General features: G+C 45.2%; 1 long non-coding RNA gene across 2 annotated transcripts; it reads left to right on the forward strand.

The window, feature by feature from the left end:
- The first annotated feature begins 26,825 nt into the window (after window positions 1-26,825).
- On the forward strand, window positions 26,826-242,998 carry LOC141253063 (uncharacterized). Of its 2 annotated transcripts, XR_012314217.1 has the most exons (5): window positions 26,826-27,195; window positions 220,815-220,963; window positions 221,137-221,361; window positions 241,175-241,345; window positions 242,773-242,998. It is a non-coding gene; the product is annotated as an uncharacterized lncRNA (long non-coding RNA). The 2 variants fall into 2 exon arrangements; XR_012314216.1 differs by lacking the exon at window positions 220,815-220,963.
- Window positions 242,999-288,358: the final 45,360 nt, after the last annotated feature.

Raw genomic sequence — 288,358 nt, forward strand, 5'->3', positions numbered from 1 at the left:
AGGGTGTTAACTAAACCTTTTTTTCCATTTATAGCAACTGGGTCTCCCGTGCACTGTTGGCCTAAGCAGTGAATGGAAGGCTTTCCAAAAATTATGAGGAACTGCAATACCCCTTAAAAGAGCCATGTGTGGCACCCCAGGGGTCTGGTCACCACAGTAATAGAGATATTATGTCGGAGAGCAAGTGGGAGGTTTCCTGGTCAGGATCCCTTAAACATGCAACATCCTCCTGCCCCAGTCCTGGGAGGGGAGAATTCTGTCCTTATAAACTGGATCTGGGGCGGGGTTGAGTGAGTCATAGAACAGTCAGAGTCAGAGTGAGAGCAAGGGAAAGTAACAGCAAGGAGCTCTGTAGGAGCTAGGAGCTAAAGACCAGGGGCTGGAAGCTGAGCAGAGCTCGCCCTGGCAGAAGACAATAGGAACCGGACACAGGAGTCCGAAGCTGTGAGGACTTATATATCCAGCAGCAGAAACCAGCCGGCAGGGGATTTCAGGTCCTCTGGCCATAGAAGCCCGGAGGCTCAGTCACAAGCAAGGGACCAGCACCGCCGTCGTGGAGCGGAGGCTAACAGAAGGGCCCAAGTCACCAGCCATACGGGTGAGCACTACACAGTACACTCAGGGACGTGGGCTACTTCTACCCGCTTACAGCAAGGTAGCCAGGAAGAGTGCAGACAGACGGGGAGGCCTACAACTCCACCTGGCCAGGGGAACTCCTGCTTGCTCACAGACTGACCAGGCCTCTTATGCTAGCCAGTACTCCCGGGAGGGTCTACCTTATAATCATCAGTAAAGACCCTGAACTGCACTGCAAAGACTCTGAGTTGTTCCTGCTGCGCTCGTGCACCATCACCCCCATCATCCACACTCACTGCCCTGAGGCTATACTCCTCCCGAGGGGAGTTATCCCATTCTATGCTGCGCACACAACACCAGCCTCAGCGGTCTGCCTCGCAGCGGTGGTACTCCCTGACCGCAATCCACGGGTGGCGCAGTCGGACAATTAACCTCAAAACCTAAGAAAGACTGCCACTGGTTTGACCAGCCTGAGCCACGGGACCGGGTCACCGCCACGGAGACTACAGACCCCAGAGACCCAGCACCGGGTATCCAACACACGTGTACACACGGCCCAGGGGGCGCGTCACATGCAGTACAGCATATTACAAACATAAGTCCCATTATTGAGGAGTGGGTGTCCCATAGTATTTGCTTATGCCTTGCAAGCAAAAGCTGCCAAAAATTAGGACGGAGCAACTTGCAATGTCCCTTACAAGAGCCATGCAGTACAGCATATTACAAACATTTGTCCCATTATTGGGGAGTGGGTCTCCCATAGTATTTGCTTATGCTTTCCCAGCAAAAGCTGCCAAAAATTAGGACGGAGCAACTTGCAATGACCCTTACAAGAGCCATGCAGTACAGCATATTACAAACATAAGTCCCATTATTGGGGAGTGGGTGTCCCAGAGTATTTGCTTATGCCTTGCAAGCAAAAGCTGCCAAAAATTAGGATGGAGCAACTTGCAATGCCCCTTTCAAGAGCCATGCAGTACAGCATATTACAAACATAAGTCCCATTATTGGGGAGTGGGTCTCCCATAGTATTTGCTTATGCTTTCCCAGCAAAAGCTGCCAAAAATTAGGACGGAGCAACTTGCAATGCCCCTTACAAGAGCCATGCAGTACAGCATATTACAAACATAAGACCCATTATTGGGGAGTGGGTCTCCCATAGTATTTGCTTATGCTTTCCCAGCAAAAGCTGCCAAAAATTAGGACGGAGCAACTTGCAATGCCCCTTACAAGAGCCATGCAGTACAGCATATTACAAACATAAGTCCCATTATTGGGGAGTGGGTCTCCCATAGTATTTGCTTATACCTTGCAAGCAAAAGCTGCCAAAAATTAGGACAGAGCACCTTGCAATGCCCCTTACAAGAGCCATGCAGTACAGCATATTACAAACATAAGTCCCATTATTGGGGAGTGGGTCTCCCATAGTATTTGCTTATGCTTTCCCAGCAAAAGCTGCCAAAAATTAGGACAGAGCAACTTGCAATGCCCCTTACAAGAGCCATGCAGTACAGCATATTACAAACATAAGTCCCATTATTGGGAAGTGGGTGTCCCATGGTATTTGCTTATGCTTTCCCAGCAAAAGCTGCCAAAAATTAGGACGGAGCAACTTGCAATGCCCCTTACAAGAGCCATGCAGTACAGCATATTACAAACATAAGTCCCATTATTGGGGAGTGGGTCTCCCATAGTATTTGCTTATGCTTTCCCAGCAAAAGCTGCCAAAAATTAGGACGGAGCAACTTGCAATGCCCCTTACAAGAGCCATGCAGTACAGCATATTACAAACATAAGTCCCATTATTGGGGAGTGGGTGTCCCATGGTATTTTCTTACGCTTTCCCAGCAAAAGCTGCAAAAAATTAGGACGGAGGAACTTGCAATGCTGGCATCCTGGTGGTATAGTGGTGGTGGAGGCTGAGGATAAGGAGAAGAAGATTAAACAGCCGAAACGAGGAAGCGTATGCCCATGTGTGGGTGTGAAGCGGTGCATGTGAATACACCTCCCGAAATAACATAGTGGATTTGACTTTATGTTACTCTGCTGTCATTTGGTGGTGATGAGAAGTCTGGCCCAATACAGCCCTTGTTCATTTTGATAAGGGTCAGCTTGTCAGCATTGTCAGTTGACAGGCGAGTGCGCTTATCAGTTATAATTCCCCCAGTGGCACTAAAAACACGCTCCGATAGCACGCTAGCGGCAGGGCAGGCCAGGACCTCCAAGGCGTACAGAGCGAGTTCATTCCAAGTGTCCAGCTTGGATACCCAATAATTAAAGGTCACAGAGGAATCACGGAGGACGCTGGTACGATCGGCAAGGTACTCCCTCACCATCTTTTGAAACTTTCCACTCCTTGTGAGTGTACCCCGCGCCTCAGGGCCTGTAAGCTGGGCGGGTGTCAGAAAACTGTCCCAGAACGTTGACAGTGTTCCCCTGCCTCTGCTGGATTGGAGTTGCATCTCTCTCGCCTGTACACCTTGGTTGGGCAACGAACTGTGACCTCTGCTGCTAGCGTGTTCAGATGGGAATTTTTTTAAGAGTTCTGCAGCAAGGGCCTTCTGGTATTGCCCCATTTTTGTAGACCTCTCCACCTCAGGAATAAGAGAGTGAAAGTTCTCCTTGTAGCGGGGGTCTACAAGTGTCACCAACCAGTAAAGACTGTCACCCAACATTTTGACAACGCGAGGGTCACGGTTAAGGCAGCGTAACATAAAGTCAGCCATGCGTGCCAGACTGGTAACGGGCAAGATTTCCGTGTCCTCACCAAGATGACGACTGACCATGCTCTCCTCCTCCTCCTCCTCCTCTTCCTCCTCCCCCCTGTCCTCATGCCACCCACGCTGAACCGACGGTATGACACTTGTACAGGTACTACCATCTACAACGCATGATAGCAGCTCCTGTTCTTCCTCCTCCTCCTCCTCCTCCTCCTCTCCCTCATTGTCCCCCAATGCACGTTGGGATGAGATGAGGCTGGGCTGTGTGTAATCGCCCGCTACGGCTTCTTGATCCATCTCATCATACTCTGGCTGCAATGCCTCCTCTTTAATTCTCTGCAGAGAGCGTTGCAAAAGACAGACAAGAGGGATGCTGACACTAATGATGGCGTCATCGCCACTCACCATCTTGGTGGCCTCCTCAAAGTTTGTCAGGATGGTACATATGTCAGACATCCAGGTCCACTCCTGAGGTCTTATGTGTGGAGTCTGACCTGAATATCGACGGCCTTGTTGCAGCTGGTACTTCACAACTGCTCTCTTCTGCTCACAAATCCTTTGCAACATGTGGAGGGTAGAGTTCCAACGTGTGGGGACATCACACATCAGTCGGTGTGCCGGAAGCTGCAAACGCTGCTGCAACACAGCAAGGGCGGCGGAAGCTGTAGCCGACTTGCGAAAATGAGCTGACAGGCGGCGTACTTTCACGAGCAGATCTGGCAACTCGGGGTACGATTTAAGAAACCGCTGAACCACGAGGTTAAGAACATGAGCCAGGCATGGTACGTGTGTGATCTCACCTCGCCTCAGAGCCGCCACCAGGTTACGGCCATTGTCACACACGACCATGCCGGGATGTAGGTTCAGTGGTCTCAGCCACAGATCTGCCTGCTCTTTCACAGCTGTCCACAACTCGCAAGCAGTGTGAGGTTTATCACCTAAGCTTATGAGTTTCAGCACAGCCTGTTGCCACTTGGCGGAGGCAGTACTGCAATTCTTCCAGCTTGTAACTGATGTGGTGATATCTGAGATGGAGGCTGAACATGAGGAGGAGGAGGAGGATGCGTAGGAGCTGTACACTGTGGGGGCAACTCTGACTGACATAGGGCCCGCAATCCTCGGTGTGGGGAGGATGGGTTCAGTCCCAAGGTCTGACTGGGTCCTGGCTTCCACTATGTTTACCCAGTGTGCCGTCAGAGAGATGTACCGTCCCTGGCCACAAGCACTTGTCCACGTGTCCGTTGTCAGGTGGACTCTCCCAATAACTGCGTTGTTGAGGGCACGGCAGATGCTTTGGGACACGTGCTTGTGTAGTGCGGGGATGGCACACCGGGCAAAATAGTGTCGGCTGGGGACCGAGTACCGAGGGACGGCCACCGCCATAAGATTGCGGAAGGATTCCGTCTCCACCAGCCTAAAAGGCAGCATCTCCAATGCAAGCAGTCGTGAAATGTGCGAATTTAGGACTGTGGCCTGTGGGGCGTTAGCTGCGAATTTCTGCTTTCGTTCAAAGGTCTGGGATATGGACAATTGAACGCTGCGGTGGGACGTGGACGTGGACGTTGATGCTGTTTCTTGAGAAACTGCCATAACAAGTGAAGACTGAGAGGAGGGGGCATCTTTACATGCAGTATGGACAGGGGATTGCCTTGCACACACAACAGGGGGTTCTATTGCACGCACAACAGTGGAAGAAGCAGTGGTGACACCCGCTGACACTGGTCGTGGACCTTGGGTTTCGCCCCACAAAGTCGGGTGCTTTGCTGCCATGTGCCTGATCATGCTGGTGGTGGTCAGGCTGGTAGTTTTGTCACCCCTGCTGATGCTGGCATGGCAGGTGGAACATATGGCCTTTTTGGGGTTATCAGCAGAGTCTTTAAAAAAATTCCAGACTCTGGAAGACCTAGAGCTTGTACTGGCAACGTCCCTCGTGTTGGTGTTACGGGGAACGGTTGCCTGCCTTCTGTCTGCGGCCACCACACTGCTTCTTCCTGCCTGTTGGGGTACTCGGCCTCCCTCCCCCTGTGTGCTGCTGGCCTCACTCTGCATGTCCTCCTTCCACGTTGGGTCAGTTACTAGATCATCCACCACCTCCTCCTCTTCCACTTGCGCACCACGAACCTCCTCCTCACTTCCTGGCAATTGTGTCTCGTCATCGTCCACCTCTTGTGACAGATTGCCAATGTCGACTTCCTGTGGCCGTGGCTGTTCAAATATTTGGGCATCGCAACATGGGATCTCCTCTTCCACCACTTCAAGTGTATCAGGCGAGGGGCCCAAATATGAAAATGGACCAGTGAACAGCTCTTCAGAGTGTCCAAGTGTGGGATCACTTGCTGTCTGACGACACTCGGCATGGTGGGAGGAAGGAGCATCAGGGTGAGGAGGAGTATGCGGTCGAGACTCATGGCTACTAAGAGTTGACTGTGTGGAAGACAGACTGGAGGTGGTGGTGCCCAGGTAACTGGAAGTATTATCTGCTATCCAATTAATAACCTGTTCACACTGATCAGTTCTCAATACTGGTGTTGTTCTGTGCTTCCCTAGTAATTCGGTCAAGAAGTGGGAGTGAGAAGATGTGGCTGTTGGTTGTGGCACATTTTCACCTTGGCCACGGCCCCGTCCTCTGCACGAATCATCACCAGAACGTCCACTTCCACGTCCCTTGCCACGCGCCTTGCCCATTGTAAATGAAGTAAAATAGCTTACACTTGCACTATCAATGGAAAAAGGGTAATAAAGAGTAGATTAGAACCGTGGAAGAGGAAAACCACAGTTATTGTTTACTGGGGTATACCACACTTTTTTAAATAGAGATATTTGCGGCTGAACAGTGAGCGACACACTCAAACTGCTTTTTTTTTAGATACCAAAGGCCCAAAACTGGATAGTACAGCGATTTGACCCGTGGAACTGCAAAACCACACTGGGATGTCGGGCCTACACAAGACTATTTTCAACAGATATATTTTTGTGTCACAACAGTCAGGAGGCACTACTGTTTTTCTTTACGGAAAAAACTACCAAAACCTGAATAATAGAGATTTTTTACCGTGGAACAGCAAAAGCACACTTCTGTCTCTCTTGCCTACACCAGACTATTTTCAACAGATATATTTGTGTCTGAAAAATCAGGGAGACACTATTATTATTTTTATACAGCAAAAAATGCCAAAAACAGGATAATAGAGATGTTTTACCGTGGAACATCAAAACCACAGTAATAATTTACTGGGGTATACCAGGCTTTTTAAAATATATATATATTTGCGGCTGAACAGTGAGCGACACACTCAAACTGTTTTTTTTAGATACAAATGGCCCAAAAGTGGATAACACAGAGGTTTGTACCGTGGAACTGCAAAACCACACTTGTATTTCTCGGGCCTACACCAGACTATTTTCAACAGATATATTTGTGTCTGAAAAATCAGGGAGACACTATTTTTTTTTTTTTACAGCAAAAAATGCAAAAAGCAGGATAATAGAGATTTTTTACCGTGGAACAGCAAAAGCACACTTATGTCTCTCTGGCCTACACCAGACTATTTTCAACAGATATATTTGTGTCTGAAAAATCATGGAGACACTATTATTATTTTTATACAGCAAAAAATGCCAAAAACAGGATAATAGAGATGTTTTACCGTGGAACATCAGAACCACAGTAATAATTTACTGGTGTATGCCAGGCTTTTTAAAATATATATATATTTGCGGCTGAACAGTGAGTGACACACTCAAACAGTTTTTTTTAGATACAAATGGCCCATAGAACTGCAAAACCACACTTCTATTTCTCTGGCCTACACCAGACTATTTTCAACAGATATATTTGTGTCTGAAAAATCAGAGGCACACTTTTTTTTTGGGGGGGGGGCACCAAAAGATTAATAAGATGGGTATTTGTACATTGTGAAGGAGGAAAAAAAAAAGAGGATTTAGATAAAAAAAAGGATTTTTCCTGGCCCCCGGGACCTGGAGCTAAGTCCAGCAATTTCAGCAACAGGAGCAGCACACAGGACTGTAATGCAGCGTTTGCTGGTATAACCACTGCGTCTCCTATACAGCCTGCCTGCCTGCCTGATATACCTGGGATGGATATTAGTCCTGAGAAGGACTGTTTGTTTGATCTGGCAGACTTTACAGGCCCTACACTAACTATTTTGCAGGATATATCTCTCCCTAAATCAGCAGCGCTGTCCCTACACTGTCTGATCCGGAGCGACTGTGTCCAAGATGGCGGCGCCCGGTTTTAAATACTCGAGGTGACGCTGTGCGGCCAGCCAATCACTGTAATGCCCACAAACAACATGGCTGCGGCATTATAGTGACTGGCTGGCAATCCCTGCATGTTCATTGGCTCTGTAAAGAGAGCCAAACATGCAGGGCGGGACCCGAGCTCCCGCCCGAGTAACCCGGAAATGCTCGGTACTCGCCGAACATCCCGAGTAGTGTGATGCTCGGGCGAGTACCGAGCAGTGTCGAGCATGTTCGCTCAACACTATAGACAATGCCTTACTTTTGGATTAAATATATAAAATGTAATAGCTTAGCTCCTCTTGGTGTATAAACCGCATCCCTGAAGCAATACGCTACCTGTAACAGATGTCCAATCAGCCTGTATAAACGATTGGTGGTGACAGTTTTTAGTTTCTTATTGTGGAGTTTGGCAGTGACCATACCGTGGTATATATTAGTGCTTCTCACTAAATTAGAATATCATGAAAAAGTTAATTTATTTCAGTTCAATGCAAAAAGTGAAACTCGTATATTATATAGAGTTTGTAGCGTCGGCGTCCCTGCCTCCTGCTAGGCAGGGACGCCGTTCCCCTCACCTCTCCACTCCTTGCCCGGCGTCCTCCTCCCGCTCTGCTGGTAGCGCGCGCTGCTTCCCGGCCTCTGTGCTTAGGGCGCGCGCGCGCTCCCCCTCTCTTAAAAGGGCCGCGCGCGCCGTCCTAAGGAGTCCCCGGCCAATGGCCGGAGGACCTCACCATATATAAGGCACCTCCTCCAAGATGGAGGTGCCCGAGCAATGTTGTTGCAAAGCCTTCACTCTGCTTCAGCCCTCAGGTCCCGTTACCAGTTAACTGCCAGTCACCTGCCAGATTCCTGCTTGAGACCTGCCTGATATCCGTTTAACTGCTTGCAAGCCTGCGGTCCGACGGTCTGCCTTCCGACACCTGTCAGTCTGTCTATGGACCAGCCTGCCCGCTCACCTGGGAGCGCACATCTGCTACCTGCCTGCTAGCCTACCTGGAGGCTCCGCCGTCATTTGCCGTGACCACCTGCCTGTCCAGAGACTCTTGCCTGCCCACCTGGGAGCGCTCACCTGCTACCTGCCTGCTAGCCTACCTGGAGGCTCTGCCGTCACTTGCCGTGACCACCTGCCTGTCCAGAGACTCTCGCCCGCTCACCTGGGAGCGCTCACCAGCCACCTGCCTGCTGTCCTTCTACCCAGAGACTGTCCCTGTCACTTGACGTGAGTACCCATCCTTCTACCCAGAGACTGTCCCTGTCACTTGCCGTGAGTACCCGTCCTTCTACTCAGAGACTGTCCCTGTCACTTGCCGTGACTACCTGCCCTTCTACCCAGAGACTGTCCCTGTCACTTGCCGTGACTACCTGCCCTTCTACCCAGAGACTGTCCCTGTCACTTGCCATGGCTACCTGCCCGTCTTCCCTGGGAGCCACCCGCTTCCTTACAAGGACCGCCCCCTTGTATAGTTGCTCAGAGGTTCCGCCTCCCAGACCCGTTACAGTTTGCTCGGGCCATGGAACCCGGTGGCACCCAAGCTCCCTCGCTCTCGGACCTATGTCATGAACTGTCCCGTCAGAGGTCCCAACAGGAGTCCATCCTGAGTCATCTGCGGAATGTCAACTCTCGCCTGGACACTCTGACTGCTCCACCAGCAACCACCGATAGTGTCTTGACTCGCAGCCCAGCAGCGCCGCTGCCCACCAATACCATGGCATCCTGCCCCGGACCCCGGCTTTCTGCACCTCCACGCTTCGGAGGCAACCCCGCTCAAGCTCGGGGCTTCATAAACCAGTGCACCCTGCACTTTGAACTCCTGTCCCACCAGTTTATCTCCGACCGGGCCAAAGTAGCCTTCATCATGTCCCATCTCACGGGGGAGGCACTGGCTTGGCTAAATCCTCTATGGGAGAGAGGAGACCCCCTGGTGTCCAACCTGCCAGCCTTTCTCACGGCTTTCCGGAAAGTCTTCGACGAACCCGGACGGAAGACCTCATCCGCATCATCTCTGCTACGCCTCCATCAAGGAAATCTCACCGTGGGCCAATATGCCATACGGTTCCGTACCCTTGCTTCGGAGCTGGCCTGGGATAACGACGCCCTGGTGTCTGTCTTTTGGGAGGGTCTGTCCGTCCGTATTAAAGATGAGCTCGCCGGTCGGGACATACCTACCACTGTCGACGACTTAATAACTCTTGCCACCCGGACTGACATCCGGTTCCAGGAACGCGCCAAAGAGGTCACCCGTGAGAGGAGGTTTCCACGTCTAGCCTCTACCTTTCAGAAACCTGTCACTTCTCCCGCTACTACCCAGGCGAACTCACCCGAGCCTATGCAGGTCGACCAGACCAAGATGGTCAAAACCCGTCAAGAGTTACGCCGTGCCGAGGGGAGCTGCTTCTACAGTGGCAGTAAGGAGCACCGGATCCGTTCCTGCCCGGAGAGGTCGGGAAACGCCTGTGTCTAGGATCGCTCAGAGAGGTCGTCCTAGACAAGAGTAAACCCTCTCCATCTCTGTTGCTGTCGGTCTCTATCATCTGCGGGGAGAACCGTTATTTTGAACTAGCCCAACTTGACTCTGGAGCTGCCGGAAATCTCATTTCTCTGTCTCTGGTAGAGAAATACCGCATTACCACCAAACCTCTAGCTGTACCCTTATCTGTCGCTGCCGTGGATGGGGGCCTCTTACCACATCCCATCCAACTCATCACCGAATCCATAACCCTGCAGGTGGGAATGCTGCACTCTGAGAGCATCTTCTTTCATGTTCTGCCTGGACTCTCTCACGCCCTCTTACTAGGCCTACCTTGGCTTCAGAGACATGCACCCGTGCTTGATTGGCAGACCGGAGAAGTCCTTCGCTGGGGACAGGACTGCCATAAGACTTGTTTAGTTCCCGTCCATCCTGTCCGTCCTTCTCCTACTCCAGCCAATCTACCTGGTCTTCCGGCTCCTTATTGGTCGTATGCGGACGTCTTTAATAAAAAGGAGGCAGAGACATTACCCCCTCATAGACCATACGACTGCCCAATCGACCTGATGCCCGGCGCTACTCCTCCCCTTGGGCGCATTTACCCTTTGTCCGCTGCTGAGACCCGATCCATGTCAGAATATATTGAGGAGAATCTGGCCCGGGGATTCATCCGGAAATCTACTTCCCCGGCGGGAGCAGGCTTCTTCTTCGTCAAAAAGAAGGATGGCTCACTCCGTCCCTGTACAGACTATAGAGGCCTTAACCAGATCACGGTGAAGAATAAATACCCCCTTCCGCTCATTCCGGAATTATTTGACCGTCTGAGGGGGGCTAGAAGCTTCACCAAGCTGGACCTCCGTGGGGCGTATAACCTGGTCCGTATCCGTGAGGGGGATGAATGGAAGACAGCATTCAACACACGGGACGGCCACTATGAATACCTGGTAATGCCCTTCGGTCTCTGTAACGCTCCCGCCGTCTTTCAAGAGTTGGTCAATGACATCTTCCGGGACCTTCTCTACTCCTGCGTAGTGGTGTACCTGGACGACATCTTGGTCTTCTCTCCGGATCTCCCCACACACCGGAGGGATGTGCGTCAGGTTCTGCTCAGGCTCAGGCAGAACCACCTCTACGCTAAATATGAGAAGTGCCTCTTTGAGCAGACCTCGCTTCCGTTTTTGGGCTACATAATTTCTCAGACCGGCCTACGAATGGATCCTGAGAAACTGTCTGCCATCGAGAAGTGGCCTCGACCAGAGGGGTTGAAGGCTATTCAGCGGTTCCTGGGCTTCGCCAACTACTACCGCCTCTTCATACCGCACTTCTCTTCCCGGACTGCCCCAATCTCTGCACTCACCCGTAAGGGCACTAATCCCAGAGAATGGCCGCCCGAAGCTGAGGAAGCCTTTCTTTCCTTAAAACAGGCTTTCTCTTCCGCCCCGGTGCTGCATCGCCCGGACGGCAACAAGCAATTCTTCCTGGAAGTTGACGCCTCCTCCTCTGGAGCCGGAGTGGTACTTACCCAAAAATCGTCTTCCGGGAGAATGGTAACTTGCGGCTTCTTCTCCAAGCTCTTCTCCTCTTCCGAGCGCAACTATTCTATAGGAGACCAAGAGTTATTGGCCATTAAGCTGGCATTGGAGGAGTGGCGTTACCTGCTCGAGGGGGCTCTTCACCCGGTAATAATTTACACGGACCACAAGAACTTGGCTTACCTCCAGAGTGCCCAGAGACTTAACCCGCGCCAAGCCCGGTGGTCCTTGTTTTTTGCTCGCTTTGATTTTGTTCTTCATTTTCGCCCGGCTGACAAAAACATCAAAGCTGACGCCTTGTCCCGATCCTTCCTTGTGTCTGATCTTGAGGAGGAACCTAAACACATCATCGATCCCGCCAGAGTAATGCAGGTGGCCCCCGTGAGTCTAAATCGTCTCCCTCCCGGTAAGACGTTCGTAACGGTACCTGATCGGGAGAAGATCCTACACTGGGGTCACTCGTCTAAGCTTGCTGGCCATGCCGGTCAGAAAAAGACCCTCCAGCTTATCACCGGGCACTACTGGTGGCCTACCCTGCACAAGGACGTAATAGACTTTGTTTCTGCCTGTGTGTCCTGCACCCGCAACAAGGTTCCGAGACACCTGCCAGCCGGTCGCCTCCTTCCTCTTCCAGTACCTGCTGCCCCCTGGCAGCATATAGCTATGGACTTCATAACAGATCTCCCTGTCTCTGCCGGTTGTACGGTCATTTGGGTGGTCGCTGACCGCTTTTCCAAAATGGCTCATTTCATTCCCCTGCCAGGCCTCCCATCTGCACCCAAGCTGGCTAAAGACTTTATCCGCCACATCTTCCGTCTCCATGGCCTGCACCTCCACATCGTGTCGGATCGTGGGGTTCAGTTCACCTCACGCTTCTGGAGAGCCACATGTAAGCTGTTAGACGTCACCCTGGACTTCTCCTCCGCATACCACCCACAGTCCAATGGTCAAGTGGAGCGGATCAATCAGATCCTGACCAGTTACCTCCGGCACTTCGTTAATGCCCACCATTCTGACTGGGTGGATCTCCTGCCACGGGCCGAATTCTCTTACAATAATCACGAGAGCGAATCTTCCTCCAAATCCCCGTTTTTTGTAGTCTTCGGTCAGCATCCTCGGATCCCATTTCCCGTCTCCACCTCGGTGGACAATCCGGCTGCAGAATCTCTCGTTAGCAAATTTTCCTCCATTTTGGAGAGTACCCGATCCGCACTCCTTCAGTCGTCCGAGCGGATGAAAAAACACGCTGACAAAAAACGCCTGGATCCTCCACAATTCCGTTCTGGAGATAAAGTCTGGCTCTCGTCCAAGTATGTGCGGCTCAAGATTCCTTCCTACAAGTTAGGGCCTCGGTTCATCGGCCCACTAGAAGTTATCAAACAAATCAACCCAGTGGCCTATAAATTGAAACTCCCGGCCAACTTGCGGATCCCTAACTCCTTCCATGTATCTCTCCTCAAACCCGTGGTACTTAACTCTTTTTCCAAGTCTACAGGTACGCCTCCTGCTCCGGTTTCCGCTGAAAACGAGTTTGAGGTAGAGAACATTCTGGCCACCAAAAGGGTAAGAGGAAAAATCTTTTTTCTGGTAGATTGGAAGGGGTTTGGTCCTGAGGAGAGAACGTGGGAGCCCCGGGAGAACATCCATGCCCCTCTCATCCTTGATAAATTTCTGTCTGGCCTAAAAAAGGGGGGGCCTAAGGGGGGGGGTACTGTAGCGTCGGCGTCCCTGCCTCCTGCTAGGCAGGGACGCTGTTCCCCTCACCTCTCCACTCCGTGCCCGGTGTCCTCCTTCCGCTCTGCTGGCAGCGCGCGCTGCTTCCCGGCCTCTGTGCTTAGGGCGCGCGCGCGATCCCCCTCTCTTAAAGGGGCCGCGCGCGCCGTCCTAAGGAGTCCCCGGCCAATGGCCGGAGGACCTCACCATATATAAGGCACCTCCTCCAAGATGGAGGTGCCCGAGCAATGTTGTTGCAAAGCCTTCACTCTGTTTCAGCCATCAGGTCCCGTTACCAGTTACCTGCCAGTCACCTGCCAGATTCCTGCTTGAGACCTGCCTGATATCCGTTTACCTGCTTGCAAGCCTGCGGTCCGACGGTCTGCCTTCCGACACCTGTCAGTCTGTCTATGGACCAGCCTGCCCGCTCACCTGGGAGCGCACATCTGCTACCTGCCTGCTAGCCTACCTGGAGGCTCCGCCGTCACTTGCCGTGACCACCTGCCTGTCCAGAGACTCTTGCCTGCCCACCTGGGAGTGCTCACCTGCTACCTGCCTGCTAGCCTACCTGGAGGCTCTGCCGTCACTTGCCGTGACCACCTGCCTGTCCAAAGACTCTCGCCCGCTCACCTGGGAGCGCTCACCAGCCACCTGCCTGCTGTCCTTCTACTCAGAGACTGTCCCTGTCACTTGCCGTGAGTACCCGTCCTTCTACCCAGAGACTGTCCCTGTCACTTGCCGTGAGTACCCGTCCTTCTACTCAGAGACCGTCCCTGTCACTTGCCGTGGCTACCTGCCCTTCTACCCAGAGACTGTCCCTGTCACTTGCCGTGACTACCTGCCCTTCTACCCAGAGACTGTCCCTGTCACTTGCCGTGACTACCTGCCCGTCTTCCCTGGGAGCCACCCGCTTCCTTACAAGGACCGCCCCCTTGTATAGTTGCTCAGAGGTTCCGCCTCCCAGACCCGTTACAGAGTCATTATAAACAGAGTGATCTATTTCAAGTGTTTTTTCTGTTAATGTTGATGATTATGGCTTACAGCCATTGAAAACACAAAAGTCATTATCTCAGTAAATTAGAATACTTTATAACAACAGCTTGAAAAAATATTTTTAAATCCAAAATGTTGGCCTACTGAAATGTATGTTCAGTAAATGCACTCAATACTTGGTCGGGGCTGCTTTTGCATCAATTGCTGCATCAATGCGGTGTGGCATGGAGGCGATCAGCCTGTGGCACTGGTGAGGTGTTAAGGAAGCCCAGGTTGCTTTTATAGCAGCCTTCAGCTCATCTGCATTGTTGGGTCTGGTCTCACATCTTCCTCTTAACAATATCATTCAATATTATACAAAATTATTCCACCAGCGGCACTAAAAACCCGCTCTGATAAAACGCTAGCGGACCTCTAAAGCAGTGGTCCCCAACCTTTTTTGCACCAGGGACCGGCTTGAAGCAAGATCATTTTTCCATGGCCCAGCAAGGAGGGGGTGGGGTGGGTGGGGCTTTGGTCATATGGGGGCGGGGTAACGGAGGGATTTGGAGTTTAGTGCATACTTATCATATAGTGTAGACCAGGTCCCCGCCAGGAGCTATGCCAGGAGCCCCACATAATGTGCTGTGCCAGGAGCCACATCACTGAGGCCCCATCACGCCCTGCAGCAGGACAGGGCAGCTGTCCTGACAGTTGCTGTTCAGCTGCATTTACTTCATCCCAGGGGCGGACACAGACTGTAGTGGGCCCCTGTGCAAGAAATTTTTGGGGGCCCCCCCCGCCCTTCATAAGGCAACAAAGTTATGTAAACATAACCCCCTCATGTGCATCTCTCACCCCCCCATGTGCAGCTCACCCCCGTGCATCTCTCATCCCTCTCCGTGCATCTCTCACCCCCCTCCGTGCATCTCTCATCCCCCTCCGTGCATCTCTCATCCACCCCCCGTGCATCTCTCATCCCCTCCGTGCATCTCTCATCCCCCCCGTGCATCTCTCATCCACCCCCCGTGCATCTCTCATCCACCCCCCGTGCATCTCTCATCCCCCCCGTGCATCTCTCACCCCCCCATGTGCAGCTCACCCCCGTGCATCTCTCACCCCCCCGTGCATCTCTCATCCACCCCCCGTGCATCTCTCATCCCCCCCGTGCATCTCTCACCCCCCCGTGCATCTCTCATCCACCCCCCGTGCATCTCTCATCCCCCCCGTGCATCTCTCACCCCCCCGTGCATCTCTCACCCCCCCGTGCATCTCTCATCTCTCCCCTCCCTCCCATGTGCATCTCTCATCTCTCCCCTCCCCCCATGTGCATCTCTCATCTCTCCCCTCCCCCCATGTGCATCTCTCATCTCTCCCCTCCCCCCATGTGGATCTCTCATCTCTCCCCTCCCCCATGTGCATCTCTCATCTCTCCCCTCCCCCCCATGTGGATCTCTCATCTCTCCCCTCCCCCATGTGCATCTCTCATCTCTCCCCTCCCCCCCATGTGGATCTCTCATCTCTCCCCTCCCCCATGTGCATCTCTCATCTCTCCCCTCCCCCCATGTGCATCTCCCATTCCCCCCACTCCTAGTTAATTGTATTTAAAAAAAAATAAAACTTGTTATACTTACCCCCATGCGATCCCTGCAGAATCCTGGCGCTCGTCCAAATCGCTGACACCAGGTTCTCCTGACTTCCGGCCATGTGACGGCGCCGTCACATGACCGGAAGTCAGGGGAATCATGAAGGTGCTGCCGCAGCAGCGCAGCGCTAAGATGTCCCGGACCCGGCGCTTAGCATGCGGCCGGGGGCCCCATGAGGAGAGAGACGCACAAGAGGGGGGCTCCGAGGGGGCTCCTACCGGCCGGGCCCCATACTGGAGTCAGGGCAGTCATGCCCTGATGGCGGCCCTGCTGGAGGCTGGAGGGGCCCCCTCTCCCCGCGGACCGGCTGAAAAACCCCAACGGCCCGGTCCTGGTCCGCGGACCGGCGGTTGGGGACCTCTGCTCTAAAGCATAGAGAGCCAGTTCATTCCATGTGTCCAGCTTGGATACCCAATAATTATAAGGCATAGAGGAATCACGGAGGACGTTGGTACGGTCGGCAAGGTACTCCCTTAGCATCTTCCCAAACTTTGCACTCCTTGTGAGAGAATGCCGCATCTCAGGGCCTGTGCGATGGGAGGGGCTGAGAAAACTGTCCCAGAACTTTGACAGTGTTCCCCAGCCTCTGCTGGATTGGAGTTGTGTCTCTCTCTCGGCTATACTCTTTGGTTGTCCAACGAACTGTGACCTCTGCCGCCAGCGTTTTCAGATGGGAATTGTTTTAATAGTTCCGTAACAAAGACATTCTGGTACTGCCCCATTTTTGTAGACCTGTCCGCCTCAGGAATAAGTGATAGAAAGTTCTCCTTGTAGCATGGGTCTTGAAGTGTCACCAACCAGTAATGACTGCCACCCAAAATTTTGAGAAAGCGAGGGTCACGAAAAAGGCAGCGTAACATAAACTCAGCCATGCGTGCCAGACTACTAACAGGCAAGACTTCCGGGTCCTCACCAAGAGGATGACTGACCATGCTCTCCTCCACCTCCTCCTCCTCCCTGTCCTCAAGCCATCCACGCTGAACAGACGGTTTGACAGTTGTGCAGGTAGTACCATCTATGGCGCATGAAACTAGCTCCTGTTCTTCCTCCTCCTACTCATTGACACCCAATCAATGTTGGGATGAGATGAGGCTGGGCTGTGTGTAATCACCCTGTATGGTTCCTTGCTCCATCTCATCATGCTCCGCCTGCAATGCATCCTTTTTGATTGTGAGCAGAGAGCGTTTCAGAAGACAGAGAAGCGGAATGGTGGCTCTAATTTTGGCGTCATCGCCGCTCACCATCTTGGTGGAGTCCTCAAAGTTTTGGAGGATGGTACAGATGTCTGACATCCATGTCCACTTCTGAGGTCTTATGTGGTGAGTCTGAACTGAATACCGACGGCCTTGTTGATGCTGGTACTCCACAACTGCCCTCTTCTGCTCACAAATCCTTCTCAACATCTGCAGTGTAGAGGTCCAACGCGTGGGGACATCATACACTAGTCAGTGAGCCGGAAGCTGCAAACGCTGCTGAATCACGGCAAGGGCGGCGCAAGCTTTAGCTGACTTTCTAAAATGGGCACACACGCGGTGTACTTTGACAAGCAGATTCAGCAGCTCTGGGTAGCTCTTGAGAAACTGCTGAACCACGAGGTAAAGCACATGGGCCAGACATGGTACATGTTTGAGCTCGCCTCGTCTTAGAGCCAACACCAGGGGTTCCGGCCATTGTCACATATGAGCATGCCTGGCTGTAGGTTCAGCGGTGTCAGCCACCGATCTGCCTCCTCTTTCAGAGCTGTCCTCAACTCTTCAGCATTGTGTGGTTTGTCACCTAAGCATTTTAGACTCAGCAAAGCCTGTTGCCGCTTGGCCGAGGCAGTGCTGCAGTGCTTCCAGCTTGTGAATGATGTGGTCATTTTGGAGAAGGAGGCTGAAGAGGATGAGGTGCAGGAGCTGTGGACTGTGGGGGCAACCCTGATTGACCTAGGGCCCGAAATTCTCGGCGCTGGGAGGATGTGTTCCATCCCAAGATCCGACTGAGTCCCAGCTTCCACTACATTAACCCAGTGTGCCATCAGCGAGATGTACCGTTCCTGCCCACAAGCACTTGTCCACGTGTCCACGGTTAGGTGGACTTTCCCTGTAACTACATTGTTGAGGACACTGCTAATATTGTGGGACACATACTTGTGTAATGCGGGGACGGCAGACCAAGAGAAATAGTGGTGGCTGGGGACTGAGTACTAAGGGACGGCCGCCACCATCAGGTTGCGGAATGCTTCTGTCTCCATGAACCTAAAAGGCAACATTTCGAGGGCAAACAGTCGTGAAATGTGAGAATTTAGTAGTGTGGCCTGGGGGCGCTGGCTGCGTATTTGCGCTTGCATTCCAAGGACTGGGATATGGACAACTGAATGCTGTGCTGGGACAAGGACATGGATGTTCTTCCTGATGCTGCTACTTGAGAGTGTGCAACGACAGGTGCAGGGCAAAAGAGGCATCTTCTCATTCACCATGGACAGGGGATTGGCTTGCATGCACAAAAGCGGAAGAAGCAATGGTGCCACCCGCAGACACTGTTCCTGGACCCTGGGGTTCAGCCCACAAAGTCGGGTGCTTTGCTGCCATGTGCCTGATCATGCTGGTGGTGGTCGGGCTGGTCCTTTTGCCACCCCTGCTGATGCTGGCCTGGCAGGTGGTGCAAATGGCCCTTTTGGGGTCATCGGCAGAGTCTTTAAAAAACAAGCAGACTCGGGAAGACCTAACAGTTGTACTGGCAACTTCCTTCGTGTTAGTGTTACGGTGAATGGTTGCCTGCCTTCTGTCTGTGGCCACCACACTGCTTCTTCCTGCCTGTTGGGGTGCTCTGCCTTCCTCCCCCTGTGAGCTGCTGTCCTCGCTCTGCATGTCCTCATGCCAGGTTGGGTCAGATACTATATCATCCACCACCTCGTCTTCCACTTCCGCACCCTGGTCCTCCTTCTGACTTTCTGGCAATTGTGTCTCATCATCGTCCACCTCTTGTGACAATTTCCCACCGTCGCCTTTGTGTGACCGTGGCTGCTCAAATATTTGGGCATCGCTACACGCGATCTCCTCTTGCCCCACTTCAAGTGGACCGGGCGAGAGGCCCGAATCAATAAATGGAAAAGTGAACTGCTCTTCAGAGTGTCCAAGTGTGGGAACAGTTGTCTCCGGGCACTCGGCATGGTGGGAGGAAGGAGGATCAGGGTGAGGATTATGCGGTCCAGACTCACGGCTACTGAGACTTGACTGTGTGAAAGACAGGGTGTTGGTGGTGGTGGTGGCAAAGAGACTGGAAGCATTATCTGCTATCCAACCAACAACCTTTCGACACTGCTCTGGGTTCAATAGTGGTGTGCAGCGGTCCCGTAGAAATAGGGACAGTAAGGTCAGGCGAGAAGAGTTCCCCATCCCTTGCCACATGCCTTGCCCATTTCAAATGGAGGACAGTATCTTCCACGCTCACTACAAATGACTTAGTTTGGAGCAAACTTATATGTGATCCGTGTGATGGAGAAAACAGAGTTTTAAATACCTGGCCTGTAGGTAAGTAGTTTGAAAAGCAAACTGCTGTGAATTGCTTCACTGACACACTAAAGGAAATTTTTAATGGAGGCCAGAAATGGTAGTATTTTCTGACAACGTATATGTGATCTGTGTGACAGAGAAAACAGAGTTTTAAATACCTGGCCTGTAGGTAATGTAATGTAGCGGCTTGCGGCATTACTGTAATGGTCCAGGGGGTGTGCTCTAGCTGACCATTTACCTCTCCGTCAGGTGACTGATCACATGACTGTGACATCATCGCAGGTCCTGTGTGCACTAAAGGATATATAAATCCTGGTGGTTTGGAAACAGGGTGATTCCTGTGTGTGGGACACCATTAGCCTGGAGAGGCTGGAAGAGAGAGGCCTGGTGAAGCCTGGAAGGCAGAGGCTGGATCTAGGATACAAGTAGCCTTGGAAGGTACGAGGCCTGGAGACCACGCCTGGGAAGCCTTAAAGCCACAGCAGTGTCAGAACCGAGCTGAGAGAAGCAGCTAAAACCCGGCAAAGGTAAAAACGCTGCTTGATGTGGACATTTATATTGTTACCTTGCTGAAGGCTGTATCTGGAGCCAAGTGGACATATCTGTCACTGGACAGGCTCTTGGACACTATATGTGTAATATGTCGGTGAGCCACTGAGATGGACTATGTTATGTGCAGTTTATGAGGGGTAATAAACTGCTGGACTGTGAAATACCGGAAAGACGTTGCATGTGTGCTTTAATTGATCCGGTGAAGCGAGTGCCCCTCAGCATGATGAATAGCGTTACCTCACATGTGGTTAGAGAATGCATGCAACGGCAGCCTGGTTGCTAGGGGTAACGGAACAGGAAGACAAGTGTGGATGCAAGCATCTTGCTGTGGCTCGGCGGGGTCACGAAGATTAAAGCATCTTGCTGTAACTCGGCAGGGTTACGAAAATTGGCGTCGCACCCAAACCTGGTTTGCTGTGGCTCGGCGGGGCCACGAAAATTTTTCCGGGAAGAGCGGTGTGAAGTGTCTAGTGTGAACAGCGTACCGCGATGGCTGTGAACGGAGCAGCAAATGAGACTGAAGCTATTGAGCGATTAAAGTGACGGTTAAAACTCAGCAGGTATTTGAGAAATGTCTACAGTACATGGTGCAGGAACGGCAGGAGCTGTTGGCACCATATAGAATGGCGGCAGTGGACCATTCTGTGAACTCTCTGGGGGCGCCAGTATTGTCCCAGAGTGCCCGGGGAGGTGGTAAAAGATGTTGTGAACTGAGTCCTAAGACTGTTGCGGGTTTTTTTGTTAAAGTACCCCCTTTAGGTGTGGTTGTCCAAAAGGGGGCGGAGTCTAAAAAGGGGGGGATTTTCAAAAGAGTGTGGAGTATAGAAAACCAAAATTTGTTACTGGTTGTGGGTTGGTACGGCCTAAAAATGACAATTTGACCGTTGATAACAGGGTAGCTCCACTAGAAGGGGTTGACGTCAAGGTGGGAGGTGACTTGCTGGTCCACGACACCTTGAGGAGTGACACAGACCCCACAACTGACGGTGACGCTATGAAAGCAGAAAAAGAGTTCAGTCAGGAGGAGCTAGACGAGGGGAGAAAGTCCCCCTCTCGTCGTCAACGGCGCAAGGGCCACAAAAAGGTTTCTCCTGTAGTCTTTGCTGCAAGTGAAAATAAAGAAAATGTAGTACTGTGTGCCTTTGATCCCAGTGTGGATCCTCCTTTAGAGGCAGAAGAGGAGGTGACGTTGTCAGTAACAACCTCCGGTACAGTACTGAGACAGAAGGATCAGGATCTGACAGCCCTTAAAGAGGAGGCGGCCAGTCATGACCAAGAGCTGGAGCCTATCAGGCAGCAGTGTCAGAGTAACGTGCAGCAACTATGGGAAAATCTGGAGAATGGGTCCCCAGACCAGCGGAGCCTGGATTCTGAACGGCAGAAAATAAACCAGGGTGTGAGGAACTTGCAACAAAAACTGGAGGAAAGCAGCGAGGAAATCAACAAATGGAAGGAGATGTTCCAAAAAATTAAAGAGGACCTCCGCAGAACCCAAGAGGAGGTTGTTCGGTTGAAGTTTGACAAAGCGGTGTTTGAAGATGAGTTGTACGAGATGAACGATCGTTTCTCCCTGGTACAGTTAGAGCTGCACCAAGTGAAGAAAGGCTCTGTGGATGCAGAAAAAGCAGAGGTCTCAAAGGAAGTGCAGAGATTTCAGGAGCAGGTGAAGCAGCTGATGCAGGAGAAGCAAAGGCTGGATGAGGGTATACACCAGAGGGATAGGGAGCTATCTGCCTTAAAAGGGGCGCTGCAGGATGAAGTTTCTGGATGTGATCAAGACCTAGAACGACTGCGCGAACAGTTCAACCAGGAGCTGTGTGAATCCAAGAAGGAGCATGGTGAACTCATGAGGGAGCTGCAGCAATTCCAGGACCAAGTAAAGCCTCTAATGCAGGAGAAGGCGCGGCTGGTGGACTCTCTTTACCAGCGAGACCGGGAGCTATCTGCCCTGAAAGAGGCAGAAAAGAGGCATGAAAAGTTCAATAGGGAACTGCAACAAATCAAGAGAGACTATGAGGATCTCCTCAAGGTTAAGGAAAAACTAGACGATGATAAGGCGGATGCAGACCACATGCGCCAAGTGGTTGAGACCACTCTGCAGTACACCCGTGATGAAAATGATGATTTCCGCAGAAAGACCCTAGGTCTGGAAGCTCAGGTGAAGGAGCTGCAGACGTTCTGTGATGATCTCCAGAGGGCAGAGACGTGCCTTAAGGATAGAACCTACAGGATGGAGGAGTCTATCGGAGAAGGGAGGTATGAAGCAAATGCCTCTTTGAATAATGCAAGCTTGGGTGATTCAGTGGATGTAAAAGCCAAGATCAAAGAGCTCAAGGAGTTGCTACAAGCCCATTTGAAGCAAGAGAAGCTTGAGAGACTGGCTGTCGAGAGCCGAGTGGGCGCATTGGAGACAGAGAGGTCTGAGAGAATTCTACTGTTAAAGGAGCAGTTGGAGCCGGAAGAGCTTCAGAGATGGGTTGCAGAGAGGCGAGTGGCTGAGCTAGAGGAAGAAGTTGTCGAGCTCAAAGGTCGCCTGGCAAAATACCAATCAGTGAACGAGGCCTCCTTGGAGAAGGTGGACCTCAGGAGAGCTGAGAGGGTGTTAAAAGAAGATAAGTATGAAATAGAAGTGGTCAAGATGAGAATTCTTGAGTTCATAGCTGTGAGTCAGCTCAGGGGAAGCATACAGGGTGAAGAAGCTGAAAGTCAGTTGTCCCTGAAACCTGAGCCAGATGATCATTTAGAGACCACTAGTGAGACAGAAACATCTCGGTACAAGTGCCTCATTGATGTACCCGAAGATTTGAGAGAAGAATGCACCAGAGAGTCAGTGCATGAAGAGTTTAAGAAGACCGTGGGAGCCTGTAAGGTGTACTCTACCTCAGAAGCTAAACAGCTGGTGGTCCTGTCCACAACCGAAGTCACAGTGAAGAGGGTGGCGATCCTAAGTGACATGCACTGGCAATGTATTCACACAAAGCGGTTTGTCCGGTTGAAGATGGAACAAGCGATTAGACAACTGGAGCTTATGATAAAAGCTCAAAGTTTGCGTGAAGAGGTCATCTGGGTGCCTCATGCTCTGGTAAGAAAGCTCATTGTGAGAAATGGCCCAACCATGCAAATGATGATAAAGAAGTCTGGTGTGATGAAAGTAAGCAGTCCACGTGATCGTCAGGACTGGATACCAGATGAAGGCGGTATGGTGTCATTCTCCGCTGTAGGAACGGAAGAAAATCTTGCATATATACGAATGCTGATGGAGTACCGAGTGGTAGAACAGTTGAATCTCATCAGACTGCGAAAGGAAAGGCAGCATCGCCTGAGCAGCATAAGGTGGCAGCCATCTAAAAATTGTGAGACCAGACAGAGAAAGGGCCCCCTAAATAACAGAACAGCTACAGCTGAAGTTAGAGACCTTTCAAGATGTCCTGAGAGTTATGGGTGTAGGTTTAGAGGTAGTGAGACCTCCAGTAACTCAGGTCTGAGAGGCCCATACAAACGACCAAATAGAGTACGGGACAGTACGGAGTCTAAACGGGCCTTAGATACAAGGGCATGTGAGTCATACTGCTGTATTGACCGCTGGGAGCGGGGGAGGTCTGACAAGGTTACGACTGACCGCTGGGAGCGGGGGAGGTCTGACAAGGTTACGACCCGGAAATGCGACTTGACGAAGTCAGTGACAATGACAAATGGTAGGTCCCTAAGGAATGGGCTAATGTCGATGACTAATGTTCCACGGGCTGAGCAGCGCAATTGTCAAGTACATAGTCTCTGTGTGAACTGTGGGTTATAATGTGATTGTGTATATTATGTGTTTAACCCCACAAGTTTGAACAGAGGGGGGGGATATGTAATGCAGCGGCTTGCGGCATTACTGTAATGGTCCAGGGGGTGTGCTCTAGCTGACCATTTACCTCTCCCTCAGGTGACTGATCACATGACTGTGACATCATCACAGGTCCTGTGTGCACTAAAGGATATATAAATCCTGGTGGTTTGGAAACAGGGTGAAAGGCGTGAGGCCTGATTCCTGTGTGTGGGACACCATTAGCCTGGAGAGGCTGGAAGTGAGAGGCCTGGTGAAGCCTGCAAGGCAGAGGCTGGATCTAGGATACCAGTAGCCTTTTGAAGGCACGTGGCTTGGAGACTACGTCTGGGAAGATTTAAAGCAACACCAGTGGCAGAACCGAACTGAGAGAAGCAGCTAAAACCCGGCAAAGGTAAAAATGCTGCTTGATGTGGACATTTATATTGTTACCTTCTGAAGGCTGTATCTGGAGCCAAGTGGACATATCTGTCACTGTAAAGGCTCTTGGACATTATATGTGTAATATGTCGGTGAGCCACTGAGATGGACTATGCTATGTGCAGTTTATGAGGGGTAATAAACTGCTGGACTGTGAAATACCAGAAAGACGTTGCATGTGTGCTTTAATTGATCCGGTGAAGCGAGTGCCCCTCAGCATGATGAATAGCGCTACCTCACAGTAAGTAGTTTGAACAGCATACTGCTATGAATTGCTTCACTGACACACTGAAGGAAATTTTTAATGGAGGCCAGAAATGGCAGTATTTTCTGACAATGTATATGTGATCCATTTGATGGAGAAAACACAGTTTTAAATAGCTGGATTTCTAGCGCTGTAATATGGAAAGCACCTGGCTGTATTCTGCAGTGCCAACAAGCAAATGGCGCAGAAAACAGTGTTCTCTGGATTGCTTTTTAAGCAAATAATGAGGATTGAGATCCAAAGAAAATTGTTCCTGGCCCCTGAGACCTGGGCCTTTGTATAGAAATATCTAACAGCAGCAGAAGGCAGAATTGGAATGGTGCCTCTTGTGCTATATGCCCTGCAGTCTGCTATATACCCTGCCTGCCTGCCTATATACACTGCCTGCCTGATATCTCTGTAGATGGATTAGTTAGTCCTCAAAAGGACTGTTTGTTAAGATGGATATGTGTAATGTACTGTTTTTCTTCCTACACTACCTAATACACAAGCAAATCTCTCTCTGACGCAGAAGCACCTCTCCCTACACTGTCTGATTCCGGAGTGACTGTGACGAGCATGGCGGCGCAAGGTCTGATATAGACCTGATGACACTGTGCGGCCAGCCAATCACTGTAATGCCCACAACCAACATACAGTTAGGTCCATATATATTTGGACAAAGACAACATTTTTATAATTTTGGTTCTAGACATTACCACAATGAATTTTAAACAAAACAATTCAGATGCAGTTGAAGTTCAGACTTTCAGCTTTCATTTGAGGGTATCCACATTAAAATTGGATGAAGGGTTTAGGAGTTTCAGCTCCTTAACATGTGCCACCCTGTTTTTAAAGGGACCAAATGTAATTGGACAATTGACTCCAAGGCTATTTCATGGACAGGTGGTCCTCCTTCTGACTTTCTGGCAATTGTGTCTTGTCATCGTCCACCTTTTGTGACACTTTCCCACCGTCTCCTTTGTATGACCGTGGCTGCTCAAATATTTGCGCGTCGCTAAATGCGATCTCCTCTTGCCCCGCTTCAAGTGGACTGGGCGAGAGGCCTGAATCTATAAATGGAAAAGTGAACAGCTCTTCGGAGTGTCCAAGTGTGAGATCAGTTGTCTCCGGGCACTCGGCATGATAGGAGGAAGGAGGATCAGGGTAAGGAATATGCAGTCCAGACTCACCGCTACTGAGACTTGACTGTGTGGAAGACAGGGTGGTGGTGGTGGTGACTAAGTGACTGGAAGCATTATCTGCTATCCAACCAATAATCTTTTCACACTGCTCTGTGTTAAATAGTGGTGTTCTGCGGTCCTCTATTAATTGGGACAGGAAGGTCGAGCAAGAAGATGTTGGTGTTTGTTGTGGCACAATTTCAGCTTGCCCACTGCCTCGGCCTCTGCATGCACCATCACCATCACGTCCAGTTCCCCGTCCCTTGCCATGTGCCTTGCCCATTTTAAATGGAGGACAATATCTTCCACGCTCACTACAAATGGCTGAATTTAGAGCAAACTTATATGTGATCCATGTGATGGACAAACCACAGTTTTAAATACCTGGCCTGTAGGTAACTAATTTTAACTGCAAACTGGTTTCAATAACTTGACACTGAAACAAAATTTTAATGGTGACCAACATGGCTGCGGCATTACTTTGCGTGGCAGACAATCCCTGCATGTTGATTGTCGCTCTAAAGAGCGCCAAACATGCAGGGAGGGGACCCGAGCTCCCGCCAAGCAACCCCGGAAATACTCGGCTAGCACCTAGTTTCTCGAGCAGTGAGATGCTCAGGCGAGCACCGAGCAGTATCGCGCATGCTCGCTCATCACTATTTGTAATGACTCTATATAATATATGCATTTCACTTTTTGTATTGAAGAACTGAAATAAATTAACTTTTTGATGATATTCTAATTTAGTGAGAAGCACTTGTATATGTTTACTTGTGTTAGAATCGGATGTGAATATACTATACATTCACTGTGAGTTCCCCAATAACTAGCATAGTCATGAAAACAGCCATGGCTTCCTCCATCCCTCATCAGTCAATTGTCCTGGTGATTGAAGGTAGTGGAGTCTTGTTACTTTACACCTCTGCAAAAATGATCAAAGTGGGAGGGGGAAGAGTAGGGAATTTAAAGTATTAAATAACTGTTTAGGGTCGTGGGTTATAGAGGATATGACAGTTGTATTGTTTAACAGAGGTGAAGGATGAATTGAATTTGAAAACAGCTTGATTGAATTTAATAAAGTCTTCCTTCGAGTGTCAGGATTTCAGTTGCCCTTCCACAGTTTGACCACTAGTGGCCACTATTGTTCACTTTTATAATTGTGCTGCAGTTTCACTTCTTACCACTGTAGGCTGCTGTTGTGTTCTGCAATTGCCCTTTACCAAGATGGTGGATTCTCAATATATGTAATCCATCTTATTTCCTGTTTGGACTTAAAGCCACATGGATCTCTCACTCATTGCTTGAGCATTGTATCTACCTGTTAGCCTAGTTTCAGTCTCCAGCTCCTGAACATTCTTGTCCAGACTGTTCTACTTCATGTACAGATTGTTTCCTACAACTCTTTGCTAACTCCAAGAACTTCTACTACCGCTTGCTGTTCCTGCTTGTGCTTGTTCGGCCACTTGTTTCCAGCAGTACTACGCCCGTATTGCAACATCGAGTGTGTTTTCTTCAAGTGCTGCTCTACAACCCTGGAAGCAGGAGCGTAACAATCTTGGTCACTATTGGGCCTGAGCAAGTAAGTGGTTTGCCGATGCAAGAGAATATTTCAACTGGATGTGCATCCGAGGACGCACATTCTTTATATTATATTGTAGGGCTCAAATGCACCCCTCCCTTGTGAGCTCTACAGTGTGCCTAAATGTGGTTTAGGCACCCTGTGGGGCTCAGAATGGAGAGATGCATTTGGATTTGGGAGCACAGAATTTGCTGGATTTCTTTTGGGGGGCGGGGAGCCATAGCAATTTTCCAGAGCCTTTGTACTATCAGTAACGTGGAAACCCCCTAGATTTCCATTGACAGATGACAGACCTGAGTGGGGGCTTTTTTATGGATTTAGCTGAAGCTTTTATTGGGAACATTTTATATAACATTTGGGAGTCCGACGCTCTACGCTGAGCACTTACTTTGGGGTTTCTATTTAAAACTCCGAGTGGCGTGATTCAGATGAAATCCCAGAGGGATTCATTCCCTATGATGAGGCAGCAGAGTTACTCTGTTCTCCATCTGGCCTCTTTTCAGTGCTGTCCTTCCTTTCAGAAGTGCACAAAACTGTGGTCGACAGCACTTTTATGCACGCTTAAACAAACAAACACCACCGGATCACAGACCAGACAGCATCCACAGTGCCTCCATCTGCCTTATTATAGGGAATCTTCCACCGTGGGTTAAGTCTGAATCACATATTTCAGAGGTTTACTCAGAAACCGCGGTGTTAGCACTCAGCGCCTTAGTGCGATCTATGGAGGCAGAATGAACAAATCAACAGCAGGTGAAGAATTAGTTTTATTTATTCTTTACGCTGTTCCTCGTGTGGTATAAGTGATTAGACGACTTTATTCTTTGGGTCGGTGCAATAACAGCAATACCAGATTTATATCTTTTTTAGGTTCCACTGCTATCACACATGAAAAGACCCTTTTTATTTACAAAAGCTAGTTTTCGCATCGCGCTATAATTTTTTCATATTTCAATTGACAGAGTCATGTAAGGGCTTGTTCTTTTTTGCGGGACAAGTTGAAATTTTCATTGGTACCATTTTCGGGCACATAATATTTTTTGATTGCTTTCTATTACAATTTTTGGGAGTCAGAATGAAAAAAAACAACAATTTAAGAATTGTTTTTTTTGTTTTTTTATGCCGTTTCGCATGTGGTAAAATTGATAGGACAGCTTTATTCTTCGGGTCAGTACGATTACAGTGATACCTGTTTTTTTTTTATGTTTTGGCACTTTTACGCAATAAAAAAATATTTTATAGAAAAAATATATATTTTTGCATCGCTTTATTCTGAGCACTTCCAAACCAGGATGTACTGTGTACACCTAAGGTCAGGAAGGGGTTAAAGATGGTAACAGGGTTCAAGGTTCAGTATATGAAGGTTCATTTGAGGTTGGAGGGAGAGTAAAAATTCATAGAGTGCATTTCAGAAGAAAGAAACTTAAGGGAGGGTAGAGGTGGTATTGGGTTTAAAGAGCAGTTGTTTGGCAGCAGAAGGCCAGCTCCTTCACCATGTTTGTTACCAAAGTGAAGAGTGTGGGTGAAGTGAAGGCCACCATAACACAGCACAGCAGGGGAGACTGTCTCAGAGGGTGTCAGCCATGTTTCTGTTAGACCCAGGAAGGAAAAACTGCGAGAAATAGACGAGTCGTGACAAACATGGAGTTTATTGCAGACAAAAGGTGCATTCCATAGTGCTCCAGAAATAGGGAATGCACCCCCCCCCACCCGGCGGTCTGAAGAGGGCCTAAAAATTACCCAAATCGATGGGAACAGTGCTCAAATGACATGAAAACAGCATCGGGAAGACCCTTTGAAGCATCTCTGATTCCCAGGTCACTGCTGTGAACAATATTGTCAGAGTACTATGCCACTTTTACGGACAATAAAACATACAAAAACAAAACCAAAATAGATTTTCCTGGGAAAAATGTTAAGGAACATCCTTTCCAGGGTAGTGATTTGTATATAAGGCAAAATAAATAACTAAAAACTAAAATGCTCCTCCACACCTTGGGATATGTTCGCTCGTAGCGTTTTTGATGTGTTTTTGCACTTTTGCATTGTTTTGAATGGTGAAAAATACATTCATCGGTAAATGCCATTTTAACATTTTGCTACCTTATATGGCCATGTGGTGTGCGAGACATGATCAGACACATCCTGTTTCATTTATGAAGGAGCGACTCTGAAAGTCAAAAAGCCTATTTTCATAGGGCCATCAGGCAGCCCTTACTATTCTTAAAGGACCAGCAGTCGGCCCTTGCTATTGTTAGAGAGCCATCAGCCGGCTATGCTTTGTAGATCCTATTATTAATGAGTAGGTCTCCTATACTGTTATTGCATATGCAGTGACTGCAAGGGCTGCCAAAATTTGGACGCAACCCAATACCCCTTTGAAGAGACATAGAGGCGGGCATCAGTAAAAAAAAATATCCTCATTATAAAGGAGTGGGTCTCCTATAGTGGTCATGCCCATGCAGTGACTGCAAGGGCTGCCAAAATTTGAGAAAAACCCCAATACCAATTTAAAGACACATGGAGGTTGGCCTCAGCAATGATATGTTCCCATTAGAAAGGCGCGGGCCTCCTATACAGTTATAGGTTATGCAGTGAGTACAACGACTGCCAAAATTTGGGAAAACTCCAATAACAATTTAAAGACACATAGAGGTGGGCCTCAGTAACGACATGTTCCCATTAGAAAGGAGCAGGTCTCCCATACTGTTCTTGCTTATGCAGTGACTGCAACGGCTGCCAAAAACTTGGAGGCACTCCAATGCCCCTTGCAAGAGACGAAGAGGAGGGCCTCCTGAAAAAAATGTTCCTATAATTAGGAAGTGAGTCTCCCATTATGTTTGCCAATGCAGTGAATGCAACGGCGGCCAAACATTTGGAGGCACCCCAAAGCCCCTTGCAAGAGGCGTATATATGGTGATATGGTAGATATGGTGGTGATGTGGTGGAAGATGAGGATGAGGAGAAGGAGGAGGACAAGATCAAATAGATAAAATCAGGATGTGTATACCCATGCCTGGGTGTGAAGATGGAGGCGCATGGGAATAGGAAACTTGGGAAAAGCCCCAATAACAATTTAAAGACACATAAAGGTGGGCCACAGTAACGACATGTTCCCATTAGAAAGGAGCGAGTGTCCTATACAGTTATAGAGTATGCAGTGAGTACAATGGCTGCCAAAATATGGGAAAACCCCAATAACAATTTAAAGACACATAGAGGTGGGCCTCAGTAACGACATATTCCCATTAGAAAGGAGTGGGTCTCCCATACTGTTCTTGTTTATGCAGTGACTGCATTGGCTGCCAAAAATTTGGAGGAACTCCAATGCCCCTTGCAAGAGACGTAGAGTTAAACCTCCCAAAAAAAAGACAATGCATTTGAGTTTAGGTTACGCTGCTATCATTCGGTGGTGTTGAGAAGTCTGGCCCAAACTAGCCATTCGTTTTCATTTCATTTTTATAAGAGTCAGCCTGTCAGCATTTTTAGTTGACAGGTAGATGCGCCTATCGGCTATAATTTCACCAGTGGCACTAAAAACCCGCTCTGACAAATCGCTAGCGGCAGGGCAGGAAAGGGACCTCCAAGGCATAGAGAGCCAGTTCATGCTACGTGTCCAGCTTGGATACCCAATAATTATAAGGCACATAGGAATCACAGAGGACATTGGTACTGTCAGCAAGGTACTCCTTCAGCATCTTCCCAAACTTTTCCCTCCTTGGGAGAGTACCCCGCGCATCAAGGCCTGTGCAATGGGAGGGTCTGAAAAAACTGTCTCAGAACTTTGACAGTGTTCCCCTGCCTCTGCTGGATTGGATTTGTGTCTCTCCCTCCTGTTCTTCTTGGTTGTCCAACGAACTGTGACCTCTGCTGCCAGCGTTTTCAGATGGGAATTTTTTTAATAATTCCACAACTAAGGCCTTCTGGTACTGCCCCATTTTATTAGGCCTATCCGGCGCGGGAATAAGAGAAAGAAACTTCTCCTTGTAGCGTGGGTCTAGAACTGTCATCAACCAGTAATGACTGTCACCCAAACTTTGGACAATGCGAGGGTCAAGGGAAAGGCAGCTTAACATAAACTCAGCCATGTGTGCCAGATGGCTAACAGGCAAGACTTCCATGTCCTCACGAAGAGGACGACTGACCATGCTCTCCTCCTCTCTGTCCTCAGGCCATTCACGTTGAACAGATGGTATGACAGTTGTGCAGGTAGTACCGTCTATAGCGCATGAAATTAGCTCCTGTTCTTCCTCCTCCTCCTCTTCCTCATTGTCACCCATTCCACGTTGGGATGAGATGAGGCTGGGCTGTGTGGAATCACCCTGTATGGTTCCTTGCTCCATCTCATCGTGCTCCACCTGCAATGCATCCTCTTTAATTGTGAGCAGAGAGCATTTCAGAAGACAGAGAAGCGGGATGCTGATGCTAATTATAGCGACATCACCGCTCACCATCTTGGTGGAGTCCTCAAAGTTTTGGAGGATGGAAAAGATGTCTGACATCCATGTCCACTCCTGAGGTCTTATGTGCGGAGCCTGACCTGAATACCGATGCTGGTACTCAACAACTGCCCTATTCTGCTCAGAAATCCTTCCTAACATCTGCTATGTAGAGTTCCAATGCATGGGTCATCGCACAACAGTCAGTAAGCTGGAAGCTGCAAACGCTGCTGAAGCACGGCAAAGGCGGCGGAAGCTGTAGCTGACTTTCTAAACTGGGCACACACGCGGTGTACTTTGACAAGCTGATCCGGCAGATCTGGGTAGGTTTTGAGAAACCACTGAACCACGAGGTTAAGTTCATAGGCCAGGCATGGTACGTATGTGAGCTCGCCTCTCTTCAGAGCCCCCACCAGGTTCTGGCCATTGTCACACACGACCATGCTTGGCTGTAGGTTCAGCGGTGTCAGCCACAGATCTGCCTGCTCTTTCAGAGCTGTGCACAACTCTTCAGCATTGTGTGGTTTGTCACCTAAGCATATCAGCTTTAGCACAGCCTGTTGCCACTTGGCCGAGGCAGTGTTGAAGTGCTTCCAGCTTTTTAACTGATGTGGTAATTTCAGAGATGGAGGCTGAAGAGGAGGAGGAGGTGCAGGAGTTGTAGAATGTGGGGGCTACCCTGATTGACTAAGGGCCCGCAATCCTCGGCATCGGGAGGTAGTGAACCGTCCCATGGTACAACTGGGTCCCGGCTTCCACTATATTAACCCAGTGTGCCATCAGCGAGATATACCATCCCTGCCCACAAGCACTTATCAACATGACCATGGTTAGGTGGACTTTCCCAGTAACTGCATTGTTGATGGCACGGCTAATGTTGTGGGACACGTGCTTGTGTAATGCGGGGACGGCATACCATGAGAAATAGTGGCATCTGGGGACCGATTACAGAGGGATGGCCGCTGCCATCAGGTTGCAGAAAGCTTCCATCTCCACGAGCCTAAAAGGCAACATTTCGAGCGCAAGCATTCGCAAAATGTGTGAATTTAGTAGTGAGGCCTGTTGGGCATTGGCTGCGTATTTGGGCTTGCGCTCCAAGGACTGGGGTAGGGACAACTGAACGCTGCGCTGGTACAAGGATATGGACGTGCTTGCTGATGGTGCTAGTTGAGAGTGTGCAACAACAGATGCAGGGTGGGAGTCATCTTCTCATGCGCCATGGACAGGGGATTGGCATGCACGCACAACAGCGGAAGAAGCAGTGGTGTCACCCGCAGACACTGTTTCTGAACCCTGGGAGTCGGCTCACTTAGTAGGGTGCTTTGCTGCCATGTGCCTGATCATGCTGTTGGTGGTCAGGCTGCTAGTTTTGCTACCCCTGCTGATTCTGACCTGGCAGGTGGTGCAAATGGCCTTTTTGGGGTTATCTACAGAGTCTTTAAAAAACAACCAGACTCAGAAAGACCTAACAGTTGTACTGGCAACTTCCGTCGTGTTGGTGTCACGGGGAACTCTTTCCCGCTTTGTTTCTGCGGCCACCACACTGCTTCTTCCTGCCTGTTGTGGTGCTACACTTCCCTCTCCCTGTGTGCTGCTGTCCTCGCTCTTCATGTCCCTCTGCCAGGTTGCGTCAGTTACTATATAATCCACCACCTCATCTTCCACTTCCGCACTCTGGTCCTCCTCCTGACTTTCTGGCTATTGTCTCTCATCATCATCCACTTCTTGCAAAAGTAATTGCACTTTCCCACCATTGACTTTGTGTGACCGTCACTGCTCAAATATTTTGGCATCGCTACACGCCTTCTCCTATTCACCCACTTGAAGCTGGCCGGGCGAGAGAACCGAATCTATAAATGGAAAAGTGAACAGCTCTTCTGAGTGTCCAAGTGTGGGATCAGTTGTCTCCGGACACTCGGCATGGTGGGAGGAAGGAGGATCAGGGTGAGGAATATGCGGTCCAGACTCACGGCTACTGAGACTTGACCATGTGGAAGACAGGGTGGTGTTTGTGGTGGAAAATTAACTGGAAGCATTATCTGCTATCCAACCAACAACCTTTTGATACTGTTCTGTGTTCAATAGTGGTGTTCTGCAGGCCCATAGTAAGTGGAACAGGAAGGTCAAGCGACAAGATGTGGGTGTTTGTTGTGGCACAATTTCAGCTTGTCCACAGCCTCGGCCTCCGTCTCTGTATGCACCATCACCATCACATCCACTTCCCTGTCCCTTGCCACGCACCTAGCCCATTTTAAATGGAGGACGATATTTTCCACGTTCAGTACTAATGGCTAGATTTGAACCACAGTTATATGTGATACGTCTGACAGATAACCACGGTTTTAAAAAGTGGGCCTATAGGTTACTATTCTTAACAGCGACCTCCTGTGAATAGCTTCATCGACACACTGCAACAAAATGGAAATGTAAGCCAGAAATGGCTGAATTTGGAGCGCAGTCATATGTGATAGGTCTGACGGAGAGCCACGATTTTAAAAAGCGGGCCTGTAGTTTACTAAGCTTACTAATACTATTCTTCACAGCGACCTCGTGTGAATAGCGTCACCGACACACTGCAACAAAATGGAAATGGAAGCCATAAATGTCTGAATTTGGAATGCAGTTATATGTGATACGTCTGACGGAGAACAACGGTGTTAAAAAGCGGGCCTGTAGTTTACTAATACTATTCTTCACAGCGACCTTGTGTAAATAGCTTCACTGACACACTGCAACAAAATGGAAATGGAAACCAGAAATGGCTGATTTTGGAACGCAGTTATATGTGATACGTCTCACGGAGAACCACGGTTTTAAAAAGCGGGCCTGTAGTTTACTAATACTATTCTTCACAGCGGCCTCGTGTGAATATCTTCACCAACACACTGCAACAAAATGGAAATGGAGGCCAGAAATGGTTGAATTTGGAACACAGCTATATTTGATACGTCTGATTGGAGAATCACGGTTTTAAAAAGCAGGCCTGTAGTTTACTAATACTATTCTTCACAGCGACCTTGTGTGAATAGCTTCACTGACACACTGCAACAAAATGGAAAAGGAGGCAAAGATTTTCAATGTTCAGTTAAAATTTTTGGATTTTTATCACTGTAATATAGAAAATATCCTGCTGTATTCTGCAGTGCTAAAAAGCAAATGGAACAGAATAATGGTGTACTTCGGATTGCTTTTTAAGCAAATAATCAGATTAAGATAAAAAAAAAAATAAGCCCTGGCCCCTGATACCTGGGGCTATGTTTACAAATATCTGTAATAGCAGGATCAGTCAGAATGTGCAATGGGCCCTCTTGTGCTATATTCACTGCATTCTGTCACATACCCTGCCTGCCTTGCTTTTTAAGCAAATAACCAGGATTAAGATCCAAAAAAAAAAATTAGCCCTGGTCCCTGATATCTGGGGCTATGTCTACAAATATCTGTAACAACAGCAGCAGCAGGCAGAATGTGCAATGGACCCTCGTGTGCTATATGCACCGCAGTCTGCAACATACCCTGCTTGCCTGCCTAACTCCTGCTATCACCACTGAATATATGCAGCTAGATTAGTCCTCAGAAGGACTGTTAGTTCAGATGGATATATAGATATGCTGTGAAATACCTATACTACCTATAAACAAGCAAATCTCTCGCTGACACAGCAGCAGCTCTCCCTACTCTGCCTGATTCCGGGGTAGACTGTGACGAGCATAGTGGCGCCAGGTCTTATATAAACTTGATGATGCTATGCGGCCAGCCAATCACTGTAATGCCCACAACCAACATGGCTACGGCATTACAGTGCGTGGCAAGCAATCCCTGCATGTTCATTGGCTCTCTAAAGAGCGCCAAACATGCAGAGAGGGGACCCGAGTTTCCGCCCGAGCAACCCGAGTGCCAAGCTTGTCGAGCACAGTGATGCTCGGGCGAGTACCGAGTAGTGGCGAGCGCTTTCGCTCATCACTAGTATATATTAATGAATTGAACAGCTGTTAGCGTGCTCGACTGCCACGCCAGTCTGATAAGGCTCTGCACAGCCCTATTCTTGAGATGTAGTTGTAGAGTTGATACTGTATGTCTTAAGCTTTATGATATATACAATAGGAATACATTTTTTTAAGTGGGTAAGGTGGGGGGTAATAAGAAGTATCCAAAAAAAATTGAGTTTTAAGTTTTAAGTTGGATTTTTAACTCCTTTCCATCTCAGTCAATGATGTGCTTCAGTCCAAAATCGGAGAGAGAATAAGAATTTTCAGATGTCACATCAGTCACATCATCATAAGTTCTCAGCAGAAAGCAAGAATGCAGACATACTGTAAAGGCTGTAAAGGGGTTTTTCAGGTTTAGAAAATCATGGTTGCTTTTGTTTCACACCTGTCACACCTGCTTATGGGTTGTTTCTGATATTGCAGCTCGGTCTTCAACTAAGTCGTAAACGAATGAAACTTTTACCTTGAAAAAACATATCATGTCTTTGATATCTTAGTCCGATAAAGATGACATATTTTAGTACCTAAGAACTGTGATCAGTCTTCATCCATGCATAATCTTATTATGTGTAACGGTTTTATTCTTACACTATTTCCCTATTAGATGGTTATGCTGATGATGTCACCCATCATTATGTCATGTTGCTGATGTATTTGCTGCAGCTTTTTCTCTTTGTTTGGCAGAAATGTCTAGGACCTGCAAGGCTATCAGATTACTAGAGCAACATCCTACAATTACAAGACAAAGGAGTTAAACCCATCCATCCGAATCCATTATAAAGTCTGTCGCTCCGGATACTTTTAACATGACATAACATTACATAAGTAGGATATCCTATAGTGTTTTACATTGTGACGGGAGGGAACGAATGATATTAAATTACACCAGATCCAACCTAGTCTATGAAATATGCATATAGAGCAAGCAGGAATGGAAGCTTATGAGATTTTCATAAAGAGTAACAGAAATGTATTGCGCCTCATATGTTAACTCAAATAAAGCATTTTGAAGATGATGAATATCGATATCACAAACCAAATCAACTTAAGGACTTATATCTTGAATAAAGTACATGTCTACATTCCCATGATATAATGGCATTTCTCATCTTAGACATTCTAAAATGTATCACGGAAAATACAACAATTATGATACTAAATCTTGAAAGGATCTACCTGCATATGCTGGTCAAATCCTAAAATGCTTTACGATCCATACATCCATATTTGGAAGAGAATCCAAATCTTTGTGGAACTAGATTGAGCATCATCTGATTGAAATCGAGCATATTGATAAGGACTCCACTAGGGAAAAGTCATACAAACTCAAGGATTTTAAAAGGTTCCGTCAACATCTAAACTTTCTATTTATTATGTATCTATTTTAGACATTATTAATTCCATGATGCTGTACATGTAAAGAGGGTTTACATACAGAAAATACATATATAAAACAGAGTAAAAAAATGCAGTAAACAAACTAACATTTGGGCTTACAATCTATCGGGTATTGGAGAAGGACGTGGTAGGTCAAAGTTATTGCAGGCTGTAGGCTTTCCTGAAGAGATGAGTTTTCAGGTTGCATCCGAAGGTTTCAATTAATTATGAGAGACAATTGGACATGTTAATGCACTGAGTTCCAGAGGATATGGGGTGCATAGAAAAAATCTTGTGTGAGGAACATACAAGGGCAAAGGACAGAAGGAGATCTTATATGAACCAGAGATTACGTGTGAGGAGTTATCGGGAGATTAGTTTAGAGATGTATGGAGGAGACAGACGAGGGGTGCATTGTAAGTCATTGTCAGTAATTTAAAGTGGATTTGTTGGGGAATTGGAAGCCAGTGAAGGAATTGGCAAAGGGGAGAAGCAGAGGAGCAGCGAGGAGAGAGCTGAATTAATTCAGCAGCAGAGTTAAAGGGGGCTTCCCACAAACAAAAGTTCATTTCAATCAATAGATCTTGGAATAATAATGACTTCCACAATTGGATGTGTTTAAATAAAATGTTCCTGTGCTGAGATCATCTTATAAATGTGCCCCTGCTGTGTACTGTGTAATGGCTGTGTCTGACTATACAGGGACATGGTCTGATCATACCACATCTCCTGGGAAGAGGAGGAGAAAAAAAGTATACAGACAGGTCAGCCGGGAGTGCAGCTGATTCTTTCTTTGAGGTAAAATATTGTTTAAAAACAGGCAGGGAAATGTTTTACCTCACAGAAAGAATCAGCTGTAATCCCCTTCTGTCCTGTCTGTATACTCTCTTTTGCTTCCTCCCCTGGCCAGGAGCTGTGGTATGATCAGACCATGTTTCTGTACGGTGAGACACAGCAATTACACAGTACACAGCAGGGGCACATTTAAAAGATTATCTCAGCACAGGAACATTTTATTTAAACACATCCAAATGTGGAAGTCATTATTATTCCAAGATCTAATAATTAAAATGAACTTTTTTTTGTGGGAAAACTGAACACTGCGCTGGGACAAAGACGTGCTTGCTGATGGTGTTAGTTGAAAGTGTGCAACGACAAGTGCAGGGCAGGAGGCATCTTCGCCTGCACTAAGGACAGGGGATTGGCTTGCACGCACAACAGCGGAAGAAGCTGTGGTGTCATCCGCAGACACTGTTCCTGGACCCTGGGTTTCGGCCCAAAAAGTCGGGTGCTTTGTTGCCATGTGCCTGATCATGCTGGTGGTGGTCAGGCTCGTAGTTTTGCTACCCCTGCTGATGTTGGCCTGGCAGGTGGTGCAAATGGCTTTTTGGGGGTTATCGGCAGAGTCTTTAAAAAACAACCAGACTCGAGAAGACCTTATAGTTGTACTGGCAACTTACCGTCGGTTGCTTGCCTTCTGTCTACGGCCACCGCACTGCCTGTTGGGGTGCTCTGCCTCCATCCTCCTGTGTGCTGCTGTCCTCGCTCTGCATGTCCTCCTGCCAGGCTTGGTCAGTTACTATAGCATCCACCACCTCGTCTTCCACTTCCGCACCCTGGTCCTCCTTCTGACTTTCTGGCAATTGTGTCTCATCATCGTCCACTTCTTTTGACACTTTCCCACCTTCGCATTCATATGACCTTTGCTGCTTAAATATTTGGGCATTGCTACATGCGATCTCCTCTTTCCCCTCTTCAAGTGGACCAGGCGAGAGGCCCGAATCTATAAATGGAAAAGTGAACAGCTCTTCGGGGTGTCCATGTGTGGAATCAGTTGTCTCTGCACACTTGGCATGGTGGGAGGAAGGAGAATCAGGGTGACGAATATGCGGTCCAGATGGCTACTGAGACGTGACCGTGTGGAAGACAGGGTGGTGGTGGTGGCTAAGTGACTGGAAGCATTATCTGCTATAGAACCAATAACACTGCTCTGTGTTCAATAGTGGTGTACTGCGGTCTTCTATTAATTGGAACAGGAAGGTCGTGCGAGAAGAGGTGGGTGTTTGATGTACCACAATTTCAGCTTGCACCATCACCATCACCGTCCAGATCCCCGTCCCTTGCTACACGTGCCTTGCCCATTTTAAATGGAGGACAATATCTTCTACGCTCACTACAAATAGCTGAATTGGGAGCAAACTTATATGTGATTCATGTGACGGACCACAGTTTTAAGTAGCTGGCCTGTAGGTAACTATTTTTAACAGCAAACTGGTGTCAATAACTTCACTGACACATTGAAGCAAAATTTTAATGGAGGCCAGAAATGGCAGAATTTTCAGCGCAATTATATGTGATCCGTGTGACGGACAAACCACAGTTTTAAGTAGCTGGCCTGTAGTTAACTATTTTTAACAGCGGCGACCTCATGTCAATTAATTCACTGACACACTGCAACAAAATTTCAATGGAGGCCAGAGATGGCAATATTTTCAGCACAATTATACGTGATCCGAGTGACGGACAAACCACGGTTTTAGAAAGCTGGATTTTTAGCTCTGTAATATGGAAAAGACCTGACTGTATTCTGCAGTGCCAACAAGCACAGATAAACGGTGCTCTCTGGATTGCTTTTTAAGAAAATAATCAGGACTAAGATAAAAAAAAATATTCCTGGCCCCTTATACCTGGGCCTATTTCTACAAATATCTGTAAAAGCACCAGCAGACAGAACTGGAATGGACCCTCTTGCTATGTGCACTGCAGTCTGCTATATACCCTGCCTGCCTAGCACTGATATCTCTGCAGCTGGATTAGTCCTCAGAAGGACTGTTAGTTGAGATAAATATGTTTCTCTAATATAGTCTGGTATACCTACACTAACTAGAAACAAGCAAATCTCTCCCTAGCTCAGCAGCAGCTCTCCCTACACTGTCTGAGTCTGGAGTGACTGTGATGAGCACGGCAGCGCCAGGTCTAATATAGCCAACATAACATGGCTGCGGTATTACAGTGAGTGGCAGACAATCCCTGCATGTTGATTGGCTCTGTAAAGAGCGCCAAACATGCAGGGAGGGGACCCGATCTATCGCCGAGCAACGCCAGAAATGCTTGGCGAGCGCCGAGCATCTCGAGCAGTGAGATGCTCGGGTGAGAAACAAGCAGTAGTGAGCATGCTTGCTCATCACTAGTTATCAGCTATTATCAGTAGTAATGAGCGAGTATGTTTGGTTAACCCTTTCGCCGAGTATACTTGGGCGAGCACAGAGTATTTACAGTGTGCTCGGTGATATGTTTGAATCACTCCCGTGTGCATGATTTGCGATGGTTTGACAGCTTTAATACATGTGAGGAAGTCTGCTTCTTACAAATTCCTCACATGTATTAAAGCTGTGAAACCGTCGCAAATCATGCACATGGGAGTGATTCAAACATATCACTGAGCAGCTATAAATACTCGGTGCTCACCCGAGTATACTCGGCGAAAGGGTTAACAAAACATACTCGCTCATCACTAATTATCAGCATAGAGATGGTAATGAAAACCAAATCTGCTGATGATTTGTCAGATATTTGAGATGATTGGGAAAAGAGGAGGGAACTTATGACTGAACCCAGTGGAGCACCAGTAAGAGGAATAGAGAAAGAGCCAGAAAAGATACCCTGAAGGAACGATCAGAGAGGTAGGAAGAGAACCAAGATAGAGTAGTATCCTTAAGATCAATAGAGTGAAAGATAGTGAGGAGGAGCTGGTGATACAGAGTATCAAATGCTGCAGAGAAATCTAGAAGAATCAGAAGGGAATAGTGAGCATTAGATTTTCTTGTTAGAAGCTTGCTAGAGACTTCAGTAAGGGAAGGGAAACCAGATGGTAAAGTGTCAAAAATAGAGTTTTCTGAAAGATAGCATATTTGACGAGAGTAGATCAAGCATTCCAGGAGTTTAGAGATAACAGGGAGATTAGAAAATGTCTGTAGTTAGCAGAGCTTCTGGTTCAGAGATATTTTTTTTAGTTAAGGAATTATGATGGCATATTTGAAGGAGGAGGGAAATATACCGGATGAAAGATAGAGGTTAAATATTTTAGTTAAGTAGGTAGTAACAGCCGAGGAGAGGGATTGAAAGACATGTGAGATGTAAGTCTTTAGGGTCACTGGTTCAGATAGTAGAGTGAGAAGAAGTGAGGAGTCGGTGTAACCTCTTCCATGACCAGTTCAAGGAACGTGAACTTGTTGAAGTGTGATAGGTAATAGTCAGGGCCGGCTCCAGGTTTTTGTGGGCCTTGGGCGAAAGAGTCTCAGTGGCCCCTTTAACACATACCACGATTCATAATGCACAGATACCGCAGAAAAAAAAATATATATATAGTACAATGCCAAAGATTTCACTTCTTACATTACATGACCGATATCTATTGTAAATTCCACAATAGCTTAGAAACCGGCGAATCACTCCATACAGGATACTGGCCCCCATAAAATGCTCCATACTGGATACTGGCCCCCATATAACACTCAATACAAGATTCTGGCCCCTATATAACGCTCCATACAGGATACTGACCCCCATATAACGCTCCATGCAGGCTGTGCCTCCACATAATGCTCCATGTAGGCTGTTCCCCCCACATAATGACCCACGCAGGCTGTTCCCCCCTTATAATTCCCCATGCAGGCTGTTCCCCCCATATAATGCCCCATGCAGGATGTCACTCCCCCTTATAATGCCCCAGGCAGGATGTCACCCCCATTATAATGCCCCATGCATTATGTCACCCCCCTTTTAATGCCCCATGCAGGATGTCACCCCCCTCCCTTATCATGCCCCATGCAGTATGTCACTCCCCCTCCCCCTTTAATGACCCATGAAGGATGTCACCCCCCCTTATAATGCCCCATGCAGGATGTCACTTCCCCCCCTTTTAATGCCCCATGCAGGATGTCACACTCCCCTCCCTTATAATGCCCCATGCCTCCATACTTTAAAAAAAAAAAATCAAATTCTCACCTCACTCCTCACCTGCTGCCGCTGCTCTAGACTCCTCAGCATCGTCGGCATCTTCCCCCTCTGAGCTGTGATGGCTCAGGAGAGAGCGCGATGTAAAGACATCACCGCGCCCTCTGACCTGAGATGTCACAGCGCAGCAGCCGCGGAAGAAACCGGAGCTGCTGCGGAGGCACGGGGAGAGGTAAGTATTGTTTCGTTGACTGCCGGGGCCCTGAGCAAGTGGGGGAGAGTGGGCGCTGACACCGCTCTCGTGGTGGGTGCCCGACGGTGAGTGGGCCCCCCGCCTGCTCAAGGCCCCAGCACTTGCCCGGGTGCACCGGGTGCTGACACCAGCCCTGGTAAAAGCATCTGTGCAATTAGGGGATTGGGAGACAATATCCTGTTGGATAAGGTTATTTTTTTCATTGAAATAAATGGCTAGAGCGTCAATGCTGAGGTTGGTGATGGGGACCTGCACTTGGGGACTAAGGTGGGAATTAAAAGTGTCATGGACTTGTTTTGAATTATTGGATAGTGATGTGATGAGGGTGGTGAAGTAATTTAGCAATATACAGAGCAAAGTTGTATGTTTTAAGAATAAACTTATAATGGATAAAGTATTCTAACATAATAGATTTTCTCTGCAGATGCTCGGCACGCTTAGAGCACTGCAGAAGAAAATGAGTTTGCAGCATGTGCCAAGGTTGCTGTCATCTTGCTTCATCAAGGTCACTTTCCAGTGTCCTTTTTCAATGTATTTAAGCTAAGTCGGAACAGGAGAGGGGAGATGGGGGTCAATGACTGCAAATTCTTCATAAGTTGCCGAATATTGATTGCACATAGATTTCTTTATGTGTGGTATTTAGGGATGTCCTTCCTGAGAAGAATGACAACTTTTGACAGAGAAGAAAAGAAGGTTGTGGTCAGAGTCAGATAGGGAAGCTAGTAAAATCATGCATGAGCAAAGTCAGAAGACGAACAGGTCCAGTGTATTTCCGTCTTCATGTAGGGTTATTTAGCTGTGAAAAACCTAAGAACGACTTTGGAGATAGAAGTTGAGTGGCAAATGGGGGAGTGGACAGAAAATGCAGAAGCCAGATTGAAAAGTGATCCAGGAAGTGGTCCAGGAAGTGGTGGGGTTGGTCTGGACGCCGCTACTCAGTAGCCACTCACAGGGAGAGCGTGTGGAAAAGTGTGATGGTGTGGACTTCAAAAGAGGGAAACATAAGTGTTGTTACTGGAAGGATGACCTGAAAGAATATTTTGATGAAAGAAACTGACCAACACCTCCACCTTGCCTATTCTTAGGTCTAGGGGTATGAGAATAATGTAGGCCACCATATCATGCTGCACATAACACATCTGCATCTCTGGCTGCTATGGGCATAAAAGGGGACAAACTTATGGTGTGGCACCCATGCTCCCCTGACCTCAACCCCATTGAGAACCTCTGGAGCATCATCAAAAGGAGTGTCTATGATGGCGGGAGGCAGTTCACATCTAAGCAACAGCTCTGGGAGGGTATTTTGTCCTCATGCAAAACAATTAAAGCAGAAACTATCCAAAACCTGACAAATTCAATGGACGAGAGAGTTCAGAAGCTCCATTCGAACAAGGGGTCCTATGTGCAAATGTAACATCACCTAGAATAAAGTTTTGAGTTGAAAACTGTTTGATTTAAGTTTGTAATAACCTGCTAATGCTTATAATTTCAAAAATGATCATTTTTTTGTTCTTTATTAAAATGAAAAGGTTGAAAACTCTGCTGTGCATAATAATTTGGAACATGCATTTTGAGTGCAGTTTGAGTTTTTTATTTTTTTAAAAATATACTGTTATCATAGGCAGTTTGTACAAAAACCTTTCAATTGTACTCTAATAGTTATTTGACTGGAAAATTACAATGACTGCAATTCATATAGGTAATTTGGGAAAATCTGAGAAAATATTATTTGCATAATAATTTGGAACACAGTGTAGTGTGACCAAGTTAATAGTTAAAAAAAGAATAAAAATGGTAAAAAATAAAAAAAGAACATTATACTCACCTTCCGATGGCCCCTGGTCTCCTTCTGCGGTGCATCCAGGGTCTTGGGAGGCTTGCTGTGGTGTAAAAGGACCTTCCATGACATCATTTAGTCATGTGACAGGTCACGCGACCGCCGACATCAGCGGTCGCGTGACCTGTCACATGGCTAAATGACATCATGAAAGGTCCTTTTACACCATCGCGAGCCGCCGGGGACCCAGGATGCACCGGAGAGAAGACCGTGGGTCATCAGAAGGTAAGTATTTATTTTTTTTATTTTAAATTCTTTTTTTTTACAGGTACTATGGTACCCGGGTCTGGAAGAGAGTCTTCTCTTCTCCAGACACAGGTATCATCACCACATTGAATCGTATATTATCCGCATATGCACATGTAGTCATGCGGATATTATGTGATTCAATGCAAGTCAATGGTGACTAAAACGCCGCGGTTGCGCAAAATTAATGGTAGTGCTGCAGATTTTTCCGCAATGATAATCTGCAGCAGAAATTTCCACAGCATGTGCACAGCACATGCGGATTATCATTGGGGAACATGGCAGACCTTCTACCAAGCGTTTTTTAAGCATTTCTGCGGCTCATCCCAGGATAGTCAATAAAAATAGAGCACTTTAAAACAAATAAGTAAGGATTTTTTTGAAGCTGAAGAGTCTTCTACAGATTAATTTGACTGTAATTATCATCAGTTTGCAGTTCACAGTGAATGCAAATGATATCTTCCTACCAGAATTATGGGCTGTAGAAATGGATCACTTATAATTAGTGCTGAGCTAGCACTAAAATGCTCGGATACTCGTTGCTCGAGTCGAGCAAATTGGAATATTCGGGTGCTCGACCCGAGCAACGAGCCCAATGTAAGTCTATGGGAAACTTGAGCTCCCCCCGGCGGTCTGCAGAGGGCCTAAAAATTGCCCAAATCGATGGGAACAGTGCTCAAATGACATGGGAACAGCATGGGGAAGACCCCTGGAAGCATCTCTGACTCCCAGATCACTGCTGTCAGCAACTTGGTCAAAGTATTACGCCACTTTTACGGACTCACAATGAAACATACAAAAACGAAACCAAAATGCATTTTCCTGGGAAATATGTTAAGGAACATCCTTTCCAGGGTAATGACTTGTATATAAGGCAAAATAAATAACCAAAAACAAAAATACTCCTCCACACCTTGGGCTATGTTCACACGTAGCGTTTTGATGCGTTTTTGCACTTTTGAATTGCTTTCAACCACGACAAATGCATTCACCAGAAAATGTAATTTTAACATTTTACAACCTTATCTGGCCATGTGGTGTGTGACACATCATCAGACACATGCATACAGTGCTGAAAAGACATGGGAACAGCATGGGGAAGACCTCTGGAAGCATCTCTGACTCCCAGGTCACTGCCTAAAAGTGTGGCCATCATAAGTGATCCACTTACTGGGAAGGACCGCCTAACCACAAACACGTGGACAGGTGAATTTGGCCAGGGACGGTACGGAGCCAGTCCACAACTTTTTTTGCTAAGAGTTGTATTTAGCTCGGTGAAAGGACTGGCATAGAGGGAAACCGTATCTACCCCTACTTGGAAAGCAAGATCAAGTATACAGCCAGCCACCCACCCAACCACAGGCCGCAAAACTAAACTCCCAGATTTTTGGCAGCTTTTTGCAATTGAAATATGGCCTTTTAAGCTCGTGGAGGCGGAAGCTTTTCACAACCTCATGTCGGCCGCGGCTGGGTGTCTATACTCGGTCCCCAGCTGCCACTATATTTCCCGGTATCACCTCCGCCTTCCACAAGCACGGGTCCCACAGCATTACCCATGCCCTCCCCAGTGCACTTACTGGGAAGGACCGCCTAACCACAAACACGTAGACAGGTGAATGCGGCCAGGGACGGTACGGAGCCAGTCCACAACTTTTTTTGCTGAGAGTTGTATTTAGCTCGGTGAAAGGACTGGCATAGAGGGAAACCGTATCTACCCTGCGTGTCATTTCTCCCAGGAAGTCCTCTAAAGCTTCTTGCACTTGAAATCTTGCCTAAACATTACTGCTGGTACTTTTCTGTGGGAATTTGCTTGCCTCCTACCAGCCTGGAATATTTCCAGCAAACTATGGTACAATGCCATGGTATTAGCACTGACCCCTGTACCAGTAGTGGAGCCATCCCTAATTTCCTTCTCAGGAATTTTATTTGGTAGACTGAGTGGCTGCCCAAATACATTTTCTCACAAAGGAGCTGAAGATAGAGTGGCAGTAGGTGCAAGTTCCTCCAGCCTGTTAGATATTAGAGGGTGAACGGCAACACATTGGATCAGTGGTTAGCACAGAAGCCTTGCAGCGCTGGGATCCTGGGTTCAAATCCCAGCAAGGACAACATCTGCGAGGACTTTGTATGTTCTCCCCGTGTTTGCGTGTGTTTCCTCCTTAGTAAAAAAGCAGCCATAGAGTATCCGAGAAACTTCCCACACACTTTTCTTAACCAGGACTGCTTCTCGGCAGAGTTGGACGGTCCCACCAGAGAATCCTCTGGTGTGCCTTGGCTTCTACCTTAGGAGAATTCATGATAGCGCTAACTTTGCAGCTGCAATGGGGCTCTTGAGCGGGTGAGAAAGGTTAGCCCTCAGAATCAAATCCTCTGGTGGGCACAATGTTTTTCAATCTGAAACAGCTTCTCTTTGGGAGTTGTATTTCACCACAGCCGTATTCTTTAGCTCGGTGAAAGGACTGGCATAGAGGGAAACCGTATCTACCCCGGCTGTCATTTCTCCGTCACCAGGCTCCGCCCATTGTCACACACGACCATGCCTGGCTGTATGTTCAGCGGTGAGAGCCACAGATCAGGCTGCTGTTGTTACAGCTTTCAACAATTCTGCAGCACTGGGCGGTTTGTCAATTAAGCATTAAGCATGTTATCTTCAGCCTGTTGCCGCTTGGCCAAGGCAGTGCTGCAGTGCTGTCAGCTTGTGACTGATGTGGTCATTTCGGAGATGGAGGAGGAGGTGCATGAGCTGAACAATGTGTTTACATTGAGGTTAAATTGGTGATGCTGTTTTTATACTAAAGAAAGATCCTATTGTTTTGTTTTTTTACGTTATTTTTTAAGACAAATGCATTCACCGGGAAATGTCATTTTAACATATTACAACCTTATCTGGCAATGTGGTGGGTGACACATCATCAGACACATCCTGTTTTATTTATGGTGGAGGGACTCTGAAAGTCATAAAGCCTATTTTTATAGGGACATCAGTCAGCCCTTACTATTCTTAAAAGGCCTGCAGTCGGCCCTATCTATTGTTAGAGAGCCATCAGCCGGCTATGCTTTGATGTTCCCATTATTAACAATTGGGTCTCCTATACTGTTATTGCGTATCCAGTAACTGCAAGGGCTGCCAAAAATTTGGAAGCAACTCAATACCCCTTTGAAGAGACATAGAGGAGGGTCTCAGTAAAAAAAATGTTCCCATTATAAAGGAGTGGGTCTCCTATAGTGGTAATGCCCAAGCTGTGACTGCAAGGGCTGCCAAAATTTGGGAAAAACCGTACTAAGAATTTAAAGACACATAGAGCAGGGCCACAGTAACAAGGTACGACATGTTCCCATTAGAACGGAGAGGGTCTGCTATACAGTTATAGGGTATGCAGTGAGTCCAACGGCTGACCAATTTTAGGAAAAACCCCACTAAGAATTTAAAGACACATAGAGCAGGGCTACAGTAACAAGGTACAACATGTTCCCATTAGAAAGGAGAGGGTCTGCTATACAGTTATAGGGTATGCAGTTAGTCCAACGGCTTACCAATTTTAGGAAAAACATCATTAAGAATTTAGAGACACATAGAGCAGGGCCACAGTAACAAGGTACGACATGTTCCCATTAGAAAGGAGAGGGTCTGCTATACAGTTATAGAGTATGCAGTGAGTCCAACGGCTTACCAATTTTAGGAAAAACCCCACTAAGAATTTAAAGACACACAGAGCAGGGCCACAGTAACGACAAATTCCCATTAGAAAGGAGAGAGTCTCCCATAGTTTTGGCCTATGCAGTGAATGCAAGGGTTGCCAAAAATTTGAAAGCACTTCAATGCCCCTTGGAAGTGATGTGGAGGAGGGTCTCATAAAAAAATGTTCCCATTAGAAAGGAGCTGGCCTCCTATACTTGTAATGACCATGCACTAAGTGTATGGGCTGACAAACATTTACCCCTGGGAGGTATACATGAACACACTGTATAAAAAAATTTTTTTACGGGCATCATAAACACTAGTATTGAGCGAGCACTAAAATGCTTGCGTGCTCGAAGCTCGGGCCGAGCTCACTGTGATACTCGGGTGCTCGACCTGAGCAACGAGCCCAATGTTAGTCTATGGGAGACCCGAGCATTTTTGCGGCGGCACCCCCGGCAGTCTGTAGAAAGCCTAAAAAGTGCCCAAACCGATAGTGACAGTGCTCAAAGACATGGGGGCAGCATGGGGATCGCCCTTGGAAGCATTTCTGACCCCAGATCACTGCTGTCAACACCGTGGTCAGAGGTATTAAGCCACTTTTACGGGCTCACAATAAAACGTTCAAAAATGAAACTGAAACTGCTTTCCTGTGAAATATGTTTAAGGAATTTCCTTTCCAGGGTAAAGACTTGTGTATAAGGTAAAATAAATAACCAAAACCAAAAATACTTCTACACACCTTGGGCTATGTTCACAAGTAGGATTTTTCATGCGTTTTTGCACTTTTGTATTGCTTTCAACCTTGACAAATGCATTCACAGGGAAATGTCATTTTAACATTTTACAACCTTACCTGGCCATGTGCTGTGTGACACATGCATACAGTGCTGAAAAGACATGGGAACAGCATGGGGAAGACCCCTGGAAGCATCTCTGACTCCCAGGTCACTGCCTAAAAGTGTGCCCATCAGAAGTGATCCTTGCCGCATCAGAAGATGCAGACATGCAACTATCCCCGTGCAAGTCCTTGTTCCAGGGCAGTGTTCAATTGTACCTCCCACATTCTTTGCAATGCAAGCGCAAATATGCAGCCAACCACCCGCCCACCCGCAGGCTGCAATACCATACTGCTAGCTTTCACTTGAAATGGGGCCTTTTAGTTTGGAGGAGGCGAAGCTGGCCACTACCTCATGGCTGCTTCGGCAGCGAGGTATCCATACTCAGTCCCCAGCCGCCCGGCGGCCGGGTGTCCACGCTCGGTCCCCAGCCGCCAGGGGGCGGCCGGGTGTCCATACTCGGTCCCCAGCCACCCCGCGGCCGGGTGTCCACACACGGTCCCCAGCCGCCGGGGGGTGGCCGGGTGTCCATAAACGGTCCCCAGCCGCCCTATTTCTCCTGTCACCTTCCCCCACACTTTTCTTAGCCTGGCCTGCTTCAGGGCAGCATTGGACGAGCCCACCAGAGAACCAGACTCCTCCGGTGGGCCCTGGCTTCTCCATCAGGGGAGTTGAGAGTGCCAAGGTGAGGAGCATAATGATGATGATAGAAGTTAGCATCTGCTTTGTTTTCTTTTAATGCAAGCGTAAGTGTGCAGCCTGCCACGCACCCATCCCCTGGCTGCAATGCCATACTGCTATCTTGCACTTGAAATGGGGCCTTTTAGTTTGAAGAGGGCCGAAGCTGGCCACTACCTCATGGCTGCTTCGGCGGTCTGGTATCCATACTCAGTCCCCAGCCGCCCAGCGGCCGGGTGTCCACACTCGGTCCCCAGACGCCAGGGGGTGGCCGGGTGTCCATACTCGGTCCCCAGCCGCCCCGCCGCCGGGTGTCCACACACGGTCCCCAGCCATCTGGTGGCGGCCGAGGGTCCATAAACGGTCCCCAGCCGCCCCTATTTCTCCTGTCACCTTCCCACACACTTTTCTTAGCCTGGCCTGCTTTAGGGCAGCATTGGACAAGCCAACCAGAGAACCAGACTCCTCCGGTGAACCCTGGCTTCTCCATCAGGGGAGTTGAGAGTGCCAAGTTGAGGAGCATGATGATGATGATAGAAGTTAGCATCGGCTTTGTTTTCTTTTAATGCAAGCGTAAGTGTGCAGCCTGCCACCCACCCACCCCCAGGCTGCAATGCCATACTGCTAGCTTGCACTTGAAATGGGGCCTTTTAGTTTGTAGGAGGCTGAAGCTGGCCACTACCTCATGGCTGCTTCAGCGGCCTGGTATCCATACTCAGTCCCCAGCCGCCCGGCGGCTGGGTGTCCATAAACGGTCCCCAGCCGCCCCTATTTCTCCTGTTACCTTCCCACACGCTTTTCTTAGCCTGGCCTGCTTTAGGGAAGCATTGGTCGAGCCCACCAGAGAACCAGACTCCTCCGGTGGGCCCTCCATCAGGGGAGTTGAGAGTGCCATGGTGAGGAGCATGATGATGATGATAGAAGTTAGCATCTGCTTGGTTTTCTTGGAATACAAGCGCATGTATGTAGTAGCGGCTAGGCCTGAGGTGATCAGCGTTTTGGCGCATATCCTATCTCTTCTGAGGATTGCTGGATGTTTTCCCGCTACTATCCCAGTTCTATGACTCCCGTTAAATCAAAGCTTCAGGTGATAAATGATGGATGAGGTGGTGGCAAATGAGAAAGAGCAGGAGGAACAGGGACCATTCACATCAATATCAGGCCAGTCAACCACACATGTCTTGTAGGATATGTTTCTGTACCAAAAGGAGCAGTTCGGCTTCACAGTTATAGGGCATACAGTGAGTGCAATGCCTACCAAAAATTTAGAGGCACTCCAATGCCCCTTGGAAGTGACATGGAGGTCAGAGGGCCTTAACTAAACAATTTTTTCCATTTATAGCAACTGGGTCTCCTGTGCACTGTTGACCTAAGCAGTGAATGGAAGACTTTCCAAAAACTATGAGGAACTGCAATGCCCCTTGAAACAGACGTGGATTACAGTGTACTAAAAACCTTCTACCCATTATTGGGGAGTGGGTCTCCCTTAGTGTTCGCATATGCATTGAAAAGCAAAAGCTGACTAAAATTAGGAGGAAATGCAATGCCCATTGGAAGAGTCGTGGAGGTCGCAGTAGCTTAACAAGACGGTTTTAATGCCCCTTGGAAAAGTGGTGGAGGTCACTGTAGCTTAACAATACGATTTGAATGCCCCTTGGAATAGTGGTGGAGTTCACAATAGCTTAACAAGATGGTTTTAATGCCCCTCGGAAGAGACGTGGAGGTCGCAGTAGCTTAACAAGACGGTTTTAATGCTCCTTGGAAAAGTGGTGGAGGTCGCAGTAGCTTAACAAGACGGTTTTAATGCCCCTTACAAGAGCCATACAGTACACCATCTTAAAAATATTATTCCCATTATTGGGGAGAGGGTCTCCCACTGTCTTTGCTTATGCCTTCCAAGCAAAAGCAGACAAAAATAAGGATGTAGGAACTTTCAATAATGGCAACACAGACCACGGTCACCCTGGTGGTATAGTGGTGGTGGAGGCTGAGGATAATGAGAAGAACATAAAACAGCCGAAATGAGGAAGCGTATACCCATGTGTGGGTGTGAAGCGGTGCATGTGAATACACCTCCCGAAATAACACAGTGGATTTGACTTCTTGTTACTCTGCTGTCATTTGGTGGTGATGAGAAGTCTGGCCCAATCCAGCCCTTGTTCATTTTGATAAGGGTCAGCTTGTCAGCATTGTCAGTTGACAGGCGAGTGCGCTTATCAGTTATAATTCCCCCAGCGGCACTAAAAACACACTCCGATAACACGCTAGCGGCAGGGCAGGCCAGGACCTCCAAGGCGTACAGAGCGAGTTCATTCCAAGTGTCCAGCTTGGATACCCAATAATTAAAAGGCACAGAGGAATCACGGAGGATGCTGGTACGGTCGGCAAGGTACTCCCTCACCATCTTTTGAACTTTCCACTCCTTGTGAGAGTACCCCGCACCTCAGGGTTTGTCTGAAGGGAGGGTCTGAGAAAACTGTCCCAGAACGTTGACAGTGTTCCCCTGCTTCTGCTGGATTGGAGTTGCGTCTCTCTCGCATGTACGCCTTGGTTGGGCAACGAACTGTGACCTCTGCCACTAGCGTGTTCAGATGGGAATTTTTTTAACAGTTCAGCAGCAAGGGCCTTCTGGTACTGCCCCATTTTTGTAGACCTCTCCACCTCAGGAATAAGAGAGTGAAAGTTCTCCTTGTAGCAGGGGTCTAAAAGTGTCACCAACCAGTAATGACTGTCACCCAACATTTTGAAAACGCGAGGGTCACGGTTATGGCAGCGTAACATAAAGTCAGCCATGCGTGCCAGATTGGTAATGGGCAAGACTTTCGTGTCCTCACCAAGATGACGACTGACCATGCTCTCCTCCTCCTCCTCCCCCCTGTCCTCAGGCCACCCACGCTGAACCGACGGTATGACAGTTGTACAGGTACTACCATCTACAGTGCTTGATACAAGCTCCTGTTCTTCCTCCTCCTCCTCCTCTCCCTCATTGTCCCCCAATGCACATTGGGATGAGATGAGGCTGGGCTGTGTGTAGTCGCCTGCTACGGCTTCTTGATCCATCTCATCATACTCTGGCTGCAATGCCTCCTCTTTAATTCTCTGCAGAGAGCGTTGCAAAAGACAGACAAGTGGGATGCTGACGCTAATGATGGCGTCATCGCCACTCACCATCTTGGCGGACTCCTCAAAATTTGTCAAGATGGTACATATGTCAGACATCCAGGTCCACTCCTGAGGTCTTATGTGTGGAGCCTGACCTGAATTTTGACGGCCTTGTTGCAGCTGGTACTCCACAACTGCTCTCTTCTGCACGCAAATCCTTTGCAACATGTGGAGGGTAGAGTTCCAACGTGTGGGGACATCACGCACCAGTCGGTATGACGGAAGCTGCAAACGCTGCTGCAACACAGCAAGGGCGGCGGAAGCTGTAGCCGACTTGGAAAATGAGCTGACAGGCGGCGTACTTTGACGAGCAGATCTGGCAACTGGGGGTACGATTTAAGAAACTGCTGAACCACGAGGTTAAGAACATGAGCCCGGCATGGTACGTGTGTGATCTCGCCTCGCCTCAGAGCCGCCACCAGGTTACGGCCATTGTCACACACGACCATGCCTGGATGTAGGTTCAGCGGTCTCAGCCACAGATCAGCCTGCTCTTTCACAGCTGTCCACAACTCACAAGCAGTGTGAGGTTTCTCACCTAAGCTTATGAGTTTCAGCACAGCCTGTTGCCGCTTGGCGGAGGCAGTACTGCAGTGCTTCCAGCTTGTAACTGATGTGGTGATATCGGAGATGGAGGCTGAACATGAGGAGGAGGAGGAGGATGATGCGCAGGAGCTGTACACTGTGGGGGCAACTCTGACTGACATAGGGCCCGCAATTCTCGGTGTGGGGAGGATGTGTTCCATCCCAAAGTACAACTGGGTCCCGGATTCCACTATGTTTACCCAGTGTGCCGTCAGTGAGATGTACCATCCCTGGCCACAAGCACTTGTCCACGTGTCCGTTGTCAGGTGGACTCTCCCAGTAACTGCGTTGTTAAGGGCACGGCAGATGTTTTGGGATACGTGCTGGTGTAGTGCGGGGATGGCACACTGGGCAAAATAGTGTCGGCTGGGGACCGAGTACCGAGGGACAGCCACCACCATACGGTTGCGGAAGGATTCCGTCTCCACCAGCCTAAAAGGCAGCATTTCCAACGCAAGCAGTCGTGAAATGTGCGAATTTAGGACTGTGGCCTGTGGGGCGTTGGCTGCGAATTTCCGCTTTCGTTCAAAGGTCTGAGATTTGGACAATTGAACGCTGCGGTGGGACGTGGACGTGGACGTTGATGCTGTTTCTTGAGAAACTGCCATAACAAGTGAAGACTGAGAGGAGGGGGCATCTTTACATGCAGTATGGACAGGGGATTGCCTTGCACACACAACAGGGGGTTCTATTGCACGCACAACAGCGGAAGAAGCAGTGGTGACACCCGCTGACACTGGTTGTGGACCCTGGGGTTCATCCCACAAAGTCGGGTGCTTTGCTGCCATGTGCCTGATCATGCTGGTGGTGGTCAGGCTGGTAGTTTTGTCACCCCTGCTGATGCTGGCATGGCAGGTGGTACAAATGGCCTTTTTGGGGTTATCAGCAAAGTCTTTAAAAAAATTCCACACTCTGGAAGACCTACAGGTAGTACTGGCAACATCCCTCGTGTTGGTGTTACGGGGAACTGTTGCCTGCCTTCTGTGTGCGGCCACCTCACTGCTTCTTCCTGCCTGTTGGGGTACTCTGCCTCCCTCACCCTGTGTGCTGCTGGCCTATCTCTGTATGTCCTCCTGCCACGTTGAGTCAGTTACTAGATCATCCACCATCTCCTCCTCTTCCACTTGTGCACCACAATCCTCCTCCTCACTTCCTGGCAATTGGGTCTCGTCATCGTCCACCTCTTGTGACAAATTGCCAGCGTCGACTTCCTGTGGCCGTGGCTGTTCAAATATTTGGGCATCGCTACATGGGATCTCCTCTTCCACCACTTCAAGCGGAGCAGGCGAGGGGCACAAATCTGGAAATGGACCAGTGAACAGCTCTTCAGAGTGTCCAAGTGTGGGATCAGTTGCTTTCTGATGACACTCGGCATGGTGGGAGGAAGGAGCATCAGGGTGAGGAGGAGTATGCGGTCGAGACTCATGGCTACTAAGATTTGACCGTGTGGAAGACAGACCGGAGGTGGTGGTGCCCAGGTAACTGGATGTATTATCTGCTATCCAATTAATAACCTGTTCACACTGATCAGTTCGCAATACTGGTGTTGTTCTGTGCTTCCCTAGTAATTCGGTCAAGAAGTGGGAGCGAGAAGATGTGGCTGTTGGTTGCGGCACATTTTCACCTTGGCCACGGCCCCGTCCTCTGCACGCACCATCACCGGAACTTCCAGTTCCACGTCCCTTGCCACGCTCCTTGCCTATTGTGAAGGAAGTAAAATAGCTTACACTCGCACTATCAATAGAAAAAGGGTAATAAAAAGTAGATTAGAACCGTGGAAGAGGAAAACCACAGTGCTATTTCTCTGGCCTACACCCGACTCTTTTAAACAATCTGAACAATCAGGGAGAAACTATTACTGTTTTTCTTTACGGAAAAAATACCAAAAGCTGAATAATAGAGATTATTTTACCGTGGAATGACAAAACCACAGTTATTGTTACTGGGGTCTACCAGACAATTTTAAATAGATATATTTGCGTCTGAACAGTGAGCGACACACTCAAACTGTTTTTTTTAGCTAAAAATGGCCCAAAAGTGGATAATACAGAGGTTTGAACCGTGGAACTGCAAAACCACACTTCTATTTCTCTGGCCTACACCAGACTATTTTCAACAAATATATTTTGTATCTGAACAATCAGGGAGACACTATTACATTTTTTTTTTTACGGCAAAAAATGCCAAAAGCAGGATAATAGAGATTTTTCACCGTGGAATGGCAAAACCACAGTTATAATTTACTGGTGTATACCAGACTCTTTTAAACAGATATATTTGTGTCTGAACAATCAGGAGACACTATTACTGTTTTTCTTTACGGCAAAAAATGCCAAAAGCAGGATAATAGAGATTTTTCACCGTGGAATGGCAAAACCACAGTTATAATTTACTGGTGTATACCAGAATCTTTTAAACAGATATATTGGTGTCTGAACAATCAGGAGACACTATTACTGTTTTTCTTTGCGGAAAAAATGCCAAAAGCAGGATAATAGAGATTTTTTACCGTGGAACGGCAAAACCACCGTTATAATTTACTGGTGTATACCAGACTTTTTTAAATAGATATATTTGCGGCTGAACAGTGAGCGACAAACTCATATTGTTTTTTTTAGGTAAAAATGGCCCAAAAGTGGGTAATACAGAGGCTTGAACCGTGGAACTGCAAAACCACACTTCTATTTCTCTGGCCTAGAACCAGACTGTTTTAAAAAATATATTTGTGTCTGAACTGTCACAGACACACTTTTTTTTTTGGGGGGGGGACACCAAAAGGTTAATAAGATGGGTATTTGTACAATGTGAAGGAGGAAAAAAAAAAAGGATTTAGATGAAAAAAAAGGATTTTTCCTGGTTCCCGAGACATGGAGCTAAGTCCAGCAAACTCAGCAACAGGAGCACACAGGACTGTAATGCAGCGTTTGCTGGTATAACCACTGTATCTCCTATACAGCATGCCTGCCTGCCTGCCTGATATCTGGCATGGATAATAGTCCTGAGAAGGACTGTTTGCTTGATCTGGCAGCTTTTACAGACCCTACACTAACTATTTTGCAGTATATATCTCTCCCTAAATCAGCAGCGCTGTCCCTACACTGTCGGATCCCAGCCGTCTGTGTCCAAGATGGCGGCGCCCGGTTTTAAATACTCGAGGTGACGCTGTGCGGCCAGCCAATCAATGTAATGCCCACAACCAACATGGCTGCGGCATTACAGTGACTGGCTGGCAATCCCATCATTGGCTCTGTAAAGAGCGCCAAACATGCAGGGCAGAGACCCGAGCTCCCGCCCGAGTAACCCGGAAATGCTCGGTGGTCGCCGAACATCCCGAGTAGCGTGATGCTCAGGCGAGTACCGAGCAGTGTCGAGCATGTTCGCTCAACACTAGTAAAGAACTCTTTCCTACTTAAATGCCATATAAAGCTCTGGCAAAAATTAAGAGACCACTGCACAGTTTTCTAAAAATCCCCATCTCTACATGTCTGCACCTCATTCTGCTTAATGTGCTTCTGATTAGGTGATCACCAGAACCAAATCTTATGTAACGAGGGAAAGTATAAAAAACACTGTAGTGGTTTTCACAATCCTCTTGCACTAGGGCAAGCTGGGTGGCAAAACAAGTGCTAGGAATAGCCCAAAAGTAGTTTGAATGAAAAAATAACTTTTAACCATGCCAAATGAGTTGAAAAGAAAATTCTTGAGTGAGGAAGAGAAGGGCTCAATTCTGGCTTTACTAGCAGAGGGATATAGTGAGCGTCATGTTGCCTCCATCCTTAAAATTTTGAAGACGGCAGTCCATTACAACAAGGTCAAGCAGCAAACATTGGGGACAACAAAGCTACGGACCGGCAGAGGGCGAAAGCGACTTTCCACTGACTGGGATGACAGTCATCTTATTCGAATGTCACTCAGCAACCACAGGATGACATCAAGTGACCTACAAAAGGAATGGCAAATGGCAGCTGGGGTGAAGTGCATGGCAAGAACAGTTGGTAACAGGCTCCTAGAGGCCTCAAGTCTTCTAAAGCTAGAAAAAAGCCTTTCATCAATGAGAAGCAAAGGAGAGCCAGGCTGAATTTTGCCAAAGACCATAAGACCATAAGGATTGGACCATAGAGGTGTCTTGCATCCACTTGGAAATTTGGTGGAGGATCGGTGATGATCTGGGGATGCTTCAGGAAAGGACGTATGAATCAAGCCGCATACAAGGTTATCCTTGAAAAACACTTGTTTCCTTCTGCTCAGGCAATGTTCCCCAACTCTAAGGACTGTTTTTTCCAGCAGGACAATGCCCCATGCCACACAGCTAGGTCAATCAATGTGTGGATGAAGGAGCACCACATCAAGACCCTGTCATGGCCAGCCCAATCTCCAGACCTGAACCCCATTGAAAACCTCTGGAATGTAATCAAGAGGAATATGGATAGTCGCAAGCCATCAAACAAAGAAGAACTGCCTAAATTTTTGTGCCAGGAGTGGCATAAGGTCACCCAAAAGCAGTGTGAAAGACTGGTGGAAAGCATGCCAAGATGCATGAAAGCTGTGATTAAAAATCATGGTTATTCCACCAAATATTGATTTCTGAACTTTTGTTTGTAAATGATTAAGAACTTGTTTTCTTTGCATTATTTGAGGTCTGAAAGCACTGTTTCTTTTCCATTATTTTGACGATTTCTCATTTGCTTCAAATAAATACAACATTTTTAGCTTTGAATTTCGGATACATGTTGTCAGTAGTTTATAGAATAAAACAACAATGTACATTTTACTCAAAAATATACCTAGAAAGAGAAAAATCAGAGAAAATGAAAATTTTGCAGTGGTCTCTTTATTTTTGCCAGAGCTTTATAATGAACACCAAATGGTCCTTTGTAAGGTCTTTGGAAGAAATAAGTCATGTGCCAGTCCTTTGCATGGATCACACATGTATTTATACATATAAATGAGATCTCCTCTGAGGCGTCTTTTTTCTAAGCTAAACAAGCCCAACTTTTCCAACTTTTCATTATATGAGAGGCCTTTCATCCCTTGTAATAATCTAGTTACCTGAATGAAAAGAAAAATTACTTTAGTTTTTCAATATTCTTTTTAAAATGTGAAGTCCAAAACACGTTCCCATATTCTAGATATGGCCTTACAAGTGATTTATAGAGGGGTAATAATATGTTGGGATCACAAGATTTTCTCTCTCTATTTATATACTCTAAAATCTTGTTTGCTTTTGCAGCTGCCGCCTGACATTTAGTACTGCTGCTCAGCTTACTTGTAACCAAAATATCCTCCTATTCTGTATTCCCTATTGTCCCATTTAATGTTAATGTTATTGTTGCATTACTGTTGCCTAGGTAAAATACCTTACACTTATCAACATTATTATTTTTTCCCATGCAGACATCTAGATCTAGATCATTCTGTAATATTATACAGTCAAGCTCAGTTTTTATTATCCTACAAAGATTTTTGTCATCAGCAAAGACCACCCAAAATAAAATCTCACATTCCATCTTTGTTCCCCCATACAATAGTAATGTCACTGTTTGTTCCCCCCTTTAGTAAAAATGATCAGAACTATCAAACGTACATGTGAGTGGATCTTTAGTACATTTTTGTGAGCTCTAAAAACCCGGGAGGAAGCCAATGCAAACACGGGAAGGACATTCAAAATCCATGCTTAGGTTGCACTTAGTAAGATTTAAACCCAGGACCCCAGAACTTCTACCCTGATTAGAATGATATGACACAAGCATAATAGATTGTATATATTGTATGATATACAGCATGTAGGATCATACATAGTTTGGTCTTTTATGTGGTAACATACGGATGTGAAACCTGGACAATAAAGGAACAAGACAGAAGAAGAATCGACACCTTTGAAATGTTGTGCTGGAGAAGGATGTTATTAATACCATGGATGGCAAGAAGAACAAGCAAATCAATTTTGGAATAAATGAAGTCAGACATGTCACTTGAAGCAAGGATCGCCAAGCTATGACTTGCCTACTTTGGACACATCATATGAGGAGAGCAATCACTGGAGAAGGACATCATGGTCAAAAGAATAAAAGGAACAAGGTGAAGAGGAAGAAGAGCAACCCGATGGCTTTATACTATCAAGATAATAGCAGAGAAGACCCTGGTGGACCTATCTAGACTTGGCTAAGATCGATCTTCCTACAGAGAGTTTATCCATCATGTTGCCATGGCTCGAGATCAAGCCGAAGGCCGTTAACCCCTTAATGACTGCCGTAATGCATTTTACTGCGGAAGTTAAGGGTACTTATGCTTCAGCGCTGCTCTTTCACAGCGCTGAGAAATAAGGCTGTAGCGCGCCCCAGCAGCAATTCTCTGGGGTGAAAAAAAAAGTGTGCCCGCGGTTGCAATGCTTTCTCTTTCCTCTGACATGATATACATGTCAGAGGAGAGAGAAATGAAGCCCCCCGAGCCCACCGGGTATCTCCGCCTTCCTCCGAATTTCCTGATCCTTCCCCCGGCTCTCCGTGCTGTTCTGGTAAAAAAAAAAATGGCGGGCGCATGCGCAGTGTGCCCGCCGAGATCTGCCAGCAGGTACCCGGCAACAATAGGGAATTTTCCCTATTGATTCATTTTGATCACTGTGATAAATCTATCACAGTGATCAAAAGAAAAAAATAATAAATCAAATTCCCCTTTGTCACCCTCTTAGTTGGATAAAAATTCTAAAATATTTTTTTTTCCATTTTTTGCATTTAGGGTTAGGGTCAGGATTAAGGGTAGGGTTGTGTTTGGGTTGGAGTTAGGGTTGTGTTAGGGTTGGGATTTTTTCAAAAGTAAAGAAAAAAAATGATGATGATATGATGACTAGTGTTGAGTGCAAGTGCTTGTTTCTTGAGTTTGCCTATGGTGCTCAGGTATGCACAGAGTATCGCGACTGCTCGAGTGACATGCTCGAGTCCCTGCCCCATATGTTTTGCGGCTATTATACAGCAAAAAACAACATGCCTGCCATACACGGGCAATCCCTACATATTTTTTTTTTAGTGTCTAACAGCCGCCAAACATGTGGGACGGGGACTCAAACATCTCACTAGAGCACCCGCAGTACTCGGTGCATATGCGAGCACCTGATGCAAACTCAAGTAGAGAGCACTTGTGCTCAACACTAATGATAAGATATTCAATATGGCAACCTAATGTTATCAAATTTTGTGTCGTACCTCTGGGTTCAAAATGCACACTTTACCCCTTGATAAAATTTCTGAGGGGTGTAGTTTCCAAAATGGGGTCACTTGGGGGGGTTTCCACTGTTAAGGCACATCAGGGGCTCTCCAAACATGACATGGCGTCCGATAGTTAGGCCAGCAAATTTTATATTCAAAAAGTCAAACAGTGCTCCTTCCCTTCCGACCCCTGCCGTGTTCACAAACAGTGATTTTTCCCCATATATGGGGTCGCAACATACTCAGAAGAAATTGCACAACAAATCTCAGGGACTATTTTTTCCTCTTACCCTTGTGAAAATAAAAAATTTGGGACTAAAAGATAATTTTTGTGGAAAAAGTTAGATTTTGTATTTTCACGGCTCTACATTATAAACTTCTGTGAAGCACCTGGGGGTTCAAGGTGCTCACCAAACATCTAGATAAGTTCCTTGAGTGGTCTCGTTTTAAAATGGGGTCACTTGTGGGGGTTTCCACTATTTAGGCACATCAGGGGCTCCCCAAACGCGACATGGCGTCCGCTCTAGATTCCAGGCAATTTTGCTTTCAAAAAGTCAAATAGTGCCCCTGCCCTTCCAAGCCCTGCCATGCTCCCAAACAGTGGTTGTCCCCCACATATGAGGTATCGGCATACTCAGAAGAAATTGCACAACAAATTTTGTGGTCCTTTTTTTCTTGTTACCCTTGCGAAAATAAAAAAATTGGGGGTCTGAAGTAAAATTTGTGTGAAAAAAAAGTAAAATTTTCATTTTTTCCTTCCACGTTGCTTCAGTTCCTGTGAAGCACGTGAATGGTTATTAAACTTCTTGAATGTGGTTTTGAGCATCTTGAGGGGTTCAGTTTTTAGAACGGTGTCACTTTTGGAGATTTTCTGTGATATAGATCTCTCAAATTCACTTCAAATGTGATGTGGTACTTAAAAGAAATGTTTTTTGCAAATTTTATCGGAAAAATGAGAAATTGCTGATCAACTTTTAACCCTTATAACTTCCTGCCAAAAAAAATGTTGCAAAAATTGTGCTGATGTAGACATGTGGGAAATGTTATTTAATAACTATTTTGTGTGATATATCTCTCTGATTTAAGGGCATAAAAATTTAAAGTTTGAAAATTGTCAAATGTTCAAAAGTTTTGCCAAATTTCATTTTTGTTCACAAATAAACGCAAGTCATATCGAAGAAATTTTACCACAATCATGAAGTACAATATGTCATGAAAAAACAATGTCAAAATCAGTGGGATCCATTGAAGCTTCCAGAGTAATTACCTCAAAGTGACATTGGTCAATATTGTAAAATTTGGCCTGATCATTAAGGACATCATTGGCTCCATTACTAACGGGTTAAATAAATAAATATTTCTAGTGGTAGCAATGACAACAGTAGCAACATCATCATCTTGTACTGTTAAAAAACTAATACCTCGTCTACTATTTAAATGGAAAGTCAAAGTACAGGAAAGATAAAACATTAAATTACCCCGAGCCAAGATTATCTGCTCTTCGGCAGTACATGTTTCTTTATCTTGTAGACACAAGCAAATTACAGGAAGAAGGGAAATGTGATATATTGTGATACAATCAAGATGCCTCGTAGGAAGCCATGCATCTTGCATTTGGAAAAGTAATTTGATCATATGGCAAATCTTTTAGAAAAGAAACTTCTACTTCTTCAGTATTTATGGACACTTCGAAAGCTCATAGCTAGAATGTTTGACATCTACTATTTCCAAATGATTCCTAGAAGGAATGGACAAAATGATGACTATTATTATGTTTTACATATGACCTCCACTTACTGCATATTATGCTTCATTTTCCGACTCCCACTGTTCCCAGATGCCTTCACCCACACGCCTGCAGTAGATTTTCCAGGTATCTACTCAATGATTCCTTTGAATCCATTGTTTTCTTTGTAGGATTGATATGCATATAGAATATCTTAGTCGCTGAATTATGTTTTCTGCACAAATTCTCACAGCCAGGTTTATATTTGTTAGTGTTTTGGTGCAATGTGCTAATGATGGGTCAGATAAAAACATTAGTGATCCATTGTCTACATTGTGAGTGCACAACCCATGGGCCATCACAATGCAAACTGTTTGACCAACAGCCATATCTGCCTTCCCAATTTTTATGAGCTAGGCATTAACAAGAATGCACAATAGGGCATTAACCAGACACAACACCGTATGTTTTTGGGCTCACCTGGTGTGGCTGTTAATGACACAGCACTCACTAGGCTCACAATAAGACAAATCCAGCTGCTGATGCTCCACCAGTTGGAAAATCCAAAGTAGGTAGGTCTTTGACTATCTAGTACTGCGTTTCCCAAACTCCTGTCCTCACAGCTCAAAAACAGATCATATTTTCAGGAATTCCTTAGTATTGCACAGGAGATGGAAGTATCATCAAGTCATCAGGATTTCTCTCACCCGTGTAACACTATGGAAATCCTAAAACATGATCTGTTGGGGTTGGGGGGACTGGAGTATGGGAAACACTGATCTAGTAGTTCTCCTGAGGAAGAAGTCGGTGTGACTTTGAAATGCATTAAGGCTAAACTGCAATTGATTCATCTCTATTATCTCCTGAATTTATTACCAACAGTGCAGCACCTTATCCTCATTCCTTTCTTTAAAGATCCAGACATTTTTGGCTCTTCTCTTTCCCATACTACATTGATGGTTGTGCATCAATGTGGCTCTCTCCATTGTAGTTTATTACAGATGTGAAATGCTTGGTTGTTTCCATAACTTTCATAAACTACAATGAAAATAACAAATCTTATCCATAACCACCTTGTCTTCTAATGTCTGGAGCTTTAAATAGGGATGTAGGGGATCCCTATTCACCAGAAAAGTGGACATGGAAAATGGAAGCAGATATTTATGGTGTATAAAATCTATATGTCCCAAATGGGAATACCCTTTAAAATGTTTTTGCAACCCTTGGGAGTAGTACACTCTGACATTGTGACCATCGGACCAAAAAAAGTTTGTGCATCCTGTGGTCTATATGAACTGTTTTGTTTTTTTTTCTTTCTCTCTCGGACATCCAAATAAAAATCCCAAAGCTTTTGAGGTCTACAAATGGAATTTATAAAGGTCACAGCACACATCTGTTTGGCAGTCATAATAATGACTATCTACCGGTGGCTATAGATAGCCTTCAGGATCGTCAGTTATGAAAAATGTAATATGAAAGTCCCGACCTAACCCTACCCTATATTGTGGATACCATGGAGGAAGTCCAGCTCTCAGGATAAAGGATAAATTTTTCTTTATTATATCAAAATACACTTGATGGAACGATTTAAAGCTACAAGATACCAACACATTTCAATGTTTATAACAAAATACAACAACATGTTGGTTTCGTATTGCTTTTAACCTTTTTTTCATGTGTATTTTGATATAATAATGAAGAAATTACCTTTTTTTCCTGGGTGCTGGACTACCTCTACTCCATCTATATCTTCTGTCTCTGGGAAACAGAGCCCTGTTATTTTGCTCCATGTATCAAGGATTACAAACATATTGATTGGTCCTTATGCCAGAAATACTAATGACAACCTGCATTGAGGTAATAGCTTGAGGAATCATTTTGGCGCAAAAAAACGGAGGTTGACCAATTTAATCATTGCCGAGGTGTGGACAATATAGGGAGTCCTTGATATTTGTAAAATTTTGGGCTTCAAAAGGCAAACAAATGTGTCTTTCAAAATGCGTGCATATATAATGAAGATAGTTCTTGTTTCACAATGAGGCCCCTGAAGAGAGTAGACCCATTCTGTCTTGGTTTCATTTGCATTTTCGGTAGAGTTAAGAACCAGAACAGAGGATAAGGTGGTCTGGTTGTGCAAAGTCAGCAGAAAAAAATGTTGCAGCTCATTATGTATGTAATGTGATGGCCTGGCTTTTATTTTACTTTGAAACCCATGATCAGAGTTGGCCTTAGGGGCATTGATCACCTGGGATGCCTTTGTCATACCTGCTAAAAGGGGAATCACAGATAATCTGGAGCCATTTTTGGTCATTTTTAATTGGTTTCATTTGAGCAGTCTATGGTAGTATGTTAACTTTTGACATGGTTATTTAGGCACTGTACAGTATATTATTTTTAAGTAGATAGTTGTGTTTGTGTAAGGAACTGGAAGAGTCAAAGTTTTATCCAGCTGAAGCAAAGTGTCTGCAAAAAAACACCACTATCTGGACTGGACTGGAGAGTATCAGAACGGGAGCAAAAAGAAAGCAAACAGGAACTAGAGAATGTGGGCATCTGTTGTCCGGAAGGAAGCAAAAAGTAAGAGACACCAGGTCAAGTGACAGCAGTGTTGCAGTTAGGAAATATAAAAGTCCCAGGAGAGCAAAGAAGGGGGGGGGGAGTTGACGGGTGAACCTGTATCAGGACAGACGTATGAAGGCATCTGAGATGGTTTACATCCTCAACCACCAGCATGAGACAAATCAATGAAGAGGGGCTTTAGTCTTGAGTAAAGAAGAGTGACCAAAAGAAGATAGCTGAAAGAAGGGATTGAGGCGACCGGTTGACCAGAGGGATCGAAACGACAGAGAGATGACCAGAAGGATCGAGATGACTGTCAGAGCAGACAGATGGAACCCAGATGACTGTGAGCTGAATGGAACACTGATGGAACCCAAACAATCATGTGAGCTGTAACCTGAGGTGTATATTATGGTACAGAGGGTACCGGGGCCGTGCTGTAGGAGACGGAGGCGGCTACAGGAACATATCATTGAAGCGACTCATCAGCAAGAGATTTGCGGCATAATGGAGTAGTACTGTGATTATTATTGCAGACACAGAGACCAAGTGACGACGGTGGCGACCACAAGATGGCCTCTGACGTATCATAGTCCAGGGTATTAGGCTGAGACACCATTACTTACAGTAATCATTTATTTGTTTGCATAATAGAGTTGTATTGTTAGAATTGTTATATCCACCTCCATACTTAGAATTGATATGTTCATATTGTAAAATATGAAACCGTATTTTAACCATTTGCTTACCTCATAAAATTGTACCCTCGATCTGTTTGTGTTAAGTAAATAAATAATCTTTGGTTCAAGTTACCACTATAACTTCATCTTCTGTGCTGTTGCATCCAAGCAACTGTTTACAGGTAATGATAATGAACAGCATCATTGTTTAAGCAACTGTATTGAAGTATTGTTTGACCAACATACAAGTGCATCTCACTAAATTAGAATATCATCAAAAAGTTAATTTATTTCAGTTCTTCTATACAAAAGGTTAAACTCGTATATTATATAGAGTCATTACAAACAGAGTGATCTATTTCAATTGTTTATTCTGTTAATGTTGATGATTATGGCTTACAGTCAATGAAAATGCAAAAGTCATTATCTCAGTAAATTTGAATAAATAACAAAAAAACACCTGCAAAGGCTTCCTAAGAATTTAAAAAGGTCTCTTAGTCTGTTTCAGTAGGCTTCACAATCCTGGGGAAGACTGTTGACTTGACAGATGTCCAGAAGGCAGTTATTGACACACTAAGTAATGCAAAGTAAATTTTGCATTTCATTTGGAAATCAAGGTCCCAGAGTCTGGAGGAAGAGTGGAGAGGCACACAATCCAAGCTGCTTGAGGTCTAGTGTGAAGTTTCCATAATCAGTGATGGTTTGGGGAGCCATGTCATCTGCTGGTGTAGGTCTACTGTGTTTTATCAAGACCAAAGTCAGCGCAGCCGTCTACCAGGAAATTTTAGAGCACTTCATGCTTCCCTCTGCCCACAAGCTTTTTTGAGATGGACATTCCATTCTCCAGCAGGACTTGGCCCCTGTCCACACTGCCAAAAGTACCAATACCTGGCTTAAAAACAGCAGTATCACTGTGCTTGATTGGCAGCAAACTCGCCTGACCTTAACCCCATAGAGAATCTATTATAGAGAATCTATGGGGTATTGTCAAGAGGAAGATGAGAGACACCAGACCCAACAATGCAGACGAGCTGAAGGCTGCTATCAAAGCACCCTGGGCTTCCATAACACCACAGCAGTGCCACAGGCTGATCGCCTCCATGCCACGCCGCATTGATGCAATAATTGATGCAAAAGGACCCCCGACCAAGTATTGAGTGCATTTACTGAACATTGAACATACATTTAAGTAGGCCAACATTTCGGATTTTAATATCATTTTCCAAGCTGTTGTTATAAAGTATTCTAATTTACTGAGATAATGACTTTTGTATTTTCATTGGCTCTAAGCCATAATCAACATTAACAGAAATAAACACTTGAAATAGATCACTCTGTTTGTAATGACTCTATGTTATATATGAGTTTCACTTTTTGTATTGAAGAAGTGAAATAAATTAACTTTTTGATGATATTCTAATTATGTGAGATGGACCTGTATGGTGCTTAAAAATCAGACATAATATGGTTGACGCGCCCCCAGGGCCGTGGGGTACTCGGTGCCGGACCTATTGATGCTGGGGGGGAGGGATATGTCACAGTGGCGGCGGCCCGGTCCATGGCCCAGGGCGGTCAACAAAAAGGGGAAAGGGAATGTTTATATGGGATTTGGTAGTTCTTAAGAATTGTTCGTGACGCCACCTGTGGTTTCCGGTAATGGTTACCGGCGCTACTGCAGACCTCCGGAGGTGATGGGATGGCAGCTGGCATGTTTCTGCTCCCCACAGGCGGAGTGAGCCCCCGGGGCAGTGTAGGTGCAAATGGTGGTGATGCTGGGGCTTGTAGTGCAGGAGAGATGGCACAGCGGAAATAACTGACGGAGGCAGTGGAGTGCAGTCATCCGAGTTTTACTCACAGTTCTGTTCAAGTTCCTCAGGTACACAGTACGAGTGTCAGCCTCCCGCATCGCACTGCGTCCACCAGACAAGGGGTTCAACACTTTCTCAGGTATATCAGGAGCGCTTGACGGAACCCCGCTTTCTTTATGTTCCTTACTAGACCGACTTCCCATGCTGGGTCTTCTCCCTCCTGCCCTGCGCTTCCCACACACAGTCCCGATCGGGTGCTCTGAAGTCCCTCTGGGCAACCTGGAGTTCCCGGATCTACTTGATGCTCTTCACGGTGACTAGGGTGAGACTGTGGCAACTGCAACATGGAAGTGCAGAAGCCTCCGGTTTTCCAGACAAGACCTGGAGTAACACGTCTGGTCCAGGGACCGGTTCCCTTCTTGCGGCCTGATCCCTCTGACACTTGGCAGATTCGGGCGTACGGGTGCCGTCCTGCACTCACCGTACCCCCTGGGATCCCTTATGATACCGGAGCCTTTCTCCTCTGCTCCCCTCCTGGGCCTCTCTTACTAGGTCCCACTTGTGGAGCAGAGCTCCTGAAGAGACTCTGCTCCCCTCCTCTCCTTACTACTCAATGTCCTCACTCACTTGCCACCCTAAGATGGCTCCCCTTTATATACCTCCTATAATGGTGCTGCCCTACTCTACATCCTCCACCCACACCCACTACTGGTTCCCCCTCTCTTTGGTTCCCCCCCACTCCAGCCAGGGACAGGGCTCAGCAGGAAACACAGTTCATCTTGCCCTTCCAACCGGCCTGGAGTAGTGTAGTGTTGAATGCGGGTGTTGGGGTCCCGGGCAGCACTCCCTCCTTACCTGAGAGAAGGAGACACCACACCTCTGGGTGAGGTGCAGTACCTCTGTGGCGACTGAACCCTCAGGGGCGCCACATGGTACACCTATTTCTACTCTCTATCACCTGACGAGAGTTGACAGTCCTGCTCACTGTTATTGCCACCCATGAAGTGTAAGTATTAGTGTTGAGTGAGTATGTTCTGTTCCGAGTATGCTCGGGCCGAGCTCCGAGTATTTACAATTGCTCGTTGATATGTTTGAATCGCTCCCGTGTGCATGATTTGCAACTGTTTGACAGCTTTACTACATGTGAGGAATGTGTAAGAAATAGACATACTCGGCGAAAGGGTTAATAGAACATACTCGCTCAACACTAGTAAGTATATAATGTGGAATATCTCCTGAAAAAATTAATCTACTAAAACTGTTTTTCTGAATAGAGCACTCATGTTAGATACAAAAGAGCAAATGATAAGCAATAATTTAAAACAAAAAACAATGGGAGGGAAAATTAGAAAAATCTAAAGCTCGCTGTGTCACTGGTATTGGCACCCTTAACATTAATTATGTATGGAAACACATTTTGGCTCACCTGTGGTAAATCACAAAAGAGATTCTCCTATGATTAGTTGTTGGTGCCCATGTGACATGAATTAGCCAATGAATGATGACTGCAGTGTTTTAAAAAGCCACATGGTAGGCCCTGTTCCTTTGTCACAATGGTGTAGACAAAGAAGTTGTCTGAGGACATCAGAACTGCTATTATTAGAAAACACAAGACTTACAAAGGGTATAAAGCCATCTCCAAGGACCTTGGCATCCCAGTTTCAACAGTACGCAATGTTATTAAGAGGTTAGCCATGCATTGAACTGTCAAGAACCTCCCTGGACCTAGGGGAAAGAGGAAAATTGCCAAGGGTTGTCTTCGAAGGTTGGTGCGAATGGTGGAAAAAACAAGACGTCAAACATCCAAAGACTTGAAGGCCAATTTGGAACAGTCTGAGGTCATGGTTTCAACAAATAACATACGCTGCACACTAAACCAAGCAGAGCTTTATGGGTGAAGGCCAAGGAAGAAACCATTTCTGAAGAAAAGACCTAAAAAGAAACGACTGATCTTTGTCAAAGAGTACCTTGACAAACCACAATACTTCTGGGAAAATGTTCTGTGGACAGATGAAACAAAAATTGAGCTTTTTGGCAATGCAGAGCAACAGTTTGTTTACAGACGGCACAATGAAGCTTATAAGGAAAGGAACACCTTACCAACAGTTAAGTATGGTGTAGTGCACATAATGCTGTGGGGTTGCTTTGCTGTGTCTGGTACTGGAGGCCTTCACCGTATCACAGGAATCATGAAATCAAAGAATTATTAAGAGATTTTAGAGCGAAATGTCCTACCCAGTGTAAGAAAAATTGGTTTAAGTCAAAGTTCATGGGTCCTCCTGCAAGATACAGGAATGGTTGAAAAAGAAAAAATGGACTGTTTTAAAATGACCAGCAATGAGTCCTGACCTCAATCCCATTGAAAATCTTTGGGGTGAGCTAAAATCTGCCATTGGGAAAAAGAGCCCTGCAAACATTCAAGAGCTTGAACAAACTGCAAAGGAAGAGAAGAGTAGGAGAAAATTCCAGCGGAGAAATCCAAGAAGCGTATAGATGGCTACAAGGAACGTTTGGAGGCTGTCATCAATGCCAAAGGGTGTGCAACCAAGCACTAATTAGGGGTGCCTTTATTGCTGCACATGCTGTTTATTATGTTTTTTCTTTTAAATTGCAACATGAAAGTTGAAAAACAATGTTTTATTGTTCTATTACTTCGGACCACTAATTAAGAAATCCTGAAGATATAACTTTGGTACATTTCTATTTATTTCTGAAGATATTGTACAGTCTATGAAAAAAATGATGGGGTGCCAATAATGTTGAGCAGCACTGTACATTTAACTATGGCACTCACTGACTGTTGAGAGATGTCAGGAAGGTGTTTTTTATCACTTATAAACCTACAGTTCTGCTTTTATTGCCAGAGAGTGCGTCCACAAATGATTGGGGATTCCATAACAGATGCCCATCCCGCACTAAAACAGTAATGGTCCTCTTTTCCTGCTATGCTGAAGAAGAGTTTCAGTGTCCCTCCCTTCTTTCTTTGCTTTGGTTGATGTGACTGTTGTCCCATCTTTACCTTTCCAGGTCAATTGTCATTAAAAAAAGGAACTGTAAAAGGTGTTAATTTCATCAAAGGCTTGATAGAGTTCAGGATTTGTATAGATGTTGAAGTCACAGCTGGAGGTTTTATAGTATTGGGGTTGATTCACCATCAGACTGTTAGACTACTGGCTTTGAGCGTTTTGACTCCAGTTTTAGGAAGTTGGGCTAGTACTAAATGAAGAGGTGCTGTTCCCTGCAGATACCATAAATGGCATCATCCAATGTAAAGGCCACCATGGGCCCCCCATCCTTTTTTGTATGCCATGACCTGCAAACATCACTCTGAAAGAATTTTCTTGTAAACCTGGGATAAAAAGAATCCATCGCTTGGTCTATAAATTAATGACCTGCGAGCCTGACGTACTTACTCCGTTGAAAAGACGTTCGCGCACAATGGATGGGCTGACATCTTCGTCGTAAATGTGACCATAAATGATCACTGTTTTGAGGGAAGACAAAAACAACGGCGGCCACCTGACTTGTGTTTTTGCAGCTGATTTAAATCATTCGAGGCTATGGAAATGACTAATGCAACCCCATGTTCATTGAAATAATGTGAACAGTTTACAGTCCCGATGCTGGAATATCACTAGACTTGGAAAAAAAAAAGCAACCCGTCGAGTCGTATACCTTCATTTTCTGTGAGCGGTTTCTGGCAAATCAACTCTCTACACCTCTCAGGGGACCCTTTTCTTGCCAGGTGATCCTAGAAGAATAGTAGTATTAGCGCATATTTTTACAGTGAGCTACGAGTATTCTCATATTTTCAAGATGATCTCATCGGCTTAAATGCTTGTGTTCTGCTTAGTTTGCCATTTTACATGTTCTCTAGGAGCCAATACTCACAGGTTCATGCCATCTCGGAAAATATGTTTATAGAATTGTGTTTTCAGCTGAAAGAGCTCAACATATGGCAGAATGGAAATGGATACGGTTTCCAAATTGTAATAAGTGAAAATGTGCAATGTTTAACAATTCTGTCAATGCGTCAGGCGACTAATACATTCCAAGAAATATTAACATTCGTTCTAGAAAAACACAGAAAAACACCTAAATTAATCAAGCAATCAGGGAGTTATTGGTACTTAGAGTCCGATTGTGAAACATTACGTTTGTCCCACATGACCAAAATAATCCAAATATTTGCTAATAAATTTGATATATCCTGTTTTCATTCGCTAGTAAAAGAAAAAAAAAATTGAAAAGGGTTTGTTTAGGAGATTTTTGCAAAGAAGGAAATAAATCCTGTTTGGAACAGAAGGTTAATAAGGTTTGAACTAAAAAAGGCTCCATGTTAATCTAGAGGAAGGTACAAATAAAACTTTCCTGAGATCGCTGCCAACGTGGCCTCATGGTGAAGATGAATGGAATACAGTATCTTACTGATTTTATGCTTGGCAGTAAGATTAAAGGATTATTCCAGGAAAAAACTTGGCATCGAAAGTCATTAAGTCAAATTGGTAGAGGTGTGTGTCTCAATAAAGTTGAGAAGAAGCAGGTACCCACAAAGTAGAGAGGTAGTCAGATAGTCGTATGTCTCCAGTAGTTGTTGTCTTGTGTGACATGAATTCTAATCAGAAAATGCCTTCTGCATCACAAAAACCTGTTGTCATGATCTTTCAAGCTGACTGCTGGACACAAAATTTCTTTGAAGTTGGTGGCCCCCTGTGTTTCCATTGCATGGACTCTTGTTTGGTCTCAGGATCATGCTGGTGCACCCATGTTTCATCACCTATAATAATTTGAGAATAGAAGTCTCCTGGATTTTCTCTAATCATGTCTAAATTGTATTGGCTAAATTCTTGGCGACATGTTCTTTGCTCAGGTGTCAATGTTAGAACCTTGCTCTTAGGTTTTTTCCTTTGCTGGTCACATGACCTTGTTGGCCTATTTAATCCTGCTCCGCCCTTCTGGCTTTGCTGGACTTCATTGTATAACTACTTTCTAGCTAGCCTGTGCTCTGTATCTAACTCTGTTAGTTTGCTTGGTCTACGGACCTCTATGTTCTATATATTTTGTTTGTTCGTTTGTCTGCTACTATTTCTGTTAGGAGGTGTCCCATTTTCCTCCCAGTCCTTAGTACTTGTAGGGATTCCTTCCCCACATCTATAGGTCTCCGTACAGACTAGCTTAGGACTTTAGCAGGTCTGATCGCAGGATCAGGTCCCCTGTTACATCGTAGGGATTAAGCTGAGTTCTATCGTAGGGACAGATCTCCTCTCTTTCCTTAGCTCTGGTAGCAGAACATAACAGTAAGTCCAGCCTGCAAATTCTCTAAGGAAAGATTTTTCTGTTCCATCATGGTGTCGGTTCAGGATTTGGCTAAACACCTGCAGGGACTCTCTCTGGAGGTGGCCGAGCTCCGTCAGCATGTGAGTAACTGTCCTGGAGCACATTTCTTGGAGCCTAAGGTATGTTTGCCGGATTTATTTTTTGGTGAACACCGAGAATTTTTTTCATTTAAAAATGCTTGCTTATTGTATTTTCGTTTGAGACCCAAGTCCTCTGGGGATGAATCCCAGCGCATAGGGTTCATAATGTCACTTTTGCGCAAAGAGCCTCAGGAGTGGGCCTTTTCTTTGCAACCTAGTGATACATGCTTCAGATCAGTGGATAGTTTTTTTTCTGCTTTGGGACTATTATATGATGATCCTGACCGTGTCTCATCAGCTGAGACTGAGTTAAGACGTTTGAGACAGGGATCAGGTAATGTGGAAAAATATTGTACTCATTTCCGTCGTTGGTCTACTCAAACAGGGTGGAACGATTCTGCTCTGAAAAGTCTATTTCTTGCTGGGCTCAATGAAAGGGTTAAAGACCTGCTAATTGCTTATCCTACACCTGAAGATTTGCAACAGGCTATGCAATTAGCTATACGGGTGGATAGGAGACTGCGTGCAAGGGTTAATGAGAGCAAATCCTCTGCTATGTCAGTTTCTGGTTATGAGAATGTGTGTACTAACAGTGGTGAACCGATGGAGATTGGATCGGTGGCACCTCGCTCTCAAGAAAGAGACCGTAGATTTTCTGAAGGCTTGTGTTTCTATTGCGGAAAATCTGGTCATTTGATTAAAGGCTGTGAGCTTCGTATGAAGAAAGAAAAAAAAATGGTCAGTCATGCCCGTATTGCCTGTTTAAATTCCAAGGGTGTATTTTTAGCTGCTTCCACGATTGCTCAGGAAAAATTAATGGAATTTCGGGTGTTTGTTGATTTTGGGTCTACTCTGAATGTAATTGATGGAGGATTCTTGGAAAGACTCAATTTAAAACCCGAACCTTTATCATCCCCCATTGCTGTGGTTTCTGTGGATGGTTCCCCTTTGAAGAATATTACTCTCAAGGTCTGTGAATTTCCTCTCACTATTAATGGTGTTCACCATGAGAAATTGGATTTGGTAGTTTTGAATAACTTGCCTTCTCCAGTAATATTGGGATTGCCCTGGTTAAAATTTCACAATCCTGTACTGGATTGGTCTACCAGTGAAATTAAATCCTGGAGCCATAAATGTTATGACAAGTGTTGTAACGGGCGTATAGCAGCTTTGGATAGGGGAGAATTGCCTGTTCCTATTCAGGATTTTTGGAGAGTTTTTTCTGAGAAGGAATCGCAGGTTTTGCCTCCCCATAGAGACTATGATTGTTCTATTGAATTTGTCCCTGGAGCGACTCTTCCTAAAAGTCGTTTATTTAACCTTACTATTCCTGAGAGGAAGGCTTTGGAGGAATACATATAGACAAGTTTGGCCGCCGGTCACATTAGGCCCTCTAAGTCTCCTGTGGCGGTTGGATTTTTTTTTGTAAAAAAAAAGGACGGCGGTTTACGTCCTTGTCTGGATTTTCGTGAAATTAACAAAATTACTGTACGCAATCCTTACCCACTGCCATTGATTCCTGATCTGTTTAACCAGTTAATGGGGGCCAAGTGGTTCTCTAAAATTGACCTTAAGGGGGCATACAATCTGTTGCGCATGAAGGAGGGTGACGAATGGAAGACTGCTTTTAACACTCCTGTGGGTCATTTTGAGAATCTGGTTATGCCTTTTGGTCTTACTAATGCTCCTGCATTTTTTCAGAATCTTATTAATGACATCCTTAGACCTTTGATCGGCAAAAATGTGGTTGTGTATTTGGATGACATTTTGATTTATTCGCCGGATATGGAGTCTCATTGGCGGAGCGTACGTGAGGTATTACAGTTATTAATGGACAATTCGCTTTTTGCTAAGCTGGAGAAATGTGAGTTCGCTGTACAGAGAATTAGTTTTTTGGGTTACATTATCTCCAGCGAAGGTTTTGAGATGGACCCGGTTAAAGTTCAAGCTGTACAGGAATGGCCTAGGCCTATTGGTTTGAAATCGATACAGAGGTTTTTAGGTTTCGCCAATTATTACAGAAAATTCATAAAAAAATTTTCTAGTATTGTCAAACCTCTGACCGATCTCACCAGGAAAGGTGCTGATGCGGTTCAGTGGTCTTCTGAGGCCATTGAAGCTTTTGTGTATCTCAAGGAGAGGTTCACCTCTGCTCCCATCCTTATGCAGCCTGATGTGACTAAGCCGTTTTTGGTTGAGGTTGATGCTTCCTCTGTGGGGGTTGGCGCAGTATTGTCTCAGGATAACGGGGATGGATTAGATCCCTGTGCCTTTTTTCAAAAAAATTTTCGGAGACTGAACCGAATTACGATATTCGTAATCGGGAATTATTGGCTATTAAACTCGCATTTGAACACTGGCGCCACTTCTTGGAAGGTGCGGAATTTCCCGTTCAGGTTCTTACGGATCATAAAAATCTGATATATCTTGATGCTGCCAAGCGCCTGAATGCCCGTCAGGCTAGGTGGGCACTGTTTTTCTCGCGGTTTAATTTCTCCGTTACTTACATCCCTGGTACTAAGAATGTTAAGGCGGATGCCTTGTCTCGCAGTTTTTCTCCCATAGTCGGTGCTGAGAAAGAGGAGAACATTTTACAAGAAGGTGTTGTGATAGCTGCTTTGGACTCCGTTTTGGAAGATGAGATTCTTAAAGCACAGGAGAATGCCCCATCTAACACTCCTCATGGGAGGTTGTTTGTGCCTGGGACCTTTAGGAGAGATTTGTTTGTTGAGTGTCACGAATCTCGGTTGGCAGGTCATCCCGGAATCTCTGAGACCAAGAGACTGGTGGGTCGCAGTTTTTGGTGGCCTGGATGGCAGAAGGAAGTCATTAAGTGGGTGCGTCAATGTACTATATGTGCTAGATCTAAGTCCTCACATACTCCTGCTGCGGGGTTGCTTTGTCCTTTGGAGGTTCCCAGTGCTCCTTGGACACATTTGGCTATGGACTTTATAACTGACCTTCCCCCCTCTGAGGGTTTTACTGTCATCTGGGTGGTCGTGGACCGTTTTAGCAAGATGTGTCACTTGGTTCCCTTCGTCAAACTGCCCTGCGCTAAAACTCTCGCTAAGGCCTTTGTCAAGGAAATTGTCAGACTTCATGGCGTTCCTACTGACATTGTTTCTGATAGGGGTCCTCAGTTCGTGGCTCGTTTTTGGCGTGCCTTTTGTGACAGGTTGGGAGTTCATTTGTCGTTCTCGTCCGGATATCATCCTGAATCTAATGGCCAGACAGAAAGGAAAAACCAGGATGTTGAGCAGTTCTTGCGTTGTTTTGTGGCAGACAATCAAGAGGGGTGGTCTGAGTTTCTGCCACTTGCTGAATTTGCTCTTAACAACCATACATCTTCTTCTGCTGGTTGTTCGCTTTTTTTTGTTGTTCTGGGAGACATCCGTCGTTTGGGTCGTTCTACAAGTTGGGATCTGCCGTGCCTGAGGAGGAGAATTTTTCCGGTGATTTGGAGAGAGTTTGGACGGATGTGCGTGGTAATCTTCAGGAGGCCAACAGAAAATCTAAAGACTACTTTGATAGGAAACGACAGGAGGTTTTGTTTGCTGTTGGTGACATGGTTTGGTTGTCCTCTAGGAATCTGCGGTTGAGGATTCCTTCTAAGAAATTGGGTCCCAAGTTTGTAGGGCCCTTTAAGGTGCTTCAGGTTGTCAACCAATCTGCTGTTAGGTTGGAGGTTCCTACCTCCTGGAGAATTAATCCGGTATTTCATGTCTCTCTGTTGAAAAAAGCGGTTGTATCGGATTGTGACGCCTCTGCCTCTGTTCCTCCGGTGGTGGAGGACGGGGAATATGAAATTTCTCGCATCCTTAACTCTAGAAGGTATAGAGGTAGTTTGCAGTATCTTGTGGCCTGGAAAGGTTTCAGACCCGAGGATAACTCTTGGGTGAGGTCGGATGATGTTTCCGCGTCCAGACTTATCAGAGCGTTTCACAGGAGATTTCCTGATAAGCCTGGTCCTAGGGGATCCGGAGGATCCTCTTAGAAGGGGGGGTACTGTTAGATCCTTGCTCTTAGGTTTTTTCCTTTGCTGGTCACATGACCTTGTTGGCCTATTTAATCCTGCTCCGCCCTTCTGGCTTTGCTGGACTTCATTGTATAACTACTTTCTAGCTAGCCTGTGCTCTGTATCTAACTCTGTTAGTTTGCTTGGTCTACGGACCTCTATGTTCTATATATTTTGTTTGTTCGTCTGTCTGCTACTATTTCTGTTAGGAGGTGTCCCATTTTCCTCCCAGTCCTTAGTACTTGTAGGGATTCCTTCCCCACGTCTATAGGTCTCCGTACAGACTAGCTTAGGACTTTAGCAGGTCTGATCGCAGGATCAGGTCCCCTGTTACATCGTAGGGATTAAGCTGAGTTCTATCGTAGGGACAGATCTCCTCTCTTTCCTTAGCTCTGGTAGCAGAACATAACAGTCAACATTGGTGGCATCCATCGGGAACTGACCTTTGACATCATCAAAACATCATGAATGATTCTGGAAATAGTGCCAACTGAAATGCCTAATTCATTAGCTATAATGCTGACTTTGACCCGATGATCTTCCAAAATCATGGCCTATACTTTGCAGCACATTTTCTCTGAACATGCTTCAACAGGTAGCCTTGAATGGGAGTCATAGAATCATAGAATCATAGAATGGTAGAGTTGGAAGGGACCTCCTGGGTCCTCTGGTCCAACCCCCTGCTCAAAGCAGGATTCACTAGATCATCTCAGACAGATGTCTGTCCAGCCTCTGTTTGAAGACGTCCATTGAAGGGGAACTCACCACCTCTTGTGGCAGCCTGTTCCACTCATTAATCACCCTAACTGTCAAAAAGTTTTTTCTAATATCTAATCTGTGTCTCCTCCCATTTAGTTTCATCCCATTGCTTCTAGTCTTTCCTTGTGCAAATGAGAATAAAGATGATCCTTCTACAATGTGACAGCCCTTGACAGATTTGTAGACAGCTATTAAGTCTCCTCTCAGTCTTCTTTTTTGCAAGCTAAACATTCCCAAATCCTGCAACCGTTCCTCATAGGACATGGTTTGCAGACCAGTCACCATTCTGGTCGCTCTTCTCTGAACTTGCTCCAGTTTGTCTATGTCTTTTTTAAAATGTGGTGCCCAAAACTGTACACAGTATTCCAGATGAGGTCTGACCAAAGAGGAGTAAAGACCGATAATGACTTCACGTGATCTAGACTGTATGCTTCTGTTAATACATCCCAGAATTGTATTTGCCTTTTTTGCTGCTGCATCACACTGTTGACTCATGTTCAGTCTATGATCTATTAATATACCTAAGTCTTTTTCACATGTACTGTTGCTTAGCTCTATTCCTCCCATTCTGTATATGCTTTTTTCATTTTTATTGCCCAGATGTAGTACTTTGCATTTTTCCCTGTTAAAAACCATTCTGTTGGTTGCTGCCCACTGCTCCAGTTTATTTAGGTCTTTTTGAATCCTCTCTCTCTCTTCTCTAGTATTAGCTATCCCTCCTAGCTTTGTGTCATCAGCAAATTTAATCAGTTTACCCTCAATTCCTTCATCTAAATCATTGATAAAGATGTTGAACAATACAGGTCCCAGGACAGAGCCCTGTGGTACCCCACTTGAGACATTCATCCAGCTGGATGTGAAGCCATTTACAACCACCCTTTGAGTCCGATCACTAAGCCAGTTATGAATCCACCTAACAGTTGCCTGGTCCATTGCATACTTGGTCATTTTTTCAATAAGGATGGTGTGAGATACTTTGTCAAATGCTTTGCTGAAGTCAAGATATACTATATCTACAGCATTTCCCTGATCCACCCAGTCAGTGATTCTGTCATAGAAGGAAATTAAGTTAGTCTGACATGACTTGTTAGTTACAAACCCATGCTGACTCTGGTTAATCACTTCATTCTTATCCATGTACTTACATACATGTTGTTTAATAATTTGTTCAAAGATCTTTCCTGGTATAGAAGTCAGACTCACCGGCCTATAGTTCCCTGGGTCCACCTTCTTCCCCTTTTTGAAGATAGGAACAACATTTGCTCTTCTCCAGTCTTCTGGGACTTCTCCTGCTCTCCAAGAATTTTCAAAGATTATGGAGAGTGGTTCTAAAATTTCTTCTACGATCTCCTTCAGTACCCTGGGGTGTAATTCATCTGGACCTGGAGACTTGAACTCATTTATGTTAGCTAAATATTCCCTCACAATCTTTCTGTTTACAGATAACTTGGATTCCTCTATTCCTTTAAAAGGACAGTGAAGATCAGTTGATGTTACATTTTCTTTCTGAGAGAAAACAGATGCAAAATAGGAGTTAAAAAGTTCGGCCTTCTCAACATCCTCTCTTACCATTTCTCCATTTTCATCCTGTAAAAATCCTATAGCATCTTTGACTTTTCTTTTACTTTTGACATACCCCCAAAATCCTTTTTTATTGCTTTTGACATCTCTTGCAAGCCTTAATTCATTGTCAGCTTTAGCTAACCTGATATGTGCCCTGCAGGATCTGCAGACTGCATTATAATCTTCTTTAGATATGCCTCCCTCTTTCCATTTAATAAACATTTCTTTCTTTCTTTTCAGCATGTGTTTAAGTTCTGTGTTCATCCATCCTGGTTTCCTTAAATGCTTCCCATTCTTCCTACTTTTCGGGATTGTTAACGATTGTGCTTTGAGATTCTCATTTTTAAAAATTTCCCATCCTTCCTGGACATTTTTGTCCTTAAGGACATCCAGCCATTGGATCCCTCCTATTCTCTTTCTGAGTCTCTTAAAATCTGCCTTTCTAAAATCTAACCTTGAAGTTTGAGTCTTCACATGTCTTCCTCCTCTAGTTATCCAAGATTCTATAATAGCATGATCGCTGCCTCCTAGGGTCCCAGCCACCTTTACCTCCTCAACCATTTCCTCCCTGTTTATAAGGATTAGATCCAAAGTAGCAGATCCCCTTGTTTTCTCCCCTACCTTTTGGAAGATAAAGTTGTCAGCAAGAGAGGATAAGAATTTGCTTGACCTATTAGTTTTACTTGAGAGAGATTCCCAACAAATGTCTGGATAGTTGAAATCTCCCATGACCACTACGTCATATTTTTTGGAGAACTTGGTCATTTGATACATAAAGAGTTCATCCATATCTTCAGCTTGCCCAGGTGGCCTGTAGTAAATGCCTACAATGGTGTCCTTTCCGTTGTTCTCTCCTTGTATTCTTACCCAAACAGTTTCCACAGAACTCCCAGTCTCTGAAGCTTCAATCTCTGTGCAGATATTCGCTTTTCTAACATACAATGCGACACCTCCTCCTCGTTTATCAAGTCTGTTTCTTACAAATAAGTTGTATCCTTTTAGCCTTTTATTCCAATCATGTGTATCGTCCCACCAAGTTTCAGTGATTCCAATGACATCATATTTCTTTCATCTTAAATTAAGTCATCTTAAATTGATTCACTACTCCATTTAAACTGCTTGGCCCAAAAGTTTACTTGGTGTTATGTACGCAGGTGGCGGACGTGATTCGTTTACCCACTATGCCACGAGACTGGCTTACTGAGGATAGGCGGAGCTAAGTGGCTACCTGGTCTTCACTAGAGCTCCTGATGGTGGAGTCAGGCTTGAGCTGCAGGTAGCCACCAGGTACCACTCCTAGGCAGTCCCCGGAACTGCAGCTGCTGACCCCAGGGGTCAGGTACGCCGACATGGATAGGACTCTAGCTTGGTTCAGACTGCTTGGTTCTGGATCCTTTGCAGAATGGTAACTGACACGGACTTGGGCTCCGTTCTTACTAATAGGTTCAGGATCCACAGGAAGAGTGATTACTGACGCAGAGGCTCAGTCAGAACTTTGCTCACCTGATAGAGTTGTGCATATTTGGGCACAACTCCTAAAAATGAATGAAATATTTCCAATAGGAGCCGCAGACCCGGTGTTCTGATGGAAATTTCTTCAAGGGAGTTCCAGCAGTGCGTAATGAGGGTGGAGATACCAGGTGTATAGAAGATGTAATTAAATGTAAAAATTACTAAAAAAGTACCAAATAAAGTAAAAAAAATGTATTTAAAAACACAACGCGTTTCAGCTGTATCCACTTCAATATGGCTGTATACAGTCAAAACGCTTGTAGTTTTAAACAAAGTTTTATTTTATTATTTTGGTACTTTTTCAGTAATTTTTACAAGTGATTACATTTTCAATCGTGGAAGTGCCCTTCACCTGGTATCTTCACCCTCCCTCAACAATATAAGAGATGTAAGTCGAAGTACGGGAGTCCAAAAATCCTAAATCCCAAAGTTCATATAATGATAGGGAAAATGTTTGAACACAATAAATAAAGCAGTGGAAAAACATGCCCACTGCCACTCCATTCACATAGGGGGACATAGAACACTTGGTCTCGTGATCAGTGGGGGTCCCAGTGGTCAGACCCCTATAATTATGCAAATATAATCTTTGATCTGTTGGGATAACCCCTTTAATCCAATTCACCAGTGAAATACGGTAAATGCCATATTTTCGGCTTGCCATATTATAAAGACTAATGATATTTTCCCTTAATAGTTGTAATGATTTTCTTTATTCCCTTCACATCATATTGTAATATCATTTATAAGAAGTAACTATTTGTTGCAGCTGTCAGGTTCTTGTCTCTAACATGCAATATGAATGTAAGTTCAAGGGCAGGAATAACAACAGTCCTACTGTATGGATGAAAAGGAGACCAGGGGATCAAAGGAATTATTATTTGACACAATTATAACACAGGAAGGATATTCAGTAAATGGAATTATCTACAATGAGATTGCCGCCAAAAGATAAACCTGAGAACTGACACTCCTAATTTGTTCCTAATATACTGTACAAATGGACAGACAAAGCATAATGAGGGAGGTGAGCAAAGCCTTTGAATCCTTTATCACATGGACTTTCTGATGACTGACAAATCATAATGACATCTTTGAACTTTAAAGAATTGATCCTACAAAGGAAAGAACAAGAAGAAAATGTCTCAATGTTCTTCTTACATAAACTCCATCAGGTTCCAGAAGAAGTTTTCTGTTTTTTTTTCAAATTATTCCCAAGATTTAAGAGTGGATGTATCTGAAGACAAGCCATCACCTCGACTTGGTCCTAGTTGTTTGGGTGTTTACTGAGTGTTATTATTATTATTATTATTATTTCAAAATGTCTTTCGTGGCTTTTTTTCCGTATATTTGGAGCTAGAAAAGATCTGGGTTTGGAGCTCTGAATAGGCCGGAATCAGAAAATATAACCAATGGTTTGTTAAACATGTGAATATCTACAGTTACATAAAATGGTCTTTGATAGTAGAAAAACATATAATCGGTGGGTAGCTGAGAATGAGAAATGATAATGGGATTCTTATGTCACCATGTGAATGGAATGGTAATTCGCTCCATAATAATGACCGTCTCTGTAATTACTGGCTAGGAGATTGGTGATCACACATGTGCACAACAGATCCAACAGACCCATAGAGGTGAATGGAGCAGTAATCAAGCATGTTCACAAGTGCTCCATTCATGTGGAACCTCCATTGATGGGACCAATGGAGGTCTCAGTGGTCAAAGTGCACCGTTCATACATTCATCACTTATCCTTTGCTTGGATGATAAGTTGCAATGGCCTTAGGTTACAGAAACTTCATCCAGTGGTCTTTCCTGAGCCACTGGGCCAAATTCTGTGACTGGAAGATCCAGCCAGTCATCCTTGTCATCATGGGCATGTACTGATCCTTATCTGTGCCAGATGAGCTGCTACTTTGGACACCAGATGAGGGCAGCAGTATTTTATTTTCTGGTACATTGTTTGTACCGTACAGGTGCCATTTAAAGAGTTATAAGAGCTTATTACCAATTTACACAGGATAGTGATATGCTGCTGGGGGTCCAACTGCTCAGCTCAGGGGTCCAGGACCACCTGCTTGACTGGAGCAGCTTTGGATTATGCTTACTGCTGCTCCAATAAAGATTGTCAAAAATAGTTCTTGGCTGTTTCCTTTATTCCAATAGACTTTGAATGGAGCAGCACAGTGATAATCAGGTGTGGGTCAAATATGTAGGGGACAGCTGGAGGGGAATATCACAGCAAGACTAAGCTACGCATGGTTTGTAGGATGAAAATGTTTTCTTTTGGGAACTGTTACATAAAATGTAAGAATATTAATACGCAATCCTTGGGCTTCAAGATGGAATAAAGCAATAGATAATTGGTGGCTCCTCTAATTGTGCAATGCTGCACATCCAGAACTAACTCCTGCTCATTCCTAGACAAATCCTGTGAGTCCTTCTCTCCTCCTCCTTCTCAAAAAGAAAGCTTGAAAGTCCTGCTTCACCTGCCCCCTCACAGAAAAAACCTGAGTCCTGCTCCAGCTTACTCAACGAGAAATTCTGTTGAGTCATTCTTCTCCCATCTGGTCATAAATAAAGTTTGTGAGTCCTGCTTCCCCTGACTACTCACTGAGAAAGCCTGTGAGTCCTGCTTCTCCTGACCACTCATAGAGAAAGCCCGTGAGTCCAGCTTCTCCTGACCACTCACAGAGAAAGTCTGTGAGTCCTGCTTCTCCTCACAACACATAGAGAAAGCCTGTGAGCCCTGGTTCTCCTGACAACATATAGAGAAAGCCTGTGAGCCCTGCTTCTCCTGACCACTCATAGAGAAAGCCTGTGAGCCCTGCTTCTCCTGACCACTCATAGAGAAAGCCTGTGAGCCCTGTTTCTCCTGACAACACATAGTGAAAGCCTGTGAGCCCTGCTTCTCCTGACCACTCATAGAGAAAGCCTGTGAGCCCTGTTTCTCCTGACAACACATAGAGAAGAATGAAGGACAGCTGTAGTCTCACGCTCTTCCACCAGCCGCCATTTTGGCAACATTAGATCTGCACAATCTGTAAGCACCACAAAATCATGTCCCCTCTTAAGATCAGTTTTTCTTTAATTAAGATTCCTTGAAGACATAACAGATCTGAGTTGGTCAGAAGGTGAAAACCAGTATTGGTAAATCGGCATAGTAAATATTAGATAGTGAAATGCAAAGAAATGTCACATAAAACACACAATAATATTAAATAGAAAGGCACACAGCAATACCACATTGTAAAACAAATAGTAATATCACATAGAAAACCACACGTAATATCATATAGTAAGACAAATAATAATATCACATAGTAAGGAAGGTAGTAATATAACAGTACGTGTTATCTCTTGTTTTGCATAGGACTGCAGGTAGTATATTCTGATAAATGACTAGTTCAGCATTACCGGGTACATTTCCATATCTCCATGTGTTACTTTCCATAGATCTTTAGAAGAGACACTCATAGACTCCTCTGTATTTCGGAGCTTGTGAGCAGGTAGTGTTATAGTAGTTTACACAGGAATATGGTAACTGGGTAAATATTTAGGACACGTATCTGCAGAATATATTTGAACACCACTAGACATAGAGATAATTACAGTTTGTATAATGTCATCATTGAACAGGCACCTTCTATGTGAATCTGGGTACTGGAGGTCATCGGAGGAACCTCAGCCTCGGACCGCTCACTGGTTACACTTGTACGTGTTAGCTTTCCGGGTGGATCCTCACGTAAATTATTAAACAACCTTTTATTGGCTCGTTACTTGGAAGACTTTGCTGTTTAAAATAAGTTCTTGTTCAGGAGCACTTGGTATAAGAAAGTGTCCTGTATAAATAGGACTGTGCTGATTAATTCTTCATTTATTTCATAACATATCTTCATAGGGGTCTGAGCACTTATTAGAATTTATACCAGAACATGAAATCTTCTTGTTTAATTTACACAGTCATAGTGTTAAAGTAAATGTGTCAGTCCTCCTATATGAGGGAGGCATAAAATATAGCGGGAGATGCTGAGATCAGGGTTACTTCATACTGTAGTTTTCTTGTAAAAAACTCAGAATTCATAGACTGTCGTGTGAATCCTGCTTCCCCCAACCACTCATGGAGAAAGCCTGTGAGTTCTAAGCCGCCCGCTCAGTGTTGGACTGGTCCACCAGAGACCCGGGGAATCCTCCGGTGGGCCCTGGCTTCTTCTTCAGGAGAGTTTAATGGCATCCTTGCAGCTGCTATTGGGCTCTTGGGTGGGGGAGAACCTGGTGCCACCATCTGGATTTCAGCAGTATCTAAACAATCATGTGATAACTGGTTGAATCAGCAAGCAGAGCCAAATTCTAACATTGTGTATGTTATGGCTACACTACTTGATACAGTGCTGATAAAAATTTGTCTAGGTGCGAAATACCACTTTAATGATAATGCCTTGATTTTGTATAGATGGAAGGTGGGCCCTCAGAATCAAGTCCTCTGGTGGGCCCAAAGTTCTTCAGTCTGACACTGTGCCCGCTCACCCATAGGTTCCATTCACATGACCCTATTTTTGGACCAAGTGCTGTCTGGGAAAAAAAGTGATCTGACACAGACCGCACTCAGACCAACGTTGTTCCATAGGGCTGTTCAGATGACAGATTCTCCACATGGACCGAATATCCTCTTGAAAAAAAATGGCAGCATGCACTATGCTCTCCCATATTTTGGGTGAGATTCATCTATTCGAGTCTATGGGTGCACAAAAAAAAAAAAATTGGATCCCAAAACGGATCATCTGTGTAGCATCCGATTTTTCGGATACATTGAAATTATTAACATAGGAAACTGTATTTGGTTTTCTAAATGTTAATAACTTCTGATGGATAAAATGGACGACCATACAGATGAAAAATTGTCTGTTTGAAAATTGTAGGAATTTTTACATGGCTGTGTAAAGGTAGTCTAGAGAAAGCATGCGAGTTATGTTCCTCCTGCTCAATGCCCACTCATAGAGAAAGTCTTTGAATCCTCACCATGTAGACTAATGGAGAATACTGGAAAACACTGTTTTCCCTGCCCACTCATAAATAAAGACTGGGATGTTCGCGTTCTTGATCCATGGGTCCGTACACATTTGTATGACAGTGAAAGTACAGAACCATAGTCTTGATTGCGCTCATACAACACCTTGTGCGGGCAGAGCGGTGTTTTGAATAATTGGTGGTGGTCTTAGGATCTGGAATCCCACTGATCAGAAACACTATGCAATAATATATACAACTTTTATTAAATGGCAGTTACCTATTAAACATTGACACTCTCATGCCTTATTCTTTTTAGTTACATCAATGTTTTTAGCCTTTCTTCTCATGTCTTTTCTGCGCAACTCCCAATTGTCTTTATGTTTTTTATGTCGCTTTTCATTTTTCTCTGACTTTTTAATTTAGGCTTTCCTTCTTCTGTTCTCACTTTCCTTCATATATGACTTCTCATTGCTTCCCCCTTCCATTTTTCATCACAGATCTTTTTAATTTACTATATAAGTGAGGTCAGCGTCTGAAGATACCCTAATGATAGTGTCATGTATACCATGGTCCTCATGTGATACCTGTGCATGACCAGCCATGTGATTTGTGGCACACCTGATCTCCATACTCTCTTATGTCATGTTGGTCTCTGGTCAGATCTATCTTTGGCCCTCTTCTACTACACATGCGTGAGAAGGCTTTTTGCCTCTGTCTTCATTACTGACCTTGACTGCACGTGTGCCAGCTTTTTTTTTCTACTCGCACTCTCCATTTGTAGCTGCTGTTTGTATATTTTAAACCATGTCTTAATGTGATGTGTCATATTTCACTGTCTGCCTTTACAAGTATGTTTAATATATGGACTGTTATCGATTAATCATGTGTTACATAAATATGCTGTGCTAACACTCAACAGATACCCCTGATGAAGCCATGTGCGAAACGCACTTCGAGTTTAGTGGGTGTACTGGTATATAGATACTGCTCGTGAGTGAGTTCCACCTTTTCCCTGTTTATTCAACTGCAGCTCTACTGCTACACATTTTTTGGAAGCCTTTTTTGCTTCCGTAGTCATTAATGACCTTCTGTGAATGAGCCATCATTAATTCATTGACGCTCTTCATCTATGGCTGCTCCCTGAGTGTTTTTTAGTACTTTGTTTAAGTATATTATAAACCACGCCTTCATTTACGGTTTCCTATTTCAATGACTGCCGTTTCAAGTGAATTAATACATATTTAGCTAGGGCTGTCACTGATATACACTGTGTTTTTAATAAGTATGCTGTGTTAACATTCACCAACCACTCCTGATGAAGCTGTGGGTGAAACACTCATCAAGCTTGCTCAGTGCGCCTTTATCGTTTTTTTTAACTTCCACCTGAGTTATATGTCAGGAGTTTTCTGTCTCTCTCATGTCATTGCTACTTTTTATCAATACTCTCCTTTTGTTCATGACACCATATTTTTGCTTAATAATATACACAGACATATTCATAGGAAAATATTTGTGCGTGTACCATCAGATAAACTCAGCACATTTCGGTCTCATACGACTTGGTTGTTTCTGGCTCACTTGTCTTTTTGTATGCCTGCATGTTTCTTAATCTCAATCATGTTTTCTTTTTCATAAAAATTAATGAAATTTGATATATTTTTATAGTACTTTAATATCCCCAAACGTGTTTTTCTTTTGGTAAGTATTGAATTTTCTGTGCTTTTGTAATGTGACAATTTCCACCAGTTTTGTACTTTATTATAATAGCATTGCAGTAATGAAAGGAAGCATTTATACCGCTACATGCATTTAGACCATTGCTTTGAATACAAATAGTTTATATATTCTTGCTAATGGCTCTCACGTGTGTAAGACATAGGAACATTTATATACACCGGTATAGCTATCTTTTCTAATAAATTGGCATATTTTAGAAAACTAAAAAATCTCGACATATTAACATTAATGGGTTCAGGCTGTGGAGCTGTGTTATTAACCATTGCTATATAATGTGAGTCATCTACAAGTGTTTTAGTCCCAGGAGACATACATTATTATGGAATAGACGGAATAATGAACTTAAGGAACATTTATATTTCTTATTACATTAATCATTAAGTCTTCTTTATTATTTTCCTTAGTGCAGTACAGTTGAAATGGGTTTTCATGAGAAACATCGGCACTTATGTCTACGGACTTCCTCTAGTATTGCAGCAGAACTTGACAGGCCTATTGAACTAAAGACTTTGGTATAATATTCCAAAACAATTTCACATCTCTATAAAGGGTCATGTAATGCAATCTGTTGAGGAGGAATTTTGGAGTCTATGTCACATGATTGTTTAATTTTCAGTCCCAGATTCAAAGGGACAGTCCCGAATTAGAGGAACTGTCTCACTGTTTCAGGAGGTTTACTCTGGAGTATGTCCTAACTTCAACTGAGAGAACAAGATAAGTGCAATAGGGTGTTATCCGGATAACAGTATTGTTACGATTCCGTTCCGTTCACCTGATTTGGTTGTATAAGACACAATTCTGAAAAAGCAAAAAACACGATCCCATCTGATGAAACCCCATAGGTTAGACAATTCAATGTAGTAATATGGCTTATTGGATCTCCTGCCCTGCTGGTTCATGTCCAATCAAGAAGTCAAATCAAACGTACATCAGTAGTAACAGTGCAGTTTATTCTCTATGGTTCCACAGTAATCCATCTTTTTCAGAGATTCCTGTGGTTCTCCAATAATCGCTAACTTCTACTGACCTGAGTCCATAGGATTCAGGTTAGGTGACATTGTCAGATGGCATACTTATGTGAGAGCCCTATGGGGATTATTGGGGATTTACAATGTGTTGTGGGGGGCATCATACTGCGCGTGATGATACTGTGAGGGCATTATACTGTGTAGAGGGGACTGTGTGGGCATCACACTGTTTTGTGGTGCTGTGGGGGCAATATACTGTGTGGGAGATTATGCTATAATGTCATACTGTGTGGGGAGTGGTGGGGGCATTATACTGTGGAGGGGAATGTGCTGAAGGGGCATTGTACTATGAGAGGCCTGTGAGGTCATTATATTGTGGAGGCATTATATTGTATAGAGGGAACTGTGGAGGCATTATACTGTGTGGTTGTGCTTTGGGGGCACTATACTGTGTGTGGGGATGTGCTATAAGGCCGTTATAATGTAGGAGAATTCACTATGGGGTATCATACTGTGTCAGGGAGTTGTGGGGGCATTATACTGTGTGGGGGTAATGTGCTGTAGGGGCATTGTACTATGAGAGGGCTGTGAGGTCATTATATTGTGGAGGCATTATACTGTGTAGAGGGAACTGTGGAGGCATTATACTGTGTGATTGTGCTTTGGGGGCACTATACTGTGTGGGGGGATGTGCTATAAGGCTGTTATAATGTACGGGAATTGAATATTACTGTGTTGGGGGGACTTTGACGGAATTACACTGTGTGGGAGACCTCAGTGGTATCATTATTTTTTTGGCAGGCACTGTGTGGGCCAGGAAAGCTGAATTGTACTGTGATGGAAGTATAATGGGCTTTACTATGAGCAATATTTGAGTATGGATGCTTCTAGTCAAGAACGGGGCAAGTTTAAGGAAGTGATTTTTTGTAAAAGAAGCATTACTGCCGCGTGCTATACTGTGTGGGAGGAATGTGCTATAAGGGTCTCATAATATGGGGGAATTCACTATGGGGGTATCATACTGCGGTGGGAGGTCTTTGGGGGGATCACACTGTGTGGGAGACCTCAGTGGTATCATTCTTTTTGAGGCAGGCTGAATTGTACTGTGTTGGAGGTATAATGGGCTTCACTAAGAGCAATATTTCTGTGTGGATGCTCCAAGTCAAGAATAGAGATGAGCGGTGTTCGACTCGAACTGTTCGCCAATCTCAAATTTGAGCAGTTTTGGGCGGTGTTCGAGCCGTTCGGCGAACACGAACGATTTGAAAAAAATTCGACTGTTCGAGGATATGATCGATAACTGTTCGTGCACCAAAATCATAACTGAATTTTTTCTCAGTAATGCTGAAAATTAATGTTAATACGCAGTTTGAGTGTACAGCGGGGCGGGGGGAGGGGCAGGGGATGGATCTCTGCAGAAATAATGAAGATCTCCATTTTTTTTTCTCTTTCCCGCATTTACAGTGGGGAGGTGCAATCTGTCAGCCTATCAGCAGCGCACACACGGAGCGAACTGCTTTTTTTCACACAAGCAAGGCCATGTGTCATTGGCAGTGTATGTCACATGTCCTTGCCCTATAAGACCCAGCCATTTTCCCCGTCGCCACCATTTTCTCACTGCTGCAGCTGCGTGTTAGACGGCACCGCTTTTGCTGTGTGCGCTATACCTTGTTAATTTCAAGCCAATTTTCGCACAAATCTACAGATAGCTTGGGAGTAGGGAAGAGTTGTGATTACAGTCCTTTTAAGGACTAGGTTACAGCATTTCCTACGACTTTTATCAGGTAGGTCTGTGCTCTTAAATAGATAGGTTGGGAGTAAAGACTAATTGTAATTGCAGTCCTTTTCAGGACTAGGTTACATCAGTTCCTATCACTTTTTGCCAGGCAGGTCTGTGACAGTGCTGTGCAAGTTTTTTTCACAGCATTTGGCTAAATCTAGCAAAGCAAATCCTTTTTGGCCTATTGCAGAGTGTGTTAGTCAGTGGAGCAGCCTATCTGTGTTGCAAGCTACACCACCTGTGTATAGAATAAAAAAATTTTTTACTGCACCTAGTGAATTAAAACCTTTTGGGCATAGCATCATTCTATTAGTCCATCTATGCTAACCTCCACCAGGTTGCAAATTCAATATAATTTTTTTCTGCATCTAGCTCTGAAAAACTATTTCAGCTTGTAGCAGTGTGTGGGACTCATTCTATTAGTCCATCTAAACTGACCTCCATCAGGTTGCAAATTCAAAATAATTTTTTTCTGCATCTAGCTCTGAAAAAATATTTCAGCTTGTAGCAGTGTGTGGGACTTATTCTATTAGTCCATCTAAACTGACCTCCATCAGGTTGCAAATTCAAAATAATTTTTTTCTGCATCTAGCTCTGAAAAAATATTTCGGCTTCTAGCAGTGTGTGGGACTTGTTCAATTAGTCCATCTTTATTAACATCCATCAGGTTGCAAATTCAATATAATTTTTTTCTGCATCTAGCTCTGAAAAAATATTTCAGCTTGTAGCAGTGTGTGGGACTTGTTCTATTAGTCCATCTATACTGACCTCCATCAGGTTGCAAATTCAATATCATTTTTATCTGCATCTAACCCAGCCAATACTTTTGGCCTAATACCACAGTTTGGCCACTCAGCTCTCCTCGGTTCCCATCCATTGTTTTTTTGTGCAAACAACTCCAGAGTTGTGAATTAGTTAACCACCAAAATGAGTGGAAAAAGGCCTGCTGCTGGTGGAAAGGGGAATAGCCGTGTTGGGAAGGGGAAAAAAGGTTGTGTCCATGGTGTAGGTGTTAAATCAACAGTAACATCTGCAGAAGAAAGACCATCTTCCAGCCGAACTAAAATGTCTACTTCTTTTAGCGGACAATGTGATAAGATCCCTTTATTACGGCCACGCCAATCGCTACAAATTCCAGATGAGGCACAAAAACAGCAGGTGCTTCAATGGATATCAAGTGCTCCTTTAAGTGGGCTCTCCTCCACCTCAACTTCAACATCACAAATACTTCAGTCCTCAGAAGTGTCACCCCAATCGCACTTGCTTCCTCACAGCTCCCAAGTCTCCAGCTGCCCGTCTGAGTATGGTGTAGAACAGATGGTTGAGTCTGCAGAGCTGTTTACTCATACTATAGCCTGGGAATCAGAGGTCGGCTCCAGAGCTTCTGTGAATCCAGACGAGGAAATGATCTGCACTGATGCCCAGAATCTTTATGAGTCGGATCCAGGGCCAGACGCAGAAGGTTCTGACCATAATGTAGGCCCTCGTTCCCAAACTGTAACTCCTGTTGGTGGAGACAATGAGGAAGACGATGATGAGACTCAAATACCTGATTGGAGCGACAACTTTAGTTTTTTGTCAGGGCAGGAACAGGTTGGCTTTGAGGACGACGGGTGTGATAACACACAGGGTGATGATGATGAGGTTGGAGATCCCACTTACTGACAACCCACAGTCAGCCAAGAGATGAGGTCAGCAGAGGAGGTGGAGGAGGATGCTAGTGACGACGAGGTCAGCTTGCGCCTTCCTGGACAAAGACGTAGTACTGGAAGCACGTCAACAACTGCATCCTCAAACACAACTCTGCCTCTGACCACAAGTCGTGATGGCTCTTCAGGTCGCATGGGTGCTAAGCCTTGCATAGCCTGGGCATTTTTTCAGATCGATAAAGATGACCCAACTCGTGTTATCTGTAACATTTGTCAGCAAAAGCTAAGTAGAGGCCAAAAAATACATAGTTTGAGTACTTCATGCATGAACCGGCACATGGACATGAAGCATAAGTTGCAGTGGGAAGCTCACTGTGCTACAATGCGGCCTAGCCGGCCGGGCCAACCACCGTCTGCCACATCTTGTGCATCCGCGGCCTCTTCATCATCTGTGACTGGGGGGACAGCAGTCACACCGGTTTTGGGACGCAGACCTGCCACCTCTTTACCCGCAACAGCCAGCGTGATTGGCAGGTCATCATTTTCTTTGGAGGTGGTAACACCAGCTGGTGTTGAGCGCTGTCCGACATCGATAGCACCACCTTTGGATCAAGGCAACCTAACAAGTCAGCCTGCATCTTCCTCACAGACCGGCAGTTTGCCGGGGACACCATTCTCAACCCCGTCTAAGCACAACAGCCAACCCTCGGTCCCTCAGATGTGGACAAGTAAAAGACCATTTCCTCCTAGCCATGAGAAAGCTAAGAGATTGAATTTCACCATCTGCAAGCTCTTGGCTACAGAAATGCTTCCTTTCCGCCTGGTGGACACAGAGGATTTTCGAGACCTTATGTCCGTCGCAGTGCCCTAGTACCAGATGCTTAGTCGGCACTACTTCTCAAAGAAAGGTGTACCTGCGCACCACCAGCATGTCGCACACAATATCACCGCTTCTTTGAGAAACTCTGTGTGTGACAGGGTGCATTTCACCACAGACACTTGGACGAGTAGGCATGGACAGGGGCGTTACATGTCGCTGACTGGGCACTGGGTAACTATGGTGACAGCAGGACAAGGGGCTGCTGTAAAAGTCTTGCCGTCCCCACGAGTTGTGCGTCAATCCTCTTTATCTCAAAGTTCCTCCACTGCTTCTGCCTCCTCAACCTCCTCTCGGTCCTCCACCTGCACCCAAAGTCTGTCTGGTCATGCCACAAGCTTTCTAACTGCGCAGAAGGGATCCTGCACACCTCCTTACTATGCTGGTAGCAGGGCTCAACGTCATCAGGCGGTTTTTACTTTGAAATGTCTGGAAAATGTGAGTCACACAGCTGAGGAGTTGTGGCCAGCTCTGGAGAACCAGTTTCATGAATGGTTGTCTCCACTGGACCTGAAACCAGGGAAGGCTGTGTGCGACAATGCTGCAAACCTGGGTGCGGCCCTTCGCCGGGGCAATGTCACACACATGCCTTGTATGGCTCACGTGTTGAACCTGGTTGTCCAGCAATTTTTAGCCCACTATCCCGGACTAGATGGCCTTCTGCAGAGGGCACGGTCGCTGTGTGCTCACTTCCGCCGTTCGCATCCCACAGCTCAGCGACTTACATCTCTACAGAAGTCGTTGGGCCTGCCACTTCACCGGCTAAAATGCGATGTGCCTACCCGGTGGAATTCAACTCTGCACATGTTGCAGCGACTGTGGCAGCACCGACAAGCTCTGGTGCAATACGTTGTGACGTATAGCCTGGCCAACGAGATCCAGAGGTGGGGCAAATCACGCTGGAGGAGTGGTCTCAGATCAGGGACCTATGCACCCTTCTGCACAGTTTTGAAATGGCGACGAATATGTTTAGTGCTGACGATGCCATTATCAGCATGACTATTCCGGTGATTTACATGCTGGAGCACATGTTAAACAGAATTCGGAGTCAGGTGGTTGCACAAGAGGAGGTGGAGGAAGTAGAGGAGGAGGAGGAGTTGTATGCGGAAGGGCTAACATCTGCAAGGTCCAGATGGTCGGCAGCACCAAGGCGGCAGGCATGTGAGGGTGGGGGAGATGGTTTTACCAGGGCGCATGGTAGCAGCCAAACTAGTGAGGAAGGTGCAGGAGCCCAGGAAGAAGTGGAGGACGAACTGATGGAAGACTCATCAGATGAGGGAGACCTTGATCACATTTCTGTTGTGCAAGGTTGGGGGGAGAGGACAGAGGAAGGAAGCATGATTGTTACCTCGCCACGAACACAACAGGGACTTGGTGCTCCTGGATGCGCAAGACACATAAGTGCCTTCTTGCTGCACTACCTGCAACATCGAATTGTGAGAATTAGAAATAATCCTGACTACTGGGTTGCCACACTGTTAGATCCCTGGTACCAAAGTAAATTTGCAGAAATTATTCCTGCCATAGAAGGGGATGCACGCATGCAGGAGTATCAGCAGAGACTGTTGCAGAATCTTACATGTGCTTTTCCACAAAACACCAGTGGTGCACTTAGTGAATCTCACAGTTCCAACTTGCCAACCGTGGGACCGTCGAGTGTTCAGCACTCAAACCGTAACAGAAACACAGTATCTGCTGGTAACATCAATTTTGCGGAATCATTTCACCACTTTTTTAGCCCATCCTTTGCAAGGCCACAGGAGACAAGTCTGACACATAGTCAACGCCTAGAGACGATGGTACAGGAGTATCTCCAAGTAAACATTGAAGCCATGACTGTGTCACTAGACCCTTGCTCTTTTTGGGCTTCCAATCTGGATAAATGGCCGGAGCTCGCCACTTACGCCTTGGAGATCTTGTCATGCCCTGCAGCCAGCGTTCTGTCTGAACGTGTGTTCAGCGCTGCTGGTGGTGTGCTGACAGATAAGCGCATGCGGCTCTCCACTGATAATGTAGACAGACTCACGTTCATAAAGATGAATAAATCATGGATCCGAAATGACTTTTCTACCCCTGTGTCATCCTGGGGAGAGTAAAAGCTTGATGATTGGTTAAAATCACCTCACCAACCATTTTAAGCTTTAAAATTACTAATCATGTTTATCTGTATCTTGGCTGGAAAATAATTTGGGCTTTGTAGCAGTGTGCAGTACTGATTCTATTAGGCCATCTATACTAAGCTCCACCAGCTTTCAAATTAATAAGAATTTTTAGCTCCATCTAGCCCGGAAAATAATTTTGGGTCTCCTAGATGCGCAAGACACATGAGTGCCTTCTTGCTGCACTACCTGCAACATGACCCTCAGATTGTCAGAATTCAAAGTAATCCTGACTACTTGGTTGCCACACTCTTAGATCCCCCACACTCTTCGATCAACCTTTTCATTTTAATAAAGAACAAAAAAATGGTCATTTTTGAAATTATATGCATTAGCTGTTTATTAGAAACTGAAATCAAACAGTTTTCAAGTCAAAACTTTATTCTAGGTGATGTTACATTTGCACATAGTTGTTCGAAAGGAGCTTCTGAACTGTCTCGTCCATTGAATTTGTCAGGTTTTGGATGGTTTCTGCTTCAATTGTTTTGCATGAGGACAGAATACCCTCCCAGAGCTGTTGCTTAGATGTGAACTGCCTCCCGCCATCATAGACACTCCTTTTGATGATGCTCCAGAAGTTCTGAATGGGGTTGAGGTCAGGGGAGCATGGGAGTCACACCATAAGTTAGTCCCCTTTTATGCCCATATCAGCCAGAGATGCAGATGTGTTATGTGCAGCAAGAGACGGTGCATTATCATGCATGAAAATGATCTTGCTGTGGAATACACGGTTCTTATTCTTGAACCATGGCAGGAAGTGATGTTTGAGAAACTCCACATACATTATGGAGTTCATCTTTACCCCTTCAGGGATCCTAAAGGGGCCGACAATCTCTCTCCCCATGATTCCAGCCCAAAACATTACTCCACCTCCTCCTTGTTGGCACTGTAGCTGTGTTTGCATGGGGTGTCCATCAACCAGCCATCCTCCACTCCATCCATCTGGACCATCGGGCGTTGCACGGCATTCATCGGTGAACAAAACAGTTTTGAAGTCAGTCTTCATGTATTGTTTGGCCCACTGGAGCCGTTTCTGCTTGTGTGCAGTGGATAGAGGAGGTCGACAGGATGGCTTACGCACAGCTGCAAACCTCTGAAGGACTCTGCATCTTCTTGTTCGGGGGACGGAGGCACCAGCAGCTTCAAAAACTTGTCTGCTGCTATGACAAGGCTTTTTTGCCGCTGCTCTTTTAACCTGACGTAATTGCCTGTAGGAAAGAGTCCTCAATTTTACCTTATCAGCACGCACACGTGTGTACTGTGAATCAGCTACATACTTCTTGATTGTGCGATGATCAGGATAAAGTGTCTTGGCAATGTTGATTGTAGTCATGCCTTGACCTAAACACTCCACAAATTGTTGCTTCTCAGCAGCCGACACATCCTTTTTCTTTCCCATTTTGGCAGAAAATGTAGGCTGCTTAATAATGTGGGACAGCCTTCTTAAGTAGTCTTGCCTTTCATTGAACACACCTGCCAAACTAATTAGCACAGGTGTCTGCAATTGCTTACAGTGATATAAATAGCCCTGACACACATCACCATCAATGAGTTTAACTGACAAACAAATTCTTCCTTTATCACTCCTAAACACTTTTTGCATAACAATTTGGAACACAGTGTAAATGTGCTTTTCCACAAAACACCAGTGGTTCACGTAGTGAATCTTACAGTTCTAACTTGCCAACCGTGGTCTGTATGGAGTTGTTAAATAAAGGGCCCAAAATAAAGATAACATAGACGGGAGAGGTCTCTATGAATAGGAATTCCTAAGTATTTGATACCCTGTGAGGGCCAGGCTAAGGGAAAGTTGAACTGGATGGAATCCTGTATGGATTTGGGGAGGGTGACATCGAGGGCCTCAGACTTCGCTGCATTGATTTTAAAATTTGACCATGTAACAAAGTGATCTATTTCAGCCATAACAGCAGGGATGGATGTATGTGATTGAGTGATATATACTTGGACATCATCAGCAAATGCAGAGCACTTGTACTCGGTGCCTCCCACCTCAATCCACCTAATATTGGGGTTATGGCGAATTGATGAGAGCAGGTGCTCCGTCACTAGGATGTATAAGAGAGGGGACAGAGGACATCCCTGCCTTGTCCCATTGGTGATTATGAAAGGTGATGAAAATGTTCTGACGCGCCCCCTGGGCCTTGGGACACCCGGAGCCGGACCCTTTTTGGTGGATGCTGGTGGTTGTAGTCTCCGTGGCGGCGACCCGGTTCCATGGCTCAGGGCGGTCAAACCAGTGGCGGAACTATTTATGTGGTTTTGATGTTTAAATGTCCGACTACGCCACCCGTGGATTGCAGTTAGAGTGAACCGCTGAGACTGGTGTTGTGGGTGCAGCAGAGCGTAGTATAACTCCCCAAGGGAGGAGTATAGCCTCAGGGCAGTGTATGCAGAGGATGGGGGTGATGGTGCATGGCAGCAGCAGTAACGACACGGAGTCAGTGATGCAGTCCAGGGCCTTTACTCACAGTTCTTATTATCCAGACCACTTCTGCAGGTAACGGCTGCCCACGTCGTACAGTGCTCACCAGGTGAGGGGCTCAGACAACTCCCAGATAACTTTGGAGCGCTTCACTGGACCCCCTTTGTGTGTCCTTTGTCTGGCCTTTCTTACCAACGCTTCTGTCCGGCTGCCTCGGGCCTCCTCTTGGTAAACTTGGCGCCAGTTTCCCTGACCCTATGTGATGCCTTCCTAGCGGGTGTAGCGAGGGGCTGCGCCACATAAAATGTCACAGCCTGTGGTTTCTTGCTGAGGGTCGTTTCCCGCCTCCACTAGTTTCGGGGACCTGTCTCCCCCTTTGGCCTGACCCCTCCACGCAGGTGGATTCGGGCGTGCGGTGGCGACTCGCCCGTCCGCACCCCTGGGATCCCTTCGTTCCTCGTTCCTGGAGCCTTCTCCGCTCCTCTTCCTTCCTTCTCCCTCTTCCAGGCTTGGGCCTCTGTTACTAGGCCTGCCTCCGGAGCAGAGCTCATGCAGAGCCCCTGCTCCCTGTCACTTCTGCTCAGACTTCTCTGCACTGAACTAAGATGGTGCCCACCTTTTATACTCCCTTCTCAATGCACCCAGCAACTGCTTCCTCCCTGCTCCTGCACTACAGGGTTCCCCTTCCTCGGTGTTCCCTCCCCCCACTCCAGCCAGGGACAGGGACTGTCGCGCCCATCTCATGGGAATATTGGTCGCCCTGCCCCACGGCAATGTGGTGTAATGCATGCAGGTGTCGGGGTCCTGATCCACACTCCATCCTTACCTGAGAGTGAGATATCACACCTCTGGGTGAGGTGCAATACCTCTGTAGCAAACGAGCCCTCGGGGTGCTACAGTTCCATTTATCTTCAGCCTTGGTGACGTATTGCGATACAGGGCCGTGATTTTGGCTATAAAAGGGACCCCTACCCCAAGCTTTTTAAGAGAATAATATATGGCGTGCCAGGAGACTCTATGGAATGCTTTTTCAGCATCCAATGAGAGTATCTAATTACAAATTTTTAACTGCATCTAGCCCAGGAAATACTTTGTGCCTAGTAGCAGTGTCTGCTAGTCAGCGGATTATCCCAGCTGTTAAGCAAGCTACACCACCTGTAGTTTGGACACTTAATTTTTTCAAAGGAAATGCTTCGGGACCCCGGGATACTCAGTGAAGAGCATCAAGAGGCACCCCAAGGCATAGGGACTGGGACTGGCGGTAGGACGCCTTGCGGTGGACCGCGAGCTCGATCCTTATAAAAGCTTTTTAACTGCAGCAGCTTTAGTGGATGCTACTGGAGCTGGAATTATGCGGCTGCTGGCATCAGACTTGCCCTCCAGTAGATCCTTGTAAAAGGATTTAAAGTGTATTCATTCAAATTAGAGAGACAATTTAAATTAAAAAGCTTAGACCTGCCTCCACCACAGGGGGGCTCGCTCGACCCACCAGCGGACAGGCACCAGTATTGGGAGAGGGGGGCTGGCCGTCAGGGTCCACCGCAGCTCTGGCACAAACCCGGCGACACGGAGGTCACACGGGCAGGAACGGACTGGCAGTGTCGGCTTTGCACTTTTTTGGTTTTAGAAGGGCATGACATGCCTATATCTGTGTCTCCCCCTCCTTTTACTCCTCCACCTCTTTTCTTTTCGCATGACTATATGTACTTGTCACTTTTCCATGTGTTAGTTGTGTCTTCTGAGCAGTTTGTCAGCTTTTGGACACCTTTGAAGGTGTTTTCTATGTGTTTCTATGTGTTTTTGTTTGCCTGCCATTGGTTTTAACGGTGTTCGAAGGTGTTCGACGAACAGTTCGGCGAACATACGGGTGTTCGACGAACCGAACTCGAACACTACGGGGGTGGCTCAACACTAGTCAAGAACTGGGGAAGTTTAGGAAAGTGACTTTTTATCGCGTGCTACACGCACAGTTGTATGTGTCCCTCTTTCCTAGCTTTCGAAGCTGGGAGGTATGGATAATTGCATGCTCATGCAATACAGATGTGTCTCCCCTTCACTTTCTGAAAATATTTAATTCTGACAACATGCTAGTAAACCGAGTTCCCAGCTACAATTCACATCAGAGTCAGTGGGTGGGCACATACAGCATAAACAAGTGCAATTCTGCTGCCTCTCCATTCATTCTTCATGTGATTGCCAGTGTTGTACTGGGATATCTCCAGCATTTACTTACAAATGAATGAAATGGGAGAACACATGTTTAAACAATGGGAAATTCCCGTTCAGCAGTTGGACTCCCACAAATCTTCTTATCACCTATACTGTAGATGGGTTATATGTTGTTCCTGCTGGAATACCCCTTTAAGGATGAAGTTATTTTCAGCCTTATTGGCATATGCACAGGATATATCACAAAGTATATCACATAGTCCAGCCTCTAGGATCTGCACCTTTCTTTAGGACAGTGGTACTATGTTCCCCGCCTAACTTTGTGAGGCAGAGGATGAATGGAGATGGCAGCATACGTATGTGGCTGTGTCTTCATTCACTTCTAGCAGAGATGACACCTGCATCGGTCATGTTTATGATAAAATTGATCATAAGTGTCTAAAATTGGGAAACCCATTTGAGACCCATAATACCTGCATCCTAAAAGGGGTTTGCACCTACTTTAAAGGTTATTGTCAATGGGCCAAGATGGGATAAGAAAAAAAATCTTATACCTGTGTCCTTGACCAGCGCTGCTCCTCTGCAATCTCTACTGTGTCCCCCGCTGGTCTCGGACCACCAACATATGTAGGAGGTATCACATGACCACTGTATCCAATCAGTCACTACTGATCGTTTGTAACCTTTACATTCCATCCTTTTGGAAGGATCCAGCTCAGACAGAATGTGAAGGAGAAGAGACCGATGGGATACACAATACTGTAGCAAAAGAAAAGTTCTGCCATTGTTTTTTTTTTTAAAACCTAGGGACTACAAGAGCTAAATGTATGCCTGTTGGTAAAGTATACAGTACAGTCATGAATCTACTAGAAATGTTGCAAAAATTTTCAAAAATAATGTGAACTTGTTATCAGAACATTAGAATGATTAGTAGACACGTATGTCCCGTGAACATCTAACCATTAGCTAGTCCTCCCCGACTTCATTACAGTAATAACACTTCATAATCTGGGCTGATAGTAATGTTAAAATAGATCAGGCTCTGAAGTTGGAAAAGTATTTTCTGCACTTTCTTCTAAACACTACGGAACAACAGATAAGACTCGTCTGGATAGAAGAAGCGAACAGCAAAAGTTTATGTTCTTCACAAATCCTCTGAAGTACAGAGAGGTGTTATGGGAAAATGATAAAATATTATCTTTCCTCGAGCGGCAAATATTCTTTATTGTGTTTTCTACACCTAGAAACACGTAGTCTGCTCCATGCTACTTCTTTGCCTCCTTACTGAACTGATATTGTCCCGGCTGAAAATAAAATAAAAAAATTCAATAACCATTGTAAGCAAGATTTTTGTCAATTTCTGGAAAATAGACGTAAGAAGTTTGAGCAATTATTGCGAGTCCTCAATACGAGTCACATCATAGTATTTATGAAAAAAAAAAATTCAACATTGAGTGACCAGGCAGACATGGATGACTATCTTCACCAACTGTGCCGTCCCATATACTTACTTCACCTCTACTCTTGACTCAAGTATAGAACAATATACATTTTTCACAAGTGCATCTTTACTGGATAACGCAGTTGGCTACAATACTCAATACAGTTATGACGTTATGCCGGCACTGTTTTGGCATACATCGGGGCAACAACAGGACTCGATAAATACTCATGGAGCTTTTGTCTTGCATATGTCGAACATAAAGAAAAAACTATGTGCAACATTTACTGGTTCAAAATGCACTAAAAAAAGCCTGGCATAAATGCCTTGCAGGTCACAGAAGAGGGCAAAAATTCAAAAAACATCACAGAAAAGAAACCAGCCTTACCAACACCAGGTCAGATTACCAATGCACTAGCAGGATGCAGCAAACCTCCATGATAAAGGCGGGGGTAGCACAGGTGCAAAATACTGATGCAACAGCCACTCACTAACCTACTAATTCATGGAGGGGGTGGCTGTGTAGTATTAGTTATGCACACAGCTTTCATAGGATGCCAGTCACACAGATACGTGTGATGCACAGTCTGGATTACAGCCTATTGATGGTGCCCATACTATTAGATCAGGTGGGCTGCCCAGCACTATATAAGGGCACCCCACAAGACTGCCGCCCCAATTCTCCCAACCAACACTAAAGGGCCTGGTTGCATCTTGCATAATGCAAAAAATGTGCAATGAAAAGAAGAAAAATAATGTATAAGATAAATACATTACATGAGGTATTGGTCAATATTTTGGCTAAAATACTCAAGCTCGCAACGCACGTCAAGGGTCCTCACACTTGCGAGTCCTAACACTAAAACTAAACAGCTCAGAGAAAAGGACAAAAATTCAAAAAGCATCACAGAAACAAAACAATAATAATATAGCAAGAGGTTTCACCAAATTAAAGACAAAATGCCACTTTTTCTCAGTACTGCAGTCTCAGAATTATTCACCCCTTCATGTGGCTGTTATGACCTGTTGGCATGTTCCCATTAATGTAGGAAGCTGAATTTGGTCTTGTAGATTTAATTAATTGCTGATTTATAAAAATGGATGCCATACAGATGTCATATCTGTTATGATCTGCTACAAGAACTAAGGAAAGAAAGGGAATCTGTCGCTACAATAAGACTAAGCTGATTCCCCACGTTGCAGCGGGCGACCTGTTCCTTGTGAACAGACCCGCCTTCGTCCTCAGCTAGTCTGAACGCAGACCTATAGAATAAAGGGAGGGGTCCCTAAAAGAACTAAGGACTGGGACAAAATTGGACACCTCCTAGCAGATGTTGTAGCGGCACAAAAAGACAAACAGACAAAAAGTACTTAGAGGTCCAAAGGACCAAACGAACTAGAGAGATAGGTACAAAAGCACCTGGCTAGATAGAGAGTCAAATAACACTGAAGTCCAGCAAAGCCAGAAGGGCGGAGCTGGAATAAATAGGCAGCAGGTAACGTGACCAAAATAGAAAAAAACTAACAGGAGAGTTCTAACAGTACCCCTTCTTCTATGAGGATCCTCCGGATCCTCCAGGCCCAGGCCTATCAGGAAACTTCCTGTGGAACGCTCTGACAAGTCTAGGGGCAGAGACATCATCCGCCCTTACCCAGGAGTTATCCTCGGGACCGAAACCTTTCCAAGCGACGAGACACTGCAATCTCCCTCTATGTCTTCTGGAATTCAGGATACGAGAAATTTCATATTCGCAGTCTTCCACCACCGGAGGAACTGTGACAGTAGCATCCCTATCCGATACATCAGCCTTTTTCAACAAGGAAACATGAAACACAGGATTATTCTTCCAGGAGGTGGGGACCTCCAACCTAACAGCAGACTGATTAACCACCTGAAGCACCTTAAATGGCCCCACAAACTTCGGACCCAATTTTTTAGAGGGAATCCTCAACCGCAGATTCTTTGAGGACAACCAAACCATGTCACCCACCGTAAACAAAACGTCTTTACGTTTCCTGTTAAAATACTTCTTGGACTTTTTGTTAGCCTCTTGAAGATTACAACGTACGTCAGTCCAAACTCTCTCCAAATCACCGGAAAAATTCTTCTCCTCCGGCACAGCCGACACCAATTTGGAGAACGAGCCAAATGACGGATGTCTCCCAGTCCAACAAAAAAAAGGAGAACACCCAGCAGAAGAGGATGCATGGTTGTTAAGAGCAAATTCAGTGAGTGGCAGAAACTCAAACCACCCCTCTTGATTCTCTGCCACAAAACAACGCAAAAACTGTTCAACATCCTGGTTCTTTCTTTCAGTCTGTCCATTAGACTCAGGATGATACCCAGATGAAAATGACAAATGGACTCCCAACCTGTCACAAAAAGCACGCCAAAAGAGAGCCACAAACTGAGGTCCCCTATCAGAAACAATGTCGGTGGGAACGCCATGGAGTCTGACAATTTCCTTAACAAACGCCTTAGCGAGTGTCTTAGCGCAGGGTAGTTTAATGAAAGGAACCAAATGACACATCTTGCTAACTCGGTCCACGACCACCCAGATGACAGTGAAACCCTCGGACACAGGAAGGTCAGTAATAAAATCCATTGCCAGATGCGTCCAAGGCGCACTAGGAACCTCCAGAGGGCAAAGCAACCCCGCAGCAGGGGTATGCGAAGCCTTTGACCTTCCACACACCGTACATTGACGCACCCACTTGATGACTTCCTTCTGCCACCCAGGCCACCAAAAACTGCAACTTATAAGTCTTTTAGTCTCAGAAATTCCTGGATGACCTGCCAACCGAGACTCATGATATTCCATAAACAAATCTTTCCTAAAGGTTTTAGGCACAAACAACCTCCCATGGGGAGTATTAGATGGGGCATCCTCCTTGGCTTTTAGAATCCCAACTTCCAAAACGAAGTCCAATGCTGCTACCACAACTCCTTCCTGTAAAATGCTCTCCTCCTCCTCGGTACCAACCTTGGGAGAAAAACTGCGAGATAAAGCATCGGCTTTAACATTCTTGGTACCAGGGATGTAAGTAACAGAAAAATTAAACCGAGAAAAAAAAAGTGCCCACCTAGCCTGACGGGCATTCAAGCGCTTGGCAGCATCCAGATAAATCAAATTTTTATGATCAGTGAAAACCTGAACCGGAAATTTAGCACCTTCCAAGAAATGCCGCCAATGTTCAAACGCGAGTTTAATAGCCAGCAATTCCCGATTACCAACATCGTAATTAAGTTCGGTTTCTGAAAATTTTTTCGAAAAAAAAGCACAGGGATGTACTCCATCCTTGTTCTCCTGAGACAAAACCGCACCAACCCCCACCAAAGAAGCATCAACCTCGACCAAAAAAGGCTTGGTCTCATCAGGCTGCATAAGGATAGGGGCAGAACTGAACCTCTCCTTGAGATACACAAAAGCTTCAATGGCCTCAGTAGTCCACTGGACAGTATTCGCACCTTTCCTGGTGAGATCGGTCAGCGGCTTAACAATTATAGAAAAATTGTTAATGAATTTTCTGTAATAATTGGCGAAACGCAAAAATCTCTGTATTGATTTCAAGCCAATAGGCCTAGGCCATTCCTGCACAGCCTGAACCTTCACTGGGTCCATCTCAAAGCCCGCGCTGGAGATAATGTAGCCAAAAAAATAATTCTCTGCACAGCGAACTCACATTTCTCCAGCTTAGCAAAAAGTGAATTGTCACTTAATAACTGCAATACCTCACGTACGCTCTGCCAATGAGACTCCAGATCTGGCGAATAAATCAAAATGTCATCCAAATACACAACCACATTCTTACCAATCAAAGGTATCAGGATGTCATTAATAAGGTTCTGAAAAAACGTGGGTGCATTGGTAAGACCAAAAGGCATCACCAGATTCTCAAAATGACCTACCGGAGTGTTAAAAGCAGTTTTCCATTCATCACCCTCCTTTATTCGTAACAAATTGTATGCCCCCCGGAGATCAATTTTAGAGAACCACTTGGCCCCCACTAACTGGTTAAACAAGTCAGGAATTAACGGCAATGGGTAAGAATTGCGTACGGTAATTTTATTAATTTCTCGAAAGTCCAGACATGGACGTAAACCGCCGTCCTTTTTTTTTACAAAAAAAATCCAACAGCCACAGGTGACTTAGAGGGTCTAATGTGACCAGCAGCCAAGCTCATCTGTATGTATTCCTCCAAGGCCTTTCTCTCAGGGATAGTCAGATTAAATAAGCGACTCTTGGGAAGAGTAGCTCCAGGAACAAACTCAATGATGCAATCATAGTCCCTATGAGGAGGTAAAACCTGCGACTCCTCCTCTGAAAAAACCTTCCAAAAATCCTGAATAGGTACAGGTAATTCCCCTTTTTCCACAGCCGCAATGCGACCGTTACAACACTTATCATAGCACTTAGGACTCCATGACTTAATCTCATTAGTAGACCAGTCCAGTAAAGGATTGTGCAGTTTTAACCAAGGCAAACCTAAAACTACTGGAGAAGGTAAATTATTTAATACCACCAAATCCAAATTTTCCTGGTGAATACCATTGATAGTGAGGGGAAATTCAGCAACCTTGTGAGTAATACATTTCAAAGGAGTGTTGTCAATAGCAATCACAGAAATAGGTGATGACAAAGGTTTGGATTCCAATTTAAGTTTTTCCAAAAACCCATTATCAATCACATTAAGTGTTGAACCACAATCCACAAATACCTGAAATTCAATCAAATCTTCCTGCAATAAGGTACTCCCTGAAAGAAATACTCCCTTAGAATTCAAACAAGCAATACGGGCGTAACTGACCATTTTTTTTTACTTTGCTTAAACGAAGCTCACAGTTCTTAATTAAATGGTCAGATTTACCACAGTAAAAACACAATCCCTTGGAAAACTTGCGGTCTCTTTCCTGAGAGCTGAGTGACATCGCCCCAACCTCCATCGGTTCTCCGCCGTCCGAGCAGACCCTCTGAGGACTAGAACCTGCCATTGCAGGAATTTTCTCATCATTAACCCTGGTACGCAGTCTCCTGTCCACACGTATAGCTAATTGCATGGCCTCTTGCAATGTCACAGGTGCAGGAAATGCAATCAGCAGATCTTTAACCCTTTCACTTAGACCGGCAAGAAACGAACATTTTAACGCCGAATCATTCCATTTCACTTCTGAAGACCACCTTCTTAAGTGTGTACAATAATTTTCAACATCACCTGACCCCTGCTTCAAACGTCTCAGTTCTGTCTCAGCAGATGAGACTTGATCAGGATCTTCATACAATAACCCCATAGCAGAAAAAAAATCCTCCACTGATCTAAAACACGGATCATTAGGTTGGAGAGAAAAGGCCCACCCCTGTGGTTCATTGCGCAAAAGTGACATGATAAACCCAATGCGCTGTGATTCATTCCCAGAGGACCTGGGTCTCAAACGAAAATATAATAAACAAGCATTTTTAAAGGAAAATAAATCTTGTTGTTTACCATCAAAAATATCAGGCAGTCCTACCTTTGGTTCCACAAAATGCGCTCCAGGACAGCTACTCACGTGTTGCTGGAGATCGGCCACCTCTAGAGACAATCCCTGCAGGCGTTGAGCCAACTCTTGAACAGACACCATACTGATCCCAGGATTTCTTTCTAAGTTAGTTTGGGCTGGACTTACTGTTATGATCTGCTACAAGAACTAAGGTAAGAAACGGAATCTGTCCCTACAATAAGACTAAACTGATTCCCTACGTTGCAGCGGGCGACCTGTTCATAGAATCATAGAATCATAGAATGGTAGAGTTGGAAGGGACCTCCTGGGTCATCTGGTCCAACCCCCTGCTCAAAGCAGGATTCACTAGATCATCTCAGACAGATGTCTGTCCAGCCTCTGTTTGAAGACGTCCATTGAAGGGGAATTCACCACCTCTCGTGGCAGCCTGTTCCACTCATTAATCACCCTAACTGTCAAAAAGTTTTTTCTAATATCTAATCTGTGTCTCCTCCCATTTAGTTTCATCCCATTGCTTCTAGTCTTTCCTTGTGCAAATGAGAATAAAGATGATCCTTCTACAATGTGACAGCCCTTGACATATTTGTAGACAGCTATTAAGTCTCCTCTCAGTCTTCTTTTTTGCAAGCTAAACATTCCCAAATCCTGCAACCGTTCCTCATAGGACATGGTTTGCAGACCAGTCACCATTCTGGTCGCTCTTCTCTGAACTTGCTCCAGTTTGTCTATGTCTTTTTTAAAATGTGGTGCCCAAAACTGTACACAGTATTCCAGATGAGGTCTGACCAAAGAGGAGTAAAGACCGATAATGACTTCACGTGATCTAGACTGTATGCTTCTGTTAATACATCCCAGAATTGTATTTGCCTTTTTTGCTGCTGCATCACACTGTTGACTCATGTTCAGTCTATGATCTATTAGTATACCTAAGTCTTTTTCACATGTACTGTTGCTTAGCTCTATTCCTCCCATTCTGTATATGCTTTTTTCATTTTTATTGCCCAGATGTAGTACTTTGCATTTTTCCCTGTTAAAAACCATTCTGTTGGTTGCTGCCACTGCTCCAGTTTATTTAGGTCTTTTTGAATCCTCTCTCTCTCTTCTCTAGTATTAGCTATCCCTCCTAGCTTTGTGTCATCAGCAAATTTAATCAGTTTACCCTCAATTCCTTCATCTAAATCATTGATAAAGATGTTGAACAATACAGGTCCCAGGACAGAGCCTTGTGGTACCCCACTTGAGACATTCATCCAGCTGGATGTGAAGCCATTTACAACCACCCTTTGAGTCCGATCACTTCCTTGTGAACAGACCCGCCTTCGTCCTCAGCTAGTTTGAATGCAGACCTATAGAATAAAGGGAGGGGTCCCTAAAAGAACTAAGGACTGGGACAAAATTGGACACCTCCTAGCAGATGTTGTAGCGGCACAAAAAGACAAACAGACAAAAAGTACTTAGAGGTCCAAAGGACCAAACGAACTAGAGAGATAGGTACAAAAGCACCTGGCTAGATAGAGAGTCAAATAACACTGAAGTCCAGCAAAGCCAGAAGGGCAGAGCTGGAATAAATAGGCAGCAGGTCACGTGACCAAAATAGAAAAAAACTAACAGGAGAGTTCTAACAATACCAGTGCCATCAAACAATTTTTTATAAGGCTGTGTGAACAATGCCTTGCAGAGACAACTAAGTCAACTCGTACACTAGACCAGGGAGAGTGCAATCCCTTTTACATATGAAAACTGTTTCTCCTATTTTTTTTTGTATTTTGTGATCTTTGCAGCTAGATTGGAAGAAATAGCCTGGGCAAGTATAGGAGGCTATTGGAGTGCCCCTTGAGTCCTCTCTATGATCTGGTAGCAGATGTAAATCTGTTATTCCACAGTTTCTCACTGTTCTAAGGTAATGCATTATGTTTATTTTCTTTGAAGAACTATAGATAAGGCATATTTATATTGCGATGAGGTGCGACAAACGACATTCTCATATTATGGGGCTGGTGACAGGTTCCCTTACAAATGTCTGCTTATTACATTGCATTCACAATACTAATATCTTGAAAGCGAGTTTCGTTAGATTCTTGATCTTTGGGGACAGAAAAAAAAATGTTGGTTTTAGGAATGGCATGAGTTCATTTCTCAGCTCTAATATGATGCCGTCTGTGAGACCTTTGTCCATGTTTAGTACAGTGGATTCTTTCTGTAAGAGAACTCGGGGGAATTGAAAGAACAATCCAACAAACAGTTTAATGAGAATTATATCCTACGGGCAGAAGGAAACCGACGCAAATCCCTGACATATCAGAGGACGGCAGCATCATGCAATAACGTACTGCTCCAAAATATCAAAAATGTAAAAAAAGTTCCAAGTGGCTGAACATTATGATCATATACAGTACCAAGGCGGACCTTCACAACCCTACAAATACAGTGTAAGCTTCATATAAATATGAATGGTGGTCCAAAAGTAGGTGGACAGAAAGTGTAATAAGGTTATGAAGGGGGAGATTTATCAAAATCCAGTAATTTTAGATAACATTATGTGGAGTGATGAAGCTTCATTCAAATTATCCGGCCATATTAACAGACATAATTGTATTTACTGGTATAATGAGAACATGCATTTAACATTAGAGCAACAACTAAATGAGCCTGGTGTCAATGTTTGGGGTGGTATTTCAAGTTTTGGTGTTTTAGGACCAATATTTTTTGATGGAACAGTCACAGGAGATAAGTATCTCGAAATTCTAATGAATCAAGTTGTTCCCCAGTTACAGCAACAGCCTAATTCACATGACCTTTATTTCCAACAAGATGGGGCCCCTCCACATTATTCAAGAGTGGTCCGCGAGTATCTTGATGAAACATTTCCTAATAAATGGATTGGCCGAAGAGGCCCACTTGATTGGCCGGCACGTTCACCAGACTTGACCCCAATAGATTTTTTCTTTTGGGGAGTACTCAAGGACAAAGTTTATAGTCAAAAACGAAAAAGTGTCAGTGATTTGAAAAATTACATAAGAGATGCATTTCAAGAAATTAATACCCAAAGAGACTTGTGCAAAAAAGTTTGTGAAGCACCTGGGGGTTCCAAGTGCTCACTATGCATCTAGAAAGGTGCCTTGGGGGGTCTAGTTTCCAAAATGGGGTCACTTGTGGGGGAGCTCCAAAGTTTGGGCACAGAGGGGCTCTCCAAAAGCAATGTGGTGTCCGCTAACAATTTGAGCCCATTTTCCATTCAATTTGTTAGCGGATACCATGTTGCATTTAGAGAGTCCCTGTGTGCCCAAACATTGGAGCTCCCCCACAAGTGACCCCATTTTGGAAACTAGACCCCCCAAGCCACCTATCTAGATGCATAGTGAGCACTTGGAACCCCTAGGTGCTTCACAAATTGATTCGTAAAAATGAAAAAGTGTTTTTTTTTCCACTTTTTCATTATTACGAATCAATTTGTGAAGCACCTGGGGGTTCCAAGTGCTCACTATGCATCTAGAAAGGTGCCTTGGGGGGTCTAGATTCCAAAATGGGGTCACTTGTGGGGGAGCTCCAATGTTTGGGCACACAGGGGCTCTCCAAACGCAACATGGCGTCCGCTAACAATTTGAGCCGATTTTCCATTCAATTTGTTAGCGGACACCATGTCGCGTTTGGAGAGCCCGTGATGTGCCTAAACAGTGGAGCTCCCCCACAAGTGTCCCCATTTTGGAAACTATACCCCTCAAGGATTTTATTAAGGTGTATAGTGAACATTTTGAACCCAGAGGTACGGCACAGAATTTGTTTACATTAGGTCATCATATTGAATAAGTTGTCATTATTCTTGAGCGCAAGTGCTCGCTACTTGAGTTTGCATCGGGTACTCAGGTATGCACCATGTACAGCGTGTGCTCGAGTGACATGCTCGAGTCCCTGCTCCGCGTGTTTCACGGTTATTAGACACCCAAAAAAAAACATGCGGGGATCGCTCGTGCATGGCAGGCAATCCCCGTAAAGTTTTTTGGCCGCGAAGCATATGGGGCAGAGACTCGAGCATGTCACTCAAATACCCACGATACTCAATGCATACCAGAGCACCCGATGCAAACTCAAGTAGCGAGCACTTGCTCTCAATACTAGTCGCCATATCGTCATCTTTTTTTCTTACTTTTGAAAAAATTCCCAACCCCAGCCCTAGCCCCTGCACAACCCTAGCCCCAGCACAACCCTAGCCCCAGCACAACCCTAGCCCCAGCACAACCCTAGCCCCAAACCCAGCCCTAACCCTAGCCCAATCCTAACCCAAGAGTTTATTTTTGACGCCGTTCCTTGTGCGGTATAAGTGATTAGACGACTTTATTCTTCGGGTCGGTGTGATTACAGCAATGCCAGAATCATATGGGGTTTTTATGGCTGACAGCTGTCACACACTAAAAGACACATTTTTTGTAAAATCTAGTTTTTGCATCGCCATATTTTGAGAGCTATAATTTTTCCAGATTTTGGCAGACAGTCATGTGACGGCTCGTTTTTTGCGGGATGACTTGACGTTGTTATTGGTGCCATTTTCAGGCACGTGACATTTTTTGATCGCTTTCTATTCCGATTTTTGGGAGACAGAATAAACAAAAACCAACAATTCAGGAATTGTTTTTTTTTTTTATTCTGTTCCGCGTGTGGTAAAATTGATGAGGTAGCTTTATTCTTCGGGTCAGCACGTTTACAGCGGTACCACATTTGTATCATTTTTCTATGTTTTGGCGCTTATACACAATAAAAGCTATTTTATAGAAAAAAATATTTTTTAGTATCGCTTTATTCTGAGAGCTATAACTTTTTTATTTTTTGGCTCATGGAGCTGTGTGGTGGCTTGTTTTTTGCGGGACGAGATGACGTTTTCAACAGTATCATAATTATTTATATGCGTCTTTTTGATCGCGTGTTATTCCACTTTTTGTTTGGCAGTATGGTGATAAAGCATTGTTTTTTGCTTCGTTTTTTTTTTTTTTTTTTTACCATGTTCACTAAAGGGGTTAACTAGTGGGACAGTTTTATAGGTCAGGTTGTTCCGGACGCGGCGATACCAAATATGTGTACTTTTATTGTTTTTTTTAAATTTTTTTTATAATAATATTTATTGATGGGTACATTATATTTTTATTTTTGGTGTATTATTTTTTTTATTTTTTTATAATATTTTTGCACTTTTTTTTTTTTTTCCACTTTCACACAGTTTATACACTTTATTACTTTGTCCCACTCTGGGACTTTCACTTTTTTTTTTCTGATCGCCTGCATGGCACAGGAATGGAGCACCATCCCTATGCCATGAAGGCTGTCAGAAGTGCACAGTGTGAAGATTGCTTGGAGATGCACTGCGCATGTCCAAGCAATCTTCCTGCTCTCTGGTGACCCGGATGTTGTCATGACGACATCGGGTCATCATGGCAACACCCGGGAAGCCTTTGCAGACTGCGCTGGAAGCCGGAAGAGGAGGTGAGTATCGCCGATCACCTCCCCTTGCCCCCGCAATGCCGCGATCGACTTCGATCGCAGCATCGTGGGGGTTAATGTGCTGGGAGCGGTGCAGGACCGCTCCCTGCACATAGTATCGGGTGTCAGCTGTGACAATCAGCTGACACCCGGCGGCGATCGCGCCCGCACAGCCTGTGTGCGCGCGCGATCGCGATGACGTACTAATACGGGTCTGGCTCTTAAGTCCCAGGGCACAGACGCGTATTAGTACGTCAGATGTTATTAAGGGGTTAAGAACTTTGTCCCAGTCAATAAGTTCAAGGTTTTCTATCAGCTGATCAAACTTCGCCCTCCTAAAGTTTAATGTTTTTGTTGTTCCCTTATTGATAACCCTACTGAAGGGCATTTTGAAGTCGATAATATTATGATCGCTATTACCTAGGTGCCCCCCTATCTGTACCTCAGTTATTCTATCAGGCCTATTAGTCAATATTAAGTCCAACACGGCCTTCCCTCTCATTGGTTCCTGCACTAGTTGGGAGAAATAATTATCCTTAATATTTGTCAAGAACCTTTTTCCTTTCTGAGATCTACAGGTTTCTGTTTCCCAGTCAATATCCGGGTAGTTGAAATCCCCCATTACAATCACTTCATTATGTTTTGCTACTTTGTCTATTTGTCCTAATAGCAGATTCTCATTCTCCTCTGTTATATTTGGTGGCTTATAGCAGACCCCCAGTAATATTCTATTATTATTTTTTGCCCCCTCTATCTCTACCCACATGGACTCGACCCCCTCTTCTCCCTCTCCTATATCTTCCCTTAGTCTGGGTTTTAGACATGACTTTACATATAAGCAGACTCCTCCACCTTTCCCCGGTTTCCGGGCCCTTCTAAATAAACTATAATCTAATAAATTTACCGCCCAGTCATAGCTATCGTCTAGCCAAGTCTCTGTTATACCTACGATGTCATACCTCTCCTCCGATATAAGCGCCCGCAGCTCATCCGCCTTATTGGTCAGGCTTCTTGCGTTGGTCAGCATGCAAGATAAAACTTTGGGCTTATTTAGCATCCTATTCTTCTCTAACAATCTAACTGTACTATCCCCACCCCCCTCTCCACCCTCATTATATTCACTTCTCCCCTTCCCCCTTGCTTGCCTCACATCCCACCTATTTCCTTGGTTCCCCCCCCATCTCTAGTTTAAAAACTCCTCCAACCTATTAGCCATCTTCTTCCCCAGCACCGCTGCAGCCTCCCCATTGAGGTGCAGCCCGTCCCTACGGTAGAGCCTGTAGCCGACCGCGAAGTCGGCCCAGTTCTCCATGAACCCAAACCCTTCTGCCTTGCACCAACTCTTTAGCCACTTATTCACCTCCCTAACTTCCCGTGGGCGCTCCTGTGTGGCTCGCGGGATTGGTAGTATTTCTGAGAAAACTACCTTGGAGGTCCTTGCCCTAAGCTTCCTACCTAGGTCCCTGAAATCATTTTTAAGGACCCTCCATCTACCACTCACTTTGTCATTGGTGCCGATGTGGACCATGACCGCTGGGTCTTCGCCAGCCCCACCCAGTAACCTGTCAACCCGATCCGCGATGTGCCGGACTCGAGCGCCAGGGAGGCAGCACACCGTTCGGCGATCCCGGTCTTTGTGACAGATTGCCCTGTCTGTCCCCCTAATAATAGAGTCACCCACTACCAGAACCTGTCTTGCCTGCCCTACACTTCCCCCCTCCCCCTCATTACTGGAGCATACACTCCCCCGGCGGTCAGAGGATCTGTCGTGCTCCAATAATGCCGGTTCTGAACCAGCCTTCCTATATTTCTTCCCTCTATCCCTCCTAACTGTTATCCAGCTCCCTGCCTGTTCAGCCTGCACTTCCCCTCTATGCTCCACCCCCAGTATTGACTCATTGAGTGTCTGCTCGGTGAGCAGCAAACTCCGTTCCATGTTGTCGATGCTCCTCAGTATCGCTATCTGAGCACTTAGATCCAGAATTTGGGCTTCCAAGTGCACGATATGCTCACATCTCTCGCAGCAGTATGGATCCTCGAGCGGTTGCTCACGGAATGCATACATTGCGCAAGATGTACACTACACGGCTCCGGCCAACATGGACGTCATTCTAAATATGGGGATACAGTCGGTATATATATACAAGTACAAAACACAATTATTTATATATAGGTGTATGGACGGGGATCAATTAGGGATGTGCAAGTGTATCAATTAGATATCGGCGGGGGATCAGTTAAGTATGGACGGGGGATCAATTAAGTATCAAGTATGGACGGGGGAATCAGCTAAGTAGGTCAGGTGGATTAATTAAGTAAAAAGTAAAGTAAAGAAAGAATGAAATACAGTCAGCAATTCAGTCCTAAGTCCTCCCTTCCAAACTCCCTGAATCCAAGGTCACTGAAAAACAAGTCACACACTTACTTTCGTTCGCACTTACGCTCCGGACACACGCAGCTCGTTCACACTCGCAAACTAAGAGATTTAAAGAGTTTTTTGTTTTTTTTTCCTTTTCCAGAAATGTACCCTTCACCTCAATGCACTTCCAAAGGACTTGATGCCCAACCAGCTGCCCCTTATAAACCCTTAATTATGACCCCTTCCCCTTAATTAACCCCTTGTGAGTAAATCTACACCTCAGGATTTTAGTGCAATGTAGTTAACCCTTAAATGCACAGGTAGTAAACTAAGAAACTAAAACTGTAGTGAGAAAATAGGTTTTAAAAAGCCCAATAAATCTAAACAGGTAGAAAAGCACTCAGCAGGTCACAATGCAGCACTCACCGCAATTCACACAGGTATTTTCTGCAGGATTCCCAATACCTCTTCACTGAAAAACAAGTCACACACTTACTTTCGTTCGCACTTACGCTCCGGACACACGCAGCTCGTTCACACTCGCAAACTAAGAGCTTTAAAGAGTTTTTTTTTTTTTTCCTTTTCCAGCAATGTACCCTTCACCTCAATGCACTTCCAAAGTAAATATAATTTTATATATAAATCAAAATAAATGTTATTATTTTCTGTCCACCTACTTTTGGACCACCCTGTATATTGTGGTAAGAAGACTCGCTCGGCTGCTTCCGGAAGAAGACTCAGGAACCAGGTATTCTCTGCAGGCTTTATTATATGGCATAAAGCCCTGCAACTCCAGCAAAAATAAACACGGCCTTACTGGCAAAATGTCAAAACAAAAGATAAACTATAGCACAGTCCATATGTATGTGGAACTTGCCCACACAGGGTGTAGTCCCAGTCTTCAGCTCTGTCCTGAGCTGAAGTTTTCTCAGTCTGGAGACCTTGCCTCTCCAGACCACAACACAGAGAAAAAAAAACAGGACTGAACATTTAAACCATGCTCAGCCACATCCTGAGGGGAGGTATGGTGAATGACGTCCCTCCCATCTCTATGTCATTCACATAAAACCACACTCTAAAAGTGTTAACCCCCAGCATATAACATGCTGGCAGAAATTCAGTAGGTCTCAGTTCACACAGGAAAGCAACCTGAGTGACACATACCTCCCCTCATATATTACAAAAGTGAGTCTGTCACAATATATACAGTGGTGCTCAAAAGTTTACGTACGCAGGCAGAATTGATTCCTTTCTTGGCCTTGTTTCAGAGAATATGAATGATAACCATAAAACTTATTCTCCACTCATGGTTATTGGTTGGGTGAAGCCATTTATTGTCAAACTACTGTGTTTTCTCTTTTTAAATCTTAATGGCAACCAAAAACATCCAAATGACCCTGATCAAAAGTCACATACCCTGGTGATTTTGGCCTGATAACATGCACAGAATTTGATACAAATGGGTTTGAATGGATACTAAAGGTAACATCCTCACCTGTGACATGTTTGCTTGTAATCAGTGTGTGTGCATAAAAGCTGAGTGAGTTTCTGGGATCCAGACAGACTCTTGCATCTTTCATCAAGCCACAGACGTTTCTGGATTGTGAGTCATGGGGAAAGCAAAATAATTGTCAACGGATCTACAGGAAAAGGTAGTTGAAAAATATCCAAGGATAATTGATTAACAAATGGAAACTCAGGGGCTCTGTAAAAACCACGGTCAGGTAGACCAACAAGAATTTCGGCCACAACTACCAGGAAAATTGTTCGGGAAGCAAAGAAAAACCCACAAATAACATCAGCTGAAATTCAGGACTCTGCGAAGACTAGCGGTGTGGCTGTTTCAAGATGCACAATAAGGAGGCATTTGAAGAAAAATGGGCTGCATGGTCGAGTCACCAGAAGAAAGCCATTACTGTGCAAATGCCACAAAGTATCTCGCTTACAATACGCCAAACAGCACAGAGACAAGCCTCAAAACTTCTGGTACAAGGTAATTTGGAGTGATGAAACCAAAATGTAACTTTTTGTCCACAACCATAAACGTTACATTTGGAGAGAGGTCAACAAGGCCTATGATGAAAGGAACACCATGCCTTCAGTAAAGCACAGAGGTGGATCGCTGATGTTTTGGGGATGTGTGAGCTACAAAGGCACAGGAAACCTGGTAAAATTTGAAGGAAAGATGAATGCAGTGCGTTATCAGCAAATACTGAAGGCAAATTTGCACTCATCAGCCCGGAAGATGCGCATGGGACATACTTGAACGTTCCAACATGACAATGATCCAAAACACAAGGCCAAGTCGACCAGTCATTGGCTACAGCAGAACAAAGTGAAGGTTCTGGAGTGGCCATCTCAGTCTCCTGCACTCAATATCATTGAGCCACTCTGGGGACATCTCAAGCGCGCAGTTCATGCTAGACAGCCCAGGAATTTACAGGAACTGGAGGCTTTTTTGCCAAGAAGAATGGGCAGCTTTACTATCTGAGAAATTAAAGAACCTCATCCACAATTACCACAAAAGACTTGATCAGGGTCATTTGGATGTTTTTGGTTGTCATTAAGATTTAAAAAGAGAAAACACAGTAGTTTGACAATAAATGGCTTCACCCAACCAATAACCATACGTGGAGAAAAAGTTTTTTTGTTAGCATTCATATTCTCTGAAACACGGCCAAGAAAGGAAAAATTTTGCCGGGGTATCTAAACTTTTCACCACAACTGTATATATATATACAGTATATGTATATATATATATATATATATATATATATATATATATATATATACACAACTCAAAAAAATAAAGGGAACACTCTAACACATCCTAGATCTGAATGAATGAAATATTCTCATTGAATACTTTGTTCTGTACAAAGTTGAATGTGCTGACAACAAAATCACTCAAAAATCATCAGTGGAAATCAAATTTATTAACCAATGGGGGCCTGGATTTGGAATCACCCCCAAAATTAAAGTGGAAAAACACACTACAGGCTGATCCAACTTTGATGTAATGTCCTTAAAACAAGTCAAAATGAGGCTCAGTATTGTGTGTGGCCTCCACGTACCTGTATGACCTCCCTACAATGCCTGGGCATGCTCCTGATGAGGTTGCGGATGGTCTCCTGTGGGATCTCCTCCCAGACCAGGACTAAAGCATCCGCCAACTCCTGGACAGTCTGTGGGGTAACGTGACATTGGTGGATGGAGCAAGACATGATGTCCCAGATGTGCTCAATCAGCTTCAGGTCTGGGGAACGAGCGGGCCAGTCCATAGCTTCAATGCCTTCATCTTGCAGGAACTGCTGACACATTCTAGCCACATGAGGTCTGGCATTGTCCTGCATTAGGTAGAACCCAGGGCCAACCGCACCAGCATATGGTCTCACAAGGGGTCTGAGGATCTCATCTCGGTACCTAATGGCAGTCAGGCTACCTCTGGAGAGAACATGGAGGGCTGTGCGGCACTCCAAAGAAATGCCACCCCACACCATTACTGACCCACTGCAAACCGATCATGCTGAAATATGTTGCTGCTTGCTGATCGCTCTCCATGGCATCTCCAGACTCTGTCATGTCTGTCACATGTGCTCAGTGTGAACCTGCTTTCATCTGTGAAGAGCACAGGGCACCAGTGGCGTATTTGCCAATCCTAGTGTTCTGTGGCAAATGCCAAGCGTCCTGCATGTTGTTGGGCTGTGAGCACAACCCCCATCTGTGGACGCCGGGCCCTCATGCCACCATCATGGAGTCGGTTTCTAACCGTTAGTGCAGACACATGCACATTTGTGGCCTGCTGGAGGTCATTTTGGAGGGCTCTGGCAGTGCTCCTCCTGCTCCTCCTTGCACAAAGGCGGAGGTAGGGGTCCTGTTGCTGGGTTGTTGCCCTCCTACGGCCCCCTCCACGTCTCCTGGTGTACTGGCCTGTCTCCTGGTAGCGCCTCCAGCCTCTGGACACTACGCTGACAGACACAGCAAACCTTCTTGCAACAGCTCGCATTGATGTGCCATCCTGGATGAGCTGCACTACCTGAGCAACTTCTGTGGGTTGTAGAGTCCGTCTCATGCTACCACGAGTGTGAAAGCACAACCAACATTCAAAAGTGACCCAAATATCAGCCATAAAGCATTGGTACTGAGATGTGGTCTGTGGTCCCCACCTGCAGAACCACTCCTTTATTGAGGGTGTCTTGATAATTGCCCATAATTTCAATCTATTGTCTATTCCATTTGCACAACATCATGTGTAATTGATTGTCAATCTGTGTTGCTTCCTAAGTGGACAGTTTGATTTCACAGAAGTTTGATTTACTTGGAGTTATATTCTGTTGTTTAAGTGTTCCCTTTATTTTTTTGAACAGTGTATATACATATAAACACTGTCAAGCAAAGGTAACATTGTTTTGAAGTTTTGACTTTCAGGCTCCATATTTCACCTTCCACTGCTGCTTCCAATGTGAGGCTACCATAATTTTATAGACAATCATCTTGGCTATCTCATGCATACATTTGACTTGAAATTGTTTAGCATATGATTAGTTTTGCAGATTCTTGTCATGTCACTGCATTGTTACTGTTTTGCTCCTAGTGGTGGAAAAATCATTTTCTTCCTGTATACTACAAATTACAACCTGTGTTCACATTCCCTAATAGCTCAGTGTGTTATTAGGTTGATTCCCAAGCAAAAAGTCACTGGTTCGAATCGAGTAGCAGCCGTGAAGAAGATTTCCCAGGAAAAGAGAAACAGCATCATCCAGCTCATCAATAGCAGTCTCTTAGCCAAGAAAATTGCCAAACTGCATCATGTGAGCGCCATGACAATTGTAAGAATATGAAATGAAGTCCATCCATCCATTCAAAAGCCAAGAGGTGAATGTCCAGGCAAAATATCGGAGTCAACAAGTCAGCTCATCACAAGGTCTATCAGTTCTGGAGCGACAAACATGGCAGTGGAGGTGGCTCGTAGGCTTTCTAATAGTGAGATCACAGATGTCCATGCAAGTACCGTGCAACACATGTTACACAAGTCTTTAATTGTGGCTCGAAAAAAGGTGAAGAAGCATCAACTTCAATATCGTCACAAGAAGCGTTAGCTCAAGTTTGCAAAAAAGTACAATAAGTGGACAGTAAAATATTGGAATCAGGTGATTAGGAGCAATGAGACAATAGTCTCGTAGACTAAGCTTTGATGGGTGGAAGTGAGTCAGGAAGAAACAAGGAAAAAAAAAGGGCTAAGGAGTCAAGAAATTGAAGGAACTGGAGGAAGAAGATGATATGGGGTTGTTTCACAGCCAAAGGCATTGGATACTTGACCGGTATCAATGGTGGTCTCAATGCTGAGCTATATGTGAGTATCCTTCAAGACGAGTTACTTCATACATTCGAGTACTATGGGTATGAAAAGAACAACATAGTGTTCCAGCAGGACAATGACCTGAAGCATACGTCGAGATTGGCGAAGAAATGGGTCAATAACAATAAAGTAGAAGTGGTGGATTGGCCCCCACAGTCCCCAGACCTCAACCGAGTCAAACACTTGTAGGTAGAGTCGAAGAAAAAGCTGTATACATACCAAAATGAGTCAACCAGTATGCACAACTTTGGAAAGGTGTAGAAGAGACCAGGGATCAGATTTCGGATGAGTCATGCTTGAATCTGATTGCGAACATGCCCAGAAGGATTAAGGCAGTGATGAAAGATAAAAATGAATTTACAAAATACTAACAAAATAATAAAAATTAAAATTTAGATTTTTAGGAGCAAAACAGTAGCAATGCAATGACATGACAAGAATCTACATAACTAATCATATGCAAAATAGTTGCAAGTCACATTTATGTATGAGATAGCCAAGATGATTGTCTATACAATGATGGTAGTCTCATGTTCAAAGCAGTAGTGGATGGTGAGATAGGGAGACTGAAAGTTAAAAGTTAAAAACATTGTTACCCTTTTGCTCATCAGTGTATATTGTCTGTATAAGCATCGCTTTCATTTTTCATGGTTTCTGACTTTTACAACATTGGGAACTTTAAGGGGACTCTACTTTAAAAAAATAACTTTTATGAGGACTCTTATTATAGAAAAACTAGCAAATCCAGGTAGACTAGAGTTAAATCCTAGCGCTAAGGGTTCTGATTAAATGCACCTGGCTGGCTCTGCATACAGTATAACCAGGCTAGGTGTTCACCTTACTCAGTCTGGTGGAAGATGACTACAGTTGTTTGTGTTGGAGCTAAAGAGAGAGACAAGCCAGATTCTCTCTCTGAGAAGAGTCTGCACAGGCCGTGTACACCAAACTGCAAGTATAACTGGTTGCTATGGATGATAGCTGTTTTGTGAGACTGAACTGAGACTAGCTCAGTGGTGTCTGAAGCAGCCAGGGTCAATGCATGGACAAAGTTAGAGAGTTTGTGTTTATGGCTTTGTTTTGATGCTGTGCAACCAGTGGAAATAAACTTCACATCGTTTTGACACAAGTATCCAGTGCTTGTGAGAACGCTACCTGCGGCCTACCTAAGAGCGTGGATCTCTACATTATATTTATATGGCTAAGGATTGGCAGAACCTGCAGTGTCATTCTCTGACTTTATGTTGCAAATTTAGTAGAGCTTGTGTTGTAGTGATGTTTATGCTTGTAGGGGAGACAAAGATTTTGGGGTAGGGGCCAATTGACAAAAATAAGGTATATAGAACGTCTATTTTTTTCCTGTGTAAACACTGCCATCCGGGGTCTGCTTGTTTGTTCCCACCTCCAAATTCTTATGTCTTCCACTTTCCCAGAGAGGCCCTGTCTGCACTACTTTCCTCCAAAGAATCCATACTGGCCCCATTGTTTTCTTATCTCCTTCCAGAGAGTGTCTGCCATCTTGGGTCTCATGCGTGACAAAAAGTTCCCTCAATCTGGACCCTCCCTATGGGTTTCAAAAATTCTTGATGGAAAAATATTAAAAGACTATGTCATTTTTTGAAACTGAAATGAATGGCTGTCTAAGAAGCACATTGATGGAGCAGGAACACCAGAGTGAGCTGCTCTATGTAAATTTCAGATGAGTAAGGCATGAGGAGGGTGACATGTCTGCTTTATTCCAGAAATCTGATTAGTGTCATCTATTGGAGGTAGCTCCCGAGTCCCTATAAGTCAATGTTTGACCCTTTAACAACCTTTGCAATCTTCCTAGGACTATTAGCCAAACCCCTCATTGGTGGAGAGCAGGGTTTGGCTAGCTGAAGCCTTTGTCAAGGTTGTCTCTGTCAGCTAGTAAAACCCTGCCCTACACTGATGAGTGGTATGTAGCCCGAAACATCCAATATGGGTTTCCAACTTGGCTAATATCCCTAGTCAAGTTGTAAGAGTCATTATGTCAGTGTTCCCCAACTCCAGTCCTCAATAACCTCCATTTTTTAGTATTACACAGGTGATGGAAATATCACTGGACAATGGTAAGAAAATACTAAACACCTGATCTGTTGGTGGCTCTGGAGGACTGGAGTTGAGGGAACACTGCGCTAAGTGGCGGAAAATGACTTATTATGTGTCTATCTCCAATAGGTGGCACTAACAAAGTAGTTTTATTTCTTTCTGGCAAAGAGTTAATTTGCACAGTCTAGTAAGTTGTATGCTTTAATTGGTGGCAGTACGGTGGCTCAGTGGTTAGCACTGCAGCCTTGCAGCGCTGGGGGTCCTGGGTTCAAATCCCACCAAGGACAAAATCTACAAGGAGTTTGTATATTCTCCCTGAGTTTGTGTGGGTTTCATCCGGGTTCTCCGGTTTCCTACCACACTCCAAAGACATACTGATAGGGAATTTAGATTGTGAGCCCAAATGGGGACAGTTCCAATATTATCTATGAAGTGCTGTGGAATTAATGGCTCTAAGTGAGGAAAATAAATAAATAAATGGACCTTCTAGACCAGAGGTCCCCAACCGCCGGTCCGCGGACCAGGACCGGGCCGTTGGGGTTTTTCAGCCGGTCCGCGGCGCCGCTGACAGCTAGCTCCGCGGCCCTGCGCCTGGTCAGAGCTCGCTCTGTGTGGATTTATAATGTTTTCTGCCATAGCCGTGACAGCTCGCAGCTCCTGGCAGAGAACATTATGCAGGACGGGGTGGGGCGTCGGGCGGGTCTTAGTGACGCAGCCCTCCACAGCACAGCATGGTACCTGTTGTACGTCACGGGGCGGGTCTTAGTGACGCGGCCCTCCTGCACAGCATGGTGTGTTCCTGACGGGGTGGGGCGGCAGGCTCTCCTCACTGACACGCCCCCGGCAGAACATGTTATGTGGGGCGTGCTGGGGCAGCAGACTGGCTTCAGTGACGCGGCTCCCGGTACCGGTGTTCAGTGTGTAGCGCTGCTAAGCAGCAGCGCTGTATACACTGACGCTCAATGTACAATGCTGCTACTTAGCAGCGCTGTACACCGAGGTCCCGCCAGCATCCTCCCCATACAGCTCCACCCCTCCATAACCCCACCCCCATATGACCAAAGCCCCGCCCCCACCCCCACCGGGCCATGGAAAACTGGTCTTGCTTAAAGTCGGTCCCTGGTGCAAAAAAGGTTGGGGACCTCTGTACTAGACCATGACACATCCATGACTTGCATCAATGGAGGGTGCAGGAGCTCCAGAATTAAATGGTCAGGAATATTCTTTTCTAACAATAGGGTACAAATAAATACAGCGCATAATAATATAGTCCTATATAGTCTGACGTGGGAGGGCGCTCATGAATTGATGTCAGCAGCACGGAAAAGATTCTAGAAATCACTGTACTGTGCCTTTCCTCAATTGCTGCTCCGGGAATAGGACACCAGGGACACAGCACTAGAGATGAGCGTTGTTCTACTCGAACTGTTCGCCAATCTCAAATTTGAGCTGTTTTGGGCGGTGTTCGAGCCGTTCGGCGAACACGAACAATTTGAGAAAAATTCGGCTGTTCGAGGTTATGTTCGATAACTGTTCGTGCACCAAAATCATAACTGGATTTTTTCTCAGTAATGATGAAAATTAATGTTAATACGCAGTTTGAGTGTACAGCGGGGTGGGGGGAGGGGCAGGGGATGGATCTCTGCAGGAACAATGAAGATCTCCATTTTTTTTTCTCTTTCCCGCATTTGCAGTGGGGAGGTGCAATCTGTCAGCCTATCAGCAGCGCACACACGGAGCGAAGTGCTTTTTTTCACACAAGCAAGGGCATGTGTCATTGGCAGTGTATGTCACATGTCCTTGCCCTATAAGACCAAGCCATTTTCCCCGTCGCCACCATTTTCTCACTGCTGCAGCTGCGTGTTAGACGGCACCGCTGTTGCTGTGTGCGCTATACCTTGTTAATTTCAAGCCAATTTTCGCACAAATCTACAGATAGCTTGGGAGTAGGGAATAGTTGTGATTGCAGTCCTTTTAAGGACTAGGTTACAGCATTTCCTACGACTTTTATCAGGGAGGTCTGTGCTCTTAAATAGATAGGTTGTGGGAGTAAAGACTAATTGTAATTGGAGTCCTTTTCAGGACTAGGTTACATCAGTTCCTATCAGTTTTTGCCAGGCAGGTCTGTGCCAGTGCTGTGCAAGTTTTTTTCACAGCATTTGGCTGAATCTAGCAAAGCTAATCCTTTTTGGCCTATTGCAGAGTGTGTTAGTCAGTGGAGTAGCCTATCTGTGTTGCAAGATATACCACCTGTGTATAGAATACCAATTTTTTACTGCACCTAGTGAAGTAAAATCTTTTGGGCATAGCATCATTCTATTAGTCCATCTATACTGACCTCCATCAGGTTGCAAATTAAAACTAATTTTTATCTGCATCTACAGTACCTCTGAAAAAATATTTGGGCTTCTACCTGTGTGTGGGACTTGTTGTATTAGTCCATCTATACTGACCTCCATCAGGTTGCAAACTGAATATATTTTTTTCCTGCATCTACCTCTGAAAAAATATTGGGCTTCTAGCTGTGTGTGGGTCTTGTTCTATTAATCCATCTATACTGACCTCCATCAGGTTGCAAACTGAATATAATTTTTTTCTGCATCTAGCTCTGAAAAAATATTTGGCCTTCTAGTAGTGTGTCGGACTTTCTCTATTAGTCCATCTATACTGACCTCCATCAGGTTGCAAACTGAATATAATTTTTTTCTGCATCTAGCTCTGAAAAAATATTTGGCCTTCTAGTAGTGTGTCGGACTTTCTCTATTAGTCCATCTATACTGACCTCCATCAGGTTGCAAATTAAAACTAATTTTTATCTGCATCTACAGTACCTCTGAAAAAATATTTGGGCTTCTAGCTGTGTGTGGGACTTGTTGTATTAGTCCATCTATACTGACCTCCATCAGGTTGCAAACTGAATATATTTTTTTCTGCATCTACCTCTGAAAAAATATTGGGCTTCTAGCTGTGTGTGGGACTTGTTGTATTAGTCCATCTATACTGACCTCCATCAGGTTGCAAACTGAATATATTTTTTTCCTGCATCTACCTCTGAAAAAATATTGGGCTTCTAGCTGTGTGTGGGTCTTGTTCTATTAATCCATCTATACTGACCTCCATCAGGTTGCAAATTCAAAATAATTTTTTTCTGCATCTAACCCAGCCAATAGTTTTGGCCTAATACCACAGTTTGGCCACTCAGCTCTGCTCGGTTACCATCCATTGTTTTTTTGTGCAAACAACTCCAGAGTTGTGAATTAGTTAACCACCAAAATGAGTGGAAAAAGGCCTGCTGCTGGTGGAAAGGGGAATAGGCGTGTTGGGAAGGGGAAAAAAGGTTGTGTCCGTGGGGTAGGTGTTAAAGCAACAGTAACATCTGCAGAAGAAAGACCATCTTCCAGCCAAACTAAAATGTCTACTTCTTTTAGCGGACAGTGTGATAAGATCCCTTTCTTACGGCCACGCCAATCGCTACAAATTCCAGATGAGGCACAAAAACAGCAGGTGCTTCAACGGATATCAAGTGCTCCTTTAAGTTGGCTCTCCTCCACATCAACTTCAACATCACAAATACTCCAGTCCTCAAAGGTGTCACCCAAATCGCACTTGCTTCCTCACAGCTCCCAAATCTCCAGCTGCCCGTCTGAGTATGAGGTAGAACAGATGGTTGAGTCTGCAGAGCTGTTTACTCATACTATAGCCTGGGAATCAGAGGTCGACTCCAGCGCTTCTGTGAATCCAGACGAAGAAATGATCTGCACTGATGCCCAGAATCTTTATGAGTCGGATCCAGGACCAGACGCAGAAGGTTCTGACCATAATGTAGACCCTCATTCCCAAACTGTAACTCCTGTTGGTGGAGACAATGAGGAAGACGATGATAAGACTCAAATACCTGATTGGAGCGACAACTTTAGTTTTTTGTCAGGGCAGGAACAGGTTGGCTCTGAGGACGACGGGTGTGATAACGCACAGGGTGATGATGATGAGGTCGGAGATCCCACTTACTGTCAACCCACAGTCAGCCAAGAGATGAGGTCAGCAGAGGAGGTGGAGGAAGATGCTAGTGACGACGAGGTCAGGTTGCGCCTTCCTGGACAGAGACGTAGCACTGGAAGCACGTCAACAACTGCATCCTCAAACACAACTCTGCCTCTCACCACAAGTCGTGGTGGCTCTTCAGGTCACATGGGTGCTAAGCCTTGCATAGCCTGGGCATTTTTTCAGATCGATAAAGATGACCCAACTCGTGTTATCTGTAACATTTGTCAGCAAAAGCTAAGTAGAGGCCAAAAAATACATAGTTTGAGTACTTCATGCATGAACCGGCACATGGACATGAAGCATAAGTTGCAGTGGGAAGCTCAGTGTGCTACAATGCGGCCTAGCCGGCCGGGCCAACCACCGTCTGCCATATCTTGTGCATCCGCGGCCTCTTCATCCTCTGTGACTGTGGGGACAGCAGTCACACCTGTTTTGGGGCGCAGACCTGCCACCTCTTTACCCACAACAGCCAGCGTGATTGGCAGGTCTTCATTTTCTTTGGAGGTGGTAACACCAGCTGGTGTTGAGCGCTGTCCGACATCGATAGCACCACCTTTGGATCAAGGCAACCTAACATGTCCGCCTGCATCTTCCTCACAGACCGGCAGTTTGCCGGGGACACTCTTATCAACCCCATCTAAGCACAATAGCCAGCCCTCGGTCCCTCAGATGTGGACAAGTAAAAGACCATTTCCTCCTAGCCATGAGAAAGCTAAGAGGTTGAATTTCACCATCTGCAAGCTCTTGGCTACAGAAATGCTGCCTTTCCGCCTGGTGGACACAGAGGATTTTCGAGACCTTATGTCCGTCGCAGTGCCCCAGTACCAGATGCCCAGTCGGCACTGCTTCTCAAAGAAAGGTTTGCCTGCGCTCCACCAGCATGTCGCACACAACATCACCGCTTCTTTGAGAAACTCTGTGTGTGACAGGGTGCATTTCACCACAGACACTTGGACGAGTAGGCATGGACAGGGGCGTTACATATCGCTGACTGGGCACTGGGTAACTATGGTGACAGCAGGACAAGGGGCTGCTGTCCAAGTCTTGCCGTCCCCACGAGTTGTGCGTCAATCCTCTTTATGTCAAAGTTCCTCCACTGCTTCTGCCTCCTCAACCTCCTCTCGGTCTTCCACCTGCACCCAAAGCCTGTCTGGTCATGCCACAAGCTTTCTAACTGCGCAGAAGGGATTCTGCACACCTCCTTACTATGCTGGCAGTAGGGCTCAACGTCATCAGGCGGTTTTTACATTGAAATGTCTGGGAAATGTGAGTCACACAGCTGAGGAGTTGTGGTCAGCTCTGGAGAACCAATTTCATGAATGGTTGTCTCCACTGGACCTGAAACCAGGGAAGGCCGTGTGCGACAATGCTGCAAACCTGGGTGCGGCCCTTCGCCGGGGCAATGTCACACACGTGCCTTGTATGGCTCACGTGTTGAACCTGGTTGTCCAGCAATTTTTAGCCCACTATCCCAGACTAGATGGCCTTCTGCAGAGGGCACGGTCGCTGTGTGCTCACTTCCGCCGTTCGCATCCCGCAGCTCAGCGACTTACATCTCTACAGAAGTCGTTGGGCCTGCCACTTCACCGGCTAAAATGCGATGTGCCTACCCGGTGGAATTCAACTCTGCACATGTTGCAGCGACTGTGGCAGCACCGACAAGCCCTGGTGCAATACGTTCTGACGTATAGCCTGGGCCAACGAGATTCAGAGGTGGGGCAAATCACGCTGGAGGAGTGGTCTCAGATCAGGGACCTATGCACCCTTCTGCACAGTTTTGAAATGGCGACGAAGATGTTTAGTGCTGACGATGCCATTATCAGCATGACTATTCCGGTGATTTACATGCTGGAGCACATGTTAAACAGAATTCGGAGTCAGGTGGTGGCACAAGAGGAGGTGGAGGAAGTAGAGGGGTAGGAGTTGTATGCGGAAGGGCTAACATATGCAAGGTCCAGACGGTCGGCAGCACCAAGGCGGCAGGCATGTGAGGGTGGGGGAGATGGTTTTACCAGGGCGCATGGCAGCAGCCAAACTAGTGAGGAAGGTGCAGGAGCCCAGGAAGAAGTGGAGGACAAACTGATGGAAGACTCATCAGATGAGGGAGACCTTGATCACATTTCTGTTGTGCGAGGTTGGGGGGAGAGGACAGAGGAAGGAAGCATGATTGTTACCTCGCCACCAACACAACAGGGACTTGGTGCTCCTGGATGCGCAACACACATGAGTGCCTTCTTGCTGCACTACCTGCAACATGACCCTCGAATTGTGAGAATTAGAAATAATCCTGACTACTGGGTTGCCACACTGTTAGATCCCCGGTACAAAAGTAAATTTGCAGAAATTATTCCTGCCATAGAAAGGGATGCACGCATGCAGGAGTATCAGCAGAGACTGTTGCAGAATCTTACATGTGCTTTTCCACAAAATACCAGTGGTGCACGTAGTGAATCTCACAGTTCCAACTTGCCAACCGTGGGACCGTCAAGTGTTCAGCACTCAAACCGTAACAGAACCACAGTATCTGCTGGTAACATCAATTTTGCGGAATCATTTCACCACTTTTTTAGCCCATCCTTTGCAAGGCCACAGGAGACAAGAAGTCTGACACATAGTCAACGCCTAGAGACGATGGTACAGGAGTATCTCCAAGTAAACATTGAAGCCACGACTGTGTCACTGCACCCTTGCTCTTTTTGGGCTTCCAATCTGGATAAATGGCCGGAGCTAGCCACTTACGCCTTGGAGATCTTGTCATGCCCCGCAGCCAGTGTTCTGTCTGAACGTGTGTTCAGCGCTGCTGGTGGTGTGCTGACAGATAAGCGCACGCGGCTCTCCACTGATAATGTAGACAGACTCACGTTCATAAAGATGAACAAATCATGGATCCGAAACGACTTTTCTACCCCTGTGTCATCCTGGAGAGAGTAAAAGCTTGATGATTGGTTAAAATCACCCTACCAACCGTTTTAAGCTTTCAAATTACTAATCATGTTTATCTGTATCTTGACTGGAAAATAATTTGGGCTTTGTAGCAGTGTGCAGCACTGATCCTATTAGGCCATCTATACTAAAGCTTCACCAGATTTAAAATTAAAAATAATTTTTAGCTGCATCTAGCCCGGAAAATAATTTTGGGGCTCCGAGATGTGCAAGGCACATAAGTGCCTTCTTGCTGCACTACCTGCAGCATGACCCTCATATTGTCAGAATTCGAAGTAATCTTGACTACTGGGTTGCCACACTCTTAGATCCCCCAAACTTTTCGATCAACCTTTTCATTTTAATAAAGACCAAAAAAATGGTCATTTTTGAAATTATAAGCATTAGCAGGTTGTTAGAAACTGAAATCAAACAGTTTTCAACTCAAAACTTTATTCTAGGTGATGTTACATTTTCACATAGGACCCCTTGTTCGAAAGGAGCTTCTGAACTCTCTCGTCCATTGAATTTGTCAGGTTTTGGATGGTTTCTGCTTCAATTGTTTTGCATGAGGACAGAATACCCTCCCAGAGCTGTTGGTTAGATGTGAACTGCCTCCCGCCATCATAGACACTCCTTTTAATGATGCTCCAAAGGTTCTGAATGGGGTAGAGGTCAGGGGAGCATGGGGGTCACACCATAAGTTTGTCCCCTTTTATGCCCATATCAGCCAGAGATGCAGATGTTTTATGTGCAGCATGAGATGGTGCATTATCATGCAGAAAAATGATCTTGCTGTGAAATACACGGTTCTTCTTCTTGAACCATGGCAGGAAGTGCTGTTTGAGAAAATCCACATACATTATGGAGTTCATCTTTAGCGCCTTCAGGGATCCTAAAGGGGCCGACAATCTCTCTCCCCATGATTCCAGCCCAAAACATTACTCCACCTCCTCCTTGTTGGCGCTGTAGCCGTGTTTGCGTGGGGTGTCCATCAACCAGCCATCCTCCACTCCATCCATCTGGACCATCGAGCGCTGCACGGCACTCATCCGTGAACAAAACAGTTTTGAAATCAGTCTTCATGTAATGTCTGGCCCACTGGAGCCGTTTCTGCTTGTGTGAAGTGGATAGAGGAGGTCGACAGGATGGCGCATGCACAGCTGCAAACCTCTGAAGGACCCTGCATCTTGTTGTTCGGGGGACGTTGGAGGCACAAGCAGCTTCAAAAACTTGTCTGCTGCTATGACAAGGCTTTTTTGCCGCTGCTCTTTCAACCTGACGTAATTGCCTGTAGGAAAGAGTCCTCAATTTGCCCTGATCAGCACGCACACGTGTGTACTGTGAATCAGCTACATACTTCTTGATTGCCAAGACACTTCATCCTGATCATCGCACAATGTTGATTGTAGTCATGCCTTGACCTAAACACTCCACAATTTGTTGCTTCTCAGCAGCCGACACATCCTTTTTCTTTCCCATTTTGGCAGAAAATGTAGGCTGCTTAATAATGTGAGAGAGCCTTCTTAAGTAGTCTTGCCTTTCATTGGACACACCTGCCAAACTAATTAGCACAGGTGTCTGCAATTGCTTACAGTGATATAAAGAGCCCTGACACACATCACCATCAATGAGTTTAACTGACAAACAAACAAATTCTTCCCTTATCACTCCTAAACACTTTTTGCATAATAATTTGGAACGCAGTGTACATGTGCTTTTCCACAAAACACCAGTGGTTCACGTAGTGAATCTTACAGTTCTAACTTGCCAACCGTGGTCTGTATGGAGTTGTTCAATAAAGGGCCCAAAATTAAGATAACATAGATGGGAGAGGTCTCTATCAATAGGAATTCCTAAGTATTTGATACCCTGTGAGGGCCAGGCAAAGGGAAAGTTGGACTGGATGGAATCCTATATGGATTTGGGGAGGGAGACATCGAGGGCCTCAGACTTAGCTGCATTGATTTTAAAATTTTACCATGTAACAAAGTGATCTATTTCAGCCATAACAGCATGGATGGATATATGTGATTGAGTGATATATACTAGGACATCATCAGCAAATAGAGAGCACTTGTACTCGGTGCCTCCCACCTCAATCCACCTAATATTGGGGTTATGGCGAATTGATGAGAGCAGGTGCTCCGTCACTAGGATGTATAAGAGAGGGGACAGAGGACATCACTGCCTTGTCCCATTGGTGATTGTGAAAGGTGATGAAAATGTTCTGACGCACCCCCTGGGCCTTGGGACACCCGGAGCCGGACCCTTTTTGGTGGATGCTGGTGGTTGTAATCTTCGTGGCGGCGACCCGGTTCCGTGGCTCAGTGCGGTCAAACCAGTGGCGGAACTATTTATGTGGTTTTGATGTTTAAATGTCCGACTACGCCACCCGTGGATTGCGGTCAGAGTGAACCGCCGCTACAGAGCAGACCGCTGAGGCTGGTGTTGTGGGTGCAGCAGAGCGTAGCATAACTCCCCACGGGAGGAGTATAGCCTCAGGGCAGTGTATGCGGAGGATGGGGGTGATGGTGCAGGGCAGCAGCAGTAATGACACGGAGTCAGTGATGCAGTTCAGGGCCTTTACTCACAGTTCTTATTATCCAGACCACGTCTGCAGGTAACGGCTGCCCACGTCGTACTGTGCTCACCAGGTGAGGGGCTCAGACAACTCCCAGATAACTTTGGAGCACTTCACAGGACCCCCTTTGTGTGTCCTTTGTCTGGCCTTTCTTACCAACACTTCTCTCCGGCTGCCTCGGGCCTCCTCTTGGTAAACTTGGCGCCAGTTTCCCTGACCCTATGTGGTGCCTTCCTAGCGGGTGTAGCGAGGGGCTGCGCCACATAAAATGTCAGAGCCTCCGGTTTCTAGCTGAGGGTCGTTTCCTGCCTCCACTAGTTCGGGGACCGGTCTCCCCCTTTGGCCTGACCCCTCCACGCAGGTGGATTCGGGCGTGCGGTGGCGACTCGCCCGTCCGCACCCCTGGGATCCCTTCATTCCTCGTTCCTGGAGCCTTCTCCGCTCCTCTTCCTTCCTTCTCCCTCTTCCAGGCCTGGGCCTCTGTTACTAGGCCCGCCTCCGGAGCAGAGCTCATGCAGAGCCCCTGCTCCCTGCCACTTCTGCTCAGACTTCTCTGCACTGAACTAAGATGGTGCCCACCTTTTATACTCCCTTCTCAATGCACTCAGGAACTGCTTCCTCCCTGCTCCTGCACTACAGGGTTCCCCTTCCTCAGTGTTCCCTCCCCCCACTCCAGCCAGGGACAGGGACTGTCGTGCCCATCTCAGGGGCATATTGGTCGCCCTGCCCCACGGCAATGTGGTGTAATGCATGCAGGTGTCGGGTCCTGATCCACACTCCATCCTTACCTGAGAGTGAGATATCACACCTCTGGGTGAGGTGCAATACGTCTGTAGCAACCGAGCCCTCAGGGTGCTACAGTTCCATTTATCTTCAGCCTAGGTGACGTATTGCGATACAGGGCCGTGATTTTGGCTATAAAAGGGTCCCCTAGACCCCTACCCCAAGCTTTTTAAGAGAATCATATATGGCGTGCCAGGAGACTCTATGGAATGCTTTCTCAGCATCCAACGAGAGTATCTAATTACAAATTTTTAACTGCATCTAGCCCAGGAAATACTTTGTGCCTAGTAGCAGTGTCTGCTAGTCAGCGGATTATCCCGGCTGTTAAGCAAGCTGCACCACCTGTAGTTTAGACACTTAATTTTTTCAAAGGAAATGCTTCGGGACCATGGGATACTTAGTGAAGAGCATCAGGAGGCACCCCAAGGCATAGGGGCTGGGACTGGCAGTAGGATGCCTTGCGGTGGACAGCCGAGCTCGATCCTTATAAAAGCTTTTTAACTGCAGCAGCTTTAGTGGACGCTACTGGAGCTGGAATTACGCGGCTGCTGGCATGAGACTTGCCCTCCAATAGATCCTTGTAAATGGATTTAAAGTGTATTCATTCAAATTAGAGAGACAATTTAAATTAAAAAGCTTAGAGCTGCCTCCACCACAGGGGGGCTCGCTCGACCCACCAGCGGACAGGCACCAGTATTGGGAGAGGGGGGCTGGCCGTCAGGGTTCACCGCGGCTCTGGCACAAACCCGGCGACACGGAGGTGGCACGGGCAGGAGCGGACTGGCCGTGTCGGCTTCTCACTTTTTGGATTTTAGAAGGGCATGACATGCCTATATCTGTGTCTCCCCCTCCTTTTACTCCTCCACCTCTTTTATTTTCGCATGACTATATGTACTTGTCACTCTTCCATGTGTTAGTTATGTCTTCTGAGCAGTTTGTCAGCTTTTGGACACCTTTGAAGGTGTTTTCTATGTGTTTCTATGTGTTTTTGTTTGCCTGCCATTGGTTTTAACGGTGTTCGAAGGTGTTCGACGAACAGTTCGGCGAACACACGAGTGTTCGACGAACCGAACCGAACTCGAACACTACGGGGGTGGCTCAACACTACACAGCACATCAGCTTGAGAATAAAACAAGCTGACAACATCATCTGAAACACTGACGCTTATCTCATGGGTAGGTGCCAAGAATCTTGTAGGATGATATGTCCCAGAATCTCCTGCACTTACAAAGTATCACATTTCAAAAGTTTGTTATTCCTGGAAGCTTTCCAATACATTGTTACGGGCTGCCATGTAAAAATGACTTGAAGGCAGCGGCTGCACCTCTTCTTTTATCTTCCCAGTATAGAAATTTACATATATCTGTTTTTATACGTTTAGTATGAGCCACGTACAAGGCAATGTGTTCTTTTTTTTTTTTGAGTAATAGTTAAAGGACGTGTCTGGTTTTATAGAAATATGAGTTTTATTGCTGTAGAAACAGTTCTAGAACTTTCTAATAAACTTTATGTTTCAATTTCTCATCACTTCCAGATATTTATTTAATCTCGGCTGAGAAGTAGATACGTTAGTATCCGGTTGTGGTAAACAACTTGGACTTCTGGCTGATAATGTACAATGTAGCAAACTACCAAATCGATTTGTGCAGCTGCTGCCGGTGGATTTGGGTCACAGACCATTGTCTAGACTGGATACAACTGTAGGCGATGGATACACTTGGTGCACACACAACACAAACATGTGAACATACAGTAGCCCTTAAAGGGATCCTATCACCCCAAAGAGGCTATTTATCTGCAAATATCGTGCTAATCTGCAGGTAAATAGTGTGTAAATCTCGTTTTACCACTCCAAGTCGAATGTGAATAAAAAATAAATAATTTAAAAGCAAATAAATCAAACTAAAAATACAAAAAAAATTATCAGAACAAACACCAATATATAAAGAGTTATATTAGAAGTGAGATTCATGATCACATTTTAATAAATTAAATAAAAAATTAGATTTTATTCATTCCTTTTATTGTGCATATTTTCACTTGGTGAATTTGCATAATACACTCCTTATTGGCTTCCCCTTCCCCTACACACTCCCATCCCAAACCCATGTCTTTAAACAAGCCTACCACCTTAACTACTCAGTAAATTAACTTTCCCCTGTTCCCTCCTTCTAAATATCATTCAGAATCTGTTCCCTACTCTTCATCTGTCTCTACACCCTCCATGCACAAGATCACTGCACTCGGTACTCGAGTATTGCACTTAAACATACAGGCTGATGACCGGATCATACAGCTTTATATGAAAATCCCTTTTTATTATAATTGCCAGACCTGAAATAACAAGCACTTTTCACCTATTGTATCCCCCCCATTTCCTTGTAGAATGTAAGCTTGCGAGCAGGGACCTCACTCCTAATGTAACTGTTTAAACTGTCTTACCTTGTATTGAATTTATTGTCTGTACATGTCCCCGCTTAATTGTAAAGTGCTGCGGAATTTGTTGGCGCTATATAAATAAAAAATTATTATTATTATCTGGCAACCTATGGCTATCCTAATTGGTGAGACTATTTACATTCAATGTACCTGAGTGGGCCACACCCTGAGGAAGGAGGACTGCGTCTCCTTCGAAACACGTTGGTTTTGTGGCCACACCGAGGTTCTATAGCCTTGTTTTCGGTGATGTCACACTGTTCACGCCCTCAGCAGCAGCACTTCCGGCCAGAGCGTGCCGTCATTACTGTCATTCCGGACAGGCACAGGAGAAGGGCAGACACGGGAGGATTCTCCCACAACGGACCTATCTTGCCACTGCATCCTGCCATTGTTACCACCTTGGAGTGGGAGCTGGATGACTGTCAACCAAATTCATGGAATAGTAAGTTCATCACTCATCTAAGTATTTGAACCAACTGTGCCACACATACCCAGTGCAACTGAACTCAGCTAATCCCCCTGCGGTGGATCAGGAGATAATCTTTGACTATTGATCTGAATCCAATATCATTCCCACTGAATGTTATTGTGGGCACAAGTCACTATTGGAGAATGTACCTATCAACTGTTGGGCTGTACCATACCAATTGATATTGTTATATAGATTTTTTCCTCTATACACATGTCTTATCTGTATGATACACAAGTGTTAGCGCGGTAGTATACATTGATATCTCTTTGTGTTTAAATCCTGTCTGGCTGCCTTACTGGAGCATCAGCTACACGTCTAGTCTGAATGTGGCCGGCAATACCTTAGAAACATGACAACATGTGCACCACACTCTGTAGGGATTCAAGAGTCTGGACAACACCTTTAAACTCTATCTGCAGATTATCATTATATCTTCAGATAAATAGTGTTTCTTGAGGTGACAGGTTCCCTTTTGAGCAAGATCAGGCTTCAGGTGCAGGGATTTCGACAATAACTCTGCTCAGGCTCTGAAGCTAAAGCCAAAAACTAAATTTTCTGCCTTCAGTTTCAGTGGATAGATAGATAGATAGATAGATAGACCTCACATTTCAGACGATAAACCCATCAATACGGTTTGGAGAAAATCTCATCAGTAAAAGAAGATTGATCTGAAAATTTAAGGTCAAAGCGTTGTCCATATTTATGTCTTACGTTTCTCATCATGATCAGACGTGCCTGGAAGAGAAGGAAGGTGACAGCCAGAATCTGTAGTCTATCAACAAAAAAAAAGAAAGAGCCATAAAGGAGCCTGGAGGAACTCCCTGAACTAATTTGACTTTTCATAGATCACCTAATTCCCCAAAGGTTTCATTTGATGTTGAAGAAAAGACCCAGATAATGAAAACAAATGTTGTCTCCACCATCTGTGAACCTTATGTGAGCAGTTCTCTGCAGCCATGTCCTCCACAGAACCTGGTAGAAAATCATCACACAGGACACTCATCATACATAATGTGCTTTATCTCCATAGATATTCATTACATCAGAAAAATATATTGGACATTTTTCTCTGAAAAGTACTTGGAGGGCAGAGACCTTTCCATCTGTTCCAATGAGGAATGACCATACAAAGAGAGGTCATCATAACCCATGCAGAGAGATGGTGCATCTCCATCCTGTCCAGACTGCCAGGGACCAGCCATAACTCCTCTCTGCAGAATGTAACAGAGACATCTTAGGCTCCTCACTTTTCCATCGTGCTGTCCACCTTTATGTAAAGAAAGCAATAATGCAATGATTTGGAAATCTCTTGAAGCCATATTTTATTCACAGCAGAACATAGATCACAGATCAGAAGTTGAACGTTGGTCATTTTTCCATTTCATTTGAAAAAAAGAACTAATTTTGATATTGATTGCAGCAAAACATCAGGGAAAAATTGGGACAGAGGTAACAAAAGACTGGAAAAGTGACTGGTACTAATGAAAAACGTCCGGAGGGTCAAAATTCAACTAAGAGTATTTATACACAGACCGGCTGGCGGCTCGATATGACTGCCAGTTGGTAAACTTTTGCTGATCGGCAGTCATTTAAATGTCTGTTTACACAGACAGACCAAAGTAAATGATGCACACTGAACGATCTGTTCTAGTTCCATGTGTGGCGCCCTGCTGTGCATTGGTGCCACAGAACCCAGAAGGGTGCATGGATGGATTTCTCCACAAGAGACCCTCACTACATACAAGCACCTCCACCTTCCACCTCATACCAGCAGAGGGAGCCCTGATATGGATATATAAAAGGAAGGTGGAGCCAGGCAGCTCAGTTGGTTAGTTAGTGATTCAGGAGTTAGAGTCCAGTTTTCAGTGAAGTTTGTGCTCAGTCAGAGTGAGAGCAGCGCACGGGCTGCTGTGTGAGGCAAGCTAAGCCTCCAGCAGCACTGAAGCCTAGTGAGGGCCCCGAGCGTGGCCGAAGACGAGAGGAAGGAAGGAGTGAAAAAGGGGGCAGAGGAGCATAGCAAGCTCACCCCGATATATATACCGGACACCGGGTCCAAGCCTACAGGGACCCTTTACACCCAGTAAGGATAACTGGAATCTCAGGAGGACTACAAGTCCCTGGCAAACCTGAAGCTAGACACATACAGTACCAGGAACCACGAAGGTCCCGACGTCCAGGGAAAGTGGTTACCAATCGGAAGTCCTACTTCAGAGCAACAGGTGGAGTAAAAGCAGGACACATAAGCTAGGCCCAGTTGAAGGCTGGCCAGGAGCTTACATAGAGGCAGACACGGATCAGGAGGCCTTATACCCGCTCCCTGGGGAGAAGTCCAAAAGTGCGCCTTTACCTGGAGTACCCTGGACCGTACCTAACAGCTGTACCAGTAAAGGTAACAAAGCAAAACCCCGTGTCTCTGTCCGTTACTCCTGCTGCGCCATCGTTCTCTCCCTGCACCACAGCGCCCAGCGCACCATCCATCTATCTACACTGCCCTGAGGCCTGCTCTGCCTGTGGGGAGCTGTACCATCTTTAGCTGGCTTGACACCTGACTCAGAGGACTGTTGCAGCGCTGGTGACCTTCACCAGACACCACAGGTGGCGTCACAAACTCTCTGAACTTTTACTAATAAGTGATACCCCTTTGTGCACTGACCGCCCTTGGCCAGCCACCGTGATATACCCCCCAAACAGTACACCCAAGGCCCCCGGGGGCGAGTCACATGCGCATAGGCTGAAATAGTTCTCAGTACTGTGAATCCTGTTTACACAGGACAATGCAATGATTTTTTTGGGCTGCGCAAGAGATCATTTCAACAAATGATCTATCGCTCTATCTATCTAATATCTATCTATCTATCTATCTAATACCTATCTAATATATATCCATTTATTCATATATCTATCTAATATCTATTTATCTAATATCTATCTATCATCTGTCTATCATTATTAGTGATGAGTGAGTATGTTCGGTTAACCCTTTCGGCGAGTATGCTCGGGCGAGTACCGAGTATCTTCAGCGTACTCGGTGATATGTTTGCGTCACTCCATGCTCATGATTTGTGACTGTTTGACAGCTTTAATACATGTGAGGAATGCTTGTTTCTTAAGCATTCTTCACATGTATTAAAGCTGTCAAGCAGTCGCAAATCATGCACACGGGAGTGATTCAAACATATCACCAAGTACGCAGAAGATACTCGGTACTTGCCCGAGCATACTCGCCGAAAGGTTCCAGTAAGCCTCAGATGTCACGATAGAATTAATTCATGACACAGGAGTGGACATATCACTGGTGCAACCTGTGCAGCTGCATAGGGGCCGGGAAGTAAAGGGGTCCCACAACCACCTCCAAAACAGGTGGAATTGTGCATTATGATGAGTCATATGGCTGCAAAGGGCCCATATATTGTTCTTGCACGAGGACCTCTTCTGTTGGTGTCCGCCATTGTTATGACGTGTATCACCAGGGGCCTACCAAGCACCCAAGGTGCTAACTAGCAACAAATGCAGATTTTGGAGAACAAATTTGCTCATCTGTGGTGACCACCTCTATAAAAGCAGAAATTTGGGCTGTTTGCTGGTTTTCAGCATTTCAGGCATGTTTTAACAAAATGCCAAACACAAAACACGTTAGAAAGGATCTTAGAGGTGTAATTGTTGCTGTCCATCAATAAAAGATGAATTATAAGGATTATATGGCCATTTTCACCCAATATGGGGTCCATTATTGTACAGTGAGAAAGATTATTCACAAGTGCAAAACATTTATGTCACTTGTCAATCTTCCCTGTAGTGAACCTCCCAACATATTCATCTTGACGTCAGACCATACAACGCTCAGGGAAATTGCAAAATGTGGCAAAAAAAAAACAAGAGCTACAGCTCATACTCTAAAGGACTCAATATGCTAAATGTTCAAGTTCAGAACAGTGAAAACCAAACAACGCACATCAGCACAAAAAACACATACCAACTGTCAAACACCATGGTAGAGGGTGTGATGATTTGGGGTTGTTTTGTAGCCACAGGACTTGAACACACTGCACTCATTGAGTCGACCATGAATTTCTCTGTATATCAGAGTGATCTAATGACTAATGTAAGGCCATCTATACACACAATAAAGCCTGGCCAAAACTGAGTCATACAAAAGGACAGTGATCCAAATCACACCAACAAAGCAACAGCATAATTCCTAAAAAAGAAAAGAATTCTGGCATTGCAATGGCCCAGTCACTGTCCAGACCTTAACCCACTGAAATGCTGTGGTGGGACCATAAGAGAGGTTATCATAGTAGAAAGTGATAAAACCCCAATCAACATAAGTAACATTGCAAAGAAAAGTGGGCCAAGATGCCTCCAGAATGATTCAAGAGTCTGGTAAAGTCATACATAAAATTTCAATGGGCGTGCTTAATTTTTCCCACACTGCTTCTGCATTGTTACCTAGATTTTGGTAAGCAATGACAGTGTAATTAGTCAAGTGTTATGTGTTATTCTTCTGAGGTTAAGACCTTCTAAGGACTAGATTTTTTTTATTATGCCCTGATTAGAAATGAGCAGATATTTTTTAAAATATACAGTGGGTACGGAAAGTAGTCAGACCCGTTTAAATTTTTCACTCTTTGTTTCATTGCAGCCATTTGGTAAACTCTAAAAAGTTCACTCTGCACCCCATCTTGACTGAAAAAAAACAGAAATGTAGAAATTTTTGCAAATTTATTAAAAAAGAAAAAATGAAATATCACATGGTCATAAGAATTCAGACCCTTTGCTCAGACACTCATATTTAAGTCACATGCTGTCCATTTCCTTGTGATCCTCCTTGAGATGGTTCTACTCCTTCATTGGAGTCCAGCTGTGTTTAATTAAACTGATAGGACTTGATTTGGAAATGTCCACACCTGTCTATACAAGACCTCAAAGCTCACAGTGCATGTCAGACCAAATGAGAATCATGAGCTCAAAGGAACTGCCCAAGGAGCTCAGAGACAGAAATGTGGCAAGGCACAGATCTGGCCAAGGTTACAAAAGAATTTCTGCATTACTCAAGGTTCCTAAGAGCACAGTTGCCTCCTTAATCCTTAAATGGAAGAAGTTTGGGACCACCAGAAGTCTACCTAGACCTGGCCGTCAAGCCAAACTGAGCAATCGTGGGAGAAGAGCCTTGATGAGAGAGGTAAAGAAGAACCCCAAGATCACTGTGGCTAAGCTCCAGAGATGCAGTAGGGAGATGGGAGAAAGTTTCACAAAGTCAACTATCACTGCAGCCCTCCACAAGTCGGGCCTTTATGGCAGAGTGGCCAGACGGAAGCCTCTCCTCAGTGCAAGACATATGAAAGCCCACATAGGGTTTGCTCAAAAACACATGAAGGACTCCCAGACTATGAGAAATAAGATTCTCTGGTCTGATGAGACGAAGATAGAACTTTTTGATGATAATTCTAAGCGATATGTGTGGAGAAAACCAGGCACTGCTCATCACCTGCCCAATACAATCCCAACAGTGAAACATGGTGGTGGCAGCATCACGCTATGGGGGTGTTTTTCAGCTGCAGGGACAGGACGACTGGTTGCAATTGAAGGAAACATGAATGCGGCCAAGTACAGAGATATCCTGGATGAAAACCTTTTCCATAGTGCTATGGACCTCAAACTTGGCCGAAGGTTCACCTTTCAACAAGACAATGACCCTAACACACAGCTAAAATAACAAAGGAGTGGCTTCAGAACAACTCTGTGACCATTCTTGACTGGCCCAGCCAGAGCCCTGACCTAAACCCAATTGAGCATCTCTGGAGAGACCTGATGGAACTGGAGAGGATCTGCAAGAAAGAATGGCAGAGGATCCCCAAATCCAGATGTGAAAAACTTGTTGCATTATTCCCAAGAAAACTCATGGCTGTACTAACTCAAAAGGGTGCTTCTACTCAATACTGAGCAAAGGGTCTAAAATTGCAAAAAATTCTACATTTCTGTTTTTTTTTCAGTCAAGATGGGGTGAAGAGTGTACTTTAATGAGAAAAAAAATTAACTTTTCAGAATTTACCAAATGGTTGCAATGAAACAAAGAGTGAAAAATTTAAAGGGGTCTGAATACTTTCCGTACCCACTGTATTTTCACTAATTTTAATATTGCAAAGCTTTAATAATTTTAAAATATATGTGGGGAAGAGGAGAGAGAGAGAGGGGACCTTACTGACCATAAAAGCTTACACTGTACAGGAGAGAGAGAGGCCTTCACTGATCATAAGAGCTTGCACACTACAAGAGAGAGAGAAGACCCCCCCTGATCTTAAGAGCTTACACTCTACAGGAGAGAGAGACTTATCCAATGACTCTGAAGATGGAAAACGACTCTACAGTACAAATTGTGATCCACTGGGAACCACTGATCTTTAATGGCCCCGGTACTGACCACCACTGTACAAGGTATGAAAATCCACTGGCTGTTGAGCATTATGGGGAAGCCCATGCAGCTAAACAAAAAAGACATTTGCCCACTTTTTTTGATGGTTCATCCATGTGTGAAATGGTGCCGGTCAAGTTTTTTTTTGAGAACCGCAAATCCAATCTCAGTATTCGAATTTTTGTGAAACGGCGAATTTCAGGAAATTCGACTCCAATGCCATTCTCCATGGATTAATCCGCTCATCTCTAGTTCTTATATGTAAAACCATAGAATTCAAAAAGGGTGTACTTAGCTTTCCTCAATCCTAGTATTTCTATTAAAACCTATTTACAGCATCATGCCTGTCTGGCTTCATATTATAACTGAGGGAGAACAAGGATTCCTATAGATCATGTTCCATACTATTTTTCGGTCAGGAGATCTGCACAGTCAGGGTTTGAATCATTTTCTTGTTATTTTTACTCTGACATACATATCCAAGGCCACGATTCCCAGGAGCTGCCCTACATCCAGAATATGACTTCCAAGGCTGCTTCCTACTCAGATGTCGATTAAATCTATAACTACCATGTTACGCGTATAATCACACAGCAACACATTTGGTGCAAATCCAGAGGTTGCTTATTGTCAGTGTCAGCAAAAAATCCTGAAAACCATTCATGGAATGACCACAAACATTTCACACAAGATTGTAAATGTGGTTACACAGCTCCCACAACCATATCTCTGTCTGCCATCTTCCGCCTTTCATCCATAAGCTTCATACAATACGCACTTTATATTATTATACATAATAAAAAGAAATCCAATCTGTCAAAATTCAAATTCGCAAGTTCTGTTCGAGTTTAGCCGGGATTCTAGGATTCACATCGAATTTATTGAATGCAAATCGAGTTGCTAGTGGAAGACTTCTATAATTCTCTGAGATGTCTCCCTGCACCAAAGCTCTGTAAATGAAGGGGTTAAAAAAAAATGATATTCTCTTTTCTCCTCACCTTTCTTGGTGCCTCATCTAGTAACATGGTCCTCTGCTCTCTTGCCCGCACCCTCACTCCAGATCCAATCTTCTTTTCCATCTTTACTGTCACTGGAGGACGACATCGTTTAAGGCTGTGTCAGGACAGGTGGGGGGTTGAGGTGAATATAGTGATTTTTTTTTGTTCAACCCCTTTCCGACCCCAAAACTAAACAAGTAAAATGACAGCCTGTAGGGCATTTTGCTTGATTTGCAAGAATCGAATTGCAAACATTTTGGGTTCTTGGCAAATCTGATTTCCGTGAAAACTTTAATTTTTATTCTCCCTAAATTGATTCACTCATCTCTAATCATAACCTGACATTTTCTTATACCTGTCAGCTCTCCTTGCTTTTGTGGGAGGCTCACGAAAAAAGAAAAAAAAAGAAAACAAAAAAATAAGTCTTCTTGGTCTTCCAGAAGTATTGGTAAAACTCCGGTGTGATGCTGAAGTCTTGCAGCACATGTAGGTGCGTATCATGGAAAAATGGGCTTGATTACGAGGGAAAATTTTGGGAAAACACCTTTAGGGTTTGTGAATCACTGTGTCGTTAGTGTGTCTGTTTTTACCATCAGTGTGGTTATCTGTGTTTTACCAGTATGGAAAAAGAAATAAATAAATTACAAAGCTTGTCTTATAGTTTGCAATGTTAAACATGTACATCACATGTACAGCACACGTACGGCACACGGGAGGCACACGGAGTGTTTTTCAATTACCCTTAGACTTCTATTAACCCTCGTCATCCATGTTGCCGTCGTCATCCACGTGAGCAGCCCCATAACTTACAGGATAATGGGTAGTTGCAGGGGCAGACATACCATTGGGGTAACCTGTGCAGTCGCACAGGGGCCCAAGAGGTAAGGGGGCCCATTACCACCTCCAAAGTATGTGGAACTATGCATTATGTTGAGCTACTGGACTGTAAAGGGCCCATATATTGCTCCTGCACCGGGGCCCTCTTCTGTCTGTGCCCACCAGTGGGTAGGTGTATCCATGAAAAAAGCGGATACCACACGTACTGGAAACATGGACATCTGAAGGAGTCCTAAGGCGGTGCTTTTCCAAAAACATCTTCTTTGGTGTCTTTTTGGCCGTTTTTGTCAGCGGCATCATTTTTTTTTTAACTGTATATACAAACTAGAGAGCGGCTTCCAAATGAAAGCCACTTGAAGAATTGTCAGTTGGCTTCATCATGGCTCTTGAAGCCTGAACAGAAGCTCAAAAAGACTGAGAATATGCACAGCAAGTCATTCTGTAATTGTGGGCATTATGTTCATATTTTTTTTTAAGTTTTACTTGCTTTTTCATGTGGATTTCAGGCAGAATCCACCTGAAGAAGATGGTTCACCAATAAAGGTTGACAAGTGTGCATTTGCTTCTAATATTATTATAGAAGTAAGATGCTGAAATAATAGAATTATAGGAATGGGCGTATTTGTAGATGTTCGGTTTGGGTACCAGAACAGTACCCGAACTTGATCCCAAACCCAGACCCAATTCAAGTTAATGGGGGTCCCGAACATCCGGTGGTTCCCACGCTGTCATCTGCTCAGTCACTGGCTCAGATCGGTGTTAACTTTACTGATGCTACCATCGGTCACAGCACTGAGGTTCCCAAGCTGTCACACAGAGGACAGCTGGGGAGTCAGCAGCTGTGACCTGTGGTGAAAAGGTGACCGTCAGTCAGGCATCAGCTGATAATTACTACTCTCATCAGTGTACGCCTGGTCTCGCTGATAGCAGCGAGAGCAGGTGACACTGATGAGAGTTTTCACCAGCCAGCGCAAGTGCATAGTAAGAAATATGTCAGTGATATATATATATATATATATATATATATATATATATATATAATTAGTGTAGTGAGTGTGTAGCTTACTGTGCATGAATTTAGCTAATAAAGAAATAAAAGAAAAAAATGTTGTGGGGTCCCCCTTATTTTTTCTAACCAGCTGAGGAAAAGCAGACAGCTGGGGGATGGTGTTATTATTCTTGGAAGGGAGTAATAAACATGGAGCTTCCCAGGCTATTAATATCAGCTCACAGCTGTCTGCATAGAATTTACTGGTTAATAAAATGGGTAACCCCCCAAAAAAATGACGTGGGGTCCCCCCTATTTTTAATTACCAGCAAAGGTTAAGCAGACAGCTGCTGGCTGATATTATTCGGCTGGGAATGAGCCATGGATATTGTCCCCCCTACCAGACTAATAATATCAGCCCTTAGCCATCCCAGAAATGGCACATCCATTAGATGCGCCAATTTTGGCACTTAGCCTTGGCTCTTCCCGCTTGCCTTGGTGCATTAGCACGTGAGTTAAATGTTTTGGAGCTGTTCTATGCACACAGACATCAAGCCCAGGGATTAGTAATGGAGAGGTGTCTATCAGATACTAATCCCATAATCAAAAGTAAGAAAGACAAACACAGGTTTTTAATAACCAGTAAAGGCTAAACAGACAGCTGTGAGCTGATATTAATAGGCTGGGAACCTTTATGGATATTGGCTCCTTCCCAGAATTATAACGCCAGCTCACAGCTGTCTGCTTTCCCTCAGCTGGTTAGTAAAAACAGAGGGACCCCATATCGTTTTTTTTCATTTATTTATTAACATGTACAGTAAAATACATACCCAAGGTAATCTTAGCTCACAGTCTCCAGGTGTTCTAGCAGCTCGAAACTCCAGTAACCTTAAAGTCTCATTTAAGGTTTCCGGGCCTCACAACTGCCAGAAGACCCGGTGGTCGTGAACTCTGGTAATCTTTTAGGTTACCTGAGTTCCCAGCCACCGGGTCTCACAGTAGTTCAAGTGCCAGACTGTTGAGTGCCAGAGTGCCGCGTGCCAAACTTGCCATCGTTCATCAGTCCAGATCTAGCACTCAGCAGCGTGAGAACCAGCTGCTATGAAGTCAGGTGACCTTACAGTAAGGTTTCAGGCCGGCTCACACAGAGCTTACCGCTCGTCTTCTCAGCCGCATTCTCACGCTAAGCTTGATGAACCCGAAAAGTAACACTGACTCTACAGTTCAGGATTGCCCATCTCTATAGAATTACAGTTTTTAAAGTAAATTTATCTGCAGGACAACCAATATGGCTGTCCTGAAAGTCTCCACAGTAGTCCTATGAGCGAATGAGTAAGAGGATAAATGTTATATTTTTTCCTTTTGGATAAATATATTAGGCTTAATTTATGAAAGTATAGAACAGTAGAACTGTCTTTGTTGCCCATAGCAACCAATTATAATTCAGATTTCATTTTTAAACTATTCTGAAAAAATGAAAGCTGCACTGTGATTGGTTGCTATTGGTAACAAACATAGTTTTTCTTATAGACAGTTTCTTAAATCTTCCTCTGTTTGTTTTATGATTGTCTCACTGTCAGCTGCCGGCATTACCTCCCAGAGAACGTTACTCCTCTTTTAACTGACAGGACTACCACTGATCTGCTGAGGGGCGCAACACTAGTTAAGATTTTATGGAACTGGAACACGGCCATATTCATAGGATTTTTCAGAATAACAGGGGTCCTAGAAGTCAGACACTCATGATCTATAGGATATGGTATGTGACCACCGAGAGGGGATTCTCTGAACAGCAGGAGGCAGAAGAAAAGCAAAGGGGAGCTTGGACTTATTGTGCTGCATATTTGTAGAGATCCAGGCAGTCAAACTCGCATCGATTTGGATGTCATGAAATAACTTATGAATATGTCAAAACAATTATGAAAATAATCCATTTACATAAAATACATTTATTTTACTTTTTTTCTTGACTGACTTCCTTACACTACACAAGATTGGTTCCTTAAAAGCCATGGGCACCTTTGACTTGTAAAAAATGATTGTTGCATGTTAGTGGGTACCTTAAGACTACATTCCAGTCTTCAATTTTCCTTCCTTTATATTCAGACCCCTTGATATGCAGTTTTAAAAGTGATCCAAGTTTCAGATTTTTCCTTTCTGGGAGTGTCTCTCCCAGTAATATAGGCTATGTGTATTCTGGGTGCTGCTGACTTCATTTGCCCAAATGTCAGCACAGCTTCTATCCTGCACTTATTTCCACTTCATGCGTTTTCCTCCTTTCCTATAGTTTTCTCTGCCTTTCTTAAGACTTCACTCTCCACACTCTGGATATCATTGTGAATCCCTCTGCTGCTATCTCTAACACTTAGAGAAGGGAAGGGGAGAGCAGAGAGATTGGTCAGAAAAAAACAGTAGCTCTGATAGATTTGTGTCATTTTTACAAATCACTTGGCTAGATAAGACACTCTGCAGTAGCAAAATTGAATAAAATGTTTACTGAAGACTATTTAAAGAGTTGCTTAACTTTGCTTATAAGGAGCAAATGAACAATAAAAAATGTTGTGCAAAGGTGAACATATGTTTTAAATTATAAATGATCTCTAAAGAGTCTCTTACATCTGATGGTGGTCGGACATGGTGTAGGTAGTAATGACACCTTGTCCATGATGCTCAGAGACATAACAGCGTAATCAGGACCGGACTCATCAGGGGATGATTATTACATATCACTCACTACAGCAGTGGCCATCTCCTTCCATCAAAATTGGCTCAAGTCCTACAATTTTTTCTAAAATTATTCATGATGTCACAAGCGCTCTCTTTGATGATATAATAATGTCATATTATTATATACGATTATACAATTTCTATATACTGTAAGGCAGCACTAGTCATCATGCTGAGGGGCACTCGCTTCACCAGGTCAATTAAAGCACACATGCAATGACTTCCCGTTATTTCACAACCCAGCAGTTTATTACTTATCATAAATCGCTCATAACCGAGTCCATCTCAGTGGCTCGCCGACATATTACACATATAATATCCAAGAGCCTTTCCAGTGACAGATATGTCCACTTGGCTCCAGATGCAGCCTTCTGCAAGGTAACAATATAAATGTCCACATCAAACAGCGTTTTTACCTTTGCCGGGTTTTAGCTGCTTCTCTCAGCTCGGTTCTGCCACCGCTGTGACTTTACGGCTTCTCAGATGGGGCCTCCGGGCCACGTACCTTCAAAAGGCTACTGGTATCTCAAAACACAGGGGAGATCCAGCCTCTGCCTTCCAGGCTAGTGGAGTCCCACACAGGGTCCAGGCCTCTCGCCCTCCAAGGCTACTGGCATCCTAAACACAGGGGGATCCAGCCTCTGCCTTCTAGGCTTCACCAGGCCTCTCTTTCTAGGCCTCACCAGGCCAAGGGTGTCCCACACACAGGGAACAGGCCTCACGCATTTTTCACACTGTCTCAAAAGCACCAAGATTTATATATCCCTCAGTGCATACAGGACCTGTGCTGATGTCACAGTCATGTGATCAGACCTTCTGTGTGCACAGGACCTGTGCTGATGTCACAGTCATGTGATCAGTCACCTGAGGGGGTGGTACATGGTCAGCCAAAACACACCCTGGACCATTACAGTAATGCCGCAAGCCGCTGCATTACATTCCCCCCCCCCTCTGTTCAAACTTGTGGGGTTGAACACATAATATACACAATCACATTATAACCCACAGTTCACACAGAGACCATGTACTTGACAATTGCGCTGCTCAGCCCCTGGAACATTAGTCAACGACATTAGCTCATTCCTTAGGGACCTACCAACTGTCATTGTCACTGACTTCGTCAAGTCACATTTCCGGGTCATAACCTTGTCAGACCTCCCCCGCTCCCAGCGGTCAGTCATAACCTTGTCAGACCTCCCCCGCTCCCGGCGGTCCATACAGCAGTGTGACTCACACGCCCTGGTATCTAAGGTCCAGTTCGACTCCGTACTGTCCCGTACTCTATTGGGTCGTTTGTATGGGCCACTCAGACCTGAGTTACTGGAGGTCTCACTACCACTAAACCCACGCCCACTATCCTCAGGACATCTTGAAAGGTCTCTAACTTCAGCTGTAGCTATTCTGTTATTTAGGGGGCCCTTTCTCTGTCTGGTTTCACAATTTCTAGACGGCTGCCTCCTTCTGCTGCTCAGGCGATTCTGTCTTTCCACTCGCAGTCTAGCGAGATTCAACTGTTCTACCTCTCGCAGGTAGGTCACTCGGTACCCCATCAGCATGCAAGACTTTCTTCCATTCCTACAGCGGAGAATGACACCATGCCGTCTTCATCTGATATCCAGTCCTGACGATCACGTGGACTGCTTACTTTCATCACACCAGACTTCTTTACCATCTTTTGCATGGTTCGGCCATTTCTCCCAATGAGCTTTCCCACCAGAGCCTGAGACACCCGGATGACCTCTTCACGCAGACTTTGAGCTTTTCTCATAAGCTCCAGTTGTCTAATGGCTTGTTCCGTCTTCAACCGGACAAACCGCTTTGTGCGAATACATCGCCAGTGCATGTCACTTAGGATAGCCACCCTCTTCACTGTGACTTCGATTGTGGACAGGACCAACAGCTGTTTAGCTTCTGAGGTCGAGAACACCTTACAGGCTCCCACGGTCTTCTTAAACTCTTCATGCACAGACTCACTGGTGCATTCTTCTCGCAAATCCTCGGGTACATCTATGAGGCACTTGTACCGAGACGTTTCTGTCTCACCAGTGGTTTACAAACAATCAACCGGCTCAGGTTTCAGGGACAACTGACTTTCAGCTTCTTCACCCTGTATGCTTCCCCTGAGCTGACTCACAGCTACAAATTCAAGAATTTTCGTCTTGACCACTTCCATTTCATATTTATCTTCAGTTAACACTCTCTTAGCTCTCCTCAGGTCCACCTTCTCATGGTATAAAGGAGTAAGTGCAACTTGTTTGCCCTTTTCCTTCTCCAAGGAGGCCTTGTTCACTGAGTAATACTTTGCTAGGCGACCTTTGAGCTCGAAAACTTGTTCCTCTAGCTCAGGTACTCGCCTCTCAGCAGCCCATGTCTGAAGCTCTTCCTGCTTCAACTGCTCCTTTAACAGTAGCGTTCTCTCAGACCTCTCTGTCTCCAATGCGCCCACTCGGCTCTCGACAGCCAGTCTCTCAAGCTTCTCTTGCTTCAAATGGGCTTGTAGCGACTCCTTGAGCTCCTTGATCTCGGCTCTTACATCCACCGAATCACCCGAGCTCGTATTATTCGAGGAGGTATCTGTTTCATACCTCCCATCTCCAGTGGCCAACTCCTGGCCCTGGCCTGTGGCTTCTCCGATAGACTCCTCCATCTTTTCCCGCTCAGCTTCCATCTTGCTGATTCTTTCCTTAAGGCACGTCTCTGCCCTCTAGAGATTACCACAGAACATCTGCAGCTCCTTCACCTGAGCCTCCAGACCTAGGGTCTTTCTGTGGAGATCATCATTTTCATCCTGGGTGTCCAGCAGAGTGGTCTCAACCACTTGGTGCATGTGGTCTGCATCCGCCTTATCATCCTCTAGGTTTTCCTTAACCTTGATGAGATCCTCATAGTCTCTCTTAATTTGTTGCAGTTCCCCACTGAGTTCACCATACTCCTTCTTGGATTCACACAGCTCTTTCTTCACTTGGTACAGCTCTAACTGTACCAGGGTGAAACGATCTTTCACCTCGCACAACTCATCTTCACACTCCGCTTTGTCAATCTCCAATTGAAAAACCTCCTCCTTGTTTTTGCAGCGGTCCTCCTTAATTTCCAGGAACATTTCCTTCCATTGGTTAACTTCCTCGCTGCTTCCCTCCAGTTCTCGCTGTAAGTTCCTCACAACCTGGTATATTTTCTGCCGTTCAGACTCCAGGCTCCGCTGGTCCGAGGACACGTTCTCCAGGTTTTCCCATAGTAGCTGCATGTCACTCTGACACTGCTGCCTGATAGGCTCCAGCTCTTGGTCATGACTGGCCACCTCCTCTTTCAGGGCTGTCAGATCCTTCTGTCTCAGTACTATACCGGAGGTTGCTACAGGCAACGTCACCTCCTCTTCCACCTCTAAAGGAGGATCCACACTTGGAACAAAGGCACACAGCATTACATTTTCTTTATTTTCACTTTCAGCAAAGTCTACAGGAGCAACCTTTTTGTGGCCCTTGCGCCATCGACGACGAGAGGGGGACTTTCTCACCTCGTCTAGCTCCTCCTGACTGAACTCTCTTTCTACTTTCATAGTGTCACCGTCAGTTGTGGGGTCTGTGTCACTCCTCATGGTGTCGTGGACCAACAAGTCACCTCCCACCTTGACGTCAACCCCTGCTACTGGAGCTACCTTGTTATCAATGGTGAAATTGTTATTTTTAGGCCGTACCAACCCATAACCAGTAACAAATTTTGGTTTTCTATACTCCATGCTCTTTTGAAAATCCGCCCCCTTTTGAGACTCCGCCCCCTTTTGGACACCTACACCTGTAGGGGGATTTTTACAAAAAAAAAATCAGCAATAGTCTTAGGACCCAGTTCACAACATCTCTTACCACCTCCCCGGGCACTCTGGGACAATACTAGCGCCCCCGGAGAGTTCACAGAATGGTCCACTGCCGCCATTCTATACAGTGCCAACAGCTCCTGCCGTTCCTGCACCATCTGTAGACGTTTCTTAAATACCTGTTGCGGTTTTAACCGGCACTTTAATTGCTCAATAGCTTCAGTTTCATTTGCTGCTCCGATCACAGCCATCGCGGTACACTATTCACACTAGACACTTCACACTGCTCTCCCCGGAAACTTTTCGTGGCCCCGGTGAGCCACAGCAAACCAGGTTTGAGTGCGAGGACAATTTTCGTAACCCCTCCGAATTACAGCAAGATGCTTTAATCTCCGTGACCCTGCTAAGCCACAGCAAGATGCTTGTATCCACACTCGTCGTCCTGTACCGTTACCTCTAGCAACCAGGCTGCAGTCGCCCCTAGCAACCGGGCTGCAGTTGCCCGCCTTCTCCAACCACATGTAAGGCAGCGCTAGTTATCATGCTGAGGGGCACTCGCTTCACCGGGTCAATTAAAGCACACATGCAACGACTTTCAGGTATTTCACAACCCAGCAGTTTATTATTTTTCATAAACCGCTCATAACCAAGTCCATCTCAGTGGCTCGCCGACATATTACACATATAATGTCCAAGAGCCTTTCCAGTGACAGATATGTCCACTTGGCTCCAGATACAGCCTTCTGCAAGGTAACAATATAAATGTCCACATCAAACAGCGTTTTTACCTTTGCCAGGTTTTAGCTGCTTCTCTCAGCTCAGTTCTGCCACCGCTGTGGCTTTACGGCTTCCCAGATGGGGCCTCCGGGCCATGTACCTTCAAAGGCTACTGGTATCTCAAAACACAGGTGAGATCCAGCCTCTGTCTTCCAGGCTAGTGGAGTCCCACACAGGGACCAGGCCTCTCGCCCTCCAAGGCTACTGGCATCCTAAACACAGGGGGATCCAGCCTCTGCCTTCTAGGCTTTACCAGGCCTCTCTTTCTAGGCCTCACCAGGCCAACGGTGTCCCACACACAGGGAACAGGCCTCACGCCTTTTTCACACTGTCTTAAAAGCAAGATTTATATATCCCTCAGTGCATACAGGACCTGTGCTGATGTCACAGTCATGTGATCAGACCTTTTGTGTGCACAGGACCTGTGCTGATGTCACAGTCAAAACCCACCCTGAACCATTACAGTAATACCGCAAGCCGCTGCATTACAATACACACTGGTACATAAATGCCGATATATATTTAAAATATTCTTCATGACCCTCGCCTGTCCACCTGTCCCACCTATGCTAACTACCTCTGGCTCTGGACAATCTTCAGGAATTTTTTGACACCTCTAGTCCCGACCACACTTAACAATGTCATGTTATTTGGGATGTTTTGCATTTTTGGCATGCCTCATTATGAATTTGGCACATCACACCCCGGCGATCTCGTTCATTAAGACTGGCATGTATAACATTACAACACTAGTCTTAATGAATTGGGCCCATAGCCATTCAACAGAAAGCATAATCAAAAAAGAATAGAGTTGTTGAAGATGTAAAACGTATTTATATCCACTTTTCTATCAAGTTGTGAATATACAGCAAAAAAAAAACCTTCGACTGTGATACATAATGTTCTACCTGTAGCTGATCGGAGCTTGGCTATAGCAGTGTTAAGTCCAAGGTTCAAGCACCTAATTTATATACAGAAGGACAATACTGCCACCTGCTGGACATTACTTTCTATTCGTGGGAAAATAAAACCTTAAAAAATAGATAAATAAAAGAACAACTCACTTTTTGTAATGTGGAAATAGTGGCTGTAAGTTGGAATTTATGTTACTAATATTAAAATAAATACAAATACATTATGAAGAATAGCAGATAAAAGAAGAATACTCTAAAAGTTTCCATCACCCATTTTATCTTAGAGGACAGGTGTCAAAGTGGGTAGTTTACGATATAGTAAAAAAGCTGCTGATTTTTTTTGTTTGTATATTATGTAGTCATAGCAGCTTACACCTGTTCACACTTGCTTTATTCTGGTCAGTTTTTAGTATGTGTTTGTAGGTGGTGACCTCCTTCATATTTGGCTGAGCTCCTGTCCCATCAGCCTAAAGCTGTTTTTAATTAGTGCTGGATCCTACCTGACAATTAAATTTGCAGCTTTTAACCCAGGGGAGGCATATCTGATAAGTATTATATTTAAGGTCCCATTAATAAAAGGTCGCCTTGTTGTGGCTTGTGGGCTCTCATGAATTTGCCAAGTCTATTTATATTATATTATAATGCAAAAAACATAGCAGAAAAAAGGCAGCTGTAATTACCAACACAAGTAGCAGCCACTAGATAAAGGCGCAGGCGGCAAATTACTGATGGAACAACCACTCACACATCAATCATTCATGGAGGTGGTGGATGCGCAGTATTATAACTGCACACGGATAAGGCTTGTATAGGGCGCCAGTCACAACGATACATGTACTGCCATATCTGGCTCACAGCCTGTTGATGATGCCTATACTATTAGATCAGGCAGGATGCCCAGCACTATATAAGTGCATCCTTGCAACCCACGTCAAGGGTCCTCCTCGTTGGGGACATCCCTAATGAAGGACTAAGTTCAGAACACAAAAACATGACGGCAATGGGAGGAAAAAGTAAAAAATTTTCAAAACTCTCTGGATACACCAATTACATTGCAGGAAGTTACAGAGAGAATTTCTTCCATAAGGTGTAGAAAAGCCAGCGGCCTGGATGGAATCCCACCAGAAATGCTGAAATACAGCCCACCAGAAATACAATGGTTAAACAGTTCAATTTTGTGCTGAGTGCTGGCTATTTCCCTCGTGCCTGGAACCAAGGCCTCATCTCACCCATTCACAAGAGTGGGGACAGGTATGACCCTGCCAACTACAGAGGCATATGTGTCAGCAGCAACCTAGAAAAACTTTTCAACAGCATCCTAAACAAGAGGATCCTTAGTTTCCTCACAGAGCACAAAGTCCTCAGCAAAAGCCAAGCAGGGTTCAAGCCAAACCACCGCACCACCGACTGCATCTACACCCTGCACTTTCAGAGCCATGTCCACAACACAAAGCATGGGAAGATATATGCCTGCTTTGTAACCTTTGTAGACCTTTAAAAAGCCTTCGACTCCCGAGCACCCGGGCCTATTTCTGAAACTGCTTGAGAGCGGAATAGGAGGAAAGACCTATGATGTAATCAAAAGCTCCTACACCAAGGACCGCTGCAGCGTGAGTGTGAATGGGGAAAGAACGGCAGATTTCCAGCAGAGCCATGGAGTCAGACAGGGCTGCAGCCTAAGTAAAAGCTCTTCAATATTTACATCAATGAGCTGGCCACTGCTCTGGAATCCTCCGCGACACCAGGTCTCACACTCCATGATGCACAGGTGAAATTCCTGCTCTATGCAGATGACCTACTGCTGCTGTCACCAACCGAGAAACGCCTCCCAGACAACCTGAAAATCTTGGAGAAATTCAGCTCCACATGGGCACTACCGATCAACCCAAAGAAAACCAACATTATGGTGTTCTAGAGGAGAAAGCCAAGATAAGACCAGCAACCTTAATTTGTACTAAACAACCGTACTCTTACAAGAACGGAAAAATACACCTACTTGGGCCTAGAAATTCACCAGTCAGGGAGCTTCATACAAGCCATAGAGACCCTGAAGGACAAGACATGCAAAACCTTCTACGCCATCCGAAGGAAACTATCATCTGAAGCCACCAGTGAGGGTCTGGCTAAAAATCTTTAATGCCATCATCACCCAAAGTCTCCTGTACGGCAGCGAAGTCTGGGGTCCTTACACGTACCCAAACTGGTCAAGGTGGGATTCCAGCCCAACAGAAATATCCCACCTGGAATTCTGTAAGTACCTTCTCCAGGTCCATTGGAGACCACCAACAGTGCCTGTCAGGCTGAGCTGGGCAGATTCCCTGTACACCTAGCAGTTCTGAAGAGGGAGCTGGAATTCCAGGCTCACTTACATAGTAGCAATCCAAGCTCCCATTACCATACATATAGGTGGTCCACCCGAACCAGGACCCCTGGAACAGCTCACCCACACCCAACCTAACTAAAACACCAAACACAGCAGCCTGACAAAAGCCAGAATCAGGGAGATGGTAGACGAGGGACAGGAGAGGTATATCAGTGACTGGAGGAACGATATGAACGCCTCACAGAAACTGACCATGTACCGGAGTCTACAGAGAGACTACAGACTGGCTCCATATCTGGAGAAACTCCCTGACCCCAGAGACCGCCAGATCCTGAGCCGGTATAGACTCAGTGCCCACAATCTGGCCTAGAGTCCGACTGACACAGACGGAGCTCCAAGCCCAAGGAGGACAGATTGTGCCCACACTGTGACCTGGAGGCCCTGGAGGATGAGACCCATTTCCTACTACACTGCACCAAATACTCAACAGCGAGGGAAACTCTCTTCAGGAGATTCTCTGGTCTCTTCCCGGATTTCAACTCCATGAAGGAGGAAGAGAAAACATATATCCTGCTGGGGGAAGAAGAGCGCGCGGTGGAGATAGAAGCACAATATGTGAGCGCATGCCATAGGCTGTGTAAAAGAAAATGGTGATAGATAGATAGACAGATAGATAGATAGATAGATAGATAGTTAGAACCATGTAAATTGCTCTTATATGACACGCGTCAATAAGTTTTGTAGTTTTCCTATTTTAAATAAGACATAATTATTCCTGCCAGAATCTGGAGACCCCACACACATAGCGAGGACGCTGCGCCTCAGGAGAACAATGACTGCTTGACTGCGCGGTGTAATTAGGAGCAGATGTACGATATACATATACGCCTATATACACACACCGGAGTATCGGCCGCTGCTTAATGATACGACATCCCCGGTGCTATTAATCAGGGCTCAAAGCAAAGAACAAGTGGCTCTAAAGAACATGTCATAGGAAATGTTCTCCCTGCCGGCGCTGTATGAGCAGGAAACAGCGGCCGTGACACTTAAACACCTGATTCTGCCCTTGGCCTGTTTTTACTGAAAACATCTTTCCAGCCTACTGTATATTATTTCACCTTGATGTTATAGCAGTAATGTACTCTGGAGCAAATTCAGCAAAAGTACAAATAATAGAGCCGTGTTGTTATAATTCTGCCTGGATTCCTTCAGCATCGTCTCCACCATTGTATACTTCATAGTGTTATTCCAGCTCCTCTGTGCCAACCACTGGAAGGAAACCAGAGCAAGAAGAGAAGCAATTGTTACCAACCCTGTGTGAATGGCGACTACCATGTGGAATGAGCAACGTCATGGCAAGATCTTGTCCTTACTTACAATTTAGTTATCAGAGGAAGAGCAGCTCTGGAGAACAAACTGCTGCACTAAAAGGTTTCAAAAGACTGATAAGAAATTTTCAGGAAATTCTGTTCTTTTTTTTTTTATTTGCTTAATGGGGTTGTGCACCACTGGTTCATTCATTCACTACGGGGCTGCCGAGCGCTGGACTTGTCTTCTAATGGCAGCCCACAGAGAATGAGCGGAGCAGCGATTGCCCCATTGTGACAGGCAAAAAAGGGCCTCGTTGGAGCCCAAAATTCCAGTTTTCCCAGCAGTTGGACCACCACTAATCAATAAGATAACACCAATCCTGTGGACAGGTGATAGTTTGCTTGACAATCTCTTTAAATGCATGTACAAATTTTGGGCTAAAAATTATTTTTGCAATCCAGTTTCGTTCCAAATGATGCACTGTTTGACCTTGACCGGATAGAGACAACCGTTAACTCTAGCCCGCTCCTCGCCTCAAGGTCAGAGCATGAGGACCGTGTCCCCATCAACTGCAGGTTCACACAGAAAGCCACGTTCAGTGATGAAGATCACAGTCAAAAGACCATAAGCCCAAGATGGCTGTTTATTAAATATGAATTTGTGGTGTAACCTAAAGTGCGTCCTCCACCCTCACCCACTACATGGTTCCCCCTAACTTTTGGTTCCCCCCATCTCCTCTTATCCCGGCTGGGGCAGCACTCTGGTGCCTTAAAGCCCCCCTCAGGTGGGAGAGGTGTAGTGTTGGATGGATGTGGTGGGGTCCCAATAGATGCTCCCCCCTTACCTCGGAAAGGAGATACCACACCTCGGTATGAGGTGCAGTACCACTGTGGTGACTAAACCCTCAAGGTCGCCACACAAGCAGCTTTAGAGGACTTCCTAGGAGAAATGACAGCTGGAGTAGATACGGTTTCCCAAGTCCTTTCACCAAGCTAAAAAATATGGCTGTGGTGAAATACAACTCACCGACAAGCTGTGGACTGGCTCCGTACCGACGCTGGCCATATTCTCTTGACCACGTGTTTGTGGTTAGGCAGTCCTTCCCAGTGAGTGCACTGGGGAGGGCACAGGTAATGTTGTGGGACCCGTGCTTGTGGAAGGTAGAGACGACACCGGGAGAAATAGTGACGGCTGGGGACCGATTATGGACACACGGCCACCGCCAGCATGAGGTTGTGAAACGCTTCCGCCTCTACGAGCCTAAAAGGCCACATTTCAAGTGCAAGCAGCTATACAGGTTTTCCTGGGAGAAATGACAGCTGGAGTAGATACAGTTTCCCAAAAGTCAGTCCTTTCATCTAGCTAAAAGATATGGCTGTGGTGAAATACAACTCACCGACAAGCTGTGGACTGGCTCCGTACCGTCCCTGGCCACATTCACTTGTCCACGTGTTTGTGGTTAGGCGGTCTTTCCCAATAAGCAAACTGTAAGTCAGTCAGTAAGTCATTACCCTGGAAAGGATGCTCCTTAACATATTTCCCAGGAAAATCCATTTTGGTTTAGTTTTTGTATGTTTTATTGTAAGTCTTTAAAATTGACGTAATACCTCTGACAACGTTGTTGACAGCAGGGACCTGGGAGTCAGAAATGCTTCCAGGAGTCTTCCCCATGCTGTCCCCATGTCATTTGAGCACTGTTCCCATCGATTTGGGCAATTTTTAGGCTCCCTGCAGACCGCCGGAGGGAGCTGACTGAAAAATGCTCGCGTTTCCCATAGACTTACATTGGGCTGGAAGCAGTAGCTGACTTTCTAAAATGGGCACACAGGCTTCGTACATTGACAATCAGATCCGGCAGCTCCAGGTAGGATTTAAGAAACCGCTGAACCATGAGGTTAAGCACATGGGCAAGGCATAGTACATGTGTGAGCTCGCCTTGCCTCAGAACCGCCACCAGGTTCCTGCCATTGTCACACACGACCATGTCTGGCTGTAAGATCAGCGGTGTCAGCCACAGATCTGTCTGCTCTTTCCAAGCTGTCCACAACTCTTCAGCATTGTGCGGTTTGTCATCTAAGCATATTAGCTTCAGCACAGCCTGTTGCCGCTTGGCTGAGGCAGTGCTGCAGTGCTTCCAGCTTGTGACTGATGTGGTCATTTCGGAGATGGAGGCTGAGGAGGAGAAGGAGGCTGAGGAGGATGAGGTGCAGGAGCTGTAGACTGTGGGGGCAACCCTGATTGACCTAGGACCCACAATCTGCAGCGTCGGTAGGATGTGTTCCTTCCCAAGGTCCGACTGGGTCCTGGCTTCCACTATGTTAACCCAGTGTGCTGTCAGCAAGATGTACCATCCCTGCCCACAAGCACTTGTCCACATTTCCATGGTTAGATAGACTTTCCCTGTAACTGCATTGTTGAAGGCACGGCTAATGTTGTGGGACACGTGTTTGTGTAATGCGGGGACGGCACACCGGGAGAAATAGTGGCGGCTGGGTACCGAGTACCAAGGGACGGCCGCCGCCATCAGGGTATAGAAAGCTTAAGTCTCCACGAGCCTAAAAGGCAACATTTTGAGCGCAAGCAGTCGCAAAATGTGGGAATTTAGTAGTGTGGCCTGTGGGGCATTGGCTGCGTATTTGCACTTGAGTTCCAAAGACTAGGGTATTGACAACTGAACGCTGCGCTGGGACAAGGACGTGCTTGCTGATGGTGCTAGTTGAGAGTGTGCAACGACAGGTGCAGGGCAGGAGGCATCTTCGCATGCACTATGGACAGTGGATTGGCTTGCATGCACAACAGCTTAAGAAGCAGTGGTGTCACTCGTAGATACTGTTCCTGGACCCTGGGTTTCGGCCCACAAAGTCGGGTGCTTTGCTTCCATGTGCGCGATCATGCTGGTGCTGGTCAGGCTGTTAGTTTTGCTACCCCTGCTGATGCTGGCCTGGCAGGTGGTGCAAATGGAAACAAATTTTTAATGGAGGCCCGAAATGGCAGTATTTTCTGAAAACCTATATGTGATCTGTGTGACGGAGAAAACACAGTTTTAAATAGCTGGCCTGTAGGTAACTATTTTGAACCGCAAACTGGTGTCAATAGCTTCACTGACACACTGAAAAAATTGTTAATGGAGGCCAGAAATGGCAATATTTTCAGCGCAATTATATGTAATCCGTGTGACGGACAAACCACAGTTTTAAATACCTGGCCTGTAGATAACTATTTTTAACAGCGCCGACCTTGTGTCAATAAGTTCACTGACACACTGTAATAAAATTTCAATGGAGGCCAGAAATGGCAATATTTTCAGTGCAATTATATGTGATCCGTGTGACGGAGAAAACACGGTTTTAAATACCTGGCCTGTAGGTAACTATTTTGAACAGCAATCTGGTGTCAATAACTTCACTGACACACTGAAACAAATTTTTAATGGAGGTCAGAAATGGCAGTATTTTCTGGAAACGTATATGTGATTCGTGTGATGGAGAAAACGCAGTTTTAAATAGCTGGCCTGTAGGTAACTATTTTTAACAGTGCCGACCTTGTGTCAATAAGTTCACTGACACACTGCAACAAAATTTCAATGGAGGCCAGAAATGGCAGTATTTTCAGCACAATTGTATGTGATCCGTGTGACAGACGCACCACAGTTTTAAATAGATGGATTTTTAGCGCTGTAATATGGAAAGGACCTGGCTGTATTCTGCAGTGCCAACAAACAAATGGCGCAGAAAAACGGTGTTCTCTGGATTGCTTTTTAAGCAAATAATGAGGATTAAGATAAAAATAAAAATAATTTCTGGCCCCTGATACTTGGGACTATTTCTACAAATATCTGTAAAAGCACCAGCAGACAGAACTGGAACTCTTTTTTAATTAGAAAAGTACAAAAACACAAAACACAACACAAATACAAACACTGTACAAGAACAACTAAAACCCCAGCAAAGTATAGTCCTAGAATCCAAGCGAGTCCAAGACTCTCCAGAGTCCAGAGTCCTTTCAAAATACCCCCAACATTCGATCACATTCACACCCATTGACACCTAACCCCCTAACAAAAGGAAAACTAAAAAACCTGGCCCAACGCCCAAAATAAGAGACAGGCCACCTGGCCAAAAAACTTAACACCTATACACACGAAAAACCCTCTCTTTTTTTTTTTAATTTTTAATTTTTTTTTCTTTCCCCCACCACCATTTTTTAACACCCAAGGTCCCACGAGAGTCTGTGGCCTTACCACAACAAGGTCCGACTAAAGTTTGTGGCCTATTTCACACAAAAAGGTCCTTTTGCCTTTTCCGGCATCCCGCAGGACGTCCAATTTTTCCCACAAAACACCACAACCCCTCCCCCATAAAGCCCCCCATCCAACCTAAACTAACCCCCCCACACACACACATCATAATACACATACCACTTAATATACATACAATAAACGATACGCAACATAACAGTACAATATACAACATAACAATATATCTAGACTACATAACAATTTACCCTAAGGAACTAGCTATAACCAAAATCAGACCCAAGTTTGGTGCTTGCAAGCCCTATATTCCGGTTTCCAATATCACAAAACAAGCAGACAGAACTGGAATGTACCCTCTTGCTATGTGCACTGCAGTCTGCTATATACACTGCCTGCCTGATATCTCTGCAGATGGATTAGTCCTCAGAAGGACTGTTTGTTGAGATGGATATGTGTCTCTAATATAGTTTGGTACACCGACACTAACTAGAAACAAGCAAATCTCTCCTTAGCTCAGCAGCAGCTCTCCTTACACTGTCTGATCCAGAGTTACTGTGATGAGCATGGCGGCGCCAGGTCTGATATAGACCTGATGACGCTGTGCGGCCAGCCAATCACTGTAATGCCCACAGCCAACATGGCTACGGTATTAACAGTGTGCGGCAGACAATTCCTGCATGTTGAAAGATGTTGTTCTAAAGAGCGCCAAACATGCAGGGAGGGGACCCGAGCTCCCGCTGAGCAACCAGGAAATACTCACAGAGCGCCGAGCATCTCGAGCAGTGAGATGCTCGGGCGAGCGCCGAGAAGTAGCGAGCATGCTCGCTCATCACTAATTATAACACATCCATAATAATTTTTTATTTCATAGGATCCTTTTGAAGACTTACTGTTCTATGGGTCTTAAGGTAAAAAAAAATAATCAATGACATATTCTCTCACCAACCCATAATATCAATCAATATCAATATCAATCGAAAAGGATCAGGCTCAGTGGCGCCTTCATAATTGTTGCTGTGCATGGTATTGCAGCTCAACCTTATTCAAATGAAAGGTAGAGGTACAGCTGCATACAAGGACTAGCTAGTGCACCTTTTAAGGTTATTTTCAATGTATCAAGAAAAGAAGATAGCATCTTATTTGCTAGGGATCCAAGATCAGGGCTCTGGAACCTCAGGAACTGACTTTCTTTGTTTTTTTCTGATGAATAATTTATAGATACTTCAAAACTCATTGAGAATAAAACCACAATCATTTCACTATACCCTGGACTCTCTGGATATTTCTTATCTCCTACTGACCAGCAGCGTAGCACACCCACATCTCCTACAATTGATCCCTCTATACATTAGCTCTGCTCCTTCCTCACCTTCCCACAGATTTTTTTTTTTTCAGAATGGATTGTGAGTTCAGGAGGCAGGAGAGAAGTGGCTCATAAATGGAGAAAGAAACATATTTACAAAGTTACTTATGTTCACTTGTACTGTAGATTTTAGCAAAGTCTGTTGAAATGACAGCGACCATTTAATGTGTTGTGTCCAAGCAGTTCTGAGAAAAGTCATGATCAATGTAGAAATTATTTGAATAATAACTGCAATGGGACATTAGAGAAGAAATGTGGGCAGGAACTGGGCAGAACTTTTCAGGTCAAAGATTAAAGAAGCCCTCTCATCAAAGTTTTTATCCTCTTAACATATTGCAGTCATCATATTATATAGCACTGTGTTCTTACAATTGCTCATTTTGCCTTTCTACCCAGATAATTCTTCTCTTTTCTCAGCTCTATGTACAAACAGGAAGTATCTTGTCCCGGTATGACTCATTCCCCATTTCAACTCCTGACCCAGCTGCTCTCTCCTCACCCCACCACAGACTTTTGCAGTTACTCTTGACTTGTGCACAGAAATTAGAGCTGTTCCTACATAGAGATTAGAAGGATTCAGCTAATCAGTTTTTAATCACGAGATGTCATAGACCTAATGGAAAAGAGAAGAATTAGCAGGGTAGAAAGGCAAAATGAGCAATTGCAAGTACACCGTGCTATATAATATGATGACTGCAATATATTAAGAGGATAAAAATTAGGAGGATAAACTTTGGTGGGAGTGCTTCTTTAAGACCATGTATTAAAGGGGTTGTCCAGGCTTGGGGCACAAGTCTGAAGTCACTATATGTGACACAGCGTGCGCTGTCAGGATTCTCCGGTGCCAGGTGCAGGCGGTCATGTGATCGCAGGAATATGATTTGCATACTGCAGGCCACATTCCGACTAGACATGTCCAACTTTGCTCAATACAAGTGAATTGAACTGTTTAGTTGACACATGATCGCAGGTATGAAAATCACATACTTGTGGTCACGCGTCCGCCCGCTCCCAGCGCCAGCAGTAAAGAATTCTGACAACACGCACACTGTGACAATTCACAAGTCAACAGTCACATAGAGTGACTGCAGACTTGAACCCCAAGCCCTGAAAACCCCTTTAAGAATGAGAGATGAACAATAGCATTTTGTATGTACGGGAATCATTTACTCTCTGGAAGTTGCCTCCTTAATCCAGGTAATTATATTGAAAGCACAGTCTGAATACTTATTAAAATTTCCACTTTCAATTTTAGATTTTAAAGGAAATCTCCTGAAGGATCTTGGGTGGTCCTCATATTTTCTACTCAGACCAACTGTAGCTTCTAGGACAGTATTGTTTTTAACACATCTGCTGCTCCCTAGTGAAGTCAATGTTAGACCTCATTTACTGAAATTTAATGTAATGCTGAAACCAAATGTGCTCCTCCACTGTTTTATCTTAATCGAGTAATTACTGTTCTGTTCCCAAGATTATTTTGTTTCCTTACTTCTCCGCATCTCTGCTTTGGATTCTCTTCCCTGAGATCAGGAATATCATTTAGGAAAATATCTACAAGTCTGTTATGTAAAATTATTTTGTACATAGTGTATAAAAGGTCAGGGTTAAATCCTAGCACTAGAGGTCCTGATTAGATGCACCTGGCTAGCTATGACTAGAACCAGGGTCATGGGTTCATTTGAGGTTCTGTTAGCTTTGGAAGATTAGCAGTGTGAGGTGTTGTAGCTGGTGAGTAACCAGTGAAAGTGAGTACACTGAGCCTAAAGCAGGATCTGAATTATTGTCTGGGTGAGACCCTGCTGTTATTGCTTTGCTTTCACTGAAAAAGGACTGTGATTTTTTTTTATTACATTTGTGCCCAAAAAAGGATGTTTACATTAAAAGAGCTGTGCAAGTTTATTGAGTTCAATAAACCTCACTCTGTTTTGACACAAGAATCCGGTGCCTCTGTGGACTATAGTGCCTACCTGAGAGTGTGAACCCCTACAATAAGTTCAAGGTGGACGCTGACAGCAGAGGGCCCCTTTATATGATGCCTGTCTGCTCCCTCCCCTCCATTATGCCCAACACTTATTCACAATAGATTGAAAATTATACTGTATAGACAAGGGATAACTTTTAACAATGGAAAACCCCTTTTAACACCTTAATGGCCAGGCCAAATTTTTTAAATCTGACGTTTCACTTTATGTAGTAATAACTCTGGAATGCTATAACATATCCAATTGATTTTAAGACTGTTTTTTCGTGACACATTATACTTTATGATAGTGGTGAATTTAGGTTGATATGTTTTGGGTTTATTTATGAAAATATCAGAAATGTGACAAAAAATTTAAAAAAATTAGCAATTTTCAAACTTTTAATGATTATCCCTGTAATCCGGATAGTCATCTCACACAAAAACATGAATAAATAACATTTCCCTCATGCCTGCTTTGTATCAGCTCAATTTGTAAAATGTTGTTTTATTTTATCAACATTTTAGAAAGATTAAAAATGTAACAGTAACTTTTCATTTTTTTAAAGGAAATTTACAAAACGTATTTTTTTAGGGACCTATTCAGTTTTGAAATGACTTTGGTGGTCCTATATATTGGAAACCCACAATAATGATAACATTGTAAAAATAGCACCCCTCAACATATTCAAAATGGCTTTCATGTAGTTTATTAACCCTTCAGGTCCTTTTCAGGAATTAACACAAAGTGACATTACAGGAATGAAACAATATATTTATTTTTTACCAAAAAAAAAACACACAGCAAAAAAGGCAAGAGTGTTTACCTGCCCGACCTCAGAACTAGTGCTTCAGTATAAGGCTGCTATGTGGTACAGTATCAAAGGCCTTTGCAAAGTCCAGATAAAATCCAGATAAAATAAAAATTCCCCCAAGATTCAGGAAAAAAACCACAGCAAAAAAGGCAAGCGTGTTAACCTGCCAGATCTCAGAACTAGTGCACTACCAGGATGCAGCAAGCCCATATAACAAAGATGGCAGCAACATAGGTGGGGGAATTTTAATTCTTCTTATTGTGGCTTTGCTTTGAGTTTAGTGTGGGGACTCGCAAGCATGAAGACCCTTGACATGGGTTGCGAGCTTGCATATTTTGGCCAAAATATCGACCAATACCTCATATATATATACCTTATGTCTGTTCTCATGGGGTGCACTCAGTTAGTATCGGGCAGCCCGCCTAATCTAATAGTATTGGCGTAAATAATAGGCTGTAACCTAGAAACTGTGCACCACCCAGGTGTGAACAGCCCCCTATACAAGCCTTTTTGTGTGCAATTCTAATACTAAGCAATCACCCCCTCCATGAAATGGCAGGTTGTGAGTGATTGTCTCATCAGTATTTTGCACTTCTGTCGCCATCTTTGTTATATGGGCTTGCTGCATCCTGGTAGTGCACTAGTTCTGCAATCTGGCAGGTAAACACTCTTGCCTTTTTTGGTGTGTTTTTTTTCTTTAATCTGGGGGGAATTTTAATTCTTCTTATTGTGGCTTTGCTTTGAGTTTAATGTATTTTTACCACCTAAATCTTTCTAACTTCTGAACAGGTCACTATAGCTGGAAGACTTTAAGTCCGTTATTTGGCCATGAATTGCCATAGCTAACATCAGGACCACACGATCGAGATCTCAGGGTGCCGATGGGGTTAAAGAGGGAGCCCCCGCACTCTGTTAATCATCTAGATGCTGTAGTCACTAGTGACAGTAGTATTTAAGGGGCCAATCGGCCATGGACGGCGCCAGCACTGATCATGGCTGATGCAGCAAGTTGTCAGCTGTAGTGTACAGCTGATAGCTGCTGGATTGTCACCCGTCAGAGGATGCTAGTCTCTTATATCACAGGTCAGTTTTAAGTCACATTGGTGGTCATTAAGGGGCAATTAGCACAAGCAAAACAAGCACCTTTTAAGGTTTCCTATGCACATTAGACAGCTGTGGGTTGAAATATTGTTTGTTCGACAGTTATCCTCGCTGACTCCTCCATAGATAGGAAGACTCTGCTCGGCTAAGCACTACTGTGTTCACTATGTGAGAGCAGCTAACAAGATTCTCTGTCAGCGTCTTATCTTGTGAAGTAAATTCCTCAGACAATCATTAATAACGTCATTGATAGCAGACAAGGCTGTAAGTGCGGGGATTTCTGCGGGTGGTGCTCATAGTACAAACTGAATAAATCAAGAGTTTTGAGAGTTATATTTGTAAAAGTGTTTTGTTGTGTGTGTGAAGGTAAAAGCATGCATGTATTTTGAAAACTTATTCAGATGTTTAAGATATATTAACATCTTATGGCTGCGTGCCCACGATGCGTTTTTCATGCGTTTCCGCTGCGGAATTTCCGCAGCGAAAACGCATCAAAAACGCTTGGTATTCCGCACCACATGGTCCTCAATGGCATTCCGCAATGTCAATGCACATGCTGCGGATTATTCCGCAGCGTTTCTGCGGCGCTCAAAAATCCGCAGCATGTTCATTAATTTTGCGGAAGCGCAGCGGAATTGCCGCCATTGACTTGCATTGAGACGCATATAATCCATGTCTGTACATTTGTACACGCGGATTCTATGCGTCTCTATGTGCGGATGGTACCCAGTTCTGGAGGAGAGAAGACTCTCCTCCAGACCTGGGTACCATTGTACCTGTGAAAAAAAGAATAAAATAATAAATAAAGTTTATATTTACTCTCTCGCGGGCCGGCCGGCAGCGCTTATCTTCCTGGACCTGAGATGACGTCGCGGATATGCCGGCTGTCTCGCGATATGCCGGCAACCGGGAAGGAGCGCGACAACACACGCGGTAGCACACGCGGCGGGGGATCGGTAAGTATAGCTTTATTTTTTATGGTCACACTATATAAATCCATGCTGTTTGCATGGATTTATATAACGTGACCTAGTTGTCAAGCACTTTCCAAGTGATGCTATCGCCTGGAAAGTGCTTAAACGCATAAACGCATGTGAATATGCATGTGAATACGCATGTATTCTGCAGGAAAAACGCATGCACAATCTGCATGCGTTTTTTCTGGCAAGGGAGATGCAGAAATGCTGCAGAAATTTTCTGCTTCATTTCTGCATCGTGGGCACATAGCCTATCTGTGCATCCAGGTTGCAAGTGCTTTCCTACATTAAGGTGTGTCAATAGTGACAGCAGTGTGTGAGCAGTTTGACAGAGGGAGATGGCTTCCTCTGTCAGCCCATCGGCATCCCCACAGCATAATCGTGGGGTGCCATGGCAATCAGAGGTTTATAAATCACCCCTGTGCCTGCCATATACCCCAGCCTATCTGATCCCACCAGAGGCAGGGTTAAATAGGCTGTCAGTTAAACATGGGAGGAATAGAACTAAGAAACAGCACATGTAAAAAAGACTTGTTTAAACTAATAGATCACAGACCGCACATGAGTCCACAGTGTGATGCAGCAGCAAAAACGGTAAACACAATTCTGAGATGTCTTAAGAAAAGCATAGAGTCTAGATCACGTGAAGTAATTATCCTCCTCTACTCCTCCTTGGTCAGACCTCATCTGGAATAGTGTGTCCAGCTCTGGGCATCACATTTTAAAAAAGACATTGAAAAACTGGAGCAAGTTCAGAGAAGAGCTACCATGATGGTGAGCTGACTGCAAACTATGTCCTATGAGGTACCGTTAATGGATCTTTGACTGTTTCGCTTGCAAAAAAGAAGGCTAAGAGAAGACTTAATAGCTGCCTACAAATATCTGAAGGGATGTCACAGTGTAGAGGGATCATCCTTATTCTCACTTGTACATGGAAACACGAGAGCCAATGGAATGAAACTGAAAAGGTGAAGATACAGAGTAGATATTAGAAAAAATGGAAGTCTTCAAGCAGAGGCTGGACAGACATCTGTCTGAGATGGTTTAGTGAATCTAGCATTGAGCAGGGGGTGGGACACAATGACTCTGGAGGTCCCTTCCGATCCTACGGGTATGTTCACATGTGGCGTTTTTTCAGCATTTTTGTATGCAAATTTTCTGCTGTGTTTTACTGTACCAGCAAAGTCTATGAGATTTCATGCACACAGCTTGTTTTTTTTATCCTCAGTATTTTTTGAAAGACCTTGTTTCAAAATACAGCATGTCACTTCTTTCGGCATTTTTTCAACATTTTTGCAGCATTTTCCACCTATAGAAAGCAATGGGTAGTGCAAAAATGCTGGTATCAGGTTTTTCTGCTTTTTTGCTGCCAAAACCTGCTGAAGTTGAATCAGGTTATTTTTACTGCGCTAAACTTTATCAGCATACACAAGAGACAAATGAACACCGACAAAACCGCAGCAAAAAAACTCAGCAAAAATACAGCAAAAAAGCTGCAAAACCGTGACAAAAAAATCAGCAAAACCTGCTTTTTTGACGTTGCTTTTTTACTGTCAAGAGAGCAGGTTTTGCTGCAGAAAAAAATGCAGCAAAAACGCTACGTGTGAACATAACCTTCTATGATTCTAAACACTGATAAGTTAGATAAAAGTTTTACAGTGCATTTTCAATGCGATCAAAGGATTGTATGTTCAAGTCCTATTATAGGACTAATAAGTATTGTAAGAAAAAAGTGTTTTTAACTGTAAAAATCGATGTAAATACTTGTATGCCAAAAATGACAAAAGTATTCTTGGGGTGATACCTTAATTGGCTAACCAGAAAATATATATATATATATATGCAAGCTTTCAGAGCACTGGGGATCCTTCTTCAGGCAAGATTACAAATGAAATCTTAAGACAAAAGGCACAGCATTTGAGAGATGTTACAACAAGACATTTGTTAATGAGGTGTAAGTTGTGATGCCTCCTACAGATAAGTTAGGGAGAGCAAATTAGTTTTTTTTGTTGCAAAATGAGAGGCATTGGGAATGTTTAATTATCTGGAGGTGTGAATTGTGTCCATGTAGTGAGTCATAAAGCCAGGTGTTATATTTAGTCCTGTTGTCAGTGAATTGAACATCCAGGGATTGAAGCTTGAAGAGGACAATTTGCATATTCCAGGTGCCTTCTGGGAAAAGCAAAGAGTCTCCCTCAGCTAGAAGATTGTTGGGTACAGCCGGGACCAGCTGCTTGGAAAGCATCGCCAAACCAGGGATTGAAGCTTGAAGGGGACAATTTGCATATTCCAGGTGCCTTCTGGGAAAAGCGAAGAGTCTCCCTCAGCTAGAAGATCGTTGGGTACAGCCAGAACCAGCTGCTTGGAAAGCATCGCCAAACCAGGGATTTAAGCTAGAAGAGGACAATTTGCATATTCCAGGTGCCTTCTGGGAAAAGCGAAGAGTCTCCCTCAGCTAGAAAATCGTTGGGTACAGCCGGGACCAGCTGACGGCACGTGAATTTGTTTATCCTAGGGTATCACAAGAAAGAAGACAGACATCAAGTCAGCAGGGACAAGGAGCAGCATGGCAGATGTGACAGCCTACATGGTGAGCTGCAACATGTGCTACATGTTCACAGATCGACCAGAAGATGAAACCAACTTCACCTGCCAGAAGTGTAGACTACTGGCTCTTTTAGAAGAAAAGGTGCGGGGACTGGAAGAAAGAATTGCAACATTAAAACTCATCAAGAAAAATGAAGACTTCCTGGACAGAACAGAAGCGTCACTACTGGTCACGGAAAGTGAAGGAAGCATCAGAGAACCTCCAGAGGCAGACAAGTGGAGGCAAGTGACCAAAAGAAGCAAGAAGACCATGGAGACACCAACAACCACACAACTGAGAAACAGATTCCAAGGACTTGTGGAGGACGAAGATGGCACACCTAAGGATGAGGCACTACCAGCAAGCAAAGAAGAAAAGAGCACCCAGAAACACCCAGAAGCGACAAGAAAAAGGACAGCCAAGAAGGGAAGAAGAGTGGTGGTGGTGGGAGACTCACTACTGAGAGGAACAGAAGCAGCTATCTGCAGACCGGACATAACCGCAAGAGAAGTATGCTGCCTCCCAGGTGCGAAGATCAAGGATGTTACCGATAGGATACCGAAGCTCATCAGTTCCAAGGATGCCCACCCATTTCTTCTGATACATGTTGGCACCAATGACACGGCAAGGAAGGACCTACCGACAATCTGCACGGACTATGAAGCATTGGGGAAGAAAGTAAAAGAACTGGATGCGCAGGTAGTTTTTTCTTCTATCCTTCCAGTAGATGGGCATGGCGTCAAGAGATGGAACAGGATCCTTGATGTGAACAACTGGCTGAGACGATGGTGCAGACAACAAGGATTTGGATTCCTGGACCACGGTGTGAATTACCTCTATGACGGACTCCTTGCCAGAGACGGACTACACCTCATCAAACCCGGGAAACACACATTCGCCAGGAGACTCGCAACACTCATCAGGAGGGCGTTAAACTAGAAGAAGAGGGGATGGGAAGAAAAACGCCGGACACGAACATGAAACCAGAGAACATACCAATGAAAGATATGAAGTGCGACAAAGAAGGTCCAAGACAAGATACTTGGAAGGGAGGTAAGAAAATTTCTAATACAATCCACAGGGAGAAGATTGGAACAAAACAAAATCGTGTAAACTGCGTGCTAGCAAATGCCAGAAGCCTGACAAACAAGATGGATGAACTGGAATTAGAAATATCTACAGGTAACTATGACATAGTGGGAATAACTGAGACATGGTTAGATGAAAGCTATGTTTGGGCAGTTAACTTACAGGGTTACAGTCTGTTTAGAAGGGATCTGTTATGTTCTGCTACCAAAGCTAAGGAAAGAGAGGAGATCTGTCCCTACTATAGGACTCAGCTGAATCCCTACGATGTAACAGGGAACCTGATCCTGCGATCAGACCTGCTAAAGTCCTAATCTAGTCTGTACGGAGACCTATAGATGTGGGGAGGGAATCCCTACAAGTACTAAGGACTGGGAGGAATATGGGACACCTCCTAACAGAAATAGTAGCAGACAGACGAACAAACAAAATAGATAGAACATAGAGGTCCGTAGACCAAGCAAACTAACAGAGCTAGATACAGAGCACAGGCTAGCTAGAAAGTAGATATACAATGAAGTCCAGCAAAGCCAGAAGGGCGGAGCAGGATTAAATAGGCCAACAAGGTCATGTGACCAGCAAAGGAAAAAAACCCTAACAGCAAGGTTCTAACAGTACCCCCCCTTCTAAGAGGATCCTCCGGATCCCCTAGGACCAGGCTTATCAGGAAATCTCCTGTGAAACGCTCTGATAAGTCTGGACGCGGAAACATCATCTGACCTCACCCAAGAGTTATCCTCGGGTCCGAAACCTTTCCAGGCCACAAGATACTGCAAACTACCTCTATACCGTCTAGAGTCAAGGATGCGAGAAATTTCATATTCCCCGTCCTCCACCACCGGAGGAACAGAGGCAGAGGCGTCACCATCCGACACAACAGCTTTTTTTAACAGAGAGACATGAAAGACCGGATTAATTCTCCAGGAGGTAGGAACCTCCAACCTAACAGCAGATTGGTTGACAACCTGAAGCACCTTAAAGGGCCCTACAAACTTGGGACCCAATTTCTTAGAAGGAATCCTCAACCGCAGATTCCTAGAGGACAACCAAACCATGTCACCAACAGCGAACAAAACCTCCTGTCGTTTCCTATCAAAGTAGTCTTTAGATTTTCTGTTGGCCTCCTGAAGATTACCACGCACATCCGTCCAAACTCTTTCCAAATCACCGGAAAAATTCTCCTCCTCAGGCACGGCAGATCCCAACTTGGAGAACGACCCAAACGACGGATGTCTCCCAGAACAACAAAAAAAAGGCGAACAACCAGCAGAAGAAGATGTATGATTGTTCAGAGCAAATTCGGCAAGTGGCAGAAACTCAGACCACCCCTCTTGATTGTCTGCCACAAAACAACGCAAGAACTGCTCAACATCCTGGTTTTTCCTTTCTGTCTGGCCATTAGATTCAGGATGATATCCGGACGAAAACGACAAATGAATTCCCAACCTGTCACAAAAGGCACGCCAAAAACGAGCCACGAACTGAGGACCCCTATCAGAAACAATGTCAGTAGGAACGCCATGAAGTCTGACAATTTCCTTGACAAAGGCCTTAGCGAGAATTTTAGCGCAGGGCAGTTTGACGAAGGGAACCAAGTGACACATCTTGCTAAAACGGTCCACGACCACCCAGATGACAGTAAAACCCTCAGAGGGGGGAAGGTCAGTTATAAAGTCCATAGCCAAATGTGTCCAAGGAGCACTGGGGACCTCCAAAGGACAAAGTAACCCCGCAGCAGGAGTATGTGAGGACTTAGATCTAGCACATATAGTACATTGGCGCACCCACTTAATGACTTCCTTCTGCCATCCAGGCCACCAAAAACTGCGACCCACCAGTCTCTTGGTCTCAGAGATTCCGGGATGACCTGCCAACCGAGATTCGTGACACTCAACAAACAAATCTCTCCTAAAGGTCCCAGGCACAAACAACCTCCCATGAGGAGTGTTAGATGGGGCATTCTCCTGAGCTTTAAGAATCTCATCTTCCAAAACGGAGTCTAAAGCAGCTATCACAACACCTTCTTGTAAAATGTTTTCCTCTTTCTCAGCACCGACTATGGGAGAAAAACTGCGAGACAAGGCATCCGCCTTAACATTCTTAGTACCAGGGATGTAAGTAACGGAGAAATTAAACCGCGAGAAAAACTGTGCCCACCTAGCCTGACGGGCATTCAGGCGCTTGGCAGCATCAAGATATATCAGATTTTTATGATCCGTAAGAACCTGAACGGGAAATTCCGCACCTTCCAAGAAGTGGCGCCAGTGTTCAAATGCGAGTTTAATAGCCAATAATTCCCGATTACCAATATCGTAATTCAATTCAGTCTCCGAAAATTTTTTTGAAAAAAAGGCACAGGGATGTAATCCATCCCCGTTATCCTGAGACAATACTGCGCCAACCCCCACAGAGGAAGCATCAACCTCAACCAAAAACGGCCTAGTAACATCAGGCTGCATAAGGATGGGAGCAGAGGTGAACCTCTCCTTGAGATACACAAAAGCTTCAATGGCCTCAGAAGACCACTGAACCGCATCAGCACCTTTCCTGGTGAGATCAGTCAGAGGTTTGACAATACTAGAAAATTTTTTTATGAATTTTCTATAGTAATTGGCGAAACCCAAAAACCTCTGTATCGATTTCAAACCAATAGGCCTAGGCCATTCCTGCACAGCCTGAACCTTAACCGGATCCATCTCAAAACCTTTGCTGGAGATAATGTAGCCCAAAAAACTAATTCTCTGTACAGCGAACTCACATTTCTCCAGCTTAGCAAAAAGCGAATTGTCCATTAATAACTGTAATACCTCACGCACGCTCCGCCAATGAGACTCCAGATCTGGCGAATAAATCAAAATGTCATCCAAATACACAACCACATTTTTACCGATCAAAGGTCTAAGGATGTCATTAATCAGATTCTGAAAAAATGCAGGAGCATTAGTAAGACCAAAAGGCATAACCAGATTCTCAAAATGACCCACAGGAGTGTTAAAAGCAGTCTTCCATTCATCACCCTCCTTCATGCGCAACAGATTGTATGCCCCCTTAAGGTCAATTTTAGAGAACCACTTGGCCCCCAATAACTGGTTAAACAGATCAGGAATCAATGGCAGTGGGTAAGGATTGCGTACCGTAATTTTGTTAATCTCACGAAAATCCAGACAAGGACGTAAACCGCCGTCCTTTTTTTTTACAAAAAAAAATCCAACCACCACAGGAGACTTAGAGGGCCTAATGTGACCGGCGGCCAAACTTGTCTGTATGTATTCCTCCAAAGCCTTCCTCTCAGGAATAGTAAGGTTAAATAAACGACTTTTAGGAAGAATCGCTCCAGGGACAAATTCAATAGAACAATCATAGTCTCTATGGGGAGGCAAAACCTGCGATTCTTTCTCAGAAAAAACTCTCCAAAAATCCTGAATAGGAACAGGCAATTCTCCCCTATCCAAAGCTGCAATACGCCCGTTACAACACTTGTCATAACATTTATGGCTCCAGGATTTAATTTCACTGGTAGACCAATCCAGTACAGGATTGTGAAATTTTAACCAGGGCAAACCCAATATTACTGGAGAAGGCAAGTTATTCAACACTACCAAATCCAATTTCTCATGGTGAACACCATTAATAGTGAGAGGAAATTCACTGACCTTGAGAGTAATATTCTTCAAAGGGGAGCCATCCACAGAAACCACAGCAATGGGGGATGATAAAGGTTCAGGTTTTAAATTGAGTTTTTCCACGAATCCCCCATCAATTACATTCAGTGTAGACCCGCAATCAACAAACACCCGAAATTCCATTAATTTTTCCTGAGCAATCGTGGAAGCAGCTAAAAATATACCCTTGGAATTTAAACAGGCAATACGGGCGTGACTGACCATTTTTTTTTTCTTTCTTCATACGAAGCTAACAAGCCTTTAATCAAATGACCAGATTTTCCGCAATAGAAACACAAGCCTTCCGAAAAACGACGGTCTTTTTCTTGAGAGCGAGGTGCCACCGATCCAATCTCCATTGGTTCACCACTGTTAGTACACACATTATCATAACCAGAAACTGACATAGCAGAGGATTTGCTCTCATTAACCCTAGCACGCAGTCTTCTATCCACCCGTATAGCTAATTGCATAGCCTGTTGCAAATCCTCAGGTGTAGGATAAGCAATTAGCAGGTCTTTAACCCTTTCACTGAGCCCAGCAAGAAATAGACTTTTCAGAGCAGAATCGTTCCACCCTGTTTGAGTGGACCAACGACGAAAATGAGTACAATATTTTTCCACATTACCTGATCCTTGTTTTAAACGTCTCAACTCAGTCTCAGCTGATGCCACACGGTCAGGATCATCATATAATAATCCTAAAGCAGAAAAAAAACTATCCACTGATCTGAAGCATGTATCACTAGGTTGCAAAGAAAAGGCCCACTCCTGAGGCTCTTTGCGCAAAAGTGACATTATGAACCCTACGCGCTGGGATTCATCCCCAGAGGACTTGGGTCTCAAACGAAAATACAATAAGCAAGCATTTTTAAATGAAAAAAATTCTCGATATTCACCAAAAAATAAATCCGGCAAACATACCTTAGGCTCCAAGAAATATGCTCCAGGACAGTTACTCACGTGCTGACGGAGCTCGGCCACTTCCAGAGAGAGTCCCTGTAGGTGTTTAGCCAAATCCTGAACCGACACCATGATGGAACAAAAAAAAAAAAAAAATCTTTCCTTAGAGAATTTGCAGGCTGGACTTACTATTATGTTCTGCTACCAAAGCTAAGGAAAGAGAGGAGATCTGTCCCTACTATAGGACTCAGCTGAATCCCTACGATGTAACAGGGAACCTGATCCTGCGATCAGACCTGCTAAAGTCCTAATCTAGTCTGTACGGAGACCTATAGATGTGGGGAGGGAATCCCTACAAGTACTAAGGACTGGGAGGAATATGGGACACCTCCTAACAGAAATAGTAGCAGACAGACGAACAAACAAAATAGATAGAACATAGAGGTCCGTAGACCAAGCAAACTAACAGAGCTAGATACAGAGCACAGGCTAGCTAGAAAGTAGATATACAATGAAGTCCAGCAAAGCCAGAAGGGCGGAGCAGGATTAAATAGGCCAACAAGGTCATGTGACCAGCAAAGGAAAAAAACCCTAACAGCAAGGTTCTAACAGGATCGAATAAATCGGAAAGGGGGTAGAGTCTGTCTATATGTAAAGACGTGTCTAAAGCCTACAATACGGGAGGAGGTATGGGAGGGAAATGAGGAGGTCGAGTCCTTATGGGTGGAGATACATGGGGCAAAAAACAATAATAAAATTATCATAGGAGTCTGTTATAAACCACCAAATATAGCAGAAGCCACGGAAAGTCTGTTAATGAGACAAATAGACGAAGTAGCAAAAAATAACGAGGTGATTATTATGGGGGACTTCAACTACCCCGATATAGACTGGGAAACCGAAAGCTGTAGATCTCAGAAAGGAAACAGGTTTCTGTCAATTATCAAAGACAATTATTTGTCACAACTTGTGCAGGAACCAACTAGAGGGATGGCCCTTTTAGACTTAATATTAACTAACAGGCCAGACAGAATAACTGAGGTGCAGGTCGGGGGGCACGTGGGAAATAGTGACCACAACATTATACAATTCCACATGTGCTTCAGTAGGGTGCCCAGCAAGGGAGTCACAAAAACACTGAACTTCAGGAGGGCAAAGTTTGATCAGCTAAGAGATGCCCTTCACCTTATAGACTGGGATAGTATCTTTAGTAATAGGAGCACGGATAGAAAATGGGAAATTTTCAAAACAGTCCTACATAGTCACTGTAGAAGGTACATACCTTATGGGAATAAAAGGGCTAGGAATAGGAGGAAGCCAATGTGGCTAAATAAGGAAGTCAAGAGGGCAATGAAAAACAAAAAAAGGGCTTTCGGTAAACTTAAACAAGAAGGCAGCGAGGAAGCGCTAATATCTTATAGGGAAAAAAACAAAATCTGTAAGAAACAAATAAGAATAGCAAAAGAGGAGACAGAGAGACTAATTGCCAAAGAAAGTAAAACGAATCCCAAACTGTTCTTTAACTATATAAACAGTAAAAGGATTAAAACTGATGGAGTTGGCCCATTGAAAAATAACCTGGGTAAAATCATAGAGGGCGATGAGGGTAAAGCAAACCTACTCAATAGCTTCTTCTCCACTGTTTTCACAAAAGAAAACAATTTATCGGAGGAAATGCAGAGTGACAAAGTAAACCCTCCGCTAAATATCACCCACCTAACCCAGGAGGAAGTTCAAAAACGCCTAAATAATATCAAAATAGACAAGTCACCAGGCCCAGATGGCATACACCCCTGAGTACTAAAAGAATTAAGTAATGTGATAGACAGGCCACTGTATCTTATATTCAAGCACTCTTTATGGACAGGGACTGTCCCACTAGACTGGCGCCAAGCAAATGTGGTACCAATATTCAAAAAGGGGTCTAAAAGTGACCCTGGGAACTATAGACCAGTAAGCTTAACGTCTGTTGTGGGTAAATTGTTTGAAGGATTTCTTAGAGATGCTATTGTAGAATATCTTAATGATAATAACTGTCTAACTCCATATCAACATGGATTCATGAGGGATCGCTCCTGCCAAACAAACCTGATCGCCTTCTACGAGGAGGTGAGCTCACAGCTGGACCGGGGAGAGTCAGTGGATGTTGTATACCTTGACTTCTCCAAAGCGTTTGATACCGTGCCACACAAAAGGTTGGTATATAAAATGAGAATGTTTGGTCTGGGGGATAATGTGTGCAAGTGGGTAAATAGCTGGCTGAGTGATAGAAAGCAGAGGGTGGTTATCAATGGAGTAAGCTCAGGGTGTGTCAGGGTTACTAGCGGGGTGCCTCAAGGGTCTGTCTTGGGCCCTATATTATTTAATATATTTATTAATGATCTAGTGGAAGGGTTGCATAGTAAAATAGCAATATTTGCAGATGATACTAAACTTTGTAAAGTAGTTAATACAGATGAGGATAGGGCACAGCTACAGGAGGATTTAGATAAATTGGGGAGTTGGGCCAAAAAATGGCAAATGGGGTTCAATGCCTATAAATGTAAGGTCATGCACATGGGAAAGAAAAACAGCAGTCACCCATACATATTAAATGGGAAACCGTTGGGGAAATCTGACATGGAGAAGGACCTGGCGTCTTGGTTGACAGCAAATTAAATTGGAGTGCCCAGTGTCAGGCAGCAGCTGCGAAGGCAAATAGAGTCATGGCATGCATCAGAAGAGGAATAGGGGCATATGATGAGAACATTGTTCTTCCTCTGTATAAAGCGCTGGTAAGGCCGCACTTAGAATATTGTGCACAGTTATGGGCTCCGGTGCTCAGGAAAGACATATTGGAGCTAGAGAGGGTACAAAGGAGGGCGACTAAGGTAATAAAGGGAATGGAGGGACTAGAATACCCAGAGAGGTTGTCAAAATTAGGCCTATTTACGTTGGAAAAGAGAAGGCTTAGGGGAGACCTCATAAACATGTATAAATACATCAGGGGGCAGTACAGAGATCTCTCCCATGACCTGTTTATACCAAGGATGGTGACAATGACGAGGGGGCACACTATGCGTCTGGAGGAAAGGAGGTTCCTGCACTAGCATAGAAGGGGATTCTTTACGGTCAGAGCCGTGAGACTCTGGAACTCTCTGGGAGAGGAAGTGGTGATGTCCAACTCACTTAATGAGTTCAAGAGAGGCCTGGACGCCTCTCTTGAGAACAATAAAATTACATCTTATGCTTAGTTATAGTTAATTAATCCAGGGATTTAATCTGACTGCCGGATTGGAGTCAGGAAGTGAATTTTTCCTCAATGATGTAAATTGGTCTATACCGCATGGGTTTTTTTTGCCTTCCCCTGGATCAATGCTGCGGAATAGCTGCAGTGCACAAGAAATAGGCTGAACTGGATGGACGCTTGTCTTTTTTCGGCCTTATAAACTATGTAACTATGTAACTATATGTTATCAATTTGAATTCCCAAATTTTTCTTTCTCTGTTGCCCTTGAAGTGACCTTTTAGTATTAAAACTTTTAGATCTTTCATACAGTGTCCCCGGCCAGAGAAATGTTTTCCCACAGGTGTATCCAGTTCATTCTTAATTGTGTGTCTATGTAAATTCATTCTCGTTTGCAGCCTTTGCATAGTTTCTCCAATATAAACTCCTTCTGGGCACCTTGTACATTGTATCATGTCACCACATTGGAGGATGTACATGAAAAGACATCCATGATTTTGTAGTCCTGATTTGTGTTAGGTATGCAGACTGTATTTGATGGTAATATGTGGGTACAAGTTTTGCATTTTTTGTTTTTACATGGGAATGTGCCCATCACTGATGGTGATGAGAGGACACTTCTGACAAGGAGATTCCTTAAGTTAGGGGGCTGTTTGTAGCAGAGAAGTGGTAGTTCTGGGAATATTTCTTTCAGTTTGTGGTCTCTGTGGAATATGGGTTGGAGATCAGCACCAATTTTCCTTAGGATGTTCATGTGGGGGTTGTATGTGATCACAAGAGGTACCCTGTTGTTGTCCTCCCTTTATCTGTAATCCAGGAGGCTACTCCTTGGTATCCGTGTAGCTCTGTGAATTTGTTCATCTGTTACCAGTGGATGGTATCCTTGTTGTAGGAATGTATTTCTCAGTGATAGTAGCTGCAGTTTTCTGTCCTTGCTGTCTGAACAGATTCGAATGTACCTCAGAGCCTGACTGCAGATGATGGATTTTTTTGTGTGTCTTGGATGAAAGCTGTTCCATCTAAGATATGCTGGACGTCCTGTGGGCTTATGGTAAATTGATGTTTGTATGGTGTTGTCTTTGATGTATATGATCATGTCCAGAAAATTTATTTGGAATTTTGAGAAGCTGAGGGTGAGCTTGATAGTTGGGTGGAACCTGTTGAAGTTATCGTGGAAGGTGAGCCGATCATCTTTTGAACCTGTCCAGATTATTAGCAGATCATCAATGTAGCGGAAGTATGCTAGGGGTTTAATAGAGCAAGATGACAAAAACTCCTCCTCTAGTTTAGCCATAAACAGGTTGGCATATTGTGGGGACATTTTGCTTCCCATGGCGCTACCCATACATTGTTGGTATAAATTGTTCCCAAAGGAGAAATAATTGTGATGGAGCACAAACCTGATGAATTGCAGAGTTGGTTCTGTAGCCAGATTGTTTTTTCGTAGGAAATGTTTGCATGCTGCAATCCCATCCTCATGAGGAATATTGGAGTAGAGAGACTCTACACATCCATGGTGGCTAGTATTGTGTCCTCCGGAAGTGGGCCCAGGGCTGACAGTTTGCAGAGAATATCCGTGGTGTCCTGGATATAGCTGGGTGTGCGTCTCACCCCAATACCCCTTTGAAGAGACTTAGAGGAGGGCCTCCTGAAAACAATGTTCCCATTATTAGGAAGTAGGTCTCCCATTGTGTTTGCCTATGCAGTGACTGCAAGGGTTGCCAAAAAATTGTAGGCACTCAAATGCCCCTTGGAAGAGACGTGGAGGTCAGAGGGCCTCCTGAAAACAATGTTCCCATTATTAGGAAGTGGGTCTCCCATTGTGTTTGCCTATGCAGTAACTGCAAAGGTTGCCAAAAACTTGGAGGCACTCCAATGCCCCTTGAAAGAGACGTGGAGGTCAGAGGGCCTCCTGAAAACAATGTTCCCTTTATTAGGAAGTGGATCTCCCATTGTGTTTGCCTATGCAGTGAATGCAAGTGTTGGCAAAAATTTGGAGGCACTCCAAAGCCCCTTGGAAGAGACGTAGAGGAGGGCCTCTTGAAAAAAAATGTTCCCATTATTAGGAAGTGGGTCTCCCATTGTGTTTGCCTATGCAGAGAATGCAAGGGCTGCCAAAAATTGGGAGGCACTCCAATGCCCCTTGGAAGAGATGTGGAGGAGGGCTTCATAAAAAATGTTCCCATTAGAAAGGAGCGGGTCTCCTATACTTGTAATGCCCATGCACTAAGTGTATGACAAACATTTGTCATACAAAAATTTTTTTTACGGGCATCATAAACACCCTTTAAAAAAATGATGTGGGTGTTGCATCACGGACCACAGTCAAACTGGTGATATGGTGATGGAGGATGAGGAGAAGGAGAAGGAGGAGGACAAGAGCAAATAGCCAAAATCAGGAAGCGTATACCCATGTGTGGATGTGAAGAGGTGCATGGGAATACACCTCACAAAAAAAGACACTGGATTTGAGTTTATGTTACGCTGCTATCATTCGGTGGTGTTGAGAAGTCTGGCCCAATCCAGCCCTTGTTCACTTTTATAAGAGTAAGCTTGTCATCATTTTCAGTTGACAGGCGGATGCGCTTATCAGTTATATTTCCACCAGCGGCACTAAAAAACAGTTCTGATAAAACGCTGGCGGCAGGGCAGGCCAGGACCTCCAAGGCGTAGAGAGCCAGTCAATTCCACGTATCCAGCTTGGATACCCAATAATTATAAGGCACAGAGGAATCACAGAGGAGGTTGGTTCTGTCGGCAAGGTACTCCCTCAGTATCTTCCCAAACTTTCCACTCCTTGTGAGAGTACCCCATGCCTCAGAGCTTGTGCGATAGGAGGGGCTGAGAAAATTCTCCCAGAACTTTGACAGTGTTCCCCTGCCTCTGCTGGATTGGAGTTGTGTCTCTCTCGCCTGTAGTCCTTGGTTGTCCAACGAACTGTGACCTCTGCCGCCAGCATTTTCAGATGGGCCTATTGGTACTGCCCCATTTTTGTAGACCTGTCCGCCTCAGGAATAAGAGATATAAAGTTCTCCTTGTAGCGTGGGTCTAGAGGTGTCACCAACCAGTTTTGACTGTCACCCAAAATTTTGAGAACGCGAGGGTCATGGGAAAGGCAGCATAACATAAACTCAGCCATGCGTGCCAGACTACTAACAGGCAAGACTTCCATGTCCTCACCAAGAGGATGACTGACCATGCTCTCCTCTTCTTCCTCCTTCTCTCTGTCCTCTGGCCATCCATGCTGAACAGACGGTATGACAATTGTGCAGATGGTACCGTCTATAGCGTATGAAACTAGCTCCTGTTCTTCCTCCTCCTCCTCTTCCTCATTGTCACCCAATCCACATTGGGATGAGATGATACTGGACTGTGTGTAATCACCCTGTATGGTTCCTTGCTCCATCTCATCGTGCTCTGCCTGCAATGCATCCTCTTTGATTTTGAGCAGAGAGCATTTCAGAAGACAGAGAAGCGGGATGGTGACGCTAATTATGGCATCATCGCCGCTCACCATCTTGGTGGAGTCCTCAAAGTTTTGGAGGATGGTACATATGTCTGACATCCATGTCCACTTCTGAGGTCTTATGTGTGGAGTCTGAACTGAATACCGATGGCCTTGTTGATGCTGGTACTCAACAACTGCCCTCTTCTGCTCACAAATCCTTCGCAACATCTGCACTGTAGAGTTCCAATGCGTGGGGACATCACACACCAGTCTGTGAGCCGGAAGCTGCAAGCGCTGCAGAAACACAGCAAGGGCGGCGGAAGCTGTAGGTGGCTTTCTAAAATGGGCACACAGGCGGCGTACTTTCACAAGGAGATCCGGCAGCTCCGGGTAGGATTTGAGAAACCGCTGAACCACGAGGTTAAGTACATGGGCCAGGCATGGTATGTGTGTGAGCTCGCCTCACCTCAGAGCTGCCACGAGGTTCCAGCCATTGTCACACATGACCATGCCTGGCTGTAAGTTCAGCAGTGTGAGATACAGATCTGCCTGCTCTTTCAGAGCTGTCCACAACTCTTCAGCCTTTTGCGGTTTGTCACCTAAGCATATAAGCTTCAGCACAGCCTGTTGCCGCTTGGCCGAGGCAGTGCTGCAGTGCTTCTAGCTTGTGACTGATGTGGTCATTTCGGAGACGAAGGCTGAAGAGGAGGAGGAGGCTGAGGAGGATGAGGTGCAGGAGCTGTAGACTGTGGGGGCAACCCTGATTGACCTAGGGCCCGCAATCCTCGGCGTCGGGAGGACGTGTTCCGTCCCAAGGTCCGACTGGGTCCCGGCTTCCACTATGTTAACCCAGTGTGCCGTCAGCGAGATATACCTTCCCTGCCCACAAACACTTGTCCTCGTGTCCATGGTTAGGTGAACTTTCCCGTTAACTGCGTTGTTGAGGGCACAGCTAATGTTTTGGGACACGTGCTTGTGTAATGCGGGGACGGCACACCGGGAGTGGCGGCCGGGGACCAAGTACCGAAGGACGGCCGCTGCTATCAGGTTGCGGAATGCTTTCATCTCTATGAGCCTAAAAGGCAACATTTCGAGAGCAAGCAGTTGTGAAACGTGGGAATTTAGTAGTGTGGCCTGTGGGGCGTTGGCTGCGTACTTGCGCTTGCGTTCCAAGGACTGGGGTATGGACAACTGAACTGTGCGCTGGGACGAGGAAGTGGACGTGCTTCCTGATGCTGCTACTTGAGAGTGTGCAACGACAGGTGCAGGGCAGGAGGCATCTTCGCATGCACCATGGACATTGGATTGGATTTCATGCACAACAGCGGAAGAAGCAGTTTTTCCACCCACAGACACTGTTCCTGGACCCTGGGGTTCGGCCCAAAAAGTCAGGTGCTTTGCTGCCATGTGCCTGATCATGCTGGTGGTGGTCAGGCTGCTAGTTTTGCCACCCCTGCTGATGCTGGCCTGGCAGGTGGTGCAAATGGCCTTTTCGGGGTTATTGGCAGAGTCTTTAAAAAACAATCAGACTCGGGAAGACCTAACAGTTGTACTGGCAACTTCCTTCGTGTTGGTGTTACGAGGAACGGTTGCCTGCCTTCTGTCTGTGACCACCACACTGCTTCTTCCTGCTTTTTGGGGTGCTCTGCCTCCCTCCCCCTGTGTGCTGCTGTCCTCGCTCTACATGTCCTCCTGCCAGGTTGGGTCAGTTATTATATTATCCACCACCTCCGGCCACTCGGCATGGTGGGAGGAAGGAAGAGCAGAGTGAGGAACATGCAGTCCAGACTCACGGCTACTGAGACTTGATCGTGTGGAAGACAGGGTGGTGGTGGTGGCAAAGTGACCGGAAGCATTATCCGCTATCCAACCAACAACCTTTTGACACTGCTCTGGGTTCAATAGTGGTGTGCTGCGGTCCCCTAGGAATTGGCACAGGAAGGTCGGGTGAGATGATGTGGGTGTTTGTTGTGGCACAATTTCAGCTTGCCCACGTCCTCGGCCTCTGCATGCACCATCACAATCATGTCCAGTTCCACATCCCATGCCACATGCCTTGCCCATTTTAAATGGAGGACAATATCTTCCATGCTCATTACAAATTGCTACATTTGGAGTGAAGTTACATGTAATCCATGTGACGTAGAAACCACAGTTTTAAATACCTGGCCTGTAGGTAACTATTTTGAACACCAAACTGGTGTCAATTGCTTCACTGACACACTGAAACAATTTTTTAATGGATAGTAGTTAGTATATGGGTATAGGAGGCGCTGTGGGCTCGTCACTACTAGTGGCAGCAAATTAGTGGACAGGGAACCAGAGTTGTCCAAATGGGTTTTGATGTAGCTGAAAAGAAGTAAATTTGCGCTAGTGGTAGTGAACAGAAGGACAGAACGAGAGATATATACAGTGCAAGAGATAATTTTATTTATCGAACATAAGCTTAAATAAGCATAATTAAAATGATTCAGACTCAGTGGGGTCACTGGGTCGGATAAGAGAATGGGTAAAAATATATATAAATACGATTTAATAAGATTTTTCTAAAAACAATAAAAGGGATGGTGTCCACTGGTATAAGATTAACATAGGCCTTTTCCCTTTAGTCTGTGGATATTTGATTGCAGTAGATGTATGAGGAGGCAAAGGCTGTTAGACCTGGTGAATAAAATAGGAATGTATAAATATGGTATACTGATGAGCAGTAGGGAACAAGTAGGTATCCTTTAGTTGTGGTTACCTGATACTGGTGCCTCGTATGGGGTACGAGGATCACTGGTGGTACGTGTTGGTGCCTAGGAGGGAGGACGAAGGGTGCCTAGAGTGGGGTAGAAAAGAGTATGGATTAGCGGGAGTGGAACTCGATAGAAATGTCTCTGTTGGACTCTGGATTGAGTCGTGAGTTACCTGTACTTGGTATGGTACTCAATAGGCTGTGGTAGTGGGTAGCTGTTTCTCCACAGTCGTTCTGCTACTGGGATGACAGTCAGCAGGCTGTATGGATAATACGGAATCCACTGGAATCCACTGGAAGGGTACTAAGGGGGAATAAGGGGAGAGACTAATATGGAATAGGGTGCGAGGTTCAGAGGCACAGGTACGAGATAAAAAGGTCAGTTACCTTCTAGAAGGTGGCGTGGGGTGTCCTGAGTATATTTTGGTGACTAGGAGATGGCGGTCCTAGTCCTGTTGGGATAGTGGCAGAGGATATGTACCACACGACTGTGGGTGGATGATCTGAGTTGGATCTGTTAGGGGGAGGAATAAGAAATAAATTATAAATGGGCTAAAATTGTATAATCGTGGTACAGGCCTTGGAGACAAAAAGTTTGGGTTTTACCTGTAGATAGATACAAGGGGCCTCCAGTATGGTAGGGGCCTCTACCATACTAAGTCCCACTGTACCCAGCTGACTTTTTACGGATTTTCCCTGCTCCCTGCAGTACTTGCCATCTACCACCCCAACTGGGCCCTGCACCAGCCACCCTTCATATTATCGTATCTGGCACCTGCACTCTCTACTCAGCCAGAGCTTCCTGGTGCATCCAACAGTGGACAACTATAGCCTCATGCTGTATCCTCTCTCTGGCTACCTCTGATACTACTATAGCCTCCTACTACAGCACCCTGCTGTATCTACAACAAGGAGACTGGAACCAGCATCTACTATTTGACACCCCAATCCCTACCAAATAGGTAACCCTCCATCTCTGGGTAAAACACTGGAGGCTACAACCACCACCCAGTGATACCCTAACAGATATATCCTCTCTCCCCCAGTTGGACCCTGCACCAGCCATCCTTCATATTATCGTATCTGGCACCTGCACTCTCTACTCAGCCAGAGCTTCCTGGTGCACCCAACATAGGACAACTATAGCCTCATGCTGCACCCTCTCTCTGGCTACCTCTGATACTACTATAGCCTCCTACTACAGCACCCTGCTGTATCCATTACAAGGAGACTGGAACCAGCACCTACTAATTGATACACTAATCTCTACGAAATAGGTAACCCCCATCTCTGAGTATAATACTGGATACTACCCAGTACTACCCAGTGATACCCTAACAGATATACCCTCTCTCCCCCTCCCCCTTCCGTATAGATTTCTATTCAGCATATAGACACCAGCCTCCTGCTGTATCCCACCTCTGACCTTCTCGTGCTACCTCCACTCTACAAGGGACCAGGATTACTACCTCCAGTCCATCTTAAGACGCCTCTGGAGGCCCCTTGTATCTATCTACAGGTAAAACCCAAACTTTTTGTCTCCAAGGCCTGTACCACGATTATACAATTTTAGCCCATTTATAATTTATTTCTTATTCCTCCCCCTAACAGATCCAACTCAGATCATCCACCCACAGTCGTGTGGTACATATCCTCTACCACTATCCCAACAGGACTAGGACCGCCATCTCCTAGTCACCAAAATATACTCAGGACACCCCACGCCACCTTCTAGAAGGTAACTGACCTTTTTATCTCGTACCTGTGCCTCTGAACCTCGCACCCTATTCCATATTAGTCTCTCCCCTTATTCCCCCTTAGTACCCTTCCAGTGGATTCCAGTGGATTCCGTATTATCCATACAGCCTGCTGACTGTCATCCCAGTAGCAGAACGACTGTGGAGAAACAGCTACCCACTACCACAGCCTATTGAGTACCATACCAAGTACAGGTAACTCACGACTCAATCCAGAGTCCAACAGAGACATTTCTATCGAGTTCCACTCCCGCTAATCCATACTCTTTTCTACCCCACTCTAGGCACCCTTCGTCCTCCCTCCTAGGCACCAACACGTACCACCAGTGATCCTCGTACCCCATACGAGGCACCAGTATCAAGTAACCACAACTAAAGGATACCTACTTGTTCCCTACTGCTCATCAGTATACCATATTTATACATTCCTATTTTATTCACCAGGTCTAACAGCCTTTGCCTCCTCATACATCTACTGCAATCAAATATCCACAGACTAAAGGGAAAAGGCCTATGTTAATCTTATACCAGTGGACACCATCCCTTTTATTGTTTTTAGAAAAATCTTATTAAATCGTATTTATATATATTTTTACCCATTCTCTTATCCGACCCAGTGACCCCACTGAGTCTGAATCATTTTAATTATGCTTATTTAAGCTTATGTTCGATAAATAAAATTATCTCTTGCACTGTATATATCTCTCGTTCTGTCCTTCTGTTCACTACCACTAGCGCAAATTTACTTCTTTTCAGCTACAATTTTTTAATGGATGCCAGAAATGGCAGTATTTTCAGCGTAATTATATGTGATCCATGTGACGGACAAACCACAGTTTTAAATAGCTGGATTTTTAGCGCTGTAATATGGAAAGGACCTGGCTGTATTCTGCAGTGCCAACAAGCAAATGGCGCAGAACAACGGTGTTCTCTGGATTGCTTTTTAAGCAAATAATGAGGAATAATATCCAAAACAAGTTATTCCTGGCCCCTGAGACCTGGGCCTATTTCTAGAAATTTCTAACAGCAGCAGCAGACAAAACTGTAATAGAGCCTCTTGTGCTTGTGCACTGCAGTCTGCTATATACCCTGCCTGCCTGCCTATATACACTGCCTGCCTGATATCTCTGCAGATGGATTAGTCCTCAGAAGGACTGTTTCTTGAGATGGATATGGGTCGGTCTCTAATATAGTTTAGTATACCTACATTAACTAGAAACAAGCAAATCTCTCCGTAGCTCAGCAGCACTTCTCCCTACACTGCCTGATTCCGGAGCAAGGCGGCGCCAGGTCTTATATAGACCTGATGATGCTGTTAGGCCAGCCAATCACTGTAATGCCACAACCAACATGGCTACGGCATTACAGTGAGTAGCAGACAATCCCTGCATGTTCATTGGCTCTGTAAAGAGCGCCAAACATGCAGGGAGGAGACCCGAGCTCCCGCCGAGCAATGCCGGAAATACTCGGCAAGCGCCGAGCATCTCGAGCAGTGAGATGCTCGGGCGAGCACCGAGCAATAGCGAACATGCTCGCTCATCACTATTAATTAGTGATCAAAAGTTCGATTATACCCAAAAATGCTACCAGTAAAAAATGCAGTTTGTCCAATAAAAACAAATCAACATACAGACCCATCTATGGAAAAATAAGACTATTATGGATATCAGAATATGGTAACCAAAAATAAAAGATTTTTTTTAAGCATAATTTCTTGTGCAAAAATAGCAGAATATAAAGAAAAAACTTATATACAGTACATTTGGTAGTATCATGATTGTATCAACCCACAGAGTAAATATAACATATCTATTATACCTAATGTTAAATGATGTTTAAAAAAAAATAAATGAAATATAGAATTGATGTTTTGTTCGTTCATTTTGCCTCCCAAACAGTAAAAAGTGATCAAAGAACCGCAAACACCACAAAATGACACCATTAAAAACTACAGTTTGTCACAAAATATATAAAGCTCCACCGATGGAAAATTGTAAGAATTTTAGGCCTTTTAGAGATCATTTCATCTTCAACGTGTTTAACTGCTCACAATGACTGTAATTTTGACCAGGGGTGCCCAAACTTTTACATGCCGCTGTAGTTGACAACCCCTTTAACTAAATCAGTAACTTAGGTCAGGTTTGAAATGTTTCTAAGTGGATTAGAAAAAAAGGAGACTGCTGTATGTCAGTTATATGTTGTTATTAGTGGATGCAGGTTTCTTTTTGCTTTTATTTTTGCATGGGTTTTTCTAAATGGAAGTGGATATACATTTCTTCTCACATAAACAAGATGCAGATTAATCAAATATAATAACTAATATTTTGATATGCTTGCCATTAAATTCCATCAACACCTTACCACCTGCCTTCAGCTACATTGATATCAGAATGTACTCATTTGTAGTACAGATGAGGGCAGTTCAGCACCTGTGTCTCGCTAAATGGGGATAAGCAGCTGCAGGAGATTGTTCTGATCATCATAACACTGAGATGAGAAGACAGTTGCTGACTAGTGTTGAGCAAGTATGTCTCATTAACCCTTTTGGCGAGCATGCTCGGGTGCTCGCTGAGTATTTTGGCGTGCTGGTATTTCTTTTACTGTCGCTGCAGCTGCAAGTGTCACAGCTTTTAGACAGCTGTGACACATGCAGGGATTGCCTGTTTGACAGGCAATCCCTGCATGTGTCACAGCTATCTAACAGCCGAGACACTTGCAGCCGTGGCGACAATAAAAGAAATGCCGAGCACGCCAAAACACTCGGCGAGCACCGGAGCATGCTCGCCAAAAGGGTTAATGAGACATACTTGCTCAACACTATTGCTGACCCATCTTTGCCATCATCTCAACTCTAAAGGAGTATATTCTGCAAGTAGTGTGTGAAAAAGCAGGGGCTTTGAAGCTACTTGCATGCAATTTAATTAAGTAATGAAGACAAATCCCTTGATAAAGTGAGATTTAGAGCATATAATTATATTATATGCATTAACCCGTTCTAGACATATGCCTTATATGTATGGCGCAAGTAGAAAGCAGATGTATGGAACGGATTCCCGAGGTTGGCAGATGATGGCTGTGTGTTACAGCCATGACCTGCCTCTAACGAACGCATGATTGTTAACCTGTTAAATGTTGATATCAAATAACATGTGTCAGCATGGGGCGTGTCATTCTATGTGCCCATCGGTTGTGCTGTGATCACAGGTTGCCCATGGATTTCTGTGAAACAGGGGGTCTGGTGAACATCTCCATGCTTGTCATTAGGGAGCTTCCTTGAAACCCTGCCTGTAGCCAGGCTTCAAAGGAGACTGTGATTTTTAATACAGTGGGGAAAATAAGCACAGTCCTTATCATCATTATTGGCACCCATGAAGTAAGTACACACTGTAATGTGGAATATCACCTTAAAAATGAATTAAGTGAAACAGTTTTTTTGTATAGAGCACTCGTGTTAAATACAAAAGAGCAAATGATAAACAATAATTTAAAATCAAAAACAATGGGATGGAAAAATAAAAAAACCTAAAGCTTGCTGTAATACTGATATTGGCACCTTTTACATTAATTTAGAATGGAAACACATTTTGACTCATGTGTGGGAAATCACAAAAGAGATTCACCTGTGATTAATTTTCGGTGTCCATGTGACATGAATTAGCCAATGAATGATGACTTCACTGCTTTAAAAAGTCACATGGTAGGCCCTGTTCCTTTGTCACAATGGTGAAGACAAAGGAGCAATCTGAGGGCATCAGAACTGCTATTATTAGCAAACACAAGACTTCCAAAAGGTACAAAGCCTTCTCCAAAGAATTTGGTATCCTATTATCAATGGTGTACAATGTTATTAAGAAGTTTGCCAAGCATGGAACCATCAAGAACCTTCCTCAACATGGGGGAAGGAGGAAAATTGACAAGAGATGTCAACCATCGCAAGGTTGGTGCGAATGGTGGAAAAAACACCACGTCAACCATCCAAAGACCTAAAAGCCAAGCAGAGCTTTATGGACGAAGGCCAAGGAAGAAACTATTGCTGAGGGAAAGACATAAAAAAGAACTACTGATTTCAGACGGTGCAATGAAGCTCTTAAGGAAAAGAACACCTTACCAACAGTTAAGCATGGTGGAGGTTCCATAATGTTGTTAGGTTGCTTTTCTGTGTCTGGTACTGGATGTCTTGATCATATCACAGGACTAATGAAATCAGAGAATTATCAAGAGATTTTAGAGAGAAATGTCCTACCCAGTGTAAGAAAACTTGGTTTGAGTCAAAGATCATGGGTCCCCCAGCAAGACAATGAGCCAAAGTAAACATCCAAAAGTACACAGGAATGGTTGAAAAAGAAAAAATGGACTGTTTTAAAATGGTCAGCAATGAGTCCAGATCTTAATCCCATTGAAAATCTTTGGAATGAGCTGGAATCTGCCATTGGGAAAAAGAACCCTTCAAACATTCAAGAGCTTGAACAAACTGTAAAGGATACACTGCTGATTTTGGAAGTTTTCCCACCTGCAAAGAATCCAGAGGTCTGTAATTTTTATCATAGGTACACTTCAACAGTGAGAGACAGAATCTAAAAATAAAAAACAGAAAATCACATTGTATGACTTTTAAATAATTAAATTGCATTTTATTGCATGAAAAAAGTATTCGATCACCTACAAACCAGCAAAAATTCTGGCTGTCACAGACCTGTTAGTTTTTCTTTAAGAAGCCCTCCTACTCTGCACTCATTACCTGTATTAATTGCACCTGTTTGAACTCATTACTTGTTTAAAAGACACTTGTCCACACACTGAACCAATCAAACTCCAACCTCTCCACCATGGCCAAGACCAAAGAACCGTCTAAGCACACAGCGACAAAGTTGTAGACCTGCACAAAGCTGATACTGGTTACAGGACAATAGGCAAGCAACTTGGTGAGAAGGCAACAACTGTTGGCACAATTATTAGAAAATGGAAGAAACACAAGGTGACTGTCTATCTTCCTTAGTCTGGGGCTCCATTCAAGATCTCGCCAATTGGGGTAAGCATGATTCTGTGAAAGGTCAAAAGTCAGCTGAGAAATACATGGGAGGACATGGTCAATGACCTGATCTGGGACCACAGTCTCAAATATTACCGTTAGTAGTGCACTATACTGTCATGGGTTAAAATCCTACAGAGCACGCAAGGTCCCCCTGCTGATGCCATCGCATGTCCAGGCCCTTTTGAAGTTTGCCAATGACCATCTGGATGATCCAAAGGAAGCAAGGGAAAATGTCATGTGGTCAGATGAGACCAAAATAGAACTTTTTGGTATCAACTCCACTTGTTTTGTTAGAAGGAAGAAGGATGAGTACAACCTCAAGAACATCGTCCCAACTGTGAAGCATGGTGGGGTAAACATCATACTTTGTGGTGCTTTTCTGTAAAGGGGGGAGAACAACTGCACCAAATTTAAGGAAGGATGGATGGAGTAAAATATCGTGAGATTTTGGTCAGCAACCTCCTTCCCTCAGTAAGAACATTGAAGATGGGTCATGGCTGGGTCTTCCAGCATGACAATGACCCGAAACTCGCAGCCAAGGCAACTAAGGAGTGACTCCATAAGGCTATGTGCGCACGATGCGTATTTGAGGCAGAAATTTTCTGTGCATTTCTGCTTCTCCATGGCAGGGAAAACGCATGCGTTTTTACATGCATTTTTTACGTGTTTTTTAACCATTTTTGTACATCAATGAATGATTTTTGGAGCTAAAGAAAATTGCTTAAACCTTGGATTACCATCAGAACTGGGGTGAATATATTGGTTAATTTGAATGTTTAAAGAATGTGTCTGTTGTAATTCAAATAAAGTGTTTGGTCTGTGTGTTTATTTAACTCGTTACTTTACTTTAATTAAGCTTGGTCATGAAAAGGTCTGATTGACATCTTGTCATAACCAAACAAAAGAGCTAGGTGTCAGCTAGTCCCATTCACCCAATCTTCATTAGCATTTCTATTCACGTAATTTATGCGGCTGCTGTGAGCTGCTATTTTTAGCCTAGGAAGGTGCCAAATAGGCAAACATGGTTCATGGCCATTAATAACATCTCACAGCTGGTTCGTTAGCCGCTACACCCCCCCGACAAGCACTCAGAAGCGCTTTGGACACAGCTTATTTTTGCTGCGTCCAAAACGCGGTGTTCTAATGCCGCACTTTTTTTGTCGGTAAATGTGAATCCACAGCATATATTGACTTTTCAATCTGTCAAAATCTGCAGCAGAGACAGGCGTGTCCGCTATAGAAATTGACATGCTGCGGGTAAGTTTGGGTACATGGCCACGATCCGGAGCCACTGCAGGTCTGACGCTGCGTGTTTACATAGCGTCAAACCCGCAGCATCCAGATGTTACAGCATAGTGGATGGAATCTCTAGAAATCCCATGTCCACTATGTGTGCATCAGAGCCTGCGAATCACCCGTGGACAATGACATGCGGCGCATCTTTCAGGACTCCAGTATGTCAAATTCTCGTGCCGAGTTGCTAGTCTCCGCAGCAGAAATTTGACCACTAGAATGTTTTGAGTGCGGTAAATCCGCATGGTTCAGTGAACACATGTGGATTTACCTGCATTCAATAGAATGCAACATTTTGCATGCAGCAAAAAATATGCATCCAAAGCGCTGCTACATCCGGATCGTGGGCACAGAGCCGAAATTTTTTTTAAAAAATGGCGTGGACTCCCGTGTCATTTTTATAACCAGCAGAGGAAAAGCTGACCACTGGGGGCTGATATTAGTAGCCGCGGAAGGGGCCATTAGCCAACAATGTTCCCTGGCTATTAATATCAGCCCACAGCTGTTTGTTTAGCCTTTACTGGCTAGATTACAGGGGAACCCCAGAAAAAATTGATGTGGGGTCCCCCTATAAAATCTAACCAGCAAAGACTAAACTAGACAGCTGCAGGATGATATTAATAGCCATGGAACGGGCCCTGGATACTAGCCCCCTCTGCGTCTATTAATATCCCCCCTCAGCAGTCCCAGAAATGGCGCATTCATAAGATGCGCCAAATCTGGCGCTTAGCCTCCGCTCTTCCCACTGCCCTGTAGCGGTGGCGAGTGGGGTAATGGGGTTGGGGTTGACATCAGCCTTGTATTGGCGGCTGACGTGAAGTGCAGTGAAGACGCCCCCATTACTAACTGCGTAGTAAAATGGTCGCCGCTTTTTCAATAAAAGACACGGCCAGAATAAAGTATTTTAATGAAATAAAACACACATTGTTCTACAATTTTTTTTATTAAACGCCTCCGCGAAGCCCTCGATCTCCTGAAAAAAAAACGTAAAATAAAAAACAACCATATTCCTCACCTGTCCGCCATCAATGACGCAGTCAACGTACCACCGAGTGTCCCACGACGATTCGTGTCACTTCTACAGCCATCACTGATGTCACTGCTGTAGAAAAAAGCAATGTATACTGACAGGGGTGTAAAATCACCCCCTGGTAGTGTACATTGCTGTGCAGGAGGCCACTGGGGCAGATCAGCTGAAAGCCATCAGCTAATACTGACACCACTGCTCAGCTGATGGTCACGTAACCATCAGCTGAGCGGTGCCGCCAGTATCAGCTGAATGTCACGTGACCATCAGCTAATCGGTGACGTCAGTCTCAGCTGAGCGGTGACATCAGTCTCAGCTGATGGTCATGTGACTTTTATTTCATGCAATAAAATGCAAATTAATTATGTAAAAATCATACAATGTGATTTTCTGGATTTTTACTTAAGATTCTGTCTCTCACAGTTGAAGTGTACCTAGGATAAAAATTACAGACCTCTCCATTCTTTGTAGGTGGGAAAACTTGCAAAATCGTCAGTGTATCAAATACCTATTTTCCCCACTGTATTACTGAGAAAACGTTCATTTTTTTATTTGCATGCTTTCCTGTACACTTCTGAATTTTTTCTCATGTTCTATGTAAAAAAATATATATATATATATTTTTACAATCCCCAGGAGGATACTGGTGCACATTGAAGAGCACTAATTGTACGGAAACTTATCGAATGGCAGTGCTCCATGGGAAGAAAAATGTGTAAAATAGTTTGTACCTGCCAGACCAGAGACTCGTCAAAGGGAAGAGAACCTTCTCTGTTCCTTTTGGATGAGTCTCTTTCATTGGCTAATATGAGCCATTTTTCATGTTTATAATGCTCATAGTTCAGTAACAAACTTAATGCTCAAATACAATAAGATAACACTGCCAACCTGTTTTACTTGGCAATAATTTGGAGGAAACGGTAAATGAATAGTATAAGAAAAGCGAAAGAGGAGGAACAAAGACAAAACTGTGAAGGTTTCAATGTCAAGATGAAGGAGGTGATGCCAAGCACATGTAACCAATTTGTTTGGAAAGACTGTCATGCAAGAGCTGGTTAAAAAAAGATGAAAACAATGAGAAAAATAAATATAATTCCAGGAGTCAAGCAATAATAAGAATAATTTTTATTTATATAGCGCCAACATATTCCGCAGTACTTTACAATTAAGCGCGGACATGTACAGACAATAAATTCAATACAAGGTGAGACAGTTTAAACAGTTACATTAGGAGTGAGGTCCCTGCTCGCCAGCTTACAATCTACACTGTGTGCAGAATTATTAGGCAAGTTGTATTATAGAGGATTATTTTTATTATTGATCAACAACTATGTTCTCAATCTACCCAAAAGACTCATAAATATCCAAGCTTAATATTTTTGGAAGCTGGAGTGTTTTTTTTTTAGATTTGGCTATCTTAGGAGGATATCTGTTAATGCAGGTAACTATTACGGTGCAGAATTATTAGGCAACTTAATAAAAACCAAATATAATCCCATCTCACTTGTTTATTTTCACCAGGTAAACCAATATCAGTGCACAAAATTTAGAAATAAACATTTCTGACATGCAAAAACAAAAAACAAAAAAATTAGTGATGAATATAGCCACCTTTCTTTATGATGACACTCAACAGCCTTCCATTGATAGATTCTGTCAGTTGCTTGATCTGTTTTCGATCAACATAGCATGCAGCAGCCACCACAGCCTCCCATACACTGTTCCGAGAGGTGTATTGTTTTCCCTTCCTGTAGATCTCACATTTTATGATGGACCACAGGTTCTCTATAGGGTTCAGATCAGGTGAACAAGGGGCCATGTCATTATTTTTCTTCTTTTAGACCTTTACTGGCCAGCCACGCTGTGGAGTAGTTGGATGCATGTGATGGAGCATTGTCCTGCATGAAAATCATGTTTTTCTTGAACAATACCGACTTCTTCCTGTACCACTGCTTGAAGAAGTTGTCTTCCAGAAGCTGGCAGTAGGTCTGGGAGTTGAGCTTCACTCCATCCTCAACCCGAAAAGGTCCCACAAGTTCATCTTTGATGATACCAGCCCATACCAGTACCCCACCTCCACCTTGCTGGCATCTGAGTCGGAGTGGAGCTCTCTGCCCTTTACTGATCCAGCCTCTGACCCATCCATCTGGCCCATCAAGTGTCACTCTCATTTCATCAGTCCATAAAACCTTTGAAAAATCAGTCTTAAGATATTTCTTGGCCTATTCTTGAGGTTTTATCTTATGTTTCTTGTTCAAAGGTGGTCGTTTTTCAGCCTTCCTTACCTTGGCCATGTCCCTGAGTATCGCACACCTTGTGCTTTTTGATACTCCAGTAACGTTGCAGCTCTGAAATATGGCAAAACTGGGGGCGAATGGCATCTTGGCAGCTTCACGCTTGATTTTCCTCAATTCATGGACAGTTATTTTGCGCCTTTTTTGGCCAACACGCTTCTTGCGACCCTGTTGGCTATTTGCCATGAAACGCTTGATTGTTCGGTGATCACGCTTCAAAAGTTTGGAAATTTCAAGACTGCTGCATCCCTCTGCAAGACATCTCACAATTTTGGACTTTTCAGAGCCCGTCAAATCTCTCTTCTGACCCATTTTGCCAAAGGAAAGGAAGTTGCCTAATAATTAAGCACACCTTATATAGGGTGTTGATGTCATTAGTCAACACCCCTCCTCATTACAGAGATGCACATCACCAGATTTACTTAATTGGTAGTTGGCTTTCAAGCCTATGCAGCTTGGAGTAGGACAACATGCATAAAAAGTATCATGTGATCAAAATACTCATTTGCCTAATAATTCTGCACACAATGTACAAGGAAATGGGGGGACAGAATATCTGAAAAGTGCTTTTTCTTTCAGGTCCAGCAATTATAATAAATAGGGATTTTCATATAAAGCTGCATGATCTGGTCATCAGCCCGTATGTTTAATTATCAAGTATAAAGTGCAGTTATTGTGTGCATGCAGCGTGTGGAGACAGATGAATAGTAGGGTGCAGATTAGGAGGGAACAGGAGAGATTGAGTTTACTGAGCAGAGGTGGTAGGCTTGTTTAAAGAGATGGGTTTTTAAAGCGCGCTTGAAGACGTGGGGGCTAGGCATCAGTCGGATCATCTGGGGTAGTACATTCCAGAGAACTGGCGCAGCACGAGAGAAGTCTTGGAGACAGAGGTGCGAGGTTCGAATTATGGGGGATATTAGTCTTAGGTCATTTGTAGAAAGGAGTTCACGTGTAGGGCGATAGACAGAGATGAGAGAGGAGATATAAGGCAGTGCAGAACTGTGAAGAGCTTTGTGAGTGAGAGTGATGAGTTTATATTGGACCCTGTAACGAATGGGTAACCAGTGTAATGACTGGCACAAGATGGAGACATCGGTGAAGAGGCTGGACAGAAATATAATAGTCACCCTCACCATTCTCCGCAGCTCCTGTTCTGATTGCCACCTGTCTATTGCTGATCTGTACTTGCTTGCCATGTCTTGACACACTGGAAATGTCTGGAAATAGCCTCTGAATTCTCTACCTTGGATAATCTATATGCACAAATTGTTGGTAATTCACACTCATACCCAACTCCATCCAGGTTTCCTTGTGGAACTAGGTGTCAGACTGAAACTCGGAGTTGGGTAGGCAAGCTCAGTGATCCAGCCCAGGAGGGAGCAGCTAAGCATCAGAACTTTTGCTGTGAGACATCGGTGAGGGTGTTTTTTAAAACAAAATTGTTATTCTATTCCAAGTTCTTTAAAAGACAATATGGGTAAAATGTCCTTAAGTAGTTAAAAGGTTTCTCCTATCTTGTGCAGGAGCAAACTTCTACTCAGCCTCCCGGCTTCGTAATTGCTGGATATGGGTGGGTGCTCCTGATTGATTGACAGTTCAGGTAACAAACATAATCGCGCTGCTGGCTGGAACTATGTTCACTTTGAAGCTGCGTTATGAAGTTTTATGATCTGTAGCATCAGTGAGCTTGAAGCTGGCCAGGATAAAATGCTAACATCTCATTCCAATGATCCCTTCCAGTCTCAATGCAGTGCTTACAAGCTCACTATGAAAATAGCCTGCAAACCCTGCACAAACAATATAAAGGAAAGAAAAAACTGTGAAAATGGAGAGACATTTTAACTAAAAAGTCAAATGCAAAATTTTAGTTTTGCATTGTGCTTATGAAAACGATCTAAAAACAAGGGAAAACCCTTCAAGTAACTTTGTAAATATATTAATGCTGATCCTGGATGCGGCCTATTTATTCTCCAGACCTGCATTCCCAGTTCTGATCAGAAAAAAAGTCAACAAGCAACAAGCTTGTCTTGTTTTTCAGAAAAAAAATATGAATATGTAATAAAGGCAACATGATGCAATCACTTTCTCAAAGCTGATAGCATAATAATATCATGGTATGTACTAATGGCAGTGTATAGTAGTCCCTTCCCGCCACACCAGACTAATTGTAAAACTTCATTTCTCCTTTAAATAGGCATTCCTAAACTTTAGAGGAACCTGCTTTTCCCTCTGAACACATGTGTTGGCCGTCTATTAAATTATGGATATAAGTGCATTTTTCAGGTCACTGAAAGCAAAAATGAAAAATCACACATACTCTCATTCCACACAAACCTTCCATAGCACAAGACATAATATACAATATATAAAAAGGAAGACGTTGGACGAAGAAGATAAAAAAATATATTTTCCAAAGCAAATAACAATTGTTCTTCCAAAAGTACAGTACAGTACATACCAAAAATTTGACTCTGCTCTATACATTGACACCAGATAATATAAAAGGCAGATAAGCTTTGAGCTGTCTACATAGTTACGCTCACTGAGTTCATTTTTTCAAAGATTGATTTTTACATCTCTCTGCCTTTCGTTCCTTGTGATCAAATATTTGTGACATATTAAAATACACCACGTGCAGAATTATTAGGCAAATGAGTATTTTGATCACATGATACTTTTTATACATGTTGTCCTACTCCAAGCTGCATAGGCTTGAGAGCCAACTACCAATTAAGTAAATCTGGTGATGTGCATCTCTGTAATGAGGAGGGGTGTTGACTAATGATATCAACACCCTATATAAGGTGTGCTTAATTATTAGGCAACTTCCTTTCCTTTGGCAAAATGGGTCAGAAGAGAGATTTGACGGGCTCTGAAAAGTCCAAAATTGTGAGATGTCTTGCAGAGGGATGCAGCAGTCTTGAAATTTCCAAACTTTTGAAGCGTGATCACCGAACAATCAAGCGTTTCATGGCAAATAGCCAACAGGGTCGCAAGAAGCGTGTTGGCCAAAAAAGGCGCAAAATAACTGTCCATGAATTGAGGAGAATCAAGCGTGAAGCTGCAAAGATGCCATTCGCCAACAGTTTTGCCATATTTCAGAGCTGCAACATTACTGGAGTATCAAAAAGCACAAGGTGTGCGATACTCAGGGACATGGCCAAGGTAAGGAAGGCTGAAAAATGACCACCTTTTACAAGAAACATAAGATAAAACGTCAAGAATGGGTCAAGAAATATCTTAAGACTGATTTTTCAAAGGTTTTATGGACTGATGAAATGAGTGTGACTCTTGATGGGCCAGATGGAGGGGCCAGAGCCTGGATCAATAAAGGGCAGAGAGCTCCACTCCGACTCAGACGCCAGCAAGGTGGAGGTGGGGTACTGGTATGGGCTGGTATCATCTAAGATGAACTTGTGGGACCTTTTAAGGTTGAGGATGGAGTGAAGCTCAACTCCCAGACCTACTGCCAGTTTCTGGAAGACAACTTCTTCAAGCAGTGGTAAGGAAGAAGTCGGTATCGTTCAAGAAAAACATGATTTTCATGCAGGACAATGCTCCATCACATGCATCCAACTACTCCACACCGTGGCTGGCCAGTAAAGGTCTAAAAGAAGAAAAAATAATGACATGGCCCCCTTGTTCACCTGATCTGAACCCCATAGAGAACCTGTGGTCCATAATAAAATGTGAGATCTACAGGGAGAGAAAACAGTACACCTCTCGGAACAGTGTCTGGGAGGCTGTTTTGGCTACTGCATGCAATGTTGATCGAAAACAGATCAAGCAACTGACAGAATCTATGGATGGAAGGCTGTTGAGTGTCATCATAAAGAAAGGTGGCTATATTCATCACTAATTTTTTTGGTTTTTGTTTTAGCATGTCAGAAATGTTTATTTCTAAATTTTGTGCACTGATATTGGTTTACCTGGTGAAAATAAACAAGTGAGATGGGATTATATTTGGTTTATATTATGTTGCCTAATAATTCTGCACAGTAATAGTTACCTGCACAAACAGATATCCTCCTAAAACAAACCCACTCCAACTTCCAAAAATATTAAGCTTGGATATTTATGAGTCTTTTGGGTTGATTGAGAACATAGTTGTTGATCAATAATAAAAATAATCCTCTAAAATACAACTTGCCTAATAATTCTGCACACAGTGTAATTTAAAGGGAATCTGTGACCTGTTTTTTGCTATGCCATCTGAGAGCAGCACGATATAGGGACAGAGTGTGACACTGAGTCACTTCTTTCAAAAGCCCTGATAGAATTTAGCGACCAAACCTTTCGTGTAAGGTCATTTAGGTGTCCAAATCAGTTGAAAAAAATAGAATATCATCCAGGTAAGTTACAATAAATCTTCCAATGCAATCAGAGAAATCATTATTCATGAAATTTTGAAAAACAGCAGGCGTATTGGATAACTCAAAAGGCAGGACAAGATTTTCAAATAGACCCTCAGACGTTAAAAACACCATTTTCCACTTGTCACTAGTGTTGAGCGAACATGCTCGACACTGCTCGGTACTCGCCCGAGCATCACGCTACTCGGGATGTTCGGCGAGCACCGAGCATTTCCGGGTTACTCGGGCGGGAGCTCGGGTCTCCACCCTGCATGTTTGGCTCTCTTTACAGAGCCAATGAACATGCAGGGATTGCCAGCCAGTCACTGTAATGCCGCAGCCATGTTGTTTGTGGGCATTACAGTGATTGGCTGGCCGCACAGCGTCACCTCGAGTATTTAAAACCGGGCGCCGCCATCTTGGACACAGTCGCTCCGGATCAGACAGTGTAGGGACAGCGCTGCTGATTTAGGGAGAGATATATCCTGCAAAATAGTTAGTGTAGGGTCTGTAAAGGCTGCCAGATCAAACAAACAGTCCTTCTCAGGACTAATATCCATCCCTGGTATATCAGGCAGGCAGGCAGGCAGGCTGTATAGGAGACGCAGTGGTTATACCAGCAAACGCTGCATTACAGTCCTGTGTGCTGCTCCTGTTGCTGAAATTGCTGGACTTAGCTCCAGGTCCCGGGGGCCAGGAAAAATCCTTTTTTTCTATCTAAATCCTCTTTTTTTTTTCCTCCTTCACAATGTACAAATACCCGTCTTATTAACCTTTTGGTGCCCCCCCCCCCCAAAAAAAAAGTGTGCCTCTGATTTTTCAGACACAAATATATCTGTTGAAAATAGTCTGGTGTAGGCCAGAGACATAGAAGTGTGGTTTTGCAGTTCTATGGGCCATTTGTATCTAAAAAAAACAGTTTGAGTGTGTCGCTCACTGTTCAGCCGCAAATATATATATATTTTAAAAAGCCTGGTATACACCAGTAAATTATTACTGTGGTTTTGATGCTACACGGTAAAACATCTCTATTATCCTGTTTTTGGCATTTTTTTCTGTATAAAAATAATAATAGTGTCTCCCTAATTTTTCAGACACAAATACAGTTATATGAAAAAGTTTGGGCACCCCTATTAATCTTAAGCTTAATGTTTTATAAAAATTGGTGTTTTTGCAACAGCTATTTCAGTTTGATATATGTAATAACTGTTGGACACAGTAATGTTTCTGCCTTGAAATGAGGTTTATTGTACTAACAGAAAATGTGCAATCTGCATTCAAACAAAATTTGACAGGTGCATAAGTATGGGCACCTCACCAGAAAAGTGACATTAATATTTAGTAGATCCTCCTTTTGCAAAAATAACAGCCTCTAGTCGCTTCCTGTAGCTTTTAATGATTTCCTGGATCCTGGATGAAGGTATTTTTGACCATTCCTCTTTACAAAACAATTCCAGTTCAGTTAAGTTTGATGGTCGCCGAGCATGGACAGCCCTCTTCAAATGATCCCACAGATGTTCAATGATATTCAGGTCTGGGGACTGGGATGGCCATTCCAGAACATTGTAATTGTTCCTCTGCATGAATGCCTGAGTAGATTTGGAGCGGTGTTTTGGATCATTGTCTTGCTCAAAGATCCATCCCCTGCATAACTTCAACTTTGTCACTGATTCTTGAACATTATTGTCAAGAATCTGCTGATACTGAGTGGAATCCATGCGTCCCTCAACTTTAACAAGATTCCTGGTGCCGGCATTGGCCACACAGCCCCAAAGCATGATGGAACCTCCACCAAATTTTACTGTGGGTAGCAAGTGTTTTTCTTGGAATGCTGTGTTTTTTTGCCGCCATGCATAACACCTTTTTGTATGACCAAACAGCTCAATCTTGGTTTCATCAGTCCACAGGACCTTCTTCCAAAAAGAAATTGGCCTCTCCAAATGTGCTTTTGAATACCTCAGCCGACTCTGCATGTGGCGTGCTTGCAGAAACGGCTTCTTTCGCATCACTCTCCCATACAGCTTCTCCTTGTGCAAAGTGCGATGTATAGTTGACCGATGCACAGTGACACGATCTGCAGCAAGTTGATGCTGCAGCTCTCTGGAGGCGGTCTGAGGATTGTCCTTGACTGATCTCACCATTCTTCTTCTCTGCCTTTCTGATGTTTTTCTTGGCCTGCCACTTCTGGCCTTAACAAGAACTGTCCCTGTGTTCTTCCATTTCCTTACTATGTTCCTCACAGTGGAAACTGACAGGTTAAATCTCTGAGACAGCTTTTTGTATCCTTCCCCTGAACAACTATGTTGAATAATCTTTGTTTTAAGATCATTTGACAGTTGTTTTGAGGAGCCCATGATGCCACTCTTCAGAGGAGATTCAAACAGGAGAACAACTTGCAAGTGGCCACTTTAAGTAGCTTTTCTCATGATTGCATACACCTGGCTATGAAGTTCAAAGCTCAATGAGGTTACAAAACAAAAAAAAGTGCTTTAGTAAGTCAGTAACAAGTAGGTAGGAATATTTAAAACAAGAAAATGATAAGGGTGCCCATACTTATGCACCTGTCAAATTTTGTTTGAATGCAGATTGCACATTTTCTGTTAGTACAATAAACCTCATTTCAAGGCAGAAACATTACTGTGTCCAACAGTTATTACATATATCAAACTGAAATAGCTGTTGCAAAAACACCAATTTTTATAAAACATTAAGCTTAAGATTAATAGGGGTGCCCAAACTTTTTCATATAACTGTATATCTGTTGAAAATAGTCTGGTGTAGGCCAGAGAGACAGAAGTGTGCTTTTGCTGTTCCACGGTAAAAAATCTCTATTATCCTGCTTTTTTCATTTTTTGCTGTAAAAAAAAAAAATAGTGTCTCCCTGATTTTTCAGACACAAATATATCTGTTGAAAATAGTCTGGTGTAGGCCCGAGAAATAAAAGTGTGGTTTTGCAGTTCCATGGTAAAAACCTCTGTATTATCCACTTTTGGGCCATTTGTATCTAAAAAAAACAGTTTGAGTGTGTCGCTCACTGATCAGCCGCAAATATATATATATTTTAAAAAGCCTGGTATACACCAGTAAATTATTACTGTGGTTTTGATGTTCCAAGGTAAAACATCTCTATTATCCTATTTTTGGCATTTTTTGCTGTATAAAAATAACAAGTGTCTCCCTGATTTTTCAGACACAAATATATCTGTTGAAAATAGTCTGGTGTAGGCCAGAGAGACAGAAGTGTGCTTTTGCTGTTCCACGGTAAAAAATCTCTATCATCCTGCTTTTTGCATTTTTTGCTGTAAAAAAAAAAAAAAATAGTGTCTCCCTGATTTTTCAGACACAAATATATCGGTTGAAAATAGTCTGGTGTAGGCCCGAGAAATACAAGTGTAGTTTTGCAGTTCCACGGTACAAACCTCTGTATTATCCACTTTTGGGCCATTTGTATCTAAAAAAAACAGTTTGAGTGTGTCACTCACTGTTCAGCCGCAAATATATATATATATTTTTTAAAAAGCCTGGAATACACCAGTAAATTATTACTGTGGTTTTATGTTCCACGGTAAAACATCTCTATTATCCTGTTTTTGGCATTTTTTGCTGTATAAAAATAATAATAGTGTCTCCCTGATTTTTCAGACACAAATATATCTGTTGAAAATAGTCTGGTGTAGGCCAGAGAGACAGAAGTGTGCTTTTGCTGTTCCACGGTAAAAAATCTCTATTATCCTGCTTTTTGCATTTTTTGCTGAAAAAAAAAAAATTAGTGTCTCCCTGATTTTTCAGACACAAATATATCTGTTGAAAATAGTCTGGTGTAGGCCCGAGAAATACAAGTGTGGTTTGGCAGTTCCACGGTACAAACCTCTGTATTATCCACTTTTGGGCCATTTGTATCTAAAAAAAACAGTTTGAGTGTGTCGCTCACTGTTCAGCCGCAAATATATATATATTTTAAAAAGCCTGGTATACACCAGTAAATTATTACTGTGGTTTTGATGTTCCACGGTAAAACATCTCTATTATCCTGTTTTTGGCATTTTTTGCTGTATAAAAATAATAATAGTGTCTCCCTGATTTTTCAGACACAAATATATCTGTTGAAAATAGTCTGGTGTAGGCCAGAGAGACAGCAGTGTGCTTTTGCTGTTCCACGGTAAAAAATCTCTATTATCCTGCTTTTTGCATTTTTTGCTGTAAAAAAAAAAAAATAGTGTCTCCCTGATTTTTCAGACACAAATATATCTGTTGAAAATAGTCTGGTGTAGGCCCGAGAAATACAAGTGTGGTTTTGCAGTTCCACGGTACAAACCTCTGTATTATCCACTTTTGGGCCATTTGTATCTAAAAAAAACAGTTTGAGTGTGTCGCTCACTGTTCAGCCGCAAATATATATATATTTTAAAAAGCCTGGTATACACCAGTAAATTATAACTGTGGTTTTGCTGTTCCACAGTAAAAAATCTCTATTATTCAGGTTTTGGTAGTTTTTTCCGTAAAGAAAAACAGTAGTGTCTCCTGACTGTTGTGACACAAAAATATATCTGTTGAAAATAGTCTTGTGTAGGCCCCACATCCCAGTGTGGTTTCGCAGTTCCACGGGTCAAATCGCTGTACTTTGGGCCTTTGGTATCTAAAAAAAAAGCAGTTTGAGTGTGTCGCTCACTGTTCAGCCGCAAATATCTCTATTTAAAAAAGTGTGGCATACCCCAGTAAACAATAACTGTGGTTTTCCTCTTCCACGGTTCTAATCTACTCTTTATTACCATTTTTCCATTGATAGTGCAAGTGTAAGCTATTTTACTTCATTTACAATGGGCAAGGCGCGTGGCAAGGGACGTGGAAGTGGACGTTCTGGTGATGGCTCGTGCAGAGGACGGGGCCGTGGCCAAGGTGAAAATGTGCCACAACCAACAGCCACATCTTCTCGCTCCTACTTCTTGACCGAATTACTAGGGAAGCATAGAACAACGCCAGTATTGAGAACTGATCAGTGTGAACAGGTTATTAATTGGATAGCAGACAATACTTCCAGTTACCTGGGCACCACCACCTCCGGTCTGTCTTCCACACGGTCAACTCTTAGTAGCCGTGAGTCTCGACCGCATACTCCTCCTCACCCTGATGCTCCTTCCTCCCACCATGCCGAGTGTCGTCAGACAGCAAGTGATCCCACACTTGGACACTCTGAAGAGCTGTTCACTGGTCCATTTCCATATTTGGGCCCCTCGCCTGATACGCTTGAAGTGGTGGAAGAGGAGATCCCATGTTGCGATGCCCAAATATTTGAACAGCCACGGCCACAGGAAGTCGACGTTGGCAATCTGTCACAAGAGGTGGACGATGACGAGACATAATTGCCAGGAAGTGAGGAGGAAGATCGTGGTGCGCAAGTGGAAGAGGAGGAGGTGGTGGATGATCTAGTAACTGATCCAACGTGGAAGGAGGACATGCAGAGTGAGGCCAGCAGCACACAGGTGGAGGGAGGCAGGGTACCCCAACAGGCAGGAAGAAGCAGTGTGGTGGCCTCAGACAGAAGGCAGGCAACCGTTCCCCGTAACACCAACACGAGGGACGTTGCCAGTACAAGCGGTAGGTCTTCCAGAGTCTGGAATTTTTTTAAAGACTGTGCTGATAACCCCAAAAAGGCCATATGTTTCACCTGCCATGCCAGCATCAGCAGGGGTGACAAAACTACCAGCCTGACCACCACCAGCATGATCAGGCACATGGCAGCAAAGCACCCGACTTTGTGGGGCGAAACCCAGGGTCCACGACCAGTGTCAGCGGGTGTCACCACTGCTTCTTCCACTGTTGTGTGTGCAATAGAACCCCCTGTTGTGTGTGCAAGGCAATCCCCTGTCCATACTGCATGTAAAGATGCCCCCTCCTCTCAGTCTTCACTTGTAATGGCAGTTTCTCAAGAAACAGCATCAACGTCCACGTCCACGTCCCACCGCAGCGTTCAATTGTCCATATCCCAGACCTTTGAACGAAAGCGGAAATTCGCAGCTAACGCCCCACAGGCCACAGTCCTAAATTCGCACATTTCACGACTGCTTGCATTGGAAATGCTGCCTTTTAGGCTGGTGGAGACGGAATCCTTCCGCAATCGTATGGCGGTGGCCGTCCCTCGGTACTCGGTCCCCAGCCGACACTATTTTGCCCGGTGTGCCATCCCCGCACTACACAAGCACGTGTCCCAAAGCATCTGCCGTGCCCTCAACAACGCAGTTACTGGGAGAGTCCACCTGACAACGGACACGTGGACAAGTGCTTGTGGCCCGGGACGGTACATCTCTCTGACGGCACACTGGGTAAACATAGTGGAAGCCGGGACCCAGTCGGACCTTGGGACGGAACACATCATCCCCACACCGAGGATTGCGGGCCCTATGTCAGTCAGAGTTGCCCCCACAGTGTACAGCTCCTGCGCATCCTCCTCCTCCTCATGTTCAGCCTCCATCTCAGATATCACCACATCAGTTACAAGCTGGAAGCATTGCAGTACTGCCTCCGCCAAGCGGCAACAGGCTGTGCTGAAACTCATAAGCTTAGGTGATAAACCTCACACTGCTTGTGAGTTGTGGACAGCTGTGAAAGAGCAGGCAGATCTGTGGCTGAGACCGCTGAACCTACATCCCGGCATGGTCGTGTGTGACAATGGCCGTAACCTGGTGGTGGCTCTGAGGCGAGGTGAGATCACACACGTACCATGCCTGGCTCATGTGCTTAACCTCGTGGTTCAGCGGTTTCTTAAATCGTACCCCGAGTTGCCAGATCTGCTCGTGAAAGTACGCCGCCTATCAGCTCATTTTCGCAAGTCGGCTACAGCTTCCGCCGCCCTTGCTGTGTTGCAGCAGCGTTTGCAGCTTCCGGCACACCGATTGGTGTGTGATGTCCCCACACGTTGGAACTCTACCCTCCACATGTTGCAAAGGATTTGTGAGCAGAAGAGAGCAGTTGTGGAGTACCAGCTGCAACAAGGCCGTCGATATTCAGGTCAGACTCCACACATAAGACCTCAGGAGTGGACCTGGATGTCTGACATATGTACCATCCTGACAAACTTTGAGGAGGCCACCAAGATGGTGAGTGGTGATGACGCCATCATTAGTGTCAGCATCCCACCACATGTCTGTCTTTTGCAACGCTCTCTGCAGAGAATTAAAGAGGAGGCATTGCAGCCAGAGTATGATGAGATGGATCAAGAAGCCGTAGCGGGCGATTACACACAGCCCAGCCTCATCTCATCCCAACGTGCATTGGGGGACAATGAGGGAGAGGAGGAGGAGGAGGAGGAGGAGGAAGAACAGGAGCTGCTATCATGCGTTGTAGACGGTAGTACCTGTACAAGTGTCATACCGTCGGTTCAGCGTGGGTGGCCTGAGGACAGGGGGGAGGAGGAAGAGGAGGAGGAGGAGGAGAGCATGGTCAGTCGTTATCTTGTTGAGGACACGGAAATCTTGCCCGTTACCAGTCAGGCACGCATGGCTGACATTATGTTACGCTGCCTTAACCGTGACCCTCGCGTTGTCAAAATGTTGGGTGACAGTCATTACTAGTTGGTGACACTTGTAGACTCCCGCTACAAGGTAGAACTTTCACTCTCTCATTCCTGAGGTGGAGAGGTCTACAAAAATGGGGCAATACCAGAAGGTCCTTGCTGCAGAACTCTTAAAAAAATTCCCATCTGAACACGCTAGCGGCAGAGGTCACAGTTCGTTGCCCAACCAAGGCGTACTGGCAAGAGAGACGCAACTCCAATCCAGCAGAGGCAGGGGAACACTGTCAACGTTCTGGGACAGTTTTCTGACACCCACCCAGCTTACAGGCCCTGAGGCGCGGGGAACTCTCACAAGGAGTGGAAAGTTTCAAAAGATGGTGAGGGAGTACCTTGCCTATCGTACCAGCGTCCTCCGTGATTCCTCTGTGCCTTTTAATTATTGGGTATCCAAGCTGGACACTTGGAATGAACTCGCTCTGTATGCCTTGGAGGTCCTGGCCTGCCCTGCCGCTAGCGTGTTATCGGAGCGTGTTTTTAGTGCCGCTGGGGGAATTATAACTGATAAGCGCACTCGCCTGTCAACTGACAATGCTGACAAGCTGACCCTTATCAAAATGAACAAGGGCTGGATTGGGCCAGACTTCTCATCACCACCAAATGACAGCAGAGTAACATAAAGTCAAATCCACTGTGTTATTTCGGGAGGTGTATTCACATGCACCGCTTCACACCCACACATGGGTATACGCTTCCTCGTTTCGGTTGTTTAATCTTCTTCTCCTTATCCTCAGCCTCCACCACCACTATACCACCAGGGTGCCAGCATTGCAAGTTCCTCCGTCCAAATTTTTTTCAGCTCTTGCTGGGAAAGCATAAGCAAATACCATGGGACACCCACTTCCCAATAATGGGACTTATGTTTGTAATATGCTGTACTGCATGGCTCTTGTAAGGGGCATTGCAAGTTGCTCCGTCCTAATTTTTGGCAGCTTTTGCTGGGAAAGCATAAGCAAATACTATGGGAGACCCACTCTCCAATAATGGGACTTATGTTTGTAATATGCTGTACTGCATGGCTCTTGTAAGGGGCATTGCAAGTTGCTCCGTCCTAATTTTTGGCAGCTTTTGCTTGCAAGGCATAAGCAAATACTATGGGACACCCACTCTCCAATAATGGGACTTATGTTTGTAATATGCCCCCTGGGCCCTGTGTACATGTGTGTGGGATACCCGGTGCCGGGTCTCTGGGGTCTGTAGTCTCCGTGGCGGTGACCCAGTCCCGTGGCTTAGGCTGGTCAAACCAGTGGCAGTCTTTCTTAGGTTTTGAGGTTAATTGTCCGACTGCGCCACCCGTGGATTGCGGTCAGGGAGTACCACCGCTGCGAGGCAGACCGCTGAGGCTGGTGTTGTGTGCGCAGCATAGAATGGGATAACTCCCCTCAGGAGGAGTATAGCCTCAGGGCAGTGAGTGTGGATGATGGGGGTGATGGTGCACGAGCGCAGCAGGAACGACTCAGAGTCTTTGCAGTGCAGTTCAGGGTCTTTACTGATGATTATAAGGTAGACCCTCCCGGGAGTACTGGCTAGCATAAGAGGCCTGGTCAGTCTGTGAGCAAGCAGGAGTTCCCCTGGCCAGGTGGAGTTGTAGGCCTCCCCGTCTGTCTGCACTCTTCCTGGCTACCTTGCTGTAAGCGGGTAGAAGTAGCCCACGTCCCTGAGTGTACCGTGTAGTGCTCACCCGTATGGCTGGTGACTTGGGGCCTTCTGTTAGCCTCCGCTCCACGACGGCGGTGCTGGTCCCTTGCTTTTGACTGAGCCTCCGGGCTTCTATGGCCAGAGGACCTGAAATCCCCTTCCGGCTGGTTTCTGCTGCTGGATATATAAGTCCTCACAGCTTCAGACTCCTGTGTCCGGTTCCTATTGTCTTCTGCCAGGGCGAGCTCTGCTCAGCTTCCAGCCCCTGGTCTTTAGCTCCTAGCTCCTACAGAGCTCCTTGCTGTTACTTTCCCTTGCTCTCACTCTGACTCTGACTGTTCTCTGACTCACTCAACCCCGCCCCAGATCCAGTTTATAAGGGCAGAATTCTCCCCTCCCAGGACTGGGGCAGGAGGATGTTGAATGTTTAAGGGATCCTGACCAGGAAACCTCCCACTTGCTCTCCGACGTAATATCTCTATTACTGTGGTGACCAGACCCCTGGGGTGCCACACATGGCTCTTGTAAGGGGCATTGCAGTTCCTCATAATTTTTGGAAAGCCTTCCATTCACTGCTTAGGCCAACAGTGCACTGGAGACCCAGTTGCTATAAATCGAAAAAAAGGTTTAGTTAACGCCCTCTGACCTCCATATCATTTCCAAGGGGCATTGGAGTGGCTCGAAATTTTTGGTAGGCATTGCACTCACTGTATGCCCTATAACTGTGTAGCCGAACCGCTCCTTTTGTTACAGAAACATATCCTACAAGACATATCTGGTTGACTGGCCAGATATTGATGTGAATGGTTCCTGTTCCTCCTGCTCTTTCTCCTTTGCCACCACCTCATCCATCATTTATCACCTGAAGCTTTGTTTTAACGGGAGTCATAGAACTGGGATAGTAGCAGGAAAACATCCAGCAATCCTCGGAGGAGGTAGGATATGCGCCAAAACGCGGACCACCTCAGGCCTAGCCGCTAATACATACATGCGCTTGCATTCCAAGAAAACAAAGCAGATGCTAACTTCTATCATCATCATCATGCTCCTCACCTAGGCACTCTCAACTCCCCTGATGGAGAAGCCAGGGCCCACCGGAGGAGTCTGGTTCTCTGGTGGGCTCGTCCAATGCTGCCCTAAAGCAGGCCAGGCTAAGAAAAGTGTGGGGGAAGGTGACAGGAGAAATCAGGGCGGCTGGGGACCGAGTATGGACACCTGGCCGCCACCTGGCGGCTGAGGACCGAGCGAGGACACCCGGCCGCCGGGAGGCTGGTGACAGAGTATGGATACCTCGCTGCCGAAGCGGCCATGAGGTAGTGACCAGCTTCGGCCTCCTCCAAACTAAAAGGCCCAATTTCAAGTGAAAGCTAGCAGTATGGTATTGCAGCCTGTGGGTGGGTGGGTGGTTGGCTGCATATTTTCGCTTGCATTGCAAGGAATGGGGGAGGTACAATTGAACACTGCCCTGGAACAAGGACTTGCACGGGGATAGTTGCAAGTCTGCATCTTCTGATGCGGCAAAGATCACTTCTGATGGGCACACTTTTAGACAGTGACCTGGGGGTCAGAGATGCTTCCAGGGGTCTTCCCCATGCTGATCCCTTGTCTTTTCAGCACTGTATGCATGTGTCACACAGCACATGGCCAGATAAGTTTGTAAAATGTTAAAATGACATTTCCCGGTGAACGCATTTGTCACGGTTGAAAGCAATACAAAAGTGCAAAAACGCATGAAAAATGCTACTTGTGAACATAGCCCAAGGTGTGGAGGAGTATTTTTGTTTTTGGTTATTTATTTTACCTTATACACAAGTTTTTACCCTGAAAAGGAAATTCCTTAACATATTTCACAGGAAAACCGTTTCAGTTTCGTTTTTGAACGTTTTATTGTGAGCCCGCAAAAGTGGCTTAATACCTCTGACCACGTTGTTGACAGCAGTAACCTGGGGGTCAGAAATGCTTCCAGGGGCGATCCCCATGCTGCCCCCATGTCTTTTTAGCACTGTCACTATCGTTTTGGGCACTTTTTAGGCTTTCTACAGACTGCCGGGGGTGCTGCCGCAAAAATGCTCGGATCTCTCATAGACTAACATTGGGCTCGTTGCTTGGGTCGAGCACCCGAGTATCACGGTAAGCTCAGCCCGAGCTTCGAGCACCCGAGCATTTTAGTGATCGCTCAACACTATCAGTCGTCATCTTGGTGAGGACACGGAAGTCTTGCCTGTTACCAGTCTGGCACCCATGGCTGACTTTATGTTACGCTGCCTTAACCGTGACCCTCGCATTGTCAAAATGTTGGGTGACAGTCATTACTGGTTGATGACACTTTTAGACCCCCTCTACAAGGAGAACTTTCACTCTCTTATTCCTGAGTTGGAGAGGTCTACAAAAATGGGGCAGTACCAGAAGGCCCTTGCTGCAGAACTATTAAAAAAATCCCCATCTGAACACGGTAGCGGCAGAGGTCACAGTTCGCTGCCCAACTAAGGCATACAGGCGAGAGAGACGCAACTCCAATCCAGCAGAGGCAGGGGAACACTGTCAATGTTCTAGGACAGTTTTCTGAGACCTGCCCAGCTTACAGGCCCTGAGGCGCAGGGTAGTCTCACAAGGAGTGGAAAGTTTCAAAAGATGGTGAGGGAGTACCAGCATCCTCCGTGATTCCTCTGTGCCTTTTAATTATTGGGTATCCAAGCTGGACACTTGGAATGAACTCACTCTGTATGCCTTGGAGGTCCTGGCCTGCCCTGCCGCTAGCGTGTTATCGGAGCGTGTTTTTAGTGCCGCTGGGGGAATTATAACTGATAAGCGCACTCGCCTGTCAACTGACAATGCTGACAAGCTGACCCTTATCAAAATGAACAAGGGCTGGATTGGGCCAGACTTCTCATCACCACCAAATGACAGCAGAGTAACATAAAGTCAAATCCACTGTGTTATTTCGGGAGGTGTATTCCCATGCATCGCTTCACACCCACACATGGGTATACGCTTCCTCATTTCGGCTGTTTTTTGCTCTTCTCCTTATCCTCAGCCTCCACGACCACTATACCACCAGGGTGACCGTGGTCCATGTTGTCAGCATTGCAAGTTCCTCTGTCCTAATTTTTGGCAGCTTTTACTTGGAAGGCATAGGCAAAGACTATGGGAGACCCACTCCCCAATAATGGGAATAATGTTTTTAATATGCTGTACTGCATGGCTCTTGTAAGGGGCATTAAAATCGTCTTGTTAAGCTACTGTGACCTCCAGGTCTCTTCCAAGGGTCGTTAATATTGTCTTTTTATTCCACTGCGACCTCCACCACTCTTCCAAGGGGCATTAAAAGCATCTTGTTAAGCTACTGTGACCTCCACGTCTCTTCCACAGGGCGTTGATATTGTCTTTTTATTCCACTGTAACCTCCACCACTCTTCCAAGGGGCATTGATATTGTCTTTTTATTCCACTGCGACCTCCACCACTCTTCCAAGGGGCATTAAAACCGTCTTTGTTAAGCTACTGTGACCTCCACGTCTCTTCCACGGGGCATTGATATTGTCTTTTTATTCCACTGTAACCTCCACCACTCTTCCAAGGGGCATTAAAAGCGTCTTGTTAAGCTACTGTGACCTCCACGTCTCTTCCACAGGGCGTTGATATTGTCTTTTTATTCCACTGTAACCTCCACCACTCTTCCAAGGGGCATTGATATTGTCTTTTTATTCCACTGCGACCTCCACCACTCTTCCAAGGGGCATTAAAACCGTCTTTGTTAAGCTATTGTGACCTCCACGTCTCTTTCACGGGGCATTGATATTGTCTTTTTATTCCACTGTAACCTCCACCACTCTTCCAAGGGGCATTAAAACTGTCTTGTTAAACCACTCTGAACTCCACGTCTCTTCCAAGGGGCATTAAAACCATCTTGTTAAGCTACTGTGACCTCCACATCTCTTCCAAGGGGCATTAAAACTGTCTTGTTAAACCACTCTGAACTCCACGTCTCTTCTAAGGGGCATTAAAACCGTCTTGTTAAACCACTCTGAACTCCACAGCTCTTCCAAGGGGCATTGACATGTTGTTTTTAATTACCTCTAACCTCCACGACTCTTGCAACGGGCATTGCATTTCCTCCTAATTTTTGTCAGCTTTTGCTTTTCAATGCATAGGCGAACACTAAGGGAGACCCACTCCCCAATAATGGGTAGAAGGTTTTTAATACGCTGTAATCCACGTCTGTTTCAAGGGGCATTGCAGTGCCTAATAATTTTTGGAAAGCCTTCCATTCCCTGCTTAGGCCAACAGTGTACAGGAGACCCAGTTGCCATAAATGGAAAAAACGGTTTAGTTAAGGCCCTCTGACCTCCATGTCACTTCCAAGGGGCATTGGAGTGCCTCGAAATTTTTGGTAGGCATTGCACTCACTGTATGCCTTATAACTGTGTAGCTGAACCGCTCCTTTTGGTACAGAAACATATCCTACAAGACATGTGTGGTTGGCTGGCCTGATATTGATGTGAATGGTCCCTGTTCCTCCTGCTCTTTCTCCTTTGCCACCACCTCATCCATCATTCATCACCTGAAGCTTTGTTTTAACGGGAGTCATAGAACTGGGATAGTAGCAGGAAAACATCCAGCAATCCTCGAAGGAGGTAGAATCTGCACCAAAACACTGACCACCTCAGGCCTAGCTGCTACCACATACATGCGCTTGCATTCCAAGGAACAGAAAGCTAAGGAGGTGGATGGCCTCATGATCATGAATAATTTACTCGTTGTGTAGGAGGCCGACCACTGCTGCTGTCTACCTTCTGAACTTTGTGTTGAAGCCTGATTGACCCAGGACCCGCAATCCTCTATGTCTGGAGGACGTGTTGCATCCCAGTGTCCAACTGTGTCCCGGCTTCCACAATATTAACCCAGTGTGAAGGCGTCAGTGAGATGGACCATTCCTGGCCACATTCACTTGTCCACGTGTTTGTGGTTAGGCTGTCCTTCCCACTGAATGCACTGGGGAGGGCACAGGTAATGTTTTGGTATGCGCGCTTGTGTATAAGGCGCACCGGGACAAATAGGGGCGGCTGGGGACCGTTTATGGACACCCGGCCACCCCCACGCGGCTGGGGACTGTGTGTGGGCACCCGGCCGCGGGGCGGCTGGGGACTGAGTATGGACACCCGGCCGCCCCCTGGCGGCTGGGGACCAAGCGTGGACACCCGGCCGCCGGGCGGCTGGGGACTGAGTATGAATACCAGGCTACCGACGCAGCCATGACGTGGTGGCCAGATTCCACCTCCACATGCCTAAAAGGCCCAATTTCAAGTGCAAGCAAGCTAGCAGTATGGTATTGCAGCCTGGGGGTGGGTGGGTGGCAGGCTGCATACTTGCGCTTGTATTGCAAGTTATGGGGGAGGTATAATTGAACACTGCCCTGGGACAAGGACTTGCACGGGGATAGTTGCAAGTCTGCATCTTCTGATGCGGCAAGGATCACTTCTGATGGGCACACTTTTAGGCAGTGACCTGGGTGTCAGAGATGCTTCCAGGGGTCTTCCCCATGCTGTTCCCATGTCTTTTTAGCACTGTATGCATGTGTCACAAAGCACATGGCCAGATAAGGTTGTAAAATGTTAAAATGACATTTCCCGGTGAATGCATTTGTCACGGTTGAAAGCAATACAAACGTGCAAAAACGCATAAAAAATGCTACTTGTGAACATAGCCCAAGGTGTGGAGGAGTATTTTTGTTTTTGGTTATTTATTTTACCTTATACACAAGTCTTTACCCTGGAAAGGATGTTCCTTAACCCCTTTCCGACCTGGTCAGTAATAGTACGCACCAGGTCGGGAAGGCCGGTTCAGCGGGGGCTCCGGCGGTGAGGCCGCACTGAAGCGAGCACATGTCAGCTGATTATTGGAATCGCAATCCACCTGCAGCTGTTAACATGTTAAATCTCTGACAGTGGCATTTAACTCGCGCTTCTGGGAGTCCTAAGCCCCGCCCATCAGTGACCCCGTCACGTGATCGCGGGTCACCAATGGGTGGGCATGACAACTCAGGGTCTGCAGCAGACGCCTGTGGTTGTCATGTCTCAATTGCTATGAGCGCCACCTAGTGGTCAGCGCTCATAGCAAGTGAGCATTTCTCCTGCATACAAGCGATCTGCTCATCGCTTGTATGCAGTAGAAGCAATCAGACAACTGCTGCTTCTAGTCTCCTCTGGAGACTATAGAAGCAAGCAGAAAGTGTAAAAAAAAAGTTTTTAAAAAAATTAAAAAAATAAAAAATATATAAAGGTTTAAGTCACCCCCCTTTCGCCCCATTCAAAATAAAATATATATATATATATATATATATATATATATATATATATATATATATATATATAAAAAAAAACACATACACATATTTGGTATCGCCGCGTTCAGAATCGCCCGATCTATCAATATAAAAGAAGAATTAATACAATCAGTAAACGGCGTAGCGAGAAAAAAATTTTAAACTCCAGAATTAAGTTTTTTTGGTCGCTACAACTTTGCAATAAAATGCAATAACGGGCGATCAAAACATCGGGTCTACCCCAAAATGGTATCAATAAAAACGTCAGCCCGGCATGCAAAAAATAAGCCCTCACCTGGCCCCAGATCCCAAAAAATGGAGAAGCTAAGGGTCTCGGAAAATGGCGTCATTTTTTTGGTTTTTTTAGCAAGCTTTGGATTTTTTTTTCACCACTTAAATAAAAAAGAACCTATACATGTTTGGTGTCTATGAACTCGTAACGACCTGGAAAATAATGATGGCTGGTCAGTTTTAGCAATCTGTGAACGTGGTAAAAAAAGGACCCAAAAAACAACTGTGGAATTGAATTGTTTTTGCAGTTTCACTGCACTTGGAATTTTTTTCCCATTTTCCAGCACACGATATGGTAAAACCAGTGATGGTGTTTAAAAGTCCAACTCGTCCCGCAAAAATTAAGCCCTCACATGTCCACATTGAACGAAAATTTAAAAAGTTCTGGCTCTGGGAAGAAGGGGAGCAAAAAAGGAAAACACAAAAACGGAAAGACCCATGGTCGTTAAGGGGTTAACAAATTTCACAGTAAAGCACTTTCACTTTCGTTTTTGAACGTTTTATTGTGAGCCTGTAAAAGTGGCTTAATACCTCTGACCACGTTGTTGACAGCAGTGACCTGGGGGTCAGAAATGCTTCCAGGGGCGATCCCCATGCTGTCCCCATGTCATTTGAGCACTGTCGCTATCGTTTTGGGCACTTTTTAGGCTTTCTACAGACTGCCGGGGGAGCCGCCGCAAAAATGTTCGGGTCTCCCATAGACTAACATTGGGCTCGTTGCTCGGGTTGAGCACCCGAGTATCACAGTGAGCTCGGCCCGAGCTTCGAGCACCCGAGCATTTTAGTGCTCGCTCAACACTACTTGTCACCCTTCCAGATGCGTATCGAATTGTAAGCCCCTCTAAGATCAAGTTTAGAAAACCTCTTAGCCCCCAGAAGCTGTTTATATAGGTAGGGCATGATTGGAAATGGGTAAGTATTTTTAACTGTGATTTTGTCTAGTTCTCGGAAATCAAGGCAAGGATGGAGGCTGCCATCATTCTTTTTTGCAAAGAAAACTCAGGCAGTACAGGGGAGGAGGAAGGACAAATATGACCCTTCCGTAAACTTTTGCTAACATATTCTTTTATGGTGGTCCATTAAGGCCCAGACAAATTGTAAAGGCGAGCTTTAGGTAATTTGGCATTAGGAACAAGATTAATAGCACAATCACAAGGACGATGGGAAGGTAGTATCTCCGTCTCTCTTTCCGAGAATACATCTCCGAAGTGATTTAGGTACCCTTGCAGACCCTTCAGACTAGCAGAGCATATTTGTACAGGCTTTATACATTTCTTGTAACAATTGGGACTCCATTTAACAATTTCCTTCGAATATGAATCAATAACAGGATTGTGAATACGCAGTCATGGAAGCCCCAGCACCAACCCAGTAGGTAAATTAAACAAAACAGGAGATGGATTCAGAGTGAAGTTTTCCGACTTGGATCATGAAATCCACCACTGTTAATGGCGAAAATGTAATGGGTCTTTCTAAACTAACTGTACTTTATCCTAACTTCAGAACCAGTCCTAAATCAAAAAAGTTAGTATCAGACGAGCAGACAATGAACTCCAATGTTGATAACATTTGGTTCTTGAAGTATAAGACCGTAATCATTAGTACTTTATCAGAGGAAGAAAAAGGTACATGGGAGTCTGACCTACTTGGCCATCACCCAGACTCAGGTATTCTTGAGACAGTTTGCTTGCCTAAGGACGAGTTGGGCAATTCTTGACAAAATGTCCAGTGAGACCACAGTACAGGGAGATTCCAAAATCTTGTCTATGTTTTCTCTCACGAAGACTGGCAACTCTAACCTCCAATGGCTCCACCTCTGGTAAGTGAAACTGCTCCGTGAAAATATAATGGGCAGCCTACTGTTCACGTCTCTCATGGATTCTGCGGTCCATTTGTTTGGCCAGGGTCATGGCCTCCGCCAGAGAACAAGAGGCATCATGAAGAACCAGAGCGTCCTTAAGAGTCTCGGAAAGACCTTTGTGGAACTGTCATCTGAGAGCTACATAAAACATCAGTGGACCTCTACCGAACTGCAATAGTCCTCAGCATTGCTGCCCCCCTGTGCCAGGATCATGATCTTTGCCTCAGCTACTTGGATCCTCTCGGGTTTGTCATGGATCAGACCTAAAGTGCTAAAAAAGCCTTCAAAAGAAGACCGTTCTGCGGCTTATGGTGACAAGAAAAATGACCAGGTCTGAGGACTCCCTTGCAGTAGGGGCATGATTATTTCCACCCGCTGGAACCCATCCTCTTATGACCGAAGACACAGGGCAAAAAAATAACCTACAGCTCTCCCTGAACAATCTAAACAGTTTTTTCATTCCCGACAATTTTTCAGGAAGGGCCTCTACAGGTTCAGGAGAATCCAACTGTTCATCAGAGGGTACTGACGTCACAGTCTCTGCCAGCAGACGAGAGCTATAGGAAGTTTTCATCAAACTAATTATCTTATCCTGCAACTGATATTGCAACGATTCAAGATTCTGGCATTGCTTAGCCAGATCCTGAGTCATCTGCGTCAGATTCGCCACCTCGTCACAGAGCATGTGAACAGAATTCATACTGGCAAAGAAGACAAATGTAAGGTCACCCATAATGTGACGGTGAATCACATCTCATGGACAAGCCTGGCAGCTATCTGGGATTGCCAGCCCAGTTAAGTAGCTAAGTAATCAAAGGAACAGGGAGCACCTGACGAAAGCTCAGCACCTCCTAGTCTCAGATTGGACGGCCGAGCTGTCAATCAAAACACAGACAGCTCAGCAAGGCCATGTATTAGACTGGACGACTGAATTGTCAATCACTACATCCTAAGACACACTGGTGGAATCGTTACATGGAGAACTTGATTCCAGCAATGTGTCATTTTCGGGCCAGCATGGCACAGTTTTGATAAAATCCCTTTTTCATCTGCTGCAGATCTACCTATTCTCTAAATGCTGATTTCTGTATAACCCCATCCACACCACTGATTGGTAGATTTCTGAGCATACTGTACATAATCAGAAAGCTTATGCTGCTCTCAGATTAGGTGCAAGAAACAAGTGACAGATTCCCTTTAAAGTATTATTTTATCCCACAAGTGAAATATATTATAGTATTACTACCTAAAAGTGACAAAACAAGATTGAAAAAGTGTAATGACAATTAAAACAAAAATATATAAAAAGTGAAAAATATTCCCACCTTTCGAATTTGCGTGCCGCTGGTCACCAGAGAGTACTGGGCACCATATTAGACCCAGGACAGTCCCTTAAAAATCCCAAGTGTTCTCTTTTATGGCGCAATAGCTATTAATCACTTCATCACAAGAGTTAAAGAAGTTGTCCACTACTTTATATGAACCCCCCCAATGTATCCCCCCAGGGCCCAGAAGTGTTTTGTAAATACCTTGCGGTACCTTTTCTGCCTGTGAGCAGTGCTATCACTGGCTGCTCAGAGGCATCACGTGAATTTCACTGATGTCACGTCAATTGAGGCGTGACGTCAGTGACGCGCTCCCCGTGGTGGAATCTGGGCTGAGGGCGGCGTTACCCCATGTGTCACACCAAGCATCCACTGTGCATTATCCCAGTGAATGAGGAGAGGGAGAGCACGTGGTGGATGCCGGGTAAGATGCCCTGCCCACAAACCAGCAGCCACCGGTGGAACGCGGAAGAGGGACCCCCGGCTGCAGCCTGGACTTGTCGTGACGTCAGCGCATGTCAGAGCTGGATGCAGCCGGGGGTCATGTAATGCCTGTGAGCGGCCAGTGATAGTACCGCTCACAGGCAGAAAAGGCACTACAAGGTATTTAGAGAAACACTTATGGGCCCTGGGGGAATACATTGGGGGATCATATAAAGTAGTGGACAACTCCTTTAAACCAAAACAATCTCACCGATTGCCGCGGTGTCACCGCTGTGAATCAACCCTAGTGCCAGTGATTAGCGCCATAGTCTATACCCAATGAGGTTGATTTCTGCAGCCACTTTTGGTTCCTGTTATTCCAGGAGCAAAGTTCTGAGTAAGAGCCTGGACTCATTGAACGATCACTTGGCAGTTGAGTTATTTACATACGACCTTGTTGCGTAACATGTTTTACATCATTAGTTAAGGGGAGCAGACATAATGACAATGAAATTGAACTGAACTGAAGAACGTTACAAAAATGTTATCAATTTTAACGATCTGAACAGCAGTGGATGAGGAAAATTCCCAGACAGAAGAATGGATACCGTAGCTCGCGCATTTTGAAGCATCTCTATAATTCCCACTGGAGCGCAGTTGCATAAATCCAATGTGCTGTAACTGTATGAAACCTGGAAGTTCCCCAAACTTTGCAGCACTTTATTTGTGAGGACTACTGCCGAATATTCATCATCCACTAGACCCAATATTTCAAGTCCAGATTTGATACATATTTTTTAAATAAAAGTGGACAAAGTAGAATGATGAAAGTAAAAGTTTGTGGGACAGGATATTATTTATTCGCGGCCAAAAAATATAACCAGCGAAATATTCAGTACACAGCAAATTGGACTTGGAAAGCATTAGTTTTGGAAATAAAGTTTTGATTTATGAAACTATCGTATGTACATGAATAGCATATTTCTACTAAGCAACACCCAGCTGTTACTTTCATATAATCCAATGGTCTGGAAAGAAAATTCCAGGAGGTCTCAGAGCGCTGCTATTTCATTCAGTACAAGCCGTACAAGCAGGAATCATTTCATCACGCCGTATAACAAAGCTCCTTACTTACTCTACACAATCGACTGCATTTTTTTGTTTGCAGCATGACAACACCAGCTGCCCTATAGCAAAGCAGAAACCTTCAAGAATGAACAAGGACATGAAAAAAAATTCTACTAATTAAATATATTTTTAGGCTAGCACCCAAATAACTAACACTTTTGTTTTTTGTTGTTTTTTTAAATTAATAATTTAATAACTTTTTTTTAAAAAAAAAATAATAATGATAATATTTTTATTTTTATAGCACAAACATATTCCACAGCACTCTACAGTTCAGAGATAACTTGTAAATGCTCCATATGGTATACCTTTTAATGTATGGCTAGGATGACAGATATGTAACGCAGTATTACCACTAACTATATCTAGACTTTTTTAATTATTTGAATTCTAATTAGATCAACCTAAGATTTACGGCTACATATTCTAAAAAAGTAGTTCAATTTTTTTTTGCAGTATCTATAACTTCTTCATCAGAAGAAACCACAGAAAGTGGTTTCTGTGATTTCTCCTAGTGAAAAAGTTGTAGATACTTTGAAATGCTTTAAGAATAAGACTGCTATCATTTCATTAGACCCTGGACTCTCTGGATATCTTTTATTTCATACCAAGCACAGCACACCTGCATCGCCTACAACTGATATGTATGTCGGACCTCCCAACCAACAGCTGAATCTGCATCTTGAGCCTATAAAGTGTTGTGCTTTCTTACAACAATACCAGGTGAGCACTGCTGAATAACCATTTAACGCTATTGCCTGGATAACGCCCTATTTCACTTTTGTGTCTCCCCAGCTTTCTCTCATCATAAATAACAACACATACAATAGGGAAAGGCCAGAGCAAGTAAAATCATGTTCTTGATGCTAAGACATGTCATTTTTTTTTTTTTTCAGTATCGACAAATCTGGAGGTCTGCGCCAGCTTCGAAAACTGTCTGCTCTATTTGGAAGTCACCAGAAGGACCTTTGCAGCCAATCACAGGAGACTTGAATAGGGCTTCATCATGCATAATTAGTTACGCATCATTAAGCCTCAATACTTCTTGAGCCCATCATTGTTTCCGGAGCCCATGTTAACTTCCGCAATGGCCTGCACTGGATCTGTGGGAGTTCTGAAAGGTGAGCATGCCTGAATATTATTTTGAAATTATTCAAATTATTATTCCGTCTTTCTGACCACAACCTACTTACATTCTCTACCCTCTCCTCTCCAGGGCCACAATCCCCAATGCACAAACCTGCACACTTAAACACCTTGACCTACACTCACTCTCTGAATCCCTTCTCCCTCTGACAGACATTAGTTCCTTACATGATGCAAATGTTGCTGCCGCTTTATGCAACACCACAACAGCAGCAGCTCTCAATTCGGCCCCCCCTCACACATACCAAAGCTCGCACAATCAACAGGCAACCCTGGCACACCAGCCTAACCAAAGAACTGCAACGGGCCTCCAGGGTTTCTGAGCATAGATGTAAAAGGTCCCACTCCAATGAGCACTTCATTGCATTCAAACAGTCCCTCACTACCTTCAAGTACACACTCACTGTAGCAAAACAAACATACCTCATATCCTCCCTGTCTCACAACCATAAACAACTATTCAACACCTTCATTTCTCTCCTCCGTCCAATAGCAGATACTCCCTCTTATCTCATCTCAGCCAAAGAGTTTGCCTCATTCTTCATGCAGAAGATTGACACCATCAGACCAAGCTTTTGACTAAAGTCCACCGAGCCCCTCCTCACACATACTTAATCATCCTCCTGCAAAACCAGCTTCTCCACCATTACAGAAGATCAACTTTCCTCTTTACTCTCCAAATCACACCTCACCACCTGTGAATTTGACCCAATGCCATCCCATCGCCTCTCCAACCTTACCACTATCCTCATTCCAACCCTAACCCACCTTTTCAACCTGTCACTAACAACTGGTGTCTTTCATTCATGCTTCAAACATGCCTCGATCACACCCATCCTCAAAAAGCCCTCTCTTGATCCATCCTCTCTGACTAGCTACCCATATCACTTCTCCCCTATGCCTCAAAACTACTGGAACAACATGTCCACTTTGAACTGTCCTCCCACCTCTCCTCCTGCTATCTCTTTGACTGCCTCCAATCTGGCTTCCGAGCGCACCATTCTACTGAAACTGCCCTGACTAAAGTCACCAACTACCTACTAACCGCCAAATCTAAGCAACACTATTCTGTCCTCCTCCTCCTAGACCTGTCACCTGTCTTCGACACAGTCGACCATTCCTTCTTACTACAGACTCTCTCATCTCTCGGCATCACAGACTTAGCCCTATCTTGGATCTCTTCATACCTAACAGACAGAACATTCAGTGTCTCCCACTCACACACCACGTCCTCATTTCGCCCCCTATCTGTCGGTGTTCCCCCAAGGTTTAGATCTAGGACCCCTGCTCTTCTCCATCTACACCTTCAGCCTAGGATAGCTCATAGAGTCTCACGTGTTTCAGTATCACCTCTATGCTGACGATACACAGATCTACCTCTCTGGACCCGATATCTCCTCCTTACTAACCAAAATCCCACAATGTCTGTCCACTATTTTATACTCCTTCTCTGCTTAATTTCTAAAACTTAACATGAATAAAAAAGAATTCATCATCTTTCCAGCATCTCACCCATCTATCAACATCAATGGCTGCTCACTTTCCCCAGTCCCTCAAGCGCGCTGCCTTAGGGTAACCATGGACTCTGATCTCTCTTTCACACCACATATCCAAGCCCTTTGCACTTCCTGCCAACTCCAATTCAAAGGCATCTCCTGGATCCGCACATTCCTCAACCACAAATCTGCAAAAACGCTAGTGCATGCCCTTATCATCTCCCGCCTCGACTACTGCAACCTCGTGCTCCGTGGCCTGCCTTCCAACACTCTCACACTCCTGAAATCTATCCTAAACTCTGCTGCCTGAGAAAGGGGTAAAAATGGCACCAAAATTGGTAACATAATTTCTGCTGAATGTAGAAATACCCCATATGTGTCTGTACAGTACTGCTTAGCCACACGGCGAGACTTGGGAGGGACAGAGCGCTATTTGACTCTTGGAAAACAAATTATCTTAGAATAGTTTGCGGACTCCATATACAGAACCCCTAAGTGCCAGAAGAGCAGAATCCCCTCTCTTGTGACCCAAATTTGGAGATTGTACCACTGTAGGAATTTATTTATAGGTGTAGTGATGATTTTGACTTCATGGGTGTTTTCCAGTGACAAGCAGCAGTGAATGTTGCTGAGTGAAAATTACAATCTGCCAATGTAGTGCCCAGAACATTGTAATGTCCATAAATTATGCCCAGCTCATGCTTCAGGAGACATGCACCCATAAATTAAACGAGCTCTCACCGCTATAGAAATACCAAATATGTGGACACTAAATTTGCACCAGCATTGCAATGCATTAAAATTGTCAGTGCTGCACTGACAGAAGTTTCTTAGACCATGGTCTGAGAATGGTCTAACAAGCTTCACATAGCTGGCTGACCCAAAAGTCGTCATGACGACCTCAGGTAGCCATGGCATCAATCGGGCCCTCACGATGATGTCACATCGGTGCCGATCTGAAGGGAGAGGAAGCCTGTAAAGTTTAGATTCTAATTCGCTAAGCCTAATAGGGTGATCTCTAAGGGAGTGTTTACATTTCCCCCTGTATGATTTTGACCAATCAGAAGCAGGAGGTGTACTGCAGAAGGGAAAAAAAGAAAATGCCACCAGAGTAAGTCAGATCTTACCTGTAAGACATGTAGTGGCACACAGCCTTGTTCCATGAACTCTACCATTAGCATAGAACAGAGCTATGAGTCATTACAAACACCTCTTGCAGATTTTATTTCAGGGCATTTTCAGCTCTGCTCTACTCCCCATTCTCCCACACTAACTGCTGTAAGATGAAAGCTGCAAGAGGTGTTTGTAATGACTCATAGCTTTGGCCAATGGTGCACAGAAAAGATCATGGAGGAGTTCAGGGTTTTGTGTTATTACTATTGATGGGCGAGCACTAAAATGCTCGGGTGCTTGATGCTCGGGTCAAGCAAATTGGAATGCTCGGGTGCTCGACTCGAGCAATGAGCCCAATGTAAGTCTTTGGGAAACTCGAGCATTTTTCAGGCGGCTCCCCCCGGCGGTCTGCAGAGGGCCTAAAAAGTGCCCAAATCGATGGGAACAGTGCTCAAATGACATGGGAACAGCATGGGGAAGACCCCTGGAAGCATTTCTGACTCCCAGGTCACTGCTGTCAACATCGTTGTCAGAGGTATTAGACTAATTTTATGTAGTAACAATAAAACATACAAAAACTAAACCAAAATGGATTTTCCTGGGAAATATGTTATGGAACATCCTTTCCAGGGTAAAGACTTGTACATAATGCATACAAATAAATATACAAAAGCAAAAATGTTCCTACACACCTTGGGTTATGTTCACACGTAGTGTTTATGATGAGTTTTTGCACTTTTGCATTGCTTTCGAGCCAAGACAAATGCATTCACTGGTAAATGTAATTTTAACATTTTACAACCTTATCTGGCCATGTGGTGTGTGACACATCATCAGACACATCCTGTTTCATTTAATCATAGAATCATAGAATGGTAGAGTTGGAAGGGACCTCCTCTCAGTCTTCTTTTTTGCAAGCTAAACATTCCCAAATCCTGCAACCGTTCCTCATAGGACATGGTTTGCAGACCAGTCACCATTCTGGTCGCTCTTCTCTGAACTTGCTCCAGTTTGTCTATGTCTTTTTTAAAATGTGGTGCCCAAAACTGTACACAGTATTCCAGATGAGGTCTGACCAAAGAGGAGTAAAGACCGATAATGACTTCACGTGATCTAGACTGTATACTTCTGTTAATACATCCCAGAATTGTATTTGCCTTTTTTGCTGCTGCATCACACTGTTGACTCATGTTCAGTCTATGATCTATTAGTATACCTAAGTCTTTTTCACATGTACTGTTGCTTAGCTCTATTCCTCCCATTCTATATATGCTTTTTTCATTTTTATTGCCCAGATGTAGTACTTTGCATTTTTCCCTGTTAAAAACCATTCTGTTGGTTGCTGCCACTGCTCCAGTTTATTTAGGTCTTTTTGAATCCTCTCTCTCTCTTCTCTAGTATTAGCTATCCCTCCTAGCTTTGTGTCATCAGCAAATTTAATCAGTTTACCCTCAATTCCTTCATCTAAATCATTGATAAAGATGTTGAACAATACAGGTCCCAGGACGGAGCCCTGTGGTACCCCACTTGAGACATTCATCCAGCTGGATGTGAAGCCATTTACAACCACCCTTTGAGTCCGATCACTAAGCCAGTTATGAATCCACCTAACAGTTGCCTGGTCCATTGCATACTTGGTCATTTTTTCAATAAGGATGGTGTGAAATACTTTGTCAAATGCTTTGCTGAAGTCAAGATATACTATATCTACAGCATTTCCCTGATCCACCCAGTCAGTGATTCTGTCATAGAAGGAAATTAAGTTAGTCTGACATGACTTGTTAGTTACAAACCCATGCTGACTCTGGTTAATCACTTCATTCTTATCCATGTACTTACATACATGTTGTTTAATAATTTGTTCAAAGATCTTTCCTGGTATAGAAGTCAGACTCACCGGCCTATAGTTCCCTGGGTCCACCTTCTTCCCCTTTTTGAAGATAGGAACAACATTTGCTCTTCTCCAGTCTTCTGGGACTTCTCCTGTTCTCCAAGAATTTTCAAAGATTATGGAGAGTGGTTCTAAAATTTCTTCTACGATCTCCTTCAGTACTCTGGGGTGTAATTCATCTGGACCTGGAGACTTGAACTCATTTATGTTAACTAAATATTCCCTCACAATCTTTCTGTTTACAGATAACTTGGATTCCTCTATTCCTTTAAAAGGACAGTGAAGATCAGTTGATGTTACATTTTCTTTCTGAGAGAAAACAGATGCAAAATAGGAATTAAAAAGTTCGGCCTTCTCAACATCCTCTCTTACCATTTCTCCATTTTCATCCTGTAAAAATCCTATAGCATCTTTGACTTTTCTTTTACTTTTGACATACCCCCAAAATCCTTTTTTATTGCTTTTGACATCTCTTGCAAGCCTTAATTCATTGTCAGCTTTAGCTAACCTGATACGTGCCCTACAGGATCTGCAGACTGCATTATAATCTTCTTTAGATATGCCTCCCTCTTTCCATTTAATAAACATTTCTTTCTTTCTTTTTAGCATGTGCTTAAGTTCTGTGTTCATCCATCCTGGTTTCCTTAAATGCTTCCCATTCTTCCTGGACATTTTTGTCCTTAAGGACATCCAGCCATTGGATCCCTCCTATTCTCTTTCTGAGTCTCTTAAGATCTGCCTTTCTAAAATCTAACCTTGAAGTCTGAGTCTTCACATGTCTTCCTCCTCTAGTTATCCAAAATTCTATAATAGCATGATCGCTGCCTCCTAGGGTCCCAGCCACCTTTACCTCCTCAACCATTTCCTCCCTATTTATAAGGATTAGATCCAAAGTAGCAGATCCCCTTGTTTTCTCCCCTACCTTTTGGAAGATAAAGTTGTCAGCAAGAGAGGATAAGAATTTGCTTGACCTGTTAGTTTTACTTGAGAGAGATTCCCAACAAATGTCTGGATAGTTGAAATCTCCCATGACCACTACGTCATATTTTTTTGAGAACTTGGTTATTTGATACATAAAGAGTTCATCCATATCTTCAGCTTGCCCAGGTGGCCTGTAGTAAATGCCTACAATGGTGTCCTTTCCGTTGTTCTCTCCTTGTATTCTTACCCAAACAGTTTCCACAGAACTCCCAGTCTCTGAAGCTTCAATCTCTGTGCAGATATACGCTTTTCTAACATACAATGCAACACCTCCTCCTCGTTTATCAAGTCTGTTTCTTGCAAATAAGTTGTATCCTTTTAGCCTTTTATTCCAATCATGTGTATCGTCCCACCAAGTTTCAGTGATTCCAATGACATCATATTCCTTTTCCTGCATTAGTAGTTCCAATTCTCCTTGTTTGTTGCCCATGCTTTGTGCATTTGATAAAAACATTTTAGTTTGTGATTGGTTTCTCTTCCTCCCATATTTTTATTATTTAAATTGTTTTGTCTTTGTTCTTCCTTTCCACTTCCAGTAGCAGAGATCTCAATAGTATTTATCAGCTGTATGGCTTTTTCTGGCCTTTTGCTTCCCTTCCCACATTGTTCTAGTTTAAAGCTCTTCTGATGAGTGTAGCAAGGCGACTTCCAAATACATGTTTTCCAGTCTTCGTAAGGTGCACCCCATCTCTAGCAAGTAGTCCATCGTATAGGTAATTCATTCCGTGATCCAGAAATCCAAATCCTTGTTGACGGCACCATCGACGTAGCCAGTTGTTCACCTGTAGAATCTTATTCCACCTCATTGTTCCATGGCCATCCACTGGGAGGATGGATGAGAAGACCACCTGCGCTCCCAATTCTTTCACTTTCTTGCCTAAGTCTTCAAAGCCACTGCAGATGGTTTCCAGGTCCTTTCTTGCGGTGTCATTTGTCCCCACATGTATTAGCAGGAATTGGTAGTGATCTGTAGGTCTGAAGAGTCTTGATATCCTGTCAGACACATCTTTAATTTTTGCTCCTGGAAGACAGCACATTTCTCTTGAGGTTATGTCTGGTCTGCAGATAGCCGCCTCTGTTCCTCTTAACAGGGAATCCCCCATGACCACCACTCTCCGTTTTTTCTTCACAACATGCTTCTTTCTCGATCCATTAGGATTCTGAGGGCTTACAAGGTTATTCATTGCTGGCAAAGTCTTATTTTGCTGTATTTCTTCATGGTTCTCCTGCGTGAGAGCCTGGTACTGGTTCCTGAGCAGTATGGGTGCTGACTGCCTCTCGATCCTCCTGCTTCTGTGGGTCACATGCTTCCATTCCTCTGTTTCGTCAGGTGCAGTTCGAATTTCTTCTCTTTCTGAATCATGAAGAGATAATTCTGCTCTGTCTAAGAACTCTTCACCTTCCTTGATGATTTTCAAGGTAGTTAACCTCTCTTCTAGATTTCGCAACTTTTCCTCCAACAGGGACACAAGCTTGCATTTCTGGCATGTGAAGTTTGGCTTTTCCACTGGCAAGTCTGTGAACATGTAGCAGGATATGCAGCTCACCAAATGGCTCCTGGACTCTTCCATGTTCTTATTGTTAATGTTCTGAAAACAGTGAAAAAAGCTTAAAAAAAAAGGTTCAAAATGCGCGCGCCGGTAGGCCCGTGGTTTACCGATGTCCTCTTTTCAGCTCCAACAGCCAAAATCCAGTGTTCTTTGAGCTCGCGGAGACTCTTCACTTACCCCAAAATGCAGTGGGAATATGCAAATTATCTCCTCAGGACTCCTCCCCTGGTTTACCGATGTCCTCTTTTCAGCTCCAACAGCCAAAATCCAGTGTTCTTTGAGCTCGCGGAGACTCTTCACTTACCCCAAAATGCAGTGGGAATATGCAAATTATCTCCTCAGGACTCCTCCCCTGGTTTACCGATGTCCTCTTTTCAGCTCCAACAGCCAAAATCCAGTGTTCTTTGAGCTCGCGGAGACTCTTCACTTACCCCAAAATGCAGTGGGAATATGCAAATTATCTCCTCAGGACTCCTCCCCTGGTTTACCGATGTCCTCTTTTCAGCTCCAACAGCCAAAATCCAGTGTTCTTTGAGCTCGCGGAGACTCTTCACTTACCCCAAAATGCAGTGGGAATATGCAAATTATCTCCTCAGGACTCCTCCCCTGGTTTACCGATGTCCTCTTTTCAGCTCCAACAGCCAAAATCCAGTGTTCTTTGAGCTCGCGGAGACTCTTCACTTACCCCAAAATGCAGTGGGAATATGCAAATTATCTCCTCAGGACTCCTCCCCTGATTTATGATGGAGAGACTCAGAAAGTCACAAAGCCTATTTTTATAGGGCCATCAGGCGGCCCTTACTATTCTTAAAGGGCCAGCAGTAGCACCTCGTTATTGTTAGAGAGCCATCAGCCGGCTATGCTTTGTGGATCCCATTATTAACGAGTGGGTCTCCTATACTGTTATTGCATATGCAGTGACTGCAAGGGCTGCCAAAAATTTAGAGGCACTCTAATGCCCCTTGCAAGAGATGTAGAGGTCAGAGAGCCTCCTAAAAACAATGTTCCCATTATTAGGAAGTGGGTCTCCCATAGTGTTTGCCTATGAAGTGAAGCAACGGCTGCCAAAAATTTGGAGGAACTCCAATGCCCCTTGCAAGAGACGTAGATGTCGGGGAGCTTCCTAAAAACAATGTTCCCATTATTAGGAAGTGGGTCTCCCATAGTGTTTGCCTATGCAGTGAATGCAAAAACTGCCAAAAATTTGGAGGAACTCAAATGCCCCTTGCAAGAGACGTAGAGGTCGGGGAGCTTCCTAAAAACAATGTTCCCATTATTAGGAAGTGGGTCTCCCAAAGTGTTTGCCTATGCTGTGAATGCAAAAACTGCCAAAAATTTGGAGGCACTCCAATGCCCCTTGGTAGAGGCGTGGAGGTCGGAGAGCCTCCTTAAAACAATGTTCATATTATTAGGAAGTGGGTCTCCCATAGTGTTTGTCTATGCAGTGAATGCAAAAGCGGCCAAAAATTGGGAGGCACTCCAATGCCCCTTGGAAGAGACGTAGAGGTCGGAGAGCCTCCTAAAAACAATGTTCCCACTATTAGGAAATGGGTCTCCCATAGTGTTTGCCTATGCAGTGAATGCAAAAGCTGCCAAAAATTTGGAGGAAATTCAATGCCCCTTGCAAGACACGTAGAAGTCAGAGAGCCTCCTAAAAACAATGTTCCCATTATTAGGAAGTGGGTCTCCCATAGTGTTTGCCTATGAAGTGAAGCAACGGCTGCCAAAAATTTGGAGGAACTCCAATGCTCCTTGCAAGAGACGTAGAGGTCGGGGAGCTTCCTAAAAACAATGTTCCCATTATTAGGAAGTGAGTCTCCCATAGTGTTTGCCTATGCAGTGAATGCAAAAGCTGCCAAAAATTTGGAGGAACTTCAATGCCCCTTGCAAGACACGTAGAGGTCAGAGAGCCTCCTAAAAACAATGTTCCCATTATGAGGAAGTGGGTCTCCCATAGTGTTTTCCTATGCAGTGAAGCAACGGCTGCCAAAAATTTGGAGGCACTCCAATGCTCCTTGGCAGAGACGTAGATGGCCTCATGAAAAAATGTTCCCATTATTAGGAAGTGAGTCTCCCATAGTGTTTGCCTATGCAGTGAATACAAAAGCTGCCAAAAATTTGGAGGAACTCCAATGTCCCTTGCAAGACACGTAGAGGAGGTGAAATGGTAGATATGGTGGTGCATAATATGGTGATGGAGGAAGAGAAGAAGGAGGACAAGAGCAAATAGACAAAATCAGGAAGCGTATACCCATGTGTAGGTGTGAAGAGGTGCATGGGAACAGACCTCCCTGAAAAAAGACACTGGATTTGAGTTTATGTTACGCTGCTATCATTCGGTGGTGTTGAGAAGTCTGGACCAATCCAGCCCTTGTTCATTTCTATAAAAGTCAGCCTGTCAGCATTTTCAGTTGACAGGCGGATGCGCTTATCAGTTATAATTCCACCAGCTGCACTAAAAACCCGCTCTGACAAAACGCTAGCGGCAGGGCAGGCCAGGACCTCCAAGGCGTAGAGAGCCAGTTCATGCCACGTGTCCAGCTTGGATGCCCAATAATTATAGGGCACAGAGGAATCACGGAGGACGTTGGTTCAGTCCGCAAGGTACTCCTTCACCATCTTCCCAAACTTTTCACTCCTTGTGAGAGTACCCCGCGCCTCAGGGCCTGTAAGATGGGAGTATCTGAGAAAACTGTCCAAGAACTTTGACAGTGATCCCCTGCTTCTGCTGGATTGAAGTTGTGTCTCTCTCGCCTGTACTACTTGGTTGTCCAACGAACTGTGACCTCTGCCGCCGGCGTTTTCAGATGGAAATTTTTTAATTAATACCTCAACAAGTGCCTTCTGGTACTGCCCCATTTTAGTAGACCTGTCCATCTCGGGAATAAGATATAGAAAGTTCTCCTTTTAGCGTGGGTCTTGAAGTCTCACCAACCAGTAATGACTGTCACCCAAAATTTGGAGAACGCGAGGATCACGGGAAAGGCAGCGTAACATAAACTCAGCCATGCGTGCCACACTGATAACAGGCAAGACTTCCATGTCCTCACCAAGAGGATAATCAGTTGATTTATTCCACAACTCACACAAGACGTTTCAGCCTGTCCAAGGCTTTTTTCAATTGAAAAAAGCCTTGGACAGGCTGAAACGTCTTGTGTGAGTTGTGGAATAAATCAACTGATTATCAACACGTGAGTGCCGGGATTTTCTTTTCCTACAGACATTGTTTTCCACGTGCACCACTCTAGCTATACGGAGTGCCGACTATTCCTTTTTGATACTCACCAAGAGGATGACTGACCATGCTCTCCTCCTTCTACTCCTCCTCCCTGTCCTCAGGCCATCCACGCTGAACAGACGGAATGACAGTTGTGCAGGAAGTACCGTCTATAGCGCATGAAACTAGCTCCTCCTCCACCTCCTCATCTTCCTCATTGTCACCCAATCCACATTGAGATGAGGCTTGGCTGTGTGTAATGACCCTGTATGGTTCCTTGCTCCATCTCATCATGCTCCGCCTGCAATGCATCCTCTTTGATTGTGAGCAGAGAGCGTTTCATAAGACAGAGAAGCGAGATGGTGATGCTAATTATGGCGTCATCACCGCTCACTATCTTGGTGGAGTCCTCAAAGTTTTGTAGGATGGTACATATGTCTGACATCCATGACCACTCTTGAGGTCTTATGTGTGGAGTCTGACCTGAATACCGATGGCCTTGTTGATGCTCGTAATCAACAACTGCCCTCTTCTGCTCACAAATCCTTCCCAACATCTGCAATGCAGAGTTTCAACACGTGGGGACATCACACACCAGTCGGTGAGCTGGAAGCTGAAAACGCTGCTGAAAGACAGCAAGGGCGGCGGAAGCTGTAGCTGACTTTCTAAAATGGGCACACAGGTGGCGTACTTTGACAAGCAGATCCAGCAGCTCTGGGTAGGTTTTGAGAAACCGCTAAACCACGAGGATAAGCACATGAGCCAGTAATGGTACGTGTGTGAGCTCGCCTCATGTCAGAGCCACCACCTGGTTCTGGCCATTGTCACACACGACCATACCTGGCTGTAGGTTCAGCGGTGTCAGCCACAGATCTGCCTGCTTTTTCAGAGCTGTCCACAACTCTTCAGAGTTGTGTGGTTTGTCACCTAAGCAAATTAGCTTCAGCACAGCCTGTTGCCGCTTGGCCGAGGCAGTGCTGCAGTGCTTCCAGCTTGTGACTGATGTGGTCATTTCAGACATGGATGCTGAAGAGGAGGAGGATCTACAGGAGCTGTAGAATGTGGGGGAAACCCTGATTGACCCAGGGCACGCAATCCTCGGCGTCGAGAGGACGTGTTCCGTCCCAAGGTCCGACTGGGTCCCCGCTTCCACTATGTTAACCCAGTGTCCTGTCAGCAAGATGTACCGTCCCTGCCCACAAGCACTTGTCCACGTGTCCATGGTTAGGTGGACTTTCCCAGTAACTGCGTTGTTGAGGGCACAGCTAATTTTGTGGAACACGTGCTCATGTAATGGGGGATGACACACCGGGAGAAATAGTGGCGGCTGGGGACTGAGTACCGAGGGATGGCTGCCACCATCAGGTTGCGGAAAGCTTCCGTCTCCACGAGGCTAAAAGGCAACATTTCGAGCGCAAGCAGTCGCGAAATGTGTGAATTTAGTAGTGTGGCCTGCGGGGCGTTGGCTGCATATTTGCACTTTAGTTCCAAGGACTGGGGTAGGGACAACTAAACGCTGCGCTGGGACAAGGACGTGGACGTGCTTGATGATGGTGCTACTTGAGAGGGTGCAACAAAAGTGCAGGACAAGAGGCATCTTCGCATGCGCCATGGACAGAGGATTGGCTTACATGCACAACAGCGGAAGAAGCAGTGGTGCCACCCACAAACACTGTTCCTGGACCCTGGGGTTCGGTCCACAAAGTTGGGTGCTTTGCGCCATGTGTCTGATCATGCTGGTGGTGGTCAGGCTGGTAGTTTTGCTAACCCTGCTGATGCTGGCCTGGCAGGTGGTGCAAATGGCCTTTTTGGGGTTATCGGTAGAGTTTTTAAAAAAACAACCAGACTCAGGAAAACCTAACAGTTGTACTGGCAACTTCTGTCGTGTTAATGTTACGGGGAAAAGTTGCCCGCCTTCTGTCTGCGGCCACCACACTGCTTCTTCCTGCCTGTTTTGGTGCTACGCCTCCCTCCCCCTATGTACTGCTCTCCTCGCTCTGTATGTCCCCCTGCCAGGTTGGGTCAGTTACTGTATCATCCACCACCTCATCTTCCACTTCTGCACCCTGGTCCACCTCCTGACTTTCAGGCAATTGTGTCTCATCATCGTCCACCTCTTGTGACAGTTTCCCACCGTCGCCTTCATGTGACCATGGCTGCTCAAATATTTGGGCATCGCTACATGCGATCTCCTCTTGCCCCGCTTCAAGTGGACCGGGCGAGAGGCCCGAATCTATAAATGGAAAAGTGAACAGTTCTTAGGAGTGTCCAAGTGTGGGATCAGTGGTCTCAGGCACTCGGCATGGTGGGAGGAAGGAGGATCAGGGTGAGGAATATGCAGTCCAGACTCACGGCTACTGAGACTTCACCATGTGGTGGTGGTGGTGCCTAAGTGACTGGAAGCATTATCTGCTATCCAACCAATAACCTTTTCAAACTGCTCTGTGTTCAACAGTGGTGTTCTGCGGTCCCCTATTAATTGGGACAGGAAGGTCGAGTGAGAAGATGTGGGTGTTTGTTGTGGCACAATTTCAGCTAGCCCACAACCTCGGCCTCGTCTTCTGCATGCACCATCTTCACCATCACGTCCACTTCCCTGTATTTTGCCACGCGCCTTGCCCATTTTAAATGGAGGACAATATTTTCCAAGTTCACTACAAATGGCTGGATTTGAACCGCAGTGATATGTCATCCATGTGACGGACAAACCACAGTTTTACATAGCTGGCCTGTAAGTAACTTTTTTTAATATCGACCTCGTGTCCATAACTTCACTGACACAATGCAATAAAATTTCAATTGAGGCCAGAAATGGCAGAATTTTCAGCGCACTTATATGTCATCCGTGTGACGGACAAACCACCGTTTTAAATAGCTGGCCTGTAGGTAACTATTTTTAACAGCGACCTCGTGTCAATAAATTCACTGACACACTGTAACAAAATTTCAATGGAGACCTGAAATGGCAGAATTTTCAGCGCACTTATATGTGATCCGTGTGACGGACAAGCCACAGTTTTAAATAGCTGAACTGTAGGTAACTATTTTTAACAGCGAACTGGTGTTAATAACTTCGCTAACACACTGCAACAAAATTTCAATGGAGGCCAGAAATGGCAGAATTTTCAGCGCACGTATATGTGATCCGTGTGACGGACAAACCACAGTTTTAAATAGCTGGCCTGTAGGTAACTATTTTTAACAGCGACCTCATGTGAATAACTTCACTGACACACTGCAACAAAATTTCAATGGAGGCGAGAAATGGCAGAATTTTCAGCGCACTTACATGTGATCCGTGTGACGGACAGACCACAGTTTTAAATAGCTGGCCTGTAGGTAACTATTTTTAACAGCGAACTGGTGTTGACAACTTCGCTAACACACTGCAAAAAAATTTCAATGAAGGCCAGAAATGGCAGAATTTTCAGCGCACTTATATGTGATCCGTGTGACGGACAAACCACAGTATGAAATAGCTGGATTTTTAGCGCTGTAGTATGGAAAGGATCTGTCTGTATTCTGCAGTGCCAACAAGCAAATGGAGCAGAAAAACTGTGTTCTCTGGATTGCTTTTTAACCCTAGAACGCATGACCATAAAAATCTACATTTTCACATACCTGGGGCCTTTTAGGCCTGTGTGCAAATAACATGGAATAACTCAAACAAAAATGACAAACAACTATATACCTGAGGAATACCTAGAGTTTCAAAATTCTAACTAAAGTAATCTTGCAGAAAATAGAAAACAATTAACAGGGCGGGCCTGCGAGGCCCCAGGTATGCTTTCTAGGGTTAAGCAAATAATCAGGATTAAGATGCAAAAAAAATTATTCCTGGCACCCTGATTCCTGGGGCTATTTCTAGAAATATCCGTAAAAGCACCAGCAGCAGACAGAACTGGAATGGATCCTCTTGCTATATGCACTGAAGTCTGCTATATACCCTGCCTGCCTGCCTAGCACTGATATCAGATGGATTAGTCCACAGAAGGACTGTTAGTTGACATGGATATGTGTCTCTAATATTGTTTGGTACACCTACACTAACTAAGAAACAAGCAAATCTCTCCCTAGCTCAGCAGCTCTCCCTACACTGTCTGATTCCGGGGTGACTGTGACGAGCATGGCGGCGCCAGGTCTGATATAGACCTGATGACGCTGTACGGCCAGCCAATCAGTGTAATGCCACAACCAACATGGTTGCGGCATTACAGTGTGTGGCAGACAATCCCTGCATGTTGATTGGTGCTCTAAAAAGCGCCAAACATGCAGGGAGCAGACCCGAGCTCCCGTCGAGCAACCCCGGAAATACTCGGTGAGCACCGAGCATCTTGAGCAGTGACATGCTCGGGCGAGCACTGAGCAGTAGCGAGCATGCTCGTGACGCGACCCCTGGGCCGTGGGGTACCCGGTGCCGGGCCGGTAGATGCTGGGGGAAGTCACAGTGGCGGTGACCCGGTCCGTGACCCAGGGCGGTCATTCAATAGGGAATTATTTACAGGGGAATTATGTACAATGTTCGTGGTATGCGGCTAAGGGAGCCGCCGTTGCGGAGCAGGTCCTCTGGAGCTGATGTTACTGCAGCAGGGATGGTGTGGCTCTCCACAGGTAGAGCTTAGCTACAGGGCAGTGTAGATGTTATGGGTTGTACTGGGCGTTGTGACGCGCCCCCAGGGCAGTGGGGTACTCGCTGCTCGGCCTACAGATACTGGGGAAGGGATATGTCACAGTGGCTGGCCCGGTCCGTGGCCCAGGGCGGTCAACAAAAAGGGGGATAGTTTATATTGGATTTGTAGTTTGATCGTGACGCCACCTGTGGTTTCCGGTAATTTGTACCAGTGCTGCTGCAGACCTCTGAGGTAGTTGATAGGGCAGCTAGGATGGAACAGCTCCCCACAGGTCGGAGTGGGCCTCAGGGCAGTGTAGAGTTTGATGGTAGGTGGTGATGCTGGGGCTTGTAGTGCAGTTGGGATGGCGCAGATGAAATAACTGACGGAGGCAGTGGAGTGCAGTCATCCGAGTTTTACTCACAGTTCTTGTTCAAGGTTCTCAGGTACACTGTACGGGTGTCCGCCTCCGCGTCGCACTGTTTCTACCAGAAAAGGGGTTCAGCACTTTCTCAAATTGATCAGGAGCGCTTAACGGAACCCCACTTTCTTTATGTTTCTTACTAGACCGACTTCTCGCGCTGGGTCTTCTCCCTCCTGCCCTGCGCTTCCCACACACAGTCCCGATCGGGTGCTCTGAAGTCCCTCTGGGCAACCTGGAGTTCCCGGACCTACTTGACCCTCACGGTGACTAGGATGAGACTGTGGCGACTGCACCATGGAAGCGCAGAAGCCTCCGGTTTTTCCAGCCGAGACCTGGAGTAACACGGCTGGGCCAGGGACCAGTCCATTCTTGCAGCCTGATCCCTCTGACACCTGGCAGATTCGGGGCGTACGGGTGCCGTCTTGCACTCACCGTACCCCCTGGGATCCCTTCTGTAGAACGGAGCCTTTCTCCTCTGCTCCCCTCCTGGGCCTCTATTACTAGGCCCCACCTGTGGAGCAGAGCTCCTGACGAGACTCTGCTCACCCCCTTACTTCTCTCTCTCTTCTCTGTCTGACTGTCCTGCCACCCTAAGATGGCTTCCCTTTTTATACCTCCTACAATTGTGCTCCCCTACTCTACATCCTCCACCCACACCCACTACTGGCTCCCCCTCTCTTTGGTTCCCCCCACTCAAGCCAGGGACAGGGCTCAGCAGGAGACACAGTGCATCTTGCCCTTCCAGCCGGCCTGGTGTAGTGTAGTGTTGAATGTGGGTGTTGGGGTTCCAGGCAGCACTCCCTCCTTACCTGAGAGAAGGAGACACCACACCTCTGGGTGAGGTGCAGTACCTCTGTGGCGACTGAACCCTCAGGGGCACCACAGTTGTAGTGCAGGGGGTGATGGCACAGACAATAATCACAGAGACAGTGGGGTGCAGTCTTCTGAGTTTACTCACAGTTGTTAAGTTCCTCAGGTTGCACTGTCCAGCTTACAGCCTCCCACGTCGCGCTGCGTTCACCAATCAGGGGTTCAGCAATCCCCCAGATAATTCAGTAGCACTTAACGGGACCCCTTTCTGTGTGCCTTTCACAGTCGTCTTCCTGCGCTGGCTCTCACCCTACCTTCCTCGCAACCAGTGTCCCAATCTGGTAGCCTCGGGTCTTGTCGGGCGACCTGCAGTCCCCTGGACCCTCTGTGGCCACCTTCTCGGTGATATATTTGCGGATGTGGCCACTGCACCTTGCAAGTACAGCAGCCTCCGGTTCCTAGCTGAGCCTTGTAGTTCTCCACTAGTTAAGGGGCCGGTCCCCTCTGCGGCTCGATCCCTCCACCGCCTGGCAGATTTGGGCGCATGGGTGGCCTACAGCACTGCCCGTACCCCTGGGATCCCTTCTGTTCCTGGAGCCCTTCTCCTTCTCCTTCTCCTGCTCCTTCTCCTCTTCTCTCTCTCTCCTTCTCTTCTCTCAGTCCTGAGCCTCTCGCTAGGCCCGCTCTGGAGCAGAGCTCCTACAGAGCCTCGGCTCCCCTCACTTTCCTCCTCTGACTGAACACTCTGACTGGCTTGTCTTTCTAAGATGGCTCCCCTTTTTATACAGCAATTGAAGTGCTCCCCTGATCTACGTCCTCCACCCACATCCAATACATGGTTCCCCCTCACTTGGTTCCCCTCCACTCCAGCCAGGGAAGGGGCTCAGCAAGAACCAGAGGCATCTTGCCCCCTCCTGCTGGCCTGGAGTGGTGTGTTGGATGCAGGTGTTAGGGTCCGGGGCAGTACTCCATCCTTACCTGAGAGTGAGATACCACACCTCTGGGTGAGATGCAGTACCTCTGTGGCGACTGAGCCCGCAGGGGCGCCACACTCGCTCATCACTAGTCATTACATGTCTCACAGTAGAAAGGCTGTTGTGAGTTTCTTTGGGGGTGTGTTATTTTTTTGTTTCACCTGAATGACACCTCCTACTTATGATTGGTCATGGTCATGCAAGGGAAAAAGTAAACATCCCAGAGATGAATCTCTGCTAACGCCCCCTTGGTCTTAGTGCTGTATATATTAGAATTGAAACGTTACAAGCTAATGTGGCACCCTGCTGTTCACAGGTACCACAGGACCCAAAAGGGTGCATGGATGGACTTCTCCACAAGAAGCCCTCGCTACAAACAAACACCTCCACCCTTCCACCTCATAACACCAGAGGGAGCCCTGTTAGGGATATCTATATGGAGGGTGGAGCCAGGCAATTCAGTCAGAGTTAGTTGTTCAGAGAGTGTGCTGCCACTGAGAGCAGTGAAGACGCAGCACAGCTGCTGCTGCATTGAGGGCCCCGAGTGTGGCTGGAGGCAAAGAGGAGAGGAGAAAAGAGTTGAGGGGGCAAAGGAGCATCATAGGCTCACCCCAAGACACAAACCGGACACCGGGTCCGCGCCTACAGGGTCCTTTATACCCAGTAGGGATCACCGGCATACCAGGAGGACTACAAGTCCCTGGTCGACCTGAAGCTAAACCCTTGACAGGACTAGGAACCACAAGGTCCAGGGATAGTGGTTGCCAGAAAAAGGTCCTACTACCAAGCGACAGGTGAAGGAACAGCATGACACAGAAGCTAGGCCCAGTTGCAGACTGGCCAGGAGCTTAGAGAGAGGGAGACACGGACCAGGAGGCCTTATACCCGCTCACTGGGGAGAAGTCCTGAAGTGCACCCTTCCTACCCTGGACCGTACCTGACATCCGCACCAGTAAAGGTACTGAAGTGAATCCCCTGTCTCTGTCAATTACTCCTGCTGCGCCATCTCTCCTGCCCAACAAGCCCCAGTATCACCACCATCTGCACCTACACTGCCCCGGGGGCCCGCTCCGCCTGTGGGGAGCAGGAATATCCCAGCTGCCATCCCATCACCCCCGGAGGTCTGCAGCAGCACCGGTAACCATTACCGGAAACCACAGGTTGCGTCACAAGACAAACTGTACACTAAAACCCCTTTTTAAAGAGAGACCTAGAGTACGGGCCCGGGAGCAGACTGCCGTGACCTCCTAAGCAAGGTAAAAGGCTGGTTACTGAGTCCCCTATATTCCCCCTGGGTGACACACTAATATCTCCACAAAGGAGATGGTAAATGAAAAAACAAAAATTATGTTTTATTCATCTGTGCAGCCACTATTCCGTGATGTGGCCAGTTTAACCTGCTCAAACGGATGAAAGGTCCTCTCAAAGGAATTCTTATGCTAATAATATAAAGAATATCCACATTGTAATGTGACCAGTGCTGCAAATTTGTAATCTGTGGGATTCCAGTTTAGGTGTTTTTGAACATGGTCATTTCCGCTGCAAACAATTGCTACATCTGAAGTATAAATTGACATGCTGTCGTTTTCAAATCAGCAGTGTTCGTCAATTTACACTGTAAAATGCAGCATACTTTCAGCTGGATGGCTGTTCCACTGCATATCCCCCCTGTGCACATGCCCCTGATGGATTTCACCCTTTGCAATCATCCGGCGAGGAACTGCCCCATATTTTAGTGTCAAAAATGTTTCATTAATACATTTTAATAAAGAAATAATTATCTTGCAATAAATCGACATTCTGCAGATTGCAAATTCCCCGCATCAGTCCATTTAGTGTGCAGATATCCTACGCATTGTGTGCATGAGATTTCTTAAAATCTCACACTGTACACAGTTCTGCTACTGAAAGTTAAATTATTTTAGTAAACTGATATAGAAAGTGTCTGTCTGGATTCTGATTACATTTTAGATGCAGACTCCTACACTCCAAAGACAAAGTAGTAGGGAATTTGGCTTGTGATCCAGCGATGACAACGGCTGTAAAATGCTGCAGATTATGTTGGTGCCTAATGAATAAATAATAAGGATTTGATGCAGTTTGGACCTTTAAATTTCTGTATTCCGATATTTTTGTCTCCCTCCACCTGCAAGTAATTCTGTGTCGCTAAGTTCTGTCATTTGGCTTTCCCATCCTCATAACTGTGTACATCACTCTTCTCTTTGATGCTTCCCCGAACATATCCCCAAGGGAAGTCTTTAATGTCCACATTTGTTGAAAACACATCTTGTAAGGATACCATCATGTAGGTGTAACAGAATTGCCTAGGTCAGCATTTATGCAAATTGCAGGATGAATTTGGTAATGTCTAACATAAGTCTGTGTGGTTAATCTAAGCCGGGGATCACTGTGAAGTGCAATCAGTGCCCGATGCAAATTTTTAACAAGTGAAGAGTGAGCCAAAAAAAATGACCTCTTAGTAAAAATCTTCATGGAGTCAATGTTATTAGTTTGCTTGCAAAACATTGATAAATGGTCGATATGAGACATAATGCAAACCAAATGTACGGCATGAATACAAAATGTAACAATAGGGCGCAACGATATGTAAGGATACAATAACTACAAGGAGATGAGCTAATCCTTCGAAATTTGTTTCAGTCATCAGATTTGATTCTGCGCAAATCTAAAGTGCCCTGATTATCATTTATTCTGCTCTCAGGTCTCTCCAGACCCCATAAGTATCAGAAATGGAGGGAAGAGAAAATAATAAAACTCATTGTGCTTAAGTCTTCATTTGATACCTTACACCGCCTCTGTCAACGCCGCAGCTTCCTTGGTTCTTCGCACACATCTATGGACCAATGCTGAGGGAGGCCCATGTGGTTACATGGTAGGTGAAGAACATCATCGTCAATGACTGGATTTGTTAGAATCAAATCATCATGTCCAGAAAAATTTTAAATTGATAAATTGCGAAACTTTAAGGAAAGTTGTGTAGCTACAAACTGATTCACTCATACCTGGTTATAATCAATGTGAAAAGTGAAAATGAAAACCCAAATAAACATTAGAATTGTTTTTAGGGTACATCCACATGGGTACATCAGATTTTATGGATGAGATTTTCTGAGAAAACAGAGAAAGGGAAAGAGCAAATTGATTGACAGTTACAGCCTGTCGATATACACAGTGGATATTCACAGAAAATGTTACCCCTACCAATATGGAGTAGAAGTTTGTGATGTATCAACAGTGAAAAATGCAGCAATATCAGCACAATTTAGAGCAGATGCTGCCATTGTGGATTTGCTGTGGAATTTTTTTTTTTATCCACCAGACTTTTTCAAAACCCCAAAGTGGGGTTAAAAACAACTAAAAAAATTCCTCATTAATAGTCAAATGGATTTGCCATAGAAATTAAGGGAGGAGTTTTCAAGTTTTGCAGCAGTTTGGAGGAAGATTTTCGAGGCGATCTGTTCCACAGAGCTCTTCAAAAGCTTCTAGTGAACATAGCCTCAGAGGAACAGGCCTCCTGAAAACAGCCTCATACAGGATTCGCACAGGCCACAATCCCGTGTTTTTGTATCCTAGATTCACGGAATTAATTTTTTGCATAAGCCTTCCTTATTTAAATTTTTGAAACAACAGATAAATTTGTCTCTAATTATGAGATACGGTATAATAGTAGACATTTATCTAAAGGTAACATGGATAAATTGTCCAAGGCGATCATCAGATGTCAGATCTCATTCTTCACAAGTCTATCTGAGAATGAAAGAAACTACTGTACCTGTGAAGGCAAATCGTTCACTTTTCCTTTCCTTCACTCTGTACACTTTACAGTGGTTGTTCTTAGTTCCTGATTATTCCAATAGGAGTATGGAGGGGTTGTATGGATGGAACCGGGAAGAGCTTTAAAGGGGCTGTCGCCTAAGGGCAACTCTTATCGTAAAAATGGCTATGGGTGTCATAGCTTTCAGGACCCCCGCCTGGTAACAGCTATCAGATCCCCAATGATCTGATATTGATGACCTATCTCAATGATAGTTTATCCTGGAAACTCCTTTAAGCATCCTCTGAGTTAATAGAAGAAAGTGTCTTCGTTTAGAACACACTTCTCTCTTTGAAGTGTCAAGGTAAAATATATATATTATAGAAAATCAATTAGTTTCTTTTAATAGATTACCTAATCAGTGTGAATCAATATAGAGATGATGGAATAATCTATGTGTATGTATGTATGCAAATGAGTATATGCACATGGATTATGTTAATAGTTAATGAATACATAACTAATAGCTTTTAATCTTATTGTAGAAATGAATTCCTGGGAATGACGTATGCATATGCATGGCTGATAACAGAGAGATTCATGTCAAGTTGGCAAAGATGGCGCTGACAGACGACTTCACCCCTCCCATCAGAATTCTTAAGGCGTTACTCAGACCAAAAGATACATAGATGAACAAATTACAGTGTGCAGAGTTATCAGAAAAGAGCAATAAATGTTACTAATCCCACCTAGAAAGAGAATACTATTTAACCCCATGTCTACGTAATAAAGTATGCCATTTTGCATGGATCAGTCTCTGAGTGAAGTTTATCAACCAGATTAGCAGATTTGGTTAATTAGCTTCTCTGCGTGCAATCGGACATCTTTAATTTGGAGGAGAGCAGTTACCTAGTGTATCTTAAATTGGTGAAACCTCCACAGAAGGACCCACGATGACCATGCATTTTGAACTCTTGCTCCCCACAGATTACAGATAATCTCCTTGATTTTCAGAAGCGGGAAAGTCTATGATCAGCTTTTCTGTAGGCACCTTTTTAACAAAGAGGTATTTTCTAAAAAAAGGAAATTCTTTATTAAAGAGAACCTGACAGGTGATACATACCCACTGATCCATGGTCAGCATGTATCAGACAGTGGTGACATGATTTGAGCCATATATGTTTCTTTCTGAAACTCTGTGATGTTTCAGAGAAAAGCATAGTTTAATAGTCAAACAGGCAGGTCCAGGATGGCTTCTCCCCACCCGCTGGGAGAAACCTATTACTCCAGGACAGAGGGTGGAGAAAAGCCGCTGGAACCTGCCTGTCCGACTAGCCTCCCATGCAGCTCAGTCCCGAGAAGCTATTAAATGCTGCAGAGTTTCAGAGTTAAATATATATAGCTGGAATCGTGCCACCACAGTCTAATACATGCCAGCCGTAAATCGGGGGGCATGTATCACCTGTCAGGTTCTTTTTAATATTGGAAATAACGTAGCACCATGGAATCAGGACAATGGGTAATCATCATCACCTATAGGCATTTTATAACCAGGTTACGCCTCCTGTACTATATGTGACCCATGGACTTTGTGTGTAAACATTCTCAGTTTTTATGTTGCATCTGCTTTGATTTTGTGTTCATCTGTAGGACAGACTTGTCCTATCTTTGGTGCTTCTGATGTCTTCTGCTAGTAATATATTGTCCGTGCCTGCACATTTCCTGTTAGTCCCAGTCTGTCGGACTTCCATCTGTATTAATTCAGGTCATTCGATCTAAAAGTCTCATTTGTATTAATTAAAAGACTTCATTTCATCAGCAGTAAGATAAGAGAAATTGGTAATGGGAAACCTGCTGTGTAGGAAGAGCTGATGACAATTAGATAAAGAAAAGACATTCCGCTATGGATATTACTGGTTTGGACTGGATACTTGAGTACTAAATGTTCTCAATGCATCGAGGGGCTTCCTATCCTCATGACCCCATTACCAACCACAGATGTAATCCAAAAGTGTTTTCATAAAATAACCTGTACTGGTGTCAGGGGGGTTTTGCTCCTACATAAACAAGTGCAGCTGGTGTCAGAAGACTCCCAGTCAATGCTCCCAGGAACAAAGAATGCAAACTAGTTCACCTCCAGAAGGAATAAAATTGACTTACTTGCTACCCTGTAGGTCAATATCTAGCCTATTAAATAGATTTCAAACAAGACCAGAAATATCAACCAAACCCCAGATATCCATCGGTGGTCACCGGTTTCGGCATATTTTCTCCTCTTTGGTACAGAGTGGGGAATTGGCCATCTAAGTGAGGTGTATGTGATAGAGCGCTCATGGAGCACTGGTTCTGCTTGCAGGTAGGCATAAGGGAAGAAATTCCAGTGGAATTGAATTCTACTTGAATTTTATAAAAATCCACGTTGGCCAACATGTGAATTTTTTTTCTTGTAATTAGCTTCCACGTGGATTCAGCAAAATTGGGGCCACTTGCCACCATATTTCTGAAGAATAGTGAGTCATCAAAAGGTTAAAAAATGTAAAAATCTTTATACTCACCTCTTCATTCACCTCTCCACTAATGTCTAATCCTCACTGCATGTTCTGATCTCTCGCCACTTGCGTTGGAATCTTCTTGTCTCTCTCACGGTGCAAGACATCCGGCTGTCATGGTGCCTGGTACGGTTCTGCGCTTGCGAGCAGGAAGGTGAAGGCACATGTTGTGATGTCATGACGCCATTGACCTCCCACACACTTTCTCTGATCCCTCTGAAATGTAAAGTGCTGTGGATTATGTTGCTGTTATAGAAATAAAAATTATTATTATTAACCCTCCTGGGCACCATGATAGCTGCAAGTCCAGCACAGAGTGAGATGGTAACGGGAGCAGTGGGGGGTCAAAAGGTTTGGCGAGGAGAGGACGGGTGGTGGTGAAGAGCGAAGGTGAGAATAAGTATTTTTTTATACATATTACGTTTATTATGCTCTGGGGTCTGGAAAGATCCCAGAGCATAATAAGGGACATGAAATTTGCAGAGAACAACTTTTCCACTTATCGAATTTCCTGGGGGAAAAAAACGCAAAAACAGGCTAATTTGAATTTTGCCTGATCTCCTAATCTTTATTTATAGCAATGCCCACTGAGAGAGGTAGGAACTTTCTAAAATCTTATATGTACAGCACATATTTTGCCATAAGGCTCGATTTCTTGTCATAATAATTGGGTATACAGGCACCATTGATTCTCCGTAGGATCAACACCAGTGAATTGTTCACTTTATCAACTAAAATCGCATATGGGAAAGTCTGATATGATACTGTATATTTTTATTTATATACTATAAGATCTAGATTACTCCCCATCAGTATTGTTAAATTTATCTTGCAACCTCATACTTATTGAGCAGTCTTGCAATGTTAAGATTTTTATTCTTCTCCTTCGGGTGCCCCTTGAACATCAAATGTATGACGAAATCCTTCACCAAGAATGTCTAATGTTGTAAAAATTCATTCACACTGAGGTTCTAATGAAGGTTGATAATGATATTGGAACCACTCAAAACAATTGGGAGAAAGCCTCCATACATCTGAGCTCCAAAATCCAATAGAAGTAAACATTATATATTATGGGGGGGGGGGGGAATTGAATCTTCTCTGGGTAAATATTCATTTTATTGGTCCAATAATATAAAAAGTAAGTAAATAATCTTGGAAGGTTTCTAGAATGATTGAACATGAACTAAAATAGGATAACTGCCAGTATATTCTTTAGGGAAGGGTTTAGCAATTTTTAGCAACTCTGGTACGGCACAGTCCTACACACTTCCAATGGTGAATGCATGTGTGTGAGTAATATGTATATGTGAAATTAGTATATGTGTGTGTAATGTACACTGCTCAAAAAAATATAGGGGACACTCAAATAACCCATCCTAGATCTGAATGAATGAAATATTCTCATAGAATACTTTTTTCTGTACAAAGTTGAATGTACTGACAACAAAATCACACAAAAATCATCAATGGAAATCAATTTATTAACCAATAGAGGCCTGGATTTGGAGTCACCCCCAAAATTAAAGTGGTAAAAAACACTACAGGCTGATCCAACTTTGATGTAATGTCCTTAAATCAAGTCAAAATGAGGCTCAGTATTGCGTGTGGCCTCCACGTGCCGGTATGACCTCCCTACAACGCCTGGGCACGCTCCTGATGAGGTTGCGGATGGTCTCCTGTGGGATCTACTCCCAGACCTGGACTATAGCATTCGCCAATTCCTGGACAGTCTGTGGTGCAACGTGACGTTGGTGGATGGAGCGAGACATGATGTCCCAGATGTGCTCAATCGGATTCAGGTCTGGGGAACGGGCGGGCCAATCCATAGCTTCAATGCCTTCATCTTGCAGGAACTGCTGACACACTCCTGCTACATGAGGTCTGGCATTGTCCTGAATTAGGAGGAACCCAGGGCCAACCGCACCAGCATATGGTCTCACAAGGGGTCTGAGGATCTCATCTTGGTACCTAATGGCAGTCAGGCTACCTCTGGCGAGCACATGGAGGGCTGCGCGGCCATCCAAAGAAATACCACCCCACACCATTACTGACCCACTGCCAAACCGGTCATGCTGAAGGATGTTGCAAGCAGCAGATCGCTCTCCACGGCGTCTCCAGATTCTGTCACGTCTGTCACATGTGCTCAGTGTGAACCTGCTTTTATCTGTGAAAAGCACAGGGCACCAGTGGCAACTTTGCCAATCCTGGTGTTCTGTGGCAAATGCCAAGCGTCCTGCACGGTGTTGGGCTGTGAGCACAACCCCCATCTGTGGACATCGGGCCCTCATACCACCCTCATGGAGTCGGTTTCTAACCGTTAGTGCAGACATATGCACATTTGTGGCCTGCTGGAGGTCATTTTGCAGGGCTCTGGCAGTGCTCCTCCTGTTCATCCTTGCACAAAGGCGGAGGTAGCGGTCCTGCTGCTGGGTTGTTGCCCTCCTACGACCCCCTCCACGTCTCCTGGTGGACTGGCCGGTTTCCTGGTAGCGCCTCCAGCCTCTGGACACTACACTGACAGACACAGCAAACCTACTTGCTACAGCTCGCCTTGATGTGCCATCTTGGATGAGCTGCACTACCTGAGCAACTTCTGTGGGTTGTAGAGTCCGTCTCATGCTACCACGAGTGTGAAAGCACAACCAACATTCAAAAGTGACCAAAACATCAGCCAGAAAGCATTGGTACTGAGATGTGGTCTGTGGTCCCCACCTGCAGAACCACTCCTTTATTGAGGGTGTCTTGATAATTGCCAATAATTTCCATCTATTGTTTATTCCATTTGCACAACAGCATGTGAAATTGATTGTCAATCAGTGTTGCTTCCTAAGTGGACAGTTTGATTTCACAGAAGTTTGATTTACTTGCAGTTATATTCTGATGTTTAAGTGTTCCCTTTATTTTTGAGTAGTGTATAGCAAAATATTACATATTGCATAACCTGTAGTTTGGGAGAGCAAATTTGCAGGATTTGGGAATGTTTAGCTTGCAAAAAAGAAGACTGAGAGGAGACTTAATAGCTGTCTACAAATATGTCAAGGGCTGTCACATTGTAGAAGGATCATCTTTATTCTCATTTGCACAAGGAAAGACTAGAAGCAATGGGATGAAACTAAATGGGAGGAGACACAGATTAGATATTAGAAAAAACTTTTTGACAGTTAGGGTGATTAATGAGTGGAACAGGCTGCCACGAGAGGTGGTGAGTTCCCCTTCAATGGACGTCTTCAAACAGAGGCTGGACAGACATCTGTCTGAGATGATCTAGTGAATCCTGCTTTGAGCAGGGAGTTGGACCAGATGACCCAGGAGGTCCCTTCCAACTCTACCATTCTATGATTCTATGATTCTATGATTCTATGAAAGTGTTTAAAGGGGATGTCATTGGATTTTAAGACCCATCGTTCATTTATTTTTACTGTACTTGATGACACATTTCCGGTTAGAGCAAATAAATGTTACCCAGATGCCGTCGTCCCTTTGTGACCATATAACATCCCGCTGAATGATCTGCAGCTGGGAAGAGGTGTCCGCAAACACAGTATCTAACATAATTGCTGGAAGACTGGACTGTCACTCACACCAGCTGTGCTTTAGGCTTCAAATACAAAAAAGATGTGTATCCCCGATGCAGAATAATCCTACTATTGGTAAGAAAAACTTTAAATTACCTAAGGGACAGCTTTATAGAAAATTGATCACTGGACAACAATTAGGTCTGCTGCAATGCCTTATTCTCTATTTTCAGATAGTTTTATCGCAATTTTGAAATCGTTAGTGGCCTCATTGTTATATCTCAGCTGGCATAGCGGATTCTCTAAGCGAAGCCTGCACAACATATGGCCAGCAGAGCTGTCCGGGAGATGTCGCTCCCTTCTACCCATATTCAAATGTATTCACGTCTTTCAGTCATGAATACATTTGAACACTTTGGCAGCGGGACTCTGGCAGAGGAGCGCTCAATAGCGCTGGCCACAACGTGGAGCAGTGTGCTGACATCAACACACTGCTGCTACCACCATAGAGGCATCTGAAACAGTGATGCTCGAGATGCTCGTCACTCGCCGAGAATTTCCGGGTTGCTCGGGTCCCCTCCCTGCATGTTTGGCGCTCTTTAGAGAGCCAATGAACATGCAGGGATCGCCTGCCATGGACTGTAATGCCATAGCCATGTTGGTTGTGGGCATTACAGTGATTGGCTGGCGGCACAGCGTCATCAGGTCTATATCAGACCTGGCGCCGCCATGCTCGTCACAGTCACTCTGGCTCAGACAGTGTAGGGAGGGCTGCTGCTGTGTCAGGGAGAGATTTGATCGTGTATTAGGTAGTGTAGGGAGAAAAACCGTACATTACATATATCCTTCTTAACAAACAGTCCTTCTGAGGACTAATCCATCTGCAGAGATATCAGGCAGGCAGTGTATATAGGCAGGCAGGCTGGGTATATAGCAGACTGCAGTGAATATAGGACAAGAGGCTCTATTCCAATTCTGCCTTCTGCTGCTGTTAGACATTTCTATACAAAGGCCCAGGTCTCAGGGGCCAGGAATACTTTTCTTTGGATCTTAATCCTTATTATTTGCTTAAAGAGCAATCCAGAGAACACCATTTTTTCTGCGCCATTTGCTTGTTGGCACTGCAGAATACAGCCAGGTCCTTTCCATATTACAGCGCTAGAAATCCAGCTACAGTGCTGGCCAAAAGTATTGGCACCCCTGCAATTCTGTCAGATAATACTCAGTTTCTTCCTGAAAATGATTGCAATCACAAAATTCTTTGGTATTATTATCTTCATTTAATTTGCTTGCAAGGAAAAAACACAAAAGAGAATGAAGCAAAAATCAAATCATTGATCATTTCACACAAAACTCCAAAAAAGGGCCGGACAAAAGTATTGGCATAATGCCATGCACACGGTCAAGCAGTCCAGTGCCAGAGGCAGCAAAGCAACCCCAAAACATCAGGGAACCTCCGCCATGTTTGACTGTAGGGACCGTGGTCTTTTCTTTGAATGCCTCTTTTTTTTTCCTGTACACTCTATGTTGATGCTTTTCCCAAAAAGCTCTACTTTTGTCTCATCTGACCAGAGAACATTCTTCCAAAATGTTTTATGCTTTCTCAGGTAAGTTTTGGCAAACTCCAGCCTGGCTTTTTTATGTCTCGGGGTAAGAAATGGGGTCTTCCTGGGTATCCTACCATACAGTCCCTTTTCATTCAGACATCGACGGATAGTATGGGTTGACACTGTTGTACCCTCGGACTGCAGGGCAGCTTGAACTTGTTTGGATGTTAGTCGAGGTTCTTTATCCACCATCCGCACAATCTTGCGTTGAAATCTCTCGACAATTTTTCTTTTCTGTCCACATCTAGGGAGGTTAGCCACAGTGCCATTTGCTTTAAACTTCTTGATGACACTGTGCACGGAAGACACAGGAACATTCAGGTCTTTGGAGATGGACTTGTCGCCTTGAGATTGCTCATGCTTCCTCACAATTTGGTTTCTCAAGTTCTCAGACAGTTCTTTGGTCTTCTTTCTTTTCTCCATGCTCAATGTGGTACACACAAGGACACAGGACTGAGGTTGAGTCAACTTTAATCCATGCTAGCTGGCTGCAAGTGTGATTTAGTTATTGCCAACACCTGTTAGGTGCCACAGGTAAGTTACAGGTGCTGTTAATTACACGAAATAGAGAAGCATCACATGATTTTTCAAAGGGTGCCAATACTTTTGTCCACCCCCTTTTTAGGTTTGGTGTGGAATTATATCCAATTTGGCTTTAGGACAATTCTTTTTGTGTTTTTTTCATTGAAGACAAATTAAATGAAGATAATAATACCAAAGAATTTGTGATTGCAATTATTTTCAGGAAGAAACTGAGTATTATCTGACAGAATTGCAGGGGTGCCAATACTTTTGGCCAGCACTGTATTTAAAACTGTGTTTTCTCCGTCAAACGGATCACATATACATTGTCAGAAAATACTGCCATTTCTGGCTTCCATTAAAAATTTCCTTTAGTGTGTCATTGAAGCAATTCACCGCAGTTTGCTGTTCTAACTAGTTACCTACAGACCAGGTATTTAAACTCTGTTTTCTCGGTCACACGGATCACATATACGTTGTCATAAAATACTGCCATTTCTGGCCTCCATTAAACATTTCCTTTAGTGTGTCATTGAAGCAATTCACAGCAGTTTGCTGTTCAAGCCGAAATTGTGCCACAACAAACACCTACATCTTCTTGCCTGACCTTCCTGTCCCAATTTCTAGGGGACCGCAGCACACCACTATTGAACCCAGAGCAGTGTCAAAAGGTTGTTGGTTGGATAGCGGATAATGCTTCCAGTCACTTAGCCACCACCACCACCACCACCCTGTCTTCCACACGGTCAAGTCTCAGTAGCCGTGAGTCTGGACCGCATATTCCTCACCCTGATCCTCCTACCTCCCACCATGCCGAGTACCCAGAGACAACTGATCCCACACTTGGACACTCTAAAGAGCTGTTTACTTTTCCATTTATAGATTCGGGCCTTTCGCCCGGTCTACTTGAAGCGGGGCAAGAGGAGATCGCGTGTAGCGATGCCCAAATATTTGAGCAGCCACTGTCACAAGAAGGCGACATAGGGAAAGTGTCACAAGTAGTGTTGAGCATTCCGATACTGTAATATTGGGTATCGGCCGATATTCGCGGTATCGGAGTTCCGATACTGAGTTCCGATATTTTTACAATATCGGATACCGGAATCGGAAGTTTCCCTAATGCCTGTGCTCTGCAGTGTCTCTGAAGGATGACAAGCTGGATGGCAGCGCTCAGCTGCGATCCAGCCTGTCATCAGAACACCATCCCAGCGTGGGAGAATTCTCCTGATTGTTTAAAAGCCGGCGGCTTTTTATCGCCCGCCGGCTTTTAAACAATCACACAGCCCCATACTGCTTCCCCGCAGCCTCCCACCCCGATCCTCCGCTCCCCTCGCCACCTCCCATAGAATGTGACCGCTCTGAACCGCTGCCGCCGCTAGAATGACGGGGCCGTAAAGCAGCTCGTCATTCGCCGGAGTTCAGGCAGCACTGCTCCGGTGATCTGCTTTACGGGCCTGCTGTACCGTGAGAAATTCCCACGGTACAACAATGCCGTAAAGGAGGTCTCCGGAGCTGCGCTGACTGAATGCACTCCGGTGACCTCAGTCAGTGGCTCCCGCTGCCGGGAGCGGACGTGTTCCCGGCAGTGTGAGCTTACAGCAGCCATGCACAGCTGTCACCATCTCCAGATGTGACAGCTGTGCATGGGAGATCAGCGCAGGAACATGGACAGGTAACTATTTTTTTTTTAGGAAACTAAGAATTAAATAAAATTGTGTGTTTTATTTCAAATAAATTATTTTTTTTAATTAATTATCTGGCCGTCACAGCCAGACACTGAGGAGCGCAAGCATGCCTGCGCTTCTCAGTGTCCGCGGGATGACAGGCTGGACGGCAGCTTTCTGCTGCGGTCCAGCCTGTCATCTCGATGTAGCAGAGCTGGAGCTGTCCTGGGAACCATCGAAAGGTAAGGATGATGTTGCTTTATTATTTTATTTTTATTGCAGGAGATCATTGGTTTCAGCTGGAATGGGCGTGATAAGTATGGTTTATTTTAGAACAATAGAGAATTGTGTCTTTATTTCATTTAAAGGACTTTATTCTGGGTGTTTGTGTTTTTTTTTTAACTTTGACTATGGGGTTAGTAATGGGGGAGTCTTATAGACGCCTCTCCATTACTAACCTGGGCTTGATGTCAGCTGGCATTATAAGCTGACATCAAGCCCAGCCCTATTACCCCACTGCCACCGCTACAGGGCAGTGGGAAGAGCGAGGTTAAGTGCCAGAATTGACGCATCCTATGGATGCGCCATTTCTGGGGCGGCTGACGGCTGGTGTTTCTAGCCTGGGAGGGGGCCAATATTCATGGCACCCTTCCTGGGCTATTAATATTAGCCCCCAGCTGTCTGCCTAGCCTTTGCTAGCTATTAAAATAGGGGGGACCCCACGTCATTTTTTGGGGGGGTCCCCCATTTTAATAGCTAGTAAAGGCTAGGTATTCAGCTGGGGGCTGATATTAGTAGCCTGGGAAGCTCCGTGGGTATTACCCTCTTCCCAGGCTTCAAACATCTGCCCCAGCCGTCTGCTTAACCTCCGCTAGAGACTAAAATTACGGGGAACCCCACGCCAATTTTTTTTTTTATAAATCCTTTATTTTAACACTAAATGACAAGTACAGTAACCAACACTATCACTGTACTTATTATATATGTGACTGACATGTTTCTATCTATCTAATCTATGTGTGATGCTCATACCACCAGAGGGAGCCCGTTAGGGATATATATATGGAGGGTGGAGCCAGGCAGTCAGTCAGTCAGACAGAGTCAGAGAGTCTGAGAGCAGGCTGGCGCTGAGAGCAGCGAAGACGCAGCACGTCTGCTGCTGTATTGAGGGCCCCAAGTGTGGCCGACGGCGAGGAAGAGAGGAGAAAGGAGTTGAGGGGCAGAGGAGCATCATAGACTTACCCCGAATATACAAACTGGACACCGGGTCCGCGCCTACAGGGTCCTTTATACCCAGTAGGGATCACCGGCATACCAGAAGGACTACAAGTACCTGGCCGACCTGAAGCTAAACCCTTAACAGGACCAGGAACCACGAAGGCCCCAGCGTTACCAGGGATAGTGGTTGCCAGCAGAAGGTCCTACTACTAAGCGACAGGTGAAGGAACAGCACGACACATAAGCTAGGCCCAGTTGCAGGCTGGCCAGGAGCATACAGAGAGGCAGACATGGACCAGGAGGCCTTATACCCGCTCACTGGGGAGAAGTCCTGAAGTGCACCCATCCTACTGAGTACTCTGGACCGTACCTGACATCCGCACCAGTAAAGGTATTGAAGTGAATCCCCTGTTTCTGTCAGTTACTCCTGCTGCGCCATTCCGCCTGCACTACAGGTCCCAGCATCACCACCCACCATCAAACTCTACCGTGCCCTGAGGCCCGCTCCACCTGTGGGGAGCCGTTCCATCCCAGCTGCCTTATCAACTGCCTCAGAGGTCTGCAGCAGCGCTGGTACAAATTACCACAAACCACAGGTGGCGTCACGATCGAACTATAAACCCTATATAAACTTTCCCCCCTTTTAGTTGACCGCCCTGGGCCACGGACCGGCCCAGCCACTGTGACATATCCCTTTCCCCCATCATCTATCAGCTCAGACTCTGAGTACCCCATTGCCCTGGGGGCGCTACAACACAATTGCCAGTAAGTCAGGAGGAGGACCATGGTGCGGAAGTGGAAGATGAGGTGGTGGATGATATAGTAACTGACCCAACCTGGCAGGAGGACATGCAGAGCGAGGACAGCAGCACAAAGGGGGAGGGAGGCAGAGCACCCCAAGAGGCAGGAAGAAGCAGTGTGGTGGCCGCAGACAGAAGCCAGGTAACCATTCCCCGTAACACCAACACGAAGGAAGTTGCCAGTACAACTGTTAGGTCTTCCCGAGTATGGTTGTTTTTTAAAGACTCTGCCGATAACCCCAAAAAGGCCATTTGCACCACCTGCCAGGCCAGCATTAGCAGGGGTGGCAAAACTACCAGCCTGACCACCACCAGCATGATCAGGCACATGGCTGCAAAGCACCCGACTTTGTGGGCTTTACCCCAGTGTCCAGATACAGTGTCCTCGGGTGGCACCATTAGTTCTTCCGCTGTTGTGCATGCAAGCCAATCCCCTGTCCATGGTGCATGCGAAAACGCCTCCAGCCCTGCACCTGTCGTTGCACACTCTCAAGTAGCAACATCAGGAAGCACGTCCATGTCCTTGTCCCAGCGCAGCGTTCAGTTGTCCATAACCCAGTCCTTGGAATGTAAGCGCAAATATGCAGCCAACACCCCACAGGCCACACTACTAAATTCTCACATTTCACGACTGCTTGTGCTCGAAATGTTGCCTTTTAGGCTCGTGGAGACAGAAGCATTCTGCAACCTGATGGCGGCGGCCGTCCCTCGGTACTCCGTCCCCAGCCGCCGCTATTTATCCCGGTGTGCCGTCTCTGCCTTACACAAGCACATGTCCCAAAACATTAGCCATGCTCTCAACAACGCAGTTACTGGTAAATTCCCCATAACCACGGACACGTGGTCAAGTGCTTGTGGGCAGGGACGGTACATCTCGCTGACAGGACACTGGGTTAACATAGTGGAAGCCGGTACCCAGTCGAACCTTGGGACGGAACACGTCCTCCCGACGCCAAGGATTGTGGGCCCTAGGTCAATCAGGGTTGCCCCCAAGGTATACAGCTTGTGCACCTCATCCTCATCAGCCTCCTCGTCCTCTTCAGCTTTCATCTCCGAAATGACCACATCAGTCACAAGCTGGAAGCTCTGCAGTACTGCCTCGGCCAAGTGGCAACAGGCTGTGCTGAAGCTAATATGCTTAGGTGACAAACCGCACAATGCTGAAGAGTTGTGGACAGCTCTGAAAGAGCAGGCAGATCTGTGGCTCACACCGCTGAACCTACAGCCAGGCATGGTCGTGTGTGACAATGGCCGGAACCTGGTGGCGGCTCTGAGGCGAGGCGAGCTCACACATGTACCATGCCTGGCCCATGTGTTTAACCTTGTGGTTCAGCGGTTTCTCAAATGCTACCTGGAGCTGCTGGATCTGCTTGTTAAAGTACGCTGCCTGTGTGCCCATTTTAGAAAATCAGCTACAGATTCCGCCACCCTTGCAGTGTTTCAGCAGCGTTTGCAGCTTCCGGCACACAGACTGGTGTGTGATGTCCCCACGTGTTGGAACTCTACACTGCAGATGTTGGGAAGGATTTGTGAGCAGAAGAGGGCAGTTGTTGAGTACCAGCATCAACAAGGCCATCGCTATTCAGTTCAGACTCCACACATAAGACCTCAGGAGTGGACATGGATGTCAGACATATGTATCATCCTCCAAAACTTTGATGACTCCACCAAGATGGTGAGCAGCGATGACGCCATAATTAGCATCACAATCCCACTTCTTTGTCTTCTGAAACGCTCTCTGCTCACAATCAAAGAGGATGCATTGCAGACGGAGCACGATCAGATGGAGCAAGGAACCATACAGGGTGATTACACACAGCCAAGCCTCATCTCATCCCAATGTGGATTGGGTGACAATGAGGAAGAGGAGGAGGATGAGGAGGAAGGACAGGAGCTAGTTTCATGCACTATAGACGGTACTACCTGCTCAGCTGTCATACCGTCTGTTCAGCATGCATGGCCAGAGGACAGAGAGGAGGAGGAGGAGAACATGGTCAGTCATCCTCTTGGTGAGGACACGGAAGTCTTGCCTGTTAGCAGTCTGGCACACATGGCTGAGTACATATTATGCTGCTTTTCCCATGACCCTCGCATTCTCAAAATTTTGGGTGACAGTCATTACTGGTTGGTGACAGTTGTAGACCCACGCTACAAGGAGAACTTTATATCCCTTATTCCTGAGGCGGACCGGTCAACGAAAATGGGGCAGTACCCAAAGGCCCTTGTTGCGGAACAATTAAAAAAATTTCCATCTGAAAATGCTGGCGGCAGAGGTCACACTTCGTTGGACCACCAAGGAGTACAGGCGAGAGAGACACAACTTCAATCCAGCAGAGGCAGGGTAACACTGTCAAAGTTCTGGGAAAGTTTTCTCAGACCCTCCCATCGGACAGACCCTGAGGCGCGGGGTACTCTCACAAGGATGTGCAAAGTTTGGGAAGATGCTGAGGTAGTACCTTTCCGACCGTACCAACGTCCTCCTTGATTCCACTATGCCTTATAATTATTGGGTATCCAAGCTGGATACGTGGAATGAACTGGCTCTCTATGCCTTGGAGGTCCTTGCCTGCCCTGCCGCCAGCGTTTTATCACAGCGGGTTTTTAGTGCAGCTTGTGGAATTATAACTGATAAGCGCATCCACCTGTCAACTGAAAATGCTGACAGGCTGACTCTTATAAAATTGAAAAAGGGCTGTGTGGCGCCCCGGAGGGTTCGACCGCCACAGGGATGCTGCACTTCTCTAATGGAATGTAGTGTTCCTCCTCTGAGGTAAGAACTGTGCGATGGTCAGGACCCTTCCTTCACATCCAACACCACACTTCTCCCACCAGAGGGGGCTAGAATGCACTAGGTGCTGCCCTCCTGGTTACAGGGAGACTGGGGAACCAAGAGACAGGGGAACCATTTAGTGGGTGAGGGTGGAGGACTCACATTTTAGTGACACTTTAAATTTCATATTTAATAATAAAGCCATTTTGGTTCTTGGTCTTTGTATTGTGATCTCCCTCCCTGAGCGTGGATCCTGTGTGGGCCTGCAGAGGACGGAGACACGGCCCTCGTACCTTAGCCTTGGGTCGAGGGGCAGGTTGCAGATAATGATTGTCTCAACCCGGTCAAGGACCATGACCAAGAAGGCCCGGAGCTCAGGAGTGTAGCTCCACAGCAAATGGATCCCAGGGAGGATGCAGACGGAGAGGTATATGCCACCTGTCCTCGCCACCTGATATACTCAGTGGGAGTCCGGCTGCAAGAGGGGTACCGGCCCCCGACCCCGACCTTGCTACTCTATGTCCTGGTCGGGAAAGCCCGGTAGGCCCTGAGGATCCCACCGGGTAAAGGAAGGAGCGGAGATGCCACCGGTACCCTATTTCTGAGAGGAGTTCAGAGGGAGACCCGGCCTATCTACACACACAAACAAACAGGAAAGTACCCGGTCTGCAGTCTAGGAACACTCTGGTGCGGGGTCCTGATTGAACGCTGGACTTACTCGGAGGTTGTCGGACCCTCGTCTCTGGTGACCGCAGAACTCCGTGAGGAGCAGGGAGTCGCCTTCCTACTGCCATCTCTTTCATGAGTAAAGCCTTGGAAGTTCACCCCTATGGCCTCCGGACTCTTTATTCTCCATTACACCGCACTACGCAGCACCAGGCCTCCTATACTACTACCCCCGGCATCCTGTCCCTCTGCCCTGAGGCCTTGCTCTGCCTGTGGGGAGTAGTAACAACTACGGCTGCCATAACACCATGCCTCAGCGGACTGCAGCGGCGCTGGTGGCCTTCACCAGGTGCCACAGGTGGCGTAGTCGAGATCAGCCACTCAACCCGGATAAGCCCATACCATCTCTTTTTGTTTTAGTGTGACGACCCTGGGCACGGGTCGGGTCCGGGCCACTGCTGCACCCCTTCTCTACATCAAAGGACCCGACCCGAGTTCCCCTTCTCCCAGGGTAAGGGCTTACAGAGGATGCACGTGAGTCACACAGCTGCATTGGGCCAGACTTCTCAACACCACCGAATGATAGCAGCGTAACATAAACTCCAATTCAGTGTCTTTTCTTGAGAGGTGTATTCCCATGCACCTTTTCACACCCACATATGGCTGTGGCTAATTTTGGCTATTTGCTCTTGTCCTCCTCCTTCTCCTCATCCTCCACCACCATATCACCAGGGTGACCATGGTCCGTAAGGCAACACCGACCTAATTTTTTTAAAGGGTGTTTATGATGCCCGTAAAAAATTTGTTTGATACAGTATGTTCATGTATACCCCCCAGGGGTAAATGTTTGTTAGCCATACACTTAGTGCATGGGCATTACAAGTATAGGAGGCCCGCTCCATTCTTATGGGAACATTTTTTTTGAGGCCCTCCTCCACGTCTCTTCCAAGGGGCATTGAAGTGCCTCCAAATTTTTGGCAGCCCTTGCATTCACTGCATAGGACAACACTATGGGAGACTCTCTCCTTTCTAATGTGACTTTGTCGTTCCTTGTTACTGTGGCCCTGCTCTTTGTGTCTTTAAATTCTTAGCGGGGTTTTCCCTAAAATTGTCAGCCATTGGACTCACTGCATACCCTATAACTGTATAGCAGACCCTCTCCTTTCTAATGGGAACATGTCGTACTTGTTACTGTGGCCCTGCTCTGTGTGTCTTTAAATTGTAAGTGGGGTTTTTCCTAAAATTGGTCAGCCGTTGGACTCACTGCATACCCTATAACTGTATAGCAGACTCTCTCCTTTCTAATGGGAATTTGTCGTCACTGTGGCCCTGCTCTATATGTCTTTAAATTCTTAGTGGGGTGTTTCCTAAAATTGTCAGCCGTTGGACTCACTGCATACCCTATAACTGTATAGCAGACCCTCTACTTTCTAATGGGAACATGTCGTACCTTGTTACTGTGGCCCTGCTTCATGTGTCTTTAAATTCTTAGTGGGGTTTTTACTAAAATTGTCAGCCGTTGGACTGACTGCATACCCTATAACTGTATAGCAGACCCTCTCCTTTCTAATGGGAACATGTCGTACCTTGTTACTGTGGCCCTGCTCCATGTGTCTTTAAATTCTTAGTGGGGTTTTTCCTAAAATTGTCAGCTGTTGGACTCACTGCATACCCTATAAATGTATAGCAGACCCTCTTCTTTCTAATAGGAACATGTCGTACCTTGTTACTGTGGCCCTGCTCTATGTGTCTTTAAATTCTTAGTAGGGTTTTTCCTAAAATTGGTCAGCCGTTGGACTGACTGCATACCCTATAACTGTATAGCAGACCCTCTCCTTTCTAATGGGAACATGTCGTACTTGTTACTGTGGCCCTGCTTCATGTGTCTTTAAATTCTTAGTGGCGTTTTTCCTAAAATTGTCAGCCGTTGGACTCACTGCATACCCTATAACTGTATAGCAGACCCTCTCCTTTCTAATGGGAACATGTCGTACCTTGTTACTGTGGCCCGGCTCCATGTGTCTTTAAATTCTTAGTGGGGTTTTTCCTAAAATTGTCAGCCGTTGGACCCACAGCATACCCTATAACTGTATAGCAGACTCTCTCCTTTCTAATGGGAACATGTTGTACCTTGTTACTGTGGCCCTGCTCTGTGTGTCTTTAAATTCTTAGTGGGGTTTTTCCTATACTTGGTCAGCCGTTGGACTCACAGCATACCCTATAACTGTATAGCAGACCCTCTCCTTTCTAATGGGAACATGTCGTACCTTGTTACTGTGGCCCTGCTTCATGTGTCTTTAAATTCTTAGGCTCTGTGCCCACGATGCAGAAATGCTCCGGATTTTTCCTGAGCATTTCTGCATCTCCCCTGGCAGAAAAAAATGTGTTTTTCTTACCAGGGACATGCGGATGTGAAGCGTTCTTCACTTGAATTTCCGCATGCGGATTGACAAGCGCTTTCCAAGCGATTTTAGCATCACTTGGAAAGTGCTTGTCAGCTTGGTCACACTATATAAATCCAGGCAAACGGCATGGATTTATATAGTGTGACCGTAAAAGAATGTCAAAAAATAAAAAAATAAATCTATACTTACCTTCCGATGGCCCCCGCAGTCTTGCTTCGCTCGGTCCTGGCTGCTGGCAGATCGCGATACACTGAAGGACCTGCCGACGTCAGCATCGCATGACCCGTCACATGACTATGACGTCAGCGCAGGTCCTTCAGTCTATCGCGATCTGCCGGCATGAGAGGACGAGCACACCGGGGGCCGCCAGAAGGTAAATATAACATATATTTTTTATTTTATTCTTTTTTAACAGGTTCTATGGTACCCGGTCCGGAGGAGAGTCTCCTCTCCTCCATACCCGGGTACCATCCGCACATTGGAATGCATGGAATGCACATCTACATATTTGTGGCGCCCCTGAGGGTTCAGTCGCCACAGAGGTACTGCACCTCACCCAGAGGTGTGGCATCTCCTTCTCTCAGGTAAGGATGGAGTACTGCCCGGGACCCCAACACCTGCACTCAACACTGCACTACTCCAGGCCGGCTGGAAGGGCATTATACACTTCTTTTGCTGTCATGTCCCTGGCTGGAGTGGGGGGAACCAACAGTGAGGCTGAACCAGCAGTGGGTGTGGGTGGAGGATGCAGAACAGGGGAGCACTTGTAGAATATACATATATATAGGGAAGCCATCTTAGAGAAGTCAGTCAGTAAGTCAGAGGAGGAGAAGTGGAAAGAGCAGAGGCTCTTCAAGAGCTCTGCTTGGCAGGTAGGCTCGGCCTGTCATACCCAAGACTGAGAGAGGAGTGGGAGCAAGGGAGGAATGCTCCAGGAACTGAAGGGATCCCAGGGGGTACGGTGAGTGCAGGACGGCACCCGTACGCCTGAATCTGCCAAGTGTCAGAGGGATCAGGCCGCAAGAAGGGAACCGGTCCCTGGACTAGCCGAGTTACTTCAAGTCTCGGCTGGAAAACTGGAGGCTTCTGCACTTTCTGGGTGCAGTTGCCACAAAATGCACCTAAGCTGCCGAAAAGGGCACCAAGAAAGGTCCGGGAACTTCAAGTTGCCCAGAGGGATCTCAAGGTACCCGATCGGGACTTTGTGTGGCGGGGCGCAGGGAAGGAGGGAGAAGACCCAGCGCGGGAAGTCGGCTAAGAAAGGAACATACAGAGAGGGGTCCCGTTAAGTGCTTCTGATATACTTGAGGGAGTGCTGAATCCCTGCCGGGTAAACGCAGCGCGACGTGGGAGACGGTATGGTGCCACCTGAGGAACCTAAAGAACTGTGAGTAAACTCGGATGACTGCACCCCACTGTTTCTGTCAGTTATTTCTACCACGCTATCGCTCCTGCACTACAACGCCCAGCATCACCATTTGCACCTACACTGCCCTGGAGCTGTGCTCTGCCTGTGGAGAGCCGCACCAACCCAGCTGCCCTAACAGAAGCTGCCCAGAAGTCTGCAGCAGCGCTGGTACCCATTACCGGGAACCACAGGTGGCGTCACAAGACAAAAACTGTTATTCATCCCTTCAAGTAACAAATCCCTTTTTTTTAAGAGTAACCCCAGGGTACGGGCCCGGGAGCCGACCGCCGCGACATCCCAAGAAGGTAAAGGCGCGGGTACCGAGTAGTCCCCCATATCCCCCCCTGGGCGAGTCATATACAGTGAGGCGGAATCCATGCGTTCCAATGCAAGTCAATGGTGGCGAAAACGCAGCACTTCCGCAAAATAATTGGTAGTGCTGCGTTTTTTTCCGCAATGATAATCCGCAGCGGAAATTTCCACATCATGTGCACAGCACATGCGGATTATCATTGGGGAACATGGCAGGCCTTCTACCATGCGTTTTTTAAGCGTTTCCGCAGCATTTTTGCCGCTGCGGAAACACTTAAAAAAACGCATCGTGGGCACACAGCCTTAGTGGGATTTTTCCTAAATTTGTCAGCCTTTTTGCTCACTGCATACCCTCTAACTGTATAGCAGACCCTCTCCTTTCTAATGGGAGTTACTGTGGCCCTGCTCTATGTGTCTTTAAATTCTTAGTGGGGTTTTTCCCAAATTTTGGCAGCCCATGCAGTCACAGCATGGGCATTACCACTTATTGGAGACCCGCTCCTTTATAATGCGAACATTTTCTTTTTACTGTGGCCCTCCTCTATGTCTCTTCAAAGGGGTATTGCGTTGTGTCCAAATTTTTGGCAGCCCTTGCAGTCACTGGATACGCAATAACAGTATAGGAGACCCACTTGTTAATAATGGGAACAACAAAGCATAGCCGACTGACGGCTCTCTAACAATAGCTAGGGCCAACTGCTGGCCTTTTAAGAATAGTAAGGGCCGTCTGATGTCCCTATAAAAATAGGCTTTATGACTTTCCATCAGAAATAAAACAGGAAGTGTCTGATGATGTGTCACCCACCACATTGCCAGCTATGGTTGTAAAATGTTAAAATGACATTTCCCGGTGAATGCATTTGTCTTAAAAAAAAAACTTAAAAGAAACAAAACAATAGGATCTTTCTTTAGTATAAAAAACAGCGTCACCAGTTTAACAACAATGTAATCATGTTGTTCAGCTCATGGACCTTCTCCTCCATCTCCGAAATGACCACATCAGTCACAAGCTGACAGCACTGCAGCACTGCCTTGGCCAAGCGGAAACAGGCTGTGCTGAAGATAACATCCTTAATGCTTAATTGACAAATCGTCCAGTGCTGCAGAGTTGTTGAAAGCTGTAACACAGCAGCCTGATCTGTGGCTCTCACCTCTGAACATACAGCCAGGCATGGACGTGTGTGATCAAAAGAATAGTCTATTCTCATCAGATCTATATCCACAGGTGTACACCACCAAAGTAGTCATATGAGATGGGGAAAGGGGAAAGTTGGAAAAGTGTGGATATAAGAAAATTAAAATGCATAAACTTTATTGATTAGTTAAAATCCTATATGTGAAATTACTCATGCATCTATAGATGCATATAAGGTAACCACTTACTAGTTGAAAAAGTGGTACCCACTAATAGATCTGGCTGGATGTAGTGTAGGGCAAATTATGGGACACCTCAGTCAAGTCCCTCTAATGTAGGACCGAGGTTATATATATATATGTTAACCCCATATATTGGAATAGCCTGAATTTGAATGTCAGGTGGAACAACTAAGGACACATATAGTTGCTATGATAGCAAAATGTACATGTATCAATCTGCCATTGGGCATTACTATTCACCACCTGACAGACATATATATGTATATATATATAGGTTCGCTTAAATCCAATTGTTTTAAATATTAACAGTGGGAGATGTCAGAAATCAGCACTCGCCTTCTGTTCAATCACACAATTGCACAGTACGTGTATTTAGGCTGCTATTAATGAGCCGGCACTGTTCAAAATCATTAGCAGGAGGAGATCACACTGACAAGCGATTGTCTCCTCTGTTACACTGAGGGGCCGTCCGCTGCACCGAGCGGCTCCTCACATGTCAGAGGTTAACCATCACACTGTGATTCAGCCTGTCCAGCTGTACAATTGATCGCCCGAGTGAGGAGTAATATATTATCCCCTGTCTCATTCCCTGCACGCACGTGCCGGCATGCCCAGCACAGCTGATCGCTGCAGTGTTGAGCAGTCCGCTGTCTCGTAGCTGCACACGTGTTTGATGTGTCCGACTCAAACAGCCGAACACTGCGGCTATACTCTATATGATCCGCTACAGCTAAGGGTGCTGACACAGTTCTCCCTTATTATAATGCTGCCATATTATGCATATTCCTAGGGTAGATTCTCATTCCCCCCTACACTATCATGCAGCTCAGATAAATTCCCTGACGCGCGTTTCGCCGGTATACCGGCTTTTTCCTAAGGGTGAGGTCGGCCTCCAACTCCGGATCTTTATACCATCCAAAGTGATTGACATGAGTATCGACCAATCATATTATGTTAATCAAAAGAAAAAAACAAACATTTCCTTTCTCTAAATCAAATGATTCTTATGTGTATAAATCATATTATTTGAACAATATTAGGACAGGCAAATTGTCCATTTGTATAAATTATAGAAGTAACACAAAAGGAAGAATAATGTGAGTATGATTCGAGACATTAATATTCTAGAAATCAGTACTCATACTTTACAATTGATTGATCTTTCAAAATTGAATATATTTGGAGTAGCTCCTCTAGATAAATTCCCAGAGAGATGAAAAAGAGGGAGATATAGTATGTAGGGAATAATTAGAAGAGGAAGATTTGAAATAGAAATAATTCAGATCTCATTATAGATTATATTCATAATTACTATCAGTTTTACTTTGTGTCTCTTGTTGTTACAAATGACACTTATTTCCATGTATTCCCTATTATGTTAAAGAGTATATGGACTATGATGTACATGTCCCACATACCATCAAAAAAGAGAGAAGGATTTTTAATAAGGTTTTAATTACAAAAAGCATCCAAAATTGAAGCTCTCATTTAATCCATGTGGATTCACAGAATTACATCTAAAAATCCACTCACTTTCTTTTTTCAAAAGCATGGAATCCAAATCTCCGCCTCTATTGTCCAATTTTATTTGACAAATTGCCCAACCTTTCAGATCTTTCCATTGTGATTGATGTTTCATTTTGAAATGTCTAGCAATCGGTGTTGGGGTAAATAATTTCCCCTGTTCCTGACTTCTCTTCTCGTCCCTATCATAATTAACAATGCTTTGAATATGTTCCCTTATTCGGGTTCTCAGATCCCTTATTGTTTTCCCAACATATTTAAGCCCACAGGTACATTCAAGGCAATAAACTACCCCACTGGTGGCACAATTAATATGTTGGTAAATTGTATATTTCTTCCCAAAGGCATCCATGAACCATTTTCTAGGAACTAAAACCCGACATGCCTTACACATTTTGCATGGGAAAAAACCGGGATCTCTTGTTCTTATGGACACATTGTCCCTCTTAAAATGACTAGATACTAGAAAACTTGAAATTGAAGTACTTTTTCTATACCGAGAAGATGCTCGTGATGTTACACAATTTCTCAAATCCACATCTGATCGAATGATGTCCCAATGTTTATTAAGAATATCCAGCATCGTTTGCCATTCATCGTGAAATTCTGTAATGAATCTCACGACATTATTGTCATCTCTATTTTTCTTCTTAGGGACCAGGAGCTCATTTCTCTCCACTCTTAGGGCATAATTATATGCCTTTTTAATCATTCTCCCTGAGTAGCTTCTCTCCAGGAGTCTAAGTTTCAGTTCTCGAGCCCGTTCTTTGAAAAGCTCAAAAGTTGAGCAGTTCCGTCGTAAGCGTAGAAATTCTCCTTTCGGAATTGCTCTAATAGTACTAATCGAATGGGCACTTTTGGCATCCAAGATGCTATTGGTAGACGTCTCTTTCCTATACAAATCAGTTTGCACCAAATTATCTACATCTCTTTGAATCATTATATCTAGGAAGGGGATCTTTTGCCTGTGGAGAGCCAGTGTAAGTTTTAAATTGAGGGAATTGTTATTCAGTGTGTTTATAAATTCATGTAATTTATCTTCCGTTCCCCTCCACAATATCAACACGTCATCTATATAACGTTTCCAAGTTACAATACAATCCACATATGTTGACATATCTTCGGCAAAAACTATCTCCTCCTCCCACCATCCTAGATATAGATTGGCGAATGTAGGTTCTACGGCCGCACCCATCACGGTACCCCGCGTTTGAAGATAGATGCGGCCATCGAAGAGAAAGAAATTACGCTTCAGAGTAAATTTCAAAAGATCAAGAACAAACTCTTTCCGTATAGAGTTATATTCTTGATCCTTATTAAGAAAAAATTCCACTGCTTTACAGCCCATCTCCTGATCTATGCTCGTATAGAGACTCTCTACTAGTGTTGAGCCACCCCCGTAGTGTTCGAGTTCGGTTCGGTTCGTCGAACACCCGTGTGTTCGCCGAACTGTTCGTCGAACTGTTCGTCGAACACCTTCGAACACCGTTAAAACCAATGGCAGGCAAACAAAAACACATAGAAACACATAGAAAACACCTTCAAAGGTGTCCAAAAGTTGACAAACTGCTCAGAAGACACAACTAACACATGGAAAAGTGACAAGTACATATAGTCATGCGAAAAGAAAAGAGGTGGAGGAGTAAAAGGAGGGGGAGACACAGATATAGGCATGTCATGCCCTTCTAAAGTCCAAAAAGTGAGAAGCCGAGACGGCCAGTCCGCTCCTGCCCGTGCCACCTCCGTGTCGCCGGGTTTGTGCCAGAGCCGCGGTGAACCCTGACGGCCAGCCCCCCTCTCCCAATACTGGTGCCTGTCCGCTGGTGGGTCGAGAGAGCCCCCCTGTGGTGGAGGCAGCTCTAAGCTTTTTAATTTAAATTGTCCCTCTAATTTGAATGAATACACTTTAAATCCATTTACAAGGATCTATTGGAGGGCAAGTCTCATGCCAGCAGCCGCGTAATTCCAGCTCCAGTAGCGTCCACTAAAGCTGCTGCAGTTAAAAAGCTTTTATAAGGATCGAGCTCGGCTGTCCACCGCAAGGCATCCTAGTGCCAGTCCCAGCCCCTATGCCTTGGGGTGCCTCCTGATGCTCTTCACTGAGTATCCCGTGGTCCCGAAGCATTTCCTTTGAAAAAATTAAGTGTCCAAACTACAGGTGGTGTAGCTTGCTTAACAGCCGGGATAATCCGCTGACTAGCAGACACTGCTACTAGGCACAAAGTATTTCCTGGGCTAGATGCAGTTAAAAATTTGTAAGTAGATACTCTCGTTGGATGCTGAGAAAGCATTCCATAGAGTCTCCTGGCACGCCATATATGATTCTCTTAAAATGCTTGGGGTAGGGGTCTAGGGGACCCTTTTATAGCCAAAATCACGGCCCTGTATCACAATACGTCACCTAGGCTGAAGATAAATGGAACTGTAGCACCGAGGGCTCGGTTGCTACAGACGTATTGCACCTCACCCAGAGGTGTGATATCTCACTCTCAGATAAGGATGGAGTGTGGATCAGGACCCGACACCTGCATGCATTACACCACATTGCCGTGGGGCAGGGCGACCAATATGCCCCTGAGATGGGCACGACAGTCCCTGTCCCTGGCTGGAGTGGGGGGAGGGAACACTGAGGAAGGGGAACCCTGCAGTGCAGGAGCAGGGAGGAAGCAGTTCCTGGGTGCATTGAGAAGGGAGTATAAAAGGTGGGCACCATCTTAGTTCAGTGCAGAGAAGTCTGAGCAGAAGTGGCAGGGAGCAGGGGCTCTGCATGAGCTCTGCTCCGGAGGCGGGCCTAGTAACAGAGGCCCAGGCCTGCAAGAGGGAGAAGGAAGGAAGAGGAGCGGAGAAGGCTCCAGGAACGAGGAATGAAGGGATCCCAGGGGTGCGGACGGGCGAGTCGCCACCGCACGCCCGAATCCACCTGCGTGGAGGGGTCAGGCCAAAGGGGGAGACCGGTCCCCGAACTAGTGGAGGCAGGAAACGACCCTCAGCTAGAAACCGGAGGCTCTGACATTTTATGTGGCGCAGCCCCTTGCTCCACCCGCTAGGAAGGCACCACATAGGGTCAGGGAAACTGGCGCCAAGTTTACCAAGAGGAGGCCCGAGGCAGCCGGACAGAAGTGTTGGTAAGAAAGGCCAGACAAAGGACACACAAAGGGGGTCCTGTGAAGCGCTCCAAAGTTATCTGGGAGTTGTCTGAGCCCCTCACCTGGTAAGCACAGTACGACGTGGGCAGCCGTTACCTGCAGACGTGGTCTGGATAATAAGAACTGTGAGTAAAGGCCCTGAACTGCATCACTGACTCCGTGTCGTTACTGCTGCTGCCCTGCACCATCACCCCCATCCTCCGCATACACTCCCCTGAGGCTATACTCCTCCCGTGGGGAGTTATGCTACGCTCTGCTGCACCCACAACACCAGCCTTAGCGGTCTGCCCTGTAGCGGCGGTTCACTCTGACCGCAATCCACGGGTGGCGTAGTCGGACATTTAGACATCAAAACCACATAAATAGTTCCGCCACTGGTTTGACCGCCCTGAGCCACGGAACCGGATCGCCGCCACGAAGACTACAACCACCAGCATCCACCAAAAAGGGTCCGGCTCCGGGTGTCCCAAGGCCCAGGGGGTGCGTCAGAACATTTTCATCACCTTTCACAATCACCAATGGGACAAGGCAGGGATGTCCTCTGTCCCCTCTCTTATACATCCTAGTGACGAAGCACCTGCACTCATCAATTCGCCATAACCCCAATATTAGGTGGATTGAGGTGGGAGGCACCGAGTACAAGTGCTCTCTATTTGCTGATGATGTCCTAGTATATATCACTCAATCACATATATCCATCCCTGCTGTTATGGCTGAAATAGATCACTTTGTTACATGGTAAAATTTTAAAATCAATGCAGCGAAGTCTGAGGCCCTCGATGTCTCCCTCCCTAAATCCATATAGGATTCCATCCAGTCCAACTTTCCCTTTGCCTGGCCCTCACAGGGTATCAAATACTTAGGAATTCCTATTCATAGAGACCTCTCCCATCTATGTTATCTTAATTTTGGGCCCTTTATTGAACAATTCCATACAGACCACGGTTGGCAAGTTAGAACTGTAAGATTCACTACGTGAACCACTGGTGTTTTGTGGAAAAGCACATGTACACCGCGTTCCAAATTATTATGCAAAAAGTGTTTAGGAGTGATAAGGGAAGAATTTGTTTGTTTGTCAGTTAAACTCATTGATGGTGATGTGTGTCAGGGCTCTTTATATCACTGTAAGCAATTGCAGACACCTGTGCTAATTAGTTTGGCAGGTGTATCCAATGAAAGGCAAGACTACTTAAGAAGGCTCTCTCACATTATTAAGCAGCCTACATTTTCTGCCAAAATGGGAAAGAAAAAGGATGTGTCGGCTGCTGAGAAGCAACAAATTGTGGAGTGTTTAGGTCAAGGCATGACTACAATCAACATTGTGCGATGATCAGGATGAAGTGTCTTGGCAATCAAGAAGTATGTAGCTGATTCACAGTACACACGTGTGCGTGCTGATAAGGGCAAATTGAGGACTCTTTCCTACAGGCAATTACGTCAGGTTGAAAGAGCAGCGGCAAAAAAGCCTTGTCATAGCAGCAGACAAGTTTTTGAAGCTGCTTGTGCCTCCACCGTCCCCCGAACAACAAGATGCAGGGTCCTTCAGAGGTTTGCAGCTGTGCATACGCCATCCTGTCGACCTCCTCTATCCACTTCACACAAGCAGAAACGGCTCCAGTGGGCCAAACATTACATGAAGACTGATTTCAAAACTGTTTTGTTCACGGATGAGTGCCGTGCAGCGCTCGATGGTCCAGATGAATGGAGTGGAGGATGGCTGGTTGATGGACACCCCACGCAAACACGGCTACAGCGCCAACAAGGAGGTGGTGGAGTAATGTTTTGGGCTGGAATCATGGGGAGAGAGATTGTCGGCCCCTTTAGGATCCCTGAAGGCTCTAAAGATGAACTCCATAATGTATGTGGATTTTCTCAAACAGCACTTCCTGCCATGGTTCAAGAAGAAGAACCGTGTATTTCACAGCAAGATCATTTTTCTGCATGATAATGCACCATCTCATGCTGCACATAAAACATCTGCATCTCTGGCTGATATGGGCATAAAAGGGGACAAACTTATGGTGTGACCCCCATGCTCCCCTGACCTCTACCCCATTCAGAACCTTTGGAGCATCATTAAAAGGAGTGTCTATGATGGCGGGAGGCAGTTCACATCTAAGCAACAGCTCTGGGAGGGTATTCTGTCCTCATGCAAAACAATTGAAGCAGAAACCATCCAAAACCTGACAAATTCAATGGACGAGAGAGTTCAGAAGCTCCTTTCGAACAAGGGGTCCTATGTGAAAATGTAACATCACCTAGAATAAAGTTTTGAGTTGAAAACTGTTTGATTTCAGTTTCTAACAACCTGCTAATGCTTATAATTTCAAAAATGACCATTTTTTTGGTCTTTATTAAAATGAAAAGGTTGATCGAAAAGTTTGGGGGATCTAAGAGTGTGGCAACCCAGTAGTCATGATTACTTCGAATTCTGACAATATGAGGGTCATGCTGCAGGTAGTGCAGCAAGAAGGCACTTATGTGTCTTGCGCATCTCGGAGCCCCAAAATTATTTTCCGGGCTAGATGCAGCTAAAAATTATTTTTAATTTTAAATCTGGTGAAGCTTATTATAGATGGCCTAATAGGATCAGTGCTGCACACTGCTACAAAGCCCAAATTATTTTCCAGTCAAGATACAGATAAACATGATTAGTAATTTGAAAGCTTAAAACGGTTGGTAGGGTGATTTTAACCAATCATCAAGCTTTTACTCTCCCCAGGATGACACAGGGGTAGAAAAGTCGTTTCGGATCCATGATTTTGTTCATCTTTATGAACGTGAGTCTGTCTACATTATCAGTGGAGAGCCGCGTGCGCTTATCTGTCAGCACACCACCAGCAGCGCTGAACACACGTTCAGACAGAACGCTGGCTGCGGGGCATGACAAGATCTCCAAGGCGTAAGTGGCTAGCTCCGGCCATTTATCCAGATTGGAAGCCCAAAAAGAGCAAGGGTCCAGTGACACAGTCGTGGCTTCAATGTTTACTTGGAGATACTCCTGTACCATCGTCTCTAGGCGTTGACTATGTGTCAGACTTCTTGTCTCCTGTGGCCTTGCAAAGGATGGGCTAAAAAAGTGGTGAAATGATTCCGCAAAATTGATGTTACCAGCAGATACTGTGGTTCTGTTACGGTTTGAGTGCTGAACACTTGACGGTCCCACGGTTGGCAAGTTGGAACTGTGAGATTCACTACGTGCACCACTGGTATTTTGAGGAAAAGCACATGTAAGATTCTGCAACAGTCTCTGCTGATACTCCTGCATGCGTGCATCCCTTTCTATGGCAGGAATAATTTCTGCAAATTTACTTTTGTACCGGGGATCTAACAGTGTGGCAACCCAGTAGTCAGGATTATTTCTAATTCTCACAATTCGAGTGTCATGTTGCAGGTAGTGCAGCAAGAAGGCACTCATGTGTGTTGCGCATCCAGGAGCACCAAGTCCCTGTTGTGTTGGTGGCGAGGTAACAATCATGCTTCCTTCCTCTGTCCTCTCCCCCCAACCTCGCACAACAGAAATGTGATCAAGGTCTCCCTCATCTGATGAGTCTTCCATCAGTTCGTCCTCCACTTCTTCCTGGGCTCCTGCACCTTCCTCACTAGTTTGGCTGCTACCATGCGCCCTGGTAAAATCATCTCCCCCACCCTCACATGCCTGCCGCCTTGGTGCTGCCGACCGTCTGGACCTTGCAGATGTTAGCCCTTCCGCATACAACTCCTCCTCCTCTACTTCCTCCACCTCCTCTTGTGCCACCACCTGACTCCGAATTCTGTTTAACATGTGCTCCAGCATGTAAATCACCGGAATAGTCATGCTGATAATGGCATCGTCAGCACTAAACATCTTCGTCGCCATTTCAAAACTGTGCAGAAGGGTGCATAGGTCCCTGATCTGAGACCACTCCTCCAGCGTGATTTGCCCCACCTCTGAATCTCGTTGGCCCAGGCTATACGTCAGAACGTATTGCACCAGGGCTTGTCGGTGCTGCCACAGTCGCTGCAACATGTGCAGAGTTGAATTCCACCGGGTAGGCACATCGCATTTTAGCCGGTGAAGTGGCAGGCCCAACGACTTCTGTAGAGATGTAAGTCGCTGAGCTGCGGGATGTGAACGGCGGAAGTGAGCACACAGCGACCGTGCCCTCTGCAGAAGGCCATCTAGTCTGGGATAGTGGGCTAAAAATTGCTGGACAACCAGGTTCAACACGTGAGCCATACAAGGCACGTGTGTGACATTGCCCCGGCGAAGGGCCGCACCCAGGTTTGCAGCATTGTCGCACACGGCCTTCCCTGGTTTCAGGTCCAGTGGAGACAACCATTCATGAAATTGGTTCTCCAGAGCTGACCACAACTCCTCAGCTGTGTGACTCACATTTCCCAGACATTTCAATGTAAAAACCGCCTGATGACGTTGAGCCCTACTGCCAGCATAGTAAGGAGGTGTGCAGGATCCCTTCTGCGCAGTTAGAAAGCTTGTGGCATGACCAGACAGGCTTTGGGTGCAGGTGGAAGACCGAGAGGAGGTTGAGGAGGCAGAAGCAGTGGAGGAACTTTGACATTAAGAGGATTGACGCACAACTCGTGGGGACGGCAAGACTTGGACAGCAGCCCCTTGTCCTGCTGTCACCATAGTTACCCAGTGCCCAGTCAGCGACATGTAACGCCCCTGTCCATGCCTACTCGTCCAAGTGTCTGTGGTGAAATGCACCCTGTCACACACAGAGTTTCTCAAAGAAGCGGTGATGTTGTGTGCGACATGCTGGTGGAGCGCAGGCACACCTTTCTTTGAGAAGTAGTGCCGACTGGGCATCTGGTACTGGGGCACTGCGACGGACATAAGGTCTCGAAAATCCTCTGTGTCCACCAGGCGGAAAGGCAGCATTTCTGTAGCCAAGAGCTTGCAGATGGTGAAATTCAACCTCTTAGCTTTCTCATGGCTAGGAGGAAATGGTCTTTTACTTGTCCACATCTGAGGGACCGAGGGCTGGCTATTGTGCTTAGACGGGGTTGATAAGGGTGTCCCCGGCAAACTGCCGGTCTGTGAGGAAGATGCAGGCGGACATATTAGGTTGCCTTGATCCAAAGGTGGTGCTATCGATGTCGGACAGCGCTCAAGACCAGCTGGTGTTACCACCTCCAAAGAAAATGATGACCTGCCAATCACGCTGGCTGTTGCGGGTAAAGAGGTGGCAGGTCTGCGCCCCAAAACAGGTGTGACTGCTGCCCCCCCAGTCACAGAGGATGAAGAGGCCGCGGATGCACAAGATATGGCAGACGGTGGTTGGCCCGGCCGGCTAGGCCGCATTGTAGCACACTGAGCTTCCTACTGCAACTTATGCTTCATGTCCATGTGCCGGTTCATGCATGAAGTACTCAAACTATGTATTTTTTGGCCTCTACTTAGCTTTTGCTGACAAATGTTACAGATAACACGAGTTGGGTCATCTTTATCGATCTGAAAAAATGCCCAGGCTATGCAAGGCTTAGCACCCATGCGACCTGAAGAGCCACCACGACTTGTGGTGAGAGGCAGAGTTGTGTTTGAGGATGCAGTTGTTGACGTGCTTCCAGTACTACGTCTCTGTCCAGGAAGGCGCAACCTGACCTCGTCGTCACTAGCATCTTCCTCCACCTCCTCTGCTGACCTCATCTCTTGGCTGACTGTGGGTTGACAGTAAGTGGGATCTCCGACCTCATCATCATCACCCTGTGCGTTATCACACCCATCGTCCTCAGAGCCAACCTGTTCCTGCCCTGACAAAAAACTAAAGTTGTCGCTCCAATCAGGTATTTGAGTCTTATCATCGTCTTCCTCATTGTCTCCACCAACAGGAGTTACAGTTAGGGAATGAGGGTCTACATTATGGTCAGAACCTTCTGCGTCTGGTCCTGGATCCGACTCATAAAGATTCTGGGCATCAGTGCAGATCATTTCCTCGTCTGGATTCACAGAAGCGCTGGAGTCGACCTCTGATTCCCAGGCTATAGTATGAGTAAACAGCTCTGCAGACTCAACCATCTGTTCTACCTCATACTCAGACGGGCAGCTGGAGATTTGGGAGCTGTGAGGAAGCAAGTGCGATTTGGGTGACACCTTTGAGGACTGGAGTATTTGTGATGTTGAAGTTGATGTGGAGGAGAGCCCACTTAAAGGAGCACTTGATATCCGTTGAAGCACCTGCTGTTTTTGTGCCTCATCTGGAATTTGTAGCGATTGGCGTGGCCATAAGAAAGGGATCTTATCACATTGTCCGCTAAAAGAAGTAGACATTTTAGTTTGGCTGGAAGATGGTCTTTCTTCTGCACCTACCCCACGGACACAACCTTTTTTCCCCTTCCCAACACGCATATTCCCCTTTCCACCAGCAGCAGGCCTTTTTCCACTCATTTTGGTGGTTAACTAATTCACAACTCTGGAGTTGTTTGCACAAAAAAACAATGGATGGTAACCGAGCAGAGCTGAGTGGCCAAACTGTGGTATTAGGCCAAAACTATTGGCTGGGTTAGATGCAGAAAAAAATTATTTTTAATTTGCAACCTGATGGAGGTCAGTATAGATGGACTAATAGACCAAGTCCCACACACCGCTAGACGCCCAAATATTTTTTCAGAGCTAGATGCAGAAATTTTTTTTATTCAATTTGCAACCTGATGGAGGTCAGTATAGATGGACTAATAGACCAAGTCCCACACACTGCTAGAAGCCCAAATATTTTTTCAGAGCTAGATGCAGAAAAAAATTATTTTTAATTTGCAACCTGATGGAGGTCAGTATAGATGGACTAATAGACCAAGTCCCACACACCGCTAGAAGCCCAAATATATTTTCAGAGCTAGATGCAGAAAAAAATTATATTCAATTTGCAACCTGCTGGAGGTCAGTATAGAAGGACTAATAGAACAAGTCCCACACACTGCTAGAAGCCCAAATATTTTTTCAGAGCTAAATGAAGAAAAAAATTATTTTTAATTTGCAACCTGATGGAGGTCAGTATAGATGGACTAATAGACCAAGTCCCACACACTGCTAGAAGCCCAAATATTTTTTCAGAGCTAGATGCAGAAAAAAATTATTTTTAATTTGCAACCTGATGGAGGTCAGTATAGATGGACTAATAGACCAAGTCCCACACACCGCTAGAAGCCCAAATATTTTTTCAGAGCTAGATGCAGAAATTTTTTTTATTCAATTTGCAACCTGATGGAGGTCAGTATAGATGGACTAATAGACCAAGTCCCACACACTGCTAGAAGCCCAAATATTTTTTCAGAGCTAGATGCAGAAAAAAATTATTTTTAATTTGCAACCTGATGGAGGTCAGTATAGATGGACTAATAGACCAAGTCCCACACACTGCTAGAAGCCCAAATATTTTTTCAGAGCTAGATGCAGAAAAAAAATATTTTTAATTTGCAACCTGATGGAGGTCAGTATAGATGGACTAATAGAACAAGTCCCACACGCTGCTAGAAGCCCAAATATTTTTTCAGAGATAAATGAAGAAAAAAATTATTTTTAATTTGCAACCTGATGGAGGTCAGTATAGATGGACTAATAGACCAAGTCCCACACACTGCTAGAAACCCAAATATTTTTTCAGAGCTAGATGCAGAAAAAAATTATTTTTAATTTGCAACCTGATGGAGGTCAGTATAGATGGACTAATAGAATGATGCTATGCCCAAAAGATTTTACTTCACTAGGTGCAGTAAAAAAAATTGGTATTCTATACACAGGTGGTATATCTTGCAACACAGATAGGCTACTCCACTGACTAACACACTCTGCAATAGGCCAAAAAGGATTAGCTTTGCTAGATTCAGCCAAATGCTGTGAAAAAAACTTGCACAGCACTGGCACAGACCTGCCTGGCAAAAACTGATAGGAACTGATGTAACCTAGTCCTGAAAAGGACTCCAATTACAATTAGTCTTTACTCCCACAATCTATCTATTTAAGAGCACAGACCTGCTTGATAAAAGTCGTAGGAAATGCTGTAACCTAGTCCTTAAAAGGACTGCAATCACAACTATTCCCTACTCCCAAGCTATCTGTATATTTGTGCGAAAATTGGCTTGAAATTAACAAGGTATAGCGCACACAGCAACAGCGGTGCCGTCTAACACGCAGCTGCAGCAGTGAGAAAATGGTGGCGACGGGGAAAATGGCTTGGTCTTATAGGGCAAGGACATGTGACATACACTGCCAATCACACATGCCCTTGCTTGTGTGAAAAAAAGCACTTCGCTCCGTGTGTGCGCTGCTGATAGGCTGACAGATTGCACCTCCCCACTGCAAATGCGGGAAAGAGAAAAAAAAATGGAGATCTTCATTGTTCCTGCAGAGATCCATCCCCTGCCCCTCCCCCCGCCCCGCTGTACACTCAAACTGCGTATTAACATTAATTTTCATCATTACTGAGAAAAAATCCAGTTATGATTTTGGTGCACGAACAGTTATCGAACATAACCTCGAACAGCCGAATTTTTCTCAAATTGTTCGTGTTCGCCGACCGGCTCGAACACCGCCCAAAACAGCTCGAATTTGAGATTGGCGAACAGTTCGAGTAGAACAACGCTCATCTCTACTCTCTACATCACAAGTAACAAATATTTCCTGTTCTTCCATTTGATAGCCCTCTAATTCCTGTAGAATCTGCATAGTGTCTCTGGTATAGGAGGGAAGATCGTAAACATATCCCCTTAATTCTTGATCAAGCCATTGATTGGCTTTTTCTGTCAAGTTCCCTATACCAGAGACAATAGGCCTACCAGGTGGGCTTTCAAGACTCTTATGGACCTTAGGGAGCATGTAGAATGTTGCCACTCTAGGATTCTTAACTGAAAGAAAGTCCTTCTCATGTTTTAAAATTTCTCCACTGTCCCAGCCCTGTTGTATAATCTGTCTATACTCATCCAAAAATTGCTCTGTGGGATCACTCCAAAGGGGTCTATAGCATTGTTTATTCATCAGCTGTTTTTTGGCTTCTTGGATATATTTATCCTTTGGCCAAATGACAATGTTACCACCCTTGTCGCTAGATTTAAAAACGACATCATCCCAACTTTTCAATTCATCAATACTCTCTCTATATTTCAAATTAATTGGAGAGCTAGCCATTCTTTCTGGCAGAGCCAATATATCTCGAGAGACAAGATCCACAAAGACCTGTACCGCAGGGCATGTTTGTAAAGAGGGCATGTTAGTGGATTTCGGTTTCATAATCTTTTTCTCCCATTTACATCCTTCCCGGTTATATTCCAGATTAATTGCTTCTTGAGAGTTATCAGTATCCAACTCCTCCAAAATTTCCAATACCTGTCGTTCTTGACTGGATAAGTCTACATTTTCTTGTGTTGTGGTGAAATCATGGTGTTTTTGTGCAAAGATCTTTTTATAGATTAATTTGCGTCCAAAGAGATGTAAATCCTTAATGATATGAAATTTGTTAAGACGTGTTGGCAAACAGAAGTTAAGTCCTTTCTTGAGGATATTCATCTGTGCATCTGTAATCACATGGTCTGACAGATTGATTATCCTCAGGGAACTAGCATTATTTCGCTCTGTTATTTCCTCCTGTTCCTGTTTTTCGCTGAACCTCTGAAGCCCCACCGTCCTCGATCGCGTAAAAAAGGCATATCGGGATTATAATTGCCCATCGGTTCAGTTCTACCACTCCTACCAGGGACTTCTTCTGTATCAGAGTCTGAAATGTTACTATTTTCTGCATCTGTCCCCGAGAATTCTCTCCTAAAATCGTCTGCTTTCCTAGTCCCAGATTTAGCTAATCTCTGCGATTGTTTTCTACCCCAGATATAAACCTGTCCTTTATTGAGGTCAGATTTATCCCTCAAATACTTTCTTCTTTTACGTGTCTTAATCTTGGCCTCTACTTTGTCAACATATACCATGGTCTGTTTAAAGCCCTCCTCAAAATCTAATTTTCCTTCCATCTTGTCCATTATAGGAGTAATCTCCTCAAGTTCCCTCTCCAATTTTTCTATGATGTGTATCTCATCTTCAGAATTTTCATCAAATTATGTGAACATTCCGTTAAACAGGCTTCCCATCTTTCTTTCAAGCCCGATTTAGTCAGATCATACGAGGGAAAAATAGGAACACGCAAACCCCTGGAAATTAAACCCTGTTCTAGATATTGTTCAAGGCTCAATTTGGTCCAGGTAGCTTGCACATGTTTAATTTGCATATCTCTAAATCTCCTCAAGACATCATCAATCTCAATATATGCCGTAGACGATTCTCCTTTACTATTTGATTCTTCATTAAATAGGGCTTTAACATCATCTTTTTGTCTAATAGACCTCGTACGCAACTGATGCGTTATTTTAGATGTAGCCATAGTATAATCTTATTAGTCCAAAGGTTATACACAGGGCAATTTGTTTGTAAATTATGCCTCAAAATATTGTCTAGAGATATAGACAGAAATGTATCCTAGCAGGACACCATGCAATAATCAAAAGAATAGTCTATTCTCATCAGATCTATATCCACAGGTGTACACCACCAAAGTAGTCATATGAGATGGGGAAAGGGGAAAGTTGGAAAAGTGTGGATATAAGAAAATTAAAAATGCATAAACTTTATTGATTAGTTAAAATCCTATATGTGAAATTACTCATGCATCTATAGATGCATATAAGGTAACCACTTACTAGTTGAAAAAGTGGTACCCACTAATAGATCTGGCTGGATGTAGTGTAGGGCAAATTATGGGACACCTCAGTCAAGTCCCTCTAATGTAGGACCGAGGTTATATATATATGTTAACCCCATATATTGGAATAGCCTGAATATGAATGTCAGGTGGAACAACTAAGGACACATATAGTTGCTATGATAGCAAAATGTACATGTATCAATCTGCCATTGGGCATTACTATTCACCACCTGACAGACATATATATGTATATATATATAGGCTCGCTTAAATCCAATTGTTTTAAATATTAACAGTGGGAGATGTCAGAAATCAGCACTCGCCTTCTGTTCAATCACACAATTGCACAGTACGTGTATTTAGGCTGCTATTAATGAGCCGGCACTGTTCAAAATCATTAGCAGGAGGAGATCACACTGACAAGCGATTGTCTCCTCTGTTACACTGAGGGGCCGTCCGCTGCACCGAGCGGCTCCTCACATGTCAGAGGTTAACCATCACACTGTGATTCAGCCTGTCCAGCTGTACAATTGATCGCCCGAGTGAGGAGTAATATATTATCCCCTGTCTCATTCCCTGCACGCACGTGCCGGCATGCCCAGCACAAACAGCTGATCGCTGCAGTGTTGAGCAGTCCGCTGTCTCGTAGCTGCACACGTGTTTGATGTGTCCGACTCAAACAGCCGAACACTGCGGCTATACTCTATATGATCCGCTACAGCTAAGGGTGCTGACACAGTTCTCCCTTATTATAATGCTGCCATATTATGCATATTCCTAGGGTAGATTCTCATTCCCCCCTACACTATCATGCAGCTCAGATAAATTCCCTGACGCGCGTTTCGCCGGTATACCGGCTTTTTCCTAAGGGAAAAGGGACCCTTAGGAAAAAGCCGGTATACCATTTTGACAGCCCGGGGGGTGGTTGATGTCCGTCATGGGAGGGTGCCCGTCCGTATCCTCAACATTGGGGAGAGGGAAGTACACTTACCCAGGTACGCTACACTCGCCAAACTGTTTGTTGTCGAACACAAAGCTATCAGGGCCGTGGAACCCTTGCCTCCATCTCCTCAGGCGGAGGGTAATGGCTCCCATAAACAAAAGGAGGACTGGTGCCAGAAACTCCATGTGGGTGCTGACTCCACTCCCCTGCACCAAAAACAAGGAGTCTACCGGGTGGTACAGGAGTACGAGAGAGTCTTTAGTAAGCACCCGCTAGACTTCGGCAGAGTAAAAGGGATAGAACACCACATCCCCACAGGGAGCCACCCACCGATAAAAGAAAGACACCAACCTGTACCCCCTGCACATTATCAGAACGCAAAGGGCATGCTAAGAGAAATGAAGGAAGCTGGGGTCATTAGAGATAGCTGTAGCCCCTGGGCAGCCCCCTTGGTTCTGGTGAAAAAGAAGGACGGCACCATGAGAATGTGCGTGGACTATAGACAAATCAACCGTATCACCCACAAAGACGCATATCCGCTGCCTAGAATAGAGGAGTCTTTAGTCGCACTAAAATCTGCTAACTTCTTTTCTACTTTGGACCTTACTAGCGGGTACTGGCAGGTTCCTGTGGCAGAGGCTGACAAGGAGAAGACCGCCTTCACCACCTCGATGGGACTGAGCGAATTCAACTGTATGCCCTTCGGGCTCTGCAATGCACCAGGGACCTTCCAGTGGCTGATGGAATGCTGTCTAGGGCACCGAAACTTCGAGACGGTCCTCCTTTACCTGGACGACGTGATCGTCTATTCGAAGACCTACGAGGACCATCTAAAGCACCTGGCCGAGGTGTTCGAAGCTCTGGCAGGCTACGGCCTGAAGGTGAAACCATCGAAGTGTCACCTGCTGAAACCAAAGGTCCAGTACCTAGGGCACGTGGTAAGCGTGGAAGGAGTGGCCCCCGACCCTGACAAGGTCACGGCAATCAAGAGCTGGCCAAGCCCCTCGAACATCAAAGAGGTGAGACAGTTTCTCGGGTTGGTAGGCTACTACCGAAGGTTCATCCCCGGGTTCTAAGATGGCAGCTCCTATGCAGGACCTCCTGATCGGACAGTCTAAGTCCAGAAGTCAAAAGCCACCCTTCAAGTGGGATAAACCGGAAGAGGAGTCCTTCCGCCAGTTGAAGATGGCCCTCACGGGGGATGAGATCCTGGCCTACCCTGATTATGGTCAGCCTTTTATTCTCCACACGGACGCCAGCAATATGGGACTGGGAGCCGTATTGTCCCAAAACCAACAGGGCAGAGAACGGGTGATCGCATACGCCATCCGGAAGCTGAGGCCCACCGAGAGGAACCCGGAGAATTACAGCTCCTTCAAGCTAGAATTCTTGGCGGTGGTGTGGGCCGTGACGGAACGCTTCAAGCATTACCTGGCCTCCGCAAAGTTCACTGTGTACACGGACAACAACCCGTTGACACACCTGGACAATGCAAGACTGGGTGCCCTGGAACAGCGGTGGATGGCCCGTCTCTCCAACTATCACTTCGTGATCAAGTACCGGGCCGGCAAAACCAATGCCAACGCAGACTCCCTGTCGAGGATGCCTCACTTACATGAAGGTGACGAAGACCCAGAAGAGCTGGAGGAGGTAGAACTCCCCGCGTTTCACCGGTATGGAGCCGCTCAATACTCTCACCGAATGAAGGAGGAGGATCTAACAACTGTGATGATCAACCCCCTACCTCACCACAGCTGGGCCGAGACCCAAGATAGTGACCCTGCTGTCCGCCTGCTGAAAGATCTGCTGACCCAGGAAGATGCCCGCATAGATCCGGATGCTCCAGAGGAAGCCAAGCAGCTATGGAAAGAGAAGAGCAAGCTGTTCCTCTACGAAGGCAAGTTGTGCAGAAGGATTGTCAACCACCGGACGCACGAGCTGACCTGGCAAGTCGTGGTTCCAAGGCGGGATGCAGCTATGGTCCTGGGAGCTTACCATGACAGAGCGGGGCACTTCGGTTAGAAGAAACTGGAGTTCCTGCTAAGAGGAAGATTCTTTTGGGTCGGCATGAGAGGAGCTGTAGAAAAATGGTGCAGAGACTGTGGCCCTTGTCACCTAAGGAGGAAGGACCGCACCAGCCAGAAGACACCCTTGAGGCCCATCGTCACCACGCAGCCTCTTGAGCTGGTAGCTCTGGACCACGTCAAATTGGCTCCAAGCCGGTCAGGATACATCTATGCCCTGACAATCGTGGACCACTATTCCCGTTTTCTCGTGGTGGTCCCGGTAAAAGACTTGACAGCCCAAACAGCGGCCAGAGCCTTCCAGCAATATTTCTGCCGTTCACACGGGTATCCGGAACAAGTCCTGACAGACCAGGGTCCAGCGTTCGAGGCTGAAATCTTCCAGGAGTTCTGCAACCTCTATGGCTGTAAGAAGATTCGTACAACGCCTTACCACCCCCAAACTAACGGGATGTGTGAGAAGATGAACAATATAGTCATTGATCTCCTGAAGATGTTGCCCCTGGAGGAACGCAACCTGTGGCCAGAAAAACTGCCGGACCTGATAGACCTATACAACAATATCCCGGTGAATGCTACAAACTGCACCCCGGCTTACCTGATGCGAGCTAGACCAGGTAAGCTGCCCGTAGACCTGGAGATGGGAGTCCTAATACCTGAGGACACCTCCCCGGATGCGGACTGGGATACGGAAAGGCAACTGCAGTACAAGAAGGTACAGGAGAGTGTGGAGAAGAGCCTGGCCCAGGTGAGAGAGAGGCAAGAAAAATTCTTCAACCAACATGCCCCTGCTGGTCCCCTAGAACCTGGTGAGCAAGTCCTAAAGCGAAAAAGAAGGCTACATAAGTTGGACGACCAGTGGGAAAGGGAACCCTACACCGTACTGCAGTCTGACCACGACAACCCAAAGGTGTGCGTAATCACCAAGGACGGAGGAGAAACCACTAGTGTCGTCTCCAGAGACCACCTCAAAAGATGCCCCGAGCAACTCCGTAGTGCAGAAGAAGATCAGAGTGACCTTGAACCCGCAGAGGACAAGGAAGAAATGATCAGCACTTTTCTCGGAGAGTTCCCTCAGTCCTGGACTCGCATAAATGATGCCATAGTGGTACCCGTCCTACATTTCCTGCAACCGGCACAGCAACAACCAACACCAGAGCCGGAAGGTGAAGAGGAGCAAGCGGTTCCAGAGGCAGAAGAGCCTGTACCAGCAGCCCAGGAGAGTCAACCCTCTGCTGACAGTGAGCCTGCCATGCCTGCGGTAAGCCAAAGGATCCGCAGACAGCTGCCTGCCCTACCTGTACACCCAGCTGGTAGCTGCACCCCTAACGCTAGTGGGGAAAGCCAAGTCAGTCCACCACCAGACAGTGGGCTACGTAGATCAACCAGGAGCACAAAGGGGCAGATACCCGCTCGCTTGAAAATATAGAGCGCGCTTAGATTGTAAATGACCCTGTTGCCAAATGTTGAATTGTTTGCCAAGTTACATGCATGTTTGGCAATTCTGTGTTTCAGTTTCTTGCAGCTACTATAAGGACTCAAAGGTTATGGACTTTTTTATAACCGGGAACTTGTATGGACTGCGTTCGGAGCCTAACCCAGGAATGAACTAAGACTGTAAAGGACTTGGGGTAGGACGGACCCCCACCTGGTTAAGGCTCCCCGTTGTGCTGGTGATATGGACACCCGGTCACAGGCCACACTGTGACCTAAAGAACTCAATCTGTGCGTCGTCTGTCTGTTAATGTTTTATGGTATGCATATTGTCTTTGTTTATTGTTTAGTCCCGGAGTACTAAATTTCACTAGGGGGGAATGTGTCACTCTGGCCTGGATGCCACAAGTGTAATTAAAGCTGTGTCTGAGAGCAAGGGGGAGGTTCTCTAGTCAGGGGAACATTAGCATGCAGTACCTCCTGTCTCAGGCCAGTAGGGGGAGCAGGCTGCCCCTATAAAAGCTGGTACTGGGGGCAGGGTTAGAGAGAACTTGATGGCCTGTCTCAGCACTGAGACTTGTCCCAGAGCAGAGCAGGGACAGACAGTTGCACTGCACCTAAGAGGAAGTGTGGCAGGAGGAGAGCCACAAGCCAGAGACAAGAGGCGAAGAGAGCCTGTCTTGGCAGATAAGAGACTGACTTTACCAGACTTTGGTTTCTGAGGCTGGGAGGATTCTACATTCTCCAGCAGATAACCAGTTCACAGGGGACTGTATATTCCTTGGCCTAAGAAGCCTGGAGGCCCTGCCACAACAGAAGGGACCAGCAAAGCCGTACAAGGCTGGGAGCAGAAAGAAATCCACGTCGCAGGCCATACAGGCGAGAATACACGGAAAGCTCGGAAACGTGGGCTGTTACTCTATAAGGAGGAGATAGCCAGAAGGAGCGCAGAAAGCACGGTAGGCCTACACCCTCACCCTGACCAGGGCCAATTTCCCCGTTGCTCTCAGACATCCAGGTCCCCTCCTAGCCGGGACTGTTTATGGGTCAGTTTACCTGCTTCAGTAAAGACCCTGGACTACAACCTATTGTCTGTGTGCTCCTTCGCACCTCCAGCACTACCGGTACTGGGACTCTCACCACCATCACTCCCAACATCCATTATACTGCCCTGGGGCCGCACTCTTCCCGTGGGGAGTCACACTACCCTAGCTGCACACCTCATCAGCCCCAGTGGTCTGCATGCAGTGGCGGTTCCTAATAACCGCAATCCACGGGTGGCGTAGTCGGACATAATCAACCGCACATAACGGACTACCACTGGCCTGACCACCCTGAGCCACGGAACCGGGTTGCCACTACTACTCCCATCGTTCCCCTACTGCCCGGATCCGAGTGCCCCACGGCCCAGGGGGCGAGTCAAGTGGATGGCCATGGAACAATGAGGTGGAATAAGATTCTACAGGTGAACAACTGGCTACGTCGATGGTGCCGTCAACAAGGATTTGGATTTCTGGATCACGGAATGAATTACCTATAAGATGGACTACTTGCTAGAGATGGGGTGCACCTTACGAAGACTGGAAAACATGTATTTGGAAGTCGCCTTGCTACACTCATCAGAAGAGCTTTAAACTAGAACAATGTGGGAAGGGAAGCAAAAGGCCAGAAAAAGCCATACAGCTGACAAATACTATTGAGATCTCTGCTACTGGAAGTGGAAAAGAAGAACAAAGACAAAAAAATCTAAATAATAAAAATATGGGAGGAAGAGAAACCAATCACAAACTAAAATGTTTTTATACAAATGCACAAAGCATGGGCAACAAACAAGGAGAATTGGAACTACTAATGCAGGAAAAGGAATATGATGTCATTGGAATCACTGAAACTTGGTGGGACGATACACATGATTGGAATAAAAGGCTAAAAGGATACAACTTATTTGCAAGAAACAGACTTGATAAACGAGGAGGAGGTGTTGCATTGTATGTTAGAAAAGCGTATATCTGCACAGAGATTGAAGCTTCAGAGACTGGGAGTTCTGTGGAAACTGTTTGGGTAAGAATACAAGGAGAGAACAACGGAAAGGACACCATTGTAGGCATTTACTACAGGCCACCTGGGCAAGCTGAAGATATGGATGAACTCTTTATGTATCAAATGACCAAGTTCTCCAAAAAATATGGCGTAGTGGTCATGGGAGATTTCAACTATCCAGACATTTGTTGGGAATCTCACTCAAGTAAAACTAACAGGTCAAGCAAATTTTTATCCTCTCTTGCTGACAACTTTATCTTCCAAAAGGTAGGGGAGAAAACAAGGGGATCTGCTACTTTGGATCTAATCCTTATAAACAGGGAGGAAATGGTTGAGGAGGTAAAGGTGGCTGGGACCCTAGGAGGCAGCGATCATGCTATTATAGAATTTTGGATAACTAGAGGAGGAAGACATGTGAAGACTCAAACTTCAAGGTTAGATTTTAGAAAGGCAGATTTTAAGAGACTCAGAAAGAGAATAGGAGGGATCCAATGGCTGGATGTCCTTAAGGACAAAAATGTCCAGGAAGGATGGGAAATTTTTAAAAATGAGATTCTCAAAGCACAATCGTTAACAATCCCGAAAAGTAGGAAGAATGGGAAGCATTTAAGGAAACCAGGATGGATGAACACAGAACTTAAACACATGCTAAAAAGAAAGAAAGAAATGTTTATTAAATGGAAAGAGGGAGGCATATCTAAAGAAGATTATAATGCAGTCTGCAGATCCTGCAGGGCACGCATCAGGTTAGCTAAAGCTGACAATGAATTAAGGCTGGCAAGAGATGTCAAAAGCAATAAAAAAGGATTTTGGGGGTATGTCAAAAGTAAAAGAAAAGTCAAAGATGCTATAGGATTTTTACAGAATGAAAATGGAGAAATGGTAAGAGAGGATGTTGAGAAGGCCGAACTTTTTAATTCCTATTTTGCATCTGTTTTCTCTCAGAAAGAAAATGTAACATCAACTGATCTTCACTGTCCTTTTAAAGGAATAGAGGAATCCAAGTTATCAGTAAACAGAAAGATTGTGAGGGAATATTTAGCTAACATAAATGAGTTCAAGTCTCCAGGTCCAGATGAATTACACCCCAGAGTACTGAAGGAGATTGTAGAAGAAATTTTAGAACCACTCTCCATAATCTTTGAAAATTCTTGGAGAACAGGAGAAGTTCCAGAAGACTGGAGAAGAGCAAATGTTGTTCCTATCTTCAAAAAGGGGAAGAAGGTGGACCCAGGGAACTATAGGCCGGTGAGTCTGACTTCTATACCAGGAAAGATCTTTGAACAAATTATTAAACAACATGTATGTAAGTACATGGATAAGAATGAAGTGATTAACCAGAGTCAGCATGGGTTTGTAACTAACAAGTCATGTCAGACTAACTTAATTTCCTTCTATGGCAGAATCACTGACTGGGTGGATCAGGGAAATGCTGTAGATATAGTATATCTTGACTTCAGCAAAGCATTTGACAAAGTATCTCACATCATCCTTATTGAAAAAATGACCAAGTATGCAATGGACCAGGCAACTGTTAGGTGGATTCATAACTGGCTTAGTGATCGGACTCAAAGGGTGGTTGTAAATGGCTTCACATCCAGCTGGATGAATGTCTCAAGTGGGGTACCACAGGGCTCCGTCCTGGGACCTGTATTGTTCAACATCTTTATCAATGATTTAGATGAAGTAATTGAGGGTAAACTGATTAAATTTGCTGATGACACAAAGCTAGGAGGGATAGCTAATACTAGAGAAGAGAGAGAGAGGATTCAAAAAGACCTAAATAAACTGGAGCAGTGGGCAGCAACCAACAGAATGGTTTTTAACAGGGAAAAATGCAAAGTACTACATCTGGGCAATAAAAATGAAAAAAGCATATACAGAATGGGAGGAATAGAGCTAAGCAACAGTACATGTGAAAAAGACTTAGGTATACTAATAGATCATAGACTGAACATGAGTCAACAGTGTGATGCAGCAGCAAAAAAGGCAAATACAATTCTGGGATGTATTAACAGAAGCATACAGTCTAGATCACGTGAAGTCATTATCGGTCTTTACTCCTCTTTGGTCAGACCTCATCTGGAATACTGTGTACAGTTTTGGGCACCACATTTTAAAAAAGACATCGACAAACTGGAGCAAGTTCAGAGAAGAGCGACCAGAATGGTGACTGGTCTGCAAACCATGTCCTATGAGTAACGGTTGCAGGATTTGGGAATGTTTAGCTTGCAAAAAAGAAGACTGAGAGGAGACTTAATAGCTGTCTACAAATATGTCAAGGGCTGTCACATTGTAGAAGGATCATCTTTATTCTCATTTGCACAAGGAAAGACTAGAAGCAATGGGATGAAACTAAATGGGAGGAGACACAGATTAGATATTAGAAAAAACTTTTTGACAGTTAGGGTGATTAATGAGTGGAACAGGCTGCCACGAGAGGTGGTGAGTTCCCCTTCAATGGACGTCTTCAAACAGAGGCTGGACAGACATCTGTCTGAGATGATCTAGTGAATCCAGCTTTGAGCAGGGGGTTGGACCAGATGACCCAAGAGGTCCCTTCCAACTCTACCATTCTATGATTCTAAGTGTGTGTGTGTGTGTCAAAGCACCACCGACAAGGGCGAGTTGATGTTGGATGGGCTGCCATTGCTTCTGCAACAAGCTGCATTACAGGACTTCCTGTGAGAAATGACATGCAGGGTAGATAGGGATTCCCTCTATGCCAGTCCTTTCACCGAGCTAAATACAACTGTCAGAAAAAAAAGTTGTGAACTGGCTCCGTACCGTCCCTGGCCACATTCACCTGTCCACGTGTTTCTGGTTAGGTGGCCCTTCCCAGTAAGTGCACTGGGGAGGGCACGGGTAATGTTGTGGGACCAGTTCTTGTGGAAGGCGAAGGCGATACCGGGAAATATAGTGGCGGCTGGGGACTGAGTATGGACACCCGGCCGCCACCAGCATGAGGTTGTGAAAAGCTTCAGCCTCCACGAGCCTAAAAGGCCATATTTCAGCAGCTGCCCAGAAATCTGACAGTTTAGTGTTTCGGCCTGTGGGTAGGTGGCTGGCTGCATACTTGCGCTTGCATTCCAAGAAACAGAAAACTAAGCAGATGGTGGGATCTATCATCATCATGACCTCACCTCTGCACTATGAACTCTCGTGAAGGAGAAGCCAGGGCCCACCGGAGGAGTCTCCGGTTCTCTGGTGGGCCCGTCCAACCCTGCCTAGAAGCAGCCCTGGCTTTGAAAAGTGTGGGGGAAGGTTCCCGGACACTCTATGGCTGCATTTTAATGTGGATCGGACATGCTTATGCATGTTATTTCTTAAACCGCATTGCAGATCAGGCCATTGTTCATCTCTGTATTCATGAAATTAAATGCGCAAAGAAAGATGTTTGTTTGTCAAAGCACCACCGTCAAGTGCAAGTTGATGTTGGACGGGCTGCCATTGCTTTTGCGACAAGCTGCATTTGAGTAATTCCTGGGAGAATTGACACCCAATGTAGATACGGTTTCC

This window comes from Phyllobates terribilis, unplaced genomic scaffold (assembly GCF_046119375.1).
Source record: "Phyllobates terribilis strain yellow unplaced genomic scaffold, ASM4611937v1 Scaffold_2__4_contigs__length_985480577, whole genome shotgun sequence".
Classification (NCBI taxonomy): Eukaryota; Metazoa; Chordata; class Amphibia; order Anura; family Dendrobatidae; genus Phyllobates; species Phyllobates terribilis.